This window comes from Lissotriton helveticus, chromosome 5_1 (genome assembly GCF_964261635.1).
Source record: "Lissotriton helveticus chromosome 5_1, aLisHel1.1, whole genome shotgun sequence".
Lineage (NCBI taxonomy): Eukaryota > Metazoa > Chordata > Amphibia > Caudata > Salamandridae > Lissotriton > Lissotriton helveticus.
The window spans coordinates 1,955,136,678-1,955,425,035 of NC_136065.1; the positions used below are offsets into that span (position 1 = coordinate 1,955,136,678).

At 47.2% G+C, this 288,358-nt stretch overlaps 1 protein-coding gene across 1 annotated transcript; it reads right to left on the reverse strand.

Annotated features, from left to right (window-relative positions):
* Window positions 1–2,127: 2,127 nt before the first annotated feature.
* PCGF2 (polycomb group ring finger 2) lies at window positions 2,128–233,183 on the reverse strand. The gene is made up of 10 exons (XM_078645618.1): window positions 232,261–233,183; window positions 70,351–70,484; window positions 69,257–69,353; window positions 59,725–59,780; window positions 57,690–57,740; window positions 57,359–57,467; window positions 55,033–55,081; window positions 22,928–23,026; window positions 22,000–22,080; window positions 2,128–5,072 (listed from the first exon to the last, which is right to left on the reverse strand). Exons 2-10 carry the CDS (start codon window positions 70,460–70,462, stop codon window positions 4,719–4,721), a joined length of 1,008 nt encoding a protein of 335 aa, XP_078501744.1. The 5' UTR covers window positions 70,463–70,484; window positions 232,261–233,183; the 3' UTR covers window positions 2,128–4,718.
* Between the last annotated feature and the right edge of the window lie 55,175 nt (window positions 233,184–288,358).

Sequence of the window (288,358 nt, forward strand, 5' to 3'; positions counted from 1 at the left end):
CCAAACACGATAGCATCAATGCACAACATACCACAAACCATTCACCGCATACAGATCATGTTTTCTACACACATACACACCTGTCCACGCTCCCTGTTTATGGCCAGTTTTATGACTAGGAGGTGCCTTCTTTTATTGGGGCTTCACCGATATCTGATGGGAGTTCCGGGCCTGGCTAGGTAATCTATCACGAATTGGACATCTAAAATACGGGCTTGCCTACATGACTTCGCTCTTTTGTATTATTGTAGAAATATATATATAGCCATATCATAAACTCAAGAATTCTTGCTTGCAGCTATTATTTTTGTATATAAGGAGAAGGCTGGTTCTGTAAAAACGAACAGTCTCCTGAGAACACATGACCCTTGTTTGTCGTGCTTCTAGGACACCTGTTACTTGGTAGCTGCCAATAAAACTTGATCTCGGACTGCGACTAGAAGACTCCCGGTTTCTGTGGTCCGGAACAGGGAGAACTCAGAGGTCTTCGGGTGTTATCCCCTGGCACCAAACGGGTTCCTAAAAACCCGTTACCTCATTATGGCTTTTAGAGCAATTTAGGGTCAGGGTCCAGCCTACCTCAAAGTTTTACTTAAGCATTTCCAGTCTGACCGCTCACTTAGATCGAATCATCTCCGCCTCTGGGTGACTCCCCGTTTCCGCCGTTCTAGAATGAGTGGCAGAGCTTTTGCAGTAATTACTGCCAAATCCTGGAATAGCCTGCCACTGTCCCTGCGTATGGCGGAATCCAAAACCATTTTCTGACGTGTCCTGAAGACCTGGCTGCTTTCCAACACTTAGCCTTTTATTGGTACCTGCAACTACTGCCTGTCCTAGAGCCGGGACACCCCCCATTGGGGGTAGCTGAGCACTTTATGAGTTTCATAAATAAATAAATAAGTAGTCTATCATTTTACACAGGATCCTTCTTTAATTTAACATTTCACTTTCTTCATGTATGCGCCATAAGCATTCTTCCACTGTTCCACCTTACGACGATCTTTCTTACTTTGGAGAGGTACTTTACTCAAGAGACTATAGGCAGCATTATAAGTACTCCCAAACCTACTGGTGACTCTGCTGAAGACTAGCAGCCACCAAGAAATATGTGTTCAGTGATGCAAACTTGGCCATGCTGACTGATAGAAATAATTTCTACTTGTGAGTAGACTACTGTGAACTAAAATAACTAGAATGCATTTGGGATAACTGGAGAAGAGGACAGTGTAGCAAGCAGGTTTATAGCACAATTTCAGGGGGAGGGAGCACACTGCCAGCACATCATAACCATTAGTCCATCCACCCAACATTTGGATCACTTTTCTTTTCATCTCCTTATCGATTGTCCTACGTACTGTCTTGGCCATCCGGCATCCTTCAGGCCACCATCTCTTCATTTCATTGTCTCGTCTGTCTGGCATCTTGTCCCATCTACTGTCCTATCCAACCACTGTGGTCCTACTCATCTGTCCATTATCCCATCCACTGAACATTGGGCTCACTTTTCTTTTCATCTTCTTATCGATTGTCTTGTGTATTGTCTTAGCCATCCGGCATCCTTCAAGCCACCATCTAGTCATTGTCTTGTCTGCCTAGCACCTTTGTCCCATCTACTTGTCCTATGTACTGTCCTATCCAACCAATATGGTCCTGCTCATCTGGTCATTGTTCTTTCTACCCTGCATCTTCTGTCCATCACCCTGTGCCTGGTCACAGCCTCCACGGCACTGTGGAACGCACCAATATAGTGAGCACCCTTCTTTCCATCTCCTTGCACATTCTCCAGTTGTTTTATCTGCCCTGCGCCCTGTGTGTATTTGTTGTCCTCAAGTGTTCTTCATCCTGTCCATCATTCATTTACTAACCATTTATCATCCATCATTCTGTCTATGGTCTCATCCACTGGATTATCTGGTCTACTGACCGGTCACTAGAGCTCTGTTTTTCCAGTCTGCGAGTTCAAATTTCCCTGAGATGGAGCAGTGGTGGGCTGCTGGAGTTGTCCCCATCACTAGCAATAACCTGCAAGAAGTTCTGTTTGGTAAATCCCCTACATGCAAAATTACATTTACCCCCACCCTTGTCACCACCACAATCACCCTATGAATGCATCATTGTTCCATTGGCTGGAAGCATGACATTGCAGTATTTATTACATATTTCAAGCTGTATAATTGTACAAAGTACGATCAATAATGATATACAATGATCTGAATATATTACAGGACACAACACTGTACATGACGAAAGCAGACAGCACGCAAGGCGGCACCACTAACAATGGTGGGTGGACTGTTCCCTCCCCACCCATCTGCTCCTGACAAACTCACCCCTGATCAATTCACACAGATCCCTTACAATGACCTCTCCAGGACATCATGTACATCGAGCCGTCATCCTCCAGAGGCTTCTCGGGATCAATACAAAACGCACATTTTCTCATTCTATAGGATGCCAAAGCATATACTCTGCCTGGGTGGGGGGGTAGGTGTGCCTCCTGCAATTGCAAAGTGTCTAAGATATGGCACGATGCTGAAGGCCCCATGAGCTGACTTCTAATCCACAGTCCAGTCAACTAGAGCCACACCTTGAGATGTGGACTCTGGAATGCAAGATTTGACTCACTCGCTCTGACCATTGCACGATCTGTGTGAACTTCTGTTACCCTATGAGACTGGTGGGGGTGAAACAATGAAACAGCAGGGCCACAATTCAAGATTGGTTGTCCCATATTAATCTAGGGATCATATGAGAGGCAAAACACTATACAGGTGAGGTCATGACATGAGTAACATAACCATACAAGACTGGGTGGTCACCGTTGTGATATCGGGGTCTTCTTAGGAAGCTCGATGGACCATAAAGTGAATAGGAGAAGCAGTGTGGGAGACATAAGGCAAACCAAAGGGGACGGAGGTCATCATATGAGCCTGGAGGGATGGTTGCGTAAAACCAGGATCACCACAGGAGATTCAAGGGTCACAGTAAAGGAATGGGTCACAACAGTATCCTGCAGGATCATGAGATGTGACTGAGGGCTAACAGTTTACTACTGGGAGGTCGTCCTAAAGGTCTGACTGGATGGTGACCACAGGCGAGTGCTGCATCATAAAGAGGGAACGGGAGGGTCACTGTATGCGCCCCTACAGGCTCATACAGTCATGACGAGTCTCAGAAATGAGGCCAGGATACACTTCTGCACTTTACGGACTGTATTGGCAGAAACTCCTACTGTTGGTAAGAAAGAAACGAATAATAGAAAAGGAAAAAAAAAAAAGGTGTAGGTGAAGCTGGTGACCAAACACAATTTAAAGCATGAAGAATAGGCAGGTCATTTCAGCCCAGGACTTCTTACAGAAGGTTTCCCCAATTGTGGGCTTAAAGGACCACAGACTACTTTACTCTAACCCGGCTTTATCAAAGTTACTAAAATCAAGAAAAGATTGTATAAGAAACGTATTTGTGGGAGGTTCTCGCCTGTTTCAGGTTGTGGTGAAAGCAGAGAAGCATGCTGGTGGAGTGCGTGGCAGCCCTCTGCATCCATTCAACCACATCACAAATTCACCCGCGGACTTCTTGGCTTTTACTTGGTTTTTTTTTTAATCGAGGTCTGTTCAGATTCTGCTCCGATTGGCCACAGTGTGTGGTGCTATCTAGAGCAGCCTTTGGTGCTCCTGAAAATGCAGCCTAAATAGCGAGACAAGCGAGAACTGCTGAATGAGGAGTTGACATTAAACTGAACTCAAATGAGGAGTTCGGCACAGACTACCACGCTGCATTACAAGCCTTAGAACCTTTTTTACTGTATGCTGGTTCCTCACCTACCGATTCAACATCCTTCTATTTACTGCAGTGTGGTGCCCATGCGGCACTAGATCTGAACAGTATGCTGTAATCCATTTAAAGCTGGTCACATCTGGAAAGTCTGAGAAGTTTGTCACAAAAAAATGTAACTTTTTTTTACATATAAAAAAGATTTCGGGAGAAAGTTCTCTCATTAAGTGTGTTTTTGTTAGTTTTCTCCCACAAACTATGTTTAGTGCAAACCTATGTCAATTTTCTTCTTGTCGGTTAAAAAGATTGAGAAGTGTAACAAAAAAACCTCTAACTTGCAAACGTGAAATGTAAACAAGATGCTTTTTTTAGGCCAACCACTAAACGGCAGAGGAACGCACAGCCTCTGCAGTTAGAATAGGTCCATGCTTGAAAAATCCGTCGCAATGCCACACAGCACTACATCTCATGCGGGGCCTTCTCGTGCTCATCCCTAGCTCCGAACTGAAGTGCAGTATTGTGCAGTCTACCCTTGCAGTGTACCTTCCCATTCATCGCTGTTGAGGTGTCCATGGTTTACAATGGGCACTTGGAAGGATGTTGGCCTGAAACATCACTTGCGCATGAAGGCAAAAATCAGAGGAGCTTCAGGGTGACCACGAGTACTCACACGCTGCACATTCACAGAGTAAGTCAGATTAACTTCTCCTAAGAGGTAAAACTCATGCATGCGCACCCCAATAGAAAGCAAGGGATTGGATGAGAGCAGCTTCCTTACCTCCAGAACACTCTCTTAGAGAAGCAGAAAATGTAACAAAGTCAAAAAAACTGCTTTTATGCATCTGCTTCTTGCAGTTTAAATTAATCTGGTTGATCAATAGAAAATAAGTCTGTATAATTTTTTTATGTACATATATACACAATCCGCAGAGTGCGCTTGCGCTTCAGGTTAATGGAGAAGGTGGAGTCCCGTTGACAGTCATGCTGCGTCCCCGGCTGGCAGACGGAGGTAACTGGTGGCAGTTCGTGGTGCCATTGTGCAAAGCGGGGGCAGGCATGTCACTGGGGGGGCTGGCATGGCTGCTGGGATTCGGAGAGCCGTGGGAAGGTGTGGCTGGGCTGGTCATGGAGGAGCAGCAGGAGGCGGAGGGCACTGTTGCCGGGCTGTTCGCCTTGTCGCTGACGGAATCGCACTCTGACGTCCCACTGGTGTTGGTGCCCTCGGAGTGGGCCGGGTGGCTAAGCTTCAGGCGCTTGTAGGCAGTTTGCACTCGGTACCGCAGGGGAAGGGGGCCATTCTGCATTAAAGAAATACAAAAAGAAGGCACAGTTGTAGGCAGACTAATTCAAAGGTACTACAGACTGAGAAATGCACACATTCACAAACAAAACGTACTCACACACGTAAATGTATTGTCAGCACATTAAACCTGAAACACAATTGCACTAGTATTTTTTAACTTAAATGCCCTCTTGATATAGTGCTGGGATTACCACATATTGATAAAGGTTTCAATTAGTTAGAGTTAAAGCAAAATGAGATTGAACCAGGTGCCACAAAGTTCCTTTCCTCTCCGGTGCCCTTTCTCCGCTAAAGGGCCAAGATACTCCTTGGAGTGAACGCTGCGCTATATAAAAACCTCACATTCATTCATACACTTCGCTGTATTGTGTTATGTGCATGGGTGGATGCGCCGAAGGACTTTCCATTTTTTGGCTGAAGTGGATGTTTGGTTGCATGGACTATGCCAATTTTGTTTTCTACAGCATCACAAGTCAGGTGGCGATGATGTGATGTGGTAGGTGGTATGTTTTTGCTGACTTCATCTGCATAACTAGAAGATGTATGCAGGGGTAGTGTGGTGGGAGTGCGGTTGAGTTGGCAGCGAGAATGGGTTGACCTAATTTCAGCCACTGATAAATACTGGGGGCTGCATCTCCATCCATCATTTTTTCGCCTTATCCTACCTTAGATTAGACCTAGCCCTATGCAAATCAGCCTTGATTGAGCTCCTTTGGGATCAGTCCCGTCCAAAATGCCAAGCCAGGTCCTCTCTGAGCTGGACACAAGCAACCCAGGGACGGTTTCAGCCTAGCTGGGGCTTTTCAGTCAGATGCAGCCTTCTACTGGAGGCAGTGAGGATGGGAATCATATCTGGGCATACCCATCACACTTAGGGAGTCAGTGAAAAACACAAAAAAGTTATGGATGGAATGCTTGAATTATTCTTCTGTGTAGAGTCACTGCCTCAGCCACTGACTCCACTGTCCCAGAGTGTTGACTCTCCGGCTGCACCAACTCCTCATATCTAGGCTCGCTGTCTCAGAACACAGACTCCACTGTCCCTTAAGTCGCACCATCCCAGAACACCAACACCCCTGTCCCTGAGAACTGACTCTCCCAGTGCACCAGCTCCTCTAATGTCTACACTCCCTGACCCAGGACATCGACAACCCTGTCCCAGAATACTAACTCTCCCAGCGCACAAACTCCTTGTGGTGTTGTCATGATCGAATGTGAGTTGCCGGGGGCCGATGTCATTGCTGTGACATCCCCTGTGTTCAGTGATGGAATGTAGTGAGAACCGTTAGGACTGTTGGTGTGGCTCTTGCTGTAGGAGGACACACCATCCTTCTCTCACCTTTATACTGAATAAACTTGATCTTACCTTTCTTCGTTGTACGACTCGTCACTACAGAATTATGGAAAAAAATTCCTCAGACAGTGTTAAATACCATGAGGCGTAAGCTATAGTGGACTCTGAGCCATCAAGAGATATTTGTGTCAACACTGCTCCCAAGCCCTTGCCACTGGCGTCAGTAATAAGGACACTGCGCAGACGTATCAAATCCCTGTAGGGGAACTGCAGTACAAATGTTGTGTTTGATCCCCACATATTCCAGGTCTAGTGCTGCAATCCAAATAAATTCCTATCTCTTTTTCAAAAGCTGCTGAAACCCATGCGTTTTAGCAGTGAATTTCTCCACGAACGTTCTGTAAATTTCTGCTAGACCTAGGAAGGATCTAGTCTCTTACTTTGAAGTGGGAGTAGGTGCCAATCTGATTGCCTTTACCAAGTCCTTCTTGGGAGTAATGACATCCTTCCTAACCTCATGTCCTAAATATGTCACTGATCTTACAGCAAACTTACATTTTTTTAATTCCACAGCCAGCCCCTTCTCTGTTAATCTACCCAACACTTGTTGCTAATCTCATATCATTCCCTCCTTTTTTGCCCATAATAAGTAGATTGTCTTGAAAATTGGTTATCCCCTTGGGATCTCCCAAATGCTTATGCATTAACTGCTTGAACACAGCACCCGCTGATGCTAGACCAAACGGTACACGCTTGTATCTGCAGCATCCAAAAGGTGTGATAAAAGATGTCAACTTCTTGCTAGAGTGGTGTAATGAGATGTGATAATAGGCAGAGGACAGGACAATAGTGGAGAACCACTGAACACACTTAGTTTCTACAAGCAATTTGTTGATCTTAGGAAGTGTAATCTTATCCACAATGATGTTCTTGTTAAGCTCTCTAAGATCAACACACTATCTAATCTGACCATTCTGTTTATGAGTGACCACCAAGGGTGCCAATCATTCAGCACTTTCTATAGGCTCAATAATACTATTCTTCTCCAGTTTGTTCAACTCCACCAAAACAGCGTCTCTTATTTTTAATGGAATTTTACGAACTTTGTGAAACACTGATAAAGCACCTTCTTTGACAATGATCTTGTGCACAAACCCAGACAATTTACCAATTTTGCCAAAAACTACACCTGGGAACCGTTCTTTCAGTTCACTCTCCACGGACGCTATCGGATCCTCCAACATCCGAACTTGATCCTTACAATTAGGGTTAAGAGTAACACCCAAGGGCCCTTGGTCAGCTTAACCTAAGACTTGACTGTCCCTTTTCTGAAATGTATAACTTACCCAACGCCCTTTTGCCTTTAAATTCAAATAGCAATGATCTGTAACTCACCATAGGAATTTTGTCTCCCGTAAAAGTTATGGGATGAACATCCGAAGGCAATGAGAATACCAATCTAACCAATGATGTGAATTCAAATATAGAGGAGGGCATTGTGCAAGGAAGCGATGCTACCCACGTAGAGAATGTATAAATGTATGATGATGTTCACGGAAGTGATGTTACTTGTGATGACGCACAAATTCATACTAATGTATGTAAATGTACTTGATGTGATCCTACCCAAGAAGCACGATCAATTTCTTATGGGTAGTGCTACTAAATCTTATTTATATAAGGATTACACTGTTAATATAATGTTATCTTATTATTGTAGTGTTTCTTAACCGCATGCGCGCTAGCGGTTTTCCCGCTGTGCGCGGCGGTTTTTAAAAACCTGCGTTAAATGACGAGCTGAGCTCGTCATGAGTGTACGAGAGGCGTAACTCATGACGAGCTCAGCTCGTCATGAGCGTCGAAGGGGTTAAGAGGCAAGCTCTGTGGTGCTATCATGTTCTAATGTGGGTTGCCAGGGCCAATGTCATTGATATGACGTCCCTTGGGTTCGGTGTTGTAATGTAGTGAGAACTGTTAGGACTGTTGGTGCAGATCTTGCTGTAGGAGGACCATCTTCCTGCTCTAGCCATTATATTGAATAAACTTGATCTTACCTTTCTTCGTTGTATGGCTTGTCACTACAATCCTCTAATGTCTAGTCTCCCTGTCCCAGAACACCAACTCCACTGACCCTGAATACTGACTCGCCCAGTGCACCAACTCCTATGTCTAGACTCGCTGTCCCAGAACACCGACTACACTGTCCCTTAAGACGTGCTGTCTCAAAACTCCAACACCCCTGTCCCTTAAGACTCGCTGTCCCAGAATACGGACACCCCTGTCTCGAAGTGCTGACTCTCCCAGTGCACCAATTCCTCTTATGTCTAGATTCACTGTCCCAGAAGACCAACTCCACTGTCCCAGAACACGGAGTCTCCCAGCGCACCAACTCCTATCTATGTCTAAACTCCCTGTCCTACGACACCTGCTCCATTGTCCCTTATGACTTGCTGTCCAGAACACTGACACCCCTGACCCTTATGACTCACTGTCCCAGAACACTGACACCCCTGTCTCGAAGTGCTGACTCTCCCAGTGCACCAATTCCTCTTATGTCTAGACTCTCTGTCACAGAACATGGACTCCACTGTCACAGAACACTGACACTCCTGTCCCCGAGTACTGACGGTCCCAGCGCACCAACTCCTCTTATGTCTAGACTCTCTGTCACAGAACATGGACTCCACTGTCCCAGAACACTGACACTCCTGTCCCCGAGTACTGACGGTCCCAGCGCACCAACTCCTCTTATGTCTAGACTCTCTGTCACAGAACATGGACTCCACTGTCCCAATACACAGACTCTCCTGTGCCCGAGTACTGTGGCAAGTCTCTCCCAGTACCCAACTCCTCCTCTGTGCCAACACCCCGCTCAGTCTTCCCACACCCGCTGTATTCTCCGTACCTGCTTGCACTCAGTATCACAAACCAATCCCCTTTTAACCCGTGTTTTTGGCACGCCCGGCCTTCCCACTATCAGCACATTCTGATTATCCGCCGGTACATCTCGTTCCTCACTGGACCCCGCTGACGCAGTGGAAAGTTTGTAATGGAAACACTGCGCGTCCCCTACCCGGGCTAGGGGCCCGCGCGGCCTGGGATACATTACACGTCAGCGTGTGGTACGGAGCCGGCACCTTGGGGGGCCCTGGAAACAGTCACGGTGTAATGTCACCGTGACCTCACGTCTCCCCACCCGAAGCACGGCGGACACGAGGCCTCGAACGGAAATCAAAGCCTCACTCGCGGAATCCGGTCACGGTGAGGCCGGCAGCACCTGGCTCACATCAGGGTTAAACCAGGAAGGAAAAGTTGGCGTTCGATTTAAAGTCATCTAAAGATTAAATGTAAGCCTATGAATAGATCCACGTGGTTCTATCTCGGTTTTAATATTATAAAACAAATTAATTTGCGTTTTATACAAAAGATCAGCTTAAAATCCATTTAAATGAACAACACATACATAGGCCTCCAGAACGTTCCCAGACCGCTCGCTTTGTGGCAACAGGCCCGGGTCGAGAATGACCGTTAGGGGTGAGGTAGACCAGCCTTGCTCATCAGCCAATACAGGGCAGAAGCTAAAAGATGTAAAGTCAGATTTGAATAAAAAAAATAAAAAAATGTAACGGATATTATAGACGATGGAATCGGGGGCAACAAATTACACTCGTTAAATAAAACATAAATTATATATATATATATATATATTTTATATTCAAGCGTCAAAAGGAAGGAATGAAGGGCCATGGTCAGGAGGCCAGGTGGCTGTAAATGTCACACACTACTTCCAAGTGGCTTGAGTTGAAGATAGCATTCAGCAAATAGTTAGAATGCAACACAGCCCTCGTTTTATGTGATGGAGGTCAGTAGTAACCTCCAAGAAAGTCATGCATACATCTCTTGCTCATATTCCCTTCAAAAACGTAGTTCGGCAAAACTATACAGGGAGAGCTGCTTTCAGAAGTCCAGCAAAAAAAGTGTCCGATTAAAGACTAGAGCTGTCTTTTTTTGCAAAAGTATGTCTCCAAGAGTAGAGCCCCTCTGACTTCCTTAAAGGTGTATTCTATTCGTACTGCTATTTCTATATGCATACACTCGAGATTAAGAGTGCCGTCCACGGCAATAAGGGGACACAAGACCTTTGTTGGTAGAGGGGAGGGTACAGTTTGAGGCCTGTGGCACTCTCAGCAGGGGGCCCAAGGTGCAGAAGGGGTTTCCTGGGGAGTGCACATGTTTTGGGTGATGTGGATGGAAACTTTAATAGACGAATCATAGTGCACTTGCCTCCAAGGATAGTCCACATGAACAGATGCGGTTCACTTCTCCGCTACAAGCTTTTTCACCAATATCCTTTGATTAAAACCACAGTGCAGCAGCTAGAAGGGCAGTTGCTGGCCAGGAAATGGAACCTTCATTCCGGGCTTATAGGGGAATCCTCATGGGTTGTGGGGCTGACGAGCAGTTCTAGCAACATGTGCCACATTACAGGGCACAAGTAGGGATGCTCCACACTTGAGTTGGTTGCGAGGATCAATTGTGCAGTACTGGTATTTGACACAGTAACATTCTACTTGGGTCCCACAGCAATGAGTACCACCGGTGTGTCACATGTCATTTAGAGGCAGGCCCCGTTAAGCTTCTCTCTAAAACAGCAGTTCTGCATATGAAACACTGCAGAGCATTGCTTCACAATGCAGTGCTCAAGGGGCACTCTGCCCCAGGAATGCGGAAGTGACGCAATGTCCCAGAAGAGCCAGTCCAAGGAACCCCCTGTAGGGACTCAACGACACAAGCGGCTGGGTCTGAACGAGTCCTGTAAAAGAGTTTAGGGATTTTTTGCAACTGTTCGAGAAAACAACACAGGGCAAGAGGACATAACTGGATGTCAAGGCAGGAATTCAGTTAATCTGACAGGGGCCCTTAGGATGAGGAGGGGAGTTTGGGAGACTAAGGCAGCTTATTGGCCACCAAACTAGCTCAATGCTCTCCAAACTCCCATTTGTACACCTCCCTGTAGGAAGTTGCTATGCCCATTTATGGGCCTTCCTGCTGCAGTATCTTCATAGCAGGGTTACCTGGACCCAGGGTAGAGGTCAACAGGAGACCAGACAAAAGGAAGAAATTGTTTTAAAACGTGTAATGTTAGTTTCTTATTTTTAGCGAGCTTCCCTTGTCTTCACTATATACATTCAACAAGTTTAAACTTCAGTGAGAATACTACTAGCCCTTCAACACCTAACACTGTTAGATTTTAAAATAGCGAAGCTATTGTGTTTCGCTATTTATACACCCACAAGGGTTGATTTGTAATCACAAATGAGCGTGGGTCCTCCCAGAGGACCACCCCAAAGGGTCAAAATATTCAAGAACAAATAGTTAATGGTATAAGGGAAGATATCCTTTCTCCACACGCTCAAATAAATGTCATATCACGAATCCTCAGGAAGAAAATGAAAAATTAATTAAATAAAACCACGGTGGACTCATGAACAAAAAAAATGAGAGCGTAAAAGAATCTCGTACGTTCTTGTTAAACGGAGACCATGCAGGAACGGCGTGTGCTCATATTCAGGTCCAATTAAGAAAGCATAAATTAGGTCAGACTAGGAAAAAATGTTTATGCATACTGAAGGTCAGAATAGAGTGGACTGCATATGTGCACATCAAAGCCAGAGAAAGAAGGAATGGAACGTGTTCATATTGAAATTGAACTAAGAAGGAACTGTGCGTGTTCCTAGGAGCCTTGGACTAGGCACAAATTACATATATTAAAATTACCACAAAATTAAAAAGAAGAATGCAGATTCATATCACTGTCTGCTAGGAATGTGCATGTTGAATATTAAAGTTAGATTACGAAGAAATTGCATTTGTTTATATTCAAGTTCACGTTCGGAGGAACCGAGTTTATTCAATTTAGATAAATGCGAAACGTTAGATGTTCATTGTAGCCCCACTGAGGAGGAATGGAGAGTGAGCATGTAACAGTCAGACACAGAAGGAATTGTACATGGTCACATTACGGTCAGGTAAAAAAGGAATTGCACGTGGTCACTTTACCATCAGGTAAAGAAGTGATAGAGCGTGGTCACATTACCATTAAGTAACAAAATGGTTATTTACCAGCGAGTCGTTTTGCAGCTTGAAGAAGTGGCGTAGCGAAACTTGAGAGGGACCCCCTGCAAAGTAAATGGAGGGGCCCACCTCGGGACTCACTTAGGAGCTCTCAGGCCAGGGTACTGTGCTGAGGGGGCCTCCTGGAGCTCGGGGGCCTTTGTTACATAAACTGGTTTGAAGAGTTTTCTGGATTCACGTGCTGTGCATTATTCTGCCTGCTAGTGGTTGAGTCCTGAAACTCTCAATCCTTTTTTTCTTTCATTCCTTTTTAGGGCGAGCCTGGAATTCGCATCCAAAGGATGCGGTCCAGGTGGAGAACTATAGCTAGCTGACTCGGGGGAATGAAGGACAAGAAACTGCCACGCGCTGGATTTCACTGCGTGCACGCGCACCCACATTCACGCATGCGCACAGCCACACGCATACACAGCCATACACAGGCACACCCCCCCCCACCCACAGTCACACGCATACACACAGACTCCAAGACACATACACACACGCACGCTCACACACAGCCCCCCCGCCGTCGCACGCGCGCGCACACACATGCCCCCCTGCCCTCGCAGCCCACTCACCGGCTTCATTGTTCTCTCAAGCTCTCCGCACTAAGGCTCCCGGTAACCGCCATCTTTCTGCGGCAAAACCAAATGACTTTACTGACAGTCCTAACACTGTGTGGGCGCATGCGAGTCAAGCCTCGACCTCACATATGGGATGTACTTCCGTTACGCTTGGGTCGCACAGGCAAAGTAATACCGGGAGACATTTTACATAAGGAGGATTCAACAATTTAAAATGCAGAGACCACGGGCTATTACTAGGGAGAAGTTATTTACCCTTAATAGAGTAGAGAAGAGATGGGCAGTAGTATTCCGGTCATTTTAGAATGGGATGTTCACGTAATTTCACTGAAACGAAAACACCCGTTTCGATAATCTTTTAAGTAAATTTGCAGGGTAAAAGTCAGTAACTCCTTTAAAAGTCCCGTATTTGCAAGCGGCGGCCATTTATTTACAATTTGATTTGTGATTTTACTTTTACGAAGAGCAACAATATGGCTCAGTAAACACAAACGCGGCGCCATAAACTTTGCAGAATCCAATAAATGTTTTATTGTGTGTCAAGGGCGCGACCAGCATTAACTCTCTACTGCTTGACAACCGCAGAGCCAGCAGTGACTCCCGCACAGAGTCGCAGGTCACTGCCGCGCTTTGTTGTTCTGTCGATAGGAATGGGTTGCTCAGCTGTGGTGGCAGGAAGCATGCTACTTGGTTGTAAACATGGCCAGGCAACTTTTCCATTACTGGTGTACAGGAAGAGGAACTCGAAACACAGCTACCAGTGTTGATGGGGGGCTGCCATATGACATGATGGCAGATAGAAATTTGTAAATATGGAACATGCAACACGAATGGTGGTAAATATGTATGTTTCCATGCATTGCATTTCTCCTACCGTGAGGATTTTCTTAAAAATCATGCAGTGGCTGTCCTGCTGGCCACCGTGTGCTGTTTCTGTGTAGTGTATGCTCAATGGATCTGAGGAATTATTCTTCATAACGTCTGTGATGCCTGGCTCGAGGTGTTTTAAAGCAGAAAGAAGTTTCACAATGTTGTGAATTTAACACGTTTTGACACTGCCCGATCTAAATTGCACAGATGCTCTGGAAAAACAAGCATTTACAATGCAATAGGTCTCGCATTATTAAAGTTTGAGCTATTGGCATTGTAAATGACAATGCCTTTTCTTCATTTGCATCGTTGCATAAAGAAGCACTTTGCACTTATAGTCCATGCTTATGAGAAGCAAGGCTGTAAGTCTCTTTTACTGCCAGCTTTGCTCATTGTAAGCAAGGAATATACGTTCAAAGTGCGTGTTTATGCACCGATTGCAGGTTTTAAAAACAATGAATAAAAGACATTGTCATTTACAATGCCAATTGCTCCAACTTTAATAATGCGAGACCTATTGCATTGTAAATGCTTGTTAGGTCGAGCCTGGGCAGAGCATGCGCTGCTCTGCGAGGCATGCTATAATGTACACACTATGGTTATTTAACTACTGTTAAATAACCATTTAGCAGTTCGCAACATGAATCCTTTTGTGGATTCTGTTTTCTCCTGGAGGTGGTGTTAAAATTAGGTGGAGTTTGCGCATAGGTGTTTCAGCACGCTCTGTCCCACTTGCGGCTCTTTGTTCAACAGGATATTCATGCAATAGTGCTTTGTCAAAGTATGAATAGATGACCAGTTGCCTGATATGCATATATATGTCTCTTACTGGCACGTTTGCTAGGAATGCTAAGGTGGACCTTTCTTTGTTGTGGAATGTGCTCTAGGTCTTGCCTCCAGATGCGTCTGCCTCTTGGTAGCAGCATTGTAGTGTTGACACCAACCATCTTGCAATGGTGTCCTTTGTTACTGGTTTTCTTTTCTTGAATTAGTGAAGAATATGAAGAACTGGTTTCCTTTCTGACCTCTTTAGTTCTTTCCAGGTAGTACAGCACTGTCCTGCAGACGTCCAGCATGTGTAGGACTCTTTTGGCCTGTGTTTTTGGTTGTTGGAAGAAAGCTGGGAGATGAAGCCTTGTTTTATGTGGAACAGGGATATGACTTTGGAAAGGAAGTGCAGGTCTGTCTGCATGACAATCCTGGCCTTGTGTATTTGTAGGTAGGGTTTCTGTGTGGTTAGAGCTTGCAGTTCTCTCACCTTACGTAGGGATGTGACTTCAACTTAAAAAGTGTTTTATTTTAAGGAGAGGAATCGCAGTTCTGCCTTGTGCACCAGTTCGAAGAGTGCCTTTATTAGTTGTGTGAGTACCAGGTTAAGGTTCCATATTGGTGTTGGTACAAACCTGGGTGAAGCTAGTCGCTTTACCCCTTCTAGGGACCTTTTAATCACTGGTGCCATGAAGAGGCTCCTTCCTAGGTGTCCTCTTTTGTAGGCTACTATTGCAGCCAAGGGTACCTTTAGTGAGGCATATGTTAGGTTGCAATCTAGCAGGTGTGTGGGGTATCCGACTACTGTGGTGTCTTTTGTTCTGCGGTGGAGTCGTTCCTTATCCCTGCACCACAGAACGTATCTCTACCATTTTCCTGAATAGCACCTTCTTGCACTCCTTGCTTTTGCCTCTTTTAGGATGTCTATTGACCATTTTGGGAGGTTCAGGAGGCCAAACTATGTCATCATGAGCCATGTTGCTAGATGAGCCATGTTGCTAGACTCAAGGTGTTTATTTCTGGGAGGTGGACTCTTTCCCCTTGCATGATGAGAAGGTTGTGCCTTGTCTGCAACTTTAAAACGTTTCCCTGTGCCATCTCCACCAGGTCTGAGAATCCCGTTTGTCTAGCCCTCTGAGGGGCAATTAGGATCATCATTATGCGTGACGGTTTCCACTTGCTTATGGCCTGGGGTCTGAGGGTAACTGGTGGAAAATCAAATGCAAATCTCCCTGACTAGTTTTATCAACAGGGATTTCTCCCTTGGAGCGGTGGTGTGGGTGCCTGGCTAGGTAATCTTGGCATTATACGTTTTCTGGTGTTGCTGAGAGGTTTATCTCTTGTGTGCCTCTGTGTGAAGAGCTCCTGGAGCACCTGTCCGTTTCGCTCCCATTCATGCGATACAGGATTGTCTTATTAAGTCTGTCTGCCTCTTCATTTTGCACTCCTGGTAGGTGTATTGTTAAGGTTATTCCGCTTTCATTGGCCCATGTCCATATTTCCTGGGTTAGTTTGGACAGCACATGTGATTTTACTCCTCTTTGTTCAGCTAGAACATCGTGGTTGGGTTGTCTGTTTGTATTTGTACTGTCTTTTCCTTCACTTGTGCCTGAAAAGCCTTGAGGGCCAGGAAGACAGTCTTTAGTTCCAGGACATTTATGTGCTGGATCGCTTTCTCCGTTCTCCAAAGTCCTCAGATTTTTAGCTCTCCCATGTGTGCTCCCCAGCCTAGTTGGGATGCATCTGTGGGGACTGCTGTAGTTCGAGGTGGTTGTGTTCATGCACTTTATACCTTACAACACCTAGATCCCCCCGACTCCCTGTTGCATGTGACCATTGATTTTGGATCCACACTTGGAGGGGTATTGTGTAGTCTTGCATGTGCTGTAAGGGGGATTCAGGAGGCCATCATTCTCCCCACAGTCCTCACTGTCAGAGATTGCTCCTTGAGGTAGCAGCGAGCTTGCTCTGTCATTGCTTGAACCCTCAAGGGTAGAAAACGCTTTCACCTCTACCGTGTTGATCCTTTCTCCTAAAAAGGTCTATTCCCTTTCTAGCTTCCTGGATGATTTTTCGATTTTGATTGTGAAACCTATCCTGTGGAGGGTGACCATGACAATTCAGATGTTCTTCTCACATTAGTGGAAGGTGTTTGCTTTTACCAGCCAATTGGTCAGGTGTGGGTATACGTGGATCTCTTTCCATCTTATGTAGGCTGCCACTGTGGCAGGCATTTTGTGAATACGCTTGGTGTGGACTTGATCCTGAAAGGGAGCACTTTGAATTGGTAATAGTTTTGGTTGACGACAAACCGCAGGTATTTCTTGTGCTTGCAGTTGACAGGAATGTATAGGAAGGCGCTATAAGTCCATAGTTGCCATGTAGTCCTTTTCCAATAGCAGCGGGAGCGCCTCTTGTAGCATGCCGATCTTGATTTTGTGTTTTCATGAAGTTGTTTAAAAAGCAAAGGTCCAGAATTGCTCTGAGTGACTTGTCTTGCTTTGGGATGAAGTAGTATGTTGAGTAGTTCCCTTGGTCGATTTCTGCTGATGACACTATTGACCCCTTTTCCTGGAAGTCCTGTACCCCGCATTTTAGACAGCATCTCTCTCCTTTCGAGTGTGCCTTCTTTCTTGGTTTGGTTCCTGGGGGTGTCTTTACGATTTCTATGTCGTATGTGTGTTCAACAATGTTGAGGATCCACTTGTCTGATACGACCCTCCTCCACTCTTGGATAAAGGTCTTTAATCTGCTCCTACTGGTATTATGTGCAAGGTGGCTGGCCTGCGGATTAACTTGGCCGAGGAGAGGTCTCCTCTGGGATGCAGTCTCTTCCTCTCGCTCAGCCATAAGTGGGAAGTCTGTGTGCTCTTTGTGGATGCCACTGTTGCACTACTGGTTGTTGTCAAGTGTGATGGTAGGCCTTCTCATGGGGGCTGCCCCTCTAATTGCGTGGCCTTGAAACTGTAATACTCTGTGGCCTTGAACTGTAATACTCCCATGGCACTTGCTGTGTCATTGTCCTTTAATTGCTGGAGTGTTTCATCCATTGCTGTGCTGAACAGGTGTTCTTCAGTGAAAGGGGTGCTAATGATGCTTGCCTGCACCTAGCTTTTAAACCCCGACACCCGTAGCCAGGCGTCTTCTCACGGTTGTGGCCATGACCATCTTTTGACTGGCTGTATCTGTGGTGTCAAGGGCGGATTTGAGGCATGTGTTTGCAATGGTCTTGCCTTCTTCCACAGGGGCAGCTGCCCGTTTTTGGAACTGCTCTGGGAGGTGCTTCATAGGTCCGCCCATATCTTCCCAGTACTAATGGGCATATCGGTTTAGGAGTGTGTTCGACTTTGCAATTCTCCACTGTGGGACTGCTCCTCTCTCCATTTTTCATCCTACCATCTACACCCTCTTGCTCTCTTTTTCAGATGGAGGGCCCATGAAAGTCAGGATGTTGCCTCTCATTCTTGCCGTTGCCACTATAATGGAGTCTTCTGTGGCATTCCCTATAGTGTATGGTGGGTCTCTGGAGCAGTGTCTCTACTTTTTCTCCACTCTAGTGGTCACAGCCTTACAGGCTGCTGGGTCTCTGGAAGCCTCGTTTGCCTGGCACAGGACACTGGGTGTGGTGCAATATTGGTTCCTACGCTGTGATATCACAAGAGTTTCGAGGAGGAAACGTCTGTGACTTCTCCTCTACAAGCTGTACTCCATATATGTCCACTGCCCTTTTCACCGCGGTGTTGTACGTGGCAATATCATCTGGAGGAGATGTCTTGAAGGGTAGGAGTTGATTCCCTCTTCGGGAAAGTCAGCTTCGGTATTTTTGACTTCGAGGTCTCTGGTTATTGGCAAGCTCTTCGTCCTTGAAGAACATTTCCGTTTCTTCTTCTTGTGGCTCTGGTGTTGTCAGCGGGTCTAGTTCAAACTCCTTTGGTTCTTCCTGGCTTGGTTCCACCTGTAGCCTTTGAAGGGATTAAAAATTCCCAAAGCCTTTTAGTCTTTTTTCTTTTGCAGGACTGCTGCCATTTCGGCCTTGAGGTGCCTTTTCCTTCTTTAGAAGTCAATTGACTTTTACTCAGCGTTGATGGTGGTCGATATTCTTTTCTTCGGAGCCTCTCTCGCTCAACCTTTGACATCAAACATTTCTCTAGGGTTGGGGTAATGGGGGGTTTCGGGGGGCTTGGGGACACCACTGGTGTCCTTGTGTTTCAACTTTCCTTCAGTCGACAAATCTTTCGGCATCAAGGTAGTCTTTTAGGACTTTGAGTCCACCGACTATTGGTTTGCTGAATTTTGGTCGGCGCTACCCTGCATTCTCCCGGTACCTGAAATCTTTTGGGGGGGGGGGCTCATGCCTTGTGCTTCTTAGAGGCACCAGGTGTCATCTCAACGATCTCTCGCTCGACGTCAGACTCTACAGCTTGAGCTGCCTCTGTGCCCCTGTAGTACTCTTCCTCACTGGAGAGCCTGAGGTCTTTTAAAGATGAGCTCTTTCTAATGCACCTGAATGGTAGAGTAGTGTGCCTTTCTCTGCTAGGCTCTTTTCATCAGTGTTTTCAGGAAGAACTTGGTGCCTGCCTTCAGCCTTCTTTGTTATGATCCCTGGGTAGGCAGAGGTTACAGACCTCCTTCTGGGCAAACTTGTGATGGCACTCTGGGTAGAGCCTACAAGGAGTGTTCGCCATTTGCCGCAACAGTTCCTCTGTTCTGTCAGCGCATTCTCCAACCACATAATTGCACTTTCACGTGTTGTAAATTGTAAAAATGTGTTGCCCCAGCTTCTATGCTGTTTGGTGTTTTTCAGTTCTTTAACCTTTTTTCTTCCACAGATGTTCCTTGTGATAGATCTTTCTCTCTGTCCTCGATGATTATTCAAATTTCTAGCCCTTTTCTTCACTATCCACAGAGGTTTTGCTGATGCTTCCAGACCCAACGCCGGCAAAAAGAATCTGAAGATGGTGACCCTGCACAGAGGCTTCCGAGGCGCATGTCTGAGGCCACAAGAGGATGGAGATAGCACCAACTGGTCACAGACTATGCCCAGCAGAACAAATAAATAAAAAGGAAAAAAAAGGAAAAACAGGACTTAGTTTCCAGATCAATCCACAAAATGGAGGAATAATGCACAGATGTGAATCCAAAAAAGGATTAATGCTGTAAAAATAGGAAACTATATATGGTGACAAAAAGCGTACATTGTCACATTACCATCAGACAGATAAGGAATTGTACATGTCCACATTACTGTCATGTAAATAAGGAACTGTATATGGTAACAAGACTTGCATATTACCATCAATTAAAGAACCAATTGTGCATGGTTGTTATTACCATCAGTAAAGGAACAAATGGTACATGGTCACTTTACTGCCAGAAAAAGAAGTTGTTGTACATGGTCACATTATAGTTGAGTAAATAAGGAATTGTACATGATCACAATACCGACAGGTAAATAATGAATTGTATGTGGTCATGTTACAGTCAGATAAATAAGAAACTGAACATGGTTACATTAGTCTCGGTAAATGAAGAATTGTACATGGTCACATTACCATTGGGTAAATAAGAAATTGTACATGGGCACATTACCCTAATAAGAAGCAACAGAGCGTACAGTCCTGTGAAAAAGGAATGCATATGTAGATATCAAACATTAATCTTAAAATGTTAAAATGCGATATTCCTTTTTAAAATTAGCAGGTGGTGTTCATAGACCACATGTTCCATTGGCGTCTCTTGCGTACCATGAAGCAATCCTCAGATCACAAGGAATGCCGACATACCACGTTTTATGTAAAGAAGTATTATTATTCATGCTTGAAATACTTTCTCAAATCATGCTTTTCACTCAGTCCAGACACAGACTCAGGTGACACATACTCCATATACTTCACAATGTAATAAGGAAAGATATATCTCCAGATGGTCTCTCCCACAGTGGGAGCTAAGGAGAGGGCGTCCACGCGCGTAGGAGATGATGTTGACGTGGATAGGAGATGGAGAGAGGCGTTGATGCGGGTTGGAGATGGGGGGGGGGGCGATGGGAGTTGACACGGGCAATGGTGGGAGAGGGCATAAGGGATGATGTTGATGCAGGTAGATGATAGAGAAGACATCGATGGGGGAGGTTGTCGCCATGGATAGGAGATGAGAGAAGCATTGACGAGGATAAGAGATCGAGAGATACGTTGATGGGAAGGAGAGGACGTTGACGTGGATAGGCGATAGAGAGAGGCACTGATGCCGGTAGAAGATGGGACGTCGATATGGGTGGCAAATGAGAGAGGGCATCAGGTATGGTGTAGATGCAGGTAGGAAATTAAGTTGGTAGTGGGGTGGATAGTTAATGGAGGAGCGCCAATGTGGGTAGGCCATAGAGGGCGCTGATGTGGATAGGAGATGGAGAGACGCATCAACCCGAATAGGAGAGGGAGAGAGGTGTTAACACGGGTAAATCGGAGAGGGCATTGGAGATGGCTTTGATACAGGTAGGATGTGGGCAGGGTCACTGGAATTATGCAATTCCGATGCTGGGGCTTTTTTCACATTGCTATGGATTTGACACATAATCCATCATCTGCTGCATCATCTGCAGATTTTAACAACAAAAAAATGTCTTGCCCTAACGGGTCAAAAGTTACTAAAAATGTATTGACATTGGTTTGCTCACAGTTAAAGGTCATTCGCAAAGGTTAACTGGTCATCTTTAAGTTGTTTGTTTCTGTATTTGATTGTTTAACTGTTTCCAGTGAGATGCAGTATTTGCCTGGACATTATCACCAGTTGTAAAAATGAAAAATAATGAAGTAATAACTATTAAAAAGTGCCATATTAGGTCACATATTTAGCCTTTTTTTGCTGCAAAATGTAGTTAACCCTGCTGCATATTTCCAGTGGCCTTGGAAAATAGTGGCTGGCCTTACATGAATAGGAGAAAAGGGAGGGCATTGACATGGGTAGGAGATAGGCCTAGACCATCGATGCCGGTAGACAATGGGGGCGGAAGTGGCGATGGAGAGAAGCATCAACGCATATGGGACAGGATTTGAGGATTGTGCATAAGGGGGTAGAAGATGGGGTGCATCAACGTGGGTAGGAGAAGGAAAGGATGCATCAACATGGGTGGGATAGGAAAGGAGGGCATTGATGCTGGTAGGAGAGGGCATTGATGTAGACAGGTGAGAGGGTGTCGATGGGGCTAGGAGATGGGGTGGGCATGGACGTGGGTAGGAGATGGGAAGAGGGCTTTGGAAATGGAGCTTTATTGCAAGAACACCACATCCACTTACCCGCCTCCATGGGTAGATATATGCAATGTCCATGAGGGTGTAATAGTCCTTCAGTGGCTCATCTTCATACAGGACTTCCACCTATAGGAAAGAGGAAGCATAGGTCAAGAGTAAAGACTGGATAGAGAGGGCTCACAGAACGCTTCAGTGTCACAGATATGCAACACGTTAAAGAAACTACAGCTTCCCCCTACAAGATATTGATATGCAGAACTCAGAACTGCACTCCGGCATGGTACCCAAGAGAACTCTCATAATGTAGTTCAAACTTCATGGGGTAAAGAGTAGGGTCTCAGTGTCCGATGACGAATGCTGACAATATCAAAAAGGATCAATGCTCACTACTTGAGGCAATTATACAGGTGTCTGCACAAGGTAAACTCCATCTGCTGGAGGCTGAGGACATCAGCACAGTACCAATGCCGTGCTGAAGGGGGACTGTATAGGTGTTGGCACAGGAGCTATGCTCACTGCTGTACAGGGGGGTACCAGGGCAGGCTTAGCATTCGTGGTGGAGGTCGAATGGTTTGTATCAAAGCCACTGCCTGCTTTTGGGACTGAGAATACAGGTATCCCACCATCTGAATGCCTCCCACCTGAGTGTTTGCAGTACATCACATGCTTAATTCGCCCTAATGTACTAAAAACCTGGGGTTAATTGGCATTGGCGGCATAATCGCACACATTGAAGGGTCAGAGGTCAAGTAACTATCGTGACCTAACACCCCTGCTGGAGGGTTAGAAGTCGGACAGTAGAGGACTACTGGCCCTGCTGGAAGGTCACAACAAAGGTAACAGAGGACTACTACTTTTGTTGGAAGGTCACAGGTCTGATAGCATCTTCTGCCCCTGCTGGAGGGTCAGAGGTCAGGTACAAGTCGAATGCCTTGTGACCCCCACTTCACAGTTGAGTATCATCAGCACTGACCTTATATTTATTGGGCACGTCCATCTTGTTACGCAGGAACTTGGCCAGGTGCATGATTGTCATGGCGGCCGGACAGCGAAGGAAGCGCACACTGTTCTTCTGCAAAAGACACGTGGAGAGACAACATTAGACACCAGAAGAAGTGGACATAGGAGTCTTGAGGGTACACTTCACTTGGGAAACAGCCTTTACAACGTGGCCATTACCATGCAATGCCATTACCATGCAATACCATTACCACTCATCCATTACAATGCATAAGCCTTTACCACGCAACATTTTACAGCACACACACACACATATATGTACACACACACATATTCTATATATATATATACACACACACACATGTATGTGATAAAGGCCATCTGTTGGAGCCGAAACATGTCATGGACAGAATCAAGTGATATTAATAAATTCATATCTTTTGGCACCGCAACAGTTGGAGTCCGTGTCCGCTTCTTATGAAGTTTGGTAAAGTTGGGAGTTTTGTTTGATGAGATATATATATCACACATCCACTTTCAATCCTTGACGAAAGAAAGCGCTGCACTCCAGTCTCCGATGGTATCATTCACTTTTTATTTTACATAGTAAACACCTACGCGTTTCAACTCCTCTGAGTCTTGCTCACAGTCAGTAAGTCCCTCTACTATGTTCCTTTTTATATATATTGCCCGACTTGCTCCTAATGCTGCATTCTGGGAAATGTAGTTTACTCTGATTTCAAATACAGAACGGCAGTTTCGATTGGTGCCAACAAAATTATATATATATGGATATTTCGAATACAATACAAGATTGCAGATGGCCACAAGGTTTTGAGCTGCATTGTTGCTGGCAGTAGTTTGTTCCTATATATTATTTTATGCTTTTCCTTTGCTATATCTATCACAGGTTAGCTCACATCCTAGTGTGATGTTAATTCCTGGTGGGCATGAGTGTCACTTAAGGGCACAGAGTTGTTATGTCTGCCAACTCTCTTTCTGGATGGCTGAGTGCCTCATATTGGAGCCATACTGCTTGTGAAGTCACAAGAAGTCTTATGTATATATATATTACCTACTGGCGGTCGCCAGTAGGTAGTTATAGTTAGGACCTAGTTTCCATAGGAAATCCGCAACATTCTATTGAGAATAACTTTGGCGCCGGTGGACGAATCTTTGCGACTTTCTCAAAGAAGATGGCCTGCTCCGCTCCTTCCCTGAAAGTTTGGGGGGATTCGTCAAGTGGGGGCTGAGATAAAAGGGGGGTCCCAAAACGTGTTTTCCCCATGTTATTTTCCATAGGACGTTTAGACACGGCTACAGCTCGAACGGCTGAATGGATTTATAAGAAATTTGGTAGAAAGGTAGAGTCTGGCTCGCAGATTACGCTTTTCTTTGAATGGTGTAAATCTGTTCAGTAGTTGCTGAAAAAATTAACTTTGAAAAAATATATATTGGGCTACATTGGGCTATATATATGTTAGAGCCCAAATGTAGCCCAATGTAGCCCAAAGATGGCCACCAGAGACAAAAAAAAACAAATGTAGCCCAAATATCAGCCAGATGTAGCCCAACTATAGCCCAATGACAGAATGTCCCAGAGTGTTCCAAAGAACAACTAGAGCGCTAACAGTCTTACTTATGACAAAAGTATGGCACACCTGAAGTCATCTTGATTGGAATAAAGAGTTAACACTTAAAACATTTAATTTGCAAAGGAACAAAATGAGGGGGTTCATTTTGCCATAAAATTATGATTAGTGCTGAAGAAAGAAAAATTAGGGCACATTTTGAGTGACTTCTCAAATCCTCTTATATTTCATATAAAAAATTCTGATATGCAGTCTCCCAAGATGGCCACCAGAGACAAAAGAGCCCAAATGTAGCCCAAATATCAGCCAGATGTAGCCCAACTATATCCCAATGACAGTAGTTAGGACCTAGTTTCCATAGGAAATCCGCAACATTCTATTGAGAATAACTTTGGTGCCGGTGGACGATCCTTTGCGAATTTCTCAAAGAAGATGGCCTGCTCCGCTCCGCTCCTTCCCTGGAAGTTTGGGGGGGATTCGTCAAGTGGGGGCTGAGATAAAAGGGGGGTCCCAAAACGTGTTTTCCCCATGTTATTTTCCATAGGACGTTTAGACACGGCTACAGCTCGAACGGCTGAATGGATTTATAAGAAATTTGGTAGAAAGGTAGAGTCCGGCTCGCAGATTACGCTTTTCTTTGAATGGTGTAAATCTGTTCAGTAGTTGCTGAGAAAATTAACTTTGAAAAAAATATATATTGGGCTACATTGGGCTATATATATATGTTAGAGCCCAAATATAGCCCAATGTAGCCCAAAGATGGCCACCAGAGACAAAAAAAAACAAATGTAGCCCAAATATCAGCCAGATGTAGCCCAACTATAGCCCAATGACAGAATTTCCCAGAGTGTTCTAAAGAACAACTAGAGCGCTAACAGTCTTACTTATGACAAAAGTATGGCACACCTGAAGTCATCTTGATTGGAATAAAGTGTTAACACTTAAAACATTTAATTTGCAAAGGAACAAAATGAGGTGGTTCATTTTGCCATAGAAATTATGATTAGTGCTGAAGAAAGAAAAATTAGGGCACATTTTGAGTGACTTCTCAAATCCTCTTATATTTCATTAAAAAAATTCTGATATGCAGTCTCCCAAGATGGCCACCCGAGACAAAAGAGCCCAAATGTAGCCCAAATATCAGCCAGATGTAGCCCAACTATAGCCCAATGACAGAATGTCCCAGAGTGTTCTAAAGAACAACTAGAACGCTAACAGTCTTACTTATGACAAAAGTATGGCACACCTGAAGTCATCTTGATTGGAATAAAGTGGTAACACTTAATACGTTTAATTTGAAAAGGAACAAAATGAGGGGTTTCATTTTGCCATAGAAATTAAAAACCATAGGTTTTAAACACGTTGTAGTTAGGAAGTAGCATTTAAAAAAACCTATGAAATTCACTGAAAAACCCATAGGTTTTACACACGTTATAGTTAGGAAATAGCATTTACAAAACCTATGAAATTCACTGAAAAAAACATAGGTTTGACACTAGTTATAGTTAGCTGGAAATTTTACTCGCATAAAACCAATGAAATTCCCACGTTATAGTTAGTTGGACTCAATATAACTTGCGCGTGCAATGCACTGCTGATGACGTCACATATTACATCACTCATGACATGGTCAGTGATATCAGTCATGACATAACTGATGACACCATCCTTGTGACAGAGTGACAGACCTCTTTTCACTGTAATGTAACCCTTGAAACACATATTCAAAAATAGAAACTACAATTTTCAAAAAAATGGAGATACCCATACCAGTTACAACAACCAATTCAATAATTCCACCATCTATATACACATCCACTCATTGATCAACAGTTCTATATAGTCACTCGTACATATACTCACTCATGATATGTAGTGATACACCTATACATCCTGTTACACACCGACAGTCATCCAAAAGATACTCTCACACATATTCACACATGCAAATAAACTATTGAACATCCATTTATTTGCATATACAGCTATACACACACAACCACCTTACTTCTATGGAAACTTACACATACTTACTCTCTTAAACAACCACTTCTAGAAACACATACTTATCTAAACAGGAACTTTTACAATCTCTTTCTCTCACATATACTCACTTATATACATCAATATTCACATATATTAGATTAAAACATATGTAGTTACTGATAAAGACACTAGTGAGACAGTCATTCACTCACTAACACACACATATACACACTCTTCCACCCATACAGTCCTGCACATATGCTGTCTTCAAAACACATACAAAGAGAGAGTCAGTCATTCATGCATCTATGTGTTAAGTAATACCCCCACCAAACCATACAAACACTCATACTGATACTAACTGTAGGAAGGTAGATCCCTGACTATGGTTGCCCCCAACTTTTTGCCTGGTGTTTTGCTGGTTTTCTGACTTAGTTGACCTGGGACCCTGCTATTCAGGGCCCCAGGCCTACTGCTCTCTCTGTAAAATGGATTCCATGTACCTTAGGTACATATCTAAATTGGATACTGAGTCACCTTATCAGTCCCTGTACAGTGTACCCTAGGTACCCAGGGCATAGGTGTACCCAGGGCCTACCAGGGGCTGCAGCATGTATTATGCCACCCCTGGCTGGCCATCCAAATCTGACACAACTGGCTGCTTGACAGCTGGGGCAAGGTGGTGTAATCACCCTTTGCTTTAGATATAGTATACCTATATCTAACCCTAAAAATGGACACACAGATCTCCTATCAGTCACTCCTATGGCAGGCCTTAACAATCCTGAAGGCAGAGTGCTTGGAATCGTGTGAGATGGTGCTCTGGCATGAGCTGAGCCTGTCTGCGGCTTTCGGGATCCATCCCTTAGCCGTTTCCACGATATCGCATACCATATACTCTTAAGTGCATTATAATCCTCGCGGTTATATGCCAACTCTGGTATCGCTTTATCAAAACATGTCGAGTAAGGTGTCATACGAATTGGAATACTAACCCCTCGCCAATTCTGGCGACGGGGTTAGCATTCCACCCTTCTAGAGGGACACGACATGTATGTAACCCCTAACCCCGGTTAAAGTCAGACATAGCCTCAGCTCCACAAAATGGATGCTGCCACCGAGACACAAGTCTGCCCTCCTGCTGCTGGGAGTCCTCCCAGAGCAGGAGGCAAGGAAAGGGTTTCCTGCCAGGGGCGGTGCCAGCACCGTCCCAGACAGGGTTTTGTGTATTCCAGGTAGGCAGGGCTACAGAGGAAGGTGACTGCAAGTGGCACCCCGGTGCTCACTGTGCATAGGCCGGCTGAAACCAGTTCCAGGGGCACTCCAGCCCCTGGCCTGGGGAAAGCCCGCCAAAGGAGAGGGGTGTAACCAAACCCCTCCTGGTCCCACCATAGGGCAGGACTTAGTCGCGTGCCAGCCCCCTTTTCCCAGATAAAGGTAGGAGCAGGCCCCCTTCCAGATCAGATCATCTTTGGAATCAAGATACCACTTTCCACGAAAGGACTTCACGATTTCTTCCTCAAGATTCTCCCTTGTGGCTAAGGAGTAGTCACCCTGCATCCGCAGGCACCATCCAAGAACACTGCGGTCTGCTGCACGTCCTTCCTCCGGAATCCGACTGCCCAGCTCGACGAGACCCGGCTTCCCTGGCACCTCTGACCTCTACCCACCTCTACAGCACAGCTGAGAACCGTGGGTGCGACGAGACCTCGAGGGACCGGCCATCGCCAAGACTGCACGACTTCTGCACAGCAAGCCCACCGAGTAAATTCCTGGTGAGTGCTTTGGGGTCCGAGAAGCCCCCACCCTGAGCAGCCCCAGCACCGAAGAGCAGCCCCCCAGCATCTCCACGATCGGCGTGGGGCCCTTCTGCTTTTTGCTGCTCACCGCGTTGTTTGGCTACTAGCCCGCTGGCTTGTGGCCTTCCGAACGACGCCCGACGACAATACTGCTGCTAGTCTGGTTGCTCCAGACTGGCCCTTGCTTCCCTCCATCGGAGAAGTACCCCGGACCCTCCTGGTGCGGCTAAGACGCCATTTTAGGTCCACCGCGTGGGCCTTGCATTTGCCAAGACTTGTTGCCCAATCCTGGGTCCAGCGACGTCGACAGCAAGAACCTTCGTGGGACAGCTCGCACCTCCATCCTGGTCGCCGACAACGCCTCCTGGTCCGAGAGACTGCAGAGCCCAGCAGCGCCCACTCACCTGACTGCGGTGACTTCGCCCGGTGCCATCCTGGTGCCCACTTAATCACTGGCTAGTGATTCAAGAACTTGGTCCCCTCTGCTTTCAGGTTTTCTTCTTCCTTGATCCAGGCTTGGATCCATCGAACTTTTCTTCACTGGTCGCCTGCCAGCAACTTCCTTCTTCCAGGCTCCTGGTCCGGCACGAGGATTCCCGACGTCTTTTCAGACCTATGCAGCTGCAGCCCCTGGGCTAGGTAACTTCGGCATTTCGGTGCCCCAGCATAGCCTCACTATCCAAGGGTCAGGATCCACTGTCGTTTTCTCCCTATCAGGTCGGGTTCGCCCGTGAACACTAACTTTGTGAATTCTAGCTTCCATAGACTTTGTCCCGCATCCCGCGTGAGAGTGCACACTCTGCACCCGAGTTCCCTAGGCCTCCTGCTAGTAATCTAAAGGTTCAGTAGTCCAGTCCTAGCGATCCCAAAGCCTCTGAGAATCGTTACTTACCTGCTAGTAATTCGCATTCCACTTTTAGAGTATATGGTTTTTCGTGCCCCTCGGGCATTTGTGTACAACGTGCTAACTTAAGTATTTTCATAAGAGTTTTGTTGTGTGCTTAGCACCATGTCCTCATAAAGAGTACAGGGTTGTTGTGATTCTAATAAATACACTGTTTATTTTCATAACACTTGTGTGGTGTCCTTTCACTGGGTGTTCAAGGGGTAATGTGATGGTAAAACAGCTGGCTTAACACGCCCTCTAGAGTCTTAGCCTTAGACTGCTCGTATCCATGCTACTAGGATAGCTGGTCTATAAGGTTGACTTACAACCAATCATCAATAAGGGTTGTTTGGACTGATATATAGTGATCACTAGAATAGTGAACACTGCACATCAGGCCAACTTCTCACATTGGTGAGCAGCGGTTGGGATTTGAGCTTGCTGTTGTTTTACCACACATATCCTAAGAATATCTTGTGAAAGATCACATAAGTACTAAAGGTACATATAACTTAGCTTAGAATACTCTGAGTTCTACTGAACCAGCTGTTGTAGCTCCTAGGGCCTAGCACACCCTAAACTACAACTCTAGCAAGGGATCAGTAGGCAAACATATAGTGTAGGTAAGTGCACCACTTACACCTCACTAGAAAAGCATGTCTACCCAGGGAGAATCTACTGAGACTCCCCTGGTCAGCGTTGACCCTCCACAGGTCACTTCAAGATATGCAGCTCTCAGTTTCCAGGAGATGAGACAAATCTGTGTCTCCAGAAAACTGAAGCAGGGGTCTAACCCCACCATTCCCTTTTTAATAGGTCTCTTAGAGACTTATGATGCGAGAAAGCTTTCTCAGCTAGATGGGAATATGCCAGCCTTAGAGGGTACCTCTGGGGATCCAGACCTCCCCAACATTGCCAATGCAGTTGAGGAGGAGGATCAAGAGGAACTCTCTGGGGATGAGGTAGACAAAGGTCTTGAGGTAGTCAGAAGGCTAACTAGGGCCAACTTAGACCTACTTGGGGAAGGATCTGGGGGACCCCCAGTACTGACCCTAATAAGGCCTAACCTTGGAGTTAGGAGAGATAGATCTCCTTCTAGGGACTCCATTAGATCTCTGCACTCTAATGCCTCTTCTCAGGGGAGAAGGAACTCTCCCCAGAGGAGATTGACTTCCCCTCAGAGAAGAGAGCATGAAGCAAGGATGAGACAAGCTAGACTGAGGATTGAAAGGGAAGAACTTGCCCTGGCCAAAGAAAAGCTTGCATTTGCTAAAGAGCAGCAGATGAGTGGGTTAGCTCCCACTGGTGGCAGCAATCTCCCAAGAGATAGAGAGAAGGGTTTAGATACTAAACACCTGACTACGATAGTGCCCCCCTTTAAGCAAGGGGATGACATCCAGAAATGGATGGCTGCTTTGGAGAAGGCCTGCACTGTGCAGTGCATTCCCCAAAGTCAGTGGGCAGCTATACTGTGGCTCTCCTTTGATGGTAAAGGTAGAGATAAGCTCCTCACTACAAGAGTGGAGTATGCTAATGATTACCAGGTCCTGAAAAATGCACTGGTTGATGGGTTTGGCTTAACCACTGAGCAGTACAGGTTGCTGTTCAGAGACACCCAGAAAACTCAGTCTCAGGACTGGTCTGACTTTGTTGATTGTGCCACTAAGGCTTTGGAAGGCTGGCTACTGGGTAGTAAGGTTACTGATTTCAAAGGATTGTATAATCTAATTATGAGAGAGCAAGTCTTAAATAATTGTCAGAACCAGTTATTACACCAGCACCTGGTAGACTCTGATCTGACCTCTCCACAAGAATTGGGTAAGAGGGCAGACAAATGGGTCAGAACCAGGATTAGGCCCAAGAACCAAGGTGGTGACCAGAAAAAGGAATCAACCAAGCCTCAAGAGAAGGGTGGGAATAAATCTACAGATCAAACCACATCAGGGCTCCAAAAATCCTCTGAGGGGGGTGGGTCCCAGAATCCTTCCAACAACCAGAAGAAACCTTATTGTTATCCCTGTAAACAGGTGGGTCATTTAAAAACTGACAGCAGTTGCCCAAAGAATAACAATAAGGAAAACATACCCCCAAGTAACATTCCCAAACCTCCTGTTACTACTAGTAGTAATCCCCCAGGTGGTGGGAGTGCCCCCAAGAATTTGGGTGCATTTACTTTGGGAGTTCCTGGGGACTCTGGCCTAACCAGGTCCCCTGACTTAGATACTTTTGTCTGTGAGACTGGCATGGGGTTTGCCAACTTCACAACTTGTCCCAACACTTTGGGCAAGTACAGACAGGAGCCCCTCATCAATGGTATAAAAGTTGAGGCCTATAGAGATACAGGGGCTAGCATCACTATGGTGACTGAGAGCCTAGTCCCCTCAAGGCAACTTTTACCTGGTGCCACATACCAGGTGACCAATATTGATGGAGTACAGAGAGATCATCCCATGGCAGTGGTCAATCTCAGCTGGGGAGGTGTCACTGGCCACAAGAGAGTGGCAGTGTCACCAAACTTGCCTGTAGATTGCCTACTGGGGAATGATTTAGAGCTCTCAGCCTGGGCTGAAGTAGAGCAAGAAACCCATTCTAAAATGGTAAACTCCCATGGTAAGGTTAGTGGGGCAGTGATAGCCACAGCCCCAGTCCAAGATGTCCTCCCTGAACAGGTCAGGAGGGTTGTGCCAGTCACAACCCAATCTCAGACAACTTCCTTCCCAGAACAGGTTGTCAAGGCTGTAATGGTAACAGCCCACACCCAAACTGAGCCCCCTCCTGAAAAGGTTGGGAGAGTTGTGATGGCCACAGCTCAAACTCAGACAGATGATAGTGTTGTGAAGCCTGAAACTATGGATCACTCCACTCAGACAGAGAGTACTGAGGAGGAAGAGAAATCTCCCTCCCACCAGACTTTAGGAAAGGATCAGCCTCCTCAGGGAACTGATCTGACCCCTTGTGAAGAAACTGCCACAGAGGTAGTCAGGCCTAGCCTGGCAGACCCCCTGATGTCAGTGGACCCTTCCAAGGTGGGACCCAGTCTGGAGCAGGTAACCTGCCCCTCTCTACCCTGCCTCAGTCAGCCCAGGGCTGTAGAGGTCAGGGAGGCCAGTGTTGGACCCCAAAGGGCCCCCTGTCCAAAAGAATTCCCCAATCAGCAGATTAAGGGCACTGAAGCTAGTAATCCTAGCCAAGTGAAAATAAAACATACTCCTGAGGGATCCCCCTTAAAATTAGTTAGGGACCTCCCACAGATGGACACTGTTGGGCACAGCCAAACTTGGGACCTGAGGGCCCCAAACCTGACCTGTCCCTCCAGTAAGCCAAACAGAGGGACCCAACCTCCAGCTGTAGGTAGCCAGAGGTTGACCCTGAGAGCCCAAAACAACTCAGTCTTGGAAAGAAAGGCCTCTATGGTGGAAAGTGATTGGAGGAAGCTGAGCCCAAAATTAGTGGAGCCTCACTTCAGTACTCCATTTCAGCACCAGCCTTTTACTTTGCCAAAACACACCACAGGTAGAGATTCCCTATGGTGGGGACCCTCAGACACCCTTAGGGTGAGGGATTGCTTAGTGGACCATGAGATAGGGGGTAACCATGCCAGTGCTGGTACTTCCTTATATGGCCACTCAGGCAATATAGGCTTACCTGGCAAGGCTAGCCTTATCTCCTTTCGTTTGGGGGGGGTTATGTAGGAAGGTAGATCCCTGACTATGGTTGCCCCCAACTTTTTGCCTGGTGTTTTGCTGGTTTTCTGACTTAGTTGACCTGGGACCCTGCTATTCAGGGCCCCAGGCCTACTGCTCTCTCTGTAAAATGGATTCCATGTACCTTAGGTACATATCTAAATTGGATACTGAGTCACCTTATCAGTCCCTGTACAGTGTACCTTAGGTACCCAGGGCATAGGTGTACCCAGGGCCTACCAGGGGCTGCAGCATGTATTATGCCACCCCTGGCTGGCCATCCAAATCTGACGCAACTGGCTGCTTGACAGCTGGGGCAAGGTGGTGTAATCACCCTTTGCTTTAGATATAGTATACCTATATCTAACCCTAAAAATGGACACACAGATCTCCTATCAGTCACTCCTATGGCAGGCCTTAACAATCCTGAAGGCAGAGTGCTTGGAATCGTGTGAGATGGTGCTCTGGCATGAGCTGAGCCTGTCTGCGGCTTTCGGGATCCATCCCTTAGCCGTTTCCACGATATCGCATACCATATACTCTTAAGTGCATTATAATCCTCGCGGTTATATGCCAACTCTGGTATCGCTTTATCAAAACATGTCGAGTAAGGTGTCATACGAATTGGAATACTAACCCCTCGCCAATTCTGGCGACGGGGTTAGCATTCCACCCTTCTAGAGGGACACAACATGTATGTAACCCCTAACCCCGGTTAAAGTCAGACATAGCCTCAGCTCCACAAAATGGATGCTGCCACCGAGACACAAATCTGCCCTCCTGCTGCTGGGAGTCCTCCCAGAGCAGGAGGCAAGGACAAAGGGTTTCCTGCCAGGGGCGGTGCCAGCACCGTCCCAGACAGGGTTTTGTGTATTCCAGGTAGGCAGGGCTACAGAGGAAGGTGACTGCAAGTGGCACCCCGGTGCTCACTGTGCATAGGCCGGCTGAAACCAGTTCCAGGGGCACTCCAGCCCCTGGCCTGGGGAAAGCCCGCCAAAGGAGAGGGGTGTAACCACCCCCCTCCTGGTCCCACCCATAGGGCAGGACTTAGTCGCGTGCCAGCCCCCTTTTCCCAGATAAAGGTAGGAGCAGGCCCCCTTCCAGATCAGATCATCTTTGGAATCAAGATACCACTTTCCACGAAAGGACTTCACGATTTCTTCCTCAAGATTCTCCCTTGTGGCTAAGGAGTAGTCACCCTGCATCCGCAGGCACCATCCAAGAACACTGCGGTCTGCTGCACGTCCTTCCTCCGGAATCCGACTGCCCAGCTCGACGAGACCCGGCTTCCCTGGCACCTCTGACCTCTACCCACCTCTACAGCACAGCTGAGAACCGTGGGTGCGACGAGATCTCGAGGGACCGGCCATCGCCAAGACTGCACGACTTCTGCACAGCAAGCCCACCGAGTAAATTCCTGGTGAGTGCTTTGGGGTCCGAGAAGCCCCCACCCTGAGCAGCCCCAGCACCGAAGAGCAGCCCCCCAGCATCTCCACGATCGGCGTGGGGCCCTTCTGCTTTTTGCTGCTCACCGCGTTGTTTGGCTACTAGCCCGCTGGCTTGTGGCCTTCCGAACGACGCCCGACGACAATACTGCTGCTAGTCTGGTTGCTCCAGACTGGCCCTTGCTTCCCTCCATCGGAGAAGTACCCCGGACCCTCCTGGTCCGGCTAAGACGCCATTTTAGGTCCACCGCGTGGGCCTTGCATTTGCCAAGACTTGTTGCCCAATCCTGGGTCCAGCGACGTCGACAGCAAGAACCTTCGTGGGACAGCTCGCACCTCCATCCTGGTCGCCGACAACGCCTCCTGGTCCGAGAGACTGCAGAGCCCAGCAGCGCCCACTCACCTGACTGCGGTGACTTCGCCCGGTGCCATCCTGGTGCCCACTTAATCACTGGCTAGTGATTCAAGAACTTGGTCCCCTCTGCTTTCAGGTTTTCTTCTTCCTTGATCCAGGCTTGGATCCATCGAACTTTTCTTCACTGGTCGCCTGCCAGCAACTTCCTTCTTCCAGGCTCCTGGTCCGGCACGAGGATTCCCGACGTCTTTTCAGACCTATGCAGCTGCAGCCCCTGGGCTAGGTAACTTCGGCATTTCGGTGCCCCAGCATAGCCTCACTATCCAAGGGTCAGGATCCACTGTCGTTTTCTCCCTATCAGGTCGGGTTCGCCCGTGAACACTAACTTTGTGAATTCTAGCTTCCATAGACTTTGTCCCGCATCCCGCGTGAGAGTGCACACTCTGCACCCGAGTTCCCTAGGCCTCCTGCTAGTAATCTAAAGGTTCAGTAGTCCAGTCCTAGCGATCCCAAAGCCTCTGAGAATCGTTACTTACCTGCTAGTAATTCGCATTCCACTTTTAGAGTATATGGTTTTTCGTGCCCCTCGGGCATTTGTGTATAACGTGCTAACTTAAGTATTTTCATAAGAGTTTTGTTGTGTGCTTAGCACCCTGTCCTCATAAAGAGTACAGGGTTGTTGTGATTCAAATAAATACACTGTTTATTTTCATAACACTTGTGTGGTGTCCTTTCACTGGGTGTTCAAGGGGTAATGTGATGGTAAAACAGCTGGCTTAACACGCCCTCTAGAGTCTTAGCCTTAGACTGCTCGTATCCATGCTACTAGGATAGCTGGTCTATAAGGTTGACTTACAACCAATCATCAATAAGGGTTGTTTGGACTGATATATAGTGATCACTAGAATAGTGAACACTGCACATCAGGCCAACTTCTCACACTAACAAAAACATCTAATAACCCATATACATACACATGTAGCTACTCACCAACCCATGCAACCACTTATACACAAAGTGAAACACTAATACATATATTTAAATATTTAAACATTACTCTAATATATGTATTCACTAAGATACACTTAATAAACCAGTTAACCAATCAATTAAAAAAAAAACATCCAAGTAATCACTTATTTAAACATTTATTCTTCCATCAACTTTTACATATACATATATAACACATATTTATTTTTTAAAAAGACACACATTCACTGGATAGTGTCATCAGTGATGTCATGACTGATGTCACTGACCATGTCATGAGTGATGTAATATGTGACATCATCAGCAGTGCATTGCACGCGCAAGTTATAGTGAGTCCAACTAACTATAACGTGGGAATTTCATTGGTTTTATGCGAGTAAAATTTCCAGCTAACTATAACTGGTGTCAAACCTATGGTTTTTTCAGCGAATTTCATAGGTTTTGTAAATGCTATTTCCTAACTATAACGTGTGTAAAACCTATGTGCTTTTCAGTGAATATATATATATATATATATATATATATATATATATATATATATATAATATATATATATATATATTTATTTTCTATTACCTACTGGCGATCGCAAGTAGGTAGTTATAGTTAGGACCATGTTTCCATAGGAAAAGCGGTTTTGACTTGCCTATATCTTAGGCGTCATTTGATGAACCTTCACAAAATGTTCCCAAAAAAAGAGGGCCGCGAGTATGGTTGAGCATGGAAGTTTTTGGAGTGATTCGTCCAGTGGGGCCTCGAAAAAAGGGGGGAAGGGTTCATAAAAAGTGCTTTCCCACGTTAATCCCCATAGGAGTTTTAAACATGACCACAGCCCGAAGCGCTGGACGGAACTACACCACATTTGGCAGAAAGGTGGACGTGGTTACACACAAGCTTTCACTTATTTGGTGTAAATCCGTTTAGTAATTGTTGATAAAGGAAATCCAAATTTGTATTTCTCTGGCCATGATGACTTTGGGAATAATGACGAGCTTTTGCAGAGCTCCGATTGGCTGCCAACACTTCATCCAAGCATTCTATTTCCCAGCTATAACGTCCATGTAACCTATGATTTTTTTATTCAATTTTTGAGGTTTTTAAATTGTATTTTATTTCTAAAATGGCTCTATAAGGGGTATTTTTTATAAGCTCGTATTTTCTTCAGTGGATTAATACGCTTTTTTTTATATTTGCGACGATGTCGCGATCCCCGCATACACATCACAAAAATGGAAAACAAAAGCAGACATTCAATGACCACCAACACATAACATAACATGTGTATTTGTAAAGCGCATGTTCACCCGGAGGTATCTTGGCGCTGAATAACAGATGTTTTTTTGTTACCCAACTCAATGGTACTCATTTTGTCGACATCAGATGGATGAAAGGCTGAGTGGACCCGCCAGGATTTGTACCTGTGACCATGAGGTCGAACACAGGCCCCTGCAGTGGAAGCATTAGTCCACTGAGCCACCAGACCCGGCTCCACTGAGCCACCAGACCCGGCTCCACTGAGCCACCAGACCCAAAAATAATTTGTAAAAAATCCATTCTGAACATTGACTTACACATATTACTATATACATACTTCTTTCAAAGCACGTTTAAACTAATTGTTTACCAAGTTTCTTTAAAAAAATCTCTTTAAGACCTAATTTCAGTTTTCGCGGTTATTCAGGACGTCGTAATGACGTCATTAACCGCAATGATCACTCCGTTTACATAAAGTGAAAACACATGTATGCACACATATTACAGGATTTTACACACTAGCAGTTTATTACTGTACACTTCAAACTCATGTTTTTCTAGTGTATTTCTAAAACAACCATCTCTAAAACCAATTTTCCATTTTCGCTGTGACCAGAGACCGCGATGACGTCGGTAATCGCAAACCTCACGGTTATGTCGCAAAAGCCTAAAACAAAAGCAGACTTTCAATGGCCACCAACACATCCAAAAATAATATATATGAAAATTCATTCTGAACATTGCTCTATTTTCTGTTTTCGCGGTTATTCGGGACGTCACGATGATGTTGTTAACCGCGACGATTGTGCCTTTTCCATAAAGTCTAAAATACGTATATACACACGTACTATTGACAGTATTTTACACACTGGGGGTTTCTTACAGTATTCTCTAAACTCATGATTTTCTAGAGAGTTTTTATAAAAACCCTCTCTAAAACCTATTTTATATTTTAGCAGTTATTTAGGAGATCGCGATCCCACAAGTCGCTAAAATGGAAAACAAAAGCAGGAAATAAATAGCCACCACCACATAAAAAAATTATAACTAAATAATTAATTCTAATCATCACAGTAGATAACTCACTATCTAAATAACTCTATAAAAGCATTGACCATAATCTTAATAGCTCTATAACAATGCGTATTATTGACTCACTGATATTTTTTTTATATTTCGACCAATATTCGCGACCACGTTGATAGTTGTGATGTCCCCGCGCCGGTACACGGTGGCCCGCTCTGACAGTCACGTCGCGAATATTGTGCTTGATTAAAAAAATCTATTTTGGACACGCAACTTGTGTCACTGCCACCCCCATTTCTTAACCATGGGGTCAGAGTATCTCCACTCTGACCGCTTATGTGGGCTTTCACACAAATTTTCTACTGTGGGAGCCGCTCCCGATTGAGTAAAATGGTGGCCGCAACTTTCTGTTCAGGTTGCGTCCAGCCAATAAGAGCATTCCCGTTGGCGCCTGCATTTGCGATTCATCAGAAACCTCAGCAAAATATCTGCGGCCAGAGATATCGCTATAAATGTAAAATTACATTTCTCAACAACTGCTGAACGGATTTACACCAAATAAGCAAAAGGTACTTGTTTGAACCAACATCTACCTCCCTGCCAAATTTGGTGTAAGTCTTAACGGTTCGGGCGGTAGGTGTGGCTAAAGTTTCTGATGGGAATTAACATCACAAACGCAACCTTATTTTGCGTCCCAAATTCTCGGTCCTCACTGCACGGATCACACCCGACATTTACATAACAATATAACGCACCTCAACACTTTTTGGGAAAATTTCATGAAGATTGGTCAGATGACGCCAAAGTTATAACGAAGTCATTAAATGCTTTTTCTTTGGAAACATGGTCCTAACTATAACTACCTACTGGCGACCAGCAGTAGGTAATAGATATACATATATATGTATATACGGGCTAGAGCATTTTTAGGGGTTAAGGCTGGGTGAGTGTATTGGATGGGTAAGGTATTTTTAGGGTTCAGGTTAGGTGAAGGTGGGAGACAAGGGTATTCGGGGGTTTAGGCTGGGTAAGGGCATGTGGGTGGCAAGGGTATTTTAAGGCTTTAGGATGGGTAAGGGTATTTTTAGTGTTTAGGCTGGATAGGGGTATATGGTTGACAAGGGTATTTTTAGGGTTTAGGGTGGATAAGGGTATTTGGGTGGCAAGGGAATGTTTAGGGGTTGGGGTCAATAAGATTATTAATTATATAAATATATATATATAAATATATATATATACATATAAATTATATATATATATATATATATATATATATATATATATATATATATATATATACACACACACACACACACACACACACACACACACACATATATATATATATATATGTAGGCATATATACATATATATGTATGTATGCATGTGTGTCAGCCGGTCAATATTCCACCGAGTACCTCTACAGCCCAGAGATTCACGAAGAACGCACTCACTCGGGATCAATGAATACATTATTTATTCAGTGCAAAAAGGCAATAGCCATGCCCAATATATATAGCTTTATATTTACCTGCAAAATACTTACATTTTCATTGTTAAGACATGCCTGATAAAGGCGTACACGTGGTAAAGTTATGTGTGGGAAAGGCATGCGTTGTAAAGGCATATGCACTGTTAAGGACGCGTGGGAAAAGGCATGCGTTGTAAGGGCATGCGTGGTTCTGTCATACATTCACTTCACTCATCAGCAGGGAGGCCATCCCAAGGGTCTTGTTTTTATTTCTGGATGGGTCATCGAGACGAACATCAGGGCACCATCCTAATGGCAGCCTGAACTACTAATCTCTACACAGGAAATGGAGCTTTTGAACCTTAAAATGAAATTATTATTATTTTTTTTTTAAACATAGATTTTTAGGGTATGAATTTTTTTTTCATACCCTGGCCTGAGAACTCCTGGCTGGGTCACAGCGTGGAGGGTGGGGGGGGGGGCGCTCTCAAGTTTCTTTATGCCAAAGTTTAGGTCGGAGGGACCGGGAGGCTGGAGATGTCGCTGCGTTTGGGTGGGAGGGCGTCTCAAGCAGACCTCGGAGGCTTCGGGGCGGGAGGATGAGTGAATCAAATATGTGAAGGCCCGGAGAGTCGAGGCATGTCAAGTGAAGAGAGCAGATAAAACATGTCGGAGGGTAGGTGACAGGAGAGACCCGCGCAGTGGAAAGGGAGGAGAGAGACCACCCAGGGGGGGGGGGGGGGGGGAGGAGACTCCCGCGGGCCCGCACGGACGGTAAATCTGCTGCCGATTAGAAGGCGGAGAGCGCGAATCACCGGACATTTCTTCGCCATGTCCTCAGTGCTTAATTTGTAAAAAAAGAAGTGCAGGTGCTGAAAATTTTGCCAAGGAGGCCACCGCACACGTCTTCCTCCGGTGAGCCCCACTTTCAACACTCTCACTGCCTCAGTCTCTATCTTCTAACCTTGATCTGTTGTCTGTCCCCTAAGTCTTTGCTCTAAGAGTCTATCCTCTCATCTCTCTAATTGTTTTCTATCACCCTTGTCACACCCTATATTTCTGATTTGCCCTCTATTCATTTTAGCCCTGCCCTTTTTTCTCTTCACATTTATCCATGCTCTGCTCTCTCTCCCCTCGATCTTGGCTCTTTACTATCACTCTCTAGCAGTGATTAGCTGTGTCTCTATTTTTTTTCCTCTGTCCTGTCCTCCAGATCCTTTCATTATATCTTCTCTCTTCTTAATGCTGTCTTCTTCACCTCATGGCTGAATTCTCTTTGTATTTGATTTGCTCTCCTCCTTTTCTTCTACTTTGCTCTGTTTTATCTCTCTCCTCTCTTGTTGTTTCTTCTCCTCTTTACTCTTGCTGTCTCTCATATCTAACACTGCTGCTGCCTGTGACCCATATCGTCAGCCTGTACATGTCTCTGCTATTTTGAACTCCTGGTTTTCCTGTTGTCATTCCTAAAGGAGCGGAAGATGTTTTACTTTCTTACCTACACTAAGTACAAAAACAAAATGTACACCAGATGAAAATGCTTTTTTGCATATATTAATCAGTGTGGTACGACTGGGTTTATTGCGGAACAAGGGGCTGCTTGAGCACAGCAGGTCATGTCACTTCTGGTGCTGCCTGCAATTAGTAGGTCCAGGGATGGCGACGGCATCGGCATCGGCATCCACTGCTCAGCTTGCTGTGATCCTGCCTGCTACAGCACAGGCATTGTCCCCAGCAGTAATGCTGCCAATGCTGGTAAGTATGGCTGTGGTGCCTACTGGACTCACTCACGCTCAGCAATTACCATATTGGGGTGCAGCGACAGATTCTACTGGTGATGCCATGGCACACAAAAGTTGTGTTGGGCCACAGCCTCATCGAGCACATTGAGATAGGCAATGCAGGGCTGCAGGATATGCTATTCTGGCTACGCAACAAGTGAAAAGTCATTTATTCTTCCTCAAGAGCCCTCACTCCCAAGTTCCAAATGCGCTCTTGCAGCTTCCTTGCCTCAACTCTGTCATGAGCCAGCCCCCAGCTGCAATTATTCAATGGGGGTTTAGGCTCAGGCAGTGTCAGGGTGCAGCAGACTAGGGGAATAGAATGCAAGCAATAGTTTGTCGATGACTTCTTGGATTTGTGATCAGCATGATGACATCATCACTGACGTGGTGATACACAATCATGCCGGCCTGTCAGGCGTATGCCGGCCTGCCTATGAACATTTACCAGCCAGTCACCATGCAATGTATGTTATTCTTTTTATTTTGAATTGAACAATTAATATTGAGACAACCACCTGCAGGTTCAGAAATTGTAAACCCGGCCCTGTGAAAGAAGTGCAGGTGCTGAGCAACTGAAAGCACCTGTTCAAATTAAGCACTGCATGTCCTGTCAAAGGAAGGAGGCCTCCCTTCCCGCAGGCACGGACTGACAGCATCCACCGACAGGCAGCACCCCTGCACTGCTAGGCAGCAACCCCACACGAACCAGCCGGCAGCCACTCCACCCAGAACAGACCAGCAGGCAGCAACTCCACCTAGTACAGACCAGAAGGCAGCCACTCCACCTAGTACAGACCAGCAGGCAGCCACTCCACCTAGTACAGACCAGCAGGCAGCCACTCCACACAGTGCAGACGAGCGGCAGCACCTGCACGCTACACCCCGGAAACAGCACCTAGACACAAAGTGCTTGCTGCAAACTTCTTCCATGTCCTGCTAACTTGTTAGGCCCAGGGGATGGCACTTCGCTCCATGTTGACATACACGAGGGGGGTAGAGGCGCTGCACTGCGTCAAAGGAAGAGCAGCACAGCACCATATCTATTATGCGCTGGTGGTTCTCTCCCCACCTGCACTAGTGACGTTTCTGCTGCCTTGCTATGCACACCCCCTTGCGCCATAGTGCAAGGGTGTGTGTGTGTGTGTGTGTGTGTGTGTTATATCTAGCATAGGTTTTGGAAGGGTACACATCAACTACAAAATACTAGTCCAATCCATACTAAAATGCCTTTTCAAGTTTGTATACATGCTGTACAGTACAGCACAGCACACCCGCAAATTGAAAGAAGTTAAAACTCTTCCTCAACATTACACCTGCCTCGAAGGGGCGTCATTTTTTAAAAACTCAAATCCCTGTCTATCAAGATTAGTAGATAGGGATCTGTGTAAACGCCCATGGGTGGTTGAATAGGCACATGCACTTACCACCCATGAAAAAACACCCCGTGGATGCAAAGTGGTACATAGCAATTTTTGCACTGGCAAAATGACCTCGTGCAAAGTATTAGTAAACCTGGGCCTAGATTTTCATCCCTAGTTTCTTCTGTCATGATTCTCTGTTGTTAAGTGTGTCAGCCCCAATTAGGTGAGTGGAATCAACCCAAGATTAGAATTACCAGAATTCATTAGTTTGTCAAATAAAATCTGCCTTCACAACAAAAAAAAAACCACTTCACCCAACACAGATTTGGACAGGACCATTAAAGAGGAGTGGGGCAATGAATTGCTATTTTGACGCAGCTATCTTCATGCAGTGTCTGGAAAAGTATTACTGTGTCTCCTCCCTCCACCCCCCTCAACTGCCATTGCCTTTTCACTGCCTTGTTAGGCCAGCGAGAGGCTCCTCTCTTACAACTAGTGTTTGTCTTTATAGCGCGTAAGACCATAGAGGAACACAGAAAAAAAAAAAGGAGTGCCCACTGACCATAGAGAAAGGAATGTAATGGCAGCAAGAAGGAATATGCTACTTACCAGTATGCATCTGTTCTTGGCATGTAGGGCTGCTGACATTCATATCTGTGCACAAATCGCCGCCTAGTGTTGGGTCCGGATGATTGCACTTTGTTGTCTTGGAAGAGTCTTCGAAGTATCACAAGATAGGCGACTCCTCCCCTAGACTACAGTGCGCATGGGTAAGGACACAGGCTCGCCAGACAGAAGTAATGGTGTGTAAAGGATCGCTTGTAAGTGGTAATGCCTAATAAACTGCGGCCTCAATTCTTCCATAAAACAAACTTGTGTGGTCTGAAGTTATTGGGATTCGGGCGGTGCGACCATGTGGTGGGTGCCTCTGCTGTGCTCCTTGGTTCGGCTCCCCCACTCCCCAGTGGGAGGGGGATAGTGGCCGGACCGGGGGTCCCAGTGGAGGCCGCCCCCTGGAGGCAGAGCCCGAGCACCAAGGATGGGCAGGAGATAAGGGAAGCAAAGAAAGCGAAGGAGAAAGAGCGAGCCCACCAGGCGATTGGGCTGGGCCAGATCAGCCATAAATCTAGGGTAGGAATGTGGTAAGGAGATAAGGGTTATTTAAGGGTGGGCACCGGGCACAAGGCCCTCTTTCTCCGGGAAATTTTGTCAGGAGAAGACCCGCCCACCCACCGAGGAACAGGATTTGAGGGGGGGGGGGCTGGAAAAGGGGTTGAGATTTGTCGCAGAGGCATATTGGGCTTGCAAGAGATCCTGTGGTTTCGGAAGAAGGGACAACAGGCGGTACTTACAAAGCGATCCAAGAAGAATACAAAAAGCTAGTGGCGCAGCGGGCTCAGACTACAAACGGGGCAGGCAGGACCCAGGGGGTCACTGGCAAGCTCCCCGAGCCCCCTGTGTTCAGGTGAACCGGAAGTAAACGATTAATTACGCAACTCAAGAAGCCTTTCAATGACCATGGAAACATACGCCTCAATGTCAAGACAAGCCCTTATTGACCAAAGAGACATGTACACTGCCGGCATGAGAGGTGCCTCACACTGAACACAGAAAGTAGTGCAAACATTGCCTCTCACTGAGCACAGAAGCAAAATGTACAAGAGGAGGATGTCACTGCCATCAAAAGCTGCAGGAAATTAGTCATGTACATAGCTCCCCACTGGAGGTGCTACATATTCCAACATGGCCATTTGTCAACAGCTAAGCTCTTCAAACGAGTTGCACCAGTTCCGTGTGTGCCTTAACAACAGACTCAAACGACCAACAGGCCCCCAAATGTTGGTGCCCACGGGGAATGACATGGTTAGGACTTTTCTGGTAGGACCCTTATTGTTCAGGTGGCTTTTTGGCAAGGTCATTTACTGCTTTTAAAACTGGAACGTCGGTCCCTGGGGCTTTAGGCCAATGAGGTTTAATGGTGACCCCAGAAACACAGATCCTAGAAACAAAGGACAAGACATCCTATAGCAAGGCTGCTTGATAAATTCTTTTTTGTGGCACCTATGTCCTACTGGCCTCAAGTAAGCATTGTAATAAAATACAGTACAGAAGTCACCTGACTCTAAAGTGAACCAAGCCCCACTTTGGCCATAAGGTCCGTGAAGGACAGCAGCAGAAGCTGCAGAAAAATGCTACAATCAATGATTAACAGTCACACTGCCGGCTCCCTGAATAAAGACACCCTCTCAACCTATTATAGGCCAAGATTCAAGATTCAAACTTTCTTCACAGGCATAACGGTCTTTTCTCTCTCCACTCCCCATTGTCTAAAATGGCGGGGGCCATTAACTGCTGCAATAAATCGCTGCCCACAGATGACCATGAGGCAGCATACCAACGCGGTCAGGGGTCATCAAAACGGAGATAAGGCTCTCTCCTCCCGACCGAGCAACATAGAAGCTGGTCTTCTCCTCCCCATCTAGCAACATAGAAGCTGGACCAACTCGACTGCCCCAGAGTAGAAAGGGAAACTTAACCCTATAAATCCCAACAATAACAACAGACAAAGGACTACTACTCTTGTCTCCCTATATTCCATTTTGGCGGCCATCTTAGACTAGTCCTCAACATTGGTGGCCATCTTAGACTAATAATCCTCATTAAACTGCCCATACCTATGGCTATCCCCATCTCCTCATTCTCTTTGCACTTTCTTATCATTCTTAGAGCCCTGTAACGTCACCCACTCACCCTCGCACACCCCCCCCTCCCCAACCTACCCAACCTTCACCTCCTCTACCATCGAACGCATGGGCACTTCACTTTCTTATCATTCTTAGAGCACTGTAACGTCACCCACTCACACACGCACACACGCACACCCCCGCCCCCCCAACCAACACCTCCACCACCATGGAACGCATGGGCAAGCACACATACAAAATTAACTACCCAGCTGAATGCACCAAAAAAAACGCCAAACGCTTCAAGCACAACTTCCTGAAGGCCCACCCTGATACCCCGTTTGTGGACACCTACTTCTCACTGATCAATGGAGCCACGAGCACCGACATCATCCTCTACACCTTACGGAGAGCACAATGGAGGAAAGCGTTCCTCTCCATTCTCACTGTCCCCACCACCAGAAAATCCGCTCATGGCCTAACGCTCGCTATCACGCCATCCCAAGTTTTCCCAGGCAAGGCCACCATCACCATCTACAACAACGGGATCATCCTACTCCAATCCACAGATAGGAACCTTGACCTACTCGACAACCTGTTCCCCACCTTCATTGAACATATCTCCAACCTGCGGACCCCCTTTCCTAACACCTCAGACTACTCAACACCCTCTACTTCCAATCATCAATCTAACCGATCACAACACCTGAACGACACACACCTCTCCTCTCCTCTCAGCGCTGTAGTCAGTCACCCACTCGAGGTAACTTCCCCTCTCCCCTCACTCACTGGCGAAGTTCACTCCTACACCCTCCATACCCCCACCCTCCCTAGCCCACACCTCACACCTCCTCCGAGTCCCGCAGAACCTACCTCCCCCCTGATCCTATCTCCCCCGTCCCGTGACAGGACCATCTCCCACTCACTCGCTGAGGGAGATCACTCCCCGTCATACACCCCCCATACCCCAACCCTCCCTACCCCCCACCTCTCACCTACCACGAATCACGCAGAACCCACCACCGCCCTCTTTTCTCCCCTGCCCTGCGACAGGTCCATCTCCCACCCTATCTCCCCCCCACCCTTACTCCCCACTACCCCACTCTCCCAACTAGTCTCACAGAACACACCTCCACCGCCCTGAGCATATCTCCCACGCCCCGCGACATGACCAAATCTCACCCTATCTCCCCCCCCCATTCTCACTCCCCACTACCCCACTCTCCCGGCCAGACTCTCGGAACACACCACCTCCCTTATCCTAACCCCTTATCATCTAGCCCCCCTATTCCTAGCCCCCATTATCCTACTGTCACTCCCACCTTCTCCAGCCTACACTCATCCCTCAACTCACCTGCGCCGCCTACCACCAGCACCATCACCTACGCTACCAACCTCCCCCCTTCCTCATCCACGCCCCTTACTCACAAGCTCTCTCATCCATCGAATGCCACCCCACCTACTAAGGCCGCAGAGCCCTGCACCGTCGCGTGCACACCCCGCCCCAATCGATCCATTGCCCACCCCATTGCCCCACTCAATCACTCACCCACTGCTCTCAGTCCCAATACCATCCCCAATCCAACCCTGGACATGATCATATCCACCCTCCTACAAGTCAAAGAAGATCTTCACTCCATCAAAGAACTTCTTTTCGCACACCCCAGACACCCCCTACCCACCACTTCCGCGCCCAACAAGTACACCACCCGCCCTTCAAACCATTTTACTCATCACTCCCCACGCTGGCCCTCTATCCCCGATTGCAAGGCCACCGGCCGCCCCCGTCGCACCCTAAACCCCCTCTCTGATCGAGACTTATACACTCTACTCCGTTCATATGGCCCAGGTCCCACAAAACACCCACCCACCACACACCTTCCCATACCCACGATTCTCACAAATCCCCTCAGGCCCCCCACACTGAGCAACAGAAGCTCCGTCCCCAGTAATCTCAGAAAAGTCCCCCTCTCCCTAGAACACTCGTCCACTCTCCTCACCCCCAGACTAAAGTGTATTTTGCTCAACTGCAGATCGGCCCCGAGACACTCCTCCGGCATCGCGGATCTCATCTTATCAATGGACCTCGATCTAGCCATTCTGACTGAAACGTGGCTAACTGAAGCCTCCACACCTATAATGGACATACTAGTCCCCCCCAATTACCACATTATTAGACTCGACAGAAATGGCAAGACGGGCGGGGGAATCGCATGCATCTATAGGAGCAACCTCGCTGTTACCAAAGGTCCATCCCCCTCCCTCACCTCCTGCGAACTCATCTGCCTCGATATTACTAGCGAGGGCAAACCTGTATGCTCCCTACATGTCATCTACCACCCACCCGGGGACAACCTCACCTTCTCCCAACAACTCATGGACACGATAACCACCAACGCCGGTCGACAGATCACTCAAATCTACTTGGGAGACTTCAACCTCCACTGGAACGACCAGAAAGACGCTGTGGTGAATAGCCTTAAAACTTTCCTCAACGCGCTTGACCTCACCCAAATCTGCAACCGTCCGACACATGAAAAAGGCTCTATCCTCGACCTTATCATCGCCAAAGAAGACTCTACCCAGCTGGAGGCAATCCAACCCTGTGACTGGTCAGACCACCACATTATCACCTTCTTCATCAACGAAAAGGTCAAACTTAACCCGGCTCAACCTACCAAAACAAAGATCTGGAAGAGGGACATGAAGAATCTTAACTCAAACTCCTTGCCTGCCCACACAGGCAGTCTCCTACTTCCCCCGACGGACGTCTCTGATGTTCATTCTCTGACCGACCTCTACCTAGACACTATGACTTCAATAATCAATGAAGCCGCACCCCTGCAACTGAAGAGAGTCTCCACCAAGAACTCGAACCCATGGTATGATGGTAGACTCAATGAAGACAGACGTGCTATGCGCATGGCAGAGCGCACGTGGAGATCTGACCCCTCAGCACTGCACCTTAAAACGCTTAAGAATAAGAGAAACGCCTACTTCAGAAAAATCAAAAGCTCGAAATCAGTCTTCTTTAGCCAACAGCTGGACCAAGCAAAAAACCGACCAAGAAAACTGTTCGAGTTAGTCAATACCCAAACCAAGACGCAACCTCTACAACCTAACAGCTCAACAAATGATATTCCAAGCTGTGAAGACTTTTCTGCTTTCTTCAAGGAAAAGACCGACAATATAAGAAGTGATCTCCTCAAGGATTTAAGTCGATACTCCTGCTCCATCTCCATAACTAACACTCAACCTAAAAACAACGCTGCATGGACGTCCTTCGACACCTATTCTGAAGAATCAATTCACAAACTGCTAGGCACCTTGACGCCCGCTAATCACCTCACAGATCCCCTGCCTGCCAATGCTGTCAAAGCCCTCACCCCCCTGCTCCTCCCACTCTGGACTAAAATCATCAACGGTTCCCTTCAACAAGGACTCATCCCAGACTCCCTCAAGATAGGGCAAGTCACGCCTATACTCAAGAAATCCACAGCTGACCCGGCCGACCTAAACAATTACCGCCCTATCACCAATATCCCCACTCTGGCCAAATTGCTAGAAAAATGCGTACAACTCCAATTGACAAAACACATTGATCAGTTTCACCTCCTCAACCCTCACCAATCAGGATTCAGAGCAAAACATAGCACGGAAACGGCTATGACACACATAATTGATGACGCCCTCCAAATCCTTGATCACAATGAGTCCTGCCTCCTCATCCTTCTTGATCTCTCCTCAGCATTTGATACGGTCAAACACGAGAATCTACTGGAGCTGTTAAATACCAGAATGGGCATATCCGGGACTGTTCTCAAATAGTTCACGTCCTTTCTACACAACCGATCTCAGAAGTTCAAGGCATTGTCCTCACCTGTGCCCGTAACACTAGGCGTCCCTCAAGGTTCCTCCCTATCCCCCACATTGTTCAACCTCGTCATGGAACCACTCACTACCTTGCTTCAAGCATCAAATGTACACTTCCATATGTACGCCGATGACACTCAACTCTACCTCAAGCTACAATCCCCGGAAGACATCAAACTTCTGGACGCCACACTAAGAAACACCCAAGCATGGCTGGCCGATAATCACCTCAAACTAAATGCTCTGAAAACTGAGTTCCTTCTGATCTCACCTCCTGCGAAAAAGGCCATCACCCAAATCTGGCTCAATCATCTAACCGCACTCAATGTCCAGCCCACCATCGTGGACTCTGCGAAATCCCTTGGCATCACACTTGACTCCAATCTCAACATGCAGCAGCATATTAGCAAAGCAACTAAAGGAGCCAACTTCCAAATCAACACTCTGAGAAAACTTAAACCCTTCCTACCACCCAAGGACTTCCAAACTGTTGTACAAGCCCTAGTCATTCCTCGCATAGACTACGGAATTGTGGCTCTCAGCGGGCTCCCCCTAACAACAACGGCACCACTAAGAGCCCCTCTGAATGCGGCCACGAGACTCATCACTGGCTCAAGAAAACACTTGCATATATCCCCTGACTTAAAAGCCCTGAACTGGCTGCCTTTTGAAGCCAGAGTTCAGCTGAAAATGCCTGTATGACACACTCGGCCGTACACCACAAGTCACCCAACTACCTCACTCACAAGCTGACTATATCAGGAGGCTCAAGATCCAACAGAAGCACAAAAAAACTCCTCCTGAAACCTCGTAGATTCCGGAAGGAAAAAACATACAAACGCTCCTTCTCAGGAATGGCACCTAGGATCTGGAATGCACTCCCGCCAGAAACTAGGCTTATCCCCTCCACTGTACTCTTCAAGAAAGAGGTAAAAGCCATCCTTATAGCTAAGTTCACCTGAACCCTATTGTTACTGGAACAATGACATTACACGGCTACTATATTAATCGGCTACCTGAGTGTTTATCTGTGTTATACTCTTGTTTGATTGCTACTGGATCAAAGTCATTGCACGGATTCTATATTACTGGTTTCCAGATAGTTTATTAGGGTTTACACTATGATTTGATTGCTCTACTAACTTGCAATCCACTTACTACTGACTACTATACTGTTTTCAACAGTGTGTTTACTCACCCTCTGAGGGGCTATAATCTTATTCGATCGCTACTGGAGCAAAGACATTGCACGGCCTCTTTATTATTGGTTTCCTGATTGTTATTATTGTGTATACTCTTATGCGATTGCTACCCTACCATGCAACTCACTCACTACCGAATATTATATTGTTTTCAAGAGTTTGTCTACCCTACCTCCTGTTTCTGTAAAGCGCTCTGATATCTGCAAAGATCTTGTCCGCGCTATATAAAACCTTAAAATAAATAAATAAATAAATAAGATGGTGACTATAATACGTTGTCAGCTCCCGAATCAATAAACAATCAATCAATCAATCAATCAATCAGAGCATTTGTATAGCGCACTACTCACCCGAAGGGACTCAAGGCGCTGGGGGGGGGGGTCCGCTACTGCTCGAACAGCCAGGTCTTAAGCTGCTTCCTGAAGGCGAGGTGATCCTGGGTCAGGCGGAGGTGGGTCGGAAGGGAGTTCCAAGTCTTGGCGGCCAGGTAGGAGAAGGACCTTCCTCCTGTGGTGGCTCTTCGAATGCGGGGGACGGCGGCGAGGGCGTGGCTGGTCGATCGAAGCTGGCGCGTGGGAGCGTAGAAGTTGAGGCGGCTGTTGAGGTATCCTGGTCCTTGGTTGTGCAGGGCTTTGTGTGCGTGGGTGAGGAGCCGGAAGGTGATTCTCTTGTTGACCGGGAGCCAGTGCAGGTCTCTCAGGTGTCCGGAGATGTGGCTGCGGCGGGGATGTCCAGGATGAGTCGTGCTGAGGTGTTCTGGATCCGCTGGAGTCTCTTCTGGAGTTTGGCGGTGGTTCCGGCGTAGAGAGAGTTGCCGTAGTCCAGACAGCTGGTGACGAGGGCCTGGGTGACCGTCTTCCTGGTCTCGGTGGGGATCCATCGGAAGATCTTGCGTAGCATTAGCAGGATGTGGAAGCATGACGAGGAGACGGCGTTGACTTGTCTGGTCATGGAGAGGGAGGAGTCCAGGATGAAGCCCAGGTTGCGTGCGTGGTCAGTTGGTTTGGGTGCGCTGCCCAGGGCGGGGGGCCACCAGGAGTCGTCCCAGGCGGAGGGTGAGGATCCCAGGATGAGGACTTCCGTCTTGTCTGAGTTCAGTTTCAGGCGGCTGTTTGACATCCATTTGGCTACGTTCGTCATCCCTTCGTGCAGGTTGGCTCTGGCGGTGGCGGGGTCGTTAGTGAGGGAGAGGATCAGCTGGGTGTCGTCGGCGTAGGAGATGATGTTCAGGTTGTGCTGGCGTGCGATGGCTGCGAGGGGGCTCATGTAGACGTTGAAGAGTGTAGGGCTGAGCGAGGAGCCTTGAGGAACGCCGCAGATGACTTCGGTGGCCTCCGATCTGAACGGGGGGAGGCGGACTCTCTGTGTCCTTCCGGCGAGGAAGGAGATGATCCACTCCAGTGCCTTCTCCTGGATTCCGACGTTGCTGAGGCGCTGTACTAGGGTACGGTGGCAGACAGTGTCGAAGGCCGCGGAGAGGTCCAGGAGGATGAGGGCCGCTGTTTCTCCGTTGTCGAGCAGGGCTCGGATGTCATCTGTAGCTGCGATCAGGGCGGTCTCGGTGCTGTGGTTGGCCCGGAAGCCAGACTGCGAGAGGTCGAGGGAGCCGTTCGTCTCGAGGAAGGCGGCCAGTTGCTTGTTGACGGTCTTCTCGATGACTTTGGCCGGAAACGGGAGCAGCGAGATGGGGCGGTAATTCTTGAGGTCGGTAGGGTCTGCTGATGGTTTCTTGAGTAGAGCGCTGAGTTCGGCATGCTTCCAGCTCTCCGGGAAGGTGGCGATGTCGAAGGAGGTGTTGATGATGTCCCGCAGGTGGGGTGCGATGACAGCGTCTGCCTTGTTGAAGATGTGGTGAGGGCAGGGGTCTGTCGGAGATCCGGAGTGGATGGAGTTCATCGTGCGGATGGTGTCTTCAGTGCTGATCGGGGTCCAGGCGCGGAGGGTGGTGGTGGGGGGCGGTGGTTCGGTCGTGGCGTGCGTTGGTTGAGTGCTGAAGCTGTTGTGTATGTCCGCGATCTTGTTGTGGAAGTAGGAGGCGAGGGAGTTGCAGAGGTCTTGCGAGGGGGTGATGTCGTTGTTTCCGGCGTTGGGGTTGGAGAGCTCTTTCACGATGTTGAAGAGTTCCTTGCTGTTGTGTGCGTTGTTGTCCAGTCGTTTCTTGAATGCGGTTTTCTTGGTGGCGCGGATCAGCTGGTGGTGTTTTCGGGTGGCGAGCTTGAGGGCAGTCATGTTGTCCGGTGTTGGGTCTGTGCGCCAGGTTTTCTCGAGTGCTCTGCAGTTCTTCTTGGAGCTCTTGAGTTCGTCGTTATACCATGGGGCTTTCTTGCTGCCGGGTCTGCTCGGCGGGGTCTTCAGCGGGGCGAGGTCGTCTGCGCAGTCGCTGATCCATTTCGTGAGGTTGGTGGCCGCTTGGCTGGGGTTCGTTGTGCTGGTGGGAGGGTTCTTGCTCAGGGAAGAAGAAGCTGACGAAGAAGGGTGAGTGATTCTACTTACCTGCATACTCATCTATATTCACATACAACCTCCTCATATCAGAGGCGGCTTTCCTTTGGGCCTGATGAAAGCCAACTGACCTGTACTAGCAAAACTGGGCTGAAACATGTCGACCGACCTTTCACTAGGTGCAATGGACCAATAAAGTCCCCAAACAAGCACCTACCCTGTAGTTTTTAAAAGTATCACTCTCCGGTAACAATAAAGACAACACGAAAGGAGAGTAGACAATTTTATTCTATTTCACTTCCTCATTCACAACTGTTGTGAACCTGACAAGTCTCCCTCCTGGAGGAGGATAACGGAGCACCTAGAGAACGGGACACTCCGGTGTCAAGACCCATTGATGACGCAATCCACCTAACCACCCTGGAGGAGAATCAAGCTATACCACCATTGTGCTAGAATGGTTGAGGGTCACTATCACAATTCTCTTTGAGACCCTGGAAAAAACGACTTATGTTATTCATTCACTTTGATTATCAATAACCTAGAGAAAGTTGATAACTTCAGTTATCTGGGTAACCTTTTTAACAAAAAACTGAACTGGGAACCTCTGTTGTTAACCCGAGTCCAAAAGGTTTCACAGTCAATTGAAGCTCTCTTTCGCTTTGCTAGTAAGTTAGGACAACGACGTATAGCTGAAATGATATCTTTGTACAAAGCTAAATGTGTTTCTGCTATGACCTACGGCGCTGGTGTTTGGGGGTCACAGAACTGTGAAAAGATACAGATTATGGAGAACAAATTCTTAAAACGCTTACTATCTGTTCCTTCGGGTACCTCAAATATATTTTGTCATGGTGAGGTTGGAATTGAGTTCGTACGCGATACTATTCATATTGCACCCTTAGTATTATGGTCTAAAGTTTGGCAATCTGATGATTTGAATTTGACGAAAGATATTCTTTCAGATTGTCTTAAACTTGAGCATTATGGGGAAATCCCATGGCTCCGATATGTCAGGGATACTTTCTATAAAATCGGGTTAGAAACCATGTTTAGAAATCCTGATACGCTTAAAAAGGATACTAAGGAACTTATAAAAAAAAGCGTATAGCCTTAAATTGGGTTCCTTAAAAATGAATGAACAGGTATTACGTGTTCAGGGAAGATTAGTGCGACCTTTTTATTTAACATACATTATGAATACTCAAGGGCGTTTTTATCTTACTAGGTTTCGTCTTGGTACTTTACACTTCCTCTTTGCTTTCCCAAAGCAGGCGGGTTGGAGGGAGAAGCTACCCTGTTGCCCTTGCAATAATAAGGTCTCGCAAAATACCCTGCACCTTATTCTTTTTTGTACTTTGTATAAGGACCCAAGAAATTCTTTCATCAGACCATTACTATTATCCCTCGGAACGTCTTATTATAAAGAAGGTTATGAATTTTTGTTATCGCTTTCAAATGTAAAGATCTGTAATGCAGTATTGAATTTCATTAGATCCGCTCTTGTAATCAGAAACCGTTACTGAATATAGCTGTGAAATCAGAATTATGTAACTATGTATCATGATGTTTCTATAAGATCAGATAGAAATGTTTTGTGATTTTATTATGGTTTATGGTTTATGTATTTTTTAAACTGTTGTATACTTTTATGATTTCCTTGAGGAATCGAAATAAAGTTATTTGAATCGAATCGATTATCAATAAGGTGTGTATAACCAGGGCTTTAAGTGAGCCGGGTCCTGACGGTGCTCAGCACTATCAGTTCTAAAAAGCAGGTGCAGAGACGGGTCCGTCAGGTCTCAATTTTTGCCCTCACTCTCAGGGTGGAAAAAAATTATCTTAACTCTGCAGCAGTACCACCCTTCACTGCCTTTGATGCAACTTCAAAGGGACTCGTTATAGTACTTTCACAGTCTCATTTCACAACAGAAGCATTCTCAATATGCTATCAAATAAAGCCATAGTTGTTATTTATGTTATGCAACTAACAACCATTGACAATGCCAAGTCCTGGCTTCTTTTAGGTGTGACGTTACTCATTGTATTATCTAGATGCAATGACAGAAGTAGCAAAATAGTAGCTGGGTGGCACACTATGGTAAACACAGATTTTTAGCTTACATGTTTTTAAGCCACGCCCTTAATTACGTTGATCACGCTGGTTTGGGAGGCCTTCCCCCCAGTTTCTTCTTCCCACTTAAAGCCCTACGCATAACAGAAAATGTAGAATTCATCTCGGATCACTCCTTCCCCAATCTGACAAACTCTTGTGTTTCAACACTCACCTTGTCCTTCTCCAGCTCCCCGTTTGCCATGCTGCTGCGGCTTTCCTCCCTGTATAAAAGAGGTCAGAGGTCTCCAGGTCAGATTTGAATTTCTATTTCAATACCACCTGCATGAAACACACTGCTGAGGGCCTGTTTTACAACCACCCCTTCCTACACAACTTTAAAGCCCTCCAATCCAACCTGCACACATTATTCCCACACGCACACACACAAGGCTACTGTAACACTTGCCATTGTGCACTCATTTCAGACCCCTGGACCTAGCAGGGTGGAGTCCTCCCACCTTCCATACTTTACTTGTTTTATATCCTTAAATACTGCAAACACTTCACAATATGACCATCTTGCAAACTTTACACACTTCACTCCATTCTATAAACATTTTACAGCCCTAAATAATGCACGTTTCTCAACAGACATGGGGTAGATCTTTTTCTGCTGGATATTCTCTTTTAAGGTTGGGTGAGCTGTGGAACCTGAATAATTATCCCTGGGGTACAAGGTCCATCTAAATGAAGATCTGCATGGAGGTCGCCTACAGCATTACAAGCCCGCTCCGTGTCATTACATGATCCCTGTCTGTCACCCGATGGACTCAGAGGGCGATGGAGCTCAATTTTCTAAACACGCTGCTTTGGGACTGTGTTCAGTTCTCTGTCTTACACCTGCCATCTGAGCTATCACAACTGCAGACAATCTGAAGTTTGAAGTCGCATTGGACCATTACTATTCAACAGTAGAGAGTGGTTGAGTCAAAGCAAAGTGGGTGCCCTCCACACATTGCCTTTGACTCAACCACTCTCAACCATTGGGTGTGCCACAATCTTTAGATACTACTTTTATCTGCCCATTTTTGAGATAGCCCATACATTTTCAAGGAACTTCACTGGGAGTGAATGCATTTCAAATCCCCAACACCTCCTTGGAGGGACTTGGCTGCTCAGTTTGTGGAGAAGCATTCAAAAGGAGCGACGTAGTTTAAGTTGAATAGTATTGTGGACCCTGGACACCAGTGAACAAAATTAATATCAGAAGAGTCTGCCGGTTAGCTACAGAATACCCTGGAGCCCATGAAAATGCCACACAAGCGTGCACAGCTAACGACAAGCTAGCAAACAAGTCTCTTGTTGGCCAGTAAGCTAGATTACCACAAGCAAACAACTACCTAGGTCGAAGAGTAACCACGCTTCCCTCTCATTGGCAGATCCCCTCCACACATTTCTTTCCTATCAGCATCAGATTCTTGACAAGTACTTACATTTAAAGAGGCGAATAAAGTCACTGGTTCAGATAATTCTTCCCCAGTGCAATGGTCTCCTGTTTCCCTTTCACTGGTGATTGTTACCCTGTCCCTGTAGTCTTCAAGTGATATACGGTCAACAGATATTATATTTTTATAGTGATGCAAAACCCCTTTTAGTTTGTCTCTGGGAAAATTTTAGGTCTGGCAGTTGTCTGAAAGACCTATTGTTACCATGTACAAGAGCATTTCCTCTCACCTCATGCTATTGGCTGGTGTATTGTTCCACCCGCATTGTAGAGTTCGAATTAGAGCACAGGAGGGACTATTTATTATAATAAAAAGTACACTCTTACCACAGATTAAATTATTCCTCTAACAAATGCACTGTATACAGAAAGCAATAGTTTTATTATTTTGATTGTTCATTGCAGCAGGGTTTAATGTTTTAGTGAGGAAATGCAAGCCAGACGTTTTGGCTTTGTCCATGCATGCTTAATTGGTAACTACAGCAGATTTCTATTTTAAAGGGAAAACACCACCCTCTACTGTAAAAGGCAAACTCGATTTTTAATGCAGAATTATAGTATTACTTCTGACATTGTTGGAACATTTCTCACAAACTCAAGAGACACATCTATTCTACACCGGAAGTCTAATGAAGTTTATGAATTTTGGACAAGTTGTTGAAAGGTAATAATGCTCCTGTTGATAAATGAAATGTGGTGAAGTGTGGTACTGTAACCACAAAAGCATGTAATTGATCCATTAAAATGCCAACAAACCCACCGCCAAATACAATTTGCACCGCTAGATGAAACCTGAAAATGGTATCTACAATTTGGGACATGGTGAGTTTGACGTCATTGTGAGTCACTCTCATCACACCTATGGGCTTTGTCCAGAGTTTTTTCCCCAGTAAACTAGATGCTATCCCAAGCCCAACCACTAGATGATAGGATACAGAAAAAAATAAACTATGGGTTCCTTTTCCTACACAGTGCCCCCTAAACCCAATGTACTTTTGCCACAGGTGCTGCTGAGGACAAACACCCCAAAGGGGCTTCCAAAAAATTGGGTTACCTGGTCCCTTCGTAAAACTCTATGGATAAACTGACGATTTCATCCTCTGTGACGTGAACCTTCTCCTGCTCAGACACCTCCCCACGATCCTCATTGGATCCACCGGGGGCTGAAAGAAAGCGGAGGGCTAAAGAGATGCTGTGCACGAATGGGACAGAGTACAGGTGGAGGGGGGGGGGAGCGGAGAATGGCACGGGCAGGAAAAAGAGTAGACAGGAGCGATATATGCAGAGAAGGAATGGAAGGCGGGAGGGAAATGGATTTCTACATGCTGTGATTACAGGTCAAAGGGCAAATAAAAGACCAGGGTCATTATTTAACATGTACTCACCATCTGCCACTGGACGAGCAGCATAGAACTCCCGCCTCCTCTTCATCTCATCTTTAAAAAAGCAAGAGATTAATGACATGAGTTGCAGTGCAGGGAGCCAGAGTGTTTGTGTTGGTTTCCTATCCGGGCTGGGGTGCACTAGAGACAAAGGAACAGGATGACTTTCAAAGACCTTGGGTGGTGCCCTCCAGACCAGGGGTCTCCAACCTTTTCTGTAGTGAGAGCGGCTTCTGATCAGTGAAAATCATCATGAGCTAATGAAAGCTAAACAACTTACATACTGTTACCAGAGGCCCCCACGCCCAGCTTCATTGACTTTAAGCCTAATGTCCATAGAGCCAGATACTAGGGTCGAGCAAAATACTTTGTCTCTGGGCACTATGACAGGGCTTCCTTGAGTGTCAGTTAGAGGGTGGTCTTTGGGGATGTATGAACATGTGTGCATATGAATGAGATATATGTGTATGGGTGACAGAGGCTATGGCATATGTACTTGTAGCACAGGATATACACTTTGCCATATGTGGAACTGTTACATGTATAACAAACTTAACATTTTTTTTTTTAAATGTGAGAAATTTAAAGTGCAGAAAAATGTTCCGCACAGATGTTCAAAGTATTGAAAAGTTGTCTGCACTTTAAATTTCTCCCATTTAAAAAAAGAATGTATTTTTCAGTTATAAATATGGCACAGTGTCTACAGGCCACTGAGAGCAAGAGGCCTGCTGTTTGTAAATGAGACGCTTGGAAATGGGAGAAAACTAAGTAACTGGAGGAAAATAAGATGATCGATTATAAGCGTCCCTATATTACCTATTATGCTTTGTAAGGCAATGTCTTCCTGCAATATTGCTGTGAAAGAAGTATTCCTTTTATCTGTGAATTTGTTTTAATCCTGATGTCTAAATTTTTGATATGTTTTTACCAGCTGATACATGTAATCTGTAATATGTATTTGTTTTCCTTATTCTGATCCATCTCAATAAAAAAAAAAAAAAAAATGGAAATGGGAGAAAACTAAAATGAAAAGTTAATTTTAATCATTCAGGTAACTTTTCATTTTAATTTTCTCCCATTTAAAGGCATTCAGAAACATCATTTTGTTCTCATGCTCCAATATTGAGTTGAAAAGGAGTTTTATTTAAGAGTTAGATACCGCAGGGATTTAGTTATTCACCTCTATGCCCCAGCCCCAGTCTGGGTCATAAACCTGACCCCAGCACTGCTCATGCCCTGCTATCTGCAGCCTGATAATAACGTAAAATAAACACAGCCTTAACTTAAGAAGGAAAATGTGACCCTGTGCTTATTTAAAAATGAATTCAGGACTGCAAGCTACTCCAAATGTGTTTGGGAGCTACTGGTAGCTCGCCATCGACTGGCTGGAGACACCTGCTGCAGGCAAAAGCTGATGGGGAGAGCATAACCCTAGTTAAAGGCCAAGGGGATGGTTAGAGACGGCAGTGACTCCAGTTAAAAGAGTATAGGTTGTGGGATACCCAAGTTAAAGTCTGTGTGTGGTGGAATATCACAGTCAAAGACAACTGAAGATTTAATTGAAGTACATTGAATGGTCTCTTCTCAACAAGGGTGTCCATTAAAGACCACTGGAGGGGTCACAGTTAAAGAATATGAGGCTATCAAGGACGGTGGTACAAGATCCTAGTTAGGAGCCATGTATTAATTGCAGATACATGAAGGCCATTCTAGCAAATGCTTATTCATACCATCTATATCAGAGACCATAAAGAGACCCTATACTCTACATTTGTGGTGTGGATGCCAGACTAAAACTAGGAAGCTACGCCCAACTCCTAGGTCAGATGTCCACACTCTTTATAGATTTACAAGAACAAATGTATTTTGTTTTACTGGACAAGTCAGTCCTGTTTATGTACATTTAAGTTCCTTGAACATCTTGTAGAAGTAACTGAGAAATATTAAAAGCTGGTAGCTATTGACTACAGGCACAACTACTGTGTGGCACACAGTGACCCCATCAAGAAGTATGGTGATTGAGAATACAGCAGGGTACCTTTGAAGAGCCCCGGGACCAGCTTGTAGACAATGTCTTGTAGGGTTTTGTCGGACCTGTAAAAAAAGAAACAACTATAACACACAGGCCACAAAGGATGTATGTTGCACACATGCACAATTCAGAGGCAGAAAAAGTAGTGCAATTTAGTGCAGCAACCAAAGTTAAGGAGGAGAGCATTGCAGAACCATATCTCAGAAATGGCACAGCTGGTCTCCAGGGACAGCTTCTTCGTTGGAGCGTCGCCCGACTTAAATTACCCCCAAAGATGAAAAATAAAATGTTAATTCATTATCATTTTATTTTTCATCCTTCCATCCGGAACAGAGTGCAAGGGACGGGGCTGCTGTTGAATTTCAGCAGCAGGGAGGAGGGTGGGCCGATTGTGCCCTTTCCAAAGTGCGCATGTCCCTTCGGCTGGCCGTATTGCGACAGCCAGCTACACATGCACACTTTGAAACCTCTAACCCAGCTGTCTCATGACAGCTGGGTTAGATTAAGTGTAGGGCTCCAGTGTCCTCAGGAGCGGCAAGGGAGGCCGCTCTCTCCAATCAGGGCTGCGCATGTCCCTTCGGCTGGCCGTATTGCGACAGCCAGCTACACATGCACACTTTGAAACCTCTAACACAGCTGTCTCATGACAGCTGGGTTAGATTAAGTGTAGGGCTCCAGTGTCCTCAGGAGCGGCAAGGGAGGCCGCTCTCTCCAATCAGGGCACTGCTCTCACAGCATGAGAGCAGCGCCAGGATTGGTGCCTGCACTATATGCAGTTCCTGAAAGGAATTCCAGAGCGGAGGACGTCTGTTTTCTAACGTTAATATTTGTGCGCACGCCTGCCCCCGTAGTAGCCAGCCGGGCAGCGCTGTTGCACAAACAGGCGGTCTATAGCACATGCCCCTTTGACACATAGTACAGAGATGTGCTGCGTGATGTCTAGTATAGATTTTTCACTGAAATTGTATTTTTCAAGTGCAAAATACTATGCTTAGGCTAACTTGAAAACTTTTAACACATTGTATGTGTGCTGTACAGTGCAGTACACATTAAATGTCTGAGAAAAGAAAAATGAAAACTTAGCACTTTGTAATGCCTACCTTAACTCTTTCGGTGTGCATGACAGAATAGTTCTGTCATGTACACACAAGCAGTAAATCTATCTGCTGTAAAACAGCAGAGGGACTTCCATTAGTTTTTTTAGACTCTGGGGTGAGGGGGGTAGGGGGAAGAGCTTCCCCAGCCTCCAAAGAATTTTTTTTTCTCAGTGATATGTCGATCAGCGGGCACTCTGCGGTGATATCATTTCACAGAAAACAAAACTGAAATAAGCTGATCGGCTTGTTTCTGTTTAACTGTCTACATGCTCGTGGGGCGATCTCAGCCCCCGAGCACGTAGGCAGACGGAAGAGGTGTTGTTAGAATGGGGAGAATCTAGTGGATCCCTACTTGGGGTTTGCCACAGGAGGGTGCTCCCCAAGCAGGGATCCACCTACTAGACACCAGGGAGGGGGGAGCAGCCCCTTGGGCAAAGGCTTTTCTCCACCCAAAGTTTTGGGCAATTTTCAGTCTTTCTGCCCCCTCTGGGAGGAAGATGGGGCAATAGCCCCGAATCTGCCTCTGAGGGTGCAGAAAGCACACTAGGCACCAGGGATTTATTTAATTTATGTACATATGGGAGGGGGCTGCCCAAAATGGGCATGCCAATGCCCCCACCCCTAAACAAATTAGCCACAGGGAGGGAAAAGGGGGAACTAGTCCCTGATCTGAGCAGAAAGTCCACTAGGCACCAGGGATTATGTTGGTTTTTATTATATGTAGGAGTGCGGGCTGCCCAGAATGGGCTCGCCAATGCCCGCATCCTCCAAACAAAAGTGCCTCAGTCTTTCTGCTCCCCCTCCCCCCGGGAAGCAGATGAGGGAAAGAGACCCTTATCTGCCCCCCGAGGGGCAGAAAGCCCACTAGGTGCCAGAGTTTTTTTTAATACATAGGGGTGGGGGCTGTCCAGAATGGGCATGCCAATGCTTCCATCCCCCAAACACAAATGGGATAGTCCTTCGGCCCCCCTGGTAGGCAGATGGGAGGGGGGGCAGGAAGCACACTAGATAATTAGTCAATCAACTACCTTCTCAACATTGAGAATGAGAATGTCTCTAAAAATAGCGCGTATAATTATATGGACAATATCATGTAGTCACACTCGCGATTTGAGTCTTTCTTCTGTGTTTCTAGTTAGACCACGCATCACGCGGGATGGTCTCCATGGTGATATAGCTATACAGGAACTGCAGCTCGCCATTGCGAGGTTCGTCGGCGTCCTATGTCCGATCCACTCGGCAGTTCCCAGTAAGTCACCTAGATCTGATCTCTTGCGCACTCGTTGCATCCTACCCTGGTCGCCCCCAGTCCCCTTGAATGACTATTCTTTAATTCGCTTTTTCAGGTCGTCCTGACTTTATTTATTGCGGGTCCCGTGGGCGTCTCCTACTGATAACGGGTAAGCGGATATTTTAAGAACTTCTAAGCGTTTGTAACGAACCCATAAATATATGCCCATTGGCATAGGTACTTTCGACTGACTGCCTCCCTCCCTCCTTTTACCTTCAGGGACAATCGTGTACCGCACTCATCGCTAATTGCATCCCGTGGTATTATCGGATTTTACCACGCGGTAAGTTTATTCTCCCCTTTTTTAAATTTACCTGACTATATATATTTATCCTTATAGCCGGCGCTCTTTGATTACAAGGCTCCGTCTTTACATATTTTAGGCACGAACCTCCTGGTTGGATTCAAATAGATGGTGGCCTCACACAGAGTCCATCGGACTACGAACTAACGGTAATCAATCACCTTAATTTGTCATGTGAAGGGGAATGCTAAATCCACCTCTTCCCCCCCGTTTTCTTTTCTCTTTCGTTCCCACCACCGTGATTCAATCCCAAGGACGGGCTCTCTGTAGCCCTATTAATTAAGCCCCAAGCATGTTTATTAATGGGACATATGTGAACCTATTCAGTAGAACTGCTCTATTAGATCCATAAGTGTTATTGTGCTTTCAGCACGAACAAATAAGAATTTATAACTCAGTGTACCCTAACTTGTTTAATTGACTGTGTGCCAAGTTTTGATTTAACTACGTTGAGGTATCTCCCGGAATTTTGATTTTAATTACTAATTTTACATGTCGAACCAGGTTGTCCGGCCCCCTTTCTGTCCTGATGAAGACCCCACAGCAAGGGCATAACTGATCCCTGCATCAGAGGGTCGAAACGTCGACAACTACCTACTGCGTCTTCAACTCCACTCCAACATTTGTTTCATTCACTGTTCTTTGTGGAGTATGATTTTCTGACCTAACTTTGACAAACCATTGGTTCACTATACTGTAACAATTTGAGAATACAGTATCCATGAACATATGATTTTATTGTCACGTACCTCTATCTACCACCACATCCTCACCAGAGCACCTATCACTACCCCTTCCCCACCCTTACTCTACCTGGGGCACTGTACAACCAAATGTATTATTGATTTGTTCGTATATATATATTCAGTATACATGGTCCCGTTGTGATTAAAACAGTGTGGACCCATTTATTGTTTGTGTAATTTATTGTTTGAAATTTTACATATCACGTCACACTCTAGCTGGGACCCCTCCCTCTTAGTACTCATTGAACCCAGGTCCCAGTGACTATGTTTGGGTAAACCCTTGGTACATACCCTCCCCCCGGGAAGCAGATGAGGGAAAGAGACCCTTATCTGCCCCCCCCGAGGGGCAGAAAGCCCACTAGGTGCCAGAGTTTTTTTTATACATAGGGGTGGGGGCTGTCCAGAATGGGCATGCCAATGCTTCCATCCCCCAAACACAAATGGGATAGTCCTTCGGCCCCCCTGGTAGGCAGATGGGAGGGGGGGCAGGAAGCACACTAGGCAATAGAGATTTTCTTTTTACATAAAAGAGGGGTAAGGACATCCCACAATTGGCTTGGCCCTTCCATCACCCCACATACATGGGAACCAAAGTCTTTCTGCCTACCCTAGGGGTAGGTGAGACAATAGCCCATGATCTGCCCCACTTGGGCAGGGCAGAAAGCCTACTAGGCACTAGGTACTATTTGTTCGAGGCATATGAGCTGCAGATTCTACACTTTGCATTAGATCGCCACCTGGTGTTGGGCTCGGATGATTGCATGTTGTTGTCGTCTTGGAAGAAGTCTTTGTAGTCACGAGATAGGTGACTCCTCCCTTGGACGATAGTGCGCATGGGCATCGGCTCCATCCTTAGATTGTTTTTTTCCGCCACTGGGTTCGGATGAAACTTTTCCACTCCAGTTCGAAATCTACTTTTCATGTACTTCGACGGGTAAAAATTTCTTCAAGCTTCACCAAACAACTTTCGATACCAATAAACATCGACTAGACTTCGTCAGTTCGATTCCGGTCGGCGACACGGGTCGTTCGGCCTACCCACGCCGTGAGTCCTACACCTCATGGAAATGACGCCATTCAAAAGATGCCCCGATTGTGGAGCAAGATTTCCACACAGTGACCATCATGAGGTCTGTAACCTGTGCTAATCGCCAGACCATGACGAATCCAGCTGCACAGCCTGTGAATCCTTTTAATTGAAGAAGACCATTCGGGATCCGAGGGCCCGTCGACGCGACATGCAGAGATCAGCCTCGGAACCAGTGGATATCTTCTACGAAGCTCCATGTGTCCCGGAAGAAGATTCCGATGATCTCTAGATTGTATCCGAGGCAGATGACTCCGTTGACTCTATACCTTCAGGTCAACGCGTGAGTACCACTGTCCCTACCCCAGCCCAAACACCAAAATCAAAGGCAAAGGACAACACTCTGCCTGCGGGGCCCAGTCGAGACCAAAAAAACACTCCGAAAGCCCCGCCATCGAGCCCGGCTCCGAAGAAAATAACGAAGCCTTCCGGTAGCTCCGTACCAAGCAAACCGCATGTGCCGATACCACCTGCTCCCTCGGCACTGAAAAAAAAGAAGTCCCGGTTCCAAAAGACACTCCAAAATCGCCGACTCCAAAAGACAAAGCTGCTCCGAAAACAACGAAGCCTGTTTCCGATGCCCTGAAAACAGCTTCCACTCCGAAGCCGATACCCTCGCTGCCAAAACAAACAAAGCCTGCTTCCGATCCTTCCAAGTACACGAAACAGGCTTCAGCTCCAAAGACAATACCTTCAGTGCCAAAATCTACGCCAAATGACTCAACATCGGCTCCTAAGGCTAAAGACAAGCAACAAACAGGTTCGGAACCAAAAAGATTGGTGCCAAAGGCTATGCCTCAAGAAGAGGAGGTTTTCCAACCAGATCCTTTACAAAAAAGGATCTACATTGATCCAGAAACAGGACATGTTTCCACCACACCGCACAGGAAGAGGAAGTCAGATACAGCACCTACACCTCCTACACCTCCAGTACCTGTCAAGAAGGACTCTGCCACATCTCCTATGCACCTTTCTTCTCCTGTATCTCCTTCTCCTGCTCTTCCTTTAAACATGTCACCTCAAAATTCTCCTACTCATTCTCCACAACATACTCCTCCTCAGGATGTTGATGATGATGAGTATAGCATGGGGGAGGGAGAGACCCAGATCACCCTTTTCCCTACCCAACAGGTTCACCAGACTGGGAGTATCCAAACCCACAGGATGTACCAGATATTCCTGACCCACATATATATCCATCTAAACCTTCTCCTCCATAAGACAATATTGGTTGTGAACACTTAATTAATAGGGCTGCCATCTATCACAATGTCACCATGCATTCAGATGAGGCAGAGGAAGATTTTTTACTAGACACTTTTGGACATTCCCAAAAATCTGTTCATATACTGCAAATGATTAAAGGAGTCATTAAACATGCACCAGAAGTGTTTAAAGATCCTGTAAGAGCTAGAATCATAGTTCAGTTTTAGGCGGCTGCTCCTCATCCACTCAGCAACAGCCTTCATTTATTTATTTATTTATTTATTCGATTTATATAGCGCGTTATAACCCAGGGGTCTCTAAGCGCTTTGTCAGGTACGCACAGCAGAAATTCTTAAAAAGCCCTACCAGGAGTTATAGCCCAACCCAGGCCTTCTGAAAAAGAACAGTTTTCAACTTCTTCCGGAAGGACATCAAATTGGATTCCTTCCGCAAATCCGCCGATAGATTATTCCAGACTGCTGGGAGGGTATTGGAAATGGCGCGGCCACCCACTGTGGCCAGTCTGAAGCGTGGTTGGGTAAGAAGGGTTGTTTCAGCAGATCTTAACGATCTACCCGGTTTGTATAGAGTCAAACGGGTCTTGATATATCTTGGCGCCTTTCCATATAGCGATTTGTGTGCGATGCAGAGCCCTCGTGGAGGTTGGTTTTGGCGGTGTGCGGGCCTTTGTGAGGGATATGATGAGCTGGGTGTCATCGGCGTAGGAAATGATGTTCAGGTTGTGCCGGCGGGCCACTTGTGAGAGGGGGGACATGTAGATGTTGAACAGGGTCGGGCTGAGGGATGAGCCCTGGGGTACGCCGCAGATGATGTGGCTTTGGATCGGAAGGGTGGGAGGCAGACTCTCTGGGTTCTGCTAAAGAGGAAGGACGTGGTCCAATCCAGGGCCTTCTCCTGAACTCCGGCTTCTTGGAGGCGTGTTCTTAGTGTGTGGTGGCAGACAGTGTCGAAGGCGGCTGACAGGTCAGGAGGATGAGGGCTGAAGTTTTGCCGTTGTCTAGTTGGCGCCTGATGTCGTCTGTGGCGGCGATAAGGGCTGTCTCGGTGCTGTGGTTTCTTCTGAATCCGGCCTGGGATGGGTCTAAGATGATGCTGTCCTCGAGGTGGCAGGTCAGTTGTATGTTGGCGATTTTCTCGATGACATTTGCCGGGAAGGGGAGCAGGGAGATGGGGCGGAAGTTCTTGAGGTCTTTGGGGTCCGCCTTGGGCTTCTTGAGGAGGGCGTTAATTTCGGCGTGCTTCCAGTTTTCTGGGAAAGTCGCTGTGTCGAAGGAGATGTTGATGACCTTCCGTAGTTGGGGTGCTTTGTTGAATACGTGGTGTGGGCATGGGTCTGACGGTGATCCTGAGTGGATGGAGTTCATGATTTTGTGTGTTTCGTCGTCGTTGACGTAGGACCAGGAGGTGATCTGGTTGGTGCAGGTAGCGTTCGTGGTGGGGTCTGTAGTAGTTGGGGCGGTCGAGGTGTTGAAGCTGTCGTGGATGTCAGCAATCTTGCAATGGAAGAAGGTGGCCAGTGAGTCGCACAGGGCGGGATATCATTAGTGTTGGCGCTGGGGTTGGAGAGTTCCTTCATTATGCTGAAGAGCTCTTTGCTGTCGTGTGCGTTGTTGTCTAGGCGGGCTTTGAAGGATGATCTCTTGGCTGTTCTGATGAGTTGGTGATGTCTGTGGGTGGCGTCCTTGTGGGCTGCGTGGCTGTCCTGAGTGCGGTCGTGGAGCCATTTCTTCTCCAGTTTCCGGCATGTACGTTTGGAGGTCTGGAGCTCTTCGGTGAACCAGGCTGCTTTCTTGCTGGAGTGGTTGTTGGAGGGTTTCTTGAGCGGGGCGAGCGTGTTGGCGCAGTTGTCGATCCACTGTTTGAAGTTACAGGCGGCAGCGTCTGTGTCGGTGGGTGGGTTCTGGGCGAGGGTGGAGGTCAGCTGGTCTTCGGTGACTTTGCTCTAGCAGCGGTGGGGCAGCTGATTGGTGCGGTGGTGCGTGGTAGGTTTCTTGAAGGTGAAGTGGATGCAGCGGTGGTCGGTCCAGTGGAGTTCGGTGGTGTGGTTGAAGGCGACATGGGTGCTTATGGAGAAGACTGGGTTAAGCGTGTGGCCCGCGGTGTGGAAGGGTTTGTGACAAGTTGGCGGAGGCCGAGGTTGGCAAGGTTGTCGATCAGGGTGGCGGAGTTTGCGTCGTTGTTGTTCTCGAGGTGGAAGTTCAGGTCCCCGAGGAGGATGTAATCTGTGGAGGCGAGTGCGTGGGTGCTGGCGAGGTCGGCGATGGAGTCGCTGAATAGAGTCCGGGGACCGGGAGGTCTGTAGACAAGTGTTCCTCTGAGGGTGGTGTTGGGGTCAGTGTGGATCCGGAAGTGCAGTTGTTCGGTGGAGTTGAGGGTGTCGTCTGCGTGGGTGTAGACCTGGAGGGTGGACTTGTGAGCGATGGCTAGGCCTCCTCAGATTCCGTTGGCGCGGTCTATGGAGGTTATTTTGTAGCAGTCTGGGATGGCTAAGGCGATGTCGGGTGCCGAGGAGTCGTTCAACCAGGTCTCGGTCAGGAATGCAACGTCTGGGGCGAAGGTGTCGAGCAGGTCCCAGAGCTCGACGTCATGTTTGCGTGCGGAGCGGGTGTTGAGGATAATGCAGCAAAGGTGGTTGGGTCCGGTCTTTGGAGGTTTGGTGGTTCTGTCGCAGGTGACGTTGCAGATGTGACAGGAGAAGGGTCCGTGGGTGCGTTTTGGGGTGGCCTGGAAGCAGTGGTGGTCTCGGCCGGTGTTGAGAGCGTGGAGGGTGTTGGCGTCGTATCGGAGTCTGGCGTCGTGGCGGGCACAGGATCCTGGCGCTGGGCGCGGTCCAGGCTCGGACGGGCGCAGACGGGCTTGCCACTGGCGTGCCTCCCGCACGCCCGCTGCGCGACCGCACAGCGGTCGCCATAAGAAGGGGAGGGGGGCGGGAGCAGTGAGGGGGCAGGAGCGGCCTGGATCAGTGGGCAGGGCCACGTGGGCAGCAGCGGCAGGAAAACTAAAGGAGCCTGGCTGAGAAACGGGGTGCAAGTGGGAAAGAAAAAACGTGGGTACAGAGGCAGAAATAATACATTTAGCGGGGTACACAATGAAAAAGGGGCGCACAGGGGTGCAATACACTAAAACAAAACCAATAACAGAGAGGCAGGAGCAGTTACCGCCGCGCGGGCTGCGGTCTCGAACCCGAGGTCAGGAGACCCACAGAAGCGATGAGAACAGACGAGGCTGCGGAGGGGAGTGCTGACCTTGGCCCGGGGGTCAAGGCTTCACCAAGCAGGGGGTCAAGGCTTCACCAAGCAGTACCGTCATTGCACCTCATGTGAGCAGGTTTGGGGGTTATTTTGGCATGTAATGTAGGCAGGCAGCCCGGTTTCAAATATCATACATTATTATCTGCCCACAGGTGCCAGACACTCGTTTACATGGATGACTGTGGAAGAGAGGCGTGCAGCACAGAAGTTGGCATGCACAACTTTGTTGTAAGACACAAGGGATATATGTATTCGTGCTATGAAAGCAGCCCTTCCCTTAGCATGGCAAGAAGGTAAGTTTGGAAAGGACATGCAGTGAAGCAGGCCTGTAATTAGGGGAGCATCAGCCTTGGGGTCTTTAATGCAACTGGTCAGCTGAGCATTCGCCCCAGTACATTGTTGGCTAGTTTACCTATGGACCACTAACCCCTCGACCCCCAGATTGACCCAGCAGTACACCCTCTCCCCTCCCCTGTCCCTGCAGCAGTGCCAATGAAACGAATGACAGTTGTGCGTGTGGCGACCATCGACTCACCTGATGCTGAGGAGAGGCCGGGTCTTGTGCACCTGGGAGTCACACATTGGGCAGTACTTGTTGGCCTCTAGGTAGTGAAGGATGCAGGTTTTACAGACTGCAAGAGAAAGCAGAGATGTGCATAAGCCACAGAACACCATTACTGCATCCTTCTCTCCACCACCCAGACATCTCTCTCCCCTCTTCACCTGTACATTAATACCACCCCTGGTCCATCCCCTGCCATGTCATCCAGCCATCAGCTCTCTGATACCTACCTGTCCAATCTTAACTCAACTGCCTATCCATTCCGCAATCAGTCTCCATTTCTCTTCAAGCCACCTTTCTAGAAGTCTATCCATCCATCCAGTCTAGTTCCTAACTAACTACCTAACATCCATCCTAACTAGTTTCTTGCAGCAGACGTGTCCCCAATCCAGCCACTGGGTTATTGCACACTGTGGACAGTGCAGTGGGCTTGATTTATAGGTGCACAGATGCAACCTGCAACAGAGTGCAAGCAGATCATTGCAGCATGGTGTCGAACACAAGCAGTAAGGTGGGCCTGCCTCAGGCTTAGCAAGTAGGGATCCTTTGGCAAAGGCTCTCCACAAACCAGGAATATCTCTCCTACACCTGCCCCTACCTCCCCGCAGGGAGACAGGCATTTCGAGGCACCAGAGAGCAAAAGAGAGTAATCAAGGCCCCCCCCCCCAAAGTAAGGGTATGCGGTTTGCTCAAGAGTAAGCAATGGGGTAAATATTAGCAGGCCTTTTGGGCAAGGGTTAGCCTGTCGTTCGCGCCAGGGTTAGTGCGCAGTCAGGGGCAGCGTGCAGTTGGTGCCTAGAGCTAGGACGGCTTTGGCGACAGTGCACGTCAGGAATAAATAGGTCCTTGTTAGGAATAGCTCAATGAAGAGGTAGGAGGAGTAATAGATGGAACCTGTCACACCAAACATGTTTGCATGCAGACCCAGGGTATGATATTTAAGACTCCGCTGTCCCAGAATGCACCAGCATGAGCTTGGAGTCCATGATTGGCCCTAGCTCCCTCCACGCTCACAAGGCATGGCCTGCACATGCGCACACTGCCATGTAACAGAGATGAACACCTACATGAGTGCAAACATTCCACAATGGTGGCCGCGTCGATGAAGTAGCCCCCGCAAAGGGCGCACATCAGGTGGGGGTTGAGAGCGGTGATTTTGATCCTCGTCGACCGGTACATGGTGAGCTGCCGCTGCAGAGATCTGTAAAGGAAGAACAGACAGCTGAAAGATTCACTGCACATCATTAGAGTGTATACCTGGACAGACAGGAAGTCTGGGACCCTCCATATTGCCACCCACAAGGCATTGTATGGGAGATTCTGCCTGTGGTGCCCACCAGAGACCATCACCTGGTCACTTCTGTATTTACCCTCCGTCCACCAGGTAAACTAACTTCCAGATCTCACGACAGCTTCCTGTCTGAAGATGGCCCACACCAGTACCGCGCCATCTCCAGATGTTGAATCCACCTGTGCTATCTCACCTCTAGATCCAAATCATCTCACAGCCCCTTCAGCTTCTGCTCTTCAACCCCCATTCCCTCATGCCTACCAGATCTCAACCCCCGTAACCCGCAGTAGCACCTCACAGGGGTCGCTCAACCATTGGACCAGGTGCAGCACCAAGGTGCATGCAGTGCCTATGCACTCCTTCAAATGTTTTCAAGGAGGTTGGAGTAGGGGGCCACCCCCTCCAGGTCATTATGTACAATATCTCCAGTCCTGGACCTTTAACCTACAAATCTTTGACTTCGGCTTGTGTCAGTCTAATTAGTGCAAAGGAATTGAAAGGACTAAAACACCCAGAATGCATTAGTTTAGCACATGAAAGCCCAAGCCCTAGAGGGAAATGGTCACCCTAGTTAACTTCAGTATAGTTTCTTACAAGGTACTGTGGCTTCTTCAGTTGTCCTGATGGGTTGACCCGATAGCCCCAGAAGACTTCTGAAATGAAACTCATTGGGATCTGAACGCCCTGTTCCAGAGAGCCTGACCACAGAACTTCCTAGGCGGATGCCCAAGGTAACTGTAAAATATGGTATCGTTTATGGTGTTTAGTCGATTGCAAAATTGTATTCGGTGTAACCCTCAGGGGCAGAGTTTACTGTATGCACATTTGCTCTTTTCCTACTTTTGAATGTAATGTTTCACTCAAGTGTTAGATATGATTGCTTGCTCCTATTCTTCTGAAATCTCTATATCTCTGTGAAGCGCGCTGAAACCCTAACGGGTCACGTTCGCGCTCTATAAAACACTAACCGCCTGATTCATCAAGCTAAATTGCACTCGCAAAGGGCAAGATTCTCAGAATCTTGCCTTTTGCGAGTGCAATTTTTGCATTTGGGGTTCATCATCCCAAATTCGCTATTTAAGAATTCGCACATTTGCGAAGAATTGAATTTAAGGAATCTCTATTTGAGATTCCTTAAATGCAATTCATGAAGCATTTTAAAATTGCGAAAATGCAATTTTGGGCCGCTATTTACCGAGAGGTCAGACCTCTCGGTAAATAGCAAAAACTTAGAAAAATGCTTTTAAAAGCATTTTTCTAAGTTGCATGTTGCACACACACATGTCCTTTGGACATGTGTGTGCGCATCACCTGTTTCAATTTGCATTTAAGGGGTGCTACAGGGTATCCTTTGGACACCCCTGGCACCCTTTAAATCGCTATCTTATTTGCGATTAGCTAATTGCTAATCGCAAATAAGGAATACTCCCCATTCATTCCTATGGGCCTTTTGGCCCATAGGAATGAATGGGGAGTTATTCCTTATTTGCGATTAGCAATTTGCTACTCGCAAATAAGGAATGTGTAGGAATCGCTATTTATTTAGCAATTCCTACATGAATACCGTTTAGCGAGTCCTTAATAGCGATTCGCTATGAATCGCTATTAGGGGCTCGCAAAACGGCCCGTTGATGAATAAGGCTGTAAATAAATAAATAAAAAACAGCTTCTGAAGTAACACTTTTCAAAACACCGGAAACTAAATAATTATTTCATCGTGAAATGACCCTACAAATTTTAGCATTATTCTTTTTCTGAACCAAATATTCATGAAATTAACATATTGAAAGCCCGGAAATCATCAATGCAGGTTTAAAAGAATATTAGGAGTCCAGAGGAGGGCAGGGTGTGACAGCAGGAGTGGGGAATGAAGGGAGAAGGGTCTGAGATTATGGTATGGAGAAGTGGTAGGTAAGATAAGGTTGCAGGGCAGGGAGTGTTAAAGTGAAGAGTTTAAAAAGAAGGTGAAAACAGATGTTTTGTGAATGGAAGTTGTGATAGACTAAGTTTTTAGAGAGGGTGGTGCGAGGAGGATGACGGTGAATACGTTTTCAAGAGGTGACCTGGAGGAAAACGAGACAAATACGGTAGTCCGAGGATGGGGAGAGATGGGGCGAGATACAAAGGACAGAGGGGTGTATGTTGGAATAGGAGGGTAAAAGGGTGATAAAGTGACATGAGCGGAGCAGGTACGTGAGAAGAACGATAGAGAAGGGTTCACAAGAGATGTGAAAAAGTGGATGATGTCCGAGCTCAGGGAGATAAAGGAGAAGACTGCACCAGTTCTTGGATAAGGAGATTCTAGGTGGATGTCTGCGATTCTTTAAGCAGAAGAAATCATGTGTCCTGAGCAAGCGGAGACAGCTCCCTTCCCTGTAGTACATATAAAGATAGACAGGCAAGGACCCGAAGGGGGGAGGAGAGAAATAAGGTGGATAGCCAGCTGCAGTTTTATCTTCATATTCCCCAACTTTTGCCTTGAAATAGCCCTCCTGGTTTCAGGTCTCTCCAGCAGACCCTTTCTCATCCCGAAAAGTGAAGGTTTCTGTACTGGAGGAGTATGGCCTCCAGCAGGCCTGATTAAAGGGTTATTGGTGGATATGCATTAATCTCAATACCTGAACAGCAGGGGCTGCACACGTCACACTTCATCTGCATGGATTTGCCAGTTGTGTCTTGATCCCAGAACTGCTGACTGATACCATTACTATGTAGGTGTAAGTAGTAGCGGCCGGTGTGTCAGTTGAGTGGTGGGTGGGGGAGGGGGGAGTAAGCGGGGGACCGATGGATGAAGACACAAATAATAACATACAATAACATACAACAACAACAAATACTTATCGCACTCTTCTACACTGCAGGCACAGGCTCCCAGAGTCAACGGCATCCAATCCTGACCCTGATTTAATTCTGCTGAAAGAAGCATCAGGATTGGCCTGGGCGTTGATGATTTATGCTCCCAGTTAGACTGATGGCCTGTGTCTGGTATCTCCAACCCGACAACGCAACTCAGGTTGGAGAACTTCAGTGCGCATGATGGTTTGGCCGTCCTGAGATGGACGGCCATACAGTCATGCACACTGAATAGCAGTGCAACCACTCCTCCACCAGCCTGTCATCCCCCTGGCCCCGCCCCCAAGCCTTGGCTGCAAGAACAAAAAGAAAACAATAATAAACAAGGGTTTATTATCGTTTTCTTTTTCATTTTTTGGCTGATGGCAGATGGGCCAACGCTCCTCCGCCATAGCGGAGGCGCCGCCTCTGGGTTTAAAGTACACTGACGCCTGAAGTAGTGACACCACAGACTGTGGGGATATCATAGTTCATTCATTCTGGGTCAAGAACTGCTGTTTTATGCTGAGCTATCCACATGGCTGGCATAGTGTGCCTCTATACAGCCCAGATCCTTTCACTGACCCCCAGTACTGAGACAGTCGCACTCCTACACAAAGGCTTCCTAACTGAGAGGAAAATATATCTCCCCCATGACCTGTTAGTTACTGCTAAACCTTCCCTACTCAGCCCTCACTTTTCTTCAAGTAATGGAACATCCACCAGCTCTCAAAGTCCGCACTGCAAGCCCAGTACCAAGACATCTGCACAATACCCCTCTGGTTTGATTTGCTTCATGCACTGAAATGGTTGAATGTAAATATTCAGATGGCTCCCACAATGTGCCGCTGTTAGTACCAGGCACTGATAGCACTTTACTGACATACACAAAGCTCTCACAATGCACCGCTATTAGAGCCAGGCACTGCTAGCACTTTACTGACATACACAAAGCTCTCAGAATGCACCGCTATTAGTGCCAGGCACTGCTAGCACTTTACTGACATACACATAGCTCTCACAATGTGCCTCTGTTAGTACCAGGCACTGATAGCACTTTACTGACATACACAAAGTTCTCAGAATGCACCTCTACAGTGACCTGTACCATGCAGCACTATTCCGCTGTTGAGACGTCCACAGTCTTTCCACATTGCCCCTCCATTATGCACTATAGTATGGCTTGCACTGCTATCCCACTAGTCCAGCATCAAGGGTTCACACCCTGCACCTCTTTTGTGAACTGCACCATGCACGGATATCCCTATATTGAGGACCTTTACAGAGCCCAGAGGTTGCACCTCCATATTGACAAAGTAAACATGAAGATAGGTCCCTACTGTTTGTCATAGTCTGTCCCTTAGATCAATTGTTTACTGTCACGGGGAGAGCATGTAGCCTAACGGTTAGGGGGATGGACTTCAAATCTTGGTAACCAGGTTAGAGTCTCTTGCCTATCAAAAATGAATGTGTCCTCATGTAACGCAATTGGTGCTCATGTAACGCGCTCGGATACCTGATTTCGGGTCAAGTTTGGCCTATATAAAACTTCGCGAAAAAAAGTAGTTCTACAATATTACTACTTACACTCCTCTGCCTCTAACTTATTTGTGAGGAGAACTGTTCAACGGTGAGCGAGATATCTGCACAGGTAGGTAAACGTTTCAGTAGTAAATGTGGAAGGGACAAGTAGGAGTGGCTGTTAAATGGGGAACATTTACTACTAAATGGGAGGGGTTTAGTGACGGACATGCTAGTGCTAACATCCACAAAAGAGGAAGACCATTGCTATTCACCAACTACATTTCTAAAGTTACTACAATCCTAAAGGTTCAAAACAGGTGTAAATGTACGCGTGCCCTGCCTTGGAGTAAGCCAAGCACCATACATGGTCACGTACAGGTTTTGCCACACACTCGCATATTAAACAACAGAGGCAGATACATAAAATAACACCCTATAGGAACTAACGTTAAAATTATTTTCAGTATAAAAAAAGTAGATTATAATGTTAAAATATATATAATTATTAAATAATATTATTTTTAAAGTTAATGATAAACGTAATTAGAAATATTAAACTAAACATATTAAAAATAAAAATATTTTAATTAAACAAATTACATGTAAAAAATGTAATGGAGAGGGATTTTTTAAAATTAATTATAAATTACTTTAATATGTTTACAATATATTTCTTAATACACATTTAATTTGACGAGAATGTGCTGCGACATTATATTTTATTCATTATAGGTTAAAGATATTTCAATTTAATTTACATTTATATTTTACATTAAAATATTTTGAAAGAATTATAAACTTTAATCATTTGCCTTACACTTTCCTATAGGGATATCTCTGCCACAGTGGTGGTGGTGGGTCTCAACCCATGTCTGCAAAGTTATTAATAGTAACTTTACACTTGTAAATCCCATTGTAGGTGGCGCTATCCCATGAATTGAGGGAGTGGAAATGCGTGTAAATCAACACCTATACTCAGAAATGGAGAAGAGCAAAAAGTTATAGAGTTACAACTAGGTTCAGTATTAAAAATACAGGTTTATAAATATATATTCACAGATGTGCTTCATTACCTTTGTGTATAGGCCCCATAGTGCTGCCATTTCTACTAAGTATTAAAGGACCTAATATTTTGTCAAAGCTCTGAGTTCTTGGATAAGACAGGTAAGTGATAAATCAGAGGCTTCCACATTGCGCAAAATGCCATGCGAAGAATCTTATTACTTTCCTCTGAGCTTTTGACTGCATGATTTTCGGAGTCATTGTAAAACATTAATGCTTAGTGAAAGGCCCACCTATATTAAAATGTGTCTCTTTTTTAATTCCATTGTGACTTCCTGAACGGTTCTTTTCTCATCTGGTGTAATATGGGACAAATAATGATATAGTTGAATGGTACTCTCTTTAAAGACCCCACTTTTGGTTTGCCTTTCAGGATTATTTCTTTGTAGATGCCTAGGGTATTTTTACAAAAATGTTTCTCGGATGAACACACCGTGACAGAAACCGGGGTTCGGTTCTCTGTGTTTATACAACTTTTACTTCAAAGTCCTCTTTTTTCATTCAGCACATGTTGGATCGGGGCTCTGTAAAAGTCATTTATATTTTCTCATTCAGCTTTTCCCGCCACATTCTTAATCTTTATGATATATCGGTATCATCTGTCCTCCAGGTCTTCCCACTAATCTCACAATTCCTTCAATTATTCCGACAGGATTTCCCCACTGGATTCAGTTTCATACAACACTGTATTCAAAATGGTGATAGCTTCTTCATTTGTTCTTACGTGGTCTTCAATGGATAGTAAATCCTTTGTAATGTCTGACACTGTGGTAGTCATCTCAGTTTTGTTGCCAGCAATTGATCCAAAAAGGCCTTGCTTAATTTTTTCTTGAAGATTGGACAAGCAATTGACTACTTTGTCAAAGGAGCCAGCTCATTTTTTTTAAGCGATTGTATTCCTCTATATCAGTGTTGAGTCATCTCTTTTGAGGCTCCAGATGTTTCTGCTTTTAGTTTCTTGATCTTCGCGGCGTTTTTGTACGGCGGGCACGACTTGTGCTGGAGTGATCAGACGGAACAGTTGTGTTCTTTGGAGCTTCACCCGCTGACGCCATTTCGAGCCTTAATAATACATAGACTCGTAATAACATTCCACGGTTGTGGAAGTACCCTCCACGTGGTTTCCCCTACCCATCACTGCATTGAGGTAAGAGGCATACAAGGACTGGGACAGTCAGACTGTCCTGACGAAGACCGGTGTGACCCATTTAATCGAGGGCACGGAGTTACGGTCGAAACATGTTGACCATTGCAGTATAAGTAGTAGTGTTTGTGGACCTTGACTTTCTGCCTAAACACATATACATCCTTCACCCCATTTTTAATCCTGACCTTGGGACCCTGGAATAAAGCACTGTTGGGTACCCATGAGCCAGTTTTAACGGGCACTTTTCATTCTGCACGTTTAGTCTACCACTGACCCAGTCCGGACGGACAACACCTATTTATGTGATCACTGTGTGTCACTTATATGTTGTTTGTACCTGTTATTTTTGAGTAGTGTGTGTTCATTGTTTTTTGTTTCCCCCTTCTTATGCTTTGCCCCCTGCGTGGCTACGCGGGGGCGTATTGTAAGCAGACCCGATGATGAAGCATGTCACACACATTGTGTGTGAGTGAGGGCAGTTTTTTCAATTGATTTAGACTTTTTAGTCCTGTCTTCGTATCACTTTATCTGTTGTTCCCCACCCCCCTTTTTGTGTGTGGTACTTTAGTTTCTTTATCCCAGCAGGTCCTCCGATTGCATAGAAATCCTTCTGCGATCTTCATGGAGAAGAAATCCATTGCTGATACACTTTTTTTTCATAAAAGTGTATGTCAGGCCTGAGATCACATCCCTCTTGTTTATATTATAACAGTGGCGGCTATTGTAGCATCACACTGGAGGATATTTCGAAGTAGGACTGATGCAACACAACAAGTGCTGGTTTGCACACTTAGCTTAGATGGAGCTCCTGTTACTTAAAAAAAAAATCACTTGAGGGTTAGAATCAAATTACAGTCGTGAGCATACATTAACCATTATTTTGGGTCCTTGTTTTAGGTTGTTTGTGGAGGACATGAAATGTTCAGTTTTGACAGAGTGGCACTTCGGTGCCATGGTGGTATAGAAGAGGGCTGCACAGCCGAAAGCATCTGAATCCAGCACACATTCTGGCTTTGACATTAAAATAGCCCAGGTTGACCAATGCATAAGCACGGGAGAAGACCTATGCTGATGCAGCCATCTCAAGAAGCAGCAGTGGGGGCCAAGTCTAGTGTCTTGGGGATGTGTACTTCACAAGTTCGCAATCTTATTGGACCCACTTAGTCTTTCATCCTTCCAAGGTTGACAAAACCAGCACCCGTTTCTCGGGTAACAATGAACTTCCTTTATCCGGGAATAGCACCACGCGAGCGCCCACGGTGGTGAATCTTCATTCTATAAATAAGGGCGTTCTGGTATGCTGGAAAAGAAGTGGAAGCGATCGAAAAATGATATGTTTACTTGCTATGCCGTGTTCAGAGCGCAGAAGGATTAGAGGAATGCACATGGGGGCACCCAGCGATACCCATGCATGTCCCCCCAGGAGCCTGCCGGTGGGTCTTGTGACCCACTTCTGGTGCATTTTTTTTGCTAAACTCACCCTTGAGGCGGAAAGCCGGGGGTACCTTGCGCTCACTTGCGCTCTATTGTGACTCGCCAGCGCTGATTTGAAGCGGTGGGGTTATTGATTGAAAATAATTTTTAACAACTGTATATATTTTAACAGGTGGCGTTTTTAATTATAGCCCCTACCTTAGCGAGATTTACATCGCTAGGACACTCTTCGTGGGTGACGCAGCGCCACTGTTGCTAGGCGCTGGTCACATCCCCCAGTAACTGGAGCCGCCATCTTGGGCCGGGGAAGGCTCGCGTTGGAGATCGCAGCCCCTCCCGCCCTCCCAGGTACTTAAGGGCGCTCTAATAGCTGTGTGGACATTTGCTAAACTCACCCTTGAGGCGGAAAGCCGGGGGTACCTTGCGCTCACTTGCGCTCTATTGTGACTCGCCAGCGCTGATTTGAAGCGGTGGGGTTATTGATTGAAAATAATTTTTAACAACTGTATATATTTTAACAGGTGGCGTTTTTAATTATAGCCCCTACCTTAGCGAGATTTACATCGCTAGGACACTCTTCGTGGGTGACGCAGCGCCGCTGTTGCTAGGCGCTGGTCACATCCCCCAGTAACTGGAGCCGCCATCTTGGGCCGGGGAAGGCTCGCGTTGGAGATCGCAGCCCCTCCCACCCTCCTCCCACCTATTGGAATGTATTTAGGTCAGGGGTCATCCCGTCCGCGCAGCGGGCGGGCGCAGCGGGCGCGCCTAAGGCAAGCCCGTCTGCGCCCGTCCGCGCCGGATCCGGGCCCAGGGCCATACCCCCTGGCCCTTTTCCATTACCACTTTTGAGGACATATACCTCCAGCCAACTTAGGAACTACCGACCGTTAAAACATCCCCTATGTTCCACATTTGACCCGCACTCATTGGTAGAAAATGCTTATCAATGCTTAAACTGTGATGCTTTAATAGCAACCTATTACACCCGCCCGTACCAGAAACCCAATAAGACTCCTTGTAATTATCTCATGGCCCTCATTAATGTCCGGTCACTGGGTAAACATCGACATGAGATAGCTGAGCTCATGGAAGAAAAACAATTAGACATTTTGTTTTTAACTGAGACCTGGTTGGATAATGCTTCTGAACCGGACTTGGTTATTGCTGTTCCCCAGGGGTTCTCAATCCATAGATTGGATAGGCAACGTAAGAGAGGGGGAGGTATAGCCATAATTGTACGGGATACATTTGTGGTCAGAATTGACGAGATACCGCTTACGTCATGCGAGGCTCTTCAATTCTCTATCAAACTTACTCCATCTATAAATTTTAAAGGTATCCTTCTTTACCGTCCTCCAGGACAAAGGTCGGCATTCATTTCTGACATCAGTCACATTCTTGAAGTATCTGCTTTGGACGGTTCATTTACCATACTAGGTGACTTCAATTTTCACTTTGATAAAATTGAAGACAGTGACACAGTCACCCTCCAGGCATGCCTAACCACATTTGGCCTCTCCCAATTAGTGAACGCCCCTACTCATGAAGGAGGTCATATCCTGGATGGCATCTTTTCCAATCTAAACAACCTCCAGGTTTCTGCAATTTTTCCCATTATATGGTCTGACCACTTTGTTATAACGGCCATTTTAACCGGTCACACCGCAGGAGTAGCTATGGGGAAGGATACTAACCGTCAGACCTTCTTAGATTGGAAAAATATTGACAGCTATAGCTTACAATCAGCTCTGATTAAAACTAGCCCGACTTTGTCACATGACCCTAAACTCGCCATTATTCAATATAATGAATGGGTTGCATCTGCTGCCACTCGCTTGGTCGAGTCAAAACAAAGCTCTCGAAACAGATCAACACCATCGGCTCCTTGGTTCTCGGATACATTAAGAACACAGAAGCAATTGTGTCGGAAGAATGAGAGGAATTGGCGCAGGCACTATTCCGAAGAAGCCAAAATAATTTATAAGCACTCGGTTATCATATACAAAAATATGATCCTAGACGCCAAGAAGAAGTATTTCTCCGAAAAAATTGAACTTTCTAAAAACTCAAGTAAAGCTTTGTTTGAGACAACTAAACAACTGGCTGGTTGTTTACCTAACCTTCAACCTCCCCCTTCCCAACTGTTCTGTGATGCCTTGGCCAACTACTTCTATGACAAAGTTAATGATATCTATGCTGTCTTTTCCAGCTCCGCAAAAACGCCTGTAAATACCATCCCTGAGAAGGCGAGTCCCTCTACAACCAGTCCTTCTCTATCTCAGTTTGAGGAGGTCTCTATTACTCAGGTCAGAGACTTTTTGTCACCTATTAAATCAGGCTCTGCCCTTGATCCATGCCCGTTTAAAGTATTGCTACCAATTCTGGAAGTTTTGCTCCCAGCCATTACTAATATATGTAATACTCTGATTACTACAGGAATCTACCCCGCTGATCTAAAAAAGACATTACTTAAGCCACTGCTAAAAAAAAAAAACTTAGACAGGAATGAGCTTAAGAACTATCGACCGATTGCCATTTTGCCCATCTTGGCCAAAGTTGTCGAAAAAGCCTTAAACGCCCAACTGTCAGCCTTCATAGAACTCCATCATTTATTGGATGATTCTCAGTTTGGTTTTCGCCAACATCACGGGACGGAGACGGCCCTGATCAAGGCCACAGAGGATATCCGAATTATTCGTGATGCGGGTGGCACTGCGGTCTTGATATTGTTGGATCTTTCAGCAGCATTCGACACGGTCGATCATGCTATCTTGATCGACCGTGTCGAAGATCTGGGGATTAAGCATAAGGCCAAGACCCTCCTGGCATCCTTCCTTGCCGGAAGGACTCAGGTGGTCACCATAGGGCCTTTTCGGTCTACCACCCTGTCCCTGCCATGCGGTGTACCCCAAGGCTCATCCCTGAGTCCGACACTTTTCAATATATACGTGTCGGACCTTGCCAATACCATCAGAGCTCATGGGATGAGCCTTACTTCCTATGCTGACGATACCCAGTTGGTCTTGGCCATCAGAAATGATGGGCAAAAAGTGGCTGATAACTTCAATCTGGGCATGCAGGCTATAGGAAGTTGGATGGCCGCCAACTGCCTCAAATTGAATTCGGATAAGTCCGAGGTGGTCATCTTTGGACACTTATCCCCAGATTGGTCCTCCCGCTGGTGGCCACAGTCCATGGGTTCACCGCCCACCCCAGTCAGCAAGGTGAGAAACCTGGGCGTCATGGTTGATGACAGGCTTACTTTTCTCCCCCATGCAAATCAGATCGCCTCCTCCGCATTTTATAAACTGCGAATTATCAAAAAAATCCTCCCTTTTCTCCCTACCTCAGCTGGCAAAACTTTGATCACGTCCTTGGTCTTATCCACCTTGGACTACTGTAATGCGCTATTCCTGAATGCCCAAGAGAGAGTACTCAACAAGCTGCAGACTATTCAAAATGCTGCTGCCCGACTGTTGGGTAACATCCCCAAATTCCAATCAGTCTCGAGCACCATCAGAGAGTTGCATTGGCTCTCCATTAGGAACAGAGCTAAGTTTAAGGCTCTGTGCATTGTCTACAAGGCACTGCATAACCAGGGACCAGCCTTTCTGACTCAACAACTTATCCCCTACCGGCCCGCTAGGTCCCTGCGGTCCTCTGATCTCTTCCAGTTGGAAGTACCCCGCACCAAACTGGTCTCATGGGGCGACAGAAGATTTCTTGTTTCAGCACCCAAGCTCTGGAACTCCTTGCCGCTAATCATAAAGAACAGTCCCTCCTTGTGGTCCTTTCGAAAACAACTCAAAACTTGGTTATTTGACCAATAGGTAGATCCTCCTTCAGGACTGAATTTAGCAGATATCAGCGCCGAGATGCCCATGGGCCTTTGTAGCGCTTTACAAATGTTTAAATAAATATGAATCCTGCCCCTCCGCTGAACAGACGCTGGAAGTGTTTTTCGCTGCTTAGGGAAGTGCACAGTGCCCGCTCTGCTTTAATTTGACCCCTACTTTGTCAGTAGGGCCTCCTGCCCTGAACCAGGGCAACCAGAGGCCCCTGTGGGTTCCTTGTCGCCGATCTCTGCCCCTCCCTCTGGTGTTTGCCCCTTTAACCAAGCTTGAGCGGGTGGCAGTAGAAGCAGCGACAGGCGGACCAGCAGGAAAGGACAGCATTGAGAGAGGCTGCGACAGAAGCAGGGTGGCAGGGAGAACAGACGAAGACGTCACGTGTAATCACAGCAGCAAGGCTGCAGGGGATGGCGACAGCGGATGGGACGGCTTTTGAACTGTTCTGGGCGCTTTGTAAAATTCAAAACGCAGAACAAATCTCACTTAATGTTCTGCCTTCTTCATTGGAGGCAGTCGAATGTAAACTAGCCCTGCCGGGGTGCCTATGCCGGGAAGCAGACGTTAAAGGCACGGAGAGACACCGTAAGAGGCTCTCTGCCCCTTCGGGGTGGGGGGGGGGGGGGGGGGGTGTTGGTAGAGTGGGGTGAACCCTCATAACACTCCCGCCGTCCTGTCCTCGCGTCCACAGCAGGCGCAGTTGTCTGGAGAGTCACGAACGCCGGGGCTGCGCTGACGTTTCTGGACAAGTCCAGGCTTCCTGGCGGTTTCACTCCACACACCTGTGTGCCACGCGCCCTGATGACAGCAGGTGCAGCGTGGGTCGCGAGAGCTGCCGGTGCAACGTCATAGGCAAACATAATGCCTCGCCGATTTACATGGGTAACACGCACCCGTAGTTTTTCATCACTAGATATGGGCAGGGCCACTGGAATTATGCGACTGTCGCATTATTTTTGATTTTCCGAATTTCCACATATTCCATAATCTGCAGGTTTTTTTTTTTTAAACAGATTTTATTTGATGGATTGCACACATAGCGCAGCACCCCGCACTCCGGAGTTAACTGCCAGTCATGTATAATCTGCAGGTTTTAACAAAAAATTGTTTATAGGTCACACATTTGAGGAACTAAAAAATGAAGGGAAACGTATTGCCGCACAGTGGAAGGCCCTTTGCATTGCTTGACTGATCGCCTTTCTGTTTCTTATTGCTACATCTGGTACTACTAGGTGCAACGAATGCCACGTGTCAACAAGTGTAAAAATTACAAAATATTAAAGTAATAAATACTATCAAAAAATATGCTGCATTATGCTGCATCTATTTGCCTTTTCTTGCCGCATAATTTACTCAAACTAGACGCATTATTTGGCCCTCCACTGCCGTATAATTGCAGTGGCCCTGGATATTGGCCCCTTCTTTCACTAATACCCAGGGAACAAGTTAAGAAAAACATGGAGCAAGTAAAATATAGCATTCCAGATAAAGTCACATGCTGTGACCTCAGGGCAAGTGATGACACAGGAAGCAACATCACATACCATAATGTGCACCCCTTTAAAGAACGTGCCTATTTTACAGTCAAAGCTGAGATACAGACTTTGTTCTATATAATTTGAGAATGGAAATGTATAAAGTATATGCATTCACATCAAAAAACACAAATGTGCAGTTATAGAAATGTGAAATAGTAATTCTAAAACAAACTTACATTTAAAGCATAATCCATGGACTTGCATGTATTCACGTGCATGATTTTGAATAATGAACAAATGTATTGTGTGTTCCCTGCATGGCCTATTGTTGTTTTCCCTATGTTAGCCTAACTGTGCACGTTGCAGGCCTAATTTTCCTTTGAACACGTTACCATATAAAGATGCTTATTTTTGTGCCACATTGACCTTTTAAATGGAACCTACATATGTTTTCGCATTCTGTTATTTTCATAGTATTTCGTATGAACACCATAGACAGGGTCAAGCAACAAAGTCCCTTGTTATTCTTTCTGGCCAGGCACTAGCACCTAGACATAACAGAAGACTGCAGCTGTTGTTTATGTGCACACATGTCCTATCATATAGATGAGCTCATGAGCCAAAAACACACACATGGAAATATAGTTCTGAGACAAGAGCACTGCGTCTGCTGAGATGTAGAACATCCATCAGTGAATGCTGAGGTACGGGGTCCACCAGTAATCCCAGAGATCTTCGATATATAATCATTTAGCTTCATTTTCATGATGTATTGGTTATTGACCATGCTAACTGTATTGTTAGTATGCATTTGTTTTCTAATTGTGGCACGTAAACTGCATTTCAGAGCACGATTTTTTAAATAAATATTCTAAACTCCCTTCATGTTTCCTGGTTATCTTATTGTGGACAAGAAAGTATGAGAGAGCAGAACAATATGTCCTGTTACCACGATCCCTAAGGGGGTCGAGAGTGTTGTGTTCTGGGGTGCCAATTCACTTGTTTCTCTGGTAAGGTTAGGAGGGCAAGTTGTGGTAAATAAATAAATAATACCTCTATTTTTGACTGGACATAACAATAACAGATAGCTCAATAAATAAGAGTCAAGATTCGAGGTAGTAGGAGTTTGCAGGTTTAATACAGCATAAAGGACAGGAACAGGACAACCTGCACGGGCAAGATCTGGGATGGCTAGCCAACAGGGGGGGCCCCGACAGCTGTCGGGCAGGAGCTGGAATGAGCGCGCTGGCTTTTAATAACAATACAATGGAAAAAAGGGGGGCCCCTACAATGTACTAAGTTAGCTACTCGTAGGGAAGGTAAACTATGTAGAGAAAGAAAGTGTAGCCAACTTCAAGGGCATCGATAATCCCTAGATCAAAATCTAGACATAATGATAGACCCTCCACAACATTCAAATAAACGTGTACAGAAATAGTGAGTTTATATAAAAATTCTTCAATCTTTTTATTTTAATTATTGTATGTTTTCTTGTTATTTTTGTCTTTTGTTTACATTTCATTTATTTGTTCATTTCGTTTTTCACATTTAAAAAAGACATTTATAGATAATACAAAGTGTTCAAACTAAGGCACAGAATCGATTATTTACAATTAAAGACATACAAAGAAAATAAGTGAAAACAGAAAAGATTACATATCCACAATTTCAAAAAACAAATAAACCCAGTGATATACGAGATATTCAGTCGTTGGAATAATTGATGAAGGCAATGCGGTTGAATAGAACTACGCGCGTTTCGGCCCAAGGCCTTCGTCAGGTGACCGTCATTCGTACATTTTATAAAAAATAAAAAAAGTGATATAACCTAAACAAACGAAACAAAGACAGAAAAAATGTATCAACAACTCATACATACACATTAATTACAATTATTTACAATACAATTTCAATTTTTATATTCGAGGGTCTATGACATTTCTAGTACAGATGCATATATATACATAAAGTGTTAACATCTTAGTGCAGCCACTCAAATTAATTTCTAGCCAGACCATCTGATTATTTACTTTTTACCTGTTAGGTTACATTATGGATCAACATTTATCAATGTTGGCTAAACTCAGTATACTTATATAAAGGCATTGTCACTTATAGTATATACATTTTTATTACACTCCCAACTGTGATAGTTTATCTGAAGGGTTCCCAGACCAACAGCTCCATACTATAGAATGGTACTTCAGAAAGAAAAGAGAATTTAAAAAACAAGATAGATGTGAATATAGCAAAAAGTCCCTATACACTCACCCTAAAGTTATCCTTACTAATAAAATAAGATTCCTACATTTTACTTACATAATTGTAAAGGTGTCGACTTTATAAGTGAGAGGCTTTGCTTCCTATGGCGACAGCTTTTATTTCGTTTGTGTATCGAGTCTGATATGCTGAAAAGTAGACAAGCGATCTTTATTAGATACTAGTGTTTTACTATATTGAATGCTCTCTTAACTGCCCTACATCAAAAATATATACCTGATTTGTTTCTGTAAGATGACTTACAGCGCACTTAGTCACAGCGTGATTTTAATGAATTTGTTCCTTTGGTGATAAAAACGTGTCTTTTTATCTTTGTTCCAGTAGCCTAATTCTGAAGTAATGAGAGCAAAAGAGATTATTCTTTATATGTCATTTCACCTTTCTTTAATTTTAATTTAGAGTCTGTTCACACTCTATATGTTTACTACGGTGAAACCTATGACAGATTATTATTATTATAGCACACACCCCATCTTTATCAAATAAGATCTAGTCCAAACACCTAGGAGAACACAGTTACAAATTCTGCACCAGAGGGATATCCTAATAGTGTCTATCCTTATTGCCTCAAAAAGGATCGTGCTTATTACAAGGCGGCAATTATATAAAAAATTATACTCCAATTGTGCATTCAAAGTAGGGGAACATATCAAAAATAAAGATAACGCCAATAATAAATCATTGTAAATATGGCTAAATGACCACAGGTACATTATCCAAAAATGTCCCATAAGGGCACTTTGCTGGCGATAAGTTCCTACCTCAAATATCCCGCAATTATTATTTAAGATATTTCATAGCAGCATCCTATTTTCCTAAGCGTTTTCCAAACTTCACTGTCAGGTGTCGTAATCCGTTTCTCAGTAAAGTGTATTCACTAAAAAATACAACGACACCATTGTACTACACATAGTGATAACGTAAGAAACCTCTCTATTCCTGTCCCTTAATAACAATACACAAGTATATATACTAAAACAATTGCATTACAGTACATACAGTAGGTGTGACAGTGGGTGGAGTTAGCAACAGTCGCGAAAGATAAGGGTGAAAGTAGGTGTAACAAGAGGCGTGAACAAGGCGTATACATAGACATGTGATGTAAACGTAACAGAATATGTCATAAATGGGGCGGAAACATGGAGGGGGCTACCTAAGGAGCCGGGACCTCTAACCTAGTGGTGCGCGCAAACTGACGATGACGTGTTACTAGGAGGAACTGGGGGCTATGACTTCTGCGCTGGAAGAAGAGACTGAAGTCTGGAGAGTCAGAGCGACATGTACCTAAACACTATCTAGTATCTGATGTTTAGAGAACATGTTGATAGAATCCAAAAGTTATCAGGGTAAAGGCTAACAGACACTAAGACTGGTGCATGCATTATTCTACATGTAGTGTGTGTTGAGGAATATTAAATGACCATAAATACAGTATTTCTCTTACATGGAGACGTAAAGGCTAGACCATGACGGAAACTATTGATGCGATTCAGTAGCTTAGGAATGCAGAGAAGGAGAGCTGGACTGATAACTGGAATCATAACATACTCTTGGCAGACTGGCAGGCAGAGCCAGGCCGAGCCGGGCACTGTGAGGCAGGAAGTAAGTGAAGGGTCAGGGATATAGGTGGGGGCTGTATCGCTCCTCAGCGAGGGTTCAGGAGACAGGAGCTGAATCTGAGTCCGGGCCCTTTTGAGGCCTAGAAACGGGGACTTTCAATGAAATAACGTGCACACTGAGAAACGTGGCAACGTAGCTTTACATAGGCTCAATACTCGTAGCTTTCATGAGAACTGGAAACTGGCATACTATAGATGGACACAACTATAATTGCGTCTTTAATCGATCATGGGGGATACATATGCATATTAATCATGCACATATAACATAAGATGGGGAACACGTAGGGACACAGAACATGGCAAAATTTACTTTTCCACATTCCCTCCTTGTCACTACGTTTCCATCAGGAAACATCAATATTCATGATACCATCTATCATTTCATACAGTATCATTTGCTCGTCTCGAATTTTCTTGGAACGGGATTTAGGACGGGACTTGGGACTAGGAATACAAGAGGTAGCACAAATGCCGCAAATCGCAGGGCCACATTGTATACAGAGGCAGCAACTGAATATGATCGCTACTGCAATACCTAGAAATGACAATACTTTCCATCCCCAGGCAGAAATTATACTCCAAAACCAACCGGACCATGTCCAGGTGCCTGGATTCTGGTGTAACTGATGGGCAATTTTATGAAGTCTGGTTATAGCTGAATAAACAGACGGCGCGTTATTAGGAATGAAAATGCAGCAACTAGATCCGATGACTCTACATGCTCCTCCTCTATCGGCCAGTATGACGTCAAGAACGAGACGATTTTGGAGCACGACAAATCTCATAGCAGATTGCTCTTCGGTTAAGTTACCTAGAGCAGAGGCAGTCTCATTCACTACTGCTTCAAGGGTTCTTGTTAACCTACGGATTAACTTACTATTCTGGATAGGTCCTATAAAGAAGAAGAAACCTCTATTGAAATCTGTATACTGTTCTAGAGCAGTTTCAGTTTGATCGACAATCGGGGATTCAATCTCCCTTTTAGGTCTAATGTGTACTAGATGTGTGTTTCTATGATAATCAGATGGGGCTAGAAAAACTGGTGGCAGTAGGAAGGCAATGTAACAGGTTCCCTCCCAAACGAGGGGCAGACGAACATATGCGGTCTGACCACAAACAAAATAAGAATGACGTGAAGCTTTAAAAATAGATTTCCCACTGTCACTATACTCGACAATAGTAGTGCAATCACTATGTCCTACATGTACGGAACCGTTATTTCGGACACATAATTCGCCTTTGACTGGTAGTACTGAAATAGCAGGTAAGTCTGGAGTAGGATCAGACTGAACATTCAGGACCATGAAATTCGAAGAATAATTACCCAAATTATAAACTTCATTTTCTAGATCTAACCCTGTTCTGTGGGGAAGACCTTGCTTGTCTGGAAAACATGTACTGTTCAGAAGGGACATATCAGTTGAGGATGACGTTAACGTGGACCAGGCTCCACATGAGCCATTATGTGAGAACAGATAAGGAAACAGTGGCAGAACTCCCTTCGGTGTCTGGAAAGGGGGGAGTCGACCACACACCCAACAATTTGTGGCATTGCTGGTCTGGTGTGAATAATGTAACATACGGATAAATGAATTGTTGCGCATAGCAAGACGATAGGATAGTTCGTGAGGAGGTAGATCACTAAACGTGTGCTCTACTGTAGCATTAGAAAACTTATTTACATGAGAAATTGGAAAACATAAATGAAATGCATAACTCGTGCAGGTAACCATTAAGCTTAAAAACAATATAAAACTTAGAAAAACGATACATCGGATTGAGTTTTGACTAACTCTCTCACTATGGGGGTCTATTTCATACATGTCAGATACCTGTCTAACCGTTTCACCTAGGGGAGGACTTAGACAATTAAACTGGCTGACTTATTTTACTAGACCGGAGCTTACTTTTATACTTCTGCTGTGGAGTTTTCTCTAACAGGGGAGGCTTGGTATCAATGTCATTTGCGGGACAGTCCTTAAGAATAGTTTCTTGGCAGTCTTTAAAATCTTGACAATCCTTGGAAAAGTTCTTGGAAACAGCTTTTAGTCCGTGAAATTTCTTGACGTGTGATAGATGGACCCACCCCTTCCTGCCTTCCAACTTGACGGCAGTACGGGTGGTTAGAAGGACTAACTTCGGCTCCTTCCAGCGAGGTTCCAGCGGACTTGAACGATCAAAATTCCGGACGAGAACCAAGCTTCCTGGAACAATTTCATGCGGTTTCACCTCGGTATTGTCTGGAAATGCGGCGGCAACCTGTGAACGACAAGAGTGTAGGGCAGACATCAAGGAAGCTAGGTAATCTGTCAGCATATTACTGGAAACATCTGTAATACTTCGGGGTCTAGGTGTACCCCATACATTCGGGGGGCGGCCGAATACGACCTCATAAGGGGACAGACCTGATCTGGAATGTGCGACCATGCGCATATAAAACAGAGCGACTGGCAAGGCAACTAACCAGTCTACACCTTTTTCTTGACAGATTTTGGCAATGCGGATTTTCAAGGTTTGATTATGTCTCTCTACGAGACCGGCTGCTTCTGGATGGCGTACACAATGGAACTTCCACTGGTACCCTAACAAAAGGGAAACGTGCTTCATTAATTCAGATGAGAATGGCTGGCCGTTATCAGAATATACGACCCTTGGGAGTCCATAGCGGGGGAAGAACTCACGAACCAACTGCTTGGCAGTGGTCGCGGCTGTGTAATCTGGGACTGGATATGCTTCTGTCCACCTGGACAAAGCGCATACAACTACAAGGACATACTTGAAACCTCGACATCGCTCCATCTGAATATAATCCATCTGGAGGACTTCAAAAGGGTGGTCAGGGGGCTGGAATCCACCTTGTTCCACCGGGACACTTTTACCTGGATTGAATTGACAACATATCATACAAGTACGGACTTTCTGCTTGGCTGCAGCTCGTAAATGCTTGTTGAACCAAATGTTCTGGATACTGTCTAACATGGCTTTTTCTCCTAAGTGTGCTGGACTATGTGCGGTATTGATAATGACTTGAACCATTGAGTCGGGGAGAAACCATGTGGCTTTTCCCTTCGTCACCCATCCCTGATCTGTCTGGACCCCTCCTTGTTCGGACCATTTCTTGATTTCTTCGGGAGTAGCATGTAACTGGATATCTATGATATCTTGTGTAGGGTCCTTAACTGTCATACAAGTAGTCTGTTCTAGAGTGGATGTCGGTGTCTTGTTAACTGGTATGTCTGGTGTCTGAGCTGTAAGCTTGGCTGTTCGATCTGCTAGATCATTACCTTGGGAAATAATGTCAGTAACTTTAGTGTGTGCTTTGCACTTCATGATAGCGATAGCTGTCGGTAAATGTATTGCATCTAACAGAGCTTGAATAAGGAGACCATGCTGAATCTTGGTTCCATGAGAAGTCATGAAACCTCTCTCCTGCCAGAGCACTCCAAAGTCGTGTACAACTCCGAATGCGTAGCGTGAATCTGTGTAAATATTAACTTTCAGGTTCTTGGCACGTATGCAGGCTTGAGTCAGAGCAACTAGCTCTGCTGCTTGAGCAGACAGGGTGTCAATACGATGTGTTTCAATAACTTCAGTGTCAGTAGTCACTGCATACGCGGCTACTAGTTCTCCTGTACTCGTTCTCATACATGAACCATCCACATAAAGTGTCAGGTCGGGGTCTGGTAATGGAATATCTGTCAGGTCTTGTCTTGGTTTAGTCATAGTGTTAACAACTTCCACACAGTCATGTGTGGCAGGATTTAAAGTAACTGACGGTAACAGTGTAGCAGGATTTAGAACGTTGCAGCGTCTGATTTCTATGTGTGGCTGGAACAATGTCAGTTCATAACCTGTCAAACGTGCAATTGTCAAGTGCTGAGTCTGTGTTCGGTTTAAAAGAACTTCCACGGAGTGTGGAACTTGTACTGTCAGGGAGTGTCCTAATACTATGGAATCACTTTGTCTGATAGCTAATGCTGTGGCTGCAACTGACTTGAGGCACGCAGGCAGAGCCTGGGCTACTGGATCTAGTGTGCTCGAAAAATAAGCACAGGGCTTGTACTGTCCGGCTTGATCTTGTGTGAGAACAGATAATGCTGTACCATTACGTTCTGTGACAAAAAGTGTAAAAGGCTTACTGTAGTTCGGTGTAGCTAGAACGGGAGCTTGGCATAAAGCTTTCTTTAATTCATTGAAATTAAGTGTATGTTCAGATGTCCAAGGGAGGACAGTCGATACGGCTGCCTCCTGTGTCGTTAACTGTATCAGTGGTTTAGCTAGAAATGCATACTGAGGAATCCATTGTCTGCAATAAGAAGTGAGGCCGATAAAAGCACGTACCTCCTTCTGGGTCTTGGGCTGAGGAAGACTCGCTATTAACTGGATACGATCGGGTGTCAACTGCCTACCCCACTTGGACAGTAAGTGGCCTAAGTAGATCACTTGCTGGACACAGAATTGAAGCTTCGAAGGGGACACCTTGTGCCCCATCTCGGCTAGGAAATACAGGACTGTAAGTGATGCTCGCTCGCAAGCACGTTCAGAACGGGCTGTGATCAGTAGATCATCGACATACTGGAGCAGGGCAGTGTCAGTTGGCATGTGAATGTTGTCTAGTTGTCTCTTAAGTGCTTGACTGTAAATACTAGGACTTTCTGTGAAACCTTGAGGAGCTCGTGTGAATTTATAGCTCCTTCCATTTAAACAAAAACCGAAAAGGTACTGGCTGTCTGGATGAATCGGAACACTGAAAAATGCATTCTTGAGGTCTATGACTGTGAAAAATGTAGCCTCAGAATCAATGGCTGTCAATAGAGATGAGATATCTGGAACAACTGGGTACTGGGGAATGATACATTTATTGAGTTCTCGAAGATCAATCACTAATCGATATACTGGGGGTGCATTTGGATCAGTACGTTTCATGACTGGAATGATCGGAGAATTACATACATTGGAGTCAGTTTCTACAACTACTCCTTGAGCAATGAGCTCGTCAATAATTTTGGATAAGGCTGCTACAGCCTCAGGTGGCAATCTGTACTGTCTGATTCGTGGCAAGACTATACCTTGCTTGAGAGTCACACGATGGGGTGTGATTTGCATAAAACCAACATCAGTTGGACCTTGTGCCCATAGATGCTGCGGAACATTAGACAATCTCGGATCAAAATCTCGTAAAACATAGTGACCCTTGAAGTCACGTAAAAACAAACGTATCCCCTCTGGGGAACAGCAAATAACTGCACCTAATTCTTTCAGTGTCTTAATACCTAACACATTTTCTGGACATGACTTCGTAAGCAATAGATCAGTAGTTCGGGACAATGGACCTACTTCCAGAGTAACTGGCTTTGATATCTCGTTTACAATAGGCTTTCCTGAAAATCCAAGGGAAACATTTCTAGAGCCTGAGAGCGGAGCCCCTGGAACCTCGTCGTGACTAATAGTCGTCCTACTTGCCCCTGTATCAATCAGGAACTTTCTGTCTTTCCCTAGTACTTGACTATGAACATAGGGACCTTCTTGATCTACAGGAATCTCGATGAGAGGCAAGCCTACCTCCCTCTCTAGGCTGTTTCACGAATACGCTTGATACTCTGGATACTCTGTCTGTGCATACTGGTACATCTGCTGTGTAACATGCTGAGTTGCAGCGATAGGCTGCGGTGCTGGAACTGTCTGTTGTGCATTCTGTGGCTGAGAAGTCTGTGAAACTTGTTCTTGTCTAGGCGGACGTGGTCTTTCTTTAGTCTTACCAGTGGCTATGTTGTGTTTCAGAACTGCACACTCGTTTATAAAATGACCTGGCTGTTTACAATAATTGCATGTCCCTTTAACGGGAGCTGCAGGATGACTGGCTTGATTCGGACCCCTCTTCTGACTGTCCTGTGGAACAGATTGTGCAACTAGTACTTTCATTTTCGTGTCTTTCATACGTCTCCTTTCGTGTTCTTGCTCTTCTCTGATTCTATTCTGGTGATACTGGAGCATCTGGAGCATTTGGGACGGGGTACTAGCTTGCCAAGTACTTTCGACTTTCAAAACTCGATTTTTAACTTGTGGACTTGAATTCTCGACTAATTTAGTAACAAAAAGATGAGGGTATGACTCACTACTCGTCTTCAAACCACTGTTTATTATAAAACATTTCTCAAATCTAGAATAAAAATCACTAGTGTCTTCGTCTTGTTTCTGTTTACAGGCTGAGATTGCATCCCAGTCTTCCTTTTTAGTGGCTAATAATCTAGGTAAAACTTGTATTAATAATTCTGGTAATTCTTTACATTTGTCTCCAAGACCGGTACCTGGTACTCGTATCTTATCTTCAGCTTCTAGAGCTGTCCAATCGATCTTTTTCTCTCCCACCTCCCAATCCTTTTCCTTGAGTTTTTCATATACCCCTGCGGGCAACAGGACTTTTAACATTTTAATAATATCTGGATACGTGTATTCTCCCATACGGAGCATGTCTTTTAATTCTCGGTGGAACCCTGCTGGATCTTTGTCGTGACAGGGAATTAATTTCTTCATTTCTAAGAGTTCCATCTTGGTAACTGGGGTGTAAACAAATACTCGTTGCATTTCACCATCTGGTGTCCTAACTGGGTGTACTTCTCGTAACGGATGCTGTCTATCTATGTAAAACGGTTTACTTTCTGGAGGTGAGACATGAACAAAATGCGGATTCAGAAACGTTCTGTATTTGTGGCGCTGTTCTAGAATGACACTAATTAAATCGGTACCTAAACCTTTCCATCTATACTGGAGTAACTCGTTCAGGACATCATGTAACGGACCTGGATCAGAATGTTGACCCTCATACAGTGTAATGAGGTGTTGGATCATATACATACCCACCAGTCGCTGCTCGGCTGGGGGCAGTTTCAGAAACATTTGTGCCACTATTTCGTCTGGAAAAGTGGTAGAATCAGTAATCCATCAGACTGCTGATCGGGCTAGTTCTTGTTCATGCATAGTACTTAATTCACTATAACCGATTCGTGATTTCAGAATTTGATCGGTAGCTTGAAATACTTGTTCCAGAGAACCTTGTTCCGGTGCTGGAAGATGAAAGACTTTCTTGTGTTCTAGGCGTAAATGTCGGTCTGGAATTCTAGATTTACCCACATACGCTATTCTGGCGGGATTCTCGTCGTCTACCTCTTCAGTAGAAGAGTCATTTTCTTTCTCACTTCCTTGTGCTTCTTTGCGTTGTTCGTGTAACCTTATTATTTCTTTACGTATTTTCTTATACATACTCTCTATACTATTGAGTGTCTTGTGCTTACCCTCGGCTATATTATCACTCCACCTTGTCAGAACTTTCATTTCGACCGGATCTTTAGTCGGGGAATCTTGTTCCCGTATTAAACAATTGATCAGAAACTTTAATAACATGAACTGGATCTCAGATTTCCTGAGAGACATGACTTCAGCAATACTTTCTGGATCTTGTCCTGTACGAATGAAACGATACATTCTGTCTAGATCTTCTTTCATATTCGGTAGGGTGACCAAATACTCGGACACCTGCCTTATACGTACGGAATATATAACCATACTATCCTCGCCTGGGACTGGATCATAACAGCATTCAGTAAGAAGTCGCCTGATTTCTGCAATAGTCTTATATTTGGGCGTACGCTGTAACGCACGTTCATGTAACTCGACTGCTCCTAAACGTCTACTTGGCGGCGGGGTACCAGGAGGACCTCCTCCCGCGGCCCCTAAACTGGAATCGTCGACTGATACTCTTCGAGCTGGCAGAGTGACTGATGTGGCGGGAATTTGTACTACGGGCTGGACCGGGGGTACCGTAACAGGTGTTGTAACAGGTGCCCCGGTGGCTGGAGGACCATGAATTACATTATTTACAGGAGCTGGTGGAACAGGATTTGCATATTCTGGGACTGTGTCGTCCAAATAGGACGAGAGAAAAATATCAGCTGCGGTCGGTTTGTGACGTAGCTTGGTCGGAACTAAGGGTGGCGGAAAATTACATGGTGCTTCCGGGGTTGTTTTTGGCAAGCCCTCGGCAAGAAGAGGATACATACCCTTAATGAGGGCATTCCTCTGTCTGTCTGACTGTTCGGTTTTAACTCGTTCACCTATTTCGATTAGTTCCCTTTCTTGGGCTCTTTCTAAGGATTCTCTACTTAATTCTGACTTTCTGATTTCTTTTTCGGTTCTTTTATGAGATTCTTTGCGCCATAACTCGATGGCATCTTTCTGTGACTGTCTGGCTTTCTTTTTCCATAATGCTTCTTCTACTCGCATGATGCACTCGGCATCCCATGTACCCGATACGGGCCATCTATACTTTTCTTCTAACTGTTTGGTGTACTCCACCCACAAATCTAGATACAATATGGCACTTATGCCATGCTTTTGATACATAAAATGACCTGGACTGTCCCTAGGCGGGACAGGAACTGCTTCTTCTAACAGACCTTTTCTAGTTTTTAACTGACGTAACTTGGAAAACAAAGGCATGACTGGGCTGGAGTCTAGACACAATACAATACACAATGAACACAATAATTACACCACTTTCATACCACGACATTGAAATACATGAATGACATTTAAAATAACAGTTTTGACAAAATACTACCTGGAATACTGAAAACAGAATACATGAATTTCTCGAGAACAGAACGGACTAGAACAGAAACTAGATGCACTGCTAAAACAGTACGAAACTTACCGGTCTCATAAAGAGACACGTCAGGACCCGCATCCACCTAAGTGGACACTTCGTGTTGGATCTGTGTACCCAAACCCACGGACCAGAGACAATGCAATTGACCCTGTCTAGATACTACCCCAGCAACGGTACTCACCGGGCAGCAAGAACGGAAGGCCTCGGACTGGACTGGACTGCTACGATGACGGACGGACGAACTTCGGACTTCTGTTATGGGTGGGCCTCCGGATACCTCGGACCTTGGACTCTCGGCTTGGGCTCTGGTCGGGACTCGCCGCGTTCCTCCACCGCCTCGTCTGGACGCTGGACCGCAACCTCCGTCTCCTCCGTGGGCCTGAGGGATACTTGAAGCAGAAATATCTGCACGTGCACGGTATGGTTCCGTCACGGCTGCAGAGGATCAGGGGGCTTGCGTGGCTTCTCCGGCGCGTGGGGAAAGGGCAAGTCCCTATTCGGGCGCCATTATGTGGTAAATAAATAAATAATACCTCTATTTTTGACTGGACATAATAACAGATAGCTCAATAAATAAGAGTCAAGATTCGAGGTAGTAGGAGTTTGCAGGTTTAATACAGCATAAAGGACAGGAACAGGACAACCTGCACGGGCAAGATCTGGGATGGCTAGCCAACAGGGGGGGCCCCGACAGCTGTCGGGCAGGAGCTGGAATGAGCGCGCTGGCTTTTAATAACAATACACAAGTATATATACTAAAACAATTGCATTACAGTACATACAGTAGGTGTGACAGTGGGTGGAGTTAGCAACAGTCGCGAAAGATAAGGGTGAAAGTAGGTGTAACAAGAGGCGTGAACAAGGCGTATACATAGACATGTGATGTAAACGTAACAGAATATGTCATAAATGGGGCGGAAACATGGAGGGGGCTACCTAAGGAGCCGGGACCTCTAACCTAGTGGTGCGCGCAAACTGACGATGACGTGTTACTAGGAGGAACTGGGGGCTATGACTTCTGCGCTGGAAGAAGAGACTGAAGTCTGGAGAGTCAGAGCGACATGTACCTAAACACTATCTAGTATCTGATGTTTAGAGAACATGTTGATAGAATCCAAAAGTTATCAGGGTAAAGGCTAACAGACACTAAGACTGGTGCATGCATTATTCTACATGTAGTGTGTGTTGAGGAATATTAAATGACCATAAATACAGTATTTCTCTTACATGGAGACGTAAAGGCTAGACCATGACGGAAACTATTGATGCGATTCAGTAGCTTAGGAATGCAGAGAAGGAGAGCTGGACTGATAACTGGAATCATAACATACTCTTGGCAGACTGGCAGGCAGAGCCAGGCCGAGCCGGGCACTGTGAGGCAGGAAGTAAGTGAAGGGTCAGGGATATAGGTGGGGGCTGTATCGCTCCTCAGCGAGGGTTCAGGAGACAGGAGCTGAATCTGAGTCCGGGCCCTTTTGAGGCCTAGAAACGGGGACTTTCAATGAAATAACGTGCACACTGAGAAACGTGGCAACGTAGCTTTACATAGGCTCAATACTCGTAGCTTTCATGAGAACTGGAAACTGGCATACTAGAGATGGACACAACTATAATTGCGTCTTTAATCGATCATGGGGGATACATATGCATATTAATCATGCACATATAACATAAGATGGGGAACACGTAGGGACACAGAACATGGCAAAATTTACTTTTCCACATTGTGAGGCACTATAGCTAGTCAGACTCGGGCTGATAGGTACTGGGGTGTGGTATGGTGACTCAGTCCTTACAGACTGATATTCAATGGTTCCAAGAATAGTTCTGTTCTAAGAGCAGAATCCTTGCAACAGTATAAACGTAAGAAGAGAATAATTACACAGTAATAAATGCAGATATTAAGAAGCTATTTGTTCTTAAAAGTTACCATTTATATTTGAAACTCAACAAGTAGGTACCAGGGATAGGATATTAAAGGCGCTTTTGTGTGATGCATTAACAAATAGGACTTGATTCATTCAGTTTGGTGGTAGCCACTAGCATGCCAGCTTTCCAAAACATAAGAAATTAACATAATCACAAAGGAATGGGAAATGAACATCTTTGGTTTGAGTTTTACTCTTTATAAATCACATGCACGTTTTCCATATATGAAGAGAACGCTGCCAGTGTGAAGGCGCCCTGAACACCCTGCTACCACACCACTCCAAATCTAAACCGCCTCATCGCCAGATGTGGATTTCACTCCTAGATACTGCCTATGCTACCCCATCATCTCCAGCAGGGGGCAACAGCTACTGACACTAGGCACTAACTAACTTCAACCGGAACCCCATAACCACACTACTGCTTTATCATCTTTGGCTATGGAGCCCCAAACTCTACTTCTAGAGGTTTTTCTATCCCTGTACACAGACATACCAAGTTTCCGAGACCACGCGTGGTTAGAAAGGCCAGGCCCATGTTGTTATTAGAATTCTGGGACTTGTGGTTTATGTAACTACTTATCATAAGTGTAAGAAAAACAGAACCAGACTATCTAGTCACGCATGGACCCTAGAAACTTGGCAGCTATGTTTTATTCTGCAGCCATGTTCCTTGACTCCAATACTCTGGTGACCAAGTCCTTTCTGTCCTTCCTAGGCTCCCAGCAAGCATGGGATTCAAGGGAGAACCAAGAATCCAATGCTGCACAGGTGTGGCTGCCTCTTGCAGGGCAGGAATGGAATGTATTGGGTTTTCTCTGACAGGACTGTGACTGACTCCGATCCAGCGCTACCTGTCCAAGCAGAACCTATTGGGGGACACTCCAATTTCACCATCGGTCCGTCTGCTTCTATGTAAATACAGCCACCAGAGGGACCCGAAAGGCAACCTCAAACAGGATTAATAAACAAGGAGTGCGACTGTGCGAGGGTAGACAGCTGCTGGCCGCAGCCTCGAAGGGCTCCCTCTACTGGTCTGGGCCCAGAACTGAATCTGGGTCAGCGGACACGAAAGACCATCCTCCCCTCCCTCCACCCCACCAAGACCTACTGCTGAGATTGTGGCAAGTTGAGTTAATAGTCACTGGATGAAGCACTGACTTTGGGTTAGCCTGTAGACCTTTATAAAGCGCCTCAACGCCTCGTCCGGGGTAGTAAGCGCTACATAAACGCAATTATAATACAATTCAAGCCTGGTTCTGTCTGGTGGACTGAAAGAAGGCCGAAGGAAGTCTAGGTTGAGTGATGGGAAGGCCAACCCCGCGGCTAATTGGAAGGCAGTAACTGCCGGATATGAGAGAATTTCACTAGTTTGGGTAAAAACCACTTCAGCGTCCACCCCTCCTCCGGAGCCCAAGGCAGACACCCAAACACAGGCCTGCCTGCGATGCACGTCGGAACAGCGCCGCCAACCCTTTTGAAGACGGAGAGCGGCCACGTCTGCACCCCCTCTGTTTATTTGTATTTTTAATATGAGTTCTTTTTAAGGGCCGTTTATAGCCAGATCCTTTGGTTTCCATAGCGACCGCAGTTATGTTTGGCACTGCGCCAAAAAGGCCAGCAAGCTAACGAGACCACAGAGATGGGCAGCTCCCCCCCCTCGGCGCCAGGCCACGAGTTTAGAAAAGTGCACATAAAAGGCACTTTAACCGTTTTTTTTACATGTATTGATTGCGAGCTGCCTCACGCCAAATCAGAGAACTTCAAGCCCCTCCCAAAACAGGGGAGGAACACCCAAAAAAAAAATACATTATATATATATATATATTGTGCTGTTCTGTTGTGACAGAAAGCCACAGTGCGAGGACAGAGGTCAGGGGTCATCCCACGCGTTAGTTCAGGCAGCCGTGGAGGCTGCTTGGAATGGTCTCCAGGGATCAGGAACAATTACAATAACATTAATAATGATGTGTTATCGTCACTATTTATATTATTGTTCTTCTAATGGTATTATTGTTGTTCTGATCTTTCTTAATATTATTATAATAATAAATGTGTGAAAAGTGCAACATTCCCCATAAGCCTTCGTTTCACGTTACAGAGTTAAAACATTATTTTGGATGTAATACTTTTAGGAGCTTGCCTTACGGGTAGGGGTCCCTCTAGTGGCAGTCTTTAAATGAAGCAGACAGACCTCCAGGGAAATTGGAGCGATGCCCTTAAGGGGTTTTCTCTGACAGGACTGTGACTGACTCCGATCCAGCGCTACCTGTCCAAGCAGAACCTATTGGGGGACACTCCAATTTCACCATCGGTCCGTCTGCTTCTATGTAAATACAGCCACCAGAGGGACCCGAAAGGCAACCTCAAACAGGATTAACAAACAAGGAGTGCGACTGTGCGAGGGTAGACAGCTGCTGGCCGCAGCCTCGAAGGGCTCCCTCTACTGGTCTGGGCCCAGAACTGAATCTGGGTCAGCAGACACGAAAGACCCTCCTCCCCTCCCTCCACCCCACCAAGACCTACTGATGAGATTGTGGCAATAGTAGAGGGTTCCGCCTGTTTGTAGAGCAACAGAGCCAGGTCTATAGCAGGAAACGTGAGAGAGGGGCCAGTTGGACAGCTTTGGGTATGTCGGAAGCATGGACTCTTACACCCCCCCACCACCCCCACTGCAAGTGTAGCAACAGCAGAAGGCCACTCCTTCTCAGGTGTCACTGCAGGGCTCAGCCTAACAGCAACTGAAGGGTCCCTCCCCCCCCACTGGGGCCAATGCAGAACTGCAAGACTAGCAGCAGCATAAGGCCACACCTCCTCAAGTGTCACTGCCGGACTCAGTATAACAGCAGCTGTAGGGCTCCCCCTGCTGGTGTCACTGCAGACCTGCGAGTCAGGCAGCAGTAGAAAGGGTTTCCTAGTGGCACTGCTGCAGAGCTAAGAATTGAGAAGCACACATCTCTCCCTAGTTACTGCACCTCTGATAATCTAGCAGCGGAACCTCATGCTTCCGTCATTGACCATCAATATGCAGCTTTTGGCTAACAGCAGCAAGAGAGGGGCCCCCCATCTGCCCCGTTAACAGGCCAGGACAAATAGTACTGGGTTTTAGGTTGAGCCTAGGCAACACATGTGCGGTCTCTTGACATGCTGGATTCAGTAAGGGGGCGTACGGCCCACCTCCAGCTCCTGATTGGCTGTTGTCACTGTCCTTTAAAAAACGTTGTGTCTAATTGGATAAGGGTTCCTGCTTGTCCCACCTTTTCTCTCAATCCAAGGATTGCCCCCAGGAGTTGTCCTCCTCCACTTGTACAATTATTGTATGTCCTGTCTTCGAAACTTTTTTTTACATTGATACCGAGCACTTCCTGACTCACAGCCGCTGCGCTTCAGTGTAATCAAGCACTGGTCTCAAGTTTGTTGTGGCACACGGACATTTCGCTCAAAGGCAAGTAATTATAAAATAGGGTAAAGGGCCAAATCAAGGACACACATCAAGCATGACCATGTACAAAAATAGAAAAATCTTTTAAATAATTGAATTAACAATGTCACTATATCAAATTATAACGAACAAGTATGTACATTATATAAATAATATATATAACCAACAGACATACCTTTTCTCATACATACTCCTACATTCATCCACTTCTCATCTGATATATTATTAATATATATCAAAAATCAATACATTTGTGCACTCATTGTGTTCACAAATCGTAATATAGCAAGGTGTTGGTATAGCGATACAACAAGAGTAATGATTTGTGGCCAAAGGATTGAATACTGTGTAAGATTTTCTACGTGCGTTTCGGCAAATTGCTTAAGTCAGGAAGCCACAAAATGGATGATTTAGAGGAATGTCTTGAGGGATCACATGTATCGTCAGAACCAACGCAACGCTTATGGTATGAACAAAAGGTGGAATGCTCCTGAGATGTTCTAGAAAATACCGTATAAGGGGGCATATTATCAAGAACAGGCGATAAAATTGTCACCGCTTTATCGGCAGGAAACTGCCGCTAAAGCGGCGATAATGGGCTTGATGATAGGCCCATGTGAATTCCCATAGCAGCCCAGGTTCTGGTGTTAACCTGGGCTGCTATGGGAATTCACAAGGACAAATTATCAAGCCCATTATCGCTGCTTTAGCAGTAGTTTCCTGCCGATAAAGCGGCAATAATTTTATCGACTGTTCTTGACAATATGCCCCATTGAGATCTACTGTAGAATGTTTTAGAAGTTATGTCCGTAGGTAGGTATGCCAAAGGTCGATTCATATAGATTGTGTTTGCAGTGGTCGGCGCATGGTGAGATTCTTATGGGATCTTTACGAGATTTAAAACTGTAGAGGACTCTCATTGCGCGTATGTCGGATCGATGGCGCGGCGGAGCTCTCTAAATGCCACAGACATGGTGAAACAGAAACAGATGTGGTCCAAGGGGGTGGATGGATTGCTATGCACCCCGGTCACACGCATGTTTCGCACAATGTTCTTTAAATTTGCACACACTTATGCTTTATGCAGCACTTCCAACTTAGCAAGGCACCCGATTCAGTGTAATAAAGCACTTTTTAGCTCCAGGCCTGCTTTCAACCGTGCGATTCCCACTTCAGTGTAATCAAACAGCTACCATTTAGCCCCAGCCCGACCTCAACCGTGCACGCCTTTTATATTATCAGCACAGCGCTCCACGTGAAATTAAGATTGAAACATCTTAAAGAAGATCATGACTTGCGAACTATTTGCCTGATTCTAACACATGTCAGGACATATACCCAGAGTTAGAAACCAGGAAAGTGAAACAAACTGCATTAATAGAATGTCAGTCCGAGACCTACGCAGCAGCACACTATTTTAATATCTGGAACAGGAACCAGGTTTACTCATAGCAATTACGCGATTTAAAGAAACAATCTGCAGTTCTGTGTCTTTTAAAGGAACATCAAACTAATTTAAGTCCTTCCTTTATGTCTATGACTCCAGCCACGTCCCTTTCCTGTAAATACCCAGCGAGAGATGGGATTTAGTAGTGTACTCTGCATGGCGCCAGTGCAGCGATTCCAGAATTCTATGTCAGGACCGGAGGCTCCGATTATCTTCTCATTTTCTTTACTGAAAATTCTCAGGAGCCAATCAGAAAGTAAAAACAAATAAACATACTACAATAGCCATAAACCCTAGTGGGTATCACATGACAACCGTAGAGTAGACCCCTATATAAGGAGCATAAGAGAATAGTACATCCTCTTTCATTGCTGCTCCGCAGCCAGTTAAGTGCATTACTTGTCTTATCCTTTGCTAGCTTATACTGTATGTATATATGCTTTATGCTTATTAACTGACAAATTAGTCTGTTTACCTGGGTGCACGCTGATGTATTTTGCCTCATTGCTGCGCAGGTCTCGCGCTACTGTGGTCTTTTATTTGCTGTGTGCTGCTTGCTGTTTGTTCATTTGTGCCCCTTTTTAGGGCTCGCGTGCGATTGCAGTGCAGCTGCTTCGCTAGTGAGCTCTATTACTGCCGCTTTGGTGCAGGAAGGGAGACAGGAGGTGGCACGCGCGGACAGGCGATGTGCACGCGTACGAGTGCACATCTCCTGTCCGCGTGTGCCCCCTCCTGTCTCCCTTCGTGCACCAAAGCCACAGCACATCTCCTGTCAGCGCGCATTCACTCCCCCCCCCTCCCTTCCTCCCGTCGGCTCTTTGAAGTCATCTCAGACACACCTGCACGCCGCCGCAGTCCACGGCCCGCCCTCGGACACAGAGAGATGTTAGTAAGATGTCAGGAAGTTACAGCTCTGTGGCGAGTCCGCTCCTCGCGCGCCGCGGCTTTCAGGTGTCCAGCCTTGTTTGGCCTTCTTTTGTTTCTGTTGGCATGCCCAGTGTGTACTCATGTCCTTGTGGTCTGCTTGGGCATGATTGCAGGCAGCACTGGTTTGCAATGGGTCTTCTCTGTCGGTTTCCTATTTTGTGGCGAATGTTTTGAAGTTGGAGACGTTTTTTTCCTGGTTTGTTTGGTTGTCAGGTCTGTGTGCTGGACCAGCTGCATTTGCCTTCCAATGGACCTCGCCCACGCAGACATGAGTGTGGAGTTGGGGTGGGTGGGCTTGAGCGCAGCCGTTCTGCAGGGCACACATGGGGGCAGGAATGCAGCCGCAATGAGGCTCAGTGGGGTGGAGACTGCAGCGGCTTTTGCACTGGACAAGGGGTCGCGTATTTACTGCCGGACCGGGGGGGCACGAGCCTTGTGCCTTCTGGCTGTCATTCAATTGCATGACAGTTGCACCTATTGTTTGCATCGCTTGGAGGTCCCAAACGTGTGGGAACTCTGTTTGGGTCTGGGCGAATTCCGGGGGCTGGTGAGTGGCCCGACCATTCACAGTGCTTCGTTGTCTTGCCTGATGTGCTTGGTGTGCGCTTGTGCCTGTGCAACATTGTGGTTTGTTGGCGTTACTGCACTGCCTACATGCAGCATTATGGGTTGTTGGCGTCCATGCAGTGCCCGCATGCAGCATTGTGGGTCTTTAGCGTCCCTGCAGTGCTGCTTCATAGGAGCAGTGCGGTGCCCTTTATGCAGGCTGAGAGTTCAAGTAGTTTTGCTGGGATTACATGGTTTTCGCGACTATGTGCGGTACAGGTCCCTTGGTGGGAGGGTGGTGGCACTGCCTGTTGCACGCATGTCAGGTGTCATGTGTTGGGCTCTTTGTGCCTCCAGATCACTCTGGGTGCTGCTCATCACACGGAGACCTGTCCTATTGGTTTGCGAATGCTGTGGGGATTGGGTGAAATGCGCTTTGGGATTGGATGTGACTGGCGACTCTGTGGCGAAGTGTACTTTCACATGTAGAGGAGTGCTTGTGCATTCCAATGAAGGCATTTTTATTTTATTGCAGTTTTATATAGCGCAAACTCGGCCCAAAGGTGTCAGTGAACTTTACACGAGCACTGGTTACATTACGAAAGGACACATTTGTTTTGTTAGGCACCGGGAGATTAAGTGATTTGCCCAAAATCACAGGATGTTGAGCCGAGACTCGAACCCAGTTCCAAGGTCGACCGCTCTCTCCGTTAAGCCACATCCTCTCTTGGATGGAAGGAAGGAAGATACACAAAACTGCTGAGAGCATGAGGCCTAGAAAACTTTTTGTCTGTTTTAAAGAATTGCTCCCGAAGCATTTTGCAGACAGCTGCGGTGTTGGCAGTTCACTGTGGCTCACGTCGCTCCTAAGGGAGGGTTTGATTGTGAAGATTTCACATGTCAAACGCGTTTTTGTTCAGTGTTAAGAATAGAAAACAAGCATTTGCAATGCAATCGGCCTCGCCTTTGGGACCTTATATGTATTTAGTTATGCAGCACATTAGCCTGGGTGCTGAAACATCAACTGTTCTTTAACATGGAGGGAAAGTAAGCACCAAACTGCGTGACACACCAGGTATTATTTTTGTTTTTTAAAACATAAATAAAAGGCATTGTCAATTACAATGTTAGTAGCATAAACTCTCGCAATTGCGAGACCTATTGCATTGCAAATGCTTGTTGTTTAATGCTGCTAGCGCGTCTCTCGCTGTGCTAGCATTGCCGCTACTGAGCGCGGTCCGCGCTGAAGCGGGTGCCGGTCTTGCTTCCCGGCTGCTCTGTTTTCCTTTCTTTTCCAGAGTGCTTGCAGCCTCCGTTGACCGGGCGCGCTGTGCCTGCGTTTCCGATAGTGGAGTGGGAGACTCGGAGGTGAGGATGCGCGTCACTAGACGCGCAGTCCTCTTTCTATGCTGACAGTCGGGCCGGTCTGCGCATTGCGCGGCGGCCATATTTTCTCTCGAAAACACTGTTTTTTCGAGTACAGTGAGCGCGGGAGCAGCGCATTAAATTGCTCAGAGCCCACACGACTGTCCAAGCCCCCAAAGGACGCTCATTTCAAAATTTGGTGAATTGGCAGTACACTAGTGCATAGGCTTTGCCTAGAGTGGGTTGTTTAGGCAAGCCTTCCCTCCACATTCAAATTTACTTACACACTTTGGGTTCTTGTGTGTATTGGCTTGCCTGGGGTTTACCACTCCCCCTTATTTCTACTGTCACTCCTAATAGTGTTTAAAGTATTCTCTGTTGACAGCGCGTTTTGGCTCCATCTTCCTGTTGTGGGTTTATCTGACATTTAAGGTGTCAGCATGTCGGAATATTACTATGAGGAAGATTACTTTGAAGAAGGTCCTTCTGGGTCCATGGAGCATGAGCTTGTTGAAGCTTTAGATGTAGGGGTGCAGCACTCCGTAAATAAGGCTATGGTGAGGGCCATTGAACCTTTGAAAAGACATTTATGTAATTATGCCCTTCAGCAAGGATGGCTTCAAGGCTCTAAGTCCTATTCTGCTTCTAGTGGTAAAGGTTCAAAAAATCCCCATTCTTCGGATTTTGCCAAGCTGGCTAAGACCTTGTCATCTGAACACTCTTATGGGTCTTCTGCCAAGGCCGCCCCTTCTAGTTCACCTCTGGATGACAAAACTTCTTCTGATACAGCGTCTGAGCCTGAGGTCCCCCTCCCCCTGCGAAAAAACAACGCAAAGAGCGTTTTGAAAACGCCCCGTCTCACCCTAACTTGCTTAATTTTGACCGGCCGTAATTGTCCACCCTAATTCCTCTGCCTGGCTTCCCTCTACGGAGCTTGCTGAGTATGTTCAGTCCAGACTGCGGAAGGCATTTTATAAAGATGTCAGATCGCGTTTGCGCTCGGAATGTCCACTTCCGGATCTTGCAGACAAGGTGGCGGACACTCCTTTAGTGGATCCATCTATGTTAACATATCTTAAAAAGTACACAAAAGATACAAAAAAGGGGATAGATCATGCCTGGAGATCTTGTCAGGATCGGTTGCTGGACTTGACCGGTCCTTTGACCAAGATTTTGGATTTGGGTTTCAAGGCCAAGTCCACTGGCCAGATCATAAATCCGGATGATCTGATAGGATGGGCTCAGCGAGCTGTCTGTCTTTTGGGCAATAGTAAACAAAATGAGAGAAGACCCCACGAGTTCCAGGGAACAGGGTACTTAAGACAATACAAAGTCAAAGGGCTATCCCTGGACGAGTTAGTATAACGGAATACTACCTCACTCACTCACAGCTTGTACTCAAATTACTCCTCAAATCACTGGTCACAAACTAGTTTATAACGTTCACAGTCTTTAAGAACATATTTGTTAAAATTTCAGTATAGAGTCGATTAGAATCTACAATTAAAACATATAACCTAAAAAACATCTCATAATATAAAACAGGTTATTAAAAAACTTTTTAAAAACTTTACATTTATACTGCATATCAAAGGAAGAAAGAATACATTTTCTAAATCATCGACATAATCATACAGTAAATAACAAGTGAAAAGAACCCCCTACTATGAATGGAGCACCTCTTGTTGCTACAGATTGTCAGATTCAATAGCCTTTACATAAATTCATTCAGATTTCCAGTATTACAATGTGCAAAATATCAAGAATCTCCTAGGCTTGAATTCTATTTCCTGGGTTCCTGGGTTTCCTAATCAACTCCATCACTTTTCAACTCCTCTTGCCCCCCAGAAGATCAGATCGATCAAGAGAGAGTTGAAGTTGATTTTGAACAAGCAGACTGTATCCTTGAGGTCTGTAGCCCGCGTCATCGGATTGTTAGCCTCATCTATCCAAGCGTTCTTCCCAGGGCCCCTTCATTAATCGGGCACTCCAATGGTTCAAAATACGGCATCTCCAGATAGGCCTCAAGTATTCCGACCAGATTCCTCTCTCGGAGGAGGCGAGATGGGAGCTGTTGTGCTGGCTGGAACATATGGAGTCGTGGAACGGTCGAGCCCTCTTCGGCAACACTCCGGAGGTAGCGATCGAGTTCGATGCCAGTCGGTGAGGCTGGGGAACCCAGTGCGGTCAACTGTCCACTGGCGGTTGTTGGTCTCAGGATGAATTGGATCTCCACATCAACTGTCTGGACCTTCTAGCGGGCTCCTTTGCAATTCGTTGCCTGTCGCCACATCAGACGAATTGTTGCATCCTTCTCCGCATGGACAACGTGTCGGCAGTTTGCTATGTGAACAAGTTGGGCGGGACCCGGTCCTGTCTCCTGGCGGAAATTGCCAAGGACTTTTGGCATTTTTGCCTGCAGAACAAACTGTTTGTTGTGGCGGAATATCTTCCAGGGTGCAGCAACCAAGTTGCTGATTGAAATTCCCGACATATACGGGACTTCAGCGATTGGAGGCTTCACCCTCGAGTGTTCCGTGTGTTGACCAAGATGTGGGGCCCTTGTCAGATAGATCTGTTTGCCTCCAGACTCAAACAGATTCCGGTGTTTTTTAGCTGGCGTCCGGATCCGGAAGCTCTGGCCACGGATGCTTTCCTGCAGGTGTGGCCTCCAGCGCTTTGTTATGTGTTCCCTCCTTTTGTGATGATTCTGTGAGTCCTGGCCCGTGCCAAGTGTTATAAGTCAGAGTTGATTCTGATCACTCCTCTTTGGAGGGCTCAAGTGTGGTTTCCGGTCCTTCTGGAAATGTTCTGTGCGATTTCAGTCCTTCTTCCCCAGAAATGGAATCTGTTGCTGGACCCTCTGAAATCGCCGCTTCCATTGGTGACATCGGGTCAACTAATGCTAGTCGCCTCGTGAATTTCGGGGATCGTTGGCAAGTCCCGGGCCTTTCACGAGATGCTTCCAGATTTATCAACGAAGCTTAGTCGCCCAACACACACACAAACGTTATGCTACAGCATGGAAACAATGGTGTGGTTGGTGCTCTCAACGGGAAGTGGATCCCTCTACAGCAGATGTCTCACTTCCTTGCGTCTTTAGCCGCTTCAGGTCTTGCTTATCGCACTGTCAATAACTTCCACATGGCCATCTCGGCGGGTCACACACACCTTAACGGTAAACCTCTTGGTGAACATCCATTATTGGGTAAAATTACTCAGGGGTATCCGGTTGGCAAATCCCTGTCGTGCTAAATACTCAGAGCTTTGGGATGTCTCCATTGTTTTGCGGTTCTTGGACTCCTGGCCTACTAATCAATATCTATCTCGTAAACAGCTTTCTGCTAAACTCGCTATGTTGCTTTGTCTAGTATCCTGTAAACATGTGCCTGACATTCGTGCTTTGGATCTAGCGGGTCGCAGATTTTCCCCAGGCGTACTAAGTGTAACACAACTTCTGTCACTTATCCCGCATTGCCTGACAATCCTAAATTGTGCGTGGTGCAATGTATCCGGGATTACGAGGTGAGTACGGCAGGTTTTCGTCAAGATATGGCAGGTCAATTGTTGATTGCTCTACAGAAATCTTTTCGCCCAGTGACCCCAACTACTCTAGCAAGATAGGTGCGTTGGCTCATGGGCGAAGCTGGTATTGATGTTTCTAGATTTGGTGCCCATTCTACTCGTGGTGGTATGGCCTCTAAGGCATTTTCTGTGGGGGTCACTCAGGTTGACATTATGAATACAGCCGATTGGTCCTCCGAATCTACATTTAAGACTTTCTATTATAAACCTATTCTGAATGTTGCATCTGTTGTAGTGGCGCAGCTTTAAACAAGCATAATCGGAGCCTCCGGTCCTGACATAGAATTCAAAATTTGCGAACATTCGTGACAAGAATTTTCAATTCTATTAAGGACACGGAGGCGAGGATTATCCCACCCATATTTCAGTACAATTGTGTCTGTTTTGCATTGTTGATATTCTGCACTATTTAATTATGCTGTTGTTTTACCCTTCCCTTTTTGATAGGTCTCCTTTGGGAGTGTGGTATTACGGCTTTGTCTTCCAATTTCAGGTTCTGACCTCAAGTAAGGCTCGATGACGTTCACCTTTCCGGAGATGTCTTCGTGGTCTCCAGCAGGATGATGTTTCGTTGTAGCGGACTTCAAGTTTTTTCGTTGCTGCCCGTTGGCCGGTGGTTTCCCTTATGACGAATGGATTTTTATTCCTGTGTCTCCAGATTCGGACCGTGTTTATTATCATTGTTTAGACTTAACTGTTATTTTACACAAAGAAAGAGGATGTACTATTCTCTTATGCTCCTTATATAGGGGTCTACTCTATGGTTGTCATGTGATACCCACTAGGGTTTATGGGTATTGTAGTATGTTTATTTATTTTTACTTTCTGATTGGCTGCTGAGAATTTTCAGTAAAGAAAATGAGAAGCATAATCCTCGCCTCCGTGTCCTAAATAGAATTGAAAATTCTTGTCACGAATGTTCATAAATTTTGAATCCCAGCCCAACCAGGGGCAATAGTGGGAAGAGCCATTGCAGCAGCCGTTCCGAGAGTAGAACCGCACACAGTCCCCTCACTAGTTTGACCAGCATGTGAATAAGAGCTAACCAAGAGACGAGATCTCCTAATATTTGGCATGTTAATTATGCAAGCATATGGTGTAAAAAATATGCAAGACTTAAGATCCAAAAACATAGCCACGCCTTGCTTGCCGCTCGCAGTTATAATTTTTTCCCTGTTATTTCTAGCCTCAATGAGACAAACAGGGGGGGTGGTGTTGTGCTAGCATGTCTTGAAGCGGAAGACCCTCCACACCTCCTAACAAGCATGCATGGAGCCATTCATGTGCAACACAAACACAAACATGGCACGCTCCGAAACAAGTTGTAAATGGTCCCTGTGACAGCAGCCCCTTGTTGGATGTTGGTATTTATTCCAAAGCGGCCCGCCATCTTGGCGTTTGTTTTACTAGCCACAAACCAGAAGCCTCTCACAGCTCTTCAAAGCAGTCCGAAGTTTCATTTGTTTAAATTCTCATACAGTGTATGTACACTGGCATCTGTTGGCATTTTAACAGACTTGTTATTTCAACAGATTCCTAAATGACATGCTTTCATCCACGTCTCAAATGAAGCACCTAGGATAAATATAGTCCTTCCCGAGCACAGAAAATGTGCTTGTGTGCAGTTTGTAGGAGAAACATGTACAATTCAACTTATGTATGCACTTCATAGCAAGTGGACATTTTAATGCATCACATTTTTCAGCCATTTGAGTGCTTGGCGACGGATGATGGTTGCACGCAAGGAGCGTGTGGGAACACCTACTAGGTAAGCCCTTTGGCGAATCAAGTCTACTGTGCACTAGATTTCATCAGGAAAACTACTAGCGCTTTGTTTTCTCAGTGCGATAGAATAACGAAAATTAATATTATAGCACAGGCCACTCTCAAAACTATATCAAGGCTGATAGCAGGTGTATCCGTTCAGTTCAACAGCAGGTATTTCACCCACGCATTTCCATTTCGTGATCGGCAATGCACAGATTTGTATAGGAGAAGCCCGATCCACTGGTTATCTCATTGTCTTAGATATGATAGTTTTTGCGTCTGGCCTTTCTTTCCCCAGAGCAGTGCAACATCAAGACAGCTGAATATGATGCCGTCAGCTACGTACCCACCAGATAGCCTGGTGAATCATGAACTGGGGCCAAATTATGATGGGAGAAAGCTAGTAAAATGCTGCTTCACTTAAGGTGGCTGACATTCTACCACGGGCTCTGCATTTTACCCCTGCAAATGTGTAGCTGGATGACTAATAATCCCTGAGTACATTGGAACTTCCATCACTGATTTCATATTGAGCTGCAGCTGGTGCTTGAACCTCCTGGACTTTATATGCAGGACGCAGACATTTACATATACACACAAGAGACAGCTAGACATATACAGGTACATGGTGCCTTTACACACAACGATAAACATACGCGTGCACAGAGATATATATATAGTCACAATCATACAGAGATCTGCAGAGATGCACAGAGGCACCACAAACATACATAGATAGATATACAGACACAGGAAGATACAACATGGTTGCACGCACTGCACACATGGATAGACACACATACAGATTAAACTCATAATAGACACTCACTTAAAGACAAAGACACCTACACACACATTCCTAAACATACCAACATATACAGATGCATACAGACACAGGTATACAACAGTATACACACAAACACACATACAAGAACACAATTGGGTACCCACAGGTATACAAAGAGGCAACTGCTATACAAATGCTACAGTACAGTTGAACAAACCTCCACATAGACAAATACACTGATTTACACAGGCTCTGACCACGTAGCACTAACAATACACAAGTCCCTATTCTTCACTGCACCAGCCAAGATATAATTGTATTTCCCAAGGCAAACGTATTCCTTAAACAGACTGCATACCCCAGTGTGAAGTAATTGTATAGCTCTTCAATCCCTGACGCCCAGCACCCCGGGTAAAATGCTGCACGGCTAAACACTGATACCGTCCTAAAAGCGACTCCTATTGGCTATGCCAATGCTTGTTCAACACATGTCGTGGCAAGTTTCTGTGACTTGAATGCATGTCCCGGTTTTCAATGAGGGAGATCTCCATGTATAACTGTGAGAGGTCCATAGCAGCCCTCATCAGAGAACAACGTAATTAACGCAGATGACGCTGCGCGTAAAACGTGCATTTCACTTCATTGTAGGCCTAACTGTCCTCTGTTTTGTATGTCAGGAAACTGAGTGACTGATGTCAGTTATTCTGTGCTCCACGTTACTGCAAAATCGAAGTCCTCCTTCATTTTGCGCGGGGTTTCAGTTTATGGTTGTCACAATCTAGTCACTGAAGAACTCTTGGTCTGACTTGCACAAGCCTCTCGCCCAGCTGTCAGTCTAGCAGCAGACGCCTCCCCCCCCCCCCCCACCCCCTCGATGGCGTCACAACACAGCTGGAGTCTAGCAGCATTAGAGTGCGTGCCCCCCCCCCCCCGGCGATGCTAAGGGAGACTGTGCACCTGGGAGTCCAGCAACTGGAGAAGGGCACCTCCTGCTGGTGCCGAGAAGACTGCACAGCTGGAGTCCATAAGCCTTCGAATGGCTCCCCCTGCTGGTGAAGATGCAGACTGCACAGCTGGAGTCCAGCAGCCTTAGAATGGCCCCTGCAGGTGCTGAGTAGATAGCAGAGCTTGGAGTCAGGCAGCCTTAGAATGGCTCCCCCTGCTGGTGCAGATGCGGACTGCACAGCTGGAGTCCAGCAGCCTTCGAATGGCTCCCCCTGCTGGTGAAGATGCGGACTGCACAGCTGGAGTCCAGCAGCCTTAGAATGGCCCCTGCAGGTGCTGAGTAGATAGCAGAGCTTGGAGTCAGGCAGCCTTAGAATGGCTCCCCCTGCTGGTGCAGATGCGGACTGCACAGCTGGAGTCCAGCAGCCTTCGAATGGCTCCCCCTGCTGGTGCTGATGTGGACTGCACAGTTGGAGTCCAGCAGCCTTCGAATGGCTCCCCCTGCTGGCGCAGATGCGGACTGCACAGCTGGAGTCCAGCAGCCTTCGAATGGCTCCCCCTGCTGGTGAAGATGCGGACTGCACAGCTGGAGTCCAGCAGCCTTAGAATGGCCCCTGCAGGTGCTGAGTAGATAGCAGAGCTTGGAGTCAGGCAGCCTTAGAATGGCTCCCCCTGCTGGTGCAGATGCGGACTGCACAGCTGGAGTCCAGCAGCCTTCGAATGGCTCCCCCTGCTGGTGCTGATGTGGACTGCACAGTTGGAGTCCAGCAGCCTTCGAATGGCTCCCCCTGCTGGTGCTGATGCTGACTGCACAGCTAGAGTCCAGCAGCCTTACAAGTGGCCCCCCCTTGCTGGTGCAGATGCGGACTGCACAGCTGGAGTCCGGCAGCCTTAGAATGCCCCCTGCTGGTGCTGAGTAGATAGCAGAGCTTGGAGTCCAGCAGCCTTCGAATGGCTCCCCCTGCTGGTGCTGATGTGGACTGCACAGCTGGAGTCCAGCAGCCTTCGAATGGCTCCCCCTGCTGGTGCTGATTCTGACTGCACAGCTGGAGTCCAGCAGCCTTACAAGTGGCCCCCCCTTGCTGGTGCAGATGCGGACTGCACAGCTGGAGTCCATAAGCCTTCGAATGGCTCCCCCTGCTGGTGCTGATGCTGACTGCACAGCTGGAGTCCAGCAGCCTTACAAGTGGCCCCCCCTTGCTGGTGCAGATGCGGACTGCACAGCTGGAGTCCGGCAGCCTTAGAATGCCCCTTGCTGGTGCTGAGTAGATAGCAGAGCTTGGAGTCCAGCAGCCTTCGAATGGCTCCCCCTGCTGGTGCTGATGTGGACTGCACAGCTGGAGTCCAGCAGCCTTCGAATGGCTCCCCCTGCTGGTGCTGATGCTGACTGCACAGCTGGAGTCCAGCAGCCTTACAAGTGGCCCCCCCTTGCTGGTGCAGATGCGGACTGCACAGCTGGAGTCCATAAGCCTTCGAATGGCTCCCCCTGCTGGTGCTGATGCTGACTGCACAGCTGGAGTCCAGCAGCCTTACAAGTGGCCCCCCCTTGCTGGTGCAGATGCGGACTGCACAGCTGGAGTCCGGCAGCCTTAGAATGCCCCCTGCTGGTGCTGAGTAGATAGCAGAGCTTGGAGTCCAGCAGCCTTCGAATGGCTCCCCCTGCTGGTGCTGATGTGGACTGCACAGCTGGAGTCCAGCAGCCTTCAAATGGCTCCCCCTGCTGGTGCTGCCGCAGACCGCACAGCTGGAGTCCAGCAGCCTTCGAATGGCTTTCCCTGCTGATGCAGATGTGGACTGCACAGCTGGAGTCCATAAGCCTTCGAATGGCTCCCCCTGCTGTGGTGATGTGGACTGCATAGCTGGAGTCCATAAGCCTTCGAATGGCTCCCCCTGCTGGTGCCGATGTGGACTGCATAGCTGGAGTCCATAAGCCTTCGAATGGCTCCCCCTGCTGGTGCAGATGCGAACTGCACAGCTGGAGTCCAGCCAGCAGCCTTCGGATGGCTCCCCCTGCTAGTGCGGACTGCACAGCTGGAGTCCAGCAGCCTTCGAATGGCTCCCCCTGCTGGTGCAGACCGCACAGCTGGGAAGCGGTCTTCCAAAGGTTGTCTGGTAGACACTACTCCGATGGGGTGGCACGGTGGGGGTTGGGTAAGAGCACACACATGATATTGCACATATATGAGTACCTACCAAGGCCAGGCAGGCCTGCGCCATCTTTGCCGTGAGAGGCGCTTCCTCGACACGCAACGCGCACATAATTGGCCAATCCTGCCAGCCCTGAAGGTTGCCATGGAAACAGGAAACGCAGTGAACCCGGACTCGGTTGGCATTTCTTGTACACTCAGGCACATTCCCCACGATCATTCGCCTCCCCCACATGCCCCTCTACCGGGAGGGCTCGGATCACAGGGAGTGAGTGATTCCAGTCCTTGCACACTGGTGGGTTTCATTTGCTGCTGCTTTTACTCTCGAACATATGTAATTATTTGGATAACACCCCAGATTTATTCAAAGGTAAACCGATTCTGTACCACAGCCCTGGGAGAAATACGAACCGGAGACAATACGATCACCACTGTGGATGAGAGGCGAATGCCGGGTTATTAAATATAGGAGACTGAATCTGCGATATTCGTAAACCCCAGCGCCTAGTTTGCAGCAGCACGATTAGAGCACATTTGTGGCCCTTATGCATGAATGGAAAGGCTTCTTATACAGGTTATGCTGGATATGTGCATCCTGTCTGCACTTGCGAGCCCCGTCTTGCAAATCCTTTAGATAAGGCAACACGTGACAGAGCCAGTGGTACCGGTTTACGACACTATACCGACACTTCCGGTGGAAGCCAAAATCACATTTAAAGTTTATGCATTCTGCACAAAGTGAAACAAGGGATACAACAGAAGCAATAAAACACCCGATGCTCCAACTAAGAAACTCCATTCGGCCAGAGTAAAGAAGGAGTAAACAAGCATTGGTAAAGCAACAGGTAGGTGCCTAATGCACCAATCAATGCATGCAGTTCAAGCATATTTAAGCCAGATAAATACAACTAAAGGCGGCCTATTTTGATGGCGCCATTGCCTTCAATATAGCTCTGTTTTTGTTTCTATGTCTAATAAAAGTTAGATGACAAGGGAACCTTCATTATATACCTTCTTTAGTTTCTAGGATACAGAAAGAAGGGAAAGACTATAATTAAAGCTTTCTTGCCACCCAACCTTCATTTGAAACAAAAGGGGAATTGTATTGAAGGCCTAGGAAACAAAACAAAACAAGACAGAAAATTGTTGTAATCTTCTATGTTAGTTATGGAGTGTGGAGCACTGTGCCTAGTGCGTTCCACATTCCTATGAGGCTAGAATAGTTCTACTCCTTGGCAGTTGCTGATTGACTAGCCAGAGGGAGAGCCACAGATTTCTACTCGGATAAACTTCTCTTAATAAATATGTTATTCTATGTTACAAACTCTTTCTATTGGAGTATTTTGTACTTACCACATTTTGGCAACGTACTGGCTGAGTCAAATCTCCGAAGTAGAAGTGGCCAACGAAATCAGCGTTAGCATGAAATAATAAATGCCGTGAGTGGAAAGATACATCGTGCCAGCAAAATCGGAGCTTGATAAAATCCTGAGTGTAGATGATCCTGGTGATCAAATTGGTAGGAAGAACCAGGCCAAGGCAGAATTTAAAATCAATGGTGAAACAGTTGATTTGATGGTTGATTGTGAATCTACGTACACCATTATTCCTAAATGCATTTATGACAAACTGTGGCCTAGCAAAGAGTTACATTCTAAAGACATCAATCCAGGGGGGTATCAGGGTGAAACTATTGATCTTATAGGTTATATGATATCAATCATTGAATTCAAAGGGAGATCAATTGAAGGTAAGTTCTATGGACCACCCATTCTAGGTTGATGCATCAATTTGATCTGTTCATCATTATAGACCCCAGAGCTCCAACACAAGTACTAGTCATAGTCAATCCCTCTTTGGAAGATATATTAAAAGAAGCTAAGGATGTATTTAAAGATGAGTTGGGTTGTTTTAAAGGATATGTGCATAAGATTATTTTGGAACCCAATGCGATTCCAGTTCAGCATAAAGCACGCAGGACACCGTTAGTAGCTAGAGAAGCGGTTAAGAAAATGCTTCAGGATATGCTTGATTCTGGGGTAATTGAACCAGTTGAGAGCTCTTCATGGGTTTCGCCAGTAGTTATCACTGAAAAATCTGACGGCAAGTTTAGGTTCTGCATTGACCTTCGGTCACTTAACCAAAATGTGGTGGTCGACACATTCCCACTCCCAAACATTAATGAACTAATATTAGCATTGAGTGGCGGAAAATTATTTTCAAAATTAGATTTGAAAAACGCGTATCACCAAATTAGACTACACGAAGAATCAAAATCTCTAACAGCGTTCATTACCACAAAGGGCATTTACCAATGTGTCAGAATGCCTTTCGGCCTATGCTCCGCAGCTAGCATATTCCAAAGAATGATGAATGTACTATTTAAAGGAATGAAGAATATCGTCTTCTTCCGAGACGATATTTTAATATTTGGTGACACAGTTGGCCAGCATAACCATACACTTTGTGAGGCCTTATTCAAAATGAGAGAATCAGGCTTAACACTTAGACAAGATAAATGTGAGTTTTTAGCAGATAAAGTGGATTACTTAGGGTATGAAATCTCAGAACAAGGGGTGAAGTCCAAACAGAATCTTTTGGATGCAATTCGGCTAGCTCCCACTCCTCCAGACAAAGATAGACTGCGATCATACCAACTCCTGGCACTGTTGAGTGGCCAACTTAAAGGGAAGCGCGCGGGGGGGTCAAGAAGTGCATTGTGTAAAGAGGGGAGAGTCGGAAGCACGATAGAGGGTGAAGGGTAGGAGAAAGAGCGAGTGAAGCAGATGGAAAAGAGGGAGGTGTGAGGGATGAAAGAGAACCAGCAGGAGTGGAGAGACAGGACTACAGTTGTAAAGCAGTCCCTCATGAAGGTCAATGCAAGAGCTGCATTGAAGGCGGAAGGATACATCTTGTGGCCAATAGCATCAGGCGAGTCAGAACGCATCCAGGCTGAGCCAAGATGTGATGATGAAGTCTCAAGCAAATGTGTGAAAAAGACTGGTCAAGAAAAGGCAGTGTTTGAAAAGGGCGAGCGAAGGCCCACTCGAAGTATATTGTAAGCTCTGCTGCTCTGTGAGGTCGCAGTGCTGTGAGGCATTTTTAACTCACCGCCTTTCTTCTTGCCTACTCCTTGCGGAACCCGCTGCGCGGGTCCCGCTGCGTTGGATCAATTTTACCAGGATTCCTGTTTGCCTGCTGCTTGGACTCAACGAGGGAAAGGCAGGGCTGCGAGCGGAGTGCTACTGCCGGCGAGGGACTACCTGTCCCAGAAGCACCGCCGGCCGGGCAAGCTGCACCTGGGCTGCTCTCCCCGCCTGCCCCTTCCCATCGGATGTAAAAACTGGGAGTTTCAGTACACGTTGGGTCGCTCTGCTGCTCTGTGAGGTCGCAGTGCTGTGAGGCATTTTTAACTCACCGCCTTTCTTCTTGCCTACTCCTTGCGGAACCCGCTGCGCGGGTCCCGCTGCGTTGGATCAATTTTACCAGGATTCCTGTTTGCCTGCTGCTTGGACTCAACGAGGGAAAGGCAGGGCTGTGAGCGGAGTGCTACTGCCGGCGAGGGACTACCTGTCCCAGAAGCACCGCCGGCCGGACAAGCTGCACCTGGGCTGCTCTCCCCGCCTGCCCCTCCCCTTTATCTATAGTACTATATATTGATGAGAACAGCGAGCGGGAGCGACCGGGAGAAGCCCGGGAAAAGGGCGGGACAGTCTGCGACAGTCCGCGACTGGCAGAGACTGGACTGGGCCAGGAACGCTGCCCATTTTTGCCTGTAAGTCACTACCGTTGTAGGCGGAAACTCCTAGACATTTACTCACACCTGATGATCTCTAGGGCTATATTATAATCCAACGTTAGTGGTGGTTTGCTGCACGCAGTAGGTTACCGTAGTTTGTGTCTATAGCTGCTACTGGTATGTCCAAACAAAAACAAGTTGTTGCTCCTGCAAACACCATGGACAATTATTTATTCCAAGTAGTCACCACAATAAATAATAATAGAAGGGCCTCCCTGGGGACGAGTCCAATGGCTGATGTTAATCCAATTGACCCACCCGAAGTACACATTTCTGAGTTAGAAAACACTAGTGAAATAGTTGCATTTTCACAGCATACTATTGAGGGCCCTGACGATAATGCCTCTCCATCATCTACATCGAGCAAAGTGGAAGAGGTTGTTCAAGGTGGTGTAAATTAGGATATAGTATTAGTAGAAGTTAATACCATAAGCCCCACTCCAGTCCCGGCACCAAGGGTGGTAAAAGGGCCTACGAAGGACAAACCCAGGCGCGATGGTCTACGCTCTGGCAAGAATAAACTCATTACCTCTCCGCGTAAAAATAGTGTTGAAGATATGGGGGTTGAAGACGAGGGTATTATGCAATGGGACGAAGCCAATATTAAAAAACTACTAGGCATGTTTGATCAGAAAATGAAAGGGCTAATCAAGCCACTTTTATCTAAGATTGACCATCTCACTGATAAGGTTAACAAGCTTGAGGTCCTTTTGTCAAACACAAATGTATGTGTGGGGGAACTGGCAAACAAGATAGTAGACAAAATAGAGCACATAAATCGTAGGGAAGATAGAACCATAGGAAATGGGGACACTCTGGTACAGATACAATCACCCACCCCTACCCCAGCCCCAACAATAAATAATAGCCTCCGACCAGATTCATTGACTAGTGGTGAGGCCAATGTAGATCGTCTTGGAGAAATAGGACAAATGGAATTAATTGTTGAAGCTTCTCCTTTAATCCTGGTTTTAGCCAATGTTCCAATTTTGAATCATGGCCAGACAGAGTCTCCTCAATCACTTAAAACCAAAGCTCTATATTGGTTGTCTAATAACATGCACATCTCTGATCGGGGTAAACATATACCAGCAGAGGAATTGTCAAATGCGAGAAGGGTAAAATGGATAGGCAACAGCCCAAAGAGATTTTCAGGCGACTGTGTTGTATTGCATTTTAGAGACCCGGAGGTGTTGCCTGAAATCTTACCCAATCTTCTGCCCCCACAACGCAGAACAGCGGAAATTGTCCCCCTTACACTCGACTTCTTTTATAGTAGGAGAGGTCTCATAGCTAGCCCCAGTATTTTAAGGACCAAATGGACTACAGTGTCACGTAGAAGTGGTGGGGGTGGGGGTGGCAGTGAGATTGGTGGTGCCCGGAGATGTGACTGGGGAATAAACCTAGAAAACAGATTCACCGCCCTTTCAAACTTAAATGAGTGCGATTGACACACAGCAATATATTGGGACAAGACACTACAGCCAAGTGAGAGTAGATAATGATACCGTTATAACAGAGGGTCCATCAGCCCTGGCACACCGAAGCAATTGTAAGCTAACACATAACACCAGGAAAAGTATGGCGAGATTGGTTGACCATGAAGGGTATAGTAATTTAATCCGGGGTAATGGCAGTGACCCAATATCTGAACTCCGATTGGATGAAGTATGTACTGCCCCTTCCAGAGTACCTCAAGAAGTCGTATCCTCAAGTAATCGCTCAAGTTCTGCCCAAACGGACTCACCTGGTGATAGTCCACCGTTGTCTTTTATTTCTTGGAATCTGGCGGGGATAGTGAGTAAAACGATATCAACGGAATGGTGTGTCTTTATCGATCTGCATGATATCGTATTATTCCAAGAAACTTGGTCAGTAAGCCCGGTCCATCGGGTGGGGTATCTAAATTTTTTCATTCCTGCAGTGTCAAACGGTAAAGGTAGACCTTCAGGAGGCATGTTGATATGGATTCGTCAATCATTGAATTGTACGACTAGACAAAAAATGCTCCCAAGTGGGGATATTCTATCAGTTATCATTAAATGGAATAATGGTGAAGAACTTGCCCTTTTTAATATATACGCTAGGGGGGTCAAAGGGGGTAAGTCCTCAGAAGTAGTGAAGGTCCTTGAACAGGAGTTAGAAACCTTGCCCATAGACCAGTTTATAATTATTGGGGGGGATCTAAATACCACCTTTGAACCCCTGGGCCAGGAGGATAAATTTCTTGCCGTAGAAGAGGACAGCAAATGGGGCATCCCACAGCTTGAGATCACTACAGTTAAGAAATGGAGTACAGTTGCTATTCAAGTGAAGAGTCTTTGTTTAGCCAGGGGGCTTAGAGCAGCAAATGGTCGCACAGTTTCTGATCGGGGTGGAAACAACACGTTTGATAATGGGCGGGCATCCAGTAGAATCGATTATTTCTTGATAGACATCAGGGTTTGGAGTAAACTGGTAGATATGTCCGTAGTGAAAAGATTGGAAAGCGATCATAATCCGCTGTGTATGGATTTTAAGCCCTTCTCAGGGGGAAGAGAGGGCAGCATAGAGGACGAGAGAGTGACCTTGGATTTAGTAAGCTCTAACAATCAGCGCCAGCTAAAGTGGGGGAAGCTAGTGGAGGATGAGGGGAAGTTTGACGAACTTAAGAAAGTAGTAGGTGAGGAAGTAGACCGTTTAAATTCATTTTTATGTAACACTAATTTTAGCGATATTATGATGGAGGCCCACAATAAATTCTTTTTTAGATTACAAACCTTCTTTTTAAAACCAGCGAGTAGCATTAAGGGTAAAAACCATCAAATCAGCCAGGGGTGGTATGATAAAAACTGTAGACAGGCACGCCATAAACTTAGTAGAGCACTCCGGTTGGGGAACGCAACAGTGGTAAGAGAAGCTAGGGATATCTATAGGCGTGCCCAAAAGCAAGCAAAGAAGACGTGGGATGAGGAAATCTGGTGCGAGCTTAGAACTGCCTGTGCGGCCAAAGATTCAAAATCATTTTGGTCTAAGTTAAAGTGGGGATGGGGGGGGGAGGCTGCCTCTCCTCAAAACCACGTTGCTATCGATGACTGGATAGCATTTTTTAAACCACAATATGCTCGCAACCAACTGTTACCTGGTGATGACCTCGCACTTAGTGTTTATTTTAAGCACAATGTTTTTTACGAGAACGATGTTAGTCTTGCCCTTGATTGTGTAACAAGGGGAAGAGCGCCTGGCATGGATGGTATACCGGCTGATGTTTACCTAAGCGATAGGAACTCATGGTGCAAATACTTTTCTTGTCTTGCCAATGCATTGGCAATGGGTGGTGAGGTTCCACTGTCCTGGAAAGGAGCGGAAATAATACCTGTGTACAAAAAGGGGGATAAATCACTCCCCTGCAACTATCGACCCATCAGTCTCATAGACTCTGCCCAGAAACTGATGGGCCGTATGGTTCAGAACAAACTTCAAGTATGGATTGATGAAAACAACATCTTGTCTCCATACCAAGCAGGATTCCGTCCCCTGACAAGCTCAATAGACCAGGTATTTTATTTCATTACTCTATATTGGAGGAACGTCACCCTAAAAAATGGCCCGCTGTATACTGTCTTTGTCGACCTAAAGTCAGCTTTTGACTTGGTCCCCAGAGACAAGCTTTGGAAAGTTCTGGCCGATGAAGGGATAACCCAGGAACTTCTCACACTTATTGTACGACTGCATGAAAATAATTATGCTAAAATTAGATGGGGGTCGCAGGGAGAAGTAACCGAGCCCTTCCCGGTAGAGCGTGGGGTGAGACAAGGCTGCGTCTTGGCGCCCACATTATTTTCAATATATATAAATGGAATAGTAGACTTTTTGAAAAAGTCCCCTTCAGATGCCCCAATAATCGCTGGATCGCGTGTCCCCGTTCTTATGTTTGCGGATGACACGCTGATATTATCTCGCACCCCAAGCGGCCTTCAAAAGGCGGTTAATGCTTTTGGGGAGTTTTGCGATTTGCGAGGCCTAGAATTAAACACCAGCAAGACAAAGTTTATGTCCATGAACTGTCGAACAACATTCAGGGGGGTTATTACCTACACCTCTTGAACAAGTAGATGCTTTTACCTACTTGGGAATAACACTCCAGGGGAACATGAAATGGAAGTCCCACCTAGACACCGTAGCCCTAAAGTTCAGCCAAATAACAGGAGCATTATTATTAAAACACAAAGCTTCCCTAACAAAACCAATAAATTGTGTGCTTGAGATATACCAAATGAAAGCTATCAGCGCCAGTTTATATGGCTCAGAATTATGGGGTTTTGGCAACCTAGCAAACTTGACCACAATAGAAAACAAGTTCCTTAGGGGATTGGTGGGAGTACCGCAAAGTACCCCTACTGTACCTCTAAAATTGGACCTTGGTAGGAAGAATATTGTGGACATAGCAAAGTTGCGCCCGTTGCTATATTGGAGACGGCTAATGGTAACCCCGGAGTTAGCCCATTACGCTACAGCGTTGCTAGATGTTGTCTTGCTCGATGAGTTTCATAAAATAGCCTGGTTAAAAGACCTACGAGGGCTATTGTCAGAGTTAAATCTAGACCACCTGTGGGGCAATCCTGATGTGTCTTGTTTTCCATTAAAGATTGAGATAAAACGGCTGTATTGGGAGATGACGAACTATAGAATTTTTGCCAACGGTAATAATTGTACGTTGTCGAGACGCTTTCTGGATCTAAAAATGATTCCATTGTGTGAAGCTTATTGGGATTTGATTGAGAAACCATACGACAGGAAACTGTATTTCCAATTTAGAGTTGGATCTCTCCCAGTAAATATGTTTAAAAAGAAATGGTCTACAGCATGGGATGAACATTGTTACCTTTGCAAAGATAAACCTGAGCACGTCTCCCACATATTGTTTTGCTGTCCCTTATATGCAAATCCGAGACATAAATGGATAAGACCTCTATGCCTTAATATGGGGACTAGGAGCCAAGTGGTAGCACTTAGAATACTGGAGACTGATGGTTCTCCATTATTTGCAATTGCAGTCGCAAAGTTCCTGGGCTGGGCCTGGGCCACCCGAACACGTACCTTGCTAGGAAAAACGCTGTGAAGATTTGTAGTTTTTATCCATAAAGTTTTTTTAACTATGAGTATAATTAATGATGATCCAAACTTTGTTAAAAGCTTATTACATTCGACTTATAACTGTATAATTCTTGTTTTAACATTGTGTATATAGACTAGCCTTTTTTATGTATAGTATTAGGGAGGAAGTGCTTTTATGACTGATGTCGAAATAAAGCTTTGATAACGTAACGTAACGTAACGTAACGTATATTGTAAGCAAACTGTCAGTTTAACAGTTGTGCTGTCAGCCCAGGTATAAATAGCCACGGTTGGGGAAGTTCTATTGACATTTTTTTTCTGGAACTGCCTTTCAAGTCGCTGATACTGTATGGTTTCATCTGGGAATAACCTTAACACCAAGATGGCTACGAGTCATTACAAAGGACTGAATGAAACCAAGCACTGACTGCTGTGTTGGTCACTGGAGCTAGTCCATTTTCAATGGGTAGTATTCTACAGACACGAACACGATGCTACAACTATAATGACCACTCGTTCATTAAAGGACTGCTTTGTTGTACATTTCTTGTACTTCATTATAGTTCCAGGACTACATACTGCCTCGAATAAAGCTCACGGTGTATGATCCCAGCGCGAAACACGACTCACTGCAAGCCACTGAAATGAATTTCACTTGATGACAAAGCGTCCCAGAGGATTCATCAGTCCCACTCGAAGTGACCAAGTATAAGAAGGCTCGATGTCAATCAACAGTATCGATCAATGGGCTGTGCATGGCTGTTTGGTTGTGTGTGGTTAGAAGTGATATGTTAAACGTCTACAGATGGATTCCTGATGTGTGACCAATTCAAGCGTTGACCACCCACTACCCAAAGTTCCTCTCCAGAACTCTTTACTATCGACTTTGTATCCCTCACCTCACCTCACCTCATCTGTGGTCAAGGTAATTTCCAAAAGCTGGCTTATGGCCCACCAACTGTTCCTACAAGGCTAACCTCACATACAACGTAGCCACCCAACCGCAACTTCCACCACTTTACGTAACTTTATGCATACAGATGCAAAGTGGGGGGACAGGCTGCATGTTGGGCAAATTAATAACACTCACATATATTACAAAATATAGAGCAAAACTTTCAGAGGGGAATGTGTAGCCAAACTCTACCCCTCCCAGACTTCCACTTTGGAGTTGCTGGAAAGATGTGTGCAGCAGTGGTGATTGAGATAGAAGGTATCCTGCTCACGTGTGATCGGATAAAAAGTATATTGCACACTTGTGATGTATGGGGCTGTTCAGGATGAGTCAAAGGAACCAAACAAAGGTAGACCACTGAGGTGGGCCTGTGCTTATAGCATCATCAGTGGGCCGCGTTTTTAGAGCTGTCTCCCTATGAGACAGGCACTGCATTGAAACGAAGGGTGTCCATGTACCCTGTAGGAGTGCAGCGCATTTGGAATGCTCAACCAATAGTACTACTCTATGCATGAATGGAGTCTGGTCTTTAGCTGTAGCCCCGGTTCGCCAAGCCAATCTTACAAAATGTTTCATGATCGCTGGTACATTGTCTGGGAGTTGTCTGCGTGACCTTGGGCATGGAGTACATGTGCTGTGTGGATAACTGAGGCACAGGTGTGCAGAAACGTCTCAGCCCTGAGCTGCATCCAGACCATGCAGAGTCAGTAGCGAGGTAGCAGACACAGGTCTACAGTCCGAATTCATGTGTGTGCTGTATCCAGATTGCCAGAAGCTGCACTGTATCGAGAAAGTAAGCAGCACGGAGAAAGCAGGATCATGTCTCAAGCATGTGCTATATTCAGATGGTCAGAAGCTGGAATGGAGGAAGCAGACTTGATCTGTATCCAGACAGCCACGTCAAAACCGGCATGGAGAAGGCATACACAGGTATCAGGCCTGCGCTGTAGCCAGAGCAGTCATGAGCCAGCATCGAGGATGAGACACAGTCTGCGAAGCATCCAGACAGTCTTGAGCCAGCACGGAAGAAGAGACACAGGGTACCACGTCTGCACCACATCCAGACAGTCATGAGCCAGCATAGAGGATGAGAGAGAGAGAGAGAGCACGCCTGCGCCATATCCAGACAGTCATGAGCCAGCATGGAGGATGAGAGAGAGAGCACGCCTGCGCCATATCCAGATAGTCATGAGCCAGCATGGAGGATGAGAGAGAGCACGCCTGCGCCATATCCAGATAGTCATGAGCCAGCATCGAGGATGAGACACAGTCTGCGAAGCATCCAGACAGTCTTGAGCCAGCACGGAAGAAGAGACACAGGGTACCACGTCTGCACCACATCCAGACAGTCATGAGCCAGCATGGAGGATGAGAGAGAGAGAGAGCACGCCTGCGCCATATCCAGACAGTCATGAGCCAGCATAGAGGATGAGAGAGAGAGAGAGAGAGAGCACGCCTGCGCCATATCCAGACAGTCATGAGCCAGCATGGAGGATGAGAGAGAGAGCACGCCTGCGCCATATCCAGATAGTCATGAGCCAGCATGGAGGATGAGAGAGAGCACGCCTGCGCCATATCCAGATAGTCATGAGCCAGCATAGAGGATAAGACACAGGGACCATGTCTGCGCTATATCTAGTCATAAGCCAGAATGGAGGATGTGACACAGGGATCACGTCTGCAAATCATCCTGACAATCATGAGCCAGCTTAGAGGATAAGACACAGGGACCACGTCTGCTCCACATCCTGACAATCATGAGCTAGCATGGAGGATAAGACACAGGGACCATGTCTGCGGCATATCCTGACGATCATGAGCCAGAATGGAGGATGCAACACAGGGACCACGTCTGCGCTATATCTAGTCATAAGCCAGAATGGAGGATGCAACACAGGGACCACGTCTGCGCCACATCTTGAGTCAGGAGTCAGCATAGTGGATGAGACACAGGGACCATGTCAGCGGCATATCCTGACGATCATGAGCCAGCATAGAGGATAAGACACAGGGACCATGTCTGCGCCATATCTAGTCATAAGCCAGAATGGAGGATGAGACACTGCACATCATCCTGACAGTCATGAGCCAGCATAGAGGATAAGATACAGGGACCATGTCTGCGCCACATCCTGACGATCATGAGCCAGCGTAGAGGAAGCAGGCACGGGTCTCAGGCCGGAGCTTTAATCAGGACAGTGTAGAGCAGGCATGTGTGATGCAGATAGGTGTCCGTGGCAGATAACCAGGGCTTTTCGACCGCTGTTTTCACACAGATTCTGCTTCATATTTTCTTCTCTGACGCTTCTTTTGTCTCTCACTTGCCCACGTCCCTCTCCAGGCTCCATAGGTGGTACCCCACAGCTAGGAAAGGCGAGGTGGTGCACGCATGCCCTTTACAATTAGTGACGCACTTGCAAGCGATAGGCCCACACTTGCCAGTTTCTATGGTTACCTTCGGCTTGGTCCTGGCAAGATGCCAGCTCAGCAGTGACCAGGAAACACTGTACCTGCCAGGCAGACAGCCTCAGCATCCAGGGGAGCCCAAGGGCTACTTTCTAAAGGTAATGTTTGTAATTCCATATTCCGAATATCGCTACCAAGAATGGTAAAGTAGCCAGGCTGAGGCGTGCTAGTAAAACCACAGTAAAATTGGAGCAGCCCTGCCCATACTCAACCAATCAATCATTTATATAGCGCAACACTAGCACCCATAGGGGTATCTGGGCACTAAGGTTGCTGAGTCTGCATCGAAAAGCCAGGTCTTGAGTTGCTTTCTGAAGGCTTCCAGGAAGGGTGACGTTCAGAGGTGTAGGGAGGGGGGTGAGGGTGGGGGCGAGGTAATTCCAAGATTTGTCGGTGATGTAGGAGAATGCCCCAGCAAACTCAAAGCAGCCCCTGTGGGAAGCCACTCGCAGAAGCACATATCAACTCAGTTTACCAGGACCCGACAACAGAGAAGATATCAACTATAAAAACATAACAGGGAACTATGTTGATCTGGTCTTCACAAGTCACCAGCGCCTCTACAAGATTTCACATTAAAAAAAAAATGATTGCTCCTCAAGAAACTTTCAAAGCCGAGTATTAACTCCTGCAAAATTCTATTCCCTGCTAACCGCTCTGAATGTGCCACAAAAACCAGCAAACATAAAAACCATGACGGAATTTTAGTAAAGAGGCTTGAACAGCAGTAGATATGCACAACATGGATACTAACATTTTCATGGTGTCATATAAGTGCATTGATCTATGATTTGGGGGTGTTCCAATCATTGGAACCTATCCGGCGTTCAAATATGAATGCACATTTATCGGTTACATAAATGTGGAAATATACTAGTTTGAACTTCATGTATTCAAAACACCCAAAATAAATACGCATATATACAGATAACATTAGCAAAAAATAAATATGCATAAATACAGATATGTCAATAAAATAAACACAATAAAACCGGGAGCCCTATTTAGGATTCCTATCTGACACCCAGGTGAAAGAAACCACAATCTTCAGAGCGCCAGAAAATAATAACTTCCAAAGCCAAAATGTCCTTAACTCATTCAGAAAATTCCGTCCTCATTCTGAAACAGGCCCAAAACTGCCCAAAACTCCTGGTGGGAAAAGTTGAACGCCCCCCCCCTCCACCTCCCCCCCCCCCCGTCGACAAATATCTCTGGCACACTATCTCCCCATCATCACAAACTTCTTAACTGCCCTTGAAAAATCATTCATAGCCCACCTTCAATCTCGACCCTTCGTCTACTCCTCTGGACCACATCTCAAGTGTGCCACGTGGGACAAAGATCGTAGGCCAACTAGATCTTCCCACACTCTAGTCGAGAAAGTCATCAACAATCTGGTCTTATAATATGCGGACTCTTGTCTCACAATTTATCAAACTCTCTCTCAGAGACTACAGTCATTATGAGTCTTAGAAACCCTTGAACTTGCCTGAATAGAGACAGATCTAATCCCTAACACTATAGCGTTTAGCTGATAGAATTAATTTAGCCAAAAACACTGTTTTTGGCAATTTCAATTTACATTTGGGAGACATGTGATCTGGAGTCACACATTCATGCAACTCTCGTGTTATCACAATCTCCTAAAAAAACTGCGAAAAACCTCTTAACCTTCTCTCAAACGAAAAGAAGAAATATAGACCTGTCTCTGGCTGTCCATAATCTGGATAAAACCTATATCAACTTAACCTGTAAACACTGCTCATCCTTTCAAGAGAGATCACAGAAAAATTTGGCAAAGATCATCGCTGAGCTTAAGCTGTCCCCTTATTTCTCAGACACTATCTTAGTCAAGATGCTGGAGATCGGTCCTTCCCTCATCTCCTACCTAACAGACATGGACATACACCACTGAAACACACCATACTAATGGATGTTGTAAAAACTAGCCATGTCACTCTGTAATGCATAGAAAAAAAAGACAAGGCTCAGAAGAACAAACAATTTCCGACCTGTACCCAGCCACCAGCCATTCAGTTACAGAAAGCGGTGTGGCGGAAAGAATAATACTTTTATCAATAAAACCTGCCTACTTGATGATCTACATTCAGGCTTTGGGTTGGATTTTGTACAGAGACTGCTGTGTTACTCACTGTGGACAATTTCAATTCTCAAGCTCTCGGATTTGTACCACTGATTTGAAATCATCAGGAGCAATGAAGGAATCAGTTCTTTGTGGAAGTGCGCGCTTTTAGCTTGGGAGTTAATGTGAGTCAATGTATTTATGTTTTTGTCAAGGGTAAAGCCTTAAGAATCAGCGCAGTCCAACCTTGTAGACCTGCAGTCTGGTATGGTTGTTGAATCCAGCCAGGTCTCAATTGGCCTCGAATATTTTTGGGGGAGGGGGTGGGATCACGACAAGAACTTTATTTTCAGACGGTTTAATCTGGAGTAGTGTTGCAACATCCAGGATTTCAGAAAATTTACGGCATTGGCTAGTTCAACAGGGACTTCTGGAAAGGTGATTTTCAGTTAGAGTTGAGTGTCATCAGCGTGGAAGTGGAACAAGACCCTTAAATCATTGAGCAGTGTGCACAGAGGTTCCGTTCTGTGTACAGATTAAACAGCGGCAGTGAAAGACTCGATCCTTGGTGACAGGGGAAAGGACTGAAGAAGAAAAGCAGTGGCTCCTCCGCTACGGCAGATGAGCGTCGCCCCTGGTGCCAGCACTCTTAAAAACGTGAAAAATAAAACAATAATAAAACAGGTTTAAAACATTAATTTTCTTGTGCCGAGGTTTAGGGACATGGCCAGGGTAATGACAGGGTGGAGTGGGAGTGTTGGGCACTACTATTCCCCGCGCATGTGGTTTTGGCCGCGTCTCAGGCTCTCTCCAACCCCAGCTGCATTGCCAGGTTGGAGAGAGCAGGCACAGGATCCCAGTCTGTCCTGGAGCGCAAATCATCAGCGCTCAGACCAACCCTGAAGCTGCTCTCCTTCATGAGAGAAGCTTCAGGATTGGCTGCAGGGAAGTCTGTGAGCCTTTGCCTGCCTGCAGCTTTTAGCTGAAGAGAGTGATCCTGGAGGGTGGCAAGCAAGTTCTTTATTTTATTTTTTTATTTGTCTCCGTCGTCTCTCTTTCCCCCTGAGCCACCCCCGCCCCTCCTCTCATCCCCGACATGAGCTGCTCCAGAAGAAGAATCTTTGTTGCGAAAAGTAGGTATGATTCAAACCAGCTCAGCACTGTGCCGCATATTCCTATCCGTATTTCTATGGCTCTCATAAAAAAATTAGGATTGATTGAATCCAACGCAAGGGTAAGACGACAAGAATCACCTTAATCTATGGCGCAGAGAACTATGGCATTCCAGTATAGCACTGCTCATTGGAATCCCAAAAAGCCACCTTGCACCCACCTTGCTCCCTTGAAAGAAGCTGTTAATGCTGTGGCTCACCCAATATCAGATGCCAAAAGACAGGCCATATTACTCCAATTTGTGCTTGCTCGGTTAGCTTCCCATGGCGTTGCGGAGCCTTTTCAAACGAATTTACAATGTGCTTAAGACGATTCACGAGAACACCTTAACCATTAGACTGATCACCTCTAGTAGATCACATGCACTCGGGAGCACAGTCTCTCTCCTCCTGGAAACTCCAGCCCTTAAGAAAGCAAGAACTCTCAGACAAACAAGACATATACTAAACCAATCCAACTACACACTGAGGTATGGAGAAAGGGATCAATGAAGGGAAAAAGGTTTTATACAGATCTCTAGTTACTTCAAAAAGGTATCTGGGCACTGTGGAAACTTATGCATTTGGTAGAACACAAGCTGTCCATAGCTATGTTCTATGATGCCTACGAGAAATGACATGCTTCAATTGGATATGGAGAGTAAGGAGTGAATTGAACCAACGTTTTGACCAAGGAAGGTTCACCCAACGATGCAAGTCTGAAGTAAGTTCAGTGACCCTTGCTTCTAGGAGTGCAATAAAAACCTTACACCCCAGAATCTACAGTACACTGGAGACAATCATACAGTCTGCCCACAGGCACTCAGGGAAGATGAATCCGTTGAGATTGGGGACACGTGGTCTTGTGTTTCTTCAGGATCCATCAAGAGAACAAGTATTGGAAATGCCAATAGATCTGGATTTATAGACATGCTGTATGGTTATGGGAATCATTACAAGTAAATAGCATGGGGATAGATCTGTATTTCTGTGGAACTAAAGAATTGTAGAATAATATTGGTGTAAGGTAAAAGGTCCGGTGGCAGGCCTAAAAATACTGTGCTGCTGCCAGACAAAAACAAGTTATCTAAGACACTTTAACAGCATTCCAATGTCATGTGTGCGACCCCTGTAAGTTCAATTTTAGGCAGCTGGACAAAAACAAATTTATTACAGCCCCCTGGAGGGCAAGCACTTTTTTCGTGGAAGCACACAACTTCTGCTCAATCGAAACATGTACTCCTGGCTGCCAACGCCCCTCTCTAGTGATAATCACATAATTGTTTGGCAACAGTTATGCTTTCAAGCCAGACCATCAAAACGACCAGTTGGGGTAATATAGTCTTTTCAGAAAAAAATGAAAAACGCAGAGTTATCCAGAGGCAACATACAGCTGCGGACTTTTGTCCTCGGTGCTAAGGGGCGTCAAATCTGATCCACTGAAAGTATGGTCATGTCATCGGAAAAAGACAGCTGTGTTCCCATTAAAAGTAGATCAGTCCTGCTGAAAGCATCAGTATGGTCCCATGGATGATAGGGACCGTGTTCTCACCAGGACTGCTGTCTGTCCTATTTATAGCAGAGCAGTGGGGTGAGTGCAACCACTGTCCTAACAACAACACAGCAGACAAGTGGAGAAGCGAAACCACTGTCCTATTAATAGAGAAGCAAAACCACTGTCCTATTAATAGCATGGCAGCCGGGTGGAGAAGTGCAACCACTGTCCTATTTACAGTACACCAACTCGGTGGAGAAGTGCAACCACTGCCCTATTAACAACACAGCAGCCCAGTGGAGAAGCGAAACCACTGTCCTATTAATGGCATGGCCGCCGGGAGGAGAAGTGCAACCACTGTCCTATTTACAGTACACCAACCCGGTGGAGAAATGCAACCACTGCCCTATTAACAACACAGCAGCCCTGTGGAGAAGCAAAACAACTATCCTATTAACAGCAGAGCTGCCCAGTGCAGAAATGCTACTACTGTCCCAATAATAACACAGCAGCCCAGTGGAAAAGCACAACCACTTTCCTATTAACACGGCAGTGCTGGAGTAATGTTGCACAAGGATAGCCGTTCTGCAGAGAAGTGTTGGCACTGCCCCATTCGATGCATAGCTGTCCTGGCGAGAAGCGTAACCACTGTCCTAATAACACAGCAGCCCTGTGGAAATCGAAACCACTGTCCTATCAACATCAGAGAAGCCCTGTGGAGCAGCACGAACACGATCTTACATAGTAAAGAAACCCTACTGAGTAATGTTCAAATACAAGGACAGCTGTTCTGCAGAGGAGTGTTGACACCGCCCAATTAGATGCATAGCTGTCCTGTGAGGAATTGCTGGCACTGCCCTAGTACATGCTTAGAAAAGTCACCACATTCCAATGCAAGCAACAGGTGTTGCTGTCCGTCTTTTTGTACACGAATGGTTGTGAATGCACCCCAGTGGGCTTATATGTGTGCATTTGTATGCAGTGGCCCACACCCCCGTGTGTAATAGCCTTCTGGTGTGAAAACAGATTAGATGCGAGAATCATCGCCCAACCCACAAAAGCCATAAAGCGGGGATGGGACCCGTTCCAATAAAGCACAACGGAAGCTGCAGAGTAGGGCGGATCAGCGTGGCCCCGACGCTAGACACGTGTACACATACTTCACTGCCATTTGTTCATTCGCTGACGTTTCCTCTACCACGTCCATGCATAGAAACATTCACTCTAACCGTAAAACCTTAACACACGCACCACAAACAGACCGCACTTTAAGGACCTTTCAAAGCGCTACATAAAACTACCACTTCGGAGCGCTAGGGTTAAAACGAAGACATGAGGAGACGACAGGCCAACAAGGTACACTAAAATTATACGCTACAATGTGTGCAGTTTTAAACATGTACAGCCTTTTAGCTGGAGCCCAGCTGGCAGAACCTGCCTTTAACATCTGGTCAGCTTTCTGGCATAGACAAGTACACGCCCAGCAACCTTTGAACCCGGAACAGCAACCAGGCACGGGGCTCATGGGAAGTCACGTGACTCGTGCTCGGTGAAACGATTTTATCCTGGCATTCAGCTATGGTTGGCTACTAAATGCTTTCATCTCATTACTGATGGGAACTGAGACGCAGCCTCCGTTCATTGGCGAGGAGGACCACGCCCCCATGCAATCTATCTACTGGGGGGCATCCAAAGGATGTCCAACCCCGGGGTTATTCGGGTGGGTGGGGCGATTCATTACATCTGGGGTAGGCCTGGGCTACTTTAAGCTCGGGGGCGGGGTAACGCGACAGTTTCCTGTCGCTGCCATTTATTTTTGGCCTCTTTCCAGTGCATGTGGTCCTGGAGATGAGAGCTGGTCAGGTTTTTGTCCGTTCCCCCTTCCCCCTCAGTTTATAGAACTGTCGGCCCAGTTGCTGGGGTGGGTAGGCAGACTTCTTTATTTGTCGCTTAGGACAGGTTGCAAAAAGGACGCTTTCGATAAGGGCGGCAAAGCCGTATTGATACTATTGGATTTATCTGCGGCCTTTGATACCGTCCCCCATGACCGACTCCTGGTGAGACCTCAGGAGTGCGATTTGGGGGAGGGGGTAACGGTACTCAACTGGTTTGCGTCCTTTTTAAAGGATCACCAGCAAATAGTCTGGTCCCCACCTGTTGCTGCCCCTATCCCCCCTCTGGAGATGGGAGTCCCTGAGGGATCTATTCTGAGCCCTACTCTCTTTAATATATATATGGCCCCCTTAGCGACTCTGGCCGAGGGGCATGGAGAAAAAAATCGTATCGTATGTGGATAAGCAGCTGCTATTCACCTGCAATAAAGACACAGATTTTAATAGAGATATGATTAACTACTGCTTGACAGAAGGGTTTTCCTGGCTCCAGTCTAATCAGCTTAAATGCAATCCTGAAAAGTCGGAGATCATCTTCTTCGGCCACCCTCCCAGTAACGAGTGGCGTAACTGGTGGCCAGCTGACATGTCTCCCCCGACAACTTCTGTAAAAAGAGTGATAAATCTAGGGGTGAAGCTGGAAGAGAATCTCTCCATGCAGGCACAGATTCAAGAAGTCGTTGGCTCCTGCTGCGGCCTGCTGAAAATGCTAAAGCAGATCCTACCTCTCCTACCTATTACTCACAGGATAACTGTAGTCCAAGCACTGATAGTCTCCAGGTTGGACTATGTAAACATACTGTACCTAGGGTTGCCGGAGTATTTATTGGCAAGGCTGCAGGTGGCTCAGAATGCAGCAGCCAGAGCAATATTCATGCTTAACCCCAGAGCACGGATGTCCACATAGCTGAGATCCCTACATTGGCTACAAGTTCGCAAGAGGATCCATTTTAAGGCCACAGTCCTGACTTTTAAGGCTCTTCATGGCATAGGTGCTGGGTACATCAGGAAGAGAATTCAGTTATACTGCCCTCTCCGTGCATTAAAGACTGCAACGCTTCAGTTTGCACACACCACCAAATACCACAGAGCGCGGATAGGGGGACGCTCCTTTCAGGTACAAGCGGCTCAACTGTGGAACACTCTGTCACTGGAACTAAGACAGACGCAGGACCTGCTTGCGTTTAGGAAGTCATTGAAAACCTGGTTATTCCAGCAATAATTTTCAACCTGGTTGACATGGCACACAGCGGATTGTCGTCATCACGTCTCAGCGCCGGGACACTCGATTGAGTAGCTGTGCGCTTTACAAATATCCATTTAACATAACATTTAACACAGGGGGAGCCTCAAGACAAGCTGGAAGGGTTGGGGGACTTGCCAGGTAGGCATGGCGGAGGGAATGCAGGGGACAGATGGTTGGGTGAAGTTCAAAGGACAGCAAAGGAAGGAAGGGGATCAAGATGAATGGATGCTTGGTCGATAGTTGGGGGACTTTGTATTGACGAGTGGGGTAGGTTTAAGGGTAGGGGGGGCTAGGATTTTATTGCATTAGCAAGGCCGGCATTTTCACAAGTGTTTTGTAAATATCAAAGTTTCGTCTGCATACCTGTCCTAATAAAGGGGCCTTTTTTGTCAGGATGGTCTGATTATTCGCGCCTTCCTGCCCGATGAGTCTTAAGGCAACTATATCGAATATTGGAAGAAAATCAACAAAGGTGCCCTCTTGGGGTTAAAAGGCCTCTTTATTATATGGCAGGCTGGGCGTATAAACAAAGAACACTCCCTTCAGCTTCTTGCTGCACAAACTAAGAATGCCCTAACAATTAACTTACAAAGAACAACTAAAAGCATCCTGCCTCACCTAAATAGTCCCCCTTTACATTTCGCAGTTTAACCTCATCTGAACCATTTCCGTATTTATGCCTCACTGAAGCTTTTTTGACCTTTCTCCTGCCCACCTCTGCTTTTCCTGCCGATCAGGCTTGCCCACCTAGGAGCCAAACCTTCCATCCATTTGTCCACTCATTGACTCTTTACCTTCAACTGTACTCTTCCCTGATAACCCTACTGCAGTCCTGAGCATCCTTCTGACCACCACCGGAAGAGGCCTTCACTTGAGGTGGTTCTTCTGTTTCCCGCCCTGTGTCAGCCAGAGTTCCTCATTTCCCGGTCTTCACTCCTTAAGGCCTTTTTAATTTTGTGTGGAACTGGCACTGCCCAAAGGCAATATATGTACCCAGTCCTCTATGAACAACTCCGGCTTGTCATACACTATTTCGGGTTGAACTATCCCCCCCAAAACATTGTGCCTTACAAAACGCGTAGACTTCCCTATCCACCTCTCTCCTTGAACGGTTTATGGCACCCAGGTTTATTGCCCCTAGCCATACACTTCTTGGTTACAACTGAGTTCACCAAATCTTTGCTTCTGCCCCCCCCCGTAATTCCATTATCAACTTCTCCCATCTTGACCCTAAACCATCTCATCACTACTCTTTCCCAATCCACAACCCAGCCCTACTCCTTCCCACATATGTTCAGCCTGCGCTAGAGTCCTTTTTTCCTGTGGAATGTCCAAATATCCACATGTCTTCTTCCTTCTGCCCTCCCATCTGTTGCCCAACTGCTAAGTGAGAAAAAAAAACACCTTCAAATACTTCTTGCCTTATGGTCTCACATATCACCACATACAGTCATTTTTCCACCTTCCCAAATGTTTGAGCTCCCATGCGTTCATCCCCATATTGAAAGCCTCCATAGCCACCTCTATCTAAAACGAGTGTGCTCCAAAGCCTGTCCTTCTCAAACCCCTGGGCTGTAAGCACAGCCGTGAAACTCCCAGCACTGTTCTAGCCGTCACCAAAATCTGTTGGCATGCACAAACAACGGGCCTTCCCAATATCCTCTTCCCTTTAACCCTCTTTTCAATGGCGGCACGTTCCATGTAACAAATCCTCTTCTCTCACCCATTGACACCTATGTGTTTTTTTTTTTAGTTGATTCGTTTTGCTTTGCTGAAGGTATAACCATGACACCTGCCCTTGTATTTGAACGTCCTTCTTCTAATTCCTTCAAAAAACCGTGAACCTACCACTCCAGAGACTCTCAGGGCCCCAAAGAACATCAGTGTAAAAACCTCATTGGAATAGGAGGAATTCCCAAGCTGATGCATACTCATGCCTCATCTGAACCAGCTTCAACTCCAAAATGCCTTCTGTTATTGGCTCTTCCTTTTGTTCTCCTTTCTGTGTTCCCTTGCCAATCTTTCCAAACACCTCCTGTTGGACAGGCCCCACGAAGGGCTCGCTCCCTTCCCGCATGACAGGGCCCAGACATCGGCTCTCCGGGTGCTACCGCAGAAGCAACCCGCAACCCGTCCCCCTCCGGGACGCCGGCTCCCGGATATCTCTGTGCCACGGGCCCAGGCCCCCGTCAACCCCATTGCCCGTCCCAGCTACCATCTTGGACACTGCACCACGCGGCCGCGTGGCCTCGGCTCGACCCCAACCCTGGGCCTGGCCGGGCCCAGACATCCCGGCACCACCATCCATCCAGGAGGTGAACGGACCACTTGGCAGGTTAATGGGAGAAAGAAGTATCGATGGCTCTCCCCCGCCAGGTGCCGATCGCCCCCAGCCTCCCCGGGTGCTGGCTCCACCCCCCTGCTGGGTGTCTGGACTCCCTCATCCCGGACCTCCCGACCTCCCAGTGCGAGGGTCCGGACATCAAAGGGCGCCAGACCTATAACTGAGGCAGCCCCAGAGCAGGAAGGCAGTTGTATCCTGGAGTCGAGAGACACCGAGAAGAACTCATCCTTGACGGACTGCTGGCGCTGCCGCAGCCCTGCCTTGTGAACTATCGTCCTGCCTGCTGGCGCTGCCGCGGCCCTGCCTTGTGAACTATTGTCCTGCCTGCTGGCGCTGCCGCGGCCCTGCCTTGTGAACTATTGTCCTGCCTGCTGGCGCTGCCGCGGCCTTCTGCACCGTTCATCCTCGTGGGACCTGCTGGCGCTGCCGCGGCCCGTTGTAACCGTCATCCTCGTTGGGACCTGCTGGCGCTGCCGCGGCCCGTTGCCACCTACGACCTCTTCGGGACCTGCTGGCGCAGCCGCGGTCTGACCCGTCCGAACGCCGAGCTCGAGGATTGTGAGCTACCACCGTTTCACCTCAGTACCTGTAGGTACCAAGACTGTCCCGCTACCCCCTTCCCCTAATAGAGACTAGAATTGAGAGGATCATCGGGTCCTGATCTCCTTGTATCGTACCACCTTACTCAAAGAATTACCTATAAAAGGTGTTAAGCGGACCTTCGTGTGGTGTCCATCTGTGGGGGGGAAGTTACTTGTCTGTACGATCGCTGGAGACGGCCCTCACCGGAGGCCTCTCCCCTTGTGCTCGGCCGACCCTCCAGGTCCCCGTCTAACATTGGTGGCCAGCGGCGCGATCCGAACCAACGCGTACCGTACAGAGAGTAACTCACCCTACGACTAATCCACAATGACGACCAGAGAGAGCAGATCTGCAGAGAAATTCCAGATGGAAAAACTGGAAGAGTACAACCACCGAGAGCTAAAACAATTTTGCATAGAACTAGGCATTGCTACCACCGGTCTGAGAACGAAAGAGGACTTCAAACACGCCCTAGAATCCTGGGCAGAGACAAATACCGCCGGACCCCGGGACCTCGAAGCCCCGGAAACAAACACCACCCTGACAGAAGAAAGGAGAACGGATCTCTCCCGGGAAGAGATCCGAGAACGAGAGAAAAATAGACTTCACGAGTTAGAGCTGGCACGGCTCAAATTAGACGGAGAATTGAAACTGGCAGAACAAAAGATGAACTTAGAACACTTACGGCTCCAAGAAGAGCGAGAGGAGAAGCAGAGACAGAGAGAACTCGAAGAAAAAAGACTGACATACGAACACGAGTGCAAGCTAGCGGAGATAGAGATGCGCAAACAGAACAAAGACCTAGGGGTGCCCGAGCAACCGCGCCCCCCCAGGTACTACCGATCAGAAGGTCCACATCCCCAAAGATGTGGTCCGGGAATATGTCCGGAACGACGACATACAGCAGTGGTTCAAGGCCTACGAGATCGCCATGACTGCCCACCGGATCGCTCGAAGTGACTGGGGAGCCGGTCTATGGGGGAGATTCGTCAATGAAGGCCGTGATGCCCTGCTGCAGCTTCCGGACCATCAAATGACGTCCTATGACCACATGAAGGCCGCCCTCCTCAGTCGATATGGGCTGACGTCCGAGATGTACCGCCAGAGGTTCCGCAACTGCACCCGCATCCCGGGTACAACCTGGATAGAATATGTGAACTATTTCAGCCGAGCTTTCGAGGGATGGATCAAGGGTAGCAACGTAACCACCTACGAACAGCTCTTCAACCTCATTGTGTGGGAGCACCTCTCCAACAACTGCTTCGTCGAGCTCAGGCAGCACCTCCTCGACAGTAAATTGACTGACCCACGGCAGCTCGCCGCCGAGGCTGACCGATGGGAGAGCACCCGAGTGGCCCGAAGTGGGCCCAATGAGCAGAACAGACCCAACCAAGGTCATCATCGTCCCCGAGGAGGAGGAGGAGGCCCGGGCCAGGGCAGAGACGCCGTCCCGGCCGCTCCCGCGAACTACACCCCGTCCCCGGCCGGCCGGGGCAACCCCCCCGATGCGCCCGGGGTTCCGAACCAACATTACGTGTCATCGATGCCAGCGAGTCGGCCACTATGCCAGTGACCCGACCTGCCCAAAGAACCAGACCCCCGGGCCCCGCCAGGTGGCTGCCGCCGCCCTAGGAGAAGAGCAAGTCTCCGAGGAGCCTGAAGATTACGAGCAGGAGCAGCCCGAGTGGGAACCTGCCGCCATGACCCTGGCCTGCCTAGGGGGGAGAGACCTGATCCCGCGGGCTCCCCTACCAGCCAACACCAGGAAGTACAGCCAGTGGGTGAACATAAATGGGCGTAAGGCCGAAGCCCTGCGTGATACAGGGGCCAGTGTGACGGCCGTCCGTTGTCACCTGGTGACCCCAGAACAAATCCTGCCAAATGTTCTTTGCCCCGTCCGATCGGCCGACAATTCGGAGAGCCTGTGTCGGATGGCCTGCGTCCCCTTCGAATGGGGAGGAGTGTCCGGGATGCTAAAAGTGACTGTCCGCGACAATGCCCCCGTGGACTGCCTCCTGGGGAACGATCTCGAGAGCTCCCCGTGGGCAGCCGTTGAAAGAAGAGAGCACCTGGGGATGTTAGGCCTCCCGGGCTGGGCGTGCGTAACAACCCGGTCCATGGCCGCCGACACCATCCCTAGATCTGAAGAACCCGCATGGCCAGCACCTCCTCCCCCGATCGCTCCGGAGGAAGACTCCATCCCTACCGACACCCCGGAACAGACCCAAGAAGAGCCCGCTCAGCCCCAAGACCTTCCGGACCTGGCTCAGTGGCGTCAGGAAGGGGGGCCCACCCAAGAACAATTCCGGCAAGAGCAAAAGACCTGTCCCTCCCTCGAGGGACTGCGACAGCAAGCGCTCGCCCAGAGCGCGGGAGACACCACAGGGGCCCACTGGATCTATTGGGACAATGACCTGCTGTACAGCGAACAAAGAGTAGCGGAGCTGGGGACCAGTCGAGTGCTGGTGGTGCCCCTCCGCTTCAGAGACTTCCTTTTGAACCTGGCCCATGATGTCCCCCTGGCTGGACACTTGGGGCAAGACAAAACATACAACCGCCTGGTGACTCACTTTTACTGGCCTAGGATGAGAAATGACGTCTCCAACCACTGCCGGTCCTGCCCGACCTGCCAGGCCAGCGGGAAGAGCGGCCGCAAACTCAAGGCCCCCCTGCAACCATTCCCCGTGGTGACCACCCCGTTCGAAAGGGTGGGAATAGACATTGTGGGGCCCCTGGACCCCCGAACCGCACAAGGGCATCGCTTCATCCTGGTCCTGGTGGACCACGCCACCCGCTATCCTGAGGCGGTTCCCCTTCGAACTGTAACAGCACCAGTGGTAGGGCGAGCCTTAATGGGGATCTTCTCTCGCGTGGGCTTCCCCAGGGAGGTCGTCAGTGACAGGGGCACGAACTTTATTTCAAAATATATGAAATCCCTATGGCAACAGTGCGGAGTCACCTACCGATTCACAACCCCCTATCACCCGCAAGGAAACGGACTGGTCGAGCGATTCAACCGCACTCTCAAGGGGATGATCATGGGGCTGGAAGAACCCCTACGCCGCCAGTGGGACGTGCTACTACCGTGCCTCCTCTTCGCCTACCGAGAAGTCCCCCAGAAGTCCCTCGGCTTCAGCCCCTTCGAACTCCTGTACGGACACCCTGTTCGCGGGCCTCTCAGCCTAGTTAAGGAGGAGTGGGAAATGGCCCCCCTGAAGACCCCTCCAGACGTCTACAAGTACCTCCTGACCCTCCGTAATCAGACCCGGCGATTCAGAGAGCTCGCCAAAGCCAATCTTGAGGCCAGTCAGGAGGACATGAAGAAGTGGTACGATCAACATGCCTCCTCCATCGAATTCGAGCCTGGCCAGCAGGTGTGGGTGATGTCCCCCATCGAACCCTGTGCCTTACAGGACAAGTGGACGGGGCCCTTCCAGGTGATCGAGCGTAAGAGCCCCGTCACCTACCTCATCGACATGGAATCCCCCCGGAACCCCCTCCGGGTCCTCCACGCCAACAGACTCAAACCCCACTTCGTGCGCTCGGAGCTCAGCCTGCTGATGGCCACAGACAGTGGAGCTGAAGAGGACCCCAAGCCCCTCCCTGACCTGCTGGGGACCGGGGAAAAAGATGGTTCAGTGGACGGGGTCCAACTCTCCGAGGCCCTGACCCCGGAGCAGCGCCAAGACTGTCGGGCCCTCCTGCTGCAATTTGCACGCCTATTCTCCCTCACACCCGGGGTCACCCCCTGGTGCTTGCACGACGTGGACACCGGCGACAGTCCCCCTATCCGACACCGGCCGTACCGAGTACCAGAGCGGGTACGCACCTGCATCCAAGAAGAAGTCTCCAAGATGCTCGCCCTCGGAGTCATCGAACCCTCGGACAGCCCCTGGGCCAGCCCGGTTGTACTGGTCCCCAAAGCTGCGGCCCCGGGCACCACACCCGAGCTCCGGTTCTGCGTCGACTATCGGGGTCTGAACGCTGTCACCCGAACCGACGCTCACCCCATCCCCCGAGCCGACGAGTTAGTTGACCGCATGGGGGCGGCCCGCTACCTAAGCATCTTCGACCTGACGGCGGGCTACTGGCAGATCGGCCTCACCCCCAGGGCACAAGAACGATCCGCTTTCTCCACCCCGGATGGACACTACCATTTCAGAGTGATGCCCTTCGGCATGAAAAACGCTCCAGCCACGTTTCAACGACTTGTGAACCAGGTATTGGCGGGCCTCGAGGAGTTCAGCGCCGCCTACCTGGACGACATCGCGGTGTATAGCCACCACTGGTCAGACCACCTCCGCCACCTCCGAGGGGTCCTGCAGGCCCTCCAACAGGCCGGCCTCACAATCAAGTCCAGCAAGTGCCAAATAGGCCAGGGGTCCGTGACCTACCTCGGACACCAAGTGGGGAGCGGTCTGGTGGCCCCCCTCCAGCTCAAGATCGCTGCCATCCAGTCCTGGTGGCCCCCCGTAACTCAAACCGAGGTCCGAGCCTTCTTGGGGCTCACCGGATACTATCGGCGGTTCGTGAAGGACTATGGCAGCATTGTTCGGGCCCTCACGGAACTCACATCCAAGACCAACCCAAAAACCGTCAACTGGACTCCCGACTGTCAAGCGGCCTTCGAGAGGCTGAAAGCCGCCATGTGCACCGCTCCTGTGCTCCAGGCCCCCGACTACAGCCGTGAGTTCATCGTCCAGACGGATGCCTCAGACCATGGCATCGGGGCCGTCCTCTCCCAACTGAACCCAGAGGGAGTCGACCAACCAGTGGCCTTCCTCAGCAGACGCCTCCTGCCCCGAGAACAGCGCTGGAGCACCATTGAGCGAGAGGCCTTCGCAGTAGTATGGGCCCTCAAGAAGCTCCGGCCTTACCTCTTCGGAACCCACTTCCGGGTACAAACAGATCATCGGCCCCTGCAATGGCTAATGCAAATGCGGGGAGAGAACCCCAAACTATTGCGATGGTCCATCTCCCTGCAGGGGATGGACTTCACTGTGGAGCATCGCCCTGGCCAAGACCACGCCAACGCGGACGGCCTGTCCCGCTTTTTCCGCCTCGACGAGGAGAGTCCCCAAGAGGATGGGTGACTCTCCCCGCCTTCAGCTGGGGGGGACGCATGTTGGACAGGCCCCACGAAGGGCTCGCTCCCTCCCCGCATGACAGGGCCCAGACATCGGCTCTCCGGGTGCTACCCGCAGAAGCAACCCGCAACCCGTCCCCCTCCGGGACGCCGGCTCCCGGATATCTCTGTGCCACGGGCCCAGGCCCCCGTCAACCCCATTGCCCGGCCCAGCTACCATCTTGGACACTGCACCACGCGGCCGCGTGGCCTCGGCTCGACCCCAACCCTGGGCCTGGCCGGGCCCAGACATCCCGGCACCACCATCCATCCAGGAGGTGAACGGACCACTTGGCAGGTTAATGGGAGAAAGAAGTATCGATGGCTCTCCCCCGCCAGGTGCCGATCGCCCCCAGCCTCCCCGGGTGCTGGCTCCACCCCCCTGCTGGGTGTCTGGACTCCCTCATCCCGGACCTCCCGACCTCCCAGTGCGAGGGTCCGGACATCAAAGGGCGCCAGACCTATAACTGAGGCAGCCCCAGAGCAGGAAGGCAGTTGTATCCTGGAGTCGAGAGACACCGAGAAGAACTCATCCTTGACGGACTGCTGGCGCTGCCGCAGCCCTGCCTTGTGAACTATCGTCCTGCCTGCTGGCGCTGCCGCGGCCCTGCCTTGTGAACTATTGTCCTGCCTGCTGGCGCTGCCGCGGCCCTGCCTTGTGAACTATTGTCCTGCCTGCTGGCGCTGCCGCGGCCTTCTGCACCGTTCATCCTCGTGGGACCTGCTGGCGCTGCCGCGGCCCGTTGTAACCGTCATCCTCGTTGGGACCTGCTGGCGCTGCCGCGGCCCGTTGCCACCTACGACCTCTTCGGGACCTGCTGGCGCAGCCGCGGTCTGACCCGTCCGAACGCCGAGCTCGAGGATTGTGAGCTACCACCGTTTCACCTCAGTACCTGTAGGTACCAAGACTGTCCCGCTACCCCCTTCCCCTAATAGAGACTAGAATTGAGAGGATCATCGGGTCCTGATCTCCTTGTATCGTACCACCTTACTCAAAGAATTACCTATAAAAGGTGTTAAGCTGACCTTCGTGTGGTGTCCATCTGTGGGGGGGAAGTTACTTGTCTGTACGATCGCTGGAGACGGCCCTCACCGGAGGCCTCTCCCCTTGTGCTCGGCCGACCCTCCAGGTCCCCGTCTAACATTGGTGGCCAGCGGCGCGATCCGAACCAACGCGTACCGTACAGAGAGTAACTCACCCTACGACTAATCCACAATGACGACCAGAGAGAGCAGATCTGCAGAGAAATTCCAGATGGAAAAACTGGAAGAGTACAACCACCGAGAGCTAAAACAATTTTGCATAGAACTAGGCATTGCTACCACCGGTCTGAGAACGAAAGAGGACTTCAAACACGCCCTAGAATCCTGGGCAGAGACAAATACCGCCGGACCCCGGGACCTCGAAGCCCCGGAAACAAACACCACCCTGACAGAAGAAAGGAGAACGGATCTCTCCCGGGAAGAGATCCGAGAACGAGAGAAAAATAGACTTCACGAGTTAGAGCTGGCACGGCTCAAATTAGACGGAGAATTGAAACTGGCAGAACAAAAGATGAACTTAGAACACTTACGGCTCCAAGAAGAGTGAGAGGAGAAGCAGAGACAGAGAGAACTCGAAGAAAAAAGACTGACATACGAACACGAGTGCAAGCTAGCGGAGATAGAGATGCGCAAACAGAACAAAGACCTAGGGGTGCCCGAGCAACCGCGCCCCCCAGGTACTACCGATCAGAAGGTCCACATCCCCAAAGATGTGGTCCGGGAATATGTCCGGAACGACGACATACAGCAGTGGTTCAAGGCCTACGAGATCGCCATAGGTACCAAGACTGTCCCGCTACCCCCTTCCCCTAATAGAGACTAGAATTGAGAGGATCATCGGGTCCTGATCTCCTTGTATCGTACCACCTTACTCAAAGAATTGCCTATAAAAGGTGTTAAGCTGACCTTCGTGTGGTGTCCATCTGTGGGGGGGAAGTTACTTGTCTGTACGATCGCTGGAGACGGCCCTCACCGGAGGCCTCTCCCCTTGTGCTCGGCCGACCCTCCAGGTCCCCGTCTAACACCTCCACACCAGTTCACCTTTTCTGGGTTCAAAGCCCCAAAAACACTTGACTTAAAAGTCTATGCCTGCCATCTTTCCAGTTATGGTTACTGGGGAACACCTCTTCTCTGCCAACGCTGTTTCATATCAGACTACGTCCTTCTTTCTGGTCCGTGCATCTGCAACGTGCTTCGGATTGCACAAAATCACTCCATGCTGCTCTGTATGTCCTCCATGTTGACTCAGCCAATGACCGCTCCAACAGCCCAAGCACATAAGTCAAGGGCCCCAGTATCTGTTGTATTAGGTCTAGCTTGAACTTGTTCTTACTCAATGCATACTGTAGTACTCCCCATAATGTCTGTATTTTGTCTGCGGGTAGGCCTGACTAAATGGCCATTGAGTCGAGCAACATGCCCTAGAATGTCAAACGCGTCGTCAGGCTCTCCCTGTTCTCCACAACCAGTGATATTCCAATATGTTCTGTCACTTCCTGAAAAGCTTTCAGAAATTTCACACACTCCCCCCTGCACTCTCCCTTCCCTACCATGAGAACATAGTCAAGGAAGTGCAGCGCATGCTCAGACCTTGCTCCCGTCCTCACTGCCCATTTTAAGAACGTGCTAACAGTCTCAAAGGCTGCGCAGCTATGGAGCACCCCAAAGTCATAGGTTTATCAATGTAGAACCGTCCCTGGAATTGGATGTCCAGCAATGGCATATCCTCCAGGTAAAGCTGGAAGAGACGGAAGGCGGATTTAACATCAGCTTTAGCCATTTCCGCTTCTGCCCTGCAGTTCCTAATCATCCGACAGCCTCATCAATACCGGTGTAGTCTACTCTAAATTTCTTCTGATCAATGTAGTCATTAATTGATCTACCCTCAGGCCATGACAGATGATGAATTAGCTGGTTCTCCAATCGGTGATATGATTAGATTATCAATTGGCGGGGACTCAAATGGGCACTTCATCCTACCATTGTCAATTCTTTGTCTAGCCTGTCCTATACCGTGCATTCTTTCCTCCAACACCATTTTAGGCGATTCAGCCAACTCCTGCATCTGGGTCCCATATACCTAATCCGAAACACTGCTGCAAAACACTGCTCCAAGTACCCCACAGCTCTGTGAGCAGCGCACAACTTCAACCATTTTTTTGTATCCCCACCTGGAATGGCATAATTACCTTTTCATTTACACTCCTACATACCCCCCCTTTCCTGTGGACCTTTTCCTCCATTGCACTGCATGACCGGGAGCCCACAAGTTACATTTCTGACATTCAAGCCTAATCATACAGGGCAACCCATAACATGCTCCCTTGTTACTATGTTCCAATAGGATCTGACCAGTCCTACTCTCCCATCCTCACAACAGAAAAAAGGGTTTTAAGTTTACGGAATTCACGGGCGCTCAAACAGTATTAACCTAGATATATTTGATAGATTCCTGAATACTGGTGCTAAGAGGCACAAGGGGAGCTTGGCCCTGATGGACAAATGGGGAGGCTGGGCCCAATTAAATCAAAAACAGAAGAAATTGCCTCGCCACTTCTACTTTATCATACACTTAAGGAAAAGTTGAGAACACTGTTTGTCGTACTCAACTAGGTATTTTTATTTATACCAATCACTTTTTGATTTCAAATTATATTTTGTCATAACAACCTACTTATGATCAGACAAACAAATATATACACAATATACAATCAACATTTAGTGTGACTTATATACATAACGACATGTTATCACAACAAATAATATTCACTATTAGCAAAGAGATTTAGATACAAAAGCTTTTCACAACAGACAACAATATTTACAATATGATAAATGAAACACAAATTGACAAGTGAAAAAAGACTTTGTGCGAAACACAAAATTGGTGATGAAAAATTAGGAAAGGAACGTGAAAACAAATTCAAAATTAATTGTCAGACAGCGAATGCTGCTATCCAAATTGTCCTTTCTAATTGGCCGACGCGTTTCGAATCCTGGTGATTAAGTACCGGATTCTCATCAGGGCACAATTATTCTGTCTGTGAAATTTTAAAGAGAAAAGATAGCGTTTCAGTTTGTGGAATTGAAAAGACAGAGCTCCCTGTATAGTGACATACAGCAGGGGGACCTACCGGGTCTTCAGTAGAAACGGATTCGAGGTATAGTTGGGAGTGCAGGCTGGATTTGCTCCTAGAGGAGTCAAGGGGGCAGAACTACCTGCAATAGGGTAGATTACTATTAGCGCGGATAGAACATAAACAGTGCCCAAGTCGATTGAAGAGGGGACTCAAAAATGCAGAAATGCAAAAAGGCACATACCGCCAGCTGCTTCGTTGCTGAACGTGGGCAGTCGCCTTTGGAACTGGAATTTAATCCTTCCACGAATTTGCACTGAATGGTGAGTCCGGGCGCTGTGCAAGAACAGTGCGGGATTAATATATGTGTCTGGAGTTGGTGTGTACATAGAGCATAAAGTTAGTTGTCGGAAAAACGTACCTTTGTTTTTTCTTTTTTGATCGCTCTGCGCGGGGGGTCTGGTCATACGGATCAATCTGACTTCAGACGCCAGCGCGTACAATGTTTCCCAGGCTCCGGTTACTGTGGGCAAATGGAACCGGGTTAGTGTGAATGCGCGGAGGCGCGAGAGTGATCAAAAGCGGGCGGCATGGCTCCGCGGGAGCGGTGCTTACCTCCGTCTTGCTTGGAAAGCGTTTCCGCATACTGTGTGGATCCAAAGATGGACGCCGCCGGTGTTACCATGGCAAAAAGCACACCGCCGTGCGCTGTGGTTTGTGGGGCTTGTAGTTCTATCCGCGCATGGAAAAGGAAGTTAAGTTACATGCAGTGAATCAACCGAGGAACTAATGAGACGGACCAGTCCAGGCACTAGGACTAGAGGCACAACTGGGCTATAGTCTCGCAATTTCAGACAGACTATTCAAGCCCTTGCGGACACTGTTGAATTTTAAGATAAGGTATGCTTCCTTTTTAAGGAGCAATCGGTCCAAGTCCGCGTTGGTCGTTGATGGACGTAATGTATACAATACCGTCCACCTTAGCTCATTGGCATCGTGTTTGGCAGTCAGAAAATGTTCCACCATGGGGGCAGTCGTGATTTTGTTTTTAATCCGAGACCGGTGTTGGCAGATGCGTGTATTAACTTGTTGGGTAGTTTTGCCAATGTAAATTTGGTGGCAAGGGCACTGCACCAAGTACACGACGTTTTTGGTTTTACAATTAGAAAATTCTCGGTGTCTCCCTTGTTACTATGTTCCAATAGGATCTGACCAGTCCTACTCTCCCATCCTCACAACAGAAAAAAGGGTTTTAAGTTTACGGAATTCACGGGCGCTCAAACAGTATTAACCTAGATATATTTGATAGATTCCTGAATACTGGTGCTGGCAGGGAGGGGGGGACCCAAAATAACCCCTCAATTCAAATGTGCCCGAAACACATCTAAAACATACAACACAAAGTCCTGCGCACTCAAAACAAGTATACAAAGTAGTGTGCTACTACATGTAATTGAATAGAAATGTGTCCAACGTCGATTCTTGGAGTTTCATGTATATCTCCTTTTATTTGATCATCACATCAATGGTAATTTACAGCCAGCCGACACGTGTTTCGTTGTAGGTCTGTACATACACAGATGCTACAACTCTTCAGGGCTGGAAAAATACAAAAAGGGATGACCTGTAGCAAGCCTGCTTAAAAAAAAGTTTCAATACTAAATATATTAAATTGTCCACCTCGATGTGACATTTACTATCTAATAAAACACCTAATCATGTGGAACCCTCAAGAAGTTGAAACGTAATGGTCTGTGATATGTAAATCAAGATCAAATAGTAATTACAATTCAAAAAACCAACGAATTATAATATGCGTCACATTAAAGAGTAGTGAAAAGACACCCGTGCCACTTCTAAACATAAAAATGAATAATACCTAGAAAGTATTTGTCACTGTAGATTCATGCGCAAATATACAATATATATATAAAAAGAAATCCAAAAAAAGGGACAGACTTGTCAAATAAACCGCAAGCAGCCCATCATTTGTGTGTTTACACAGAATGAATCAATTTTCAAAGCTACCTCAATGGCTGGATCCTCAAAATTATGGCTATTCATGTGTAAAAAGGTACTCTCCCATCCTGTCTCCCCCTTGCCTCCCTCCCCTTCTGCGTGTACATGACAACTCTCGTTGAGAATTTCAGATTTTCTTTACTTTTAGCAAGGAGCAGGTTGAGATACAGACTGTTACAGTAGTCTGTCACAAAGAGTACACAGAAAGACATCTCATTAGCATGTTGTTCTTTAGGGAGATAAGGAAGGCTTTTTTAAGATGGTGCTAAAATATCTGATTACTGAGTCACTCTAGGCTTTGCATAGCCCAAGATTCAAGAGGACTCGAACAGATGTCACATCCAGAGTTTGCGATATCTCATTCTAGCTGATCACAAGATGTCCTCCCACTTGGCTCTCTGGTTCCGCATAATCATAGGGTGTGTCTTACTGGAGTTCAGTTGATGAAGATGCAGCACTACCATTGCGGCAGTGACCGAAACTCTTGCATGCAAGGCAGGGACAGGGGTCTGATTGTCCAGACGAAACATGAGCTGCGTGTTGTCTGCATATGAAAGCTAAGGAGCTGGACAGTCGTATCCTCTTGGTTAAAGGCTTGATGCAGATGCGAAAGACTGGGGACAGGGTCATGCCTCACAGTGAGAAATGCTCCATCTGGGAAATAACCCTCTACATACGGAACAGGGGAAGAGAAAGAGACTGCGAACCAAGGAATGATGTAAACCACTTCTCATTGCCTGTAATCCAGAGTTTTCCTTTTCTCTGAATCAGGTTCAAGGGGGAACGATCAACAGTTTCAAATGTGGTGGACAGGTCCATCAGGATATCCTTGGCTGAGTCGCCCTCACGCAAAGTAGGCACAAGTTCGTCCATGGCCCGATGACCAGGCGGGTTGTGTCCCTCTGCACAGGCAGAATCTCAGTTGCTAGGATCAAGCACTTCTGCACCCGTCAAAGAACTCTCCAAAAAATTGTCCAAACAGGAAAAAGGAGTAATGGGATTTTAACTGTTAAGGGCAATAACAGCTATTTTGGACATTTTCCTGCAAAGAGACCACCCCACATTTCTACTCAGCCGCGATCAATCCAGAGGATCGGGGCTTGCCTTTCTCAACAGTGGCAGTGGTGGACTTTCTCCGCAGTGGCAGGTGCTAGAGATTTCTAAACAGCAACCGGACAGAGTATCATTGATAGAGCCAGTGTTTACTCTGGCTTCAGACTCTGTCCCTCAGCTGAAGAGCGGCAGACAGTTGATGTATAGACCTCGGCAGCCACCAACCATAACTGCCAAGAACAAAGTAAACAGGCATTAGAAATGCAATCGGGCTCGGATTTATTTGAGTTTGAGCTAATGGCATTGTAAATGCCAATGTCTTTTTGCCATGTGTTATGGAGTGTGTGCATGTGGTGTGTAGTGGAAGTATGTTGGTTGAATTGTAATTTTACCAATGGTGGCATGCTGTGCTTTATATGAATATGTTTAAAAGTAAAGTGTACCATACTGCGATTGCTTGGTGGAAAAGTGCACTGCCGGCTGGAGGTGTGTGTGCCTGGTGGAAGGGTGCACTGACGGCTGGTGGGTGTGTGCTTGGTAAAAGCGTGCACAGATGGATGATGGTTGTTGGTGTTTGTGCATGGTGAAAGCATTCATTGACGGCTGGGGGTGTGTTGTTGTGTGTGTTGTTTTCTGTGTGCTGGTGAGTGTGTGGTGGTGAGTCTGTGGGGGTGAGCCTGGGGAGTGAGTGTGGTGGTGAGTGTGTTGTGTTGAGTGGTGACAAGTGTGTGGTGTTGAGAGACTGTGGTGTGTGGTTTGTGTGTGCGTTATGTGTGTGTGGTGTTTTCTGCACACTCACACACTGCCCCTACACATTCACACACTGCTCACCCGCACACTCCCAATGTCACCCTGCATAGTCACACACTGTTTACCCTGCACACTCATTCTGCACACTCACACAATGTGCACCCTGACACACTGTCTCTGCAGTCACTCTGCACTCACTGCCTCTCTGCACTCTCTGCCTCTCTGCGCACTCACTGCGCACTCACTCTGCGCACTCACTCTGCACTCACTCTGCACTCACTCTGCACTCACTCTGCACTCACTCTGCACTCACTCTGCACTCACTGTCACTCTGCACTCACTCTGCACTCACTGTCACTCTGCACTCACTCTGCACTCACTGCCACTCTGCACTCACTGCCACTCTGCACTCACTGCCACTCTGCACTCACTGCCACTGCGCACTCACTGCGCACTCACTCTGCACTCACTCTGCACTCACTCTGCACTCTGCACTCACTGTCACTCTGCACTCACTGTCACTCTGCACTCACTGTCAGTCTGCACTCACTGTCACTCTGCACTCACTGTCAGTCTGCACTCACTGTCAGTCTGCACTCACTGTCAGTCTGCACTCACTGTCACTCTGCACTCACTGCCACTCTGCACTCACTGCCACTCTGCACTCACTGCCACTCTGCACTCACTGCCACTCTGCACTCACTGCCACTCTGCACTCACTGCCACTCTGCACTCACTCTCAATCTGCACTCTCAATCTGCACTCTCAATCTGCACTCTCAATCTGCACTCTCAATCTGCACTCTCAATCTGCACTCTCAATCTGCACTCTCAATCTGCACTCTCAATCTGCACTCTCAATCTGCACTCTCAATCTGCACTCTCAAACTGCACTCTCAAACTGCACTCTCAAACTGCACTCTCAATCTGCACTCTCAAACTGCACTCTCAATCTGCACTCTCCACTCTCAAACTGCACTCTCAATCTGCACTCTCCACTCTCAATCTGCACTCTCAATCTGCACTCTCAATCTGCACTCTGCACTCTCAAACTGCACTCTCAAACTGCACTCTCAAACTGCACTCTCAAACTGCACTCTCAAACTGCACTCTCAAACTGCAATCTGCACTCTGATTCTGCACTCTCAATCTGCACTCTCAATTACTAAAAAGTCACCACAGCGAAGACGAATCACTGGGCAGATGACATAAAACACTAAGGAATGTGTCTGGCCAAAGCCCTGGAGATACCTTTTTTTTCTCTTTAACATTAGGAGCTCGAAGCTCCACCCACTTCGTGGGCGTAGGCCGAGCCCTAAAAAGCATTGCAGCCCTGCTGTAAAGTGCAGGTATTCCTCCTTTCAGATGGTGCAGGTACTCGGTAACCGACTGTGCGGCGCAGTCAAAGCACAGGCTGAAGCGCACTCGATAGCTTCCTGTAGCTATGCAACTTTGTATGGCATAGTGCTGCGTTCTACTGAAGATTATAGCATTGTGCAGCATGGCAGATACCACTAGAACATGTGAGGGGGCATGGATTCCGAGTGAATCCAACTAATTTGTGACACCTCTATCTACCCACCCCCTTTCGGCTTTTTGGGCGCATTGCATTCTGGAACTTGTAGTCTACGGTTCCTATTGGCTGAGTCCCCGCGTGCTTTTGGCTTTCAGTACTGGCTGAAGCAGCATTAAATGCTTTCAGTCTGCAGTCCGTGGCGCTGCCTCGCGCCTGTCCAGTCTCTTTGAGAAGCAGCATTTGTCGCATCCTCCTCCTCCCTGCCGCAGGAGCCTTTCCCTCCTCGAGAGCCCCATCACTTTCTCCTCGCCATGGCGACGTACAAGGTGACGGTGGCCACCGGCTGCTTCCTCCAGGCAGGGACCATGGACTCAATCTCCCTCACCCTGGTGGGGGAGCGGGGGCAGAGCCCCAAGCACCCCCTCAACAACTTCACGAGGGACTTCAGCGCGGACGCCGTGAGTATGAGGGGCCCTGGGGGGGGGGGGGGGGGGGCGTGTCAGGTGCACCCGGGAGCATCTCTTCCACACATGACCCTCTCTAGGGGCACTAAGATTTGCACTGCCCGTAGTCCCATCACACGCAGGCGGCTATGGAAGCCCGAAAACAAATGGAAGCGCACTAGCTGGTAAAACAGTCCTGAGGGTTAATGCTCCTGCTGCTGAGGTATGGGTGTAGCCTGCAGGTCTCAGGCAAGAATCCAACGGACAAACCTAGGTGAGCGACTGTACATTCTCTAAGCTCCGTGTTTAATTTGCAGATCACACCCTCGTATCCGGGTAAGATAGCTCAGTTGGTTAATGTTGCTGCAATCTTTGTATATTCACGAGGCAACAGGGTTGAACGCTGGTCGAGTACATCAGTGAGTTAATGGTTCTTCAGCCAGTGTCTCCTTCTGGCCATGGTTTCTATATTGGTTGTGTCTGTGTGCAACTGGTGCTGGAATCTGTGTATTCTACCAAGTGCCGGGGCAGGACGTTCCGAGCTTCGCCGATACGGATGAGGGAGGGGGCCGTGGGCCCCCGTGTCTTGCTGTCTCAGCGCCGGATGAGTGAGGCTAATGAAGCCCTTTCCCGGCCTGGCATGCAGCAGCTGCGCACTGAGCGCTGCTGAATGGTGAACGCGCCCGGCCATCTGGATTCACTTACGGAGGCACCCTGACAGCTCATAATTATAATTAATGTACTTCTGTGCGCGCACACGCACAACAAATGCCAAACATGGCGGACGAAAACTACATTTAGCCTATCACGTCAAGGCTACTAAAAAGACACCACAGCGAAGACGAATCACTGGGCAGATGACAAAAAACACTAAGGAATGTGTCTGGCCAAAGCCCTAGAGATCCTTTTTTTTTCTCTTTAACATTAGGAGCTCGAAGCTCCACCCACTTCGTGGGCGTAGGCCGAGCCCTAAAAAAGGAATTTCTTTTTTCATGTCTGGTTTGGCTGGGAATACACAGTCCCATCCACTCAGCTACCCTTTCCAACTTTGACCAAGAAACAACCCGTAAGTGCCCAGAACATTTGGAATTTTAACAGTATTTCTATTTCATTTGGAGCAGACCGGTTTTCAGCCAAGCTAACAAAATAGCAGATATAATAGGAGCTCCTCAGCCAGCACCGGGGAGGCATAGTGAGCAAAAGAACGATGGATTTAACCCAGAGCTCTTAACTGGGTTTGAATGTTTATTTTTTTTGCATGCTGTCCATCCTTTATGTGTCTTTTGCTTTCTCACCCGAAATGTGTCGGGTATGCCCAGATGTTGCTCCCTTGCTCGGAACTCCGAAACCGGGTCCAAGGATGCATGTTTCTGGACCAGGGAGGACCTGGCTTGGCAGTTCGGGCTGGACTGTTCCCATGAGAAGCAGGGTCAAGACTGATTTGCATATGGCTTGATCTAAACCAGGGTGGCGAAGTGAGCTAAATAACAATGGATTTAACTCAGATCTCTTGACTGGGTGTGAATGTTTGATTTGTTCCGCATTCCGTCCATCATTTGTATGTCTTTTTCTATTTCTTTGGGAGCTGACCGGTTTTCAGCCAAGCTAACAAAGAGCAGATATAACAGGAACTTTCCAGCCAGCACTTTTAAAACATATCACAGAGATCACCTACTAAATGACCACCTCTCTTCTGCTGGGACCAATATGGATGGATTCTATTCCTGGAACTGCAGCTGCCAGCAAGGCACGGCCCTCAGCAGAGGATGACTTTAGTCTCAGCAAAGGACCAATCTACCAAACCCTATACTAACCAACAGAAGGTACAATAAACACAATCTCATGTTGTTCAAAATAACATTTCTTCTAGTCATACATCTGTTCAGATACTTATTGGGAAATAAGGATTTCACAGGAAGATGGCAGCTGTTATATTCGTGGTCAAGGGGTTAAAAGGGAGAGCGTGTGTAGTGACCTAGAGTTCTTATGGTCCAATTCTATTCCGGTCAGGCACTCAAATTCATCTGGGATCACACTCTTTACGAATTCTGTTCTATTTGCTCTAATCAATAATACGATGAATGCAGTCTGGGTCTGATCATTCGTTGAAATGGGAAAGTGACAGAAAGTGTCAAGGCATTCTGATAATGACCCAGATAGAACACCTGATAAGAAACTCAGTCTGGAACAAGTGTGCCCTTATCAATAGGTCTTTGCCAACAAGAAACATCCCTAGATAATTCATCAAAGAGGTGTAGTTCAAATTGACGTCCCCATCTCTCCTATTTTTTTAAAGATACGTATAGGACCCCTTCTCCAGCACCTGCAAGTTATACACATCATTCCTAAAACTATGTCAAAGGTCTTCATACCTGGTAACGTTTAGTATTTAAGGACCACCACTCAACCTTTTAGGTAGAGACGTCCTTCATCTCAGATTATCATTCAAGATACTGTCCAAAGACGATCTTGGTTATTGCTGGCATTTAGAGAAGCTGATGCATCCGTCTTGAAGCTGGTAAGAACTGGGTACCCGGGGAGAGACGCGACCACATCATGTGTTTGCCTTTTGCAGGGAACACTTCCTCCATGGCTATCCTGATAATGACAGCACGAGATGGCAACAAGGTATGCAGTGCGCCAAATTCTTCCCAAAAATCTCTAGTTCTTAAGTTGCTCTACTACCTGCTCTTCTGGGGTAGCAGATAGAGGTAGATTTAGAGTGTTAGGCTTTAGATGACATTTTAACCATGTTAAAAATGTTCATTTTATTTTCATTATTTGCAACGTACCTTCTTGCTGTTTCTATGATATCCGACGTTTATTTTATATGAACTAAGAAACAGGTTCGCTCTGATGTAATTAATACTTTTAGTTAAAAGTATCTGTTCTTCTTTGTGCCATGTGTGAAATACTGTAAAGAGCGAAACAGGTTTTCTATTACCACAATGCCTCGGATCCGTTTCCGGGGATTGTTACTAACCCAAAATCAATAATTTCATTTTAGCTATGTACTGAGTGGAGTTCTGCGGGACTACAATAACCGGTCTTTCACATTCAAGTGCTGGTGCATTGAACTAAGTTCACCTACGTCACCCATGGGTGAGACAGCAAACCTTGTAGAACTACGCCAGAGTTGTAGCTTCTGCAAAAATAGTTAATGGGAACAACAAAGTGTTACAATATTTTGTTGGGTATGCTCAGGAGGTCATATGAAGAAGTATGTGACCAGGTAAGGCGGCTGACAAGAGCATAGGTCACTGCAGTCAAAAACAGCTGTGAAACAGGCTAGTCATTCAAGAATTATTACAGCATAGATAATCAGCCTACTCATTTTTTGATCCTACTTGACCTACATTCAGCCAAAACAACCATTCATCACAGCATCTCCAAGCCCTGAGGAAGCCCTAGTCCTAGTCATGGTCAAGGTGATGGACAAAGTTCTTGTGACAATGCACAGCACCACCTAAAGGGGGATTTTTCTTTCAGGCCTGAATCAGTCAGCTCTGAAAGAACAGGGTCTGGTGTTTGGGAGCGTAGCAGCGCTACTTACTTGCAAGGGAGGCTCGCAAAGGCCGTGGATATTAAATGTCAAAGTGGAGGCGCTGGTTAGATAGAAGTGGACAACATGGAGGAGGGTATCAAGCAGATGTCTGATTAGGACAGATCTCAAGACGTTGAAGAGAGTACCCAAGGCCTCCTCCTTAATTTAGAAAGAGGAGGGGGGAGAGACTATCTCCTAGAATCTTGGCATTAACAAGCATTGGCAAAGCCAGTGAATCCCACCTATGCAAGGTATTGGCTTTTATTTTTATTTTTAACTGTCAGCATAGACAACGCCAGTCCCACACATCGGTGGGACCTATTGAGTTTGCCAATGACATGGTAACAATATGCCTTACAGGAAGTGATTTGTCAATCCAAACCAAACAAGCTCCAAAATTCAGGTGATCATATGTAATATATTCTCATCCCAGAGTAATCTTTCACCACTTTTTTTATTTGTTCGTTTTTTGCTTTCTTATCTCTTATCTTCAATAAATGGGTTAGGTCGCATCACAACTGGTGATATATCTTACCAATTCCAAATCTTGAGACAGACATTTTAAATGTAGAGATGTCAATGTGGTCTGTTTCACACTTCCAATAAATAAAGAAAATGCCCCGACATTCAATCAGTGGCTTCCATCATGCAGACTTCCCCGGTCTTGGTCAGGGATTTAAGAACATCATTGAGGACTACAGTTCTTATCCTTCCTTGCAACGTGGCGCAAGGCAGAGTGACCTATCTATCGAGTGTTGAAAGGGCCCATGAGAGACATTGTTTAGCTTGTGTATCTATTGAGAGCTGTACAAAGCACTACACGTCACCTACGAGTCTCTTCAAAGCAGTTGGTCAGAATGAGTGGCATGCCCAAATTATTGCCCGTCGACATATAAGGAACAATATTCCAAGTGCGCCAAAGTACTCAAAAGCTGCCCGTATAAAGCAATTGTGTTGTTACAGAGTATTTGGAAACGGGCCTTACAATAAAAGTGCCCTAGAACATTCCATCACTAAAGAGTTGTAATCAGGCGATATCCCTACATATGTCCATCATTCTCATTCTCTATCCTCAACTTTATAATCTATTTTCTCAAAATTTTACAATGTGTATTTAGGACGTCTTCATTTCCCCATCAGATGAAATTCGGACACCAATGATGCGGATAATAATTTAAGTCAGTGTGCTTGATTTCACATGGAGCACAATACTAACACCACACTGATAATGGCAATCATCAAGAAAAGCAATAACAGAGAGAAAAAAGTATTTTGCTAATCCTTTTAAAAAGCAAGAAAAAAAAAGCCCTAGGATGTGGCCACCACTAGTTGTGTCAGATTGCTTTTTTGTTGTGCGAGGGACAGCAGGGTGGTAGGCAATACAGAGGGAGTCGTCAAATGCAACATGGACAGCGGAGGGAGGATGGGGGCAAAAACTACAGGGACAGCGGGAGCAGGGACTGTGGGAGGGAGGGTGAAGGCAAAAACAACAGGGACAGAGGGAGGGGCTAAAGCAACAAGGATAGCAGGAGAAAACAGAAAGGGGAGAAGTACATGAGGGATGGAGGTGAAAAAGTGCTCCCATAGAATGCTCGGATAAAGAAGAAAGTAGCGCCTAAAAAGTAAGCAGTAGAAGGACACAAGTAGTGCACCCATTCTCCAGATGAGGAGCAAACAAACAAAGGGGAAGGAAGCCTATAGCAGCTGACCAATAAGAAGCAAGGAAAAGAGTGACAATGAAGCCAACCAAGTAAGTAATGGGTTGGCTCAAAGTCCACTGAATAGTACATGCACTGTCTCAAGCGAGACCTAAAAATAGGACTGTTTTTTTTTGGGGGGGGGGGGGGTATACTGTGTACTTTAGTCATGGGAAGTTGAAACATCGCTTGCCTGCTATTTGTCCAAATGCGATGTCAAGATATAACATTCGGTTATTTGCAGGGTTATTTGGCAATTATGAAGTTCGTACTATTTTATGTGATTCTTTCAAGAAATGTACCTTGTTTCCCACCAACTGTGAGGTTTATTACAGTGGGAAACATGTCAGTTTGTAATTCTTATGTTTTTGACATGTTCCATACACATCTTGTTTTTGATTCATGTGTCAGAATTAGCAAGTTTCCATGTGGGTTAAAGCTCTGTTTTTGGGATTTCAGTTTTCGATAATGTTTGTGTGTGCCGATTGCTTCGGTCTGCGGGCCAGGTTGGGAAGTTTAATGATCTACATTTTGTTTGTTTTGGGAGCACAATGTGACTATTTATTTTTTGACGTACAATTTCGTATTGCTTCCCATACTTCATGTCAAACAAAGAAACTAGACAACCAGCACAATGGTCCAAGTCGTGCACGTTTTGCGACCTCCTTGGACATGAGGCACTACCATCACACGTCTGCACACTCACAATGACATCATACAACATGTATTCATGCAGGACATGTAGTTACGGATGCTCAGTCACTCGACAGTCAGGGCACGGAACCTGCCAGCTCCTTTGACAAATGGTTTCCTCGTCATCCCAAAGTCTACACATTCGAGGCACAAAACACAACAAAAACGAAAAGTTTAACAATGCATCATCTTAATTTAAAATTCCCTAGACCAGACTCAAACACAAAGCCTGTCATCACAACTACTCTTATACACAATGTTCCCCCAGGACATCCACCTTACTTTACCAGATTCTTCATCTTTCACACGCAACTCACACATCCCCACAAGGTCAACAAGGCACCACACACTTGCACACAGGAGTGCAGCTAGCTACCCAACACCCAGTCACAGAAGCTTATCAAACCAACAAGACCAAGTGCTAGGCCAAAGAAAGCACTTAATCTGCACTCCGTACCATACCCTCTGGAAACTGCACGGGGGAGGAATAGGTATGTCTACTAAACACTAGGTTGGTATCCTCCAGTACATGCATTCTGAAAACTTGACAATCAAGAACACGTCAGCGAGGCAACCAATGACACCAACCACGTAAAGTACTCACCTACAATACACTACAGCTAAACATCAGAGACTACCATTCAAACGCAATTAAATGACTTCATTAAGGCAAACTGAATAAAATGCACCACCGAATAACCTCAAATGTATTCAGCTTCCTGTAACACACTCCTGACATAACCTAAAATGTATCCAGTTTCCTGTAACACACTCCAGACATATCTTTCCATTTGACGACAAAATGGTGCCAGAGCACACTCAGGCGACACTTGTGGCTATCATCCAGAATACCGCAGTGTACTACACTTCCCACATTTTCACTGCACGGGGTACTTCCCCTTGCAATCTCGTGACATGGTACTTTTCTTCTCCCACATCACATCCATTGGGAGTTCCCCCATTCACCTTCACATGACAGGATACTACACTTCCTCAACTTCGTATACCATGGGGTGCACCCCCCTACAACCTCTAGCAAAAAGGTACTACTCTTTCCAGAGTTTGCATCAACACACACAAGTGTACTACACTTTTATGTCTCGCAACAGGGTACTACTCTGCCACACTGGTGCAAAACGTGAACATACGCAACCAGTATGTATCTACACAACAACACCCAGATGGGTATTACATCCTCTTCTGCAAACAGCTACCCAGACACCAATATGATACAAATGTCTGGAGTCATTCAGGTAGGAGATAAGTTCTTTATTTCATATTAAGCTGTTTGGTTACAGGAACAGCCGCTAGATTCCATAAGACGTCTGCCCCTCCCATACCCCCCCCCCCGCCACTGTCTCCATCACCAGGCTTCCACTCCACACCACAGACCAACATTCTATTACATCATTCATTCTCAGCATTCCAGACACCAGCTCAGACATACAGAGAATGGGAATGCATGTTACTACATTTTACCAACCTTCACAATTGAGCTTGTCTGCTTGATCATCTGTTGTATATATACACCATAGTACAAAGCAATTTGTTGCAAAAGTCAAATCCAGTAGAATACCGGAAGGTAGGTCTGAACAGTTCCTCTGCCTGCCGTGTTCTGTGCTCCCACAGAGCACTCTATGCATCAATGGATTTCTCTACAGAATCTCATTACATCAAAAGAATCTAATTACATCAAAGCAATACAACACACCCCCTCCCACAATAACAAATAATATTTTCCTCGCACAATAAAGTAACATTTTCTGGAAAAAGACAAAATGTTAATTTGAACGATAATAACCCACAAATAAATTCATCCGGTCAAAATATCACAGCCAAACATTCCCCCATCACAACTCTCCTCAACATCTATTTCTACTGTCTCTTTCCCATTTATGCAATAACCGTTTAACCAATTAGGCGGCCAGCTCTCTCTCTTATTCCTGGTTCCTTCAGTTCCTCCACGCATCCCAAGTCATCATCAACCCTACTACCTACATCACTCCTGCTTGCACTCTCATGACTAGAAAGCACCACCTCATCCGAAACACCAGCACCTGATTCACATTCACCACCAGTTATACATCCAACGTAGAATTCCTAGCCGTGGGCAAAATACACAACTTGTCTTCCCAGTCCAACCACTGATTACCACCTTTAGTGACCACACCACCCTTTCTACAACTCATGCGAACCTATTCAAAATCCATACCTTTGCAAATTCCAAAACTCTGACTGCAGTTTGTAACACTACTACCACTTGACTCAGGACCATAAAATTGACTCACCTTTAGGCACTTTAAAAGGCTTTTTACTTCTTAACACAAACAAAACCAATTAATAGGAGGGTCCAAGGGTAAGTTTAACGACCCACACTAGATACATACCCCTAAGTACAATACTCACAAAAAACGGTATCTAGGGGTCAGATGACCATGTGACTCAACTGTGGACACGGACACTAACACATCACGAAAGGAATAGTGGATACCCAAAAGTGCAACAAATGTGACATGTGATTACCACGTGACAACTCAAACGAAAGGGCAAATATTCCCATCAGTAACCGTCCTGTACCGCCCTTTTTAGCATCATTTGGGTTCTCCTTGCCCAGGAGACAAGACAACACAACACCGCCTAATAATGTTAACAAGGCTATGTGTAGTTATTGAAAAGATGTGTTATCAATAAGGGTGGTATATATAGGATATATAAGTATATGTGAGGTTACTGAATAAGCAGTGTGAATAAAAGTGAAAATAAGTGAAGAGATGTGAATACAAATAAAATTGGATAAATTGAGAAAATGGTGATTTTAATAGTATTTCTCAATTGTCCAAATCTAAAAGCAAAGTGAAAGTACAGATTTAACAAAATATCTGTCAGCAATATTGGTCAGCATGTTTCGGCATTTGGAATGAAATAGTTCATATGCCTTCTTCAGGACCTGTTTGTAACTACTGCTTATGAAGTGAAAGTTAAAATCAATGTCACCTGCAATGTTCAGGTTTCATAATCCACCACGTACCATTTGTAGTGGTGATGGCACTTCACCCCACCTGGCTGCAGCTCAGGTTTAGAGGAGCACTGCTCTATCCGTCGGTGTCTTCGCACAGTCGTCTGTGCTGTCTTAGCCAATCATACACCTTAAAGCAAGTGGGTTTCACTACATGCTTGGTATCATTATATAACTTTGCTTCCTTATAAACATCCACCAACTTTTCCTGCACTAACTCCAATACCACTGCTCCACACCCGTACCACACATCCATGCAGGATTATACTTTGTCCTCGGGTTCCTCCCTCTCATGAGCAAAAACAGTGAGAATCCTGCAATATCATTACACGTTACTCTATAGGCCCATACTGCTTTGATAACTTGTGCTTCCCAATCACTGTTAGTAGCAGCTGCTGATTGAATGACCCCTTTGATTACTCAGTTAAACCTCTAAATCGTGTTGTTGTCGCTAGGATTATATAAGGATTTAGGGCCAGATGTAGGTAATCCCAGGTTACCGATTCTTAAATACCGAATCATACCGATTCGGTATTTAAGAACTGGCAATCGGGATGTAGGTATTTTTACCGATTCAATTACCGAATCGGTAAAAATCGGTAATTACCGAATCGGTATTTACAGATTCGGTAATTGCCATTGATTCCTATGGGCCTTGAGGCCCATTGGAATCAATGGCAATTACCGAATCGGTAAATACCGATTCAGTAAAATTACCGAATTTACAAGGGGGACAGGGTGTCACTTTGACACCCTGTTGCACCCCAGATTCTGGCTTGTGTGCAATGTGACACATACATGCCCTTAGGGCATGTATGTGTGCCACATGGCACCGGTGTACATGCACAGATGTGCATGTACACAGAAATTCATAATTTACCACCAAATATTATTTGGTGGTAAATTATGAATCGGTAATGGCCTGTGGCACTGTTTAAAGTGCCACCTACATCTGGAATTACCGATTCGGTAAATATACCGTGTCGGTATTTTAACGAATCTGTAAATTTACCGATTCGGTAAATATACCGTGTCGGTATTTTACCGAATCTGTAAATTTACCGATTCGGTAAATTTACAGATTCGGTAAAATTCGGGCCCCCTACATCTCAAAAACCAATTACCGGTCGGTAACGGCCGAAATCGGCCGTTACCGACCGGTAATTGGCGACCTACATCTGGCCCTTAGTCCTGTGTCTAATCTCAACTCTATTAAAATATTCTTTAGATAACTTAAACAACAATTGTACACCATTATCACTTAATATATTTGCTGGAATGCCCTCAGACACAAAAAAGTGTCCAAGAACCTCACTTCAGTATCAGTTATGTCCACAATGTCATATCTAAGAGTACCATGATCTACTTTTTTAACTCCCCCACCGGTCCAACAAAATCAACATCTACAGATTCCCAATGCTGTTTGGGAATACAGCAATGACTCAGATGGTTTCAAAGTATGTACAGATTTATCAGCGAAAGAACAGGTAGTGCATTTCCTAACAAATATCTCAACAGCCAAATCAACACCAGGCCACCAAAATAACTTTTTGACAGCAGATTTTGTTCTAACCACTTCAAAGTGGCCCTCATGACACAAACTAATTATCACGTCACACAACCCAAAAGGAGGTATAATTCGTTCCCCCCTCAAAACTAACCAATTCTCAACAGAAAGTTTAGATCCGACTTCCCAGTACGATTTCAAATCATTGTGGAGATTGTTTGTTTTTCCTTGGCCAATCACTTCCTGCAAAATTCTGTTACCATACTCCAAAGTCCACTTGTCCTTCTTGATTGCAGTCGTACCACAATCGTGTACCAACATCACTTGAAAATTGTTCAATGCGTCATTCTCATACTCTTCTAGCTGATCTGGCAAACTGGACAGACAAATCAGCCTCAACGTTATCCCTTCCAGGCATATACTCAACTTTATAAACATAGTAGTGAATGTGCATAGATAACCTAGCAATCCTGGGAGATGCACTCACTGTTCGTTCTTTTGTCAACAATTATACTAAAAGCTTATGAACAAACAGAATAACTAAAGGACTCCCCCATATAAAGGCCGTAAATGATCCAAAGCCCATGCACAGGCCTCTTTTCCGTTGATAGGATGTTTTACCTCAGATGATGACAAGAACCTAGAAGCAAAGGAAATTTCAGTTTCCTTCCCTTGATGTGTTAGAAATGCCCCATATATTTATTTTAATTGCATCAGTAGTGATATAATTTTCCAACTATGGGTCACAACTATTCAATGCGGAGACGTTAACAATATCGTGTTTGGGTCTACGAAAATCCTCTTCACACTGGGGTGACTTTTCAAACTTTGTCTTGTTCTTTAACAATTGTCTAATGCTGTAGGTTTTTTCTCTGAAAACCTGGGAACAAATTTTGCACCGTACTCTGCCATCCCCAAAAATGATCTAATCTCTTCCTTGTTAATAGGTGCTGGGGTTTTCCGAATTGCTGTATATAGAGCTGGTTTAGTTTTCACACCCCAACCATCTCCAATTACATGCTTCAAGTATGTTAAATTTTTTCCCCCGCAAATTGCATTTTGGAAATTCTACAGTTAGACCATACTTCTCCAGAATTCCCATCCCTTTTTGAAGTCTCACATCATGAGTTTCTTTGTTTTCTCCAAAAAGTAAGATGTTGTCCTGTAAAAATACTACAGCGTGTTCCTTTCCAAATAAATTGTGCATTAGTCTTTGGAAAATGGTCGCCACCGAAGCCAAACCAAACTGCATTTTGAACTGGAAGCACCCAAAAGGTTTTATGAATGCCGTGTACTGCCTGGAATTTGGTGCCAAAGAAACCTGGTGGTAAGCAGACGGCAACTCAATGGTGGAATTTTGCAACTTTCAAACGCATTACCATTTCATTGATCTTAGGTAATGGGAAAAGATATATCACAATGCTATTATTCACATGGCATAAATCCACACACAGTCAGATCTTTCCATTCTTCCATCGTTCTACCACCAAGGGAGAAATCCATTCTGAGGCTTCCATAGGCTCTATCATATCAGTTACAGTAAGCTGATTCCACTTCTTTTTAAACTTCCTCGCTCACCATTATTGGAATATTTAACACTTTGTGGTTTTTTAGGTTTGCATTATCCTTCAAAATGATTTTTTGTGCAAAACTCTGGAAATTCCAGTGTCTCACTGAAAACTCCAAGAAATGTCTTCATCATCTCAGTTTCAATTTTGACTCCGTCATCCACAACGAAAACTTTTTCATCACTATTGGGATCAAGTATGATCTGTAAACTCCCTTGATCCTACCAGTCCATAACTTGAAGACTCTTCCTCACAACATATAGTTTATCCCTTGAGCTTCTAATTTAGAACCTAAAAGTTAACTATCTTAATCCCAATGTATCTATTTTCTATCCACTGTATCCCTCAGGTTGTATGTCAGGTTCTAAAGTTGTGGACTAATGTTGTTAGGAATATGCTACTTACCAGTATGCATCTGTTCTTGGCATAGAGGGCTGCAGAGTGGTACATTTATGAATAGATTGCCATCTGGTGTTGGGCTCGGATGATTGCACTTTGTTTTTCTTCTGGAGAAGTCTTTGTTGTCATACATGACTCCTCCTCTCGGTGTTAGTGCGCATGGGCATCAGCTCCTTCCTTAGATTGTTTTGCCATAGTAGGGTTAGATGGAGTAGTGTAGTATAGTACATAAAGATATGCCCATGTAAGTGTATCTAACTAAGATAATGTTGGGACAGACACAGGTTTCCGGGGAGGCCGGTAGGGCATGTACCACTCTGCAGCCCTCTATGCCAAGAACAGATGCATACTGGTAAGTAGCATATTCCGTTCGAGGCATATGGGCTGCAGATGGTACATTTATGAATAGATTGTAAAGCAGTTACCTCCCTAGCGGTGGTCACCAGTGTCTGTCGCAACTGTTTGAAATAGAGTTTTTAATACAGCTTGGCCCACTCTGGCTTGTTGTGCAGCCTGTACATCAACACAGTAGTGCTTTGTGAATGTATGTGGTGTAGACCAAGTTGCTGCTCTACATATGTCATCTAGGGGAATGTTCCCTAAGAATGCCATAGATGCTCCTAGTTTTCGTGTAGAATGAGCTCTAGGAGGAACAGTTAATGTTCTCTTTGCTTTAATGTAACATATTTGTATACATCTTACAATCCATCTAGCGATGCCTGCTTTAGAGATAGGATTGCCCTTATGTGTTGGGGAAAATGCTACAAATAGTTGTTTAGTTTTCCTGAAGTTTTGTGTTCTTTCTATGTAGTACAAAATGGCTCTTTTGACATCTAGTGTATGTAGAGCCCTTTCTGCCACCGTCTGTGGCTTTGGAAAGAAGACTGGTAATTCCACTGGCTGATTGATGTGGAATGCTGAAATTACTTTAGGCAAGAACTTTGGGTTTGTTCTAAGAACCACTTTATTCTGGTGTAACTGTAGGAATGGTTCTTGTATTGTCAATGCCTGTAATTCACTTACTCTCCTGAGTGAGGTAATGGCTATAAGGAAAGCCACCTTCCATGTAAGGAATTGTATTTCGCACCTATGCATAGGTTCGAAGGGTGGCCCCATTAGTCTGGTGAGTACTACGTTGAGGTTCCAGACTGGGGAAGGTGGTAATCTTGGTGGAATGACTCTTTTAAGGCCTTCCATGAATGCTTTTATCGCTGGTACTCTGAACAGTGATATGTGTTGCCTGTTTTGTAGGTACGCTGCTATAGCTGCTAGATGTACTCTGATAGATGTGTACGCTAGATTACATTGCTGTAAGTGTAATAAGTAGCAAATAATCTCCTTTGTTGATACGTCCAGAGGGTTGATATTGTTATTAGTACAGTGTATAGCAAACCTCTTCCACTTAGCTGCATAACATGCTCTGGTGGTTGGACGTCTCGCTTGTTTAATTATCTCCATGCAATTTGGGGGTAGATCTAAGTACCCAAATTCTAGGATTTCAGGAGCCAGATCGCTAAGTTCAATTGAGTTGGATCTGGGTGCATTATTTCTCCATGGTTCTGTGTAAGGTGCATGGGTAGAATTCGTAGCTTTTGATGTGGCACTTGTGAGAGTTGCAGGAGCGTGGTGAACCACGGCTGTCTTGCCCACGTGGGTGCTACTAGTATCATGGTCATTGAATGTTGTTGCAGCTTCCTGACCACTAATGGGATTAGTGGGAGAGGGGGAAAAGCGTATGCAAATTTGTTGGACCAATTTATCCATAACGCATTGCCCTGCGACAGGTGATGTGGATACCTGGACGCGAAGCTTTGGCATTTTGCGTTCTGATGAGTGGCAAAGAGGTCTATCTCTGGTTGTCCCCATCTTTGGAAGAATGGCTGCAGTATTTGTTGGTGCAGTTCCCATTCGTGTATTTGTTCCGACTGTCTGCTTAAGATGTCTGCTATCTGGTTTTGGACTCCTGGTAGGTGTTCGGCTAACAGATAGATGTTTTGAGGAATGGCCCATCTCCAAATTTCCTGTGCTAGTCTGGATAGTTGGAGAGAGTGCGTCCCCCCCTGTTTTTGAATATAATACATTGCTGTCATGTTGTCTGTTCTGATCAGGACTGCTTTGTTGGTAACATGTATTTGGAAGGCTTTCAATGCTAGGAACACTGCTAGTAGTTCTAGATGATTGATGTGCAGTCTTCTTTCCTGCACACTCCACCTTCCTTGTACTGTGTATTTGTCCATATGTGCTCCCCATCCGGTGAGCGATGCGTCTGCTGTTATTGTCACCTGTGGAATTGGTTCTAGGAACGACCGCCCCTTGGCAATGTTTGTTATGTTCCACCACTTCAGAGAGCGGTGTGTGCGGTCGTCTACCAACACCAGATCTGTAATCTGCCCTTGAGCCTGATTCCACTGTGTCGCTAAGCATTCTTGTAGCGGACGCATTTGTAGTTTGGCATATGGTATTAGTAGTATGCAGGATGACATCATCCCTAATAGCTGCATGAACACTCTTGCTGTTAGTGAGTGTTGTGGCTGAAATCTTTGAATGACTGTAAGCATTGTTTGGATCCTGACTGGGTTGGGGTACACTTTGGCTTTTTCTGTGTCTATAGTAGCCCCCAGATATTGTTGAACCTTGTTTGGTTGTAGGTGTGACTTTGTGTAGTTCACCGTGAACCCTAGCTGGTGTAGTAGCTGAATTGTCTTTTGTGTGTTTTGAAGACATTCCTCTTGTGACCTGGCCTTTATTAGCCAGTCGTCCAAGTATGGGAAGACATGAATTTGTTGTCTTCTTAGGTGAGCTGCCACCACTGCCAGGCATTTTTTGAACACCCTTGGTGCCGTTGTGACACCAAACGGAAGGACTTTGAACTGATAATGTTGTCCTTCTACCACAAACCTGAGGTATTTCCTGTGGGCTTTGTGAATCGGGATATGAAAGTAAGCGTCTTTTAGATCCAGTGTAGAAAGAAAGTCCCCTTTCTTCAGTAAAGGAAGTACTTGTTGGAGCGTGACCATGTGGAAATGTTCAGAATTTATGTATGCGTTGAGAGGTCTTAGGTCCAGTATTGGCCTTAGAGACCCGTCCTTTTTGGGAATTAGGAAGTATAGGGGGTATACTCCTGTTCCTTGTTGGTGCTGTGGAACTTTCTCTATAGCATGCTTTTCTAGCAGTGATAGTACTTCTTGTTTTAACAGTGTCAGGTGATCTTGTTTCATTGGACGCTGTTTGGGGGGGATGTTTGGTGGGGTAGCTGTGAGTTCTAGGCAATAACCATGTTGGATAATTTGTCTCACCCACCTGTCTGATGTAATGTTTTCCCAGACAGGTAGGAACTGTGATAGTCGTCCCCCGACCGGTGTTATATGGTCTGGGGGGAGCTGTATGAAGTCACTGTTTTGGGGTTGGAGAGTTGCGGTTGTTGTTGTTTCCGCGACCTCTACCCTTGTTGTTGTTACCCCTGTAGCCACCTCTAGAATTACCTCTGGGTGTTGTAGGTGTAAAAGAGGTTTGCTGCTGGCTTGTACCTGTATTTTTGGATCCTCCTCTATAGGTGGATCTACGAAAGGAACCTCTTTGTGTCGGCTGTTGCAATGCTCCCATTGATTTAGCCGTTTCGGTATCCTTCTTCATCTTTTCTAGGGCCTCATCTGTCCCTGTGCCGAAAAGTGTTTTCCCATCAAAAGGTTGGTTCAGTAACGATGTTTGTACTTCTTGTTTGAACCCTGATACTCTGAGCCACACATGTCTCCTTAACATAATGCTTGTGTTTGTAGACCTTGCTGCAGTGTCTGCCGCGTCTAGGGCGCACTTTATTGAAGTGTTAGTAATTAACTTCCCTTCTTGTATGAGTTGATCTGCCCTCTTTTGATGTTCTTTAGGGAGATGTGTGATGAGTTTTTCTAACTCATCATAATGCGCTCTGTCATACCTTGCAAGTAGTGCTTGCGTATTAGCTATGCGCCAGCTGTTTGCCGCTTGAGATGCCACTCTTTTGCCAGAGGCATCTATTAGTTTAGACTCTTTGTCAGGAGGTGGAGCTTCTCCTGTAGATAAAGAGTTTGCTCTCTTACGAGCGTTTGTGACCACTAGTGAGTCTAGAGGAATTTGTCCTTTAATGTATATTGGGTCTTTTGGAGCTGCCCTATATTTTTTATCGATTCTTGGGTTCAATACCCTAGCCCTCACTGGGTCTTTGAATATCTCTGATGTATGACTGAGAAGGCCCTTAAGCATTGGTAGTGTTCCTGATGTTCTTTGTGCAGTAGGTAGTGTTTCTAATAAGAAGTCCTCTATTTGAGGTTCTGCATGTAGTTCTACCTTATGATATGTTGCTGCTCTATTAATGAGTTGTGCAAACCCAGTATTGTCATCAGGAGGTGAAGGTTTTGAGGGAAACAATTCAGGGTCGTTATCATTATCTGACCCTACATTATACTCTTCCCATGGGTCTGCCTCCTCTGGGATTGTGTCTTCATCATCCCCAGGATGTTCCCCCTCCCCTGTGTCACTCTCTACATCTGTTGTATGTGTAGATGGTCGTGTGGGAGGAATATTTGGCCTATTGTGAGGAAGAGGAGAAGATGGTGTGTGTCTAGGTTTGGGAGAAGAGGGAGGAGTTGTATTCGTCCCCATTGTTCTCTTCTTCGGATGAGTCTTGTCGTCCGAATGTTCATTCTTCCTCTTTTTAGGTAGTTCTGTGACTACCTTGCCAGTCTTTGGGTCAATAAACAGAGTCTTTTGTTTAGGATCAGTCCCGTGTTCCTGTGTCGGTACCGCAGTTTTCGGGTCCGAAAGGTGTTTTTTCTTTTGAATGTCCATTTGTATTTTCGGTGCCGAGATTTTATTCGGATCCGATTTCTTCGGTATCGAAGATGTCCCCGGTGTCGAGGGTGTTTTCGACGCCGAAGCGTGCTGTCGAAGGTGAGTCCTTTCCATGGACCCCGGGCTGGACTACGTCGAGTTTCTCGTAGTCGTCGTCCTTCGAACCGCGTCGGTATGGAGTAAAGTCGCGTTCGATAACGATACCGTCGATTTGGAAAGGAATACGCGCCGGTTATAACCTTCTTTGTTGAATTCGGTCCGGAGCGCTTCGATCCTCATCCGAACCCGATGGGGGGAAAAAAACAATCTAAGGATGGAGCCGATGCCCATGCGCACTAACACCGAGAGGAGGAGTCATCTATGACGACAAAGACTTCTCCAGAAGAAAAACAAAGTGCAATCATCCGAGCCCAACACCAGATGGCGATCTATTCATAAATGTACCATCTGCAGCCCATATGCCTCGAACACCTATTTATCTCTCCATATGTTCTCGTTCAGAATCATGTAGGGTAAACCAGAACCAGCATAAATGTTGACTTAGTTCAGAACTAAATTTACTTCCCAAAATCATGACATTAGGAGATTTTTCAGCTTAATTTCTAGAGTCGCACTCATATGAATGATTAGTATCCTTATTTATACACACACTGAACACGGTTTTTCTTTTTTTTGCAAACTCTGGCATAATGACCTTGCAATCCACAATCACTACATTTATGTTTTAGGGCAGGACAGTTTTTTTACAGTAAGCTAAATGCTCCTTGCTATCACAGTGGAAACATCTATTATCCTCCTTTCCGCCTACTTTATCCGTATTCCACTTACGGAGGTACTTCTCCTGCAGGCGACCTGTCAATTTGTGAACAGTATCATGCTCCCTGTCATCCTACTTCAAAACACTTGCACACCTGCCAGATATCTCAGCTTTCTTGACAATTGCTAAAATGTTATTAAGAGGGAAGTCTTCACTAACCCATAGTTGTTCTTGAATGGCACGGTTACTAGCGTGCATAACGACTTGGTCACTAATTAAGTCATCATGTAATGATCCAGATATGCAGTCAATAGCAAGCCTCTTTAACTCTGCCACAAATTATTCAGCAGATTAATTCTCTTTGGTTTTCGTTGGAAGAATTTATATCTTGCTATGCCTTCACAAACGTTTGCGGCAAAGTATGTATCAAGATCACTTATTGCTGCATCAAAACAATTAGTGCCACCGGTCACTGTCGCTTTAGCCATTTGGCAGGACGTTTTTAGCCCATGTGACCCAGTGAATGCAAAAGAATACGTTCCTTCTGTTCAGCAGACATATCCTTGGTTTCATCGATGGTTTCTATATAAATCACAAAATAGTCTTTCCATTCAGTCCACTTCATGGGCAGTTCTGACCCAAAGCCCAAAATGCTTGAGGAGGACTGATGCAAAAATGTGATTGAGCCATTGCTAGGTAAATTCTGTACTATTCCTTCTAATGCACGGTTGATTTGTGCTATTCCCTTTAAAATACTTCAATGGCTTAAATGTGAATGTAAGAAAACTCAAACGTATATTAAACATACATAGCCATAAGTTTCCCATACGTCACCTTCCCTAAAAGCCAATGCAGAATTTGTTGCGGTATAATTTGCTGTCAGTTCTGTTACCGGTACCAATTTGTATACTCCATTGACGTGCGTTGCTGTGCTCCAGCACAACCCGGTCAATCACCAATCCAATATGGACGATTGCGCAAGGTCACGTGGTTTGACCTTGCATACGGCTGCGATGATGTAGGCCGCGTACAACTGCAATGACACGCAGTACAGAACATGTGAGCAGTTGCTGGAACCTAGAGGATGTGGGCGCTGAAAGAAGCGTTTTCCAAACTCAAATGTAAACACATTCACGAGGGATCAACGGTAGGCGCAATACATAAATGTCCATGTTCTTGTGTCACAGTGTTTTCTTTGAACCGTCGTTGGGGTTCCAACCCATTGAATGGCTCTAAAATTATGGAAAAGCCTATACTGATTAATCTTATGTTGAAAGAAGATAACCCCAATTTGTTTTGTGTGAGAAAAAAAAAATACACCCACACCTTCTCTTGTGGATCGCTCATCGACAATTAGCTGTGTATGTACCACAGTACAAAGCAATTAGTTCCAAAAGTTGAATCCAGTAGAATAACGGAAGGTAGGTCGGAACATCGCCTCTGCCTGCAGTGTTCTGGGCTCCTACAGAATCTCATTACATCAAAAGAATCTAATTACATCAAAGCAACACAACACCGTCACTACCAGTGAAGAGTCAGAGGTACCAAGGACTCTAGAATGACTAGGACACAATCCTGGGCTAAGAAGCAGAATAGACAGGGTTATTACTGAAACTGCAACTAGCAGATTAGCATGAAAAGGCCTTATGCAGTAATAAATACTCAAAGTGTGCTCCACACACAAACATGCAAAGGGTAACCATAAGTATCAGGTTTCCAAGGTCCATGTTCGAGATGCTTAACCAGTCCTGCATTTGTCTTTGCATTCCGAGTATTGTAATCTCAACTTTAAAAACGGGTGTACAGGAGTACAAGTACTAGACTGAAAAGAACACACCTGGACTAGATGAGCTGCATAGGCCTGACCTAGGAAGGCTACCGTGTATACAAGTAGCTTCACTAGTTTAGATCATTACTAGCACCTTCTACACCTCACTAGTAGTTTCTGGGCGCCCTTCATACCTAGCTCTTGGGAACGGTTTGCACTTCGTATTTTACGAAGGCATTTTGCATTGACTCGTCTCAAAGATGGAGCAGTTTCATCCTGCAGCCTCCGCGCATGGGACTCGAGGAGTGGCTATCTCTACGGCACTTTAGAAGGGGTTCATCGCTCACCCAGCACTTTATTAGGTTCTCTAGACTACTTCGCACTTTTCAGCGTCCAGAACGTTAACAACGCGCTGCTGGTCCCTACTGTTCAGAAGTGTAACTACCAGGGGTGGCCTGTCTAGAGCTGCCTACAGATTGCTAAAAGGTGGCCACCCAGCTAGAGCCTTTAGGCATGTATCGTGGAGGGGTTTGCAGCACAGTGCTTCTTATACCAGGCTTGTCCTTCACCACTGCACCGATTTCTAGGCGTGGGTTGCATAGTCATTCCCAGAAGTGCCTCACCGGCTGCAGCACTTCTAGGGTCACACCTATGAAGGTACCATGGCTTCATTGAGGTATGTAGGATGAGTTTAATCACAGAAAAATGTAGTCCGGTCTCCAAGAGGCGTCTCTCTCCATCTTTAGCGCTTTATTTCGTTCTTTACCGAGTGCCATCCCTCTTAAGGCAACCAATAACTCCATGCCTGAAGGGCAATACAGTCCCAGTGCTGGTACATCCTTTAACAAATCACTTCTACTGTCCAACTGATTCAAACAAACTATACAGTAGGGACTGTATTTGAATTCTAAATAAAATTAAAATAAATCTACAAATGTACAATCTTGCATGGATATAGAATTCTATATATAAGGACCTCACCCAGGTTTCCAAGAGAACTCACCGAGCCCTGCGAGGGACCTGCAGAATGTGTGAATTCCCACTTGCAGAAAGTGCTTTCTGTTGACACCATTGCACGTATGTAGTGTGCGTCTGCACATGAGAACATGCATTCTCATTTGAGCAATCAAACGATTTCTGTTCTTTAGAGAAGTCCATTTCAACACACACACCCCCCCCACACCCATCACCACCTACTTTGGGGATGTCCCCAACCCATTTCCGGGATTTACTTCTGCTCTTGAAAGGAGTAAAAGTCCGACTGGTTTAAGAGTAAGTTAGAAACACATTTGTGAATACCCACAAAACTGAGTGTTCCTACACTTTCCTGCTATGTAAGACCCACTCCCTCCCCTCTTATAGGAGTTATCCAGTCACGATAGGACACTGTGGGGTAATATTGGACATTGGTAAATGAATTTACGAGTGAAAGTACACCTTTTGTGAATGCTTTGTACTGGTACATCAAGCCAATAGGTTTGTAGTGAACTTACACGCACAAATCAAATTGTACCAAAGTGTCCTGATGTAATGGCGTTCACACTGCCAATGTTATACTGATCTCAAGGCGTTGCACTTTCTGGGCGTACTGGGAGGCATACTAAGGGAAGCGGACAATTCTAGCTCAGTGCTCCAGCACTCCTAATTGGTTACCTCCAGACAGTCCTGGCTTTTTAGCCAACCGCACTTGGAACGCGGGGATTTGGGAGCCCAGAGATGTCATGTTAACAGCGAAACTGCAAGTTGCAGAATTACTGCCTAAAATGGCCATGACCTGGGACAAATTGGCGGTACAAATACCTCCCCCCTGAAGCCCAGAATCACAGACCCAACTCCTGAAATGTACCATACTAACCAAAGAACATGCAGACTCTACCCCACCACCCACCGACTATCCCGCCACTGTGCCTACTTGCTTGCGGCTCTCCAACAATTCTCCCTTCAAGGCAACCAGCTACAGACTCCTTCAAACACTGACCACAGACCTCTCTCCAAAGCCCAAAAAAGCCACAGATGGCATCAAGAACTCTCCAGAGTCAGTGACAAATCATCTCAGACCCTCAACACACTACTTAAGACTAGACACAGACATCCTCCAACCATTACCTACAGTCGATCACATAAATAATGCCCATCTCAGTGGCGACCCACTCCCATCTGCCAGACACAGAACACTCAAACTGGTTATTCCACCAAGCTACAGACACCCACTCAAGACATGGTCAGTCGTAGACCAGTTCAAGTCATATCCGCTACTACACACCCCAGCCAATAACATACTGTCGGGGACCAAGCAGTGTCAGACACTGCAGAAACTGCACCTACCAACCAGACCCTCTCAAGACAGTGCTCTACCTGTCAGGCACAGACCCCACTAAGTAACTATCCCCATACTCGTCACTGGTTTAAGTACAATTAACTCACACATCATCCATTTACCCCATCAGACAATACCCTTCAGTCAGCCACGGACTTCGGGAAACTGCCCAGGAGTCACAGCAGCCAACAGTCATGGACTCCACCTATCCATGGAACTCGGAAAGTGCTGCATGTCCTAAAGTCGCCCAGACAGTACCACCATTCACAGACTCCCATTCCACCTCCTCCCACAGAGCGCAGCCAGCGTCCAACTGATAAAGATTCATTACACCTAGACACTGATTCAATTCATCCAGAGCCCCTCCAGCAACGCCCATACATGCATTGCCAAAACATATCACCACAGGTTAACTATATACTGCAGTCATGTGCCACGAGAACCCCTCAGACATTGCCACTGCCAGTCACAGGGCCCCCACACGTCAAGGAACCATCCTGCCTCTTTAAGAAAATAGCCCCCGCCACCAACACCTGAGGCACAACCCTCCTCCAGTCACAGACTCCATGTCACACCCACATACCGTAGGCACTAGAAAGCAATCGGGAACAGACCTCATTCCATTGGGCCAGATTCACAGAACTAACTTAAGACAAAATCCTAAACCTACTACCATTTTGGTATTCACAGAAGGCATTTACTCATTTCGGTATTCACAGAAGGCACTTACTCATTTCGGTATTCACAGAAGGCACTTACTCATTTCGGTATTCACAGAAGGCACTTACTCATTTTAGTATTCACAGAAGGCACTTACTCATTTTTGTATTCACAGAAGGCACTTACTCATCAATGAGTAAGGGCCTTCTGTGAATACCCAAATGAGTAAGTACCTTCTGTGAATACCAAAATGGTAGTAAGATTAGGATTTTGTCTTAAGCTAGTTCTGTGAACTGGGCCCAGAATAAGCCGGCTCTAGCCAGAGTCTGACGCTGCATCCCCACAAAGCTCAGACCAGTCACTACACCATCACCAGCCCCCACAAGATCCTGCCACCCGTAGATCTCTCCAGGGACAACCAGGTCTACAAACTCCTAACAGACTAGACCCTCCTTCCCCAGTCACAGACACTATTTAAGAGCCCAGGGCCAGCAGCTACAGACCCACAAGCTGACACCTCCCTTCTGCTGGCTCTTTCAGAGATTCTCACAACCAGTCTCTGTCCTGCCAGAACAAGGAACCGCAGCCAGCTAACACCCCAGACACCGCCCTCGCCGTCCAGGGGCCTCCAGACTCGGGCCTCCAGACTCAGCCCCCTCAGTAGCTGTTGTCTTCTAATAAGGAGTCCACCCAATATACACCGACTCGTTGTCAGTTGGAGCTCCGTGCCCCGCTTCCGCCCAGCAGCACGCTGATCTTAGCCACTTCCGGTCCACGGCCAGCAGCGCAAACCCGCACCTCCAGCACACTGCCCGTTGCCACACGACACAACACGACACCCCAAGAGACTGTGAGACACGTTCACCACGAGCCGCCGACCTCCCACTCTGCCACCTCCCTCAGGAACGACCTTGGAAGCACTGAGCCCTCAAACATTAAAGCCATGGCACCCGGACACTGCAACAGCAGAAGTCACTACCAGCCCCCTCCAACCAGCCAATTCAGATATTGCCCTCCACCCCCTTTCCGCCCCTACAGATGGGACAGGGCGCACCCTTTGTTGCTGGCATTACTTCGCGTTTCCTGCCCTGCCAAGGGCACCTTTATCTGCTCCTCTACGGTCCCTCCGAGCGCCTGCAGCCGGTGTCTGTTATTTGTCAAGGCCGCGGCGGCTGTTGAAGGCTTGGAGGCTGCTCACAACCTTTGAGGCAGGTGTTTCTGTGACGGAGTTAAAACACACAGGCGTGTCTGGGGTTGAGTTTAGACCATGGGACGGACACTCCCAAACAATTTTCCCCAGGGGCTGAAAAGTTTGGTCTTTGGTTTGTGACCGAGGGGGTGCGTAAAGTGTGTGTAGGGGAAGCGAAGTATATACATCTAGAGGCAGAAATCAATTGCGCAATGTGAAACCAGAAAACCTGGGTTGAATCCTGGCGTCCCCACTTGACTAAGTTGTGTTATCCTGGGCAATGTGTTTTTTGGGGGGGATAATCAACTTTATAGGTTTTTAGGTCAATCTCGTTAGCATCACTGGACACTGAATTGCTATTACAAGCATTTACTGGGCAATGGTTTTATTTCAATTTCTCTCCCTTTTCTTCATTATCACATATAAGAGGACCTCGAAATACAGGACTTTCGGATGCTTTCTGTACAAAACCTTCTCCTGTGTTTGGATGTAATCACTAATGGCATTGTTGTCATTGTGGGAAGCATGAGCGTTTCTAAATTCATGTTTGAAAATCATCTCTTAAAAAAAAAACCTCTGAATGCATTGCTATAATCTAATTTACTAAGGTGAAATGGTTCTACAGGTTATTGAAATAGACTTTTCAAAGTTCAACAAGTGTAGTTTTTACATATTTGCTTCTTTAAAAAATTAAGGTGTGTCTACAGTTAAGGGCCTAGTTAGTTACTTCTTTTCCCTAACTGCAATAAGCAAATGTAGATTACAGTCTGTTGTAATAAGTTTGTTACGTGCCTTAAGTGGAATAAAGTTCACATGACCACATTCAACACTGATTCACCAGCTGGATCAGTGGAAACTTTATTTGTATTGGCAAGGGGGGTGGGAGGGGCCGAGACCTCTTATGCTACTGCTGCACCACAGTGCCATGAAGCCCACAGCGCCTGCAAGGTGCTGCGCAATTCCCAATACTTATGCTAGGACAGAACTATGCCGGAAATGGTACGTCCAGAAACATGCGCCACTCTGGTCCTCAAACATAGCACCTACACTAGCGTGCTAACCATTGACAAAGCAATTCAGAGCCTCATCAAGATTAGGAGATGCTATAAAATGCAATTACAATACCGCAGTGTTAGTTTTGAAAAACATGACTCCAGGAACCCATAAATTGGGGCTCAAGGTGTAGTAGAGGTAAGTGGATAGAGTCAAGAAGGGTGGAGCTTGAAAAGCATAGTCAGACAGTCAACTTATCAATTGATAAAAAAATGTTTTACCTTTTAACTTGAAAAACAATCTCACTGTGTGAGGAGGGGGGTGTGGTTGTGGAGGGGGCGGGACGTCATGCCGAGACGCACCTAGGAGGCACTATTGAACCCGCACCACCCCTTCCCACCCAAAAAAACCAGCTTGCCGAGGCTGGTGCCATGACCTGGAGTGTTTTCACGCCCCCTACTAGACGTCAGCAGTTCAAAGCCTCAGAAAATGAGCTGGAGAACGAATAGTTTACCTGTTGGTGTAGTTGTGCAGCTTGAAGATCTTTCTGGATTCACTATGCTGTGCATTATTCCGCAGCCTAGTGGTTGGGTCTGGAATTGTATTCTTTCCTTTCTTTTTTTTTTGTAGCCCAAGTGGGCGTCGACGTCCCACCTTTTGGTGTACTTCCTGTGATGTCGGCTCGCTTCCTGCGGAAGCTCCCACCTTCGAGCGCCTTCTTCGGATTCTTTTTTCTTGTTTTTGTGTTCTGTTTTGAATCCTCTGGCCATGTTCTCTATTCCTTTATTCAGTAAGTGATTTTTCCGCTTTGTCCTTTTAAGGTGTCTCTTTCCATATTGACCATTACCACCTTGTTCTCCTGCCTCATCTTTCCCGCGGAGGTGGGTGGGTTCGCTAGTGAATCCAGAAAGATCTTCAAGCTGCAAAACTACACCGACAGGTAAGAAACTATTCGTTTTGCAGCGTGAATCTTTCTGGATTCACTATACTATGCATAGACTTTGTAGCGGTTTATTATGTTTGTGGCGGCTGGGTGGAAGATGAGCGTTGTTGAATATATGTTGAAGCACCTTCTGTCCTACTTGTGCTTCCTTGTTCATTTGTATATCCACACAGTAGTGCTTAGTGAACGTGTGCACTGAAGCCCATGTTGCCGCCAGGCATATGTCTTGAATGGGTGTGTTAGCCAGGAAGGCTATTGTTGCTCCTTTTTTTCTGGTAGAGTTGGCTCGTGCCCCTTCTGCTAGTTCTTGGCCTGCCTGTCTGTGGCAGAATTGTACAGTTTGTGCGATCCATCGTGCGATGGTTCCCTTTGTTACTGGTCTACCCAGGAAACTGCTTGCGAAGGACACAAAGAACTCCTTTGTTTTCCTGTGCTCTTTAGTTCTTCCTATGTAGTGCATTACTGCTCTTCTAGCGTCCAGAGTGTGCGGTGCCCTCTCTGCGCTTGTGGACGGTTTCTGAAAAAAGCTTGGTATTTGTACTGTCTGGTTGATGTGGAACCTTGACACCATCTTTGGCATAAAGTGTGGGTAAGTTCTCGTTACCACCCTATCATTGTGTATTTGGATGTAGGGTTCTTGTAGCGTTAGCGCCTGTAGTTCGTTTACCCTGCACAGCCAGGAGATTGCCACCAGGAAGGCTGTTTTCATGGTCAGCATTTATAGGGAGGCCTTATGAATGGATTCAAAGGGCGCTTCATGAGCTCTGTTAGGACTAAATTAAGGTTCCATGCCGGTGGCGGCATCCTCTTAGGTGCTGCGATCCTTTTTGCCCCTTCCAGGAATCTCTTTACTATCTGTGATGTAAAGAAGCTCTTCCCTATTTCTCCTCTTGTTTAGGCTACTATTGCGGCTAAGTGTACTCTTAGCAAGGATGAACTTAGTTTTACTTTCAGCAGGTGCGTGAGATATCTTAGGACAGTTGATTCCCTTGTCATTTTCTTGTGTAGCTTCTTCTTGCTGCACCATTGTGTGTACCTCTTTCATTTTGCCACATAGCACCTTTGTGTGCTAGGTCTCCTTGCCTGTCTTAGCGCCCGCAGGGTGCTCTCAGGTAACCTTAGGTGTACAAACTCTATGTCTTCAGGAGCCATGCTGCTAGGCTGAGGCTCTCTGGCTCTGGGTGTAGTACTTCTCCGTTTTGCATGGAGAGTAAGTCTTTACTTTTCTCCAACGTGTGGGGTGGTCCCTGTGCCATTTCCATTATACTGCGAGTACCAGGTATGCCTGGCCCACTGGGGTGCTACCAGGATCAGTGTCATGTTGCTGGTTCTGCACTTGTTGAGTACTCGGTGTATCAGTGGTATCGGGGGAAAAGTGTAGGCAAATGTTTTCGACCAGCTTATCCATAGGGCATTCCCCTGGGATCACTCCTCTGGTTGCCTGGATGTGAAGTGTCGGCATTTTGCAATCTGGTGTGTTGCAAATAGGTCTATTGTTGGCCTTTCCCACCTCCTGAATAGCCTTTGCGTTTCCTGTGCATTGAGCTCCCACTCGTGGGATGCTGAATTCGGTCTGCCGAGCCAGTCCGCTTCCACATTGTCCTTCCCTGGTAGGTGTATGGCTAGCAGGTCTATTTTAAGCGGGATGGCCCATCTCCATATTTCCTGCGCTAGGTTGGACAGTGCGACAGGTTGTGTTCCTCCCTGTTTGTTGATGTAGAACATCGTTGTCGTGTTGTCTGTTTGTATCAACACTCTCTGGTTGTATAGTTGTTTCTGGAATGCCTTCAGGGCGAGGAACACGGTCTTCAGTTCCAGGTAGTTGATGTGTCTGACCGCATCTGCTGGAGTCCACAGACCCCTCACTCTGAGTTTGTTCATGTGTGCTCCCCCATCCCATCTGGGATGCGTCTGTGGTGATGGTCACCGTTGGGGTTGGTGGTGTCTAGTCGTCGAGGTAAGGGTATACGTGAATCCCTTCTCTGCGCAGGTACGCTGCCACGGCTGCGTGGCATTTGGTGAACACCCTTGATGCGGACTTTAGTCCGAAGGCTAGGGCTGTGAACTGGTAGTGTTCTTTGTTGATAGTAAATATTAGTAGATATTTGTGCTGCCTGTTCATGGGGATGTGCAGGTAGGCATCTTTGAGGTCTATGGTGGATATGAAGTCTCCGTCCCTTATCTGAGGAATGACCTCTTGGAGGGATGTCATTTTGAACTTTTGTGTCTTTATGTATTTGTTTAAGAACCTTAGGTCCAGGATGGGTCTTAGCGTTTCGTCCACTTTTGGAACTGGGAAATAGTTTGAGTACACTCCCTTGTTCCTTTCTCTGAATGGAACTGGTTTGATGGCCTCCTTCCGGAGGAGTTCTTGTGATTCCTCTAGGAGTAGGGCTAGTTCTTTTCCGGAATGCGCCTTCATTTTCGGTTTTCTGTTTGGTGGTTTCTTTTCCAGCTCTACTCAGTATACGAACTGTATGATTCTGAGTATACATTTGTCTGTAGTTATACTCTTCCACTCCTGGAAGAAGCGTCTTAGCCTGCCTCCTACTGGTGTTACATGTTCGTCGATCTTTGGTCCGTGTAACTCCCTCTTGTTGGTCTTGTTGTGCTACACCCTCGGAGGGGTCGTGTGGGTGGGCACTGATGTTGTTGGGACGTTTGCCCTCTTTCTGGCTGTTGCCGTAATAATGGAGTCCGCTGTGACGGATCCCTGGATGTAGGGAGGATCCTGAGAAGAGTGTTTGTATTTTTTCTCCGTCCTAGGTGTGACAGACCTGCAGGTTGTCGGGTCTTTGAACGCCTCCCTCCCTTGGTCCATGACACTCAGAAGCATGGGGATGAACCGACTCTTTGTTTGAGTGGGGAGCAGGGTCTCTAAAAGGAAACATGCCTTTGGTTTTTCCTCCTCCAATTTGACTTCGTAGGCCGCTGCCGCGTTCTTGATAACCATATCTGGTGGTGAAGGCCTTAAAGGATAAGTCTCCATGTGCTCTTCCGGATTTTCGGAGTCGATGTCCTGCAATTCCAGGTCTTGTGTCATCGAGGATGCCGAGCCGAAAGTCAGTTACTGGTCATCGTCGCCTTCTTCCTCATAGTATAGGCCCTCTTCATCGAGGTGTCCCTTGGGCTCGGGAGTTTTCGGCGGGCCTTCGGCGTCGAACTCCTCTTCCTCTTCTATTTTGACGATCCTCATCGTCGCTTTCGACGGAATCGTGAATCTTTTAATTTTCTCGTCGAACTCTTTCTTCCTTTGCAGGATGTTCTCTATTTCGGCCTCGAGCCTTCTCTTTTTTCTTGCCATCTCGGCGGCATGCTCGGGGTCGAGCGTTTCAGCCGATCTCTTCGACTTAGTCGTCGACGTCGAAGCGACCTTCGGGTCCTTCTCTTTCGAAGTCAAGCGGTCCTTTTTCGGGGACATGCTTCGACGACCTTGGCTTTTCGCTGGTCTTCGCTGCCTGGGAGTCCTTTTCGAAGGATCCGCTGGGCTGTTTGTCCTCGGATGCAGCTGCGGCCGTCGAGGTTTTCGGCGCCAGTGCTCCCTTCGAGGACTTAGACTCTCTTTTTCGGGCTTTCGAGAGTCTGTCAGGGGTTTTGGGGTCGACGTCTCTCCTACCTCTTTAGAGGTCTTATCGGTCTCTACAACCATGTAATCATCTGGTCCCTCGGCGATGTTTTCCTCTTCATCGCTGGAGGGCCCAGGTCCCGAAGCGACGGAGGTTGGCCTTTGCCTTGCATGTTGTAGTTGGCTCTCCTCTGTCTCTCTCTAACACGGAGTGTCTTCGGGGTGAAGGCGGAGCAGGTGTTGCAATCCTTGCTCTCGTGGTCGACCGGTAAGCAGTGGTTGCAGACCGGGTGCTGGTCCTTGTGCACGTATTTGTGGTGGCAGTTACGGCAGAATTTAAAGGGTGTTTTGACAATTCCTGCGCTCAGGGGGCCCCCTGGGTGCGCATTCTCCGTTGGACGTCGAAGATCTCAAAGTTCTCCTCCTTCTTCGTTGTCCAGTCTTGGTTATCTTGTTCTTCGGTATCTTCTCCAATCTTTTCTGTGAAAAGTTTGCCTTTTTCCTCTTGTTTTCTACAAAAAACTCTGGAGCCTCTCGGTGACTATCCAGACCCAACGGCGGAAAAAAGAATCTGAAGATGGCGCCCAAAGGTGGAAGCTTCCGCAGGAAGCATGCCGACGTCACAGGAAGTACACCAAAAGGTGGGACGTCGACCCCCACCTGGGCAAAAAAAAATAAAAAATGAATATGTTTCCGGACCCAACCACTAGACTGCGGAATAATGCACAGCATAGTGAATCCAGAAAGATTCACTCTGTAAAACCACATTTACAGTGGTTTTCAGCTTGTTTTCCATTCCATTGTGTGATATCGGATACTCCCTGGAAGACTGTGTGATGGGAGCAGATATCATGCGTCACACGGTGGCACCCTGCGAGTTGGCAGGTATGAAAAAATACTGCAAATAAATTGACAACTGAAGTCATAAGACAGTATATCTTTTTTAGCTTACTTAATTAGTCAACAAGAGGCTACATTTTAAAATATTTTACAGGCTTAAGCCGCCTGTTGTAGCGATCATTGTGTGTCCAGCAATTTAGAGGCGATTATAATAGCGATAATATAACTCTAGTGGTCTGTATTTTGTTCAGTCCCAGTTTTGACTCAAAGTAACACAGGGATTTGACTCAAAGTAGCAGAGGGTTGATGTGCCTGCTGCAAAACATGCGATGTAACATGCAGATCATAGATTATATTTTATGTAGATAGGTAAGTGAGCTATTGCTTTTGCCACTGGGATCTTGTTACATCCAGTTGAGGTGTAAGCCTTCTAATATACAGTGCTTGATTTACTGGCATCAAGAAGCTGCTTGCAACTGTAAGTTGTGGGTTTTGGTCCGTGTTGGTTTGTTTTTTTGTAATCTGTTGTTAGTCTAAGATTGGGTTCCTTTGAAAAGTAACAAAATGTTGTTAGTATAAACACACACAATCACTATGTTAATTTTTATATCCTGTGTTTTTCCCGACCATTCATGGATGTATGTCAGATTTCCAAATGCCATTGCAACAAATGGCTTCACAGCGCAATTTTTACAATAAAAATGCCATTACAACGAAAGTTTTTTTGCAGCGGTTATGCCTTTACAACGGATACCTTTAGCATGAATGGGTTGATACTTCCTTGTAAAACTCTGACATTTTTGTGGTCGAGACATCTGTGGTAAAGGCATATGCATTGTAGAAAAGTAACAGGTATGTTTACAAATCAAAATATATATATATATATATATATATATGTACACACACATACATACATACAATATATATATATATATATATATATATATATATATATATATATATATATATATATATATATATATATATATATATCCTTTCATACCATGCTTGTACGATTGAAGAAGGCGCTGACTCCGTGGATCTGAATCCAAACTTTTATTCAAAGATCAGTGTCTGCTTAGATATATATATATATATATATATATATATATATATATATATATATATATATATATATATATATATATATATATATATATTATACCCTATTAACCCACAACCCCTGAACCATAAGAAATTCCTTGCCACCCTAAAAATTCCCTTGCCGCCCAAAAACCGATACCCGCCCTAAGCAATACCCTTGCCACTTAATACTTACATTTAATACATGCCGTACCAATTTTTTTTAGTACGACTATGTCTTTACCATTCATGCTTTAACAATGAGATTTGTTGTAAACTCATCAGTGGTAAAGGCACGCTCGTGGTAAAAACTTTTGTTTTAAATGCATTTCGCTGTTCAGCCTTCGTTGTACAGGCTGTTTCCCATCATTCATTTTTAATATATAATGTCTACAATTATGGATGATACGTGATCCCTACACCTTATAACCCTCATTGCCTTAGGTAACATTTCCTGTATACTGCTTTACACACTTATGTGCTTCATTGGAAGAGAGGAGGGCAGCACATATCACAGACCACTTTGTTGTGTGATAAAAGCAGCTGGATTGAAACAGGTGCACATCACAAACTGTACTGGCAAACCGCCTTACAACACTAAACCTCACTAGACATCAAATGTAACTAACCAATGCCCCCCACCCCTACGCCCCCCCCCCCCCCCCCCACACAAGCCAACCCTGCAGCTACCTTCCTTAACTGTAGCGGATTTCAACATTTAAACCTTATATTTCCCCTTCAGTCTATGACTGCAAGTATGAACCCCTAAGCAACCAAACGTCCTAAAATGAACCATGAACTACATGCTTACTTTTCCCTTTGGGCATGGTTCTCAAACTGGCAAAGCCAAACAAACTTGTGACCAGTCCTTCAAAACTTTCAAGCACCTGTTCCAAGCACCAATACAATCCAACCCTGCCAAGTACCACGCATTAGGAATTACAGTAACTCATTTCAGTGTGGTGGTCCACATCCCCGCACTGAAATGCAAAATCACGCTTTATATTGCCTCTCAGCTGTCAAGCAGGAAAGATGCCATAATAATCTTAATACTAAAAGCTGCAGTGTGCAGTATACGCTACTCCCGGCAGGCTTGTTTTTTTTGCTGTACTGTACAAAGTAACAACACCCGACACCACACGGCGTAAGACTGACGTCACTGGGTCACTCATTGTCCGTGCCCAATGGCTACTACGGAGACAGTGTGTGAGCTTCAGCAAGTTCACAAGACTCACCTTAATAGGCGATTGTTGGTTTATCCTGCCACGTCGCCCATTTCAATTAGTGATTGGCAGTATCGATCCCGCCGCTGAGCAGGACGTGACCCGGCCAGCGCTGTTGTGAACCTACTCAGCTAGCAACCAATCCGGAGCTCGCCTTTTTTACCACAGCTTTACTGTGATCCTTCGGACCGGGCTGTTGTTGAGTGTGCGAATTATGGCCCGCCCAGTTCGTCCCACGTTTCTGCAGTCCAAACAAAGATGACCGAATGTAAGTAGTGCCCTCGCTGTCGTAATCATTTTGGAGTTGCAGGAACACACCTTTTTTCAGAGATGGTGGGGGAGTGGCACACCCGGCGCCTATTGTGATTGTCCTTGTACATTTTCCTTCTACCCTGTTGGCTCAGGAGGATATCTAGCAGAGCCGGTATCGGTCTCTGCTAGTGTCCCGCTGTGCCAATCGGGACATGGCCTTCAATTTCAGTGAGAGGCTAAAACATTGCACATGGCGCTCACTCTGGGCACAGCAGGCACGGGTGCAAAGGGTATATACCCAAAATTAAAAGACTTATTCTTGGGATCAGGAACATTAGTTGCATGCTATATCGGAGTGTTCATAAGTAAATCTGTTCTGTGCCCTCTGTTGCACCCCCTTGCTTTGTAGCAAGCGGCATTCGGTTACTAGTAAGTTTCAGTCCCCAATGTAAACCACGGCGGCCCAAGCCGCCAGAGTGGTTCAGCGGCAGTGGCGATGGTTGCCGCAGGACAGTCTCCATTCGTAGCAGACTGGCGGAGCTTGCCTGTTGCCACAACGCTGGCTCGCCTCACAGAAGTTTAAGTCACTGTAGCACTGACTTGCTATTAAAATTGCTTTTGCTGGCACGGTCAAGTTGCTAAAATGGGCATCATTTCTGATATGCATTTGTTTTCCTCTCCTTCTTTACTTTATTTTTGCTCGCAAGAAAGTGTCACTCATAGTCGTTGAAATTTCACTCATAATTACACCGATATTGTGAAAATGTCACACATAGCAATCTGAAACCTTGGCAGCTATGACAATCTCAACCCCCCTGCGCGCCTGTCTCAACAACATAGCCTAACAGAAGTAAACTCCTGGCTAGAAAGAAAACAAGCACTTGCAATGCAATAGGTCTCGCATTAGGAAAGTTTGAGCTATTGGTATTGTACCAGTGGCGGTTTTTGCCTTAGGGCGTAGGGGCTCCGCCCGTTACTTTCAGCCCCAGGGTCACCATTAGATAAAGCATGGTATTTATTACACTTTTTCATTTTTTTATTTTAAACTATGTACACATACCTCTTGTTTTTATTGCTGTGGCCCTGATGAGTCTTGTGTCACAGCAAGCGTTGCTTACGCTGATCCGGGACCGATGCATTCCCTAATGCTGCCTGTGGTATTTGCCGAGCGGACGAGCTCACAGCCCTGAGGTCTGTGATGTCATCAGCTCGTCAAATACCATAGCTCGAGGACCAGTCTCCACCCCCTGATGACGTCTGGGTAAAGTTTGCCCCGGGCGCTTCAGGCTGAAGCCCTCTAGCACCAGGGGCTTCACGTCAGTCAAGAAATGGAGAGGCTGGTCACACCCACCCTTTTGTGATGAGTTGGGAAGGTGGGATCGAGGCTGCAGACAGGCAGAAAGCAAAGAAATCGAGGCTGCGCAGTTTGCCATCAGTATTTCTGAAGACACACTGCGCAGACTCGAGGTGTCTGCTTCCCGCGCTCCTGTTAGTTACAGGACGGTGTGAACGCCATTTGGAGCTACAGTGCCTGTGCTTAACTGGCAATGGCAGTCAGGAGCAGCTGCAGCATTCAAAGTTTAGGCACTGCTGGTGTGCGTCAGCATTACCTAGAGGCAGGTTAGATGGTTCGCTGCAGCCGGCACCAAGTCAAGGTAGGTGCGTAAAAAAAGCTAAGTGGTTGACGCATTTCCAAATAAATACATAATCACATTATCACAGTCCGTAACAAAGCATAATGCTCTGACAGTAACTCCGTAATGTTAAATCGAAGTCCGGACTCTGCCTCAGCAGTACCACCTGCAGCAGCGAGTTTAGTACTTATTTTTAAAATTTCAGCACTGTTGGAGGAAGTGCTAACTCATGTGCTTAGGGGAGAAGGGGAGGCGAGGGGTATCAGAGGGTAGATATCAGAGTTTATCACTCGGCCATAAAACAGCCATAGTGATTGCACGTTTTTATTTATTTATTTTATTTTAGCGATTTGTAGAGCGCCTGGTGACCCGGAGGCATCCCCGCGCTATAACATTTGTGGAGACCAGAGGAGAAAAGGAGGGGACTTTATTTTGGGAATAGCAGCGTTTTCAGTTTTTCCCTGAAAATCAGATGACTGGGTTCCAGCCGCAGGGGGCGGGAAAGTGAATTCCACCCGGAAGATGCTTTAACAGAAAAGCGTCGGCCGCCGGTACGAGTCTTCGTGTATCTGGGGACGTTGGCCAGACGCTCATTATCCGAGCGAAGGGACCTGGGGGCCATGTAAGAGGTAACCAGGTCTCTCAGAATAGCAGGGCCAAGACCATTAAACAGTTTGTGTGCAGTGCACAGGGCCTTGAATTCTACCCTTTGACGTATTGGAAGCCAGTGGAGGGCCTTAATTGCTGGTTTGGCTGATACTCTGGAAGGGAGGTTCATAAGTAACCGGGCGGCTGCGTTCTGCGTGCGTTGGAGTTTAGCCATGGTAGCTTCTGGAGCTCCCAGATATACCATGTTGCTGTAGTCCAGCCGCGCAAGGATCAGACCTTGGACCAGGAGTTTCCTGGATAGGGGCGGAAGTATTGGGAGGATCCTGCGGATAGAGCGCATGAGACCAAAGCAGGTACCTGCTGTTTTGGATGCTTGGGTTTTCATCGACAGCTTGGGTTCTAGCCAGACTCCTAAGGTCTTAATTTCTTGTTTCGGGGTGGAAATTTCCCCGAACACGTCTGGCCAGACCGATGGGGGGATGGTGGTCCATTGCTTGCCCAGAAGCATGACTTCAGTCTTTGACCCGTTTAGTTTGAGCGATGACTCGCACATCCAGTTGTGAATTTCCTTGAGGCAGTTCGGCAAATTGTCTGGATAGTTGTCCAGTTGGGAGAGTGAGACGACCAGTTGGGTGTCGTCCGCGTAGCTCACTATTTTGATCCCGAAGGGGGTGACCACGTCTTCGAGAGGGGCCATGTAAGCATTAAATAGAGTGGGGCTTAGTGATGACCCCTGGGGGACTCCGCTTGTGACGGGGAGGGTGGCAGAGTGGAAGTTGCCATCCAATACCTGGAACGAGCGCCCTGAGAGGAAGGATTCTATCCACGTGAGCGCCGAACCTGCGATCCCTGCCGCAGCCAGCCGATGGAGTAAGACACGATGGTTAACTGTGTCGAAGGCTGCGCTGAGATCCAGGAGGATCACTGCCACTGACCCAACTGAATCCAGAATGCACCTTGCCTCCTCGATGACGGTGAGAAGGGCGGTGTCTGTGCCATGGCCCGGGCGAAACCCAGTTTGGGACTGCCGTAAGAGGTTATTTGCTTCTAGAAACTGTGACAGTTGCCCATTGACCAGTTTCTCGGCCATTTTGCTGATGCAAGGGAGGAGTGAAATTGGCCGGTAGTTCGCCATGTCGGCCGGGTCCAGCTGTTTTTTTTTTTAGGAGTGCCTTAACTACTGCACTCTTCCAGCTGGGGGGGACCAAGCCTTGAGAGAGCGAGATGTTTATAAGCTCCGTAATCGTAGGCACGATGACAGGGGCTACTGTTTTAAGGAATCTGATGGGGGCGGGATCCAAAGGGGAACCGCTTTTCATTTTGGCCATGGTTGTGTCAACCTCGTTCCGTGTTACTGCCCTAAAAGCAGTCAGCTGAGGAAGCAAGCTGCTTCCTGTGCGGTTGGTGGATGCCTCATTGTCCATGTGGTTCGGCAGACAGGGAGGGGGAAGGGAAACTAGAATGCGGGCGATTTTAGCGTTAAAGTAGGTAGCCAGTTCGTTACTTCTGTCTGCCGGGGGTGAGTTGGAGGAGGGTGGAGCTGGTATTTTCAATAGCTCTTTGGCAATGAGAAAGGATTCCCTTGCCGAGTTGGTGGAGTTTTTTATTCTTGTATCATAGTGAGAGGCTTTAGTGAGTTTCAGGGTTGATTTATAGATTCTCACCGACCTCTGATAGGCTTCCTTGCTGGTGTGCTGCCAGTCTTTCCTCCATAGCCGCTCTGCTTTTTTGCAGTTTTTGCGGAGAGTCCGGAGTTCCGGGGTGTACCATGGGGCAGATCCTAGTTTCCCGTTTTTATCCTCACGGGTTTTTATAGGGAGGATGGAGTCCAATGACGTGGCGATCCACTCCCTGAATTTACTGTCTGCGGTGACCGGGTCTTCCGAGGAGGTAGGGGTAGCAGAGTTCAGGGTTCTGGTCCAATCCTCTGTGGAGAGTCTGGACCATGCCCTGTCCCTGGTATAGGTGGTGGGTTTGTGGAGTTTCTTGAAGGCTCCTGGTAGGCGGAGAGGGACCATGAAGTGGTCCGTCCATGGGAGGGGGAGGGACTCTTTGGCTTGAAGGGTAGGGATGTTGGTGAACACCGGGTCAAGCAAATGACCTTTAGTGTGTGTGGCTCCGGAATTTGAGAGGTGGAGACCGTAGGCCGCCAGTTCAGCAATCAAGTCGGCTGCCCCTGTGTCTAGGGGGTCGTCGAAATGAATGTTAAGGTCCCCTAGTATCAAGAAGTTGGTAGTGGAGTGGCCCTGAGCAGCTATAACATCCAGGAGAGCGCTGGAGAAAGGGCCCGAATGGCCAGGGGGGCGATAAACTAGGAGGCCTGACAGTGAGTTAGTCGGTGCTAACTGGATGGTGAAATGAAGGCTTTCGGAATCCAGGATATGCGCGTCGTTGTTTCTACAGGAGAGATAGTCCCGGTGGATGATGGCCAAGCCTCCTCCTCTACCAGATGGACGAGGTTGGGACTGAATAAGGAAGCCCGGGGGGATAGCTAGAACAACGTCTGAATCCGAATGATCAGTAAGCCACGTTTCCGAGAGGAACAGAATGTCGAGCTCGTGGTCTTCTATTAGATGATTAATTAGCAGTGCATGCCTAGGGAGTGAGCGACAGTTCAAGGTGGCCAATTTAAGAGCTGAGGGCATGGTGGGTCGGCTGGGAAGTTTGAGCTGAGCTGGGCGGCAGCGTGTGCAGCTGGTAAATGGTCCTTCAAGATCATGAACATAGTTGCATGCGGTGTCAATAGTGGGTCTGAGACTGAGGAGGTCCCGGCGCGAATAGCTTACCTTAGGGGAAGCTTGGTCCGGTAGGGGTTCTGGGCCTGGGCCCGGCCGTACGCGGACGGGCGCAGGCGGGCTTGTCTTAGGCGCTCCTTCGGCGCGCAAAAGGCGCTCCCGCAGCGCTCGTCCGCTGCGCTGGTATGGCCGACACATTTTGTGGCGTGGGGGGTGGGCGTGGCCTCGTAATGGGCGTGGCTACGCCTTCGAGCCGCGATGGCGGTTTGGGTGTTTTCCCTGTGTCAGCGCTAGGTTCCGCTGTATCAGGGGAAGTCAGGAGGGCTGCTCGGCGCGTTAGGCAGGCGCTACTGAGTTCAGGTAAGATCGATTTTTTTTAAAAAAAACAGTGCAGGTGAAAGAAGGTAGTTTTAAAAGATCACAGAACAAAAGAGATAGGGACTAGAAAACGTGAGGGTGAGGGTCAAGCAAAAATCTTGGTGGGATTGAGAGGCTGTAAGAGAGGAGGGAAGATGGGAGAGGTGGGAGGGCAGTAGACAGGGATTACGTTTGGGGGGATGGCGGAGTGAAAGGTTGGGGATAAAGAGATTGAAAAGGGGTGTGGGGAAGAGGAAGACAGAGAGTAGGATTGAAGGGGATTATAAGGATAGAAGACAGTGGAAGAGAGGAGTGGAAGAAGTAAAAAGTCAAAAAGATATAGCATACAAAATTCAAAATTTTACATTTCAGTAAGCATATACCGTTTCGTAAAACAATAATACTGCAAGAGTGATTTGAAGATTAAAAGTATGATTAAGACCTCAGAAGGGTTAAATGATGAGGATTCCTAGGTGTGCACACAGAGCGTTACTGAGTAAATAATTAGAGCTGTTAGACCGCCGTTTAAGACCGCATAAAAGCTAACTGAGGTAGATTTCTAAAAAAGCACACAAGGTAATTAGTGAATAATAATCAGAGCCGTTCACAGTAGATTTCAAACATGATATAGTAGTCACACAATTCAAAATAAATAAAATAAAGTGGCAGAGTGATTGGAATCTAAGAGAAAGATTAGGGGTGACAGAGAGAAGCTTAGGAGTGATTAGCAATAGTGGAAATTCGGGGGCAATAGGGGAAGAGGGCTGACTTGTGGTGCTAATATAAGTTTGTTTAAAAGTAGGATTCAGAGATTAAATAAAAGAATAACTAATTAGGGTATATATATATGTAAACAGGAAGGTAAAGTGAGGTAGTACAAGGTAGAGGTAAAGTGAGGTAGTTCAAAGTGTGTAAGATTCCAAGGATTGAACATAGAGCATTAGAGATGTTCCAACCGGAAAAAGAGTCCTACATTCAAAAACGAAAATAAAATAAAGTGGCAAAATAAAGTTCCAATCGGATGTTGACTTTTTCAAAATGTTTAATGTTCATGTGGCTAAATAGTTGTGCTCCATAGATTGCTGCTGCTTGCACCTGCTTTCTTTCTTTTATAATACAAAATATCTTTGCATTAATGAGTAAAAGCATGATCATCATTGTTTAAAAGAATTTACGTCTCCGTTCGTTTTGGAAAAATAATTGGGCAACAGCAGCTTTTTGGGTGAAATCATCCAAACCAATGAAGGGCTGTGAAGAGTGTGTGATGTCCTTATAATCTTGCCGACATCAATTTTTGTGCACAAGTGCTGTGTGGCCTTTGTGTAGAGGGTTCTGGTATCACTTAAAGCATGTTGCTGTGCACACAAAGCAGAGCCCGGACTCTGCCTCAGCAGTGAATTACTTGACTTGGTGCATGAAGTATTTCTTTTCAGCTTTGTGGGGGCAGGGCTGGATCCAGAAGAGGGGCAACTAGGGATGCTAGGATTGTTTGCAGCATCAACCCAAGAATGCAATTACTTTGGAGGGGGTGACTCTTGAACCACGTTTTGTTGTTTAGTTCAATAGGATGCTCATCCCTCACAATGAATCACTGTCTTCTGGCCATTGGTCAGTCAGATCCTTGAAATAGGTGTGGTAACTGGCATCCAAGTTCGAGGTCTCTCCCACTGAGAAACCTATCACGAAAAGTCTTGCCCGCTGCACACATTCCTTAAGAAGGAAGTCTGGCTTAACTACAAAGCCAGGAAATTTCCAAGGTACTATTACTTTTTGTTTCTTTTATTTTAAAGTTTGCTGGAAAATGAATCATGTTATCTCATTGTTTGGTAAAAAAAGATTTACATGGGAAATGGTGACCAACCTCCCAAAAATTATGTATCTCGTTAAAGTGAACCCCGATGCTACTCCCCCCACACACTGCCCAGCCCCATCACTTTCAAATTTCACCAGCCGCCACTGTAAATGACACATTTTTTATTTATGTGTTGGTTTTGAAAATAGCGAATTTAATAGCTTTGTCATTTACAATGCCAATAGTTTTAACTTTCACAAATGTGACACTATAGCATTTGTAATTCAATATGTGTTGTATTAACGCGACTTCGATGTATTGATATTACAAATCAAAATGGTTTTTACATTTTTTTTATAATTAATTGTTAAATTAAAGTTATTGTAATTTATAATGGCAATAGCTGAATCAAAACAAAAGAGTCAAAGATAACACCGGATGTACCAGCTAAAAGTCAATTCATAACAGTAGTAAAGAAAGACACCGTGTATTAGTTTAGTTGCTGCCGGTTTTCTGAAACGTTAGAGACGCTCACGGGAGACTTCACCAGTTCCATCAGAAGGACGGGGAGCCCGCCGACTTAGAACTACTCAGCTTGAAAGCGAAATACTTTTAAAGATCGTGCCGATTTTCATGGATTGGGTTATATTTGACAATCCACTGCAGCTCAGGAACCTCTACTGCAGTCAGCTATCACGCGCATAACGAGTTTGAAACCTATGTATGCAACATTACGATATACAGATCTACTCGATATCTGGGCGGCACTCTAAATACATACAGGATAAACCTGAGTCACCAAAAAAAACGAATGTGCAACGACTGTGCCCAATATGCATGAGACCTTATCTTATAGGTCTTCACGTGTTTAGCTCTACGTTTCTATATTGGTGCCGTCCATATCCTGATTGGCTACCTGTTTCGAGCTCCTGGATCAACACCCCCTTTTGGCTTTCACCCTTATTGAATCAATGTGAGATTCATTGACAAAGATGGTAATTTCCTGATGAAGACACGACTGTGTCGAAACGCGTAGAGAAGAAACCGTCTTGTCTTTCCAACATCAATTGGGTTACTGTTAAAATTGTTGATCAAACAGTACTAAATGTCAATCTAACTGACTTTATCAAGTGTATACATTTTATAATGAACATACGACAAAACATTTTTATTGCTTTTTATCAAATTTATTAAATTGAATATTCTTGTCATTTCGAGTGCATATCTTATTTTTTGTCTTTGTCTACATTGGTTTTCTCCATATACTTTGCCTGGGCTTGTTACTCTACATAAATTGTTTTACCCTGACCCAGGAAATTAATCCCTAATCAGGGGGTCCCTGTTACTTCCAAATATAATTAGTTTAGTGAAAGTGCACAAAAAACTTGTGAAAAGAGTAAACACTGTATATTGAGTGAAATGAAATAAAATAAAGTGGGCACAAACCATGCCCGTGTGTTATATTGCAAAGGGTGGAGTGAAAATGCAACTGTATTCGGAAAAACAGTGACACAGTAAAACCAACGTGTAGCACCGTGCGCTCTAAACATAGCGTGTCATGATGCAGGCGATCTGTAACACACTTACTGAAGGAATAGCCTGCTACTATATTTCCAACCGATAGCAGTAATGAATCTAAGTCAATGGAGATAGAGCCCCAATGTTAGCATTAGCGATTACAAATAATAATAACCTAATGTGTGGCAAAATGCTAGAAAAATATACTCACTAAAACACTGCTCTAATGTTGCCACGCTGGAGATTGAAACTCGAGATGGGAAATCTAAACAAGACGGAGGCCATTGCTGTGGGGAGGGGGGGAGGAGAAATGCGACACGGCGGGCAGGGGAGGGGGCAGAGCGGGGAGAGCGGCATGAGGGTGTGAAGCAGCAGGGGCCTTTGAAGTGAAGCTAAGCTTCACTTCAAAGGTGCGGGAGGAGTGCGGCTCAGGCAGAGCGCACGCTGGGGGAAGCTTGTGGGGCGGAGCGGGAAGAGCTGCTGGGGACCAGATGGCTGCCGATTTGATGCTGTGCACACGCATTTTAGGTCAATGCGCTTGCGCATTGACCTAAAAGCGCACTGGCACAGCATCAAATCGCCAGTTAGTTAAAGTCTGTTTAAGCCCCTATAGTCTCGCTCCGCTCAATGCGCATGCGCATTGACAGGTCGCGAGACCTAAAAAGCCCTTAAACTTGCGTTGCACCACCCTCCAAATTTGCTGGGGTGGGGGTGGGGCAGACCTCCCGTTGGTCAGCTGCGCCCCAGATCCCCTTTGTGCTTGTGTACGGAGGTTGCTGAACTATGTCCTGTGTTATAAAGTGACACCAGGAAAAATTCAGCATGTTTCTTTGGGGAAATAGCTACCGGAACTGGAGGGTCCCCCTACTATCCAGCACTGTAATACAGTACACCGACAGTCAGGCCTGCAATGTCTTCTTTCCTGCTTTTTAGGTCGAGCCTAGCGGCAGCGCGCATGCGCTGCTCAATCTGCGAGGCATGCAGTAGTCAAGTTACAGCGGAAGCCTCGCCTTCTCTCCGCCCATATTTTTGATTGGCTGGTGTCATTGTCCTTGGTAAATGCTGGCTTCCTATAGATAATGAGACTTGTTAGTCCCTTTTTGTTATCGCCATTTGTTACCTCCCTTGAGGAATGGATCTTTTACTTGTGGTGTTACACGGTCTCTTCATAAGTCGGTAAGCACCATATTTTTTTATTTGCAGTGCGGTCCGCTTTCACTTTAGTGGCTGCGCTTGTTTATTTAATTAATTTGCTGCATGGGCCAAAAGGGGGCGTTTCTACTCACTAATCTAACAAGCATTTGCAATGCACTAGGTCTCGCATTTACGTGAGTTTGTGCTATTGACATTGCAACTAACAATGCCTTTTATTTTTATTTTCGTTTTTTAAAACAAACAAAAGCATTGTCATTTACAATGCCAATAGCTTAAACTTGCGTAAATGCGAGACCTATTGCATTGCAAATGCTTGTTTTCGTTGCGGCCTAGCTCGCCTGCAGCTAAGTCGTGCAAGAGTATGAGTGTGATACCCTCTTTCGCTTTCCTGTTCAGTGTGGCTTGCCACCTCTGGCTCTGCTGGTATGAAAGGGGTAATCTTGGTGTTTGGTCTGGGACTTGCAATTGTTTATGTGAGGGTGCAGACTGAGGTACTGTTATAAGAGCCAGAAAGGACACCAGATATCAACATAGCGCGTGCTCTAGCATCTATTCTGCCGGAAGGCCAAACTAAGTTTCTTTTCATTGGTTTTCTGAAACTCACAGATGAGCTTATTAGGTCTGCCCCTGCCGCGTTTGCTCTACTACTTTAGGACTCTCCCGGTCTGGATTCCTGCGGGCTACTTTAGGAGACTTCGGGGAATGGTCAGCTCCTTTCTGTGGGGTTCGGGCAGGCGCAGGGTGGCACTTGGAACGCTCATGAGACCCAGAGCAGAGTGGGGACTAGAGGTCCCAGACTATGAGACATACTACCTTGCTGCCCAACTTCAATGGCTCACGCAATGGGTGGCGAGGGCCACTAGGGAAGAGAGAGGGACGGGTGAACCGACAGGCCCCTTGCTGGTGCTGTCTCGGATAATACTGCACCCCCTGCTTGGAGATATGCAGCTCACTCAGGAGTTTGCTACAGCACGTAAATGTTGGCACAGATATTTAAGACGAGGGGGCATAGCGATCCCTTATGTGCCCGATATCCCATTAACAGTGTGCAGGGCACTGCCACACGGAGGAATCTGGTGCAGATTGGGGGCAACAGGGTTTAGCGACCATAGGAGACCTATATGAGGACGGCAATCTGCTGCCATTTGATGTCCTCAGAGACCGTTTTGAACTGCCTGGGGGAGACTTCCTGGTGCATGCTGCGCTCACAGCAGCGATTCGAAAACACTGGAAAACGGGCTTGACAGAACCGCCCACCTCTATGGGCTGCCAATATGTTGTGGTCGCGGTGGGTACAGTAAAGGCGGTCTCTTGTTTGTATAGGCACATGACCCACGAAGCCCTAACACCAATGGTAGCCTTGAAGACGAGATGGGAAGCGGACATAGAAATGGAAATACCAGATCCGGCGTGGGGCGGGATAGTGGAGAGAGCCTGGAAGAGTACGCGTAATGCGCGGTTCCAGCTGGTGCATTTTCACATTCTATATAGGGCATACCTGACACCGGCCCGATTACATAAATACTTCCCAGCCCAGTCTTCGGCCTGTCCGAGATGTACACAGGAGGGCGCCGATTTTAAACACATGGTATGGGCGTGTCCGGAGCTCGATTCCTTTTGGTAAGGAGTAAAGGCACTGTTAAGGGACGTTACTGAGAGGGACATACAACCCACTATGGCGCACTGCATCCTTCATTGGTTTCCCCACACTCCAAAAAACAAAATCACTAGTAAATTTATTGATCTGGGTTTCCTCTTAGCTAAAAGAACCATAACCTCTCAGTGGAAGGCGAGCAAGGGTCCCAACGTAGATAAATGGAAGCAAGAGTTTAGTAAGTGGGCCCGCTGTGAGGGGAAGGTCCGTTTACAAGTGGCGCATAGAAGAGGAAATGAACAAGCATTAGAGAGGGAAAGAGCCTGGGAGACATTGGTCATGGAACTCACACTCCCTGCAGACGAAGATGGAGGGACCCCGGCGCATAACCTGGGACACACCTGCCGCAGTAGGTCAAGACGAAAGTAAGTCGCCGAGTACTAATTGGTTGCACACCGATACCCTGCACTGGGCAGTGAGATGCCTCTTACTGCATAGTATCTACTGGTCCCATTGCGAGATAGGAGTAAAGCAGACAACCCCTTTACGGCCCAATGGGGCTGCACCACGACACGCCTGGGGGGGGGGGGGGGGGAGGGGGAGATTATAGTTAGAGTAGGAATAGTGGTTGGGGTGGGGCTGCTGGGTGGTGTTAGTTGGTTAGTTTGCAGTTGGTTACATTGCTACTTGACTCAGAGCGCAATAGTTATGTGTGCACAAATTTCACTGATGCATATGCTCATTAATGGCGTCATAGCCTGAGGGTAAGACGTGTCTCCGATTTTATGATCCGATAAAAATGTTACGCGGGACTTTAAGCACTGATCTAAGAGGAGGTCAAATTAAACGCACGAAACCCTGACTTACACTGCGCTCGGCTGCGAAATATCACAGGTATGAGCAGCTGCCAACAAGAGGCCCCTATGCAGTCCTTGTTACTTTGCAACTCGGAAGGAGAAACAGGGAGTTGGGTATTGTGTCCATGCTCTATTCTCTATGCGACAGTTGTTCGATGGTAAGCTATTTCGAATTTCATAGATCTAGTATGTGTACGTGTTGACAACGTATTCCTCATGATGCAATGTATGTGATTATTAAGATTAAATGCCAATATGGTTTAAAAAAAAAAAAAAGAGCTTCTCAGGTCTGAAGTGGCCCATTCCAGAGGCTCGGGCCTAGAGTAGAAGTGATGGGCTTCCTTCCATGTGAATGCTGCCCTGCCCGACCCTTGGTACATGTATGAGGTGCTTATTGGTCGATTCCAACACCTGTGGTGGCGAGGGGAGGTGGTAGTGGAGAAAAGGGGAAAAGAACGCCTCTGATAATAGGCCTCGCACGTGGGATTGAAGTTCGAGTCTAGACTGCACAGGCAGCCGGGCGAGGCAGCTTGTAGGGAGGATGTGTGGACACGCCATCTTAGGCGGAGACTCAGCCTGGCTGTCTGGTTCTGTACACTTTGTAATCTGTGCTTTTATAGGGACGCTGCTGTATGTTCTTTCACAAGAACCCAAGCGTGGTGTCTCAAAGGCTCCTGTTTACTCTGTGGTTACTTTGAAGGAGATACCTGATCTTCAAAAGCACAGAGTTCAAAAAAAATGCAGTCGCGTTCGTGCTTGCCCTGGTAGGACTCGTAGGAGTCTAAAAAAAATTAAAAACAAATGTATCAACATATGTTTTATTAGCTAGAGATGGGACGTTCAAGACTAGGTTGAGCTGACCACATATATGCCGGTCAGACCTAAAATCCAGAACTACCACGCTTAGGTGAAAAAACAATGTTGAAAACCCGATGCATTTTGGAAAAAAGATGACCTATACAGAGTATCTAATCCTAAAAAAACACATGCAAATACACAAACAACTTTTCACCAGTTCTAAAACATTAAGCATTAAATATAGCTATACACAACTATATATAGTCTGGCCTAGACACAGCTTTAGATGTCTCAGTAGGCTCGTGTATTCAAAGAAAAATGTCATTTAAAAGCACACACACACCTACCTACTTACCTACCCACCATCATTGTTCTGTTCAGTTAGCATTTACATTTTAATTCCGCCCAACACAACCTGCAGCACGAGGCAATGGTTAACCTACTTCGGCCGTTGGCTGCCAATGCGCTGTGAGTGATGGCGTTTGGCTTGCTCATGTGTTTAATTAGGCTTGGTCTACAGTGTACACTAATTCAAAACCAATGGAACCAAAAAGTCTCTTTTTCTGTGAAGTACACTGAAGCTAAAAAAAAAAAAAAAGTTGTTATACCTTTTCTAAGTAGACCGGCCAGCTAGTAAAGTCTCCACTATTCTATTAAAATCATATGCGAAAGTTAATTTTCTTTAACCTTTTTTATTGCAAGCATGCAGTCACAATTAGGCAGCAGCATGACTTATTTGCATGGTGTAGGAAGCTGGCTCTGTATATGGTTTAGCCCTTAGTGGTTATACCGTGCACTGAGTCCAGAGATTTCCCCAGAAGCGTACAGGCCTCAATTGAAACACAAAGTGATGTATTTGTGGTTGTGTGGGCAAGCAGACTTAGGCCTAACAGAGGAGTGGTAAGACATTTGATGTGCACACAATGATCAATAAATTACACATGACTCAAAAAGGAGAGACATACCAAATTCATAACAAGCATTTGCAATGCAATAGAGCTTACGTTTACGAGAGTTTGAGCTATTGGCATTGTAAACGACAATGCCTTTTATTTATGTGTTCTTTTTTAAAACCTAAATAAAAGGTATTGTCATTTACAATACCAATAGCTTAAACTCTATCAAGTGCGAGATCTATTGCATTGCAAATGCTTGTTATCATGCTGCCCTTAGAGGGAGAGGTAGTGGTTCAGCGGTCGGAGCTCCTGACTCTGGAGCTGGGGACTAGTTCGAGCTTCTTCGTAGGCTCAACATTCTTTAATTTTTAGCAAAACTTTAATCTCCTGCTCGGGATCTAGAAATTTAAATTATAAATAAATAAAAAGCAACCTTTTTGAGAGGCGGGCATGCAGTGTTGGGGGTGGGAGGTGGGGAGAGAAATTAAAACAAGCCATGCGAAGGGCATGGATGGAGGAGGGGGAACAATGGAGGAAGCTTCCATAGATTTCTTGAATTAACACAGCGCCGCTTCGCACAGCAACCATGCAGCGGGGCATATTTAAATGTTATACATTAAGTTAAAGTGTGCTGCAAATACCAAAACAAAAAAACACAGCCTGCATTGCTAAAGCTGGTGTCCCAACAGTGCTCTTTAGATTAATAAAGCAAAGAGTTCTCCGCAAGCGCTAATGCAAGCTATACAGTAAGGACACAGAAAAAGGTCCAGTCCTTATGGGAGGTTACACTTTTAGACAGGGAAGTACTAAGGAGGGACTAATAAGCCTATTAACAAATCAAAAGCCAACATTTACAAAGGACAATGACAGCAGCCAATTGAAAAGACGGGTGGGAGTGGGCGGAGCTTCATAAGTCCATCCCTGTATACAGCAAGCCTAGCAGAGCAGCGCGTGGGCTGCCAAGGCTCAACCTAAAAATAGGTTTGCTCAAAATTTATTTTAAGACCAAGATCTTCGCAAAAAGGTAAGTATATTTTTAAATAGAAATTCTTTTCAGTTTTGAAAATAGAACCAATGCAATTTTCAGTCTTTGCAATGTTAACCTATGGAGGAAAACAATAACGCGGTTTTACAGGTAAGTGAACAACTTACAAATCCTGTCTTCAGGTTGCTGGGTCAGTCAGTCAAAGTTCTTTATTGCGATAACTTAATATCATACAAAGACAATGGCACAAAAAACAACAAATAACATAAATGAAAAGAAGCAGATTAAAAACAATTAAAAAACTATTAAAACTTTAAAAAAGAGCATTTCAGATAAAAAGCAGTGTACCATGTACATTTCATTAAGACTTTGTAATTGCGTAGTGTTAAAGTACATTAATAGTAAGGTACATGATAAAGTGCAGTATCCCAAGGAATAATCCCCGAATAATTGATCTACTAAGATACACAATTTGATCTAAAATTCATTAACCTGAAGTTGCCATCAGCCCGACTAGTTAATAAGCAAGTCTGCACTCTTGAGTCTGGTATTCCTGCTTCTTATTGCTCTTACCAGGAAATTTGCCACAAAAAACATGATCCTGGGAGTTTGCAACATTTGTAGGTAAATAAGAGCAGGTCGGACCAGAATGAATCCCGCTTCCTTAAGTATAGGAACGAGAAACTGCCTCCGGACATCGTTATAATGGCTACAAAACATTATAAAGTGCATTGTGCTCTGATCTGAAAAAAGATCACATGAACATGGCGGGGCCTTTTCCGGGGTACTCCACTCAGAGTAAAAACCCAAGTTAAAATGAATTAGGTTAAGTCTAAAACGGGTTAAAATGAACCTGTGATAAGAGTTAGTCACCACATTAAGGTAGTTGTCAGGACCACTAGGTATAGCCAGCAGAAGGCTGGCCCTAACACAGGGTTTCCGTAGCTCGATTTCCTCCCTCTCCAAGGAAAGAAGATCTTTCATGGCGGCCTTGATGAATACAACATCATTGGATGTTATAGAGTCAATGGCTGTATATAGTTCAGGCCTCCCCAACCTACAAAAACTGTCCTTAATGTACTTTAACCATCCAATCTTATGTACCTTATCCAGGGTCAAACAGTCCCTTATTATGGAATGGTTTAGGGAAATTTCAGGATTAAGCCACAGCTTGAGCCATGCGATTAATGGGGCTGTTCTAACCATATCGCTAATGAAGCCTTCTCCTATTTCCTGGTGGACAGTATAGGATGGGGTTGACTGCGGGACGCCCAAAACTAATCTGAAAAATCTGTTTTCCGCGGTCTGTATGGGGTCAACTCTTTTATGCCCCCAAAGGGAGCTCCCATATGAAGCTACAGAGATACATTTGGCTTTGTATATTTTACTAATAGCTTCAAAAGGCCTTCCCCCTAGTCTTTTTGAAAAACCATGAAGAGCCGCGGAAGTTCTAGCCAGTATAGCTACTCTACTTTTTACATGAGGGCCCCAACTACCTTTGTCGTCAAAAGTGATCCCTAGATAGGGGAAAGTAGTAACCCGAACAAGTTTTTCCCTTCCGCAGAGAAAGGTTTTATGGGCGGATTTCCTTGAGGCCAAACCCATAAGCATAATCTGGGATTTTTTTGCGTTGATTTTCAGGTCTAAGGAACCCATAAAGGATTCAAAAGCATCCAGCAGCCGTTGTAGCCCCACTCCTGTTCGTGCCAGAAGCACCGCGTCATCCGCGTACAGGAGAACTGGGATACCCTGTCCCCCCGCACGTGGAATATCGCAGGTGACCCCTCTTAGGGCGGGCTCTAAAGCATTCACATACAGCGTGAACAGTAGAGGTGCCAAGATGCATCCCTGACGGACACCTCTTTCCGAAGCAAACACTTCAGTACATCTTCCATCAGTAGAGACTCTAACTTTAGCAGACAGGCCAGAATGCAGGTCGGACAGTAAGCTAACTATAGATCTGTCCAGACCCATCTCGACCAGTTTACCCCAAAGCTTAGATCTATTGACCATATCGAATGCAGAGGAAAGGTCCATGAACCCTAGGTACATGGACCCATCCTTAGCTCTGGTGTATTTCTCAATCAGTAGGTGGAGATTGAGGCACTGGTCCAGGGTGCTTCTCTTGGGTCTAAACCCGTATTGCACATTGCTCAAGATATTATTCTCGGTGGCCCATGTATTCAGTTTTGCTAATAGAACTCTCCCCAAGATTTTAACTGAGGAGTCTATCAGTGAAATGGGCCTATAGCATACAGGGTCCTGCCTATTGCCTTTTTTAAAAACCGGAATAATAGTTGAAGTTTTCCAGGACTTCGGGATGTTGTCACGGTTTAAGGCGTTAAAAACCCTGCAAAGCAATCTTGACCAGAAGTTGGGAAAACATTTAAAAGCATCGGCCGGAACACCATCCGGTCCCGGTGCCTTTTTTGTCAAAGTTCGACTAATGGCGTCTAAAATCTCCTCGACTTCAAAGTGCAAGTGGTTACCCAGTGTGATAGTAAACTCTTCATAAGCACTATTCTTAGCTAAAGACTTGCCTGAGTATATCTCTCTGAAGTGTTGAATCCAGTCCTGATCTGGAATATTTGCTTCCAGAGGGGAGTTATCCTCGCCTGTGAGAAGGGGTTGATTAACAATTCTCCAGAACTCCCCACTATTTTTTAATATGGCTGAATCTGTAAGTTGCGCCCAAGCTTCATCTTTAAGCTCTTTCTTTCTGGCTGCAATAGCTTTTTTATATAAGGCCCTACTAGTCCTAATAAGGTCACGATCCTTTGGATCGGATTTGAGGGCGTTAAGCAGCACAGAGTGTGCTAGGGAACAACTGTGATCAAACCATCTTTTAGGAGGTTTTGTCTTGATCTTGCTGATCACAGAGAGCCTACCACTTATCTTACAACATATACTGGTAAATGCTAGAATGACATCCCCATCATTAGCATCATTCGATAAGCAGACCCCAACCTCTTCCTCAGAGTCTAACAAAAGTTCCTGAATGAATGGTTCTGGGGTAATACTGTCCCATTTGAGTCTGCGTCTTTGGTCCTTAACTTTAATTGGTCCATCCATAAAGGTTGAACCATGGATGCGTCCTAATAATCCACCCTCTCCTATATCCAGAGAAACTGGGTTGTGGTCACTAAAAACAGATATCACAGTTCTATACATAAAAACTTTAGATAAAAAACATGCAGAGATAAAAATATAATCAATGATAGAGCCATTGTCTGAGCCCTTAAAAGTAGGGGCCCTATCCTCCTCCCCACAACTAGATTCATAGAGGTTCCATCTAGCAAGAAAGGTTTCTAGACATTCCCCCTGCTTGTTATGCGCCAGATGAACCATTGCGCTGTTCGGGGGGGATTCAACGTCATCACAAACACATGATAATAAGCACGGATGAATATTAAAATCCCCTAAAAAAATAATTTCAAATACATTAACATCCACACTATAGACTGACAGGAAATCATCCAATCTACCGAGACTATATGACGTACAATCGGCAGCATTGGGGTTATAAAAATTAATAAACAGAATGTTAGGAGACTCAGTATGAGACAATTCAACGATAAGGCAATGTTCTGAACCTGAGGCTAATACCTTAAGACATCCCTTAATATCAAGTTTAAACAGGCTAATCAAGCCCCCCTTAGCCCTTCCCGCTGAACTAGCCACGGCAGGGATACTAAAGTAGCTGAAGCCATCAAGAGAAAAGGTGTTGCTAGTGTCCCAGGTTTCCTGAAAGGCGATAACGTCATACGTGGATATAAAATCTAACCAGGTTGCATTATCTGCCTTTGTCTTAATGCCAGCAATATTCCAGGTAAGGATACTAAAAACAGGCACATTAATCCTAGGCTTTACGAGTTGTTCTGGCTGAAGTCAATCATTATGGTCTAAAAATGAAAGGGGTGCAAAGCGATTGGATAGTGAGAGGGGTTGAGCAAAAGGATTCTGAAACCCTTGGGGTACAGGATGATTCACTGTATTACGAGTTTGTTCAAAACCCCATCTCTGATGTGTGTCGAGGTTGGAATCCCAGGCAAAAGCTGGTGTTTTAGGGTATGTGACATTCTGTTGTTCCCCATAAAAAAATTTAAGTGTCAATGGTACAACAGAACCCTGCCTCCGTTGTGGTGGGAGTAAGTTAATTAGGATGTTGGGTAACACCCCTGTGTGAGTAAAACTTACTGCTACGCAATCCCCCTTAAATTTTTTGGGGCGATTGCCCAGCCATGAGACCCTTTTGGCTGTTTTAATTTCCTGGGCCAGCTGCCGCCCTCCCCCTGGAGCTAATCTCATATTTGTTGTTAGCCACTGTAGGGCTTTATTAGACAGGGACGATGGAAGTTCCTCAGTACCAGCTTCTAGTGGTGGAACATTCGCCAGAACTAGGACGACCGGGGAGGCTTCAACTATAAATTGAAGTGGATCAGTTGGCTGGTCTTGAGCAGGGGGTATCTCAACCGTTAAGGAGCCCTCTCCTCTACTAGTACCTAAACTACCAAAAGGTTGGTCAGGAAGCTGGGATGGTGAATTACTAAGGGCCACAACAGGAATCACCCTCTCTTGATCATCATCCTGACTTCTACTCTTGCCCATATTTACCACAGCTGTCTTAACACAGTCAACCCCCTCAGTTAATTTGTTCATCTGCCCTCCCAATTTTTTAATCTCGGATTGAAGTTTATCGATTTTTGAAAGCAAAGGCTTGACGATGGTTTTGATTTTCACATCAATTAACTCAATGAGTCTATCGAATAAGTCCTCATCAATGATATTGGTAGACTTTGCACGCCCCCCTCGAGTCTCCTTAGGGGGAACTTTAGGGGTATTTACCCTCTTCCTCCTAGTCCCAGATCTCAGACCACCTCGCCTAGGTGGATTTTTATTTTTTCCGGAATCCGAACAGGAGGGAAGTTCAGTAATAGAGGTGTCATCATCGGTGGGGGATGCAGGAATTTCCTGGTCCTCATCGCTGACCACTTGATTCCCAAGGTCCACTAAGAGAACCTCAGAGCCAGATCCAGATAGTACGTTACTGGTCATAGGACCGGATTCCAATGGTTTCGGACACATATAACTGGCATCAGGGAGGGTCTGTAATGAGACTATATCATCCGGTAATGAGATTAGGGAGGGGGATAAACAACGTAAGTCAGGTGACTGACTAAGACCCAATGAGTCTCTCCTTTGGGAGTTGATTTTTTCCACAGTCTGAACCAAATAGTTCTTCATATTATTAGCTTGTGGACCTTGGTTCTTTTTCGACATTGTGGTTAATGTAGTGCAGAGCCTAGGCAACTAAAAAAAAAAATATAAAAATACGTGGGGCTATTAAAAACAATACAGTCTTACTTGGTCCGTTGATTGCCTCTTGTACCTCTGACAGGGAATCTGGCCCTGCCCCTGCCTCCTCCTGCCGATGAGGGCCGTAGAGGGCCCGCCCTTTGCCCGGGCTTAGCCCCGGGCGTCCCGCTCGCGTCCCGCGACGCGGGGTTTGCCGGTCTTTTAAGCCCCCGTTGGCGCTCTCTGAGCGCGAGGCGCGTCACTCTGCACGCGCCGCCGCGTTGCCTGCCGGGATTTGTGGTCTCCCGGAGCGGCGGCGCGGAGTCCGGAGCCTTGGGACTCTTGGCGGTGGCGGCGATGACTAATGGAGCTTCCTGGTGCTCTCTGCAGCTGTTTCCGACTGACTCTCGGCGGTGGCGGCAAAGGTAAGTGTGTCCCCCCGCTCCGCCGGGTTTGCCGGTCTTTTAAGCCCCCGTTGGCGCTCTCTGAGCGCGAGGCGCGTCACTCTGCACGCGCCGCCGCGTTGCCTGCCGGGATTTGTGGTCTCCCGGAGCGGCGGCGCGGAGTCCGGAGCCTTGGGACTCTTGGCGGTGGCGGCGATGACTAATGGAGCTTCCTGGTGCTCTCTGCAGCTGTTTCCGACTGACTCTCGGCGGTGGCGGCAAAGGTAAGTGTGTCCCCCCGCTCCGCCGGGTTTGCCGGTCTTTTAAGCCCCCGTTGGCGCTCTCTGAGCGCGAGGCGCGTCACTCTGCACGCGCCGCCGCGTTGCCTGCCGGGATTTGTGGTCTCCCGGAGCGGCGGCGCGGAGTCCGGAGCCTTGGGACTCTTGGCGGTGGCGACGATGACTAATGGAGCTTCCTGGTGCTCTCTGCAGCTGTTTCCGACTGACTCTCGGCGGTGGCGGCAAAGGTAAGTGTGTCCCCCCGCTCCGCCGGGTTTGCCGGTCTTTTAAGCCCCCGTTGGCGCTCTCTGAGCGCGAGGCGCGTCACTCTGCACGCGCCGCCGCGTTGCCTGCCGGGATTTGTGGTCTCCCGGAGCGGCGGCGCGGAGTCCGGAGCCTTGGGACTCTTGGCGGTGGCGGCGATGACTAATGGAGCTTCCTGGTGCTCTCTGCAGCTGTTTCCGACTGACTCTCGGCGGTGGCGGCAAAGGTAAGTGTGTCCCCTTGCTGGGTCAACAGAGGGCAAGGTTCAGATAGCAACAAACAATGCATCACGGAAGAACCTTTTCTGGTTTGGTGGGCCACCTGGACACAGGTGCAGAGTGGTCAAGGATCGCGGATCCGGATGCTACCAGAGTCTATGTCCTCTGGAGTTCTGGTCTTCCTCAAAGGCAGGTAGTCCTCCCAGGGGTTGTGGAGGTTTATGGCTGCAAAACAGGCGCGTTTGATTTGCAGGGTCTTTGAAGCCGCAGACAGGCCGGTAGGGCTGAGGCCAATTCAGTGGGTGTCAACAGTCTTCTCTGCACAGCATATTCTTCGTCCTTCTTAGGTCAACAGGTACTAGTTTCAGTGTCTGGGAGAGCCAATGAAATACTAGATTATGGGGTGTTTTAGGAGAGTGATATGTAGGAACAATGGGCACCATACCATGGATCTTCACACCCTCAACTATGCCATCCTCCTGTGGAAGTGGGCATAGTCCTAGCCCCGATTGAGGGAGTCCCCCCATCTTCAAGATGGTGGAGACTGAAAGATGTGCTTCATTTCACCTCCTTCACCTTAGGGGTGGAGTTGGCAATGGTGGGCAAACCTCCTATTCTTCTAGTTTTCCTACCAGTTTCCCCCTCCCCCCAAAGTGGGGGTGTAAACCAGGGCCTGCCATGTGCTGTAGCAGCAGAGGCTGGGGGTCACATTACAAAGGTGGCAGGCCTTTGAAGCTTCCCTTTCGAGCACTCACCCTGGAGGAGGAGGTGGAAACCTCTGCCCGGAATGTGCTTGGTTTCTGGTCCCTGAGATCGGGAATTCTAGACCCAGGTGTCCAGAAACACGTCTGGTGGTGACAGCCAGTCAGAGACCACGCCAGGGTTGATAGATTTTATGAGGAAACCTCGGAGGTGTCTTCAGAGTACACGTTTCAATAAATCCCACACTGGCATCAGTGTGAGTTTATTGAGAGGAGTAGTTTGGTACCAAACACTCCTAGGTTCCGGTAAACTCAAGTAGTCTAGTTTACAGCCCATGTACTCTCTATGGCTTCCCTGGCACTTACAATACTGAAGAATAGACTTTATTATTATTATTATTAAAGGCTTTTATATCGCGCTCTATTACTAAAAAAATAGTATCCTGGCGCGTTGAAGGCAGAGCAGACTGGGGGAGCGTAAATAACTAGGAATACAGAAAGTAGGGAGGTTTAGACTATAATATTGAAAAGATGGGTTTTAAGACCCTTCTTAAAAGAACCAAGAGTCGGTGCAGTTTTTAAATGAAGAGGTAAAGTATTCCAGGATTTCGCTGCTCTCACTGAGATTGATTGGCCACCAAGTCTGCAATATTTAAATTTGGGGACAGTCATTTGGCACAGATTGGCCGAGCGCAAAGGGCGATTGGGAATATACAAGCAGAACCTTTTTCTCAGGTAGACAGGACCAGTGTGGTGGATGGCCCGATACGCCAGCACTAGGATTTTAAACAAAATCCTGTGGGCAACAGGGAGCCAGTGCAAAGCACGGAGAAGAGGTCGAGCACTGGAACGCCTTGGGACATTAAACAGAAGTCTGGCGGCGGCGTTCTGAATAACCTGAAGGCGGTGAATCAGGTAAGCCGGCAAGCCAGAAAAAAGTCCATTAGCGTAGTCTAACCGAGAGAGTACTAATGCCCGAATGACAGTCTCTTTAGCTTCTTTCGGTAACAGAGGGAAAAACCTGCGCAAAGTTTTTAAAGTGAAAAAACAGACTCCAGTGACTTTATTTATATGGTCCTCGAACTTAAGGTTCTTACCAAACCAAACCCCCAAATTTTTCACTGGGCCCGAAGCAGCTTTTGGAGGGGGTAGGTCGGTAGGCCAAAGACAATCACTAAAATCCTCAGGAAAAGAACCATATAGCAGGATCTCGGATTTGCTTTCATTACATTTTAGCTGGGCGTTAGCTAACCATTGGAAGACAGAAGATAGGCATAATTGGGCCGCCGACGTATTTAAATTATCTTTGGGCCAAGTAAACAGAAGTTGCGTATCGTCGGCGTACGCCATAATTTTTGCCCCTAACTGTTCAGCCAGGTAAATCAGAGGGGTAAGATAAATATTGAAAAGCAATGGGCTTAACATGGACCCCTGAGGAACACCAGTAGAAAGCAGTTTAGGAGTGGAAGCAAAGGGGGGCAACCAAACTTGTTGCGTGCGGTTTTTTAAAAATGAGGTCAGCCAGTCAAATGCGGAGCCAGTAATACCTATATCGGCTAGTCTGGAGAGTAGAAGGGAGTGAGGCACCGTATCGAAGGCAGCAGAGAGGTCCAATAAAATCAGAGCCGCTCTGCCACCCCCGTCAAGACACTCCCGAATAGCCTCCGATATTTCGACTAAAGCCGTCTCAGTACTATAGGCGGCCCTAAAGCCAGACTGGGCTGGGTGTAGGGCCTCCGTGGATTCCACGAATTTCTCCAGTTGACCAAAAACAATCTTTTCGCATACTTTTGCAAGCGCTGGCAGCAGAGATATTGGTCGAAAATTGGACGGGGTGGCCGGATCAAGACCATTTTTTTTTAATAGTGGGAGCAGTTTTGCTTGTTTCCAACAGTCAGGGACGGTAGCTGAGTGGAGCGAGAGGTTAATGATCTTGGTTACCTCCTTTCCCACCGATTCCGCTACACCCGCAAGTACTCTGGCCGGGCATGGGTCAGAGGGAGATCCAGATTTTAAGGCAGCAACAATGGCAGTGATGTCCGAATCTAGTTGAGGGGTAAAGTTGGCCAGTTGGGCGATGCGTCTGGGCATTAAAGGAAGCGGAGTTGTTAGGAGAGAAGAAGGGCCATTACAAACATTTTGCAGGTCCACCTGAATTTTGGCAATTTTTTCAACGAAGAACTCAGATAGTTCTTCGCACCATTCTTCTGATGCGGACAGCAAAGGTTTTGATGCACAGGGGGATACAAAGCTATTGACAATCGCAAATATTTCCTTGCTGTTGTTGTTAGCTTTGCTGATGCGCCCTGCATAGTAACTACTTTTGGCAGATCTGATGGCTGCATAATACTTTTTTGTGCAGTACGCAGATCCTTTTTCGCCTCAGGCAGGTAAGCTAGTCTCCATAACCTCTCCAGCTTTTTACAGCCTGATTTGAGGTCTCGGAGAGCAGGACAAAACCAAGGTTTAGAAGGGGTAGAACGGAGTCTACAGACCCGACTGCTCTTAATTGTTGCGGCAGTCGCACACTCCACCCATAGGTTAAATGCGCTGGCTGCAGCATCAATGTCAGGAGGGAGCAGTGGGCGAGAAGCAACAAGACCAGCTGAGAGAGTATTTAAGTTGATCTTCTGTGTGTGGGCAATTTGGGGCTGGATCGCCGTAGAGGACAGTAGAGGCCAGGAGAATCTGATGAGCTTATGGTCAGACCAGGTTACTGGCTCAGGATGGACCATGTTGATGTCAAAGTTTGTGCATACCAGATCCAAAATATGGCCGCCTAGGTGGGTTGGAGCGACCACCCATTGTTTTAGTTGGGCCATAGAGAGAACTTCTGCAAGGCGAACCGCCTCTGGTAGGTCCGGGCTATCAACATGGATATTAAAATCCCCCAAAAGGAGGTACCGGGAATGACGCAAAATCCTAGGAACTACAACTTCTTCCAGGACCTGTACGAAATTGCCGATATAGCCAGGAGGACGGTAAACCAGCGTGCCACCAATGGATGAGTGGGCATTGAATATCAGAGAGAAGTGTAGCATCTCCGCCTCAGCCAGTTGTTCTTGGGAGTCAAAGGAGAAAATCCACTGTTCTCTGAAAACAACCGCGGTTCCGCCACCTCTACCCAGAAGGCGGTCAGACCTAAATATTTTAAATCCACGTGGAATAGCAAGTTCAACAGAAGGGGCACAAGTGTCATTGAGCCAAGTTTCCGTAATGAATAATAGATCCAACTGATTGTCACTCAGCAGCTCAAAAATATCTGCTGCATGTTTGACCAATGACCTAGCATTGATCAAACCGGCTTTCACCAGTGAGGTATCAGTGGGATGGAAAGGCGGGAGGTTAAGGCTGGGCCGAAAACGGAAATTGCACACCTGACAGACCCGGGACGCACTGTTAGTCACGTCCCATGCAGCATCACACATACAGGAATCGCCTTTCAGCGACATTAGGTGCCCGCGTGCATACCGTATAAAGTTATTAGGGGGCCGCCGCAGAGTGTTGGCAGAATGGATGGCCCTAGGCCCGTCCGAGGCACGGACGGGCACAGACGGGCCCTCCTTTGGCGCTCCTTCGGCGCGCAGACGGCGCGCCCGCAGCGCGTGACCGCTGCGCGTCTTAGAGTGCATTTTTATTTGTACCCACAGCCCCTCCCTCCGCTGGACCGCTAACTCGGGTCCAGCCGGGTCCGAGCCTGACTCAAGATGGCGCCCGTCTAGCCCTCCACATCAATCGGCACCTGGGAGCCGCGGTGGACCGGGGCACAGGGGGACCAAGTCTTAAGCACAGTAAAGGTAACAGTATTAAAAAAGGATTTTAAAAAGGCACAAAAGTTATTTACATACAATTCTTAAAATCGAAGTGCAAGTAATCTAAAAGACTCGGTAATTTAGTGGGGACCGAAGGAGAGCAGAGGAGAGCCCTCGCAATCTGCTCGCCTTCACTAAGCGCTATTTCGAGGTGCTGCCACCGCCTCCAGCAAACGCCCAGCCCCACCTACTCCAAATCTATTTGTACCCACAGCCCCTCCCTCCGCTGGACCGCTAACTCGGGTCCAGCCGGGTCCGAGCCTGACTCAAGATGGCGCCCGTCTAGCCCTCCACATCAATCGGCACCTGGGAGCCGCGGTGGACCGGGGCACAGGGGGACCAAGTCTTAAGCACAGTAAAGGTAACAGTATTAAAAAAGGATTTTAAAAGGCACAAAAGTTATTTACATACAATTCTTAAAATCGAAGTGCAAGTAATCTAAAAGACTCGGTAATTCAGTGGGGACCGAAGGAGAGCAGAGGAGAGCCCCTGCAATCTGCTCGCCTTCACTAAGCGCTATTTCGAGGTGCTGCCACCGCCTCCAGCAAACGCACCGCCTCCTACAAGACTTAAATATTGTAGGGGCATTTCTGCTCCTGCAGCTATGCCCACATATGGGATATAGTGCACCTTGTCATTGGGATGTAAGGCCTCCTAGAGGGGCGACTTACCTATACCATAGGCAGTGCTAGTTGGCATGTCACACAGGTAGTGTGCCAGGTCGACTGTCGTTTTGTCTGCACCAGGGCATGCATGCTGCAGTGGCAGCCTGCTTCGCCTAGGTGAGGGTCCCTAGTGGACCCTCTTCAGTCCCCATGCTCGAGGTACCCAGGTTTTATTTACAAGTGACTTACAGGGGGCCTTAAGGGCCAATAGTGGAACAGTTTTAGAGAAGAAGCACTGGCACAGGGGACCTAATTGGTAGGGGCTCTGTGCACTACAATTGAAACCACATCAATTTCCAAGCAAAAAGGGGGGGCTAACCATGTCAAAAGAGGCACTTTCTCACATATGGAATATACTTTGAATACAATCAGACCTATTGGCTTTACAGTGTTGGGGAGCTGGTTCCCAGTTGGGGATGTTTTACTTGTTTCGCTGCCCCTCAGAGCAGTGCTTCGCCCTACCGTGACTGCCCTGCAACTGTATAAAGTCCGGAACCTCAACGTGGACAACGTGCTCTCAGCCTTGAGCAGCAGGAACATTTTCTACTGTTGCTTGGAGAACCTCCCACCCCCTTATAGGCCTGGTTATTGACGGTGACAGCACAGCTGTTAAGCAGACCTACTGCTAAAAATATACATTGAATGGGTTTTGGGTCTGTCCCTTTCAACCATTGGCTTTTTTTTAACCAGTCTCTTTCAGCCACTGTCATAAAACGTTGTCAATCACATCTTCGCTCAGTCCAGTAGAGTATTCATCTCTCATCTAATGCTATTGGCTCTTTGGTGCAATCTTCCAGCTCCACAAGTGCATGCGTTGAACTGCATGAGGGACTTTTTTTTACAATTATAGACCTCTTTGTCTGCTCCTCCTGGCTTCCTACTATGTTTCTCATTCTAATGTGCTAACACTGCATGTGTTTGTACTTTAAACCAAAACCAAGACCTATTGGCTCTGCTACTGCTTGTTCTGAAGAGTTGTCAGGTTCTCCCTTAGCGAAGCTGGGAACAAATATACTCAAAGCTGTATCTTCAAATCTTCGCACAACACTGACCAAGATGTACAAATAAAGACTGAAAATTAGACCTTGAACGCATAATACCTCCTGCTCACATTGACCTACCAGAAACCTCCCTTCAGCAGGCATTCCATGTGCCAGTCTGTGCCATTACAAACCTTTGGAGTCTGGTAACAATAGGTTCAAATGAAGTGAACCAAAACAGCAGGTTCCAGAATGCTTTATGTTGTCAAACGAAACCCCCCCCACTCCCACTGGAAGATGGTGTGTCCCGAACTGGAGCCGTCTAGCAACCTGTGGCACATATTAACCAATGGAATGCAACAGAATAGTGCTTGTTAGCAAAAGTGGGACATGTACTCCCAAATGTATGGAATGCAGAAATTAAAATTGTGCACCTAGTTCAACCATGACGACTACGTTGCAGCGCTGAATTTCCCCTTCATGCACCAGACCTCCACTATTTAAAGGCACAGACATTTTGCTTCCCCCTCTTTTTTTCTGGAAATTCCCTAGAGACGAGACAAGTTTGCCGCCTCTGCTTTTGTTCAGACGTATTTCTTTTCTTCGCGAAGAGTGGGAGTGAGTTTCGTCTCTGTTTATGAAGCAGTTCAAGAGAAAGGCCCTCTCAGTTTACTATAACTTCTATGTCACGCTGTTGGCTTAGTCTTGTCTCCCTGGATTTTCTGGTTTAAACTCCAGCCTGTGGTCACTCAGTCTGCATAACATACCCATGTCGTGCTCTAGTATGCTGTGTCTTGCCCCTGCTGCAGGGCTTTTAAAGATGCTAAATGTGGTTACCCTTTGTGTGAGAGCCACACATCCAATGTGCTGGTGGTGCACGTGAGTGCCAATGATTCAAGATGGTGGTGCTTACGTGGGTGCCAGCAACTGAAGATGGCAGTGCTTCTGTGGGTGTAAGTGATTTACGATGGCTTTGCTAAGGGTGCCAGCTCAGTTATATAGTAATGCCAAAACAGTGCCTACCCAATCAATTGCAGAAGAACCTGGGGCAAGGATCATTAATAACAAAGAAAAAAGTGTCCCCTGGGCAATAGACTATGAACATGAGAAACAGAAGCAGCCTTAAAATATTTCTTTGTCATCTCCAGCAGCGAAAGCAATAGATGAAATGTATGACCCACACCATGTCCTGATGATGGTCCTGGTGATTTGCTAAACATGACTGAAACGTCGAATTGATCACCAAAGAAGCCGTCTTTGCCCAAACGCCTGTTTATTATATCTTTTTGATGAACTTTGAGAAACAGCCCTGGAGCCTCTCGTTGTTTCTGTTTGTTTTGCCTCCGTAGCAGAACTACATGTTACATGTATGGTACGTGCAGGTGGAGTTTCTCTCTTGGTTGCTATAATTTATATTTAAGTACTGTTAAATTAAACAGTGATAATCAAACACTTTTTTGCACCCATTTTATTATTTTAGCGACGTGTATTCAGTATGATTCAGCCTCTATACTGATATTTGTTTTTCCCAAGAATAAGGTACATCAGAGATGTTAAGAGCCACTTTTTAGGCCGAGCCTGGGCAGCGCATGCGCTGCGAGCCATACTGTACTGGAGTATGTACTTAAAGCCCCGCCCACTCCACCCATATTTGGCATTGGCATGTGTTATTGTCCTTCGTAAATGCTGGCTTCTGATTCATTATTAGGCTTGTTAGTCCCTCCTTAGTACCGCCTTGTCTTTATTTGAACCTCCCATGAGGACTGGCTCTTTTACTTCGGTTGTTACACGGTATGTGTTCTTTAGTCTGCAAGCACTATTTTCTTTAATGAGGTTCTCTTACTGCAGGAGGGCCAAGCATTTGGAATGCAATATGTCTCGCACTGGTCACTACCCGCTCTGATCCTCTCCTACACTGGTCACTACCCGCTCTGCTCCTCTCCTACACTGGTCACTACCCGCTCTGCTCCTCGCCTACTCTGGTCACTACCCGCTCTGCTCCTCGCCTACTCTGGTCACTACCCGCTCTGCTCCTACACTGGGCACTACCCGCTCTGCTACTCTCCTACTGTGGTCACTACCCGCTCTGCTCCTACACTGGTCATTACCCGCTCTGCTCCTCTCCTACTCTGGTCACTACCCGCTCTGCTCCTCTCCTACACTGGTCACTACCTGCTCTGCTCCTACACTGGTCACTACCCGCTCTGCTCCTACACTGGTCACTACCCGCTCTGCTACTCTCCTACTGTGGTCACTACCCGCTCTGCTCCTACACTGGTCACTACCCGCTCTGATCCTCTCCTACACTGGTCACTACCCGCTCTGCTCCTCTCCTACACTGGTCACTACCCGGTCTGCTCCTCGCCTGCTCTGGTCACTACCCGCTCTGCTCCTCGCCTACTCTGGTCACTACCCGCTCTGCTCCTACACTGTGCACTACCCTCTCTGCTCCTCTCCTACTGTGGTCACTACCCGCTCTGCTCCTACACTGGTCATTACCCGCTCTGCTCCTCTCCTACTCTGGTCACTACCCGCTCTGCTCCTACACTGGTCACTACCTGCTCTGCTCCTACACTGGTCACTATCCGCTCTGCTCCTCTCCTACACTGGTCACTACCCGCTCTGCTCCTACATTGGTCACTACCCGCTCTGCTACTCTCCTACTGTGGTCACTACCCGCTCTGCTCCTACACTGGTCATTACCCGCTCTGCTCCTCTCCTACACAGGTCACTACCCGCTCCGCTCCTACACTGGTCACTGCCCGCCCTGCTTCTACACGGGTCACTACCCGCTCCTCTCCTACACTGGTCACTACCTACTGTGCTCCTACTCTGATCACTACCTGCTGTAATCCTACTCTGATCACTACCTGCTGTGCTCCTACGCTGGTCCCTACCCGCTCTGCTCCTACTCTGGTCACTACCCGCTCTGCTCCTCTCCTACACTGGTCACTACCCGCTCTGCTCCTACTCTGGTCACTACCCGCTCTGTTCCTACACTGGTCACTACCCGCTCTGCTACTCTCCTACTGTGGTCACTACCCGCTCTGCTCCTACACTGGTCATTACCCGCTCTGCTCCTCTCCTACACTGGTCACTACCCGCTCCGCTCCTACACTGGTCGGTACCTGCTCCGCTCCTACACTGGTCACTACCCGCTTTGCTCCTCGCCTACACTGGTCACTACCCGCCCTGCTTCTACACTGGTCACTACCCGCTCCTCTCCTACACTGGTCACTACCTACTGTGCTCCTACTCTGATCACTACCTGCTGTACTCCTACTCGGATCACTACCTGCTGTGCTCCTACTCTGATGACTACCCGCTCTGCTCTCACTAACCGCTCTGCTCCTACTCTGATCACTACCCGCTCTGCTCTCACTACCCGCTCTGCTCCTCTCCTACACTGTTCACTACCCGCTCCGCTCCTACACTGGTCACTACCCGCTTTGCTCCTCTCCTACACTGGTCACTGCCCGCCCTGCTTCTACACGGGTCACTACCCGCTCCTCTCCTACACTGGTCACTACCTACTGTGCTCCTACTCTGATCACTACCTGCTGTAATCCTACTCTGATCACTACCTGCTGTGCTCCTACGCTGGTCCCTACCCGCTCTACTCCTACTCTGGTCACTACCCGCTCTGCTCCTCTCCTACACTGGCCACTACCCGCTCTGCTCCTACTCTGGTCACTACCCGCTCTGTTCCTACACTGGTCACTACCCGCTCTGCTACTCTCCTACTGTGGTCACTACCCGCTCTGCTCCTACACTGGTCATTACCCGCTCTGCTCCTCTCCTACACTGGTCACTACCCGCTCCGCTCCTACACTGGTCACTACCTGCTCCGCTCCTACACTGGTCACTACCCGCTTTGCTCCTCGCCTGCACTGGTCACTACTCGCTCTGCTTCTACACTGGTCACTACTCGCTCTGCTCCTACACTGGTCACTACCCGCTCTGCTACTCTCCTACTGTGGTCACAACACGCTCTGCTACTCTCCTACTGTGGTCACTACCCGCTCTGCTCCTACACTGGTCATTACCCGCTCTGCTCCTCTCCTACACTGGTCACTACCCGCTCCGCTCCTACACTGGTCACTACCCGCTCCGCTCCTACACTGGTCACTACCCGCTTTGCTCCTCGCCTACACTGGTCACTACTCGCTCTGCTTCTACACTGGTCACTACTCGCTCTGCTCCTACACTGGTCACTACCCGCTCTGCTACTCTCCTACTGTGGTCACAACCCGCTCTGCTACTCTCCTACTGTGGTCACTACCCGCTCTGCTCCTACACTGGTCTCTACCCGCTCTGCTACTCTCCTACTGTGGTCACTACTCGCTCTGCTCCTACACTGGTCACTACCCGCTCTGCTCCTACACTGGTCACTACCCGCTCTGCTCCTACACTGGTCACTACCCGCTCTGCTCCTCGCATACACTGGTCACTACCCACTCTGCTCCTCGCCTACACTGGTCACTACCCGCTCTGCTCCTCGCCTACTCTGGTCACTACCCGCTCTGCTACTCTCCTACTGTGGTCACTACCCTCTCTTCTCCTACTCTGGTCACTACCCGCTCGGCTCCTCGCCTACACTGGTCACTACCCGCTCTGCTCCTCGCCTACTCTGGTCACTACCCGCTCTGCTACTCTCCTACTGTGGTCACTACCCTCTCTTCTCCTACTCTGGTCACTACCCGCTCGGCTCCTCGCCTACACTGGTCACTACCCGCTCTGCTCCTCACCTACTCTGGTCACTACCCGCTATGCTACTCTCCTACTGTGGTCACTACCCTCTCTTCTCCTACTCTGACTCTTTTATTCCACCACAGAGGTGCATTATTCACCAGCCGCGGGTGCCTCCTTCGTCCTCAGCTGACCACGCGGACGTCGGTACAGTGCACACTGCGAGGCTCGTCACAGACTGAACTCACCTCACCTTCACAGTGCTGAGCAGAAACAACGTGTGACCTGCACTCTTCACAAACCTCCACTAACCCGAGGCTCCCAGACGAGCGTCACACCCCAGAAAGGGAGCCCTGATTAGGAAGGCGCTGCGAAGCCATTCAGATGGCAGACTGAGCTATACAGATGCAGAGAGCGTGAACAACAGTTCGATAAATTCAACATTTGGGCGTAATAAACGTGCCCAATAAACTGTAGACGTCTGGCGCGGGAACGGGCACGCTAGGCCATGGAATAACGTTAACACTTTAAATGCTCGAGCATAGCCACTTTGTTACACAAGCATTGGAAATGCAATAGGTCTCGCAGCATTAGAGTTAGTGCTTTTAGAATTGTTTATGGGTTTTTTGTAAATCTTTAGCATTTTTGTTTCCTGTAGCCAATGCTAAAGAATTAAAAAAAAAAGCCATAAACATTTCTAAAAGCTCTAACTCAAATGCTCCGAGACCTATTGCACTGTGTGAGGGTGAGGGGTTGAGGGTGAGTGAGGGTGAGTGAGGGTGAGTGAGGGTGAGGGTGAGTGTGAGTTAGGGTGAGGGGTTGAGGGTGGGTGAGGGGTTGAGGGTGGGTGAGGGGTTGAGGGTGAGTGAGAGTGAGGGTGAGTGAGGGTGGGTGAGGGTGAGTGAGGGTGAGTGAGGGTGAGTGAGGGTGAGGGTGAGTGAGGGTGAGGGTGAGTGAGGGTGAGTGAGGGTGAGGGTGAGGGTGAGTGAGGGCGAGTGAGGTGTTGAGGGTGAGTGAGGGTGAGGGTGAGGGGTTGAGGGTGAGGGTAGGTGAGGGGTTGAGGGTGAGTGAGGGTGAGTGAGGGTGATGCTGAGGGGTTGAGGGTGAGTGAGGGTGAGGGGTTGAGGGTGGGTGAGGGATTGAGGGTGAGTGAGGGTGAGGGGTTGAGGGTGAGTGAGGGTGAGGGATTGAGGATGAGTGAGGGTGAGGGGTTGAGGGTGAGTGAGGGTGAGGGGTTGAGGGTGAGTGAGGGTGAGGGGTTGAGGGTGAGTGAGTGAGTGAGGGTGAGTGAGGGTGAGGGGTTGAGGGTGAGTGAGGGTGAGTGAGGGTGAGTGAGGGTGAGTGAGGGTGAGGGGTTGAGGGTGAGTGAGTGAGGGTGAGTGAGGGTGAGGGGTTGAGGGTGAGTGAGGGTGAGTGAGGGTGAGGGGTTGAGGGTGAGTGAGTGAGGGTGAGTGAGTGAGGGTGAGGGGTTGAGGGTGAGTGAGAGTGAGGGTGAGGGTGAGTGAGGGTGAGTGAGGGTGAGGATGAGTGAGGGTGAGTGATGGTGAGGGTGAGTGAGGGTGAGTGAGGGTGAGTGAGGGTGAGGGGTTGAGGGTGAGGGTGAGTGAGGGTGAGTGAGGGTGAGTGAGGGTGAGGATGAGTGAGGGTGAGTGATGGTGAGGGTGAGTGAGGGTGAGGGTGAGTGAGGGTGGAGGGTGAGGGGGTGAGGGTGAGTGAGAGTGAGGGTGAGTGAGGGTGAGTGAGGGTGAGGGATTGAGGGTGAGTGAGGGTGAGGGATTGAGGGTGAGTGTGGGTGAGGGATTGAGGGTGAGTGAGGGTGAGGGGTTGAGGGTGAGTGAGGGTGAGGGGTTGAGGGTGAGTGAGGGATTGAGGGTGAGTGAGGGTGAGGGGTTGAGGGTGAGTGAGGGATTGAGGGTGAGTGAGGGTGAGTGAGGGTGAGGGGTTGAGGGTGAGTGAGTGAGGGTGAGGGGTTGAGGGTGAGGGGTTGAGGGTGAGTGAGTGAGGGTGAGTGAGGGTGGGTGAGTGAGGGTGAGTGAGGGTGAGGGAGGGGGTGAGGGTGAGTGAGGGTGAGTGAGAAAAAAATAAGAGCAGACAGTGCTGGGGCTTGACTGGCTATTAGCAGAGAGCGCCCGAGGGTCAGATACAGTGCCTGGAAGCGAGGACATCACAGCCTGCTCGACTTCAAACCCAAACGCAGCGGCAGGCTTAGCATTAGACTCCCACTGCTATATGGTGACCAAAAGAGGAAACTGTATGTTCCTGGAAGCGGATGTCCGAAGAGATGGGAAACCTGTGGAAGAGAGCGACGGTGGGGCGACAACGATTATGGCTTCGTTTGCTTTTGGTATCCGACTGGCTGCTGCGTTCCGGTTCTGAGCCGTGGAAGTTAAAGGGGTTCTCGCAGAGTCAACGAGGCAAAATGCGAAGGAAAGAACCATGGCTGAAGACGGGTAACATTATATTAAATCTACATCCGTTTGCAAGCGCTAAACGAAGCCTGACATGGGCGAGCAATAATTCAGTGCAAATACTGTAGCGGGGCAGCCAGGATTGGATATAGTATAATTGAGCACGTGTTTTTTTATCAACAATGACGCGAGATTTGCTACGTAAATTCAAGAGGCTGTAAAAGTTACAACTATTTGCGTGTGTGCGCGTGAGTGAGCTCTTCTTTGCTTTTAATCTTTTGGCGCGATATATTTAAGTTGGAACGCAAACGACGACAGCGCGTTCGCCTCTTTTAACTCTGCGCCAGTCAGACAAGGATTTTACTTCAGGAAGGTCTGGAGTTGTGTTTGAGTAAGTTTGCTCTCGTTTGCATGTACCTGACAAAGCCCCAGCATATACTTAGTTTCCAGGTAACTTCGCAAACCGTGTGAAATCCCGAATGTGAACTGTAAATCAATTGGTCAGAATAAACTGTTAAACAAACACAAGAAACAGTCGGACAGGAAGCAATCGCAGGAGCAGGCTCATGTGTGCAGCAGTTACAGAGCGCACACACAGAACTGGAGACCAGTTACAGTCAACGAACAATCGCAGGCAGGAGCAGTCACAGGCGGAGAGAAACGATGCGGTCACAGACATGGAGCAGTAACATGTAAGGGAGGGGTCGCCTGCAGGAGGCAGTCGAATTCGGAGAGCTGCTGCAGGCACGCGGTACTCACAGGCAGGGCTGGCGCAGGCAGGGGCTTCACTCGAGGAGGCTGCGGGGACCAGTGGAGGGGGGAGGAGAAATGCGACACGGCGGGAAGGGGAGGGACAACCAAAGAAGACGGAGACCCCAAAGACAGGCAGGAAGCAGGGACAGGCAGCGTGGGAACCGGGAACAGAGGAGAGAGGCAAGAGGAAGGAAGGACGAGGAGAGGAAGGCCATTGAAGGGGGCGACTGAACCTCAAGGCAGAAAATTGAGGAGCATAATTGAAAAGGAGGCCGAAGGAAAATGTTTAAATTGAGGGACAAAGGTAGAAGGTGGGGGCACTTGGGAGAAATATTGTAAAGCTCGAGGAAAAAGAATACAGGAAGGGAATACCTGAAAGGAGAGAGACAAACGGAAACAAGCCTTTCACCGTAACACGGCGGGCAGGGGAGGGGGCGGAGAGGGGAGAGGTGCGACACGGCAGGCAGGCAGGGGAGGAGAGTAGGAGGAGGAGGGGGGAGGAGAGTAGGGGAGGCACGGCCTAGCGGCAGGCAGGCAGGGGAGGAAAGGAGGAGGGGGGAGGAGAGTAGGGGAGGCACGGCCTAGCGGCCGTGCAATCAAGTAGTGAGGGGCGGAGCTGGGGGAGGCTGTGAGAGAGAGTAGGCGGCTGGGGGCATGTGCACGCGCATTTAAGCTCAATGCGCATGCGCATTGAGCTTAAATTTCTCGTGCACTGCAAGGAATCGCCACGATTCCTTGCAGTGTGGATAAAGAGCGGATAAGTGCCAATACTCTCGCCTTGCTCGATGCGCATGCGCATCGACAGGCGAGACCTAATAAAGCACTCGATAAATCGCTTAATAGATGGCTCAGCGAGTCAACTGCTTGCTGCGGACATATGCAGCGAGCACAAGTTTGCATCATGGCCACGTCAACCTTCCTCGACATGCTGCTGCGGTCAGGATGTATTTATTTGAAGCAGACGGGCACAGGTATCGCTCCAGAGGTCCTGCCGGAGGAAGCACGGTTCAGAAGCACGGTTCAAAAGCACGGTGGTCTCCAGTAGGTAGAGCTGGCAGGCAATTTGTAACACTATAAACAAACTAGGAGCGACCCTACTTTCGCAGCACACGCAAGCGGCGTCAGGCCTTTCCCGCACAAGCCCTGCGTCATTATTTAACGTTTTTACTGAATTTTGCACTTATACATAAACACATATCGCAGCATGCACGTTACAAGACAGATCAACGTTGGTGAAAGTTAATTTGCACATGGGACAGTTGGGTGACCCTTCGAACTTCCATGACCCCTAGGAGGTAAGTATCATGTAAGTGTGGAGGGAGGGTCCCCAAGCCGGGATAACTTAGTAGTGTACGGAGGGGGAGGGGCACAGGCGCCGCGTCACGTCAACTCCGGCCTGTGAAAAGTAAACCTGGCAAGCAGGGCGGGGCCTAACCCTGCTGAGCACGAGCTCTAGAAGGCACCTGGTCCTCCAAGCTCAAGCATGCGCAGCTTACGTCGAGAGCTATTGAGGCTGTACAACTGAAACCCCTTAAACAAGCATTGGCAAAGGCCAGGCCTGTGATTGACCCCCACTTTTTTTGCAATGGACTTTAAAAGCAATAGAAAGTTAAAATGTTGGCAATTAAAGATAGCATATGTTTGCAAAAAAAATTGGTAACAAAAAAGGTAATCTTAAATGAATATATGCAAATAAAAAGCATGAAACTATAATAGAAATGAAAAGATAGAATGGCCTACCAGCCCTGGCAGTGAAGCGGACTACTTTCTAGACGCAGATTTACATACGAAAGACAAAAATGACATTTCACAGTGATGAAAGCCAGTGGCTGAAGTGGTCTGACCCACTGCCACAGGCTGTAGGCCTGTGGGCCAAAGCAGCAACATTGGAATAACACATTATCAGAAGCAGGCTGACCACTATGTATATATTTGTATCATTTACTTAAAAAAAACATGATACTAGTTAAAGAGCTTAGCCAGACCTAAAAAAGGAGTATGTGGGTCCTTTGAGTAAGAAGCACTTATAAAAAGAGAACAGCCATGAGCTTTAGAGCAGGACTGTCCAGGCAGGCCAGATCCATGCCACATCTCCGGGATAGCCACAAAAACACACTTCTCGTCTAAATAGAACTTCCTTACGAAGCCAGTGGTTGTCCTGAACATCTGGCATGGCTCTCCTGCACCTATGTTGGACACCAGTTTCAGAATCTTGCTGGACACCCTAAGTGGCGTGGAAGCCGGAGCCCTACACAGGCCAGAGATAAGCCTCTGGGTAACTTATTTTGAAAGGCCAGCCCTGGTCACCATCTCTTCAATTGTAGCTGTTAGCACTACGTGTGTACCACTAAACTGCATGACAGTAAGACGTATTATTTATAGTGCACAGAGGCAGTAAACACTGAAGTATGAAAAGAGATATATAAATACACACATATTTATAGACACACACATACATCATGTATATACACATCTGTGTGCCCCTAATAATCATACAGGAACCGCGATGGACTATTTTTTACTAGACAATGGGCTGGATGGGCCATTGACAATAAGGTCTTTAATTTTCTAGAAAAATAGATTGATACTAAAAGAAACTGGTTCATTAAGTTCATATTGTGATAAACTAGGCCAGTTTAAGCTAAAAAATATTTTAAAAGGTGTTTTGAATTATGATTAAAGTGTGTCGATATTATTGATTTTAATATCCGAATTACTTCTGTCGAGGCAGGTGTATAAAAAAAAAGGATCAAAAACATGTGTAGGTAATGATGGAAATTGTAGGACCCGGCTTGCAGTTCTCTTTCCAGGGATACTGAGTTCTCTTTGGTGGAGCGAGGCCGGTCCTTCTGAACCGGCACCAGACACGGAGGCCTCCAGCAGCCAGTGACCCAGGTCGCGCTGGACAAGGCTGGGCTCAGATTGCATTGCCAGTAAATGAGTGTGTCTTTTTTCGATGTTGTCTCCCTATTTCTTTTTAGAAACCAGAGGAGTAAATACCCTGCAAAATATACAGGTTATTAACGAATTGCAACACAAAAGGTGTGAGTAATCCAAACACTGTTTGTCTATTTTATTGTTAGTCCTGACGAATGCTCTATAGACCCCTATGGGCCGACGGAGCAGAAACATGTCGACGTTTATGTAATAAGTGTTTTTAATAACTACTGTGATCCAGTAACTCGATCAACTTAGTAGTACCAGTTTTTTAACAATCTGGAAATCACACCAATCAATAAAACTACTTAGGGTGATTTTCCAGTTATTTTAACAAACCTCCCTTTTTTCTTTTGTTTTTGACACACCACCTTTTTTCCTTCTCTGGACACTGCACTATATGCCAGAGGTGCCTCCGGTTGAGGCTGGCCAAATCACTCATTTAGAGTAACCAATGATAACGGCCACTAACCCATATGCGGGGCGGATGAACCATATATACCGCTATATTCCAAATTGCATAGGGTTTTTGAGGTTACTCTAAAATTTACATAACCAATGGCTTAGTGTTACAAGTGTCTGTTTCCTCTTTGATAAACCTTGTACTTTCCCTGGGGAATGAAACAGACCCTTAAATCCCTAGTCCCCCCACATTGATTGACTGAATGGGCTGGATGGGCCATTGACAATAAGGTCTTTAATTTTCTAGAAAAATAGATTGATACTAAAAGAAACTGGTTCATTAAGTTCATATTGTGATAAACTAGGCCAGTTTAAGCTAAAAAATATTTTAAAAGGTGTTTTGAATTATGATTAAAGTGTGTCGATATTATTGATTTTAATATCCGAATTACTTCTGTCGAGGCAGGTGTATAAAAAAAAAGGATCAAAAACATGTGTAGGTAATGATGGAAATTGTAGGACCCGGCTTGCAGTTCTCTTTCCAGGGATACTGAGTTCTCTTTGGTGGAGCGAGGCCGGTCCTTCTGAACCGGCACCAGACACGGAGGCCTCCAGCAGCCAGTGACCCAGGTCGCGCTGGACAAGGCTGGGCTCAGATTGCATTGCCCTGAGATCGCTTTCCTGCCAGAAGGCCTCGGTTTTCATGCTCTTGCGACGGGCCCACCGTGCCTTCCCGTGTGATGTCCCAAGCAGGCATGCTGGCGCGCTTCCGCGGACCCACGTCCCTGCGCGAAGTTCTCGGTTCGCGTTATTAGAGGTCTGTATGAGCATTTATTGAGCGCGAGATTGGCGGCTTAATATCGGAGCCCGAGAGGCCTCGGAGGGCGCAGGACTCACTTGGGGGAGAGTAAGAAGGGGGTCACTGGGAAACTACAGTGAGGGTGGAGTTCAAATAGAATAGGGTAAGAGGGGTTTTGGGTGAAGGCTTGGAGAGCTGGGGGAAGGGCTGCCAGGCAGTGCGGATGGGGCGACAGGGTAATAGAAGGGGCTCAAGGTGACAGGACGGCATGCACTATGGCCCTGGACCAGAAACCTGGGATCAATGAACCACTGCAGCATGCAAATATGGGCTCTTGGGCAGGGTCATAGGGGTTGGCCTAACGGCTAAGGCGCTCGACCTCGGACCGGGGATTTGGGTTCGAGTCTCGGTAACGACGCCAAAAAACCCCTGATGTTGAATCACAGTTTTAATATTTTGTGCCAGAAGGCAGAGTTTGCCGCTAACGAGATTGAACAAAGGCGGACTGTGCAAGAGTGGACTGTCCATTGAGCCCAGTTCCACATCACCCTGATAAATGCACCAGTCAAGGCTGGACTATCCTAACTCCGTCGACCTGGCATCCAGGACTGTTCCACCTTCTACAGTAGATCCAAACATGGCGGCTCGGATAATGGCAGGCAGTTCCTGAAGAGTGCACAGGACCTCTCTTCTCAGGTTTCTACGCTGGTTGCGGAGTCGCTCAAGAGTGATATTTATGACCATTGTGCACACAGCTGTCCCCCACTTTCTTGGCCTCGAAGTTTTTGCGTCACTGTCAACTTTGGAAACGATACTTGTTCTGTCACCAATGCCTAAGAGTGGACTTGGCAATTTTGGAGACTAGACTTTTCCAATCACCGCCACTAAATTTTGGCTTTACTTTAGGCCAATACTAAAAACCTGGCATTTTAATTTTGTTTCACATTACCCAAGAGTTTTACCTTTATTATGGATCTCTGAGAACCAAGAAGCTATTGTGCATGTTGCACTCTATGAATAAACTTACCAAAACATAACATGCCCTTGCCTTGGGCTCGGCATACCAACGCAGGGCTGCATTCTGTTAAGGTTAACCAAACCCATGAATCTCTGAAGGAATTTGTGCCCATACTGTTACACTTCACAGGCCCCACGTTCCTGTCTTAGGGACCAGTTTATCATATTTTGAGGCACACCGACCCCACATACTTGCCAGAATTCTCCAGTTTCCATGCTATTTGCATTCAAAGCACCTATGTTCTTATCTGAAGGACTCAACCTGCCTGCCTAAAAAATGCCCGCATTCCAGCCCAAAGGCCCTAGTTGTCATCTGTTGAGATTCAATGCATCCATGTTTGTGTCTAAAGGCGGCAGTTTACATACTACTGACCATTGACTAACTCAGGTCTTGCCTGAAGAGCCAATATTCATGCTGTTGAGTGCCCCAGTATCCACATTCCTCCCTAAAAAAGGACCGAGTTTCAATGTTGCGGAGGACAACCAAATCCATATCCTTGACAGAAGGCCCCATGTTAATGCTGCTGTGCACCACTAAGAACAAGTTTCTGTCTTAATCCCCGGTGTGCATTCCGTCAAGCTTTGAAGGCACCAGTATGCATGCGTTGGATCCTTCCTGCCTCACGGCTCCAGTTTGCAGGCTACTGACCAAGGCACCAGTATGCATGCGTTGGATCCTTCCTGGGTCAAGGCTCCAGTTTGCAAGCTACTGACCAAGGCACCAGTATGCATGTGTTGGATCCTTCCTGGGTCACGACTCCAGTTTGCATGCTATCAACCTTCACCATACGGGCCGATGTTCCTTCTTGAAGGCACCTGTATGTATGCGTTGGATCCTTCCTGCCTCACGGCTCCAGTTTGTATGCTATTGACCATCACTATACTGGCCGATGTTCCTTCTTGAAAACACTGGTATGCATACGCTGGTGTCTTCCTGCAATGAGGTTCCATTTGCATTCTATTGACCCTCACTATACTGGCCGATGTTCCTTCTTGAAGGCCCCAGTATGCATGCGTTGGATCCTTCCTGCATCATGGCTCCAGTTTGCATGCTATTAACCTTCACCATACGGGCCGATGTTCCTTCTTGAAGGCACCAGTATGCATGCGTTGGATCCTTCCTGACTCACGGCTCCAGTTTGCAAGCTACTGACCAAGGCACCAGTATACATGCGTTGGATCCCTCCTGCCTCACGACTCCAGTTTGTATGCTATTGACCCTCACTATACTGACCGATGTTCCTTCTTGAAGGCACCAGTATGCATGCGTTGGATCCTTCCTGCCTCATGGCTCCAGTTTGCAAGCTACTGACCAAGGCACCAGTATGCATGCGTTGGATCCTTCCTGCCTCACGGCTCCAGTTTGCAGACTACTGACCAAGGCATCAGTATGCATGCATTGGATCCTTCCTGCCTCACGGCTCGTTTGCATGCTATTAACCTTCACCATACGGGCCGATGTTCCTTCTTGAAGGCACTAGTATGCATGCGTTGGATTTTTCCTGCCTCACGGCTCCAGTTTGCAGGCTACTGACCAAGGCACCAGTATACATGCGTCGGATTCTTCCTGCCTCACTGCTCCAGTTTGCATGCTATTGACCCTCACTATACTGGCCAATGTTCCTCCTTGAAGGCACGAGTATGCATGCGTTGGATCCTTCCTACGTCACGGCTCCAGTTTGTATGCTATTGACCATCACTATACTGGCCGATGTTCCTTCTTGAAGGCACTGGTATGCATGCGCCGGAGTCTTCCTGCATTGAGGTTCCATTTGCATGCTATTGACCCTCACTATACTGGCCGATGTTCATTCTTGAAGGCACCAGTATACATGCGTTGGATGCTTCCTGCCTCAAGGCTTCAGTTTGCATGCTATTGACCGTCACTATACTGACAGACGCTCCTTCTACAAGGTACCAGTATGCATGGGTGGTAACGTCCTGCCTCGGCTCCAGTTTTCAAGCCACTGACCATCACTATACTGACCGACATTCCTTCTTGAAGGCACCACTATGCATGCTGTGGAGCCTTCCTACCTCTAGGCTCCAGTTTGCATGCGATTGACCATCACTATCCTGGCCGATGTTCCTTCTTGGAGGCACTGGCATGCATGCGTTGGATCCTTCCTGCCTCACGGCTCCTGTTTGCATGCTATTGACCCTCACTATACTGGCCGTTGTTCCTTCTTGGAGGCACTGGCATGCATGCTGTGGAGCCTTCCTACCTCTAGGCTCCTGTTTGCGTGCTGTTCACCCTCACTATACTGACCGATGTTCCTTCTTGAAGTCACCAGTATACATGCGTTGGATCCTCCCTGCCTCACAGCTCCAGTTTGCATGCTATTGACCCTCACTATACTGGCTGTTGTTCCTTCTTGGAGGCACTGGTAAGCATGCTGTGGAGCCTTCCTACCTCTAGGCTCCAGTTTGCATGCTATTGACTCTCACTATACTGACCGATGTTCCTTCTTGAAGGCACCAGTATGCATACGTTGGATCCTTCCTGCCTCACGGCTCCAGTTTGCATGCTATTAACCTTCACCGTACGGGCCGATGTTCCTTCTTGAAGGCACCAGTATGCATGCATTGGATCCTTCCTGCCTCACTGCTCCAGTTTGCAAGCTACTGACCATCACTACACTGACAGACTTGAAGGCACCAGTATGCATGCGTTGGAGTCTTCCTGCATCGGGTTCCATTTGCATGCTATTGACCCTCACTATACTGCCCGATGTTCCTTCTTGAAGGCACCAACATGCATGCGTTGGATCCTTCCTGCCTCACGACTCCAGTTTGTATGCTATTGACCCTCACTATACTGGCCGACGTTCCTTCTTGAAGGCACCAGTATGCATGCGTTGGATCCTTCCTGCCTCACGCCTCCAGTTTGCATGCTATTAACTTTCACCATACAGGCCGATGTTCCTTCTTGAAGGCACCAGTATGCATGCGTTGGATCCTTCCTACCTCAAGGTTCCAGTTTGCATGCTACGGACCAAGGAACTAGTATACATGGGCTGGAGTCTTCCTGCATCGGGGTTCCAGTTTGCATGCTATTGACCGCACCATACTGGCCAATTTTCTTTAGGCACCATGGGTGGTGTCATCCTGCCTCACGGCTCCAGTTTGCAAGCTACTGACCATCACAAAACTGACTGATGCTTCTTCTTGTAGGCACCAGTATGAATGCGTTGGAGTTTTCTTGCACCAGGGTTCCAGTTTGCATGCTATTGACACTCATTATATTGCCGATGTTCATTCTTGAAGGCCTCAGTCTGCATTCTGCTGTCATTCACTGAAGACTTGGAACAGTCTGATGGCTTCAGTCTGCACACTGCTGCCATTGACTGAAGAGTTGTACCTGACCGATGCCTCAGTCTGCAGGCTGCTGCCATTCACAGAAGACTTGCAGTTGTCTGATGCCTCAGTCTGCACGCTGCTGCCATTCACAGAAGACTTGGAGTTGCCGATACCGCAGTCTGCACAATGCTGTCATTCACGGAAGACTTGTACCCGACTGATATCGCAGTCTGCACGCTGCTGCCATTCAATGAACACTTGGAGTTGCCGATGCCTCAGTGTGCACGCTGCTGCCATTCACTGAAGACTTGCAGTTGCCTGATGCCTCAGTCTGCACACTGCTGCCATTCATAGAAGACTTGCAGTTGCCTGAGGCCTCAGTCTGCATGCTGCTGTCATTCACTTAAAATGTGCACTTGCCCGATGCCTCAGTCTGCACGCTGCAGTCATTCACTGAAGACTTGTACCTGACTGATACCTCAGTCTGCACGCTGCTGTCATTCACTGAAGACTTGCAGTTGCCTGATGCCTCCGTCTGCATGGCTGCTGTCATTCACTGAAGACTTGTACCTGACTGATATCTGAGTCTGCACTTGTAGTGTAGTTCCTATATTCCCAATAGGCTCTGCTCATTGGAATAACAAACGATAGTTTAGACGTAGGACTGAGGTCGACTAGGTCTCTATTGAATATGTTAGACTTAATTATGAATGCCAGCTAGCTCAGAGGTCACTAGAAGCGTTCTCGAATTCACAAGAAGGGATTAGTTTCTGACAACCGCATAAACATGACAACTTTGCTCCCCAAGAATAAGGAGTATATCTCCAGAGTCGCGGAAACAATAGACAGCTATTTCACTCAGTCAATCGTGCATGCTTAGTTTCACCAGGAGTGCAGAGAAATAGAGACGGGCATTTTCAATAAAAGTGGTTATTTATTGAGCAGTCTTCTTTCTCATGCAAGAGAAGTGAATTGCCACAATTGCAATACTTATCATGAAGTAAAGTGCGTACAGTAAAAGGAGTTTTATGAAATAATACTGTAAAAGCATTTATATGGTTTCTAAGCCATAAGATACTTAAAACGGATAAAATACATAGAATGATAAAAGTTGACTAAACGTACTCAACTGGTGCTTCTAAGATACGCCTACTACGGTGTACCTAACCTAAGCCTAGTATATGGGACGGAGTAAATAAGTTGTATTTTTAGTTAAGATAGTTTCTGCCAAGAAAGTTGACTTTCACCAAACCCATGGCCCTGAAAGACCCCAGGTTGCATGCTCTTGACCCTACCCTTGCGAATGCCTGCCTGCGGCCTACGTGTTTTGTTTTAGGTTACGCCCCCTTCACACACACTTGAGCTGTAAAACATGTACTGGTAGATACAAAAATGAATTAAATGGGGTCCTGTCGTTTCTGAAATTGGCCCATCCCGCCCAGTATTTCCATGTTCACCTGTTGCCGAGTCTGTGCAGTGAAGATTAGAAAAGGTGTATGTGGCTCTTGTACAACGCCTGTTCTGCAGAGAGCATAGACCTCTTCGGTTTATTGGAGAGTCGGGTGTTGCAGAGGGCATTCCCCCCCAAACTTGTCACTCTCGCCCCAGTTGTGTTTTGTAAACCCTCTTTGTAAGTAAAGCACCAAATGCACCACCGTTTTGGCTTCTTGGCGCCTTAGAGAGGTAGACTGGAGGCGACGGAGGCTGCTAGACCGTCCTGCGGGTACAATCTGTTGCGGGCTTGCGTGGTGGGGGGCGGCGTATTGCCCCATAAAGGTCAAGTTACTGTCAGTGGCTCTGAGCTGGGGGCGGTGGGGTCTGACAAAAGCAAGATGCTCAACAGGTTAAAGCTTGGCCTCAGGTCCGGCCTTGTCTGCCCTCGGTGAGCACAAGGGTCTAGTGGGCACATAGTGCCTAGAAGAGAAGGGGAGCTGCTCGAGCAGTGTTTGGGAAGGGCCTGGGGTTACCCGACGGTCTTGAAAGCTCGGCCTCTGGGCAGGCTTCTGCGGGCCAGGGTGACAGGATCTCGGGGCCAGTTATCCCTCCCCCTACAGATGCCACTCAACCCCTCCACCCCCCACCAGAGGCTCCACCCCTCCTCACCTGAAGCTTGTCCGCTCCTGGTTTTCCACCGCGCCGCTGGCTGCAGTCCCAGCAGGCAGGAGGGCTCCGGTTCTCCCCGGTCCTGGGGTCACAGCTCCCGGCTTCTCCCCCGTCGTGAGGCCGCTGTAGGTCCGGGTCCTCCCCGCACCGGTTAAGACCCTGCCCCTTCTCTCCCGGGCCCCTTCACGCTCGTTATTCCTGGCGCACCCTAGATCTGAGCCAGCACCCCGATACCGCCGGACGCACAGATCATATGGCCACAGTGTCCGCCCCCTCCCCCAGCTTGTGATCTCCGAGACCCCGATCTCTCTGTGTCTGGTACCCTGGCCCCCGGGCTCCGCTCGCCCCGCTCGCCCTGCTCCCCCTGTCGCTGGGCCGGACTCCCCTTTTCCCCTGGCTCTTCTGCTCTCCCCGCCTCCTCCTTGTTTCCCTCGCTGGCTGCACTCAGTTTTGCAGCCACAAAATGGCCTTTCTCAGCCAGACAGCCCCCGCCCCCAGAGCATGTGACCGGAGGGGCGGGGGCAGGGGGGCTGGGGGAAGGGAGCAGACAGTCAGAAATAGGGGAAAATAAAAAATAATGAAAAAAAAACACAGAGACGGGGGAGAAGGGTGCAAGGGGTAAGCGCGTAGGACGAAGCAAAGGGTCAGGGGGGAAAAACGAGAATCAGTAGAAACAAACATACCTCAAGGAAAAGGAAGGGTGCAGGAAAGAGAAAAAAGAAACACCGAAAGAGAGAACAGAGAAACAGTGCAGAAAATGAAAACACGACAAATTGGAGAGTGTTTACAGGATAGAAAGGAGAATTAACGCCGCAGTAATGAACGCGGATAAGATTGCAGTACTGCAGAAAAGAGAACAAAGAGTCTGGGAGAAGGCAGAAAAAAACGGGGACGTGTTTGAGGGTAAGAGGCAGGAGGAGTGTGAGGGAAAACGGAAGAGAGTAAGAGGAAATCAAAGATACGGAGGCGGTAGATTCTGAAAAGCCCCCTGAGGGAAATGCAACATATAGATGAGAGAAAAAACAAAAAGGTAAAACAGGAAGGAGGCGAAGAAATGCGGGTGGCAGAGGGAAATGAGAACCCCCACCCCGACACACAGACAAAAACCCCGTAAATTATGGCTGTACAACAGTGAATGCACTTCACTTCCTCACACCCACTCGGAATGCCGGATTCGGGATGGTAGGGGAGGGGAGGGGGCAAAGAACCCCCAGCCATGCACCGGGGCCATTCATTGCTTTCAGATACACTAAATCCTGGCGTCCTGACAAAAAACTCATAAATTCCCGACATCCCCTCACCAAAAAACACAAAAAAGCGCAAGCATAATTCTGGTGAGGGGGGGGAGCACATATACTCGTCTATGCGCCGTTCCAACACCCCATTGCCTCTTCTGGTGCCCCCCTCAAATACACCTGAATCCCCAACATGAAGTCCACCCAAGAAAAAAGTTTATGCGTGGCGGGGGAGGGTTGCGAAAAGAACCCCGACCTTGCACTGAATCCTTTCTGCCCGTGGGAAGGATGGGGTACTTTTCCGTGGACCTCTAACAGTATACCCAAAACGGAACGCTCACGCAGTGCTCAGAGGCCACCCGAACTTTATTACCCAAAAAATAAAACAACCTCAAAAGTACTTTCAACTGTCTCCCCTAAGCACTTATGTTCCAGCATTTGAGAGCTAGGGTAGGGGACTTTCCACCACCCGCCCCCTAAAAACTCACCCATAAATTAACACATTCACAGAATGAAGCTCTGGGCGCAGATCACTTCCATGCGCCCGGTGACTCGCAGGCACAAGGGCACCAAGGCAATGGGTTCCCTTTCCTTAGTGCGGGCACCCCGAAAATGTCACCCATAAACTCACTCAGAGAGAGCTGATCACCCGCCCCCTTTCCTAAGTGCTGGTACCCCGAAAAATGCACCCATAAACTCATTCAGTGAAAGCTGACTATCCGCCCCCTCTCCTAAGTGCTGGCACCCCGAAAAATGTACCCATAAACTCATTCAGTGAAAGCTGACTATCCTCCCCCTCTCCTAAGTGCTGGTACCCCGAAAAATGCACCCATAAACTCATTCAGTGAAAGCTGACTATCCGCCCCCTCTCCTAAGTGCTGGCACCCCGAAAAGTGCACCCATAAACTCAGAGAGAGATGACTACCCGCCCCCTCTCCTAAGTGCTGGCACCCCGAAAAATGCACCTATAAATTCATACAGAGAGCTGACTACCCGCCCCCTCTCCTGAGTGCTGGCACCCCGAAAAATGCACCTATAAATTCATACAGAGAGAGCTGACTACCCGCCCCCTCTCCTGAGTGCTGGCACCCCGAAAAATGCACCCATAAACTCACTCAGAGAGAGTTGACTATACGCCCCCTCTCCTAAGTGCTGGCACCCCGAAAAATGGACCCATAAATTCACTCAGAGAGAGCCGACCCCCCCACCCCCACCCCACTGTTGGCACCCCGAAAAATGGAGCCATAAACTCACTCAGAGAGAGCTGAGTACCCGCCCCGCACCCCATCAACAAGCGAGAGCTCAATAAATGTGCCTCACCCCCTCGTTCAAAGACTACCCTTCACCCCCAACTGGTGTTTGAGGGGTGGGAGCTATGCCAGGAACTCCCTAAAACACACACTTTAATATTCACAAGTACTAGAGTAACTCTACCAATAAAAAACGAGGCGGGTTTTTAGCGTCTGACATTACGCACAGATCGGTCTGAGCCAGACGGAAAGTTCCTTAAACCTCCGGACTGCAGTCTCCGTACATTCCGTCTCACCGAAATAAGGCGTTATTTCAGATTTCCTGTTTCCTGAAAATTGCTTTACTAATTGTCATTTGTGGCACGAGCAGTTATTGCTCCCTCCACACAGCAGGATAAAGCGCTTCATGGCCGCGACTGGGAGCGCCTTTCGAACTCGCCACAAAGCCGTATAGACCGCTTCATGCCTGAAATGGAGTGACTTCCTAGTATCTGCCACCAGCCTCTGTCGGGATTGTACTATGAATGATGTGGGTAAACTCTCTCCTCGGGGCAGCATGATCGCGATATGGAATGCCTTTCTATAATCTGCCCTAGCCTCTGTCGGGATTTACTATGATTTACGCAGCGGTGGGTAAACTCTCCCCACAAAGTAGTATAAACCGCTTCATGGCCGTGATATGGAGTGTCTTCCTATAATCTGCCCCAGCCTCTGTCGGGATTTCCTATGATTTACGCAGAGGTGGGCAAACTCTCCCCACAAAGCAGTATAAACCGCTTCATGGCCGTGATATGGAGTGTCTTCCTATAATCTGCCCCAGCCTCTGTCGGGATTTTATTGTAGTTTACGTGGGCAAACTTTCTCCACAAATCAGTATAAACCGCTTCATGCGTGAACTGGAGTGCCTTTCTATTTCATTGTCGGGATTTTACTGTTATTTATGTAGTTAAATTCTCTCCATATAGTTGCATAAACCGCTTTATGTGCTCTATATGGAGTGCATTTATACTATCTACCCACAGCCTCTGTCCCGACTGTACTGTGATTTATGTGGGTAAACTCTCTCCACAGAGCAGCATGAACCGTTCTATGGTCGTGATCTGGAGTACATTTCTATTATCTGCCCGAGCCACTGTCTGGATTTTACTTTGATTTGTGTGAGCAGATTTTCTCCATCTAAGCAGTATAAACCGCTTCATGGCAGCGACATGGAGTGCCTTTTTAGTATCTGCCCGAATCACTGTCGGGATCTTACTATGACTTATGTGGTAAAACTCTCTCCACAGCTGCATAAACTGCTTCATTACCGGGCTATCGAGTTCCCTTCTGTTATCTGCCCCAGCTTCTGTCGGGATTATACTATGATATATGTGGGTTAACTCTCTCAACAGAGCTGAATAAACCGCTTCATGTCCGCGATATGGCGTGCCGAATCACTGTCGGGATCTTACCATGACTTATGTGGTAAAAGTCTCTCCACAGCGCTGCATAAAGCGCTTCATTGCCGCGATATCGAGTTCCTTTGTTATCTGCCCCAGCTTCTGTCGGGATGTTACTATGACTTATGTGGTTAAACTCTCTCCACAGCGCTGCATACACCGCTCTATGTCCGCGATATGACGTGCCTTTCTATTATCTGCCCGAATCACAGTCAGAATGTTACTGTGACTTATGTGGTTAAACTCTCTCCACGGCGCTGAATAAAGCGCTTCATTGCTGCGAAATCGAGTTCCTTTCTGTTATCTGCCCCAGCTTCTGTCGTGATAGTACTATGATTTGTGCCTCAAGTGTAACCCCTCCCCCACAAAGCACTTTAAACCGCTTCGAGCGTGATACGACGTCTATGTTGTGTCGTCCCCATATGGTCATTTAATTTATTCCGCGGTGGAAAGTTCTTTCAACACTCAACAACATAAACCTCTTCAAAGCTGCCCACGTGACGGGGTTGTCCATTCTAGTTCACCACCCCACACGGCATTATTTTTACAAAGTGATGGACATTTTTCTCTAAGGGAGCAACATAAAATCGCTTTAGCATCAAGACATAAAGTGCTCTATTCACCGCTGCGATATAAAGCGATTTTCAACTCTCTGCCGTAAGCATATGGTGACACTTTGCATTATTTAGTTTGGGCGTGGATCACTTCATCCAGGTAGCATAAGCCGCTCTTTCACAGCGCCTTGAAGTGTTTTTCCTGCATCTGCCGGCGTTTTGCCTACGTGGCTTCCTCAGATAGATTCCCTTCTTCCACTGCAGAGCATACCCCGCGTACGCAGCTGTGTGAAATATTTTTCTGTTCTCTGTCTCCTGAACATAGTGTTGCTCTGTCATTTATTCCGTGGATGGATAACCCCACTCCACTCAGCTCCATAAACCGCTTGTCTCCACGGTCTCTAGCATCCTTTGTGGGGCTGTATTTGATCATTTATTGTGCTGGAGGCTGACGTTCTCCGCTCAGGGAAGCACAGACCGCTTCATCGCAGCGAGATGGAGTGATTTCCTACCCTCTGCCTCCTGCTTACGGAGGTATCTACCCACGAGCAGAGGACGTGCTCTCCACGGCGCTATAAACCGCTTCACCATCGTGAAATGGAGCGGTTTTCTATTTCACATTCCTCGATACAAAGGAGCTGCAGCTATCGCTTTTACCTTTTCCCGCAAACGCCCCTCCTTTCCCCGCAGAGTCCCTCCCGTCGCGAACTTTTCTTCTTTTCCACCTTTACTCCCACCTATTTCTCTTCTTTCCCAGCAACTTTTATTCATTTACCCGCAATTTATGTCCTGTCCCCTTTTCCTCCTCTTCATCCGATTTCTCTCCCTCGCAGATTTTTCTCTTTCCTCTCATAGAAGCCGATTCCCTTTTGCCTGAAAATGTCCTTCGTCCTCCGCAAACTCCCCGGAGTTCACTTTTGACAACATATTCCTTCTTCCTCCATCTTCCCTCCACCGTTTCCACCCCGCATTTCTGCCCCCACCCAAGATCCCCTCCCCTCTCACAAACCACCTTTTTCCCATCTCATAGGTATCCCTCCGCCTCACAAGGAGATTCCCTCCTGATTCCCACATCTAATCCGGCCACTCACTGCGCTTCACAAACAATCACCTTTTCACTTTCACCAGCATGACTCTATTCCCACGCTTTTCTACAGTTTCACCGCGCGCTCCCGACTCTCTTCCCTGCGCACCCTCCCTCCTTCCTGCTCTCCATGGATGCTTAGGTTTCTGTATAGTTCTGATACATTTAGCCTTCTGCTAAGCGGTCCGACGTGTTATTTTTTTACAGATGTGTGACCTGCCAGATAAGGGAGACAGTGGCATATGCCCAAGATCACACATCGCTATAAATCCTGGTTCCACTCAGTGGTCATGGCAAGCACAAGAGCGCCTCTCACCCCAACTTCGGACTTCTCTGTTTCATAAACAAGCTCATTTCGCCCACAGATGTTTATTTGTGTATGGTATTCCCCCCTGGCAGGCTATACCTATTTTCACGTTAAAGCGTGACCTCTATTTTCCACACCATTCTCCTCCCACGCGTAGTTCTTTCTTAGTTCGCCACCCATTCTGTCCTCCACTCCCTCACATTTTTAAATTAATGTTTTTACCCAAGCACTTCCTGACTCTTTCAAAGCAAATGTCTTTATTTTCTCCTTGTTTTTGAGTTTCCACTTCACATATTCTTCTCTTCTGCACCCCGTCTCTTTCTTTCTTTTCCCACAACATTCTGCCCGCTTCCCACGCTGATTTGTTTCCTCCCCTTCTGTATTGTACCCCTCCGGTGTCACAGAGGAACTGGGGAACCCTTGTTAGGTTGGGGTGTAGAGTTCTTTTCGGAGTCGGCGGGCCTCAACCCTTCTAGGCCTCAAAGCGGCCCTCAGCGTGTGGTACAAACCTGGCTGAGCGCACAAGTGATTTGCTGCTGTGGAGAGATAAAGCTCCTGCATATTTTGCCAGTCACTGAGGCGCTGGAGTAGTTCATGGCTCCAAATTCAGAAATACCTGAACACCCTAAGCCTTTTACAGTTTTATTTGCAATGTTTTCCAATAAAATATACAGTTTTGGACCATTTAAAATATGTATTTCTTGGGAAGGACCCTTAGAACCCCCACACCCTCCAGAGGTAGCGCCCAGCAGGAATTGAAGTTAATCCTTTTCGATTGCTGCTTTTAGCTCTCGGCGCTGCCTTCTCTGCCTCCCGTTTCCTTTCTCCAAATCTCCAGGTATTTAATAAGCAAGCCCTGGTTCTGTTCATAAAATGCGCCATACATTCTCCTTGAGAATGAAGCGCTGAGCGCCCCCGAGAGGAGTCTTCGCCAGACCTCGCTAGAGAATAGAAACCGCATCAAATGCTCCCGTGGCGCTTTAATTCGCCCCTGTAATTACCGGCATAATTATAGCCGTGCGATGCTGCAGGGCGGCCGGCGGTGCAGGTTCAGGCTGTTCACGAGCCAAAAACTGACGGCTGCTCCCAGAATCCGGATACACAGGGGAGGAGCGCCACGAGCAACAGGCTTCGAGGAGCTATAGCGCTTTTGCTCCGGTTCACTGCGTGATGGACAGGTCTGAGCCGTCTGTGCTGTAGAGCCATCCGAGACCGGAAGAGCTACAGGGCAAGTTGTATTTGGCCAGCGGGGACTTCAAGGCGCTGCGGGAAGCGCCTTGTGTTCTGTAGGCAGGCAGTGTCTGCTTCAAAGTGCTGCCGCGGCCTGCATTTATTCACAGGGCCGCGGGAGGAGTGGCCTTCCGGGTGTGGCAGCAGCTTCAATGGGATGCGGCGGCCTGAAGCTCTCTAGGCAGCAGTGGCTTCAATGAGCTATGGGGCCTGATGTTAGTAGGCGGCAACGGGTGTCAATGAGAAGCACAGGCCTCAATGAGCTGCTGCAACCGGTGCTCACTAGGCCGCTGGGCCCTCAAAGACCGCAGATGGCCTGTGTGCTCTAAGCCACGCGTTGTCCTGCAGCACTATGTTCTCTAGGCACCTGGCTTCAAGGCGCTGCAACATCTCGTGCTCTTTGCGCGGCCTTTGCTTCCCAGGCAGGCAGCGCGGCTTTCAAGTGTTACAGAGGCCTGTGCTGTTTCTGCAGTAGGAGCTAGAAGGGGTTTCAGAGCAAAAATGATCTAGGCAGGCAGGGCTTCAATGAGCTATAATCGTGGGTGCCCTCCTGGTAACCAGGGCTTCAAGGAGCTGTAGCATCTCGAGCTCTTTGCGCGGCCTTTGCTTCCTAGGCAGGCAGCGTGGCTTTCAAGTGTTACAGAGGCCTGTGCTGTTTCTGCAGTAGGAGCTAGAAGGGGTTTCAGAGCAAAAATGATCTAGGCAGGCAGGGCTTCAACGAGCTGTAATCGTGTGTGGCCTCCTGGTAGCAAGGGTTTCAAGGAGCTGCATGGCTTGCGCTGTCCGGCGGGGGCGGGCGATTTCTAGGCGGTAAAGCACTTTAGACAGCAATGGCTTCAATGAGCTGTAGTGGTTTGTGCTCTCCTGGTAGCAAGGGCTTCAAGGGGCTTCAGCGACCTGTGCTGCCCGGCGGCGGTGGGTGATTTGATTTCTAAGCAGTAGTGGATTCAATGAGTAGCAGCTGCGTGTGTTCTCTGTCTGGCTTTAAGGCGCTGTACTGTCTGTGCCCTCGGGTCAGCCTAGGCTTGAACGAGCTGCGCGGCCTGTGCACGATCTTCGAGGAGCCTCAGTGGCCTGGGCTATTTCTGCAGCACCGGCTAGAAGGAGCTGCGTGGTATTCGCAAGCGCTTCAAGGCGCTTTAGCGGCGTGTTCTCCCTGCTTGGCGCTAGCCGCAGTCGGCCTTTGATGGATAGGGAGGGCCCGGGGCTGATAGAAATGTGTCGCTCTCGTGACAGCTGGTGAATACAACGAAGCAGAAGGCGGTGCATTGTGTGTTCACAGGTCAGTCACACATCACTGACTGGCCTCTAAGCACACACTTCTCGCCACTTCCCACACATATCCGTATTCATTCACAGCAGTGGTCGATCACACTCGTGCCAAGTTGTTATTGGTGTGACAGGTCTTTGTTGGTGTGTGTGGCCAGAGGGATGAAAAGGAGATAGGAAGGGAAAGGGGGGGGGAGGGGGTAATCAGGTATAAAACGGCACCTGCTGCAACTAAAAATGACGAAAAGCAGATTAGTCGGAATAATTTGAGTCCAGTCAAAGGGACAGTGCTGTCTAAAGCACCGTGCGCCCCTCTGAAGATTGGCGCCCTGGGCCTTGACTCAACTCGCCCACGAGTCGACAAAAGCCAGCCCTGCCTCTTGCCCGCAAGCAGGCTGCTCCAAGAAGCTGCCGCGGCTTATGTTGTATAGGCTGCACGGGCTTCAAGGAGCTGCAGCGGCTCGTGCCCCCTGCTTGAAGTGAGCTCTAGACATCACCGTCTTCAAAGCGCTAGCTGCTGCGTCATGCGCTCCGACCCCGGAGTCTCAGGGAGCTGCGGCGGCCAATGCTTCCTGAGCCGCGGCTTCTTCTGGTTGTGCTCCCATGGGCTTCAAGGCGCTACACACTCCCATGGTGCCTCCAAACCTTGGAGATCAACAATTTCAGCTGAATCGAAGGCTGGGGGAATAGGGAGTCCCTGCAGGTGAGGCGGTATCACTTAGAACTAAGGGATGTGTGTGAGGGGGAGGGTCGTATCATACATATTCACCAAGCCAAGGAAAAGTAGTCTCACTCCCACTACTCGGAGTAACGGGGAGGGAGCGGGCAGGGGAGAAACAGAGAGGCCGACACGAGAGAGTGGGAGGAGCCAGGGGAGAGCGAGACCCGGAGAAACTCTCCTGCAGTGTGCTGAGGTGAGCAAAGGCAGGGGGAGACCGCTCTCCCGCCCGGTACCGAGGTTAGCAAAGACAGGGGGAGACCGCTCTCACACCCGGTACCGAGGTGAGCAAAGACGGGGGGGGGGGGGGGGGCACTCTGGTACAGAGGCGAGCAAAGACAGGGGGGAGACCCTATAAAACCCGCTCCGTACCGAGAGACAGAGGGAGAAGAGGAGAACCGGGGAGATCGGAGGGCTGACTCTCAGACTGTACAAATGAGGGAGACCTCTGACGCAGGTGAAAATAAACTCACTCGAACTGTTTAAAACAAGGTAGCACAGCTTCAGGGAACGTATGCACCGCTCCTACTGCACCCCTGGAGAGCGCAGGGCCCGGAGAGAATGAAGAGGGCCAATGTAGAATAAATTAAAAAACACACCCCCTCCGGAGAGCGCAGGCAATGAAGTGAGCCCAATGTGAAATAAATAAATATTCGCCCTTAGAGCGTAGGAACAGAACGAAGAGAGCCAATGTAAAATAGATAACAAAATAAATACAGCCCTCCCGCTGCACAAGGGGAGCGTAGGGCCCGGGAGAGAAAGAAGAGGGCCAATGTAAAACAAATAAAAATAAATGCACACACTGAACTGGACCCCGGGAGAGCGTAGGGCACGGGAGAGAAAAAAGAGGTGCCAATGTAAAATAAATAAAAAATAAATACACGCACGGCACCCCGGGAAAGCGTAGGGCCCGGGAAAGAAGGAAGAGGGCCAATGTAGAATAAATAAAAAATAAATACACCCACTGCACGGCACCCCAGGAGAGCGTAGGGCCCGGGAGAGAAAGAAGAGAGTCAATGTAAAATAAACACAAAATAAATACACCCACTGCACCGCACCCCTGGAGAGCGTAGCGCCCGGGAGAGAATGAAGAGGAATAATTTAAAATAAACACACACCCCACTGCACCCCGGGCGAACGTAGGGCCCGAAGGAGAGAAGGAAGAGGGCCAATATAAAATAAAGAATAAATAAAAAAATAAATACACCGCTCCCCCTGCATACATAAACTATAAATATTTAAACCATGAATTAAATAAATAAATACATTTCTCCCACTGTACCACGGAAGAGGATAGGGTCTGGAAGCGAGAACGTGTATATCCAGAGACGCAGGAAGGCAGCAGGGTCAAAGAGAGACTGGAGATAAACCAAATAACTAAATTGATACATCTTTACGAAGGCAGCACGTATGGTCCACGGTGGAATAGAGATGCCCAATACAAAATAAATGCATATGTCGCTCCCAATGTTGAATTTGAGAGAGCAGGGTCAGGAGAGAAGAGGTGAACTAAATAAATAAATAAACAGACAAACAAACAAAAAAATACATAAACAATTCCACTTTTCCCACTGTACAATGGAAAAGAGTAGGGCCGGGTAAAGAATGGAGAGGCCCAGGGTAAATTGAAAATGCATGTTCTCCTGCTTATCATCAAGCGGGAGTAGAGTCTGTGGAAAAAACGTGAGAGCCGCGTGAGGCAGAACACCACCCTCCGGTGTATCAGACACGAGGGGCGCAACCGGGGTGGGGGAGGGGGCAGAGGTGAGACGTTGCTGAATGGACGGCCCCCTCGGTCTTCCGGTTTTCTCCTGCGTGATGGACTCTAGGCCAGCCCCGGCAGGTACTCCCCTACCGACCGCGGCTGCTCTAGGCCCTGTCTGTGTGGATGGCGGTGTTATGGGCGCGGGGCACACAGACACAGAAAGACACACAAACCTGCACTCTCTCTCGTGTCTGTAGAGCTCCGAGAGGAGGCGGTGTGGCAGGAGTATGGGGGTGAGTGGGGCTGCATAGGTCGGTTGTTTACTGGGTCCAGGGTGGAGTGGGGGGGGGGGGGGTCTTGCTAGTTTGTGGGGTGGAATGTTTTCGTAAAGTTGGAGGGGGGGGGGAGATATGAGTTCCTAGTGCTCCCCAGGCAGGGTTGGGAGGCGGAGGGAATACGTCACTTCCATGACAATGGTCGGGGGTTGTGTGGTCTTCGTCTTTTTTTATTTAAACTCGCTTGTGTTATGCCACAATGTCTGTCTGGCACTTCTCTACCGAAACAAGTTTAATACACTATCAGAAAACAACACCGGTTCATAATTACATTTTTTGCACAAACAGCCCTCGGCTCGCCGCAGCTTCCGGTGCAGGCCGGGATGGTTTCCGCTCTCTGATACTCATCTCAGATCACTGTCAGTGGGGGCTACCGGGGACCGAGGGTTACATGGTGTAGATTACGCTGTGTGTGTTGGGGGGAGGGGAGGTGGGGTGCAGGACACCGTGTCTAGAGGGGTAGACTGGTGCAGATCAGTGTGTATGGGGTAGTCTGGTGCACATCAGTGTGTGTGAGGGCATACTGGTGCAGATATCAGTGTGTGTGAGGGCAGACTGGTGCAGATCAGTGTGTGTGAGGGCAGAATGGTGCAAATCAGTGTGTGTGAGGGCAGACTGGTGCAAATCAGTGTGTGTGAGGGCAGACTGATGCAGATCGGTATCTATGGGGTAGACTTGTGCAGGTCACTGTGCCTAGGAGTAGACAGGTGCAGCATATCAGTGTGTGTGGTAGACTGGTGTAGGTCAGTGTGTGGGGGTAGACTGGTGCAGATCAGTGTGTATGAGGGCAGGGTGGTGCAAATCAGTGTGTGGAGTAGACTGGTGCAGATCAGTGTGTGTGAGGGCACACTGGTGCAGGTCAGTGTGTGGGGTAGACTGGTGCAGGTCAGTGTGTGTGGGGTAGACTGGTGCAGGTCATTGTGTGTGGGGGAGAATGGTACAGATCATTGTGTGTGGGGGTCGACTGGATTAGATCGGTGTGTGTATGGTAGACTGGTGCAGGTGAGTGTGTGTGGGGTAGACTGGTGCAGGTGAGTGTGTGTGGGGTAGACTGGTGCAGGTCAGTATGTGTGGGGGAGACTAGTACTGCTCTTTGTGTCGGGGTCGACTGGATCAGATCAGTGTGTGGGGGTAGACTGGTACAGATCAGTGTGTTTGGGGACGACTGGTGCAGATCAGGGCCTGTGGGGGTTGACTAGTACAAGTCAGTGTGTGGGGGGAGACTGGTACAGATCATTGTGTGTGGGGGTCGTCTGGTGCAGATCAGTGTGGTGTGAGTGGGATAGAATGGTGCAGACCAGTGTGTGAAGGAGAGAGAGTGCCAGACTGGTGCAGGTCAGTGTGTGGGGGGGAGACTGGTACAGATCATTGTGTGTGGGGGAGACTGGTACAGATCATTCTGTGTGGGGGTGGACTGGATTAGATCGGTGTGAGTATGGTAGACTGGTGCAGTTGAGTGTGTGTGGGGTAGACTGGTGCAGGTCAGTATGTGTGGGGGAGACTAGAACTGATCTTTGTGTGGGGGTCGACTGGGATCAGATCAGTGTGTTCGGGGACGACTGGTGCAGATCAGTGCCTGTTGGGGTTGACTAGTGTAAGTCAGTGTGTGTAGGGGAGACTGGTGCAGATCATTGTGTGTGGGGGTCGTCTGGTGCAGATCAGTGTGGTTTGTGTGGGGTCGTCTGGTGCAGATCAGTGTGGTGTGTGTGGGATAGAATGGTGCAGACCAGTGTGTGAAGGAGAGAGAGTGCCAGACTGGTGCAGATCAGTGTGTTTAGGGGGTGGCAGGCTGGTGCAGGTTCCTGTCTGTGGGTCGACCGGTGCGGATCAGTGGGTGGAGAGTGGGTTAGACTGTTGCACATAAATGTGTGTGCGGGGTCAGGCCCGTGTTGATCAGCGTGTGTGTGTGTGTGGGGGAGATATCGGTGCAGATGTGGGTGTGGGAGTAGCCTTGTGCATTTGGGTAGAGGCGGACTGCTGCAGGTCAGTGTGTGGAGGGCAGATCGAAGGGCAGACTGGGGTAGTGTGTGGAGTAGAGTGGGACAGACTGGTGCAGACCAGTGTGTGCATTGGGCAGACTGGAGAGAGCGGGCCAGACTGGTGCAGGTCCGTGTGTGTGGGGTAGACTGGTGCAGATCAGTGTGAGTGGGCAGACTGGTGCAGATCAGTGTGTGTGGGGTAGACTGGTGTAGATCAGTGTGAGTGGGCAGACTGGTGCAGATCAGTGTGTGTGGGGTAGACTGGTGTAGATCAGTGTGTGTGCGATAGACTGGTGCAGCAGTGTGTGTGGGGTAGACTGGTGCAGATCAGTGTGTGTGCGATAGACTGATGCAGCAGTGTGTGTGGGGTAGACTGGTGTGGATCAGTGTGTGTGGGGTAGAATGGACCATATTGTGTGGAGTGGACTGGTGCAAATCGGTGTGTGGGGGATATACTGGTGCAGATCAGTGTGTGGGGGTAAACTGGTGCAGATCAGTGTGCGTGAGGATAGACTGGTGCAGCAAATCAGTCTTTGGGGTAGCTGGTGCAGATCATTATGTGGGGGGTAGACTGGTGCAGATGAGTGCAGACCCGTGTGTGTAGGGGAGACTGGTGCAGATGAGTGCGTGTGGAGGTATCCTGTGTGTGTGGGGGTAGACTGGTGCAGATGAGTGTGTGTGGGGGTAGACTGGTGCAGATCACTGTGTGGGGGGGGTAGACCGGTGCAGATTAGTGTGTGCGGAGTAGACTGGTGCAGATCAGTGTGTTGAGGGAAGAGAGGCAAATTGCTGCAGGCAAGTATATGTAAATGTGGGAGGGAGAGTGATGCAAATCAGTATGCGTGGGTAGAGAGGGCAGGCGGATTTCTGGTGGGAGGGGCTCGCGTCCTCCCCCACGAGACCTGTCCCACCTGCTTTGAAAGCTCACGGATTGACAATTTCTGACATTTGTAGCATGTAATGAATCTGTTCCGGTAGCAGACGGGAAGCTTCACACCCGGAAGAGAGGCTCTGACAACAGAGAAAGGCCACCCAGCTCTCCCAGCAGCGCCTCCTGCAACCGCCCAATCATCTCACCCCCAGCACTTTACTCCCCCCCCCCCCCCGGCCGTTCTTCTCCCCCATCTTCCTTCCCCCGCCCTCCGCAACGTGCCCCCCCCCCCCATCTCGCCTCCTCCTCTCCACTACGTTCCTCCTGCCCCATTTTCTCTGGCTTCCCACATTCCTTCCTCCCCCCTCGCATTCCCTTCAGATGTCTCTCTCCTTATTGGCCCCTTCCCTCCTTCTAATCTCCCTCCCACCCTCTTTGTGTCTCTCGTTCTCCAGTTTCTCCTCCTGCGCGTCCCCTTTCCCGCTCGCCCTTCTCTCTCACTCCCTTTATTCTCTCCATCTCGCCCCTGTCCTTGCTCACTGCTACCCCCACTCCCCTCGCTACCTTTGTGCTCTCCCCTCATGTCTCCAGTACTCCCCTTTCACCTCCCTTTCGCCCCTCTTTCTCCATGTTGTCTTCCTTCTTTCGACTTTCCTCCTTCTATTCGGCCGTTCTCTGCTCTTGTTCTCTCCTCCCCCTGCTGTCTCCATCTCTTGTGCTCTCCTCTGTCCCCTGTCCCTCTCTCATCTCCTTGTCCCCCTCTCTCTTACCGTGCCCGCATGATTTCCATTCACCCCTCTACCTTTCTTGTTCCTCCCGTCCCCTGGTACACCGGTCTTGCTTTTCACTTTTACAAGTGCAGGACTACAATTCCCACAATGCAACCCAAAATAAAGTACTGGACGAATGACGCCGCCTGACAACCCACAGCCGGGGCTATCTGCTGCTGACACAGGCCACCAACCAAAATCACCCCATCCACCACTATCACACCTCCCCCTTATCCTCAGACCCCACCCAACCCAGGGAAGGCCAATCATTGACCCCACCCAAACCAGGGAAGGCCAATCATTGACCCCACCCAACCCAGGGAAGGCCAATCATAGACCCCACCCAACCCAGGGAAGGGCAATCTTATACCCCACCCAACCCAGGGAAGGGCAATCAAAGACCCCACCCAACCCAGGGAAGGCCAGTCATAGACCCCACCCAACCCAGGTAAGGCCAATCATAGACCACACCCAACCGAGGTAAGGCTAATCAAAGGCCCCACACAAGCCGGGCAAGGCCAATCATAGGCCTTCCCTCAAAGCCCAACAGTCCATCAACAGACCCCACCCATCACTGCCAACCTTCATTACCGACCCAACACCCCATCATCAACCACAACCGTTAGGCCCCACAGATCATCAAGAGTCCACCACCTTCATCACAGCGCTCCCACCAACATTAGAACCAGCTCTGTATAGGGCTGATATGCTCACTTTGCAAGCAACGCAACAACCAAATTTGCTGTGATGTGTTGCGTAAGAGGGAATACACAGCGCACAGCCATATCTACTAAGTTTGGGGTGCTGCTGCTGTCATCCCATGCACTGGTGGTCTAATTAGGTTGGTTTGCGGGGCACAGTGCTTTGTACCGTGGTGCAGAGGTGAGTGTGCGTTGCCTAGCATAGCATTTGTACTCAATCAGTCAATCAGGATTTATAAAGCGCATCTTATCACCTGATAGGGTATCCAGGCGCTTGCAGGTTCCGAAGGCTTGCTGTTCGTGGGGTGATGGTCCGGAGGTGTGTGGGGAGACTGTTCCTGGTCTTTGCTGCGATGTGGGAGAGTGAGAGTCCTCCACTTCTGCTTCGATAGATGCGGGGACTATGGGCAAGTGAGAGGGAGGCGGAACGTAGTCTTCTCGACGGTGGAAGTTCAGGAGGTGCTTAATGTAGGCGGGTCCTTGGTTGAGTGGAGCCTAGAGACTTCCCTCATGTCTGGGAAAAAGCCCAAGAAACAAACAAAACCAGAAAGAGGGTGGGTGAAGGCAGACCAGAGAGAAGACAGAGGGAGAGACAAAGTGACATGGAATATTCCGAGTCAACAATACAAAAGTGAGACTGTCACAATCCTGGATTGTCCCGGTCTTTTGTATTGTTGACTCTGAGTATTCCATGTCACTTTGTCTCTCCCTCTGTCTTCTCTCTGGTCTGCCTTCACCCACCCTCTTTCTGGTTTTGTTTGTTTCTTGGGCTTTGTTCCCAGACATGAGGGAAGTCTCTTTCCTGGTATCTTTGTGTCTTGCCTTTGGGTGCAATTCTTTTGATATGTCTCTTGCTTTGACCCGCACTCCACCTTCGGCCTTTCTGATGATTTCCTTTAGCGACCAATGCCCTCGAAGGATCTTGCGCTTCGTGTTGGAATTTGAACAGCCTTCGATTATCCGGAGCCGAACTGCTTCCTCATTTGTAAATGTGTTGAAATGGCAGCATCGTACCAGACTTTGCAACGGGTGATGAATTTTGGCAATGGTTCTCCTGGTTCCTGCCGTGCTGAGTTGAAGGCGATGCGCTCATGATCCACATCTGCCTGTGCGTGGAAATGGGCATGTAGCTTCTCTTGGAGTCTTTCATAGGTCTCTGTGTCTTTTTCAGGAAATGTCCTGACTAAGCGTCGGCCCTCATGACCTATCAGCTGGAGGAGTAGTATCAGACATTTTCCAACTCTTCGTTCACCGATTGCGTCAAGAAAATCGTCCAGTGATTTCAGCCACCGGTTCCATTTGGGACCCAAACTCTGACTGTCAGTCTGCGTCCCTGGGGGTGGTACTTCAATGCAGGGATTGGACCGGTGGGTTGCTTTTCCCACCGCCATGAGGGAGGAAAGTTTTAGTCTGCTACTGTCACAGGACTGTTCACTTTACTTCCCGTCTTATTTGCTGACCTTCTTCGGCCGAGATCCTGTGTCTGGTCGTTTCCTTTGATTCTGGGAAGGTTCGCCACTCCTGGGTGACTACTGTATTCTGTCCACCCTTAGTACAACTGTCTCGGTGAGTTAAACTTGGATTTCCTGAGTTCGAAATGGCCACCACTCAGCTACGCCATGCATGACTCGTGGCTCAGCAAATCCCCACTTTCTTTAGGGTTGCCAGCTAGCTGCAGGTGATTGGGCTCTTCCGCAATGATACGTGACACCAGTGACATATCGTTCTTGTGTTTCTTTTCAGCCTAGCGCAGGTTATCCAGTCACTTGAGTGATGAGAGAAGGCTTCTTTGATATTTGTTTACTCCTGCTTCTGGATCATTTGTTTTCTTAGCTTCTTCTACTTTTTAATTATTTGTCTTCACGTGGTGCTGAAGTTTACTTTGGTACTTGCCTTTGCTCGTGCTCGTTACATTCGAGATCTGCATTTGCTTGGTGCATTCAGGATTTGCACTTGCTTGCGCTCGCTGACTTCGGAACTGATTTTCGTCCGTGCTTGCTTACATTCAGTGCAATCTTTGTTTGTTTCTGGCACTGGCTCGTGCTTGGTGCACTTTGAATCTTGCATTTGCCAGTGCTCGTTGCTAACAGTCACTTTTGTTCATTCCCCTTCAACATATTGTAAACGCACCTTCGAGTGGGAGAGCAGCCCCTGACTGACTGTATTGCTGCTTCACGTGTAGTGGAGGAGGAGGAGGAGCAAGTCGATAGTGAGCGAGCCGAGCCAAGCCAAGACCGCGGTCTGCGGACCACGGACCGCTGCGGGGGAAATCGCCGATAGACGCCCAAAGCCGGGTGCCGGGCGCCGCGGTCAAAAGGAACTGCCACATCTATAGCCCGCTGCTGCCAGGAGGGCCAAGAGGGAGAGGCGGGTTGGCGGCCAATAGCAGGCGGCGGCTCCTGCGGCGGCTCGCGGCGGCGGCTCCCGCGGGCAGGCGGACAAGCACCGACTCCGCCTTCCCCCGCGGTCGTCCTCACACTCCGGACTGGGCTGTGGACTGGGCTAGGCTCCCAAAGCTCTTGGCGAACCAACTTGTGCCCCATCCCATACCACCTGAACTTTCCTGCTCACGCCTCGGGGTCAGATCAGAGCTACAGGGAGAAAGCAGAGAGCGGCAAGCCCCCAGGTGAGCCTACAGGGACAAGCTCGTGCGTGTGCCTAGAAGTGGAGTAACTCGAGCTGGAGTGAGTAGAGCACAGGGGGTACAGGAGTCTGATTAACAAGGCGCTAAGTGGTGCTAAGTGGCGCTCGACTCGGCTTGGTTTTCTGGGGATCGGGGAGGTCGACTACATGACTGTACTCAGAGCGACCTGCTGACAACAGCCAAGAAGAGCTACCAGATTGAACTTTTTTTTTTTTTTTTTGAGGTGGAGGTGAGAGGTGAGAGGGGAGAACCAAATGTGAGTGCAGCAAAAGAGCGGCAGGAAAGGCAGAAAGGCAGGTGGCACGAGTGGCTGGCAGCCAACATGAAACCCCGAGACCCCTCCTGCCTCCTGCCGTCGGAGCTCCGAATGGATTGTTGTGTCTGCAGTGGGCACTGACGGGCTGATAGTTTCCGAAGGAGGACAACTGGCCCACTGTCCCATTGGCGTTCTACCATACAACAGGGGGAGCGCAGGAAGGGCAAAGGAAGGGAAGGATAAGAGGAGAGCAAAAGGCAAAAGGTAAAAGGTTAAAGGAGAAGAAAGCCCACGCCAGATCCCAGACCTCAGAACCCAGATCCCAGCACGGGCTAGCAGTCGGCCTTACGAAGGCGGGCTTCTCTAGGGAAATGAGATCGGGGAGAGTTAGACAGGCTCCAACTCAGAAAACCCAGAAAACTAAGAGTGATAAGCAGAGCAAGAGAAGAGAAAAAAAGGTGCAAAATCAGAAGCAGAAGGCTCTGCCATCAAGCAAAAAAGCCCTCTAATAACACCGATAACAACGATAACAACAATGTTTAGAAACACAACCGAAGGCGCCAAAAGGAAGCTAGCGCTGGGCGAAAGGCTGCTATTGCTTAAAGACCCTGGTGCAGCCATCTACTCCACAACAGCGGAGATCCCAGGCCTTAAGACCCCTCTGGCTCCCCAGACCCTTTCTCTGCCCAGGAATGAAAAAAACAGGGTACAAAACGAAGTGTGTCAAAAACCAGATGGCTCCATCAAACAGTGGCTTTCACGAAAACGAAGCCAGAACGAGGAAAAGTCCGGCCTGACCAGTCTGACCCTGGCAGAAATGGAGGAGTTGATCAACTGCACTAGTGCAGGTATGGCGCACAAAGAGGTCTTAAGCCTGAGCTTGGATCCCATACAAACAGACGGGAACAAAAGTGAGGGTACCCCACACAACACTACTGAAGACAATTCAGAACAAATGAACCAAATGGACCAGCATAACCAGACAGCAGGCGCATCAAACCCCGAGCAAAGGGCAACAAGCTTCAGGGAAAAATCCTACTCGCCAACAACAATTCTCAAAATGGCTCAAAGGGACCTTACATCTTCTACCCCGAAGCCAGTATCAAACAACGCAAGACTAATATGGCTCCAGACAGCCGCCCAGGTCCACCAGTTGGACCAAGAAGATCAAGAAGGAATAGACAATGCCTGGCCAACTGAAAGAATGTCACCTACAACCAAAAACACCATGCAAACAACTCCCTCCGAAGTAATAGCCCAAACGGGCAGAAAGTTCCAAGTTAACTCTAAAAACAATACATTTTTAAACGAATCCTTTCAGGGAACTAAAACCACGAAAAGAAACACCAACACCAACTCTGGCAGGGAGGGTGATGGAAAAATCAATCGGCTTGACCAAGATCAAGATCCAAAACAGACCCAGGATTCAAAACCGCAGTACCAACAAGGTGCGACAGCCAGTAGTCAAAGCGCTTTCACGGAGACATCCAAATCCTTATTGAACACACTACGGACAACAATATCTGCATTCAATATGCAAAATGACAAGATGGATATCCAAATAGATCTTATGAATATCATCGCAACACAAATAGCTGGGATCAACACCAAACTGGAGAACATGAACAATCTCATTTCAAGAGCCCAGGCAAAATATTCTGTCCAGTGTGCATGTAGCCCAATAATCGACAAACTAAGCCTGCTTCCCACACTCCTTGAACAGATAATCCAAATAAACAAATCTACCCTGGGTGTGAATGCAGAAAAAAAAGAAAATGAACCAACAAACCTTATACAGAAAACAACCAAGTTCTCCTTAACCCAGAGCCCTGCGAGGACGATAAAACAGACGAGCAGGAGAGAATAAGCAATAAAGATCGAAAACTATCACGTAAACAAAAAAAACGCGATAGGAAAGCACGCAATAAAATGTCCCTCCCTACAGAGCAGCACACAACAAAGACCTACCCAATGTTCTTTCAACTAAAGACAGGTAATACAACAATAGCATCAGTTAGTTCAACAGAGGATTTCTCCGCCAGTTCCACTAGCTCAGAACTGGCCGAAAAGGATAAACAAGCCGAAAGAAAAGGAGACAACAAACATGGGCCAATTAAAAAAGCCACTGAAGTCGGACTCCAACAAACAATGAAGACCAATCATTCAAAAAACCCACAGAACAAAAGTGGGCAACGGTCAGAAATCACTAAAGAAGACAAGAGCAACAAGGAACTTCGTCTAGCATTCCAACAGCCCACAATTGTCTTGTGGAAATAGGCCCAGGAAATAAAGCGGCAAATAATCAAGTACAACTTAACACAGAAACGGGCCATGACATAAAAAAATATTGCTTAGACAGATGGCGAGAAATAGGAAAGGCCCTTGACAATCAAGGCAACTCAAAAACTGGAAACCAAAAAGGCGGCAATAGCACGATAGATGGCCAGAAAAAGGCCACCCCAAAACTCCAAATGTTCAGTCTCGGAGAAACCAATGGAATGGAGCATAATCAAAGTATATCGCAATTGGATCAGGATGGCGATACAACTCGAAGGAACACGGCCCTGGAAGCAGAAACCATCTATAGTTCAGGACGCCGGGTGAACGATCTCATGGTCGAGCTCATCGCAGAGGATTTCAAGACCCAACAGGTCAACATAAAAGTTGAAATCACAGACGACCAAAAGCAAATTAAGGTTGGAAACAAGGAAGACGACTTATCGCAACAGCCTGCCCATTGTAATGAGCCAACAGAACGACAATTATTGCTAATTCCAGAATACGACTCAAAAGGTCGACAGGACATACTGAACAGGGGGAACATTTTGAAACTTACAGCAAACATTCCAGCGCTAAAACACTTAACCTCAGCGAACCTACTGTCAGTTGAATTCATAGGAATGGTAAATCAAAAAAGTAAGGAGCAAACACTGACAACCTGGCAGAGTGAGGAAGACGCTAAGCTCATCATGGCTTCTAAGGTGCAATTTGAAGCTTGGGGAATTAAACTGTTAAAACCAGTTTCACCACGCTATCCTGCCCCTTGAATAATATTCACAACTTCAGCAATAGAAACAGTCAAAGGCGAAAAGACGCCACGCCGAACACTCAAACATTGCTCAAAGGAGCAATTGGAGGCAGTCAGTCTTCAATACAGAAAAGGGTGCCACAGAGCGACTTGGTAAACGGAATGGAAGGTGCTCAGGACAACTGGGGTTGGCTGCCAGGAGTCCTAAACTCGACCTCACGCCATTGACCAACGGTAAACAATCTATCAACTCAAGACCCAAATAACATACAGATGCTCTCGTGGAACATCGCAGTTGCAAAAAAATGGCTTGAGAATGGATCACACCCAAAAAAATGGGGGAACTATGACATAATAGCTCTGCAAGAAACTTGGGCATAAGAAGCTCTCCCTTTGGCAAAATACATCCACTACACAGTTCCAGCCACTAAATCCAAAACCTTTGGGCGGCCAAAAGGGGGCCTGGCAGTCTACATATCTACAAAGTTAAAAATTGACAGTGAACAAATGGCCTCAGTAGGACCAAACATTCAACTTATCAAAATAACATCGGGGCCTGCTAGCAGAACAAAAACCGTCCTCTTGATTAAAACATACGCACATCCAACGGCAAGGAAAAAACTGGCCCACAACAAACAACTAATTGCAACAATCGCAAATATCCGGAGCACCTTTCCCTTGTGGGACTTGATACTCACAGGGGATTTTAACGCAAACTTAATTTACACCCCGGATGAGGACCAAACTCTAGTATCGGACAACATATGCTGGTCCGTTCCTCGCCAATACCAGCCAACGAGGCCAAAAGTGGACCCTGCAGGCCAGGGATTGGTAAATTCCCTAGAGTTTCTTGGGTTAAGAGTGATAAATGGTAGAACGCCAGACGATTTCCCCCCTAAGTTTACATTCCATGAGGGGAAGACAAGATCTAGACTGGACTACACAGCAATCTCAGCATCACTGATCCCTTGCCTCGCCCACTTCTCGATAGAGTTCACAACCAGGAGCGACCATTCATACCAGCTGATACATTTTAGGCTAAAAATAACCAAACACCAGGTAAACGCAACGGTTGAAGGCAACATACACACGGTTGACCTAAAACGCCTAAAATGGTCCAACAACACAATTGAAACCTTACAGTCACAAATAAAAAAGAAGTTAATCACTAGCAATGCCGGGGCCCATAACAAAATTCATGCATGGGAAAACTTCACAGCGGACTTAATAAAATTAATGTCGTCTGTACAAACGCGCACAAACAATCACAGCCAAATATATGACCCGGGAAAATCATCATCGGCAGGGCTGCAAATCCTGAAACGTAAACTCAAAAAATCCATAAGGATGCTAAAAAGAACAGCCCCTGACACAGCTGCATGGGAAAGGGCAAGGCTGCTTAGGAAATGATACAAAAAAGACCTCTGGGAATAAAAAAGAAAGATCATTGACAAATTCTGGGCGGAACTCCTCTGCACCTCAAAGAAATCCAACTCAAAACAGTTTTGGATAATCATAAACCGCTTGAATCGACCAGCAAGATGCCTATCATCAAACATACAAGAATCCGAGTGGGTGGAATTTCTATCCATGAGGTTTACGGACTCAATCCATCGAGAAACAACTGTGGGAATCATCTATGACACAGTTGTGGGAAATGGCAAGCCCAACGGGTCCACAGACACTACCGGCCCAGATGACGCTGCATCTCCACAAGAAAAGGAGCTACCATACGCCGATACAAACCCAATGGAGGGAAATGCCTCAGCGACACTAGGAACAAGTCACTCGTCCCCCTCAAGTGAAGGAGTCAGACGTCTAATTAAGAAAGGTAGGAACGATGGAGCCCCAGGCCCCAACGGAATCCCCCAAGCGATCTTCAAACATGATATTCCGTTTTGGGATAATCACCTCTCCGAATTATATCAAGAGATAGAGAACCTAAACATAATACCAGTGAACTGGCAAGGTTCGATTCTGACCCCCATATTTAAAGGAGGAGACAGAGTAAATCCAGCTCATTACAGGCTGATAGCCCTGTTAGATGTAGAGGCTAAATACTATGCATCCCGGGTGCTGGAAGATCTCAAGGCATGGTCTGACAAACTTAATCTTATCCCGGTCAATCAGACGGGCTTCAGACAAGGCTTAGGGACTACAACGAACATATTAGGTCTATCACTAATCGCAAACAAGCTCAAGCAGAGGAAACGACATCTCTACCTCTGCTTTATAGACCTAAAGGCAGCCTTTGACAGTGTTGACCGTCACCTCCTATGGAGAAAACTGCGAGCTTGGGATGTCCCCGAAAAGCTACTAAAAGGCATATTGCTGTTCTACTCAAACACCTGGTTAAGGATCAAGATCGGAGACGGGGCCAGAATATCAAGGAAGCTGACAACCACCATAGGCTTAAAACAAGGGTGTGTCCTGGCCCCCCACCTTTTTAATTTGTTTCTATCTGACCTCTCTCCAATGCTGGATAGCACTAATTCCCATCCACCAAAGCTTGGCGAATTGAGACTCTCGCATCTTTCATATGCGGATGACGTGGTGCTAATGAGCCAAACAAAGATTGGGCTCCAAAGATCCCTGAATGAAATGTCAGCTTATATTTCAGAAAACAAACTCGAAATAAATATATCCAAAACCAAAACGATGGTGCTTGGGAGCCAACTGCGAAGGAAACAGACAATCTGGCTCAACGGAAACCAACTAGAGGAGGTTAAAATATATAAATACTTAGGCCTCTACATTGACAACTCAAGAAACCTTCTGGAGCAAAAAAAGTATATGTCGCTGAGAACAAGTGCCCTAACATTTGCCTTCAGCTCACTGGCCAAACAGCTAAAAGGCCCCTCCTATAAACCCTTGCTCGCTGTAATGAAGGCAAAAATCCTGTCAACTCTGACCTATGCCAGCACGGCCTTCCACGGCGAGGATGGAGAACTTTTAAACCAACTAATAGCCTCCATCCACAAAAAGGTATTTCACATTCAAAGGTCGGCCTCTCCAGCCCAGGTTCGCCTCGAATTCGGCCTAATAAATGAAGACATAGGCAGAATGTACGCAACAGTGAAAACTTGGTACCGATTGAAGCGAAAGCTAGCGGCAGCAAAGATCAACGAAGCCCTCTGGTGCGAACTAAATGAAGACCAAACTTCTCCTAGCTTAGGACACCCCCCGCGCCGCACGGCCACCAGCTGCTGCGTGTGCTCCCTGCCTGCCTGCCTCGCTGCCCGGCCGCCTCCGGGTGACCACGCCCCCTTCCACCGAGCGGCGTGGCCTCGCTGTGCTCGTCTATCCTGCTGCCGTTGTTCTCTGTGTCCCCCCTGCCTGAAGTGCTTTTGCCCTTTAGTATTGTTTTCATATTGTTTTGCATTGTGTAATTGTCTTTTTTCTTTCTGTATTGCCGCCTGACTCTAGCTCCCCGCTTCCCGCCACCACCGCTGACCACGCCCCTTTTTCTTCTGTACCCTCCCCGCCTCCCAGCTGCTCCGCCCTCCCTCGCACGTGGCCATATATGGCGACCGTGCGACACAGGTGGGTGTGTCCTAGCTTAGGACACCCCCCGCGCCGCACGGCCACCAGCTGCTGCGTGTGCTCCCTGCCTGCCTGCCTCGCTGCCCGGCCGCCTCCGGGTGACCACGCCCCCTTCCACCGAGCGGCGTGGCCTCGCTGTGCTCGCCTATCCTGCTGCCGTTGTTCTCTGTGTCCCCCCTGCCTGAAGTGCTTTTGCCCTTTAGTATTGTTTTCATATTGTTTTGCATTGTGTAATTGTCTTTTTTCTTTCTGTATTGCCGCCTGACTCTAGCTCCCCGCTTCCCGCCACCACCGCTGACCACGCCCCTTTTTCTTCTGTACCCTCCCCACTCCCGCCTCCCAGCTGCTCCGCCCTCCCTCGCACTTCGCCATATATGGCGAACGCGCAGCGGCCACGCGCAGCGATCGCGCCGATTGTGCGCCGAAGGCGCGCCAAAGGTAAGCCCGTCTGCGCCCGTCCGCGCCTGGACGGCGCCCAGTGCCAGGACCCCTGGCCCCCACCGACGGAAGACGACCGACTGTCCTACAACGCCACCGAACTCCTCGCACTCAACACCGGCGGAACCCCTGAATGCTACCGAGCCACCCCGAGGCGCACCCACGGACCCTTCAGCTGCCACGCCTGCAAGTTCACCTGCATCCGGACCTGCCCCGTTCCAGCACCCGCCAAGCCGAACGCCTGCTGCAATCACCTCAAGTGCATCCTGCTCAACACCCGCTCCGTCCACAGACACGCCATCGAACTCTGGGACCTCCTCGACACCACAGCTCCTGATGTTGCCTTCCTCACGGAAACCTGGATGAACGACTCCTCAGCGCCCGACATCGCCATCGCCATCCCAGAGGGCTACAAGATCACCCGAAGAGACCACGTCAACCAGACTGGAGGAGGCATCGCCATCATCCACAGGGACACCATCCACATCACGACCAACACCGAAGACACCCTGAAAACCGCCGAACACCTGCACTTCCAGATCCGCACCGACGACCACCCTCAGAGGCACCCTGATCTACCGCCCCCGGGACCACGCACACAATTCAGCGAGGACATCGCCGACTTCGTCAGCCCGCATGCCCTCCCCTCCGCTGACTACATCCTCCTGGGAGACCTCAACTTCCACCTGGAGAACAACAACGACCGCAACACCACCACCCTGCTCGACAACCTCGACACCCTCGGACTCAAGCAGCTGGTGTCCACCCCCACCCACCTCGCCGGACACACACTCGACGCCGTCTTCTCATCCAGCAAAGACATCACCTTCAGCCACGCCACCGGACTCCACTGGACGGACCACAGCTGCGTCCACTTCACCTTCAGAAAAACAACGATCCACCACCACCAGCAACAGGTTGCTCGAAGAAGCTGGAACAAGATCACAGCCGACCAGCTCGCCGCCTCCCTGAGCCAGCACCCTCCCACCAGCTCAGCGAACCCCAGCCAGGCCGCCGACAACCTCACGGAGTGGATCAGCAGCTGCGCGGACGAACTCGCCCCACTGAGGATCCCGCCCAGCAGACCCAGCAACAAGAAGGCCCCATGGTTCACCGACGAACTCAAGAGCTCCAAAAAGAACTGCCGAGCCCTCGAGAAAGCCTGGAGAAGGGAACCAACACCGGACAACATGACCACCCTCAAGCTTGCCACCCGGAAACACCACCAACTGATCCGCGCCACCAAGAAAACTGCTTTCAAGGACCGGCTGGACAACAACGCACAAAACTGCAAGGAACTATTCAACATCGTGAAAGAGCTCTCCAACCCCAACGCCGGAAACAACGACATCACCCCATCGCAAGACCTCTGCAACTCCCTCGCCTCCTACTTCCACAACAAGATCGCGGACATTCACAACAGCTTCGGCGCTCAACCGACGCACGCCACGTCCGAACCACCGCCCACCACCACCATCCACGCCTGGACTCCGATCAGCACCGAAGACACCGTCCGCATGATGAACTCCATCCACTCCGGATCTCCAACCGACCCCTGCCCTCATCACGTCTTCAACAAAACCGACGCTGTCATCGCACCCCACCTGCGGGACATCATCAACACCTCCTTCGACACCGCCACCTTCCCAGAGAGCTGGAAGCACGCCGAACTCAGCGCCCTGCTAAAGAAACCTACAGCAGACCCCACCGAACTCAAGAATTACCGCCCCATCTCGCTCCTCCCGTTCCCAGCCAAAGTCATCGAGAAGACCGTCAACAAACAGCTGGCCGCCTTCCTCGAGACGAATGGATCCCTCGACCCCTCACAATCTGGCTTCCGAGCCAACCACAGCACCGAGACCGCCCTCATCGCTGCCACCGATGACATCCGAGCCCTGATGGACAACGGAGAAACAGCGGCCCTCATCCTCCTTGACCTCTCCGCTGCATTCGACACTGTCTGCCACCGCACCCTAGTGCAGCGCCTCAGCAACGTCGGAATCCAGGAGAAGGCTCTGGAATGGATCATCTCCTTCCTCGACGGAAGAACGCAGAGAGTCCGCCTACCACCGTACAAGTCAGAGGCCACCGAAGTCATCTGCGGCGTCCCTCAAGGATTCTCGCTGAGCCCCACCCTCTTCAACGTCTACATGAGCCCCCTCGCGGCGATCGCACGCCAACACAACCTCAACATCATCTCCTACGCTGACGACACCCAGCTGATCCTCTCCCTGACCAACGACCCCGCCGCCGCCAGAGCCAACCTTCACGAAGGGATGAAAGACGTAGCCGAGTGGATGACGACCAGCCGCCTGAAACTGAACTCAGACAAGACGGAAGTCCTCATCCTGGGTTCCTCACCCTCCGCCTGGGACGACTCCTGGTGGCCCCCCGCCCTAGGCACCGCACCCAAACCGACAGACCACGCACGCAACCTGGGATTCATCTTGGACTCCTCCCTCACCATGACCAGACAAGTCAACGCCGTCGCCTCGTCATGCTTCAACATCCTGCGCATGCTACGGCAGATCTTCCGGTGGATCCCCACCGAGACCAGGAAGACGGTCACCCAGGCCCTCGTCACCAGCCGACTGGACTACGGCAACGCTCTCTACGCCGGAACCACCGCGAAGCTCCAGAAGAGACTCCAGCGGATCCAGAACGACTCTGCCAGACTCATCCTCGACATCCCACGACACAGCCACATCTCCGGACACCTGAGAGACCTGCATTGGCTCCCCGTCAACAAAAGAATCACCTTCCGTCTCCTCACCCACGCACACAAAGCCCTACACGACCAAGGCCCGAGCTACCTCAACAACCGCATCAACTTCTACGCTCCCAAACGCCACCTCCGTTCAGCCAGTCACGCCCTCGCCGCCGTCCCCCGCTTCCGAAGAACGACAACGGGAGGAAGGTCCTTCTCCTACCTGGCCGCCAAGACCTGGAACTCCCGACCGACCGACCTGCGCATGACCCAAGACCACCTTTCCTTCAGGAAGAAGCTCAAGACCTGGCTTTTCGAGCAGTAGCAGCACGCCCCCCCCCCCCCCAAGCGCCTTGAGACCCTCCGGGTGAGTAGTGCGCTCTATAAATGTCTGTGATTGATTGATTGATTTTAAGCAATATCTCTGCAAATCACTGTCCATTACATGCACAACGGAACTATGGAATAAAAACTTGCCGTACCAATCTTTCAAACAAGCGGGAAACAAAGTTTCAAAAATTCACTCATCGCTTCTGGACAAAAACCTTTTTAGATTAAGGTCGCATGCCTGGATGGTGATGAACCACTATAAGTCCCTTGCACCGGCGGCATACTTGAGCGAAACATTTTCAATCAACGTAAAAAAGCAACTTATGACATTACGCTTTGGAACCTTACCATCCTTGGCCGACCAGACCTCCTGGCTACACACAGGCCCCAAATCATGTCGGCTGTGCAATTTTCGAAAAAAAGACTTCATCCACGTAATTTGCACTTGTAAAAAACTGCAGGCGGAACGTGTAATCTTTCTAAAAACATGCTTCAATGAAAGAGGTATTCGATCCTGCAGAGCTGCAATAATGGCGTGCTTAAACCCCTCAGACCCTCCATTGAATGGCAGGCTGATTACATTTCTTAAAGCATTCACAAAGTTGTGCCAATAGGGTCGAAAGCACGGAAAATGAGGACTAACTCACGGCATTGAACTTTTATTAACACTGAACTTGTTTTCTTAGAAACCCCAGGAAGATATAAAATGTAAATATGTTAAATCTTTCTTTTAACCTTTTTGATACAATATTGTTCTTATTTGCTTGGCTACCTGTTCTAAATTGTTACGGTTTTAATTAACTAAACAATAAAAATGTACTTACTTACATTCCCCTTCTTGTCGCTGGTATTAGTGCTTGTTTGTGTTCACCGTTATCTTTATTTGTCTCTTGCACTTGCTATGCTCGTTTCGTTACTCTTCTTGCATTCGCTTAAGCTTGTTTTATTGCACTCCTTGCATTTGCTAGTGCTTTCTTAATTACACTTTGTGCATTTGCTTGCTTTAGTTCAGCTCTTGCATTTGCCACTGCTTGGCTGTTATGTGCGCCAATGCTTGTTTTCCTTTTGGTTTGCCAAGGCTTATTTCCAAACCTTGCTTGCCTGACTAAAAAATGGCCGCTCAAATTCCTCACATAGGGGATGTCTGTGGCTGCCTGACCTAAAGATGTCCGCCACTGTGAAATCTCGGCTCTCACGAGACTTGGCTCTCTCTTCAATATTTCAGTCGCTCGGCCCCACTCGCCACACTCACCGGGTGCAGGGGCTTCCTTTTGGATGCAGAGGCTGTCACTGCCTCCACCAGAGCAGCGAACGGCACAGGTACGACCGGGGTGAGCTCCCGACGTCGCGTCCTCTGTCCCTTCCAAGACTCACGCTTCGGGGGTGAGCTTTGAATTCTTTTTGGTGCGCGATCGCGCTAGCTGCGTTCTTCACGGCACTCACTCGCAGCGCGCCACGCTCCAAGCAGCCTCCACAGCCACGGAGCTTCAGGACATGCAGGCAGTGTTCCTGGCGGCTCAATCTTCGTCGCGGTGGTCGCGAGGGCAAAGTTCTCACTTGCGCCACCGGGGACAGGGTCATGCAGCGTCACGGGATCACCACTAGTTGCACGATGTGCCTGATCCCACCCTCGTCGCCAGCTGTAGCATCTTGCTACTAATCATGACAGACACCAAGTGTGCATTATCAAAGAGCTTTTATTTCTGCTTCCTCTTTCGACCCTGTCCCTACTCTAACTGCCCTAGTTCCTGTCCCTGGCTCCTCCCGTTCCTGTTCCTCCCTTTAACTCCACCCCCCAACCACTAGACTGCACCACACAATCTTACAGCGCCTTATGCGCATGGATCAGCAGCTTGAATTGGCATCTCTTCGGCACGGTCAGCCAGTGGAGTTGCCTGAGGTGGAAGCATACTGGCATTATACTGGAAGCATACTCTTCCATTACATATTTCAATGACTTGATACATTACAGAAGGATTGATAGTGTGCTGGGCACTTCTAAACACATGCATTATTTGAGTAATGAAAGCATTTCCTCATGTTAACGCCTGCTTCAAGGAGGCGTTAGTTTTTGATGCAAGTCCATCTGGCTATTTTAATAGATCAGGCTTTGCATCAAACGCTGTAGGATAGGAGTTTGTGCTGCTCCGCCCTAGTAACACCCAGGCTACACAAAGCCCCTTTTGCTCTGAGAAAAGGGCAGCTTTCCGGTGCAATATACCTTTTACACTAGAAAATAAATACCAGTGCGTCACTTTTCATCACTACGCAATGGGGTAAAAGCCTTAGTAAATCTTGGCCTCTGTCTTCAAAGTCCACTAACAGTCATCTGTGCCCAACCACCAGCATGACCCAACTCCATCAGACCCCACACAAGAGCATCAGATACACATTATACTTCACCCACTGTGAGACCACACTCAGCACCCTCAGATCCTATAAAGTGCACCCACCATCACCAGAGCTCACCTTCCATTTCCGGACCCCGCCCACCACTATGAGTGCCCATCCGCCACGAGACGCCACTCACCGCCATCAGAAAAATCTGCAATTGAGAGTCTACACGCCATCATAACAACACACCCACCGTCTTCAGCCCACCACTGTCATATCACACTGTCCATCCACAGACACACCTTCATCATCACTAGGGCCCACCCATCACCTTCAGGTCCACCCAAAACCACCATCTCCTGGGAGGCCTGTTCTGCCAGGCCTTCTCTCTCTCTGCCCTAGTGTGGAGAGTGGGTGCTGTTCAGTTCAAGAAATCATTATTGGGCCAATCCTAACCATAAAAGAAACCTGCCAATACAATACAAAACAAACAAGATACAAATGGTATAATAGCCTAAACCTGAAAACGAATGCTAGCAATGGCGTATAGGTTGTTGGATAATCAACAGTGGGCGCTGGTATGCACCCTTATTTTCTCATACCCTACGGGTTTGCACTCTAATTCGCAAACTAAGTTCCTCTCTTTGCACATGTGACTCACCAAGAGTAGCAAGGACGAGCAGCCAAGGCTTCTCCACGAGTAAGTCGAGAGATTTGGACTATAGACACTGTGTAACACTTGTAATCACATTCAATAAAGACCAAGGTCCATCATAGCTGCAGATCTGAAGAAGAACAGGTATTTTATTCCTAGGTAGGAAAAACGGTCCGGTAAAATTAAGAACAACACAAAGAACTATAGGTTCCTGGATATTCCTGGGCCAAAATACAACCAGAAATGCAGCCATGGTATAAAGAATCATATAACATGAGACCATATGTCCAATGTCATCCGTGGAGAAGGATACTCTTCTCTCTTTACCTTTGTCAATTGTCAAAAGTCTATAATAAAACGACTTCCTATGCACCAAATCAACCAATTCAGAAGTCGTTTGATTATAGACTTTCGACAATAGACAATGACAGTTTTAAAATACAAAAAATCTAGCCGTAATATATTGTTGGCTAGTATCATGCGAAAAAACTATAAGACTGTATGCAATTGTCGAGAATCTGACTGCGCATATGCGATGTCTTACATTGCTAGATTTACAATTGGGGATATAGCTCGACTGCTCCAATGCGAGACTAATAAAGTTGCGGACAATTGAATGTATTCCACCTCAGGGGAATAATATGCTGTATTTAGTAATTACAGAATGATGTATTCATTGAGATACAATTTACGAAATGTGAAATGATACCAATAATTTATAAAACATAGACATGTGTAAATACAATGTTTATAATGACTGCAAAAGCGAGAAGTCTGTTTTCACTTGTTATGGTTTTTTGCACAATCACGTGATGTTTATTTACACTTTCAATGTGGACAACCTCGATACTTGTGACCAAGGAAACTTTGTTTTCTGAAACGCGTTGAGTGCTGCCATTAAAATTTACCTTTACAGCATCCTGATGCCGTGGCTCTGTTTTCTGATATAAAACTGGAAAAATGGAGTGTTTTGGGATATTACGGGTTTCGCTAACCCGCCACGGCCCGCCGTCATTAAGCGGCTTGAGTTGCAGCGAGTGCTGGGTTGGAATTTACGAAGACGACTCTTGCCCGCCATGCCGAGATATAGAAGCACCGACCCGTCAGTAAAGCTGGACGCAGGAATTTCGATTCGATGTAGAATAACTCCTGAACTGAGGCAACACGATTGGGGTAAGGCGCATGGTGTAATATGCTCGTGAGTGTATATATATTATCGGCAAGTAGGCTGATGGAATCTGGGGAGTGTCTGAAATTGAAGATTACCCTAGAACGCTGAAGGTGAAGACGTGCTATACAGCGTCCTATGAACATTTCATAACATGGCAATGCAGAGGAATGCTATGCGTAACGAAGCAGCAACAAGGATGTTTAATGTAGAAGCTGCTGACCAAACAGAAATAACAGAGGGGGCACCTGAAAGATCAATTACCCCTAACAAACAGCATCTATGGGATAAACTATGGAAAGCCTTCAAGTCTGAACAAACAAAATGGTGGAAGGCTACAACCTTGCAGAAATATATCGACGTGGGGAGAGTCCCGCAAGGACTCAGAATCTTTATTACCCCTACATTTGCAGACCCTGATCCGGAGTTAGTGGAAGAATGGGCAGGAAATAGCCATAACTGTTCCACCATTATGCTGGGCTTACTTGTCCAAATACGCAAGAAGAGACTGTGAGAAATTGGCAATAGAAATAGAGGATCTGATGACCCAATTAAAAGCTATGTGCACATATGAAGAATTTCAATCTGATATGAATAAAATGGATATGAAGCTGGAAAAAATTGAGGAGGAAATTAAGGCAAAAAAACATCGCAAATTATATTGCGACCAAGTAGACTATAACAAAGGTCAAATTCTAACCTTTTGCAAAAAGATATGACCAGTTACAGAATCAGACCCAAAGCATGAAACCAAAAAAGAAAGTATGAATTGTTACTTCAAGATCGGACGATCTAGATAAAACAGGAGATCTAGATAAAACAGGAGAAGAAAGCGAAACTGGTGATAGTGACAATTATGAGAGCGATGCATCAGCTGTCTCAGAACAGCAGGGAGTAAAAGACAACATTTTAAATGAATTTGCACTTATGGCACAGGGAAGGATGACAAAACAAAAAATGCAAAATACCGGCGGCTACAGAGGACGTGGGCGAGGAGAAGGAAACAAAAGTATATTATTGGGAAGAGATGTCGACAGCCCAGTGGGAAGCAAAACAAGGGGCCAGCAGAAATCAAAATGAAGAATAGAAGAACGGTGATCAACCTTTCAGGTCGGGACTTGAGCTTGTCAGAAATTGAAGTTCTATCCCTAGGCCTTTCTTTCTGCCCCTCAACTGTATTTAATTACACCCAAAGTAGAGACGATCTCTTCCAATTTACTCACAAACTTAAATTGAGAAAATGGTATGCCAGTAAAGTTACTGACACCATTAATAAAAGACCCACGGTCCCTAGCAACATCAGCATAGGGGATATAGAACTGTTACATACCATGCATGAATTGGAGGGTGGAGAACATGTTTTATTTAAATCTAGTTAACGACAACATTCACTTTGACCTATGTCACTCAAGTGGTTTTAAACCCAAATCAATATTTCTCCCCCAAATAACTAATGATGCCATCGATACTTTCGAAAAGGGAGTCATCAAAGAATTTGACAAAGTGAGTAAAAAAAACATACTTAAGAGGTATAATCTTAACAAAGAACACTACGAAGCCATACAATCTATCAAAAATGACACAAATATAGTAGTGAAAAGGTCCGACAAAGGGGGAAACGTAGTGGTGATGTCTAGAACTATGTATCTAACAGAAGGCCTACGCCAACTTAATGATAAAGAAAACTATGAAAAAACTACGAAAGCTAAGTATGAAAAGCACAAAAGAATATCAAGAACAACTTATAGAGTGGAGAGAACGCGGGTTGTTAGAATGGGAGGAATTCAAGTTCCTCAAGTGTAAATACCCTAAACTCCCAGCATTTTATCTACTCCCAAAATAACATAAAAATGAAATTAACCCCCCAGGCAGACCTATAGTGTCGTCTAGAGACAGCTGCCTTGAGAACACTTCACGCTACATTGATTTCTAACTACAGCCTTTTGTTCAAGGACTTCCATCTTTTATAAAAGATACAAGTGATTTCCTTTGAATTATTGATCAGATTGAATGGAAAGAGCAATACTTAATGATGTGCCTCGATGTGACAAGCTTGTATACCTGCATTCCTCATGATGCAGGAATTAAGGCCTGCCGCCATTTCCTCAAAAATCGCTCCTTATCATATCTGTTTCATACAGAGATGATCCTTGATATGATGTATAAATGCCTTACACAAAATTTCTTTATCTTTGATAAAGTAATCTACAGCCAGATCCTCGGAACAGCGATGGGGACCTGCTTCGCCCCCAGCTTTGCGGGTCTCTACCTAGGCTGGTGGGAGGAGCTGGTCACCACCGCCATGCCCGCGCAGCAAGAAAACGTTGTTGCGTGGGTAAGTTATATAGACAACATATTTTTTTGTCTGGAAAGGTACATATGAACAAGCCAATCAATTTGTAGACACTCTCAACAACAAAAGCTGCCAACCTACTAATCTAATATGCAGCATCCCTTTGGGAGAGCTGCTACGAGCAAAAATTAATTGCAGCTTCCTCTTGGGATATGAACTTGAAAAAGCATGTATGAGTAAACGTTTTTGTGAGAGAGGCTACACTCAGGCTGATAGAAGTAAAGCTTGCAATGAAGCTGATAAAAGAGACAAAAAAGATCTCTTAGAAATCAAACCAGTAAAACCGATCTCTGACATATCTGGCGGAAAAATCAGATTCATCACTACATACTCTAAACAAGCACAAGAAGTAAGAAATAGTCTAACTAAATTTTGGAAAATCCTGAAAACAGATAAGGACTTATCTACTGTGGTGGAAGACTTTCCTCAAATTACATTTAGAAAGGCAGAGTCATTAAAAGATATCATATGCCAAAGTACTGTGATTCCTATCGTTAAACATCAAGAGGGGAATCCAATACGCGGCTTTTACACTTGTAATAAATGTAAAGCACGCAAAAATAGTAAGAACTGCAAACAAGTAATACTATCAGCTAATCAAAAACCTTTTGTGATTATGAAACACGTCACATGCAACACAGATCATGCAGTGTATGCCCTCAGATGGCCATGCGAGAAATTTTATATTGGCAGTACAATTCACCCAGCCAAAAAGAATCCTTGAACACCTGAGGGCTATCACAAAAGAAGACAACAATACCCCATAGCACGACACTTTAAGGAAATACACAGACAAAACACTAGTCTCCTATCCTTCTTTGTCCTTGATACAAATCCAGCCAGATAGAGAGGAGGCAATAGAATTCTCAAGCTTAGACGCTTGTGTTGAAAATGGCAATGTATATGCACATAAGCGGCGTTCATTTGTGTTCACTGTACCCTTTGTTGTAAGCAGAACGGATATCGCTAAACCCTGACTGTATTATCCCGCCAGCATAGACCCATGCACACACGTACACGACAGCCATTTTAGGCACCATGGCCTCTCTGCCCATTTGTTCCCGGCACCCCTCCACGCGCGCACTGCTCATGCATCGGCCACAAGACCCTCTCCCTCTGCCTGACCCTGCTCTAGAAGTAACCCTCCTGCTTGACCCACACCCCCCATTTCCTCCCGAGAACACCCTTCCCCTCAGCTGACGAGCCCCCCCCCCGGCTGCACTTGGCCTCTCGACCCGGTCCCAAGTCCTAAGACCAAGCCTCGTGAATGTACCCCCCCCCCCTTTTCCTGCCCAGCATCACAAAACCGTGATACACCAGCCGAAGTGCCCGATCTTATCGCCTGCCCAACCTTTGATTTGATCATCCCCTCCTGCCCTCGTGTCCTGTAGGAATGTCCGGCTGAGAGATCACAATCTCTTGTTACATTCAGGAGGGGAGGATGACATCTGATCGACTGGTATGGGAATAGGCCTGAAGCTGGGATTCCAAGCATGTTTTTTTCCTACTTCAAAGTGTCTTTATTGTAATAAGGAATGTTTGTGCATCATAAACATGTGTATAAAAGACGAAGCCTCAGAGAAACTGGAGGGTGGGAGGAGAGAGCACCTCCTGAAGACACTATGCGAGTGTCCGAAATGACAGGCTCTCCTCATGAGAAATAAAGTCTGTTCTTGTTTCCCCGCTTCCAGCGCCCGTCTCTTTATTTGGTAATTGTTCAAGATGGGAACTAAGAGGCGTCCTGCGCCAGCAGCCTGGGCATCAGGTGCGTTATGGGCTGACTTTTCCACAATTGGCGTCCCAACGCGGTGCCCATCAGCGACATAAGGTCCGGTAAGAGAGGTCCAGACGATGGGGTGAACATCTAAACGATTGGAGTATACCTGCCTTGAGAGGGCCCTCGTCCGGCTGCCGATTGAATGAACTTCACCGATTCCGAACGGACCTCTCTCAAGTGACCTACTGTCCTGACTGGAATCCCACAGGAATGCTGCGGTAAAAACATGGAGAAAGAGAACGATTGGGCGCTGGAAAAGGGTAGGCGAAGAATTGCCCACACGGTCCGGTCCGGGTAAGGTTAAGTAGGACGTCTTTACGTCCGATTGGTAGGATGGCTTTATCCATCTGATTGATTGATTGATTGTACTTGAAGTATTGGTTCTCTTTGAGACATTTTCTATTTGCAAACAGCGATGAATAGGAACGTTCCCCTCTCTTTGCAAATAGTTAAGGATAGGTAATGCAGACGTTTGTCCCCCATTGGAATCCGTCATGCCTATCTTTCACCCCACTGATTGTTTGTTATCGATTTTTATCGATTATTGCTCTTTGAGATATTCCCTGTCTACAAACAGGGAAGAATAGAAATATTCTGCCCCCTTTGCAGATAGTGAAGGATAGGTAATGCAGATTTTTGTCCCCGTTGTAATCCGTCATGCCTGTTTTTCTCCCCACTGATTGATTGATTGTCTGGACATTTATTGTTCAAGGAATAGTTTTTTTTAAGGTATTCTCTGTTTGCAAATAACGTAGAAAAGAAATATTCTGTCTAATCTTTGCAAGTAGTGAAGGGTAGGTAATGCGGACCTTTGTCCCCCGGTGTAATCTCTCGGGCCTATCTACTCTCCACTGATTGGTAAACTAGTTCCACCCGGACCATTTATTAGAGGTAGGTCATCTGGCTCGACCAGAGGGTACCCCTAATAAAAAGGACATATGCAACAATAACAAAGTAATCACCGTATCCTGTTAACAGAAACTTTAGCATGAAACACGCTAGGAAAAAAAGGGAAGAAAGAAATAAGAAAGCAAAATCAGTAGGCCACTGATGAGTTTTGATTTCGCTACAAATAAGAAAACGTTAGAAATAGCTGACGATAAAACACATGATTTCGCTAGAAATAGGAAACGTTAAGAAATAAGTCCGTAATACGAAACATGAAAAAGTGTGAGAGAAGCAAAGCTTGACATCACGGCAGCCACAAGGCAACCAGGCTTCGCCACCCCTCACTGCTCCAAACATGTCTGTCCCACCGCCTGCCACGCCCTAATAACGGTAACATGAGACAGATAAAAGTCAACAGATACCTACCCCCATTCTGGAAACTCCCGAAGTGCAACAGGTTCGCGGCTACGCCCATCCGGAAGACGAGATCTTCGGCACGTGTAGGGCGGGTCCTGCTGCCAGCCGTCGGCCGGAGGTCGTCGAGTAAGGTGGGCCAAAAGAGGAGCCGAGGCCGACGGGATCCGGGCGTCCCCTCTTCTTTCTTCAATATTGGCTGCGACAACACGGGGGGGGATGTCTTGCTCATGCCACCGACCCCCCCCCTCGCATCTCCTGGTCCAGCCACGGCTTGGTATGAGCTCCCCGTTCGGCCCTGAAGCGGCGCCTTGCAGGCCACCGGGGGGGGATGTCTTGCCTATGCCTCCGACCCCCCCCCTCTCATCGCCTGGTCCGGCCATCATGAATATTAACGCCGAGAAAAACGGCGTGGGGTGCGCTGGGAGGGAGAGGCGGCGCGAACGAGCCTCTCCCACCTCCCCAGGTGGAGGCCCCCAGTGGCACCCCCAACGCTCCACTCACCCGACGAGGGTTCGCGCACTCGTAAAATGGCGGTCGACCATGCTGGAGCGGGCCCGGCGTGAAGAGATGGCCCGGTTGCTTGTTGATTAAGAAATGAGTCCCACAATCAAAAGTGTTCTCCTCGACTTTGAAGATTCTATAGAAGCCACGGGGGCCCCCGACCCCCGCAGACACCCCCGATGGGGAATGACTGCCATGATTACCCGCGGAACGATGAAAATGTAGCCGCGAGACGTCGGCGCTCCCATGCTGACGCCAGCCTCAGTTTGAATGACTAAAATCCTGCAGACTACAGTTCGGACCAGTTCCGGTGAAAAACCCAGTATGACCCGGTAGAAAAAATTGTTGCCTCCCTCCCCCTTTTTGACTGATGGTTCATACTGCCGATCCTTTCTGTTGCCCTTTTACGGAACTGTTGGACTGCCGAAAGAGCCTTTAGGCCAACCACGAGTTGGTGGAGATTTTGACTATGCCTAGATCTGCCGGGCTGCTCCCAAAATGGGCTGGTACAAATGAAACTTTCAACTCCTTGTTGTACCCCGATTGCTCAGCCTTGGTGTCATGAAATATGTATGCAGTTTTTAAACACAATGAATTGATATGGGATGGGTACTGATTATGTGTTCGGACAATGAATTGAAGTGTTTTGGGTACTGATTGAACATTCGGACAATGAATTGTTGTTAAGTTTTGACGCATCATGATTATTGAAAGTTCAAATTTCAACACTTATGATACTCGCTCACACTGAAGTTTCGATATGATTTTATTGCACCTGTCGCACTTTTTATTATGAAATCAACGACCACCGACTCCATTAGGTTTTCCACTAATAAGTATCCCCACATGTACAGTTCTGGCCGGCCTACGGGGTTGTAGGCCCGTGTTTATGCACCGACATTTTTATTAAAGATTTTTGGAAAAAGCAAACGTAGTTGTCACGCGTAAATTGGTAAATTTCAAATAAATGACCACTATTTCCGATATAACTAAATTACAGGTGAAATGGCTCAGCTCGACTAGTTAAGGGTTAAAAGGTATAGTACGCAGAAATATTGCAAATATGAATGGTCCAGGTTTTTGTTGTATGTGGTTTTCATTTTTGTACAAGCCTAAAAGCAACTGCTAAAGATCCTGGTATTTAGCCTATACTTTATATGCTACCTGTGTCAGGAAAGTTGTTTTAAAAATGCCCCTAAGTCGCCCCAAAGGAGTGCCACCTAACCCCCCCCTGGTACGAACGACAAACGACCCCGTGCCACTGCAGGTTATCACTTTTCCTCAAAGGAGAGCACGAGCTCGCCCCCCCCCACGTTGCACCGACTGCCCTCTGTTCTGACCCCCCCCCTGCGCACGATCCGTAATACCACACTTGGGCGACCTATGCTATCCACAGGTTTCCGATAATCATCTCTCCCACACTGAATGGTCCACCTGGGCTTAAACGCCAAGTTGGCAGGGACTGCGTCCAGTGGAGATAGCCCGAGTATGTAGTAAGTAAAAGCCTTTTCGGGTTTATGCGCGCTAATGTGTTTTTAAAATGCTGCCCCCGCCCCCCTTCTTTTTCCCTCTTTCTGCAGGTCACATCGGAACGTCGACTAAAGAACGAAAAGGAAAATGGTGATCTAGCGGACAAAGATGGGAAAAAGGGGTTCGATTATGGTACCTACACACGACGAGCGAACCATGACTATTTCTCTCCCTGAACTTAGCGCTTGGGAGGACAGCCTGAAGCGGAAACTACAAAATATGACTTCGCTTGGCACCCCGAATAATACAACCAAGAATGACGTGCACACTAGGGAGGAGCCAAGATGGCGATCGGTGTGGCAGTGTAGGCTCCCGGCTCCGTAAGCTTCCGAGCCCCGCAAGATAATCCTGTCCACGATCCTGGCATTGCATGGCAGCGAGGCGTCGGTGAAGACGCGCAGATATCGATTGCGCGATCCCGGCACCTCTACCTGCCTCACAGACGGAGATATTCGCGAAATTGACTGCTGGCCTTAAACGACCCGGAGCCGAGACCTCGGTTGGTAAACATGGCCGGGCGCTGATACATCGGAGGCGGCCAGCGGGACCTGGGCGGAGTCGGCCCGCCGAGACGCGGCAACTCCACAGTGAAATTATCTGTTGGTGCCCTGGTTGTCGCACGATGCGGCTGGAGTGCATCCTTGATATTGAGGCTCGATGAAACTCCTGTTGAATGCGGAGAGCGGAAGGTGAGCCTGTCGGCTTTGTCTTTGTTCCTGCCCGGTTTTTGCGGGCCGCTCCCGAATTTGAGGCTGTTGCTGAGTCGGAGTGGGGATGACAGCTGCCGTGGACTGTTCTTTTAGGCTTATACTCTGGGAAGCCCCGGAATCCCATCTGTGGTCTGCCTAAGCCGGACTTGTCCCTGCCCTGCCTTTGTTCTCTCGACCAGTTGGACGCGCCTAATGGGTGCCTGAATAAGAGGGAGTGCAACACCCTGCCTACTGAAGTACTGTGCGAGGGTGAGTGCGAGTCACCGAGTAGCCCAGTGATGGGGAAAATACAGCCTGCGCTGTCCTGCAGTGATATCCTCGCCGCTCTAAGCAACTTTCACACCACTTGGTGGGATGGCTCCCGAGCGCTTGGGGAGAAGCTCGACGATGTTGTGCTCATGCTGGGACGGACACACCCGGATGGCCCCCGGCTATGCGAGGAATCGCCTTCATCTACGTCTGTGGAGGGTACTGTGAGTGTACTTGGATGCGGAGGGGACTGGATGATCCCGGGCAGTGTGGGTGCCTGTGACAGACTGCCCGTGCGTCTCTATTGTCCGGAAGGATGCCTTCCCCAGTATTTGATGGTGGCCCCGTCCATAGTAGCGCCGCTGAGGACTCGTACACTGGTCCAGCTATTGTTGCCTACTGTGACTGCTTCCTCTTTCCTCGCCTTGGTACTTCTGTTGGGGAATGCGTCCCCTGACTTGGATCTGGGAGTGCTGGTCTTCGGTGGAGGGGACTCTGTCGGTGGTCGGCGGCGTCCATTTTGTGCTTGCAAGTTGCACTTCTACCGTGCGTGGACATTTTGTCTTCACTTGTCTGTCGAGATGAGATCTCCTTTGCGGGCATGCCACGAGGGATTTATGAGAATGGGCCAGGGCTAAGTTGTTCTCTTTAATAGTTGATGTCTGTGTGGCAGGTGGGTGCAGCGGGTTGGCGAGTTCTTAAAATATACTTAATAGCGCGATATGTAATGTTTCACCCCCGTTTCTACTGTACTAAGTGATTGCTGTTTTTATTGTCGCCTCTGGGGCGGAGGCTACATTCATGGAAGGAGAGACCGGGAGCCTATTGGGATAGCCCTCCTCCGGTATTATATAACCTTTTTTCTTTTCCTTTCTCTCCTCTGTACCTAAATTTTGGGTTCCGTTCTCGGGCGACAGGCACACTGCTAGGGGGGGGGGGCAGGCCGTAGTCTCTGCATGTGTGCTGGGTGGGGGGTTGGGGGTGGGGTTTTTTTGTTTCGTCTTCGTTTCTATGGGCCTCGTTTTTTTTCTTCTTTGTCTTGGCTTTTTCTTTTCTTCTTTCTTCTTTCGGGTCAGTATGGTGCTCGAGTGTAGCGTTCGCTTATTGTTTCTGCTGTTAGTGTTCCTGGTAACATTGGTTAGGATGTTCCACGTTAATGGGGTGGGTGATGGCCAGTACGTATTGTGACTACATGTTTTTATCCTGATATGCGTATTTTTCAGCCGATCCTCCTATTGTGACTCTTAGCATCGTTGATAATCTGCTGTGTTCATTGCCCCCTCTATGCTTGCTGCGGATTGCATGGCGACTGATCCTTTTTCATTTATAAACTTTAAAATTAACCTGATTTATCCTGGACTTGACGGTCACTTTCTCCATATGTGTCGTTTCGGATACTGGCTGCTTCTTCTCTAGAGACTGCTGAGCTGTTCTATTGTTGCGTTTGTGTTACGAATTGATTTTGAGGCCGGCCAGGATGGTTGTAGGCCCGTATATGTATGCTTTTGTTACACAATAAAGGTTTAAAAAAAAAAAAAAAAAAAAAAGAATGACGTGCACTAATGAATAAAATTCCTACGTTTAACTAAATAGGGAAAGTTTAAGGACTATTCCGAGGTGAGGTTTACCCAAGTACCCTCCGCTTGGAGGACTAGGAATGTTGCCAGTGTTTAAAATCTACTACCTCCTTTCGCACCCTCATAGACATGAAACTCAAAGCTGCCCCATTGTTCTCACAACTGACACCCACTGTTGCCTCAGTCTGGAAACACATTAGCCCGACCAGGTTAGTTCTTGACCAATTGCCAAAGGCGTAAGTGTATATAATTAAAGCCACCGGTGAAGGCAGCCGACGATAAAAGAGAAGAAAAAGGTAAAAAGAGCTTAGGATGCTAAGGATGCGCAGCATACAGGCAGAGATCATTTTGGCCAATAACTGTTCTGTTTTGTCTTGGATTTTTGTATATAATACCAGTCACGGTTCTATGTTTGCCTTGGATTTTTGTACATAATACATGTACTGTCTCCCCCGCCTGAGTTTGTGTGCACGTAAATGTATGGGTCTACGTCGTCCCTCTGCTTGTGTTTCCGTATTACTTGACCCCTGCTGTTCTGTGTTGTGTGCGCACTGAATGGCCCATTATTGTACACGTCTCTCTCTCTCTCTCTCTCTCTCTCTCTCTCCCTCTCCCTCCATGTCATACGTGTACCGAATGGGTCGTTTAGAGTGCGGACTCTCTCTCTCTCTCTCTCTCTCTCTCTCTCTCTCTCTCTCTCTCTCTCTCTCTCTCTCTCTCTCTCTCTCTCTCTCTCTCTCTCTCTCTCTCTCTCTCTCTCACACTCTCTCTCTCTCTCTCTCCCTCTCTCTCTCTGAGGGCCCCCCTGTTCCCTCCTCCCTTGTATGGTAACGTTGTGCCCCACCGGCACAAACCTAATTGGGTCTCTTCGAACACAAAGGTGTTCGGCAAAATTGACAGGAACTAAAACGATTGTAACTTGCCATATTACTACCTCTCCTTTCTGCAAAACGATAGAACCCGAGTTGGTAATGAAAGAAAGGACAGGTAAGACGACTGATGTCCCTTAATCTGGCCTTTTTATAGGGGGGCTATAACGTCAATGGTCTTCTGTTTTTCAGTTCATTAGAAATGCAATCCCTAATGCCCAGATTGCCCCACCCCTCTGCACTTAAGTGCGGATGTCCAAAGCGTCCTCGCTTCTCCCGATTGACCCCAGCTCCCTGTCCAAAGGATCCTCGCTTCTCCCGATTGACCCCAGCTCCATATCAGCTATCCCCGAAGCGTAATTGATGACCTTGATTAACCGTCGATCCCCAAGAAAAGCATGTTTAACCTCTGCCCCCGCTCATGATGATAACCCCCTGCTTGCAAGAGTTTGCCGACCCCGAAGGGAAATGTAAGATTGTCAGTACTTGGGTTAAAAAGAAAAAGGGCGAGTCTCTACCGAAGGACTTGATTTCGAGTTTGATAGAATACACTGTCAATGGGAGTCCTTCTCTCCACGTACGTCACGAATGGACGCCAAATAGGTATACGAATTCAATAGAAATGACCCTCCTACATACTCCATAAGTGATGACTTCTGACTGTGACTGATGAACATATCCCCCACCTACTTAGGATTGGGGACGGAATTGAGATGTATAAATGTCTTCTCCTGCCAGTTTTTCTAAAACTTGTTTTGTACCCATTCAAAGATACAATCACCGGAGGAGAGGAGCTGGACGTGACGCACAGCCTGGCCACAGATCATGAAGCACGTGTGACCTCGACCAAAGGTGGAATCACAGAGCAACGAGACGCGGGACGAGGCACCACTCTCAAACCCGGCAGATAAAGGAATGAAGGGCTGTCTTGAAGCCCTCGATTTGCTGACCCACTCGTGCCTGAAGTCCCCGTCCCTTTTGAGCCCGACTGACGGGCCTGCCTGCTCGTCATCCTTTGCTCCTTTGGCCCCTTGGTGTGCTCAAAGATCTGATCCCACTCCGCCCTCTCTTCCCTCGATTATTCAACAACATCACCCTTTTCGCATAACTTTTGACTCAGAAAAGAAGAGCAACATTTAGATAGAATAAGGTTTTGCCACGGAAGAAGAAAGACACGCAGGTGCCCAGCATGAGGCACCCCTAAGAAGATCAGTTAGGAAACAGGACTGTGATCTAACAGCAGAGGACTGATCGCACCCTGCAACGCGTAAGGATGAATCCGAGCTGGACCTATAGCTCCACCGCCGGTGCTCAACAGCGCCAACGAAAGAAGACGGACTCTGTTAAAAAGACACTGTGACAAAGACCCCCCTTCCTGAACTTTCTGCCCACCCCCTTCACTAATTGCTTGTATCGAACTGAATTCCTCCCTCAACCATTTTTGTGTTGCTTTCAAAAATGTTTCATCGGTCACTCATGTATTTAGTTTTCCAAAAGTCCCTTATAGCACTGATAAGACCCGAAGGTATCAGAGCACTTTTTACTGTATTCTGATGTCACCGGAGAGAAAGTCAGAACCTGATTCTATAATGTGTCGGAACATTTTCTTGATTGACCCCGACTAAGTAATATGCCGATCTCTAGACTTGTATGAATAACCCAACAAATGTAAAATCACATGTACCGCATTCCGCCAATCGTATCGACTGTATAGAAATGAACTAGCTTATGTAAAAAAGCGGCGACTGTTGAAAATGGCAATGTATATGCACATAAGCGGCGTTCATTTGTGTTCACTGTACCCCTTGTTGTAAGCAGAACGGATATCGCTAAACCCTGACTGTATTATCCCGCCAGCATAGACCCATGCACACACGTACACGACAGCCATTTTAGGCACCATGGCCTCTCTGCCCATTTGTTCCCGGCACCCCTCCCCGCGCGCACTGCTCATGCATCGGCCACAAGACCCTCTCCCTCTGCGTGACCCTGCTCTAGAAGTAACCCTCCTGCTTGACCCACACCCCCCATTTCCTCCCGAGAACACCCTTCCCCTCAGCTGATGAGCCCCCCCCCCCGGCTGCACTTGGCCTCTCGACCCGGTCCCAAGTCCTAAGACCAAGCCTCGTGAATGTACACCCCCCCTTTTCCTGCCCAGCATAACAAAACCGTGATACACCAGCTGAAGTGCCCGATCTTATCGCCTGCCCAACCTTTGATTTGATCATCCCCTCCTGCCCTCGTGTCCTGTAGGAATGTCCGGCTGAGAGATCACAATCTCTTGTTACATTCAGGAGGGGAGGATGACATCTGATCGACTGGTATGGGAATAGGCCTGAAGCTGGGATTCCAAGCATGTTTTTTTCCTACTTCAAAGTGTCTTTATTGTAATAAGGAATGTTTGTGCATCATAAACATGTATATAAAAGACGAAGCCTCAGAGAAACTGGAGGGTGGGAGGAGAGAGCACCTCCTGAAGACACTATGCGAGTGTCCGAAATGACAGGCTCTCCTCATGAGAAATAAAGTCTGTTCTTGTTTCCCCGCTTCCAGCGCCCGTCTCTTTATTTGGTAATTGTTCAAGATGGGAACTAAGAGGCGTCCTGCGCCAGCAGCCTGGGCATCAGGTGCGTTATGGGCTGACTTTTCCACACTTGGAGTCTAAATTGATAGTACAATATCATTCAGTACAGCCGCTAGGGCATAACATAGATGAAGAACTGTCAGTTCACCTAGGTAACTAAGCTATAAAGTATATCCCTCTTTGATCTTGCCCCACTCTTTTAGATCCTTTAAATATTGAAAACTGAATGTGTTGATCATTGTTTTTAAGGCTTCCTTTGATGTTATGTGACTGTACATATACGCTGCTTGTACATACACTGGTTTTAATTCACTTTTAGGGATATGGTGCTTTGTATATTTTTCAGCTCTGGCACGTATGAAAGGTGTTCATGAATTGGAATCACTATGTCGAATATTTATCGCAGCGGAAAGATTTAGGTGGATGAACTATCCGATTTGCTGTTCCACAAGTCTTATATACTGGCTATTAGCTTCTTCCCTTTAATATTTATCTATACACTGAGCAAGGCATAGCATGATTTCTGTTATGATTTCTGTCATTATGCCCACTAGGGCAGAATTGGTGCATAGGAAGTCATTTTATTATAGACTTTCGACAATTGACAATGGCAGCTTTAAAATACGAAAAATATAGCCGTAATGTATTGTTGGCTAGTATCATGCCGAGATAACTATAAGACTGTATGCAATTGTCGAGAATCTGACTGCTCATATGCGATGTCTTACATTGCTAGATTTACAATTAGACTTCTCCATGCGAGACTAATGAAGTTGCGGACGATTGAATGTATTCCATCTTCGCTGAATAATATGCTGTATTTAGTGATTACAGAATGATGTATTCATTGAGATACAATTTACGAAATGTGAAATGATACCAAATAAATAATAAAACATAGACATGTGTAAATACGATTATTATAATGACTGCAAAAGCGAGAAGTTTGTTTTCACTTGTCATTTTTTTTGCACAATCACGTGATGTTTATTTAAACTTTCAATTTGGACACCCTCGATACTCGTGACCAAGGAAACTTTGTTTTCTGAAACGCGTTGAGTGCTGCCATAAAAATTCACCTCTACAGCATCCTGGTGTCCTGGCTCTGTATTCTGATATAAAACTTGAAAAACTGAGTGTTTTGGGATATATGTCAGAATACAGAGCCAGGGCACCAGGATGCTGTAGAGGTGAATTTTTATGGCAGCATATATATATATATATATTTACCCTGCCTCCGGGGAGACCCATCATTTAATCTAAAAGCAGTTTAACATAACACGTCACATGTCACAATATTTGGACTTCTTTTTGGTAGAACATGTCAAAACCCTGTCATCAAGAGACATTAGATTATTATTATTATTATTGATGCAGTACAATATTTCTTGAAAACACGCTCTTTAAGACTGTTACAACATAACATCATGTTGATAGAATTTTAGCAATTTTGCTTATATAATAACAACTTTCTGTTCCAAAAGCAATACTACAGGCAAAAGAGGGGGTCGGCGATGGGCACCTGCTTCGCCCCCAGCTACGCAAACTTGTTCGTAGGCTGGTGGGAGAAGCAGGAGGCCTGGGCTGATGAGAATCAGCAATGGTTGTCGTCCATTATTGGATGGTATAGGTACATTGACGACCTCTTTATTTTTTGGAAGGGCCCGAAAACTGAGGCAGAATTGTATATCCAAAACCTGAACAAGAATGAGGTCAATTTACATTTGAGTGGTACCATTAGTGACAAAGAGGTTGACGTCTTGGTTCTTAAAGTTTTCATTCAGGATGCTAATATCTGTACATCTCTTTTCCGTAAGGTGACTGCTGTTAATTCCACTTTAGAAGCAAGCAGTTGTCATCCGAAACCCCTGAAAAGCAGTATCCCATATGGGGAGTTATTGCGCTTAAAGAGGAATTGCACGTTAGAAATAGATTTTCAACACGCAGCACAAGAATCCATGATGAGATTTAGAGCAAGAGGATATTTGGATGAAAATCTGCAACTTGCATATAACAAGGTTCAACAAGTTCCGAGACGAAGTTTGTTTAAAGAAAAGAGTAGGATCAGTAAGGAGGAAGATAATACCCCCCGCTTTATTGCAACCTTCTCGGAAGATTCTCAATTGATTCATCAAACTTTTGTTCGAAACTGGCATATTTTAAAAACAGATGGTGTGATCGGAAAAGAACTATCTACCCAACCCAAAATCACGTACAGAAGAAACAGGTCACGAAAAGATATGCTTGTGCATAGTCATTTTGACGCAGTACCTAGAACACCAAGACTGGGGAACCTTACAGGTTTTTTCCCATGTCTACACTGAAAAGCCTGTAAAGGGAGCGCTAAAGTTACCAACTACGAGATACCAGGTACATCAAAAGTCAGACGAATTAATACATTTCTAACATGTACAAGTTCATTCTGTGTTTATTGTCTAGTCAAGTGTGCCCGTGTAAATTGTATTACATTGGGAGCTCTATCCATCCAGTAAAAAAGAGTGTTAGAACACGCTAGAGCTATTCAACACAATGACCCGAACTATCCAGTTGCGAGACACTTTGCCCAAGAGCACAAAAGTGACCGCAATCTCCTAAAGTTCTTTTGCCTTGACCAAATCCCCTTAAAAGATCGAGAGGGTAACAGAGAGTTACAATTGCGGAGATTGGAGTCGAGATTTATTGTTGATCTTCACACCAAGACTCCGCAAGGGCTCGATACTGAAGAAGAGTTGGCCATACATCTATATCAATAGGCTAATAACACAATAGTTTCTTTCACTAGGCCTCATTCCCATCAAATCCCACTGCATCTCTGCACAACTGTTATTATGACACCTTTGAATCAAGTTAATTCTGAATTCCTAAAAAATATACAGTCCAATATGAATTTAATTTGATGACTGTAGACCAGCCGATCATGGATTATTCAATTAATCTGTTAATGAAAAAATTTGTATTTTTTGCTCTAAAAATTGGGGTGTGAAAAAACATTCCAAGATAGCATTTGAAAATAGAGTAATGTGGTTGTTATTTGTTATTTGAATTCAGTTTCATCATGTATTATTTAATGAATTGGAATAATGTGGATTGACGATTTGGTGTTCAATGAAATCATGCTTGGATTGAAATTGGTACATTGCCCATCCAGGGCTTAATAATTTGTTTTCCGTTTGCTGTTCTCTATAAAGAGTATAAATTATACACTCTAAGATGGCCGCTGTTAAATCAAGTGTAAATTGTAGTCCTTCTCTTATGTTGATTCACTAGAGGATGTGACATCACTTTGAACCATGTGTAACTTTATTTAACCAAAGGGTGAAAATTTGGTGCTAATGACAGTGGAAAAAGGCGCGATGCCGAAACGCGTCCTGTTTTCTGTTTGAATCCACAATAATAGTGTGAAGAATTCTGAAAGTTACGGAGTGCGGCCATTCTTTTACTATTGTAAGCGGAAACCGAGCCAAATATATATATATATATATATATATATATATATATATATATATACATATATTAACGCTCCAAAGGTCCCCTCTCCCAGCCGGGAAAGAAGCACGGCACTCGCGGGGTGATTGTCGGTAACTTTTTTATTTACAATGCTTGCACAGACGCGTTTCGGGAAACTCCCTTCCTCAGTGTGTTCACAGAATGTGAACCGAGGAAGCTTATATTTACAAAACACTGTCAATCAGGAAGTAACAAAAATAGAGGTAGGACTGATCACCATTAATGTTTGGTGAGCGCCATCTTAAAATGTGCAACTTTGACTTTCTAAGTCCTAACAGTGTCAATTTCTCAACATTAGTTATTCATTCCAGTAATAATAAACAGTATTGTTATATGCATACCCATTGGAATCAATCATTACATTGCACATTATTAAAAACCATCTTTCCGTGGATCGGCGTTTGGCGGTTCCATGTTTAGGAGCCGCCATGTACCCTCTACCATAAAGCCGTATATCGGCATGTTCTAAAATACTTCACAGTTGATAGCAGTCAAACATTTGATTTACAGGTTCTAAATCTAAAAGGATGGACTAGTTTCCTAGGTGGACTGCGAGTTCTTCTCCACTATTTAAACCCCTAGGATTTTTTGTTTGCAAGTCAATATTAAACCTGGATTCCAGCCTCCTAAGTTTTAATGTCATATCCCCACCTCTTATGTGTGCCGGGATGTATTGGAGCAGATTCCTGTTACTTCGGTGTTTAATTGCGAATTAAAATTAAGAATAATAAAATCACCACTTCCCTATACCGAAAGCCAACCGCAGACAATAGCATCTTGCATGCAGCCAGTGGACATCCAATGAATTAAAACAAAGTATTCCTTATGGCGAACTGTTGTGCCTTAAACGTAACTGTTCCCAGGAGGAAGATTTCCTAAAAGCTGCAGAGGAAAGCATAGAGAGGTTCTCAGCCAGAGGATATGACCCCAAACATCTAAAAAATACACTCAAGAAAGTAACTGGAATACCCAGGGAACAATTATTGCGAAATGATAATGACAAGAAGAAAAATGAAGACAAATTCCGTATGATTACAACATACTCTGAAGAGACTAATTTTTTGAAAAACACATTACGCAAAAACTGGTATATACTAAAAACTGACCCCATTATCGGTATGGACATTCCATCAGGACCTTTAGTGACCTTCAAAAGAGCGAAATCTCTAAAAGATAAGTTGGTCCATAGTCATTTAGACATCCTCCCAGCAAAATCCAACTCACTTGCAGCAATGAAAGGCTTCTTCCCTTGTGGAAGATGCAAAGCATGTACATATAGCAAAAGAGTATTGGGTTACGAGGTTCCAGGCCTAAAAAATAGAAGGCCAATAAACAAATTCATAACATGCCAAACAACACACGTGGTTTACTGTCTAATGTGTCCCTGCAAGTTAAAATATATTGGGAGCACGATAAATGCTGTCAAACTGAGAATTCTGGAGCACATGCGTGCCATTGCCAACAAAGATCTGACATACCCGTTTGCGAGGCATTTCGCAATTAAACACCAAAGTAACAGGGATCTGCTCCAATACTTTGGATTGGACCACATCCCGGCACACATAAGAGATGGGGATATGACATTAAAACTTAGGAGGCTGGAATCCAGGTTTATTATTGACTTGCAAACAAAAAAATCCTAGGGGTTTAAATAGTGGAGAAGAACTCGCAGTCCACCTAGGAAACTAGTCCATCCTTTTAGATTTAGAACCTGTAAATCAAATGTTTGACTGGAATCAACTGTGAAGTGTTTTAGAACATGCCGATATACGGCTTTATGGTAGAAAGTACATGGCGGCTCCTAAACATGGAACCGCCAAACGCCGATCCACGGCAAGATGGTTTTTAATAATGTGCAATGTAATGATTGATTCCAATGGGTATGCATATAACAATACTGTTTATTATTACTGGAATGAATAACTAATGTTGAGAAATTGACACTGTGTTAGGACTTAGAAAGTCAAAGTTGCACATTTTAAGATGGCGCTCACCAAACATTAAGTGCGCGAAAACAGCCGGTTTCAAACAGAAATTCCCCAGTACCCCATGAAGAAGTGCTCTCCATAGCACGAAACGCGTCGGGAGGGAGAAGCAATTTGCCACGACGACTGTTCATTGCCTGTGCCTGGGCCTGTGCTGAATAAATGGTAACAAGATCCTGAACTCCCCTGTGTGGTGTCATCTCTTCTACAGGCAAACTCAGTTTGGAATGTTGTGCGGCCTGCCTGAGCCGCGAGAATGACCACGCTGCGCTGTGCGCAGATCAGCTGAGATGCCACATGGTATTTCAGCATTTGAGCAGAGGAGTGTGATACAGCACAATAAAGCAGCAGGACAGCATGCAGTTCTTCGTTTGCACACCCACTTGGGTATTCATTAACTATTTTCGGCTCGAGAACTGGCTACTCACTGTAGAAGCACAGCAGCACTACAAAGACCAACAGGCCACAGGGGTGGCCACGCCCCTCAGGGCGGGGTTTGACTACTTGAGTGCGCGAAAACAGCCGGTTTCAAACAGAAATTCCCCAGTACCCCATGAAGAAGTGCTCTCCATAGCACGAAACGCGTCGGGAGGGAGAAGCAATTTGCCACGACGACTGTTCATTGCCTGTGCCTGGGCCTGTGCTGAATAAATGGTAACAAGATCCTGAACTCCCCTGTGTGGTGTCATCTCTTCTACAGGCAAACTCAGTTTGGAATGTTGTGCGGCCTGCCTGAGCCGCGAGAATGACCACGCTGCGCTGTGCGCAGATCAGCTGAGATGCCACATGGTATTTCAGCATTTGAGCAGAGGAGTGTGATACAGCACAATAAAGCAGCAGGACAGCATGCAGTTCTTCGTTTGCACACCCACTTGGGTATTCATTAACTATTTTCGGCTCGAGAACTGGCTACTCACTGTAGAAGCACAGCAGCACTACAAAGACCAACAGGCCACAGGGGTGGCCACGCCCCTCAGGGCGGGGTTTGACTACTTGAGTGCGCGAAAACAGCCGGTTTCAAACAGAAATTCCCCAGTACCCCATGAAGAAGTGCTCTCCATAGCACGAAACGCGTCGGGAGGGAGAAGCAATTTGCCACGACGACTGTTCATTGCCTGTGCCTGGGCCTGTGCTGAATAAATGGTAACAAGATCCTGAACTCCCCTGTGTGGTGTCATCTCTTCTACAGGCAAACTCAGTTTGGAATGTTGTGCGGCCTGCCTGAGCCGCGAGAATGACCACGCTGCGCTGTGCGCAGATCAGCTGAGATGCCACATGGTATTTCAGCATTTGAGCAGAGGAGTGTGATACAGCACAATAAAGCAGCAGGACAGCATGCAGTTCTTCGTTTGCACACCCACTTGGGTATTCATTAACTATTTTCGGCTCGAGAACTGGCTACTCACTGTAGAAGCACAGCAGCACTACAAAGACCAACAGGCCACAGGGGTGGCCACGCCCCTCAGGGCGGGGTTTGACTACTTGAGTGCGCGAAAACAGCCGGTTTCAAACAGAAATTCCCCAGTACCCCATGAAGAAGTGCTCTCCATAGCACGAAACGCGTCGGGAGGGAGAAGCAATTTGCCACGACGACTGTTCATTGCCTGTGCCTGGGCCTGTGCTGAATAAATGGTAACAAGATCCTGAACTCCCCTGTGTGGTGTCATCTCTTCTACAGGCAAACTCAGTTTGGAATGTTGTGCGGCCTGCCTGAGCCGCGAGAATGACCACGCTGCGCTGTGCGCAGATCAGCTGAGATGCCACATGGTATTTCAGCATTTGAGCAGAGGAGTGTGATACAGCACAATAAAGCAGCAGGACAGCATGCAGTTCTTCGTTTGCACACCCACTTGGGTATTCATTAACTATTTTCGGCTCGAGAACTGGCTACTCACTGTAGAAGCACAGCAGCACTACAAAGACCAACAGGCCACAGGGGTGGCCACGCCCCTCAGGGCGGGGTTTGACTACTTGAGTGCGCGAAAACAGCCGGTTTCAAACAGAAATTCCCCAGTACCCCATGAAGAAGTGCTCTCCATAGCACGAAACGCGTCGGGAGGGAGAAGCAATTTGCCACGACGACTGTTCATTGCCTGTGCCTGGGCCTGTGCTGAATAAATGGTAACAAGATCCTGAACTCCCCTGTGTGGTGTCATCTCTTCTACAGGCAAACTCAGTTTGGAATGTTGTGCGGCCTGCCTGAGCCGCGAGAATGACCACGCTGCGCTGTGCGCAGATCAGCTGAGATGCCACATGGTATTTCAGCATTTGAGCAGAGGAGTGTGATACAGCACAATAAAGCAGCAGGACAGCATGCAGTTCTTCGTTTGCACACCCACTTGGGTATTCATTAACTATTTTCGGCTCGAGAACTGGCTACTCACTGTAGAAGCACAGCAGCACTACAAAGACCAACAGGCCACAGGGGTGGCCACGCCCCTCAGGGTGGGGTTTGACTACTTGAGTGCGCGAAAACAGCCGGTTTCAAACAGAAATTCCCCAGTACCCCATGAAGAAGTGCTCTCCATAGCACGAAACGCGTCGGGAGGGAGAAGCAATTTGCCACGACGACTGTTCATTGCCTGTGCCTGGGCCTGTGCTGAATAAATGGTAACAAGATCCTGAACTCCCCTGTGTGGTGTCATCTCTTCTACAGGCAAACTCAGTTTGGAATGTTGTGCGGCCTGCCTGAGCCGCGAGAATGACCACGCTGCGCTGTGCGCAGATCAGCTGAGATGCCACATGGTATTTCAGCATTTGAGCAGAGGAGTGTGATACAGCACAATAAAGCAGCAGGACAGCATGCAGTTCTTCGTTTGCACACCCACTTGGGTCATTAACTATTTTCGGCTCGAGAACTGGCTACTCACTGTAGAAGCACAGCAGCACTACAAAGACCAACAGGCCACAGGGGTGGCCACGCCCCTCAGGGCGGGGTTTGACTACTTGAGTGCGCGAAAACAGCCGGTTTCAAACAGAAATTCCCCAGTACCCCATGAAGAAGTGCTCTCCATAGCACGAAACGCGTCGGGAGGGAGAAGCAATTTGCCACGACGACTGTTCATTGCCTGTGCCTGGGCCTGTGCTGAATAAATGGTAACAAGATCCTGAACTCCCCTGTGTGGTGTCATCTCTTCTACAGGCAAACTCAGTTTGGAATGTTGTGCGGCCTGCCTGAGCCGCGAGAATGACCACGCTGCGCTGTGCGCAGATCAGCTGAGATGCCACATGGTATTTCAGCATTTGAGCAGAGGAGTGTGATACAGCACAATAAAGCAGCAGGACAGCATGCAGTTCTTCGTTTGCACACCCACTTGGGTATTCATTAACTATTTTCGGCTCGAGAACTGGCTACTCACTGTAGAAGCACAGCAGCACTACAAAGACCAACAGGCCACAGGGGTGGCCACGCCCCTCAGGGCGGGGTTTGACTACTTGAGTGCGCGAAAACAGCCGGTTTCAAACAGAAATTCCCCAGTACCCCATGAAGAAGTGCTCTCCATAGCACGAAACGCGTCGGGAGGGAGAAGCAATTTGCCACGACGACTGTTCATTGCCTGTGCCTGGGCCTGTGCTGAATAAATGGTAACAAGATCCTGAACTCCCCTGTGTGGTGTCATCTCTTCTACAGGCAAACTCAGTTTGGAATATATATATATATATATATATATATATATATATATATATATATATTCTCCAACCAAACCCGATCTTTTTTTGAAGAATTGAACACCCACACACAGGAGCACAATTAGCCACCCAGTTGAGTGTTTATTTTTTAAAACAGCATGACGCGGCTCGGCACACCTGCCTTGTTCACATGGGCAGCCATTAAAAATAAACAGCTTTTATACCAGAGGACGAATTGGCACATTATCACTGATTGCAATGGATATGATAGACAGACTATGCATGTATTGCGTCAAATTTAACAACCAAAAATAGAGTTCATCATATTCACTCTATCCTGATTTTAAAAGGCAAATACAGTTTACAAGTACATTGAAGCCCGACATTATGAATTCATTTCATTTTAAAACAGTTGATGCATTTATCTCAATTATTTTTTTATCCTCTTTTTATGCATTTCTTCATGCATAACTAAAATTGTCCCAGTGCATTTTCTTTGGCTTTATTCCCTGTGCAATTTTGTGTGCAATTTTATCACAGGTTGTTAGACTTTAGTGCGATTTCTGGCGCAGGTTGGGTCTGTTTCCAAATTTTCACCAAACAAAGCCTAATGGGCAAGTGCCCTATCTCGGAATCCGATTCTTTGGTAGAGTCTATTACATTATATTCTACCCATCATTCTGTCAAGAAATGTGTAGACCAATAGATTATTGATAATAATGCTCGTTAAAAGTTACTATACAGATATAGAACACACATTTTTTACACTTTAAAATATTTACTTCACTAAAAAGAAACATATAAATAATCAGTGCAAATTGCGCAAATATTCAAATATTCCTTTTAAAGTGCATGTGCTTCACAAAAGTTTGGCCTAGATAGTGCAAAGTTGTTTGTGTAAAGTGCCAATGTGCTACAGTACTTAGGATATTCTATTTTATGTGCAAAAATCGCATTGTTCAAATAAAGTG

Excerpts from the sequence above, each read along its gene's own strand:
- PCGF2 (XM_078645618.1), bottom strand. The coding sequence starts at position 70,462 with ATGTACCGGTCGACGAGGATCAAAATCACCGCTCTCAACCCCCACCTG. Across the intron at positions 57,741-59,724 it reads GGTCCCGGGGCTCTTCAAAG|ATGAGATGAAGAGGAGGCGG; the intron begins GTACCCTGCTGT and ends GCTTTTTTAAAG. Across the intron at positions 5,073-21,999 it reads ATATCTACCCATGGAGGCGG|AATGGCCCCCTTCCCCTGCG; the intron begins GTAAGTGGATGT and ends TCTTTAATGCAG.